This window comes from Mobula hypostoma, chromosome 1, assembly GCF_963921235.1.
Source record: "Mobula hypostoma chromosome 1, sMobHyp1.1, whole genome shotgun sequence".
NCBI classification, from domain to species: Eukaryota; Metazoa; Chordata; class Chondrichthyes; order Myliobatiformes; family Myliobatidae; genus Mobula; species Mobula hypostoma.
The window spans coordinates 105,557,283-105,818,720 of record NC_086097.1 but is presented as its reverse complement, the minus strand read 5'-3'; the positions used below and the strand labels follow the sequence as shown (position 1 = coordinate 105,818,720).

Genomic DNA, 261,438 nt, shown 5'->3' with positions numbered 1-261,438 from the left:
AGATGGGCATGTCCTGATGCAGGGATGGGGGGCAATGTAGATGGGCATGTCCTGATGCAGGGACAGGGGGACAATGTAGATGGGCATGTCCTGATGCAGGGACAGGGGGGCAATGTAGATGGGCATGTCCTGATGCAGGGACAAGGGACCAATGAAGATGGGCATGTCCTGATGCAGGGACAGGGGGCAATGTAGATGGGCATGTCCTGATGCAGGGACAGGGGGACAATGTAGATGGGCATGTCCTGATGTAGGGACAGGGGGGCAATGCAGATGGGCATGTCCTGATGCAGGGACAAGGGAACAATGTAGATGGGCATGTCCTGATGCAGGGACAGGGGGGCAATGCAGATGGGCATGTCCTGATGCAGTGACAGGGGGCAATATAGATGGGCATGTCCTGATGCAGGGATGAGGGGCAATGCAGATGGGCATGTCCTGATGCAGACACAGGGGCAATGTAGATGGGCATGTCCTGATGCAGGGATGGGGGGCAATGTAGATGGGCATGTCCTGATGCAGACACAGGGGGACAATGTAGATGGGCATGTCCTGATGCAGGGATGGGGGGCAATGTAGATGGGCATGTCCTGATGCAGGGACAGGGGGGCAATGCAGATGGGCATGTCCTGATGCAGGGATGAGGGGCAATGCAGATGGGCATGTCTTGATGTAGGGACAGGGGGACAATGTAGATGCGCATGTCCTGATGCAAGGATGAGGGGCAATGCAGATGGGCATGTCCTGATGCAGGGACAGGGGGCAATGTAGATGGGCATGTCCTGATGCAGGGACAGGGGGACAATGTAGATGGGCATGTCCTGATGCAGGGATGGGGGGCAATGTAGATGGGCATGTCCTGATGCAGGGATGGGGGGCAATGTAGATGGGCATGTCCTGATGCAGGGATGGGGGACAATGTAGATGGGCATGTCCTGATGCAGGGACAGGGGGCAATGTAGATGGGCATGTCCTGATGCAGGGACAGGGGGACAATGTAGATGGGCATGTCCTGATGCAGGGACAGGGGGCAATGTAGATGGGCATGTCCTGATGCAGGGACAGGGGGACAATGTAGATGGGCATGTCCTGATGCAGGGACAGGGGGCAATGTAGATGGGCATGTCCTGATGCAGGGACAGGGGGGCAATGCAGATGGGCATGTCCTGATGCAGGGACAGGGGGGCAATGCAGATGGGCATGTCCTGATGCAGGGACAGGGGGACAATGTAGATGGGCATGTCCTGATGCAGGGACAGGGGGCAATGTAGATGGGCATGTCCTGATGCAGGGACAGGGGGCAATGTAGATGGGCATGTCCTGATGCAGGGACAGGGGGCAATGTAGATGGGCATGTCCTGATGCAGGGACAGGGGGCAATGTAGATGGGCATGTCCTGATGCAGGGACAGGGGGACAATGTAGATGGGCATGTCCTGATGCAGGGACAGGGGGGCAATGCAGATGGGCATGTCCTGATGCAGGGAGGGGGAGCAATGTAGATGGGCATGTCCTGATGCAGACACAGGGGGACAATGTAGATGGGCATGTCCTGATGCAGGGATGGGGGGCAATGTAGATGGGCATGTCCTGATGTAGGGATGGGGGGCAATGCAGATGGGCATGTCCTGATGTAGGGATGGGGGGCAATGCAGATGGGCATGTCCTGATGCAGGGACAAGGGAACAATGTAGATGGGCATGTCCTGATGCAGGGACAGGGGGCAATATAGATGGGCATGTCCTGATGCAGGGACAGGGGGCAATGTAGATGGGCATGTCCTGATGCAGGGACAGGGGGCAATGTAGATGGGCATGTCCTGATGCAGGGACAGGGGGCAATGTAGATGGGCATGTCCTGATGCAGGGACAGGGGGGCAATGTAGATGGGCATGTCCTGATGCAGGGATGGGGGGCAATGTAGATGGGCATGTCCTGATGCAGGGACAGGGGGCAATGTAGATGGGCATGTCCTGATGCAGAGACAGGGGGGCAATGTAGATGGGCATGTCCTGATGCAGGGACAGGGGGGCAATGTAGATGGGCATGTCCTGATGCAGGGATGGGGGACAATGTAGATGGGCATGTCCTGATGCAGGGACAGGGGGGCAATGTAGATGGGCATGTCCTGATGCAGGGATGGGGGACAATGTAGATGGGCATGTCCTGATGCAGGGACAGGGGGGCAATGTAGATGGGCATGTCCCGATGCAGGGTTGGGGGCAATGTAGATGGGCATGTCCTGATGCAGGGACAGGGGGGCAATGTAGATGGGCATGTCCCGATGCAGGGTTGGGGGGCAATGTAGATGGGCATGTCCTGATGCAGGGACAGGGGGCAATGTAGATGGGCATGTCCTGATGCAGAGACAGGGGGGCAATGTAGATGGGCATGTCTTGATGCAGAGACAGGGGGGCAATGTAGATGGGCATGTCCTGATGCAGAGACACAGGGGCAATGTAGTTGGGCATGTCCTGATGCAGAGACAGGGGGGCAATGTAGATGGGCATGTCTTGATGCAGAGACAGGGGCAATGTAGATGGGCATGTCCTGATGCAGAGACAGGGGGGCAATGTAGATGGGCATGTCCTGATGCAGGGATGAAGGGGGGGCAATGTAGATGGGCATGTCCTGATGTAGGGATGGAGGGGGGGCAATGTAGATGGGCATGTCCGGATGCAGGGATGGAGGGGGGGCAATGTAGATGGGCATGTCCTGATGCAGGGATGGGGGGCAATGTAGATGGGCATGTCCTGATGCAGGGACAGGGGGACAATGTAGATGGGCATGTCCTGATGCAGGGATGGGGGGCAATGCAGATGGGCATGTCCTGATGCAGGGACAAGGGAACAATGTAGATGGGCATGTCCTGATGCAGGGACAGGGGGGCAATGTAGATGGGCATGTCCTGATGCAGGGTTGGGGGGCAATGTAGATGGGCATGTCCTGATGCAGGGACAGGGGGCAATGTAGATGGGCATGTCCTGATGCAGAGACAGGGGGGCAATGTAGATGGGCATGTCTTGATGCAGAGACAGGGGGGCAATGTAGATGGGCATGTCCTGATGCAGAGACACAGGGGCAATGTAGTTGGGCATGTCCTGATGCAGGGACAGGGGGGCAATGTAGATGGGCATGTCCTGATGCAGGGATGGGGGGCAATGTAGATGGGCATGTCCTGATGCAGGGACAGGGGGGCAATGTAGATGGGCATGTCCTGATGCAGGGACAGGGGGGCAATGTAGATGGGCATGTCCTGATGCAGGGATGGGGGACAATGTAGATGGGCATGTCCTGATGCAGGGACAGGGGGGCAATGTAGATGGGCATGTCCTGATGCAGGGACAGGGGGGCAATGTAGATGGGCATGTCCTGATGCAGGGACAGGGGGACAATGTAGATGGGCATGTCCTGATGCAGGGACAGGGGGGCAATGTAGATGGGCATGTCCTGATGCAGGGATGGGGGGCAATGTAGATGGGCATGTCCTGATGCAGGGACAGGGGGGCAATGTAGATGGGCATGTCCTGATGCAGGGACAAGGGCAATGTAGATGGGCATGTCCCGATGCAGGGTTGGGGGCAATGTAGATGGGCATGTCCTGATGCAGGGACAGGGGGGCAATGTAGATGGGCATGTCCCGATGCAGGGACAGGGGGCAATGTAGATGGGCATGTCCTGATGCAGGGACAGGGGGCAATGTAGATGGGCATGTCCTGATGCAGAGACAGGGGGGCAATGTAGATGGGCATGTCTTGATGCAGAGACAGGGGGGCAATGTAGATGGGCATGTCCTGATGCAGAGACACAGGGGCAATGTAGTTGGGCATGTCCTGATGCAGAGACAGGGGGGCAATGTAGATGGGCATGTCTTGATGCAGAGACAGGGGCAATGTAGATGGGCATGTCCTGATGTAGGGATGGAGGGGGGGCAATGTAGATGGGCATGTCCTGATGTAGGGATGGAGGGGGGGCAATGTAGATGGGCATGTCCGGATGCAGGGATGGAGGGGGGGCAACGTAGATGGGCATGTCCTGATGCAGGGATGGGGGGCAATGTAGATCAGCATGTCCTGATGCAGGGATGGGGGGCAATGTAGATGGGCATGTCCTGATGCAGGGACAGGGGGCAATGTAGATGGGCATGTCCTGATGCAGGGACAAGGGCAATGTAGATGGGCATGTCCTGATGCAGGGACAGGGGGCAATGTAGATGGGCATGTCCTGATGCAGGGACAGGGGGGCAATGTAGATGGGCATGTCCCGATGCAGGGTTGGGGGGCAATGTAGATGGGCATGTCCTGATGCAGGGACAGGGGGCAATGTAGATGGGCATGTCCTGATGCAGAGACAGGGGGGCAATGTAGATGGGCATGTCTTGATGCAGAGACAGGGGGGCAATGTAGATGGGCATGTCCTGATGCAGAGACACAGGGGCAATGTAGTTGGGCATGTCCTGATGCAGAGACAGGGGGGCAATGTAGATGGGCATGTCTTGATGCAGAGACAGGGGCAATGTAGATGGGCATGTCCTGATGCAGAGACAGGGGGGCAATGTAAATGGGCATGTCTTGATGCAGAGACAGGGGCAATGTAGATGGGCATGTCCTGATGTAGGGATGGAGGGGGGGCAATGTAGATGGGCATGTCCTGATGTAGGGATGGGGGGGGCAATGTAGATGGGCATGTCCGGATGCAAGGATGGAGGGGAGGCAATGAAGATGGGCATGTCCTGATGCAGGGATGGCGGGGGGGCAATGTAGATGGGCATTCCTGATGCAGGGATGGGGGGCAATGTAGATGGGCATGTCCTGATGCAGGGATGGGGGGCAATGTAGATCAGCATGTCCTGATGCAGGGATGGGGGGCAATGTAGATGGGCATGTCCTGATGCAGACACAGGGGCAATGTAGATGGGCATGTCCTGATGCAGGGATGGGGGGCAATGTAGATGGGCATGTCCTGATGCAGGGAGGGGGGCAATGTAGATGGGCATGTCCTGATGCAGGGACAGGGGGGGGCAATGTAGATGGGCATGTCCTGATGCAGGGACAGGGGGACAATGTAGATGGGCATGTCCTGATGCAGGGATGAGGGGCAATGCAGATGGGCATGTCCTGATGCAGGGATGGGGGGCAATGTAGATGGGCATGTCCTGATGCAGGGACAGGGGGGCAATGTAGATGGGCATGTCCTGATGCAGGGACAGGGGGACAATGTAGATGGGCATGTCCTGATGCAGGGATGGGGGGCAATGTAGATGGGCATGTCCTGATGCAGACACAGGGGGACAATGTCGATGGGCATGTCCTGATGTAGGGATGGGGAGCAATGCAGATGGGCATGTCCTGATGCAGGGACAAGGGAACAATGTAGATGGGCATGTCCTGATGCAGGGACAGGGGGCAATATAGATGGGCATGTCCTGATGCAGGGACAGGGGGCAATGTAGATGGGCATGTCCTGATGCAGGGACAGGGGGCAATGTAGATGGGCATGTCCTGATGCAGGGACAAGGGGCAATGCAGATGCGCATGTCCTGGTGCAGGGACAAGGGAACAATGTAGATGGGCATGTCCTGATGCAGGGACAGGGGGGCAATATAGATGGGCATGTCCTGATGCAGGGACAGGGGGCAATGTAGATGGGCATGTCCTGATGCAGGGACAGGGGGCAATGTAGATGGGCATGTCCTGATGCAGGGACAGGGGGGCAATGCAGATGGGCATGTCCTGATGCAGGGACAGGGGGACAATGCAGATGGGCATGTCCTGATGCAGGGACACAGGGGCAATGTAGATGGGCATGTCCTGATGCAGGGACAGGGGGGCAATGTAGATGGGCATGTCCTGATGCAGACACAGGGGGACAATGTAGATGGGCATGTCCTGATGCAGGGACAGGGGGCAATGTAGATGGGCATGTCCTGATGCAGGGACAGGGGGGCAATGTAGATGGGCATGTCCTGATGCAGGGACATGATGGGGCAATGTAGATGGGCATGTCCTGATGCAGGGACAAGGGCAATGTAGATGGGCATGTCCTGATGCAGGGACAAGGGCAATGTAGATGGGCATGTCCTGATGCAGGGATGGGGGGCAATTAGATGGGCATGTCCTGATGCAGGGACAGGGGGGCAATGTAGATGGGCAGATGCAGGGCGGCAGATGGGCATGTCCTGATGCAGGGACAAGGGATGTAGATGGGCATGTCCTGATGCAGGGACAGGGGGCAATGTAGATGGGCATGTCCTGATGCAGGGACAGGGGGGCAATGTAGATGGGCATGTCAGGGGGGCAATGTAGATGGGCATGCATGCAGACACATGGGGGGCAATGTAGTTGGGCATGTCCTGATGCAGAGACAGGGGGGCAATGTAGATGGGCATGTCTTGATGCAGAGACAGGGGCAATGTAGATGGGCATGTCCTGATGCAGAGACAGGGGGGCAATGTAGATAGGCATGTCTTGATGCAGAGACAGGGGCAATGTAGATGTGCGTGTCCTGATGTAGGGATGGAGGGGGGGCAATGTAGATGGGCATGTCCTGATGTAGGGATGGAGGGGGGGCAATGTAGATGGGCATGTCCGGATGCAGGGATGGAGGGAGGGCAACGTAAATGGGCATGTCCTGATGCAGGGATGGGGGGCAATGTAGATCAGCATGTCCTGATGCAGGGATGGGGGGCAATGTAGATGGGCATGTCCTGATGCAGGGACAGGGGGCAATGTAGATGGGCATGTCCTGATGCAGGGACAAGGGCAATGTAGATGGGCATGTCCCGATGCAGGGTTGGGGGCAATGTAGATGGGCATGTCCTGATGCAGGGACAGGGGGGCAATGTAGATGGGCATGTCCCGATGCAGGGTTGGGGGGCAATGTAGATGGGCATGTCCTGATGCAGGGACAGGGGGCAATGTAGATGGGCATGTCCGATGCAGAGACAGGGGGGCAATGTAGATGGGCATGTCTTGATGCAGAGACAGGGGGGCAATGTAGATGGGCATGTCCTGATGCAGAGACAGGGGGGCAATGTAGATGGGCATGTCCTGATGCAGGGAGGGGCAATGTAGATGGGCATGTCCTGATGGGGACAATGAGATGGGCATGTCCTGAGGGGGGCAATGTAGATGGGCATGTCCTGATGTAGATGGGCATGTCCTGGCAGGGACAAGGGCAATGTAGATGGGCATGTCCAGGGATGGGGGGCAGGCATGTCCTGATGCAGGGACAGGGGGGCAATGTAGATGGGCATGTCCTGATGCAGGGACAAGGGCAATGTAGATGGGCATGTCCCGATGCAGGGTTGGGGGCAATGTAGATGGGCATGTCCTGATGCAGGGACAGGGGGGCAATGTAGATGGGCATGTCCCGATGCAGGGTTGGGGGGCAATGTAGATGGGCATGTCCTGATGCAGGGACAGGGGGCAATGTAGATGGGCATGTCCTGATGCAGAGACAGGGGGGCAATGTAGATGGGCATGTCTTGATGCAGAGACAGGGGGGCAATGTAGATGGGCATGTCCTGATGCAGAGACACAGGGGCAATGTAGTTGGGCATGTCCTGATGCAGAGACAGGGGGGCAATGTAGATGGGCATGTCTTGATGCAGAGACAGGGGCAATGTAGATGGGCATGTCCTGATGCAGAGACAGGGGGGCAATGTAGATGGGCATGTCTTGATGCAGAGACAGGGGCAATGTAGATGGGCATGTCCTGATGTAGGGATGGAGGGGGGCAATGTAGATGGGCATGTCCTGATGTAGGGATGGAGGGGGGGCAATGTAGATAGGCATGTCCGGATGCAGGGATGGAGGGGGGCAACGTAGATGGGCATGTCCTGATGCAGGGATGGGGGGCAATGTAGATCAGCATGTCCTGATGCAGGGATGGGGGGCAATGTAGATGGGCATGTCCTGATGCAGGGACAGGGGGCAATGTAGATGGGCATGTCCTGATGCAGGGACAAGGGCAATGTAGATGGGCATGTCCCGATGCAGGGTTGGGGGCAATGTAGATGGGCATGTCCTGATGCAGGGACAGGGGGGCAATGTAGATGGGCATGTCCCGATGCAGGGTTGGGGGGCAATGTAGATGGGCATGTCCTGATGCAGGGACAGGGGGCAATGTAGATGGGCATGTCCTGATGCAGAGACAGGGGGGCAATGTAGATGGGCATGTCTTGATGCAGAGACAGGGGGGCAATGTAGATGGGCATGTCCTGATGCAGAGACACAGGGGCAATGTAGTTGGGCATGTCCTGATGCAGAGACAGGGGGGCAATGTAGATGGGCATGTCCCGATGCAGGGTTGGGGGCAATGTAGATGGGCATGTCCTGATGCAGGGACAGGGGGGCAATGTAGATGGGCATGTCCTGATGTAGGGATGGCGAGGGGGCAATGTAGATGGGCATGTCTTGATGCAGAGACAGGGGGGCAATGTAGATGGGCATGTCCTGATGCAGAGACAGGGGGGCAATGTAGTTGGGCATGTCCTGATGCAGAGACAGGGGGGCAATGTAGATGGGCATGTCTTGATGCAGAGACAGGGGCAATGTAGATGGGCATGTCCTGATGCAGAGACAGGGGGGCAATGTAGATGGGCATGTCTTGATGCAGAGACAGGGGCAATGTAGATGGGCATGTCCTGATGTAGGGATGGAGGGGGGGCAATGTAGATGGGCATGTCCTGATGTAGGGATGGAGGGGGGGCAATGTAGATGGGCATGTCCGGATGCAGGGATGGAGGGGGGGCAATGTAGATGGGCATGTCCTGATGCAGGGATGGCGGGGGGGCAATGTAGATGGGCATATCCTGATGCAGGGATGGGGGGCAATGTAGATGGGCATGTCCTGATGCAGGGATGGGGGGCAATGTAGATCAGCATGTCCTGATGCAGGGATGGGGGGCAATGTAGATGGGCATGTCCTGATGCAGGGACAGGGGGCAATGTAGATGGGCATGTCTTGATGCAGGGACAGGGGGACAATGTAGATGGGCATGTCCTGATGCAGGGATGGGGGACAATATAGATGGGCATGTCCTGATACAGGAACAGGGACAATGTAGATGGGCATGTCCTGATGCAGGGACAGGGGGGCAATGTAGATGGGCATGTCCTGATGCAGGGACAGGGGGCAATATAGATGGGCATGTCCTGATGCAGGGACAGGGGGCAATGTAGATGGGCATGTCCTGATGCAGGGACAGGGGGCAATATAGATGGGCATGTCCTGATGCAGGGACAGGGGGCAATGTAGATGGGCATGTCCTGATGCAGGGACAGGGGGCAATGTAGATGGGCATGTCCTGATGCAGGGACAAGGGGCAATGCAGATGGGCATGTCCTGATGCAGGGATGGGGGACAATGTCGACGGGCATGTCCTGATGCAGGGACAAGGGCAATATAGATGGGCATGTCCTGATGCAGGGACAGGGGGGCAATGTAGATGGGCATGTCCTGATGCAGGGACAGGGGGACAATGCAGATGGGCATGTCCTGATGCAGGGATGGGGGGCAATGTAGATGGGCATGTCCTGATGCAGACACAGGGGGACAATGTAGATGGGCATGTCCTGATGCAGGGATGGGGGGCAATGTAGATGGGCATGTCCTGATGTAGGGATGGGGGGCAATGCAGATGGGCATGTCCTGATGTAGGGATGGGGGACAATGTCGATGGGCATGTCCTGATGCAGGGATGGGGGCAATGCAGATGGGCATGTCCTGATGCAGGGACAAGGGAACAATGTAGATGGGCATGTCCTGATGCAGGGACAGGGGGCAATATAGATGGGCATGTCCTGATGCAGGGACAGGGGGCAATGTAGATGGGCATGTCCTGATGCAGGGACAGGGGGCAATGTAGATGGGCATGTCCTGATGCAGGGATGGGGGACAATGTACATGGACATGTCCTGATGCAGGGACAGGGGGCAATGTAGATGGGCATGTCCTGATGCAGGGATGGGGGACAATGTAGATGGGCATGTCCTGATGCAGGGACAGGGGGCAATGTAGATGGGCATGTCCTGATGCAGAGACAGGGGGGCAATGTAGATTGGCATGTCCTGATGCAGGGACAGGGGGGCAATGTAGATGGGCATGTCCTGATGCAGGGATGGGGGACAATGTAGATGGGCATGTCCTGATGCAGGGTCAGGGGGGCAATGTAGATGGGCATGTCCTGATGCAGGGATGGGGGACAATGTAGATGGGCATGTCCTGATGCAGGGACAGGGGGGCAATGTAGATGGGCATGTCCTGATGCAGGGACAAGGGCAATGTAGATGGGCATGTCCTGATGCAGGGATGGGGGGCAATTAGATCAGCATGTCCTGATGCAGGGACAGGGGGGCAATGTAGATGGGCATGTCCCGATGCAGGGTTGGGGGCAATGTAGATGGGCATGTCCTGATGCAGGGACAGGGGGGCAATGTAGATGGGCATGTCCTGATGCAGGGACAAGGGCAATGTAGATGGGCATGTCCCGATGCAGGGTTGGGGGGCAATGTAGATGGGCATGTCCTGATGCAGGGACAGGGGGCAATGTAGATGGGCATGTCCTGATGCAGAGACAGGGGGGCAATGTAGATGGGCATGTCCTGATGCAGGGACAGGGGGGCAATGTAGATGGGCATGTCCTGATGCAGGGATGGGGGACAATGTAGATGGGCATGTCCTGATGCAGGGACAGGGGGGCAATGTAGATGGGCATGTCCTGATGCAGGGATGGGGGACAATGTAGATGGGCATGTCCTGATGCAGGGACAGGGGGGCAATGTAGATGGGCATTTCCTGATGCAGGGACAAGGGCAATGTAGATGGGCATGTCCTGATGCAGGGATGAGGGGCAATTAGATCAGCATGTCCTGATGCAGGGACAGGGGGGCAATGTAGATGGGCATGTCCCGATGCAGGGTTGGGGGCAATGTAGATGGGCATGTCCTGATGCAGGGACAGGGGGGCAATGTAGATGGGCATGTCCTGATGCAGGGACAAGGGCAATGTAGATGGGCATGTCCCGATGCAGGGTTGGGGGGCAATGTAGATGGGCATGTCCTGATGCAGGGACAGGGGGCAATGTAGATGGGCATGTCCTGATGCAGAGACAGGGGGGCAATGTAGATGGGCGTGTCTTGATGCAGAGACAGGGGGGCAATGTAAATGGGCATGTCCTGATGCAGAGACACAGGGGCAATGTAGTTGGGCATGTCCTGATGCAGAGACAGGGGGGCAATGTAGATGGGCATGTCTTGATGCAGAGACAGGGGCAATATAGGTGGGCATGTCCTGATGTAGGGATGGAGGGGGGGCAATGTAGATGGGCATGTCCTGATGCAGGGATGGCGGGGGGGCAATGTAGATGGGCATATCCTGATGCAGGGATGGGGGGCAATGTAGATGGGCATGTCCTGATGCAGGGACAGGGGGACAATGTAGATGGGCATGTCCTGATGCAGGGATGGGGGACAATATAGATGGGCATGTCCTGATACAGTAACAGGGACAATGTAGATAGGCATGTCCTGATGCAGGGACAGGGGGGCAATGTAGATGGGCATGTCCTGATGCAGGGATGGGGGACAATATAGATGGGCATGTCCTGATACAGGAACAGGGACAATGTAGATGGGCATGTCCTGATGCAGGGACAGGGGGGCAATGTAGATGGGCATGTCCTGATGCAGGGATGGGGGACAATGTAGATGGGCATGTCCTGATGTAGGGACAGGGGGCAATGTAGATGGGCATGTCCTGATGCAGAGACAGGGGGGCAATGTAGATGGGCATGTCCTGATGCAGGGACAAGGGGGCAATGTAGATGGGCATGTCCTGATGCAGGGTTGGTGGGGGCAATGTAGATGGGCATGTCCTGATGCAGGGATGGGGGGACAATATAGATGGGCATGTCCTGATGCAGGGACAGGGGGCAATGTAGATGGGCATGTCCTGATGCAGGGACAGGGGGACAATGTAGATGGGCATGTCCTGATGCAGGGATGGCGGGGGGGCAATGTAGATGGGCATATCCTGATGCAGGGATGGGGGGCAATGTAGATGGGCATGTCCTGATGCAGGGATGGGGGGCAATGTAGATCAGCATGTCCTGATGCAGGGATGGGGGGCAATGTAGATGGGCATGTCCTGATGCAGGGACAGGGGGCAATGTAGATGGGCATGTCCTGATGCAGGGACAGGGGGACAATGTAGATGGGCATGTCCTGATGCAGGGACAGGGGGACAATGTAGATGGGCATGTCCTGATGCAGGGATGGGGGACAATATAGATGGGCATGTCCTGATACAGGAACAGGGACAATGTAGATGGGCATGTCCTGATGCAGGGACAGGGGGGCAATGTAGATGGGCATGTCCTGATGCAGGGATGGGGGACAATATACATGGGCATGTCCTGATACAGGAACAGGGACAATGTAGATGGGCATGTCCTGATGCAGGGACAGGGGGGCAATGTAGATGGGCATGTCCTGATGCAGGGATGGGGGACAATGTAGATGGGCATGTCCTGATGTAGGGACAGGGGGCAATGTAGATGGGCATGTCCTGATGCAGGAACAGGGACAATGTCGACGGGCATGTCCTGATGTAGGGACAGGGGGCAATGTAGATGGGCATGTCCTGATGCAGAGACGGGGGGGCAATGTAGATGGGCATGTCCTGATGCAGGGATGGGGGACAATATAGATGGGCATGTCCTGATGCAGGGATGGGGGACAATATAGATGGGCATGTTCTGATGCAGAGACAGGGGGGCAATGTAGATGGGCATGTCCTGATGCAGGGACAAGGGGGCAATGTAGATGGGCATGTCCTGATGCAGGGACAGGGGGGCAATGTAGATGGGCATGTCCTGATGCAGGGACAGGGGGGCAATGTAGATGGGCATGTCCTGATGCAGGGACAAGGGCAATGTAGATGGGCATGTCCCGATGCAGGGTTGGGGGGCAATGTAGATGGGCATGTCCTGATGCAGAGACAGGGGGGCAATATAGATGGGCATGTCCTGATGCAGAGACAGGGGGGCAATGTAGATGGGCATGTCCTGATGCAGAGACAGGGGGGCAATGTAGATGGGCATGTCCTGATGCAGAGACAGGGGGGCAATGTAGTTGGGCATGTCCTGATGCAGAGACAGGGGGGCAATGTAGATGGGCATGTCTTGATGCAGAGACAGGGGCAATGTAGATGGGCATGTCCTGATGTAGGGATGGAGGGGGGGGCAATGTAGATGGGCATGTCCTGATGTAGGGATGGAGGGGGGGCAATGTAGATGGGCATGTCCTGATGCAGGGATGGAGGGGGGGCAATGTAGATGGGCATGTCCTGATGCAGGGATGGCGGGGGGGCAATGTAGATGGGCATATCCTGATGCAGGGATGGGGGGCAATGTAGATGGGCATGTCCTGATGCAGGGATGGGGGGCAATGTAGATCAGCATGTCCTGATGCAGGGATGGGGGGCAATGTAGATGGGCATGTCCTGATGTAGGGACAGGGGGCAATATAGATGGGCATGTCCTGATGTAGGGACAGGGGGCAATATAGATGGGCATGTCCTGATGCAGGGATGGGGGACAATGTAGATGGGCATGTCCTGATGCAGACAGGGGGGCTATGCAGATGGGCATGTCCTGATGCAGAGACAGGGGGCAATGTAGATGGGCAAAGTGGTCTGAATGGATGCAGTGGGCCTCAGGGCCTCTTCCTATGCTGTATCACTCTTCTCACCACACTCCCCTCTGCTTCCCTTAAAGATTCCCCAACATCTCTGCGCCCGAGAGGAACTTGCTGCAGGCATCTAACCCACCAACACACATCTACGAGAAAACTGGAGCAGACAGGGAAACCTGCCAGTTCCGAAACTCTGCTCCACACACTTCAGTCGCTGGTTAACCTGGCAATGTGCAGGTCTCGGAAATAGCGCCAAAGCTCTCTGATGAACAAGAGGGCCAACAGGCTTGGCAGGATTAATGAAAGGCAACAACAGAGCCAGGAAGCATTCTAATGAAAGGCTCTGATTTAATGGAGCGAGTATCTTCCCAGCAGCTCAATGGTGAGAACCCTCTGGTTATGGCAACATATAAACACACAATCAATGAAATAGATTTTATTCCACTTTACTACCCCACACGGAGCACAAAGCAATGGCACAGAATGTCCACAACAGCACACTCAAACTACAAATTAATTACTGCAGGTTTTGGAGACTTTGATTGTCTGGAGCAAGAAACCCAGTTATTATAGGTGATAAGGACTGGGGACCCTGTGGGGAGTGACTATTCCAGCTGTACCCTAAGTTCTGCCCCATCTACAGGGCACAGGTGGATAGGATCTATCCAATACACTCAGCTTTGCTGCCTGAGCCACAAGTGTACGGGAGCAGTTCCAATCCAGGGAGCTGAATTCAGAATGTCAGGTCACTGTCACAGAATGTACAACAGGGTACTCAAGCTAACAGTTCTCCTTGCTGCCTTGATCAACCTTTGGTGCTTCATCAATTTTGCTAACGTCTGGCAATTGGACAAGCAAGTCTACTTAATGTTCCTGTGGTCAAAGGTACCAGCCTCTCTGAACTGGCCAAGAAAGAGTCTCATACAAACTTGGAATGGAGATAGAACCACTGCTGTGAAAGGAAGTAATATCATTGGAGAGTGATGTAATAGATTAACTATGGAAAGATAAAGTACTGACTGAAACCACAGGACCAAAGAGGCAGGTGCGGGCCCCATCCAAGGTGTACACTGGGTGGGGTTACTGGAGTTTCTGAGTGTCTGTGCACAGCACAGACATCCTAATTCTCACTCACCCTACAAAAGGTGAGTGGATTTGAGAGTTACCCTTGCTTCTCCCCGTGTTCCGTGAACCGGGGCAACTGGGTACCTTTCAGATCCCCTGGCACTGCCCATTCACCCAGCTCCTTGCAGAACCACCCCCCGAGGCAGGAGGGTTTGTGGTCTCTTGAACAGTGCTGGGGTCACACTTACAACAGTGGCAGAGATGTGCTTCACATTCCTTATGGCTCCTGTCACTGTTGTCGAACGTTGTACATTGCTCTTACAGAGGAGACACCAAATTATGTTTAACAGTGTTGGCTGAGCTGCAGCTGGGCTTATAAGAGAAGCTTTTGCAAAGGGGTCATAGAGCGTAGGTGAGGGGGATTCAGTCTTCAGGCTGCCAAAGGTGAAACACTGACACTTTGGGGCAAGGTCAGAGACTCGGGACCCTATGGGGAGGAGCAGCACCCAAGCTCTGTCCCCGTCTACAGGGCACCGGTCAGCAGCCTGAAGGAACACCCTCCGTTTGTCTGAGTGAGTGTGGCCTCAAGAACTTTGACACCATCCTGGGTATAGCAGCCAATCTACTGGCTCCCCATCAACCACCCTAAACAACCCCTAACTCTGACTCCCTAAACGCCCTCAAAACTGACTCTCTTTGCTTAGGGTGCGTCAAGTGACTGCAGAGACAGTGGGGGAGCACTTTGGGACCAGTGGCCATGCTTCTAATAGTTATGGAAAGGGACAGATCTGGTCTACAAGGCAGAGTTCCAAACTGGGAAAAAGCAAATTTTAACAGCATTTAACAATATTGAATTGATTGGAGAGACTGTTTGTAGGCAGAGAGACATCTGGCAAAAGGATGGTATTTAAAGGCAAGATGTTGAGGTATGCATACGTCTGTTAGAGTGATGGGTAAAGCTGGTAGGAATAGGGAACCCTGGATGATGAGCAATATTGAGCCTCCGTCTAGAAAAAGGAGGCATGAACTATGTACAGGCAGCTGGAAGCATGAATTCCTGAGATGCAGCAGTGTACTGAAGAAGGAATTCACAAGGACCATGAGATGTCTTTGCCAAAGACGAAGAAGAAGTCAAAGAGATTTAATGTACCTGAGGAGAAAAACAATAGGGACCTTTGAAGGAAAAGTGGACATCGTGTGTGGAGCAGAAAGATCCTCAATGAAGATAGTAAAGTGTTGTACAGAACAAGTATGACTGTAGGGACTCAGTGTGGTACAGGGCGACTGTGATTGTAGGGAGTCAGTGTGGTACAGGGTGAGAGTGACTGTAGGGAGTCAGTGTGGTACAGGGTGAGAGTGACTGTAGGGTGTCAGAGTGGTACAGGGTGAGAGTGACTGTAGGGTGTCAGTGTGGTACAGGGCAACAGTGACTGTAGGGAGTCAGTGTGGTACAGGGTGAGAGTGACTGTAGGGACTCAGTGTGGTACAGGGCGACTGTGATTGTAGGGAGTCAGTGTGGTACAGGGTGAGAGTGACTGTAGGGTGTCAGAGTGGTACAGGGTGAGAGTGACTGTAGGGTGTCAGTGTGGTACAGGGTGAGAGTGACTGTAGGGTGTCAGTGTGGTACAGGGTGACAGTGACTGTAGGGACTCAGTGTGGTACAGGGCGACTGTGATTGTAGGGAGTCAGTGTGGTACAGGGTGAGAGTGACTGTAGGGAGTCAGTGTGGTACAGGGTGAGAGTGACTGTAGGGTGTCAGAGTGGTACAGGGTGAGAGTGACTGTAGGGTGTCAGTGTGGTACAGGGTGAGAGTGACTGTAGGGTGTCAGTGTGGTACAGGGTGACAGTGACTGTAGGGACTCAGTGTGGTACAGGGCGACTGTGATTGTAGGGAGTCAGTGTGGTACAGGGTGAGAGTGACTGTAGGGAGTCAGTGTGGTACAGGGTGAGAGTGACTGTAGGGTGTCAGAGTGGTACAGGGTGAGAGTGACTGTAGGGTGTCAGTGTGGTACAGGGCAACAGTGACTGTAGGGAGTCAGTGTGGTACAGGGTGAGAGTGACTGTAGGGACTCAGTGTGGTACAGGGCGACAGTGATTGTAGGGAGTCAGTGTGGTACAGGGTGAGAGTGACTGTAGGGTGTCAGAGTGGTACAGGGTGAGAGTGACTGTAGGGTGTCAGTGTGGTACAGGGTGAGAGTGACTGTAGGGTGTCAGTGTGGTACAGGGTGACAGTGACTGTAGGGAGTCAGTGTGGTACAGGGTGAGAGTGACTGTAGGGTGTCAGTGTGGTACAGGGTGAGAGTGACTGTAGGGTGTCCGTGTGGTACAGGGTGACAGTGACTGTAGGGAGTCAGTGTGGTACAGGGTGAGAGTGACTGTAGGGTGTTAGTGTGGTACAGGGCGACAGTGACTGCAGGGAGTCAGTGTGGTACAGGGTGAGAGTGACTGTAGGGTGTCAGTGTGGTACAGGGTGAGAGTGACTGTAGGGTGTCAGTGTGGTACAGGGCGAGAGTGATTGTAGGGAATCAGTGTGGTACAGGGCGACAGTGACTGTAGGGAGTCAGTGTGGTACAGGGTGAGAGCGACTGTAGGGTGTCAGTGTGGTACAGGGCGACAGTGACTGTAGGGAGTCAGTGTGGTACAGGGTGAGAGTGACTGTAGGGTGTCAGTGTGGTACAGGGTGAGAGTGACTGTAGGGTGTCAGTGTGGTACAGGGTGAGAGTGACTGTAGGGTGTCAGTGTGGTACAGGGTGACAGTGACTGTAGGGAGTCAGTGTGGTACAGGGTGAGAGTGACTGTAGGGTGTTAGTGTGGTACAGGGCGACAGTGACTGCAGGGAGTCAGTGTGGTACAGGGTGAGAGTGACTGTAGGGTGTCAGTATGGTACAGGGTGAGAGTGACTGTAGGGTGTCAGTGTGGTACAGGGCGAGAGTGATTGTAGGGAATCAGTGTGGTACAGGGCGACAGTGACTGTAGGGAGTCAGTGTGGTACAGGGTGAGAGTGACTGTAGGGTGTCAGTGTGGTACAGGGCGACAGTGACTGTAGGGAGTCAGTGTGGTACAGGGCGACAGTGACTGCAGGGAGTCAGTGTGGTACAGGGCGACAGTGACTGTAGGGTGTCAGTGTGGTACAGGGCGACAGTGACTGTAGGGAGTCAGTGTGGTACAGGGTGAGAGTGACTGTAGGGAGTCAGTGCGGTACAGGGTGAGAGTGACTGTAGGGTGTCAGTGTGGTACAGGGCGACAGTGACTGTAGGGAGTCAGTGTGGTACAGGGTGAGAGTGACTGTAGGGTGTTAGTGTGGTACAGGGCGACAGTGACTGCAGGGAGTCAGTGTGGTACAGGGTGAGAGTGACTGTAGGGTGTCAGTGTGGTACAGGGTGAGAGTGACTGTAGGGTGTCAGTGTGGTACAGGGCGAGAGTGATTGTAGGGAATCAGTGTGGTACAGGGCGACAGTGACTGTAGGGAGTCAGTGTGGTACAGGGTGAGAGTGACTGTAGGGTGTTAGTGTGGTACAGGGCGACAGTGACTGCAGGGAGTCAGTGTGGTACAGGGTGAGAGTGACTGTAGGGTGTCAGTGTGGTACAGGGTGAGAGTGACTGTAGGGTGTCAGTGTGGTACAGGGCGAGAGTGATTGTAGGGAATCAGTGTGGTACAGGGCGACAGTGACTGTAGGGTGTCAGTGTGGTACAGGGCGACAGTGACTGTAGGGTGTCAGTGTGGTACAGGGCGACAGTGACTGTAGGGAGTCAGTGTGGTACAGGGCGACAGTGACTGACAGAACTTGGTGAGAAGGGAACAGCACACCTCACAAGTGCCGAAACATGGGGTAATGTTTTCTTCATACAGTCTGTTTCTGCATTTTGCTTTTGAACACTCATAAATATGGCATGTTTTTATTAATGAATGGAATGCTCACAGTCTGTCCTTGGAACTAAGACAATTATAAACAATATCTCAAAAGCCCCACCCAAAATCAGCTTATCTGTCAGGTCTGCACTTCTAAGTCTACTGTTAGCATACACTGGCCCTGAAAACTAACTGCATCAATACATTCTGGGTAAAAATCCCCTCCTTCTCGGGCATTTTAAGGGTTAAGGTCTCTGCCTTAAAGTGGGTGAATGAAGTGATGCTGATACTCTGAAGTTCACTGAAGGAGCAAATACGATAACATGCCTGATGTCAGGCTCTGAGGAATGCACATTGTGAGTGCTCAAATTGTTCAGTGAAAGCAAAGCCATCATTAGTTTGCTTTCCATTGTAAGAAAAGGATCATTTACCCTTTTAAATCACAACTACAAAGAAGTTGCAAATTTAGTGATTTTTTAAATCAGTCGCTGGATGATGATTGAAAGAGGATTGATTTTCAGCAAGAGTGAAGCACTGTTTTTATAATGTTGCTGACTGGTACAAGGAGAATTTGTATTTCTGGGCAACTTCTCTTTGTCCTACACCGAGAGGTAGCAAGCAAAGTATTTTTATTGCAAAGCTCCACCTCCCTGAAGGCCTAAAGTGGGTTCTGGAAGTGGTGGGCACAAACGAGTCGGGCTGAAAGGCCTGTTCTGACACTACTCTGTGAAGTGTCATCGCTGCTGTAACCTAGGAAACCAGCAGCCAAGTTGTGCAAAGCAAGACCGAACAGTGACGATATAATTAGCTTTAGCTTCACTACAAAACTTCCCAGTTCTCCTGTAACTACTGCTTTTGGGACCTTTCAATGTCCTCGTCATTGTCCCTACAAGGCCAGAGCCTCTGACACTGCAGGATTCCCATTGGATGCACTGCACTTGGTGCCCAGGACTCTGGAGCAAGCTGTGAATGCATTCAGATTTTGATCTCCTGAGTCAGGAGGGAAAGTGTCACCAACACTGCTTCATGAACAAGCAAAAAACTTCTACCCAAACATGTTAATTAGAAATATTTGGAGAAACTGAAGGAATTCTTTGAGTCAAGCAGCATCTATAGAGGAAAATACACAGTCTGAGAGTTTTACCACATGGAAACGGGTCCTTTGGATGGGTTACCAGTGTATTCCTGGTTTATATATACATGCTCAGTTATGTTGGACTTCCTTCCAGAGGATGAGTCCTCCGCAGTGAACATCCAGCCAGCAAGCAGCTCGGCACAGGATAGCACTGTGTAGAAAATCTCCACTTCAACATGGCCTTTCTCTGGAGGCTTGGAGCAGCCTAAGTGTTAGTGGTTCATTCAGCAAGTCCAGCTGGAGTGGGTTCTTCTCACTGACAGCGATGGTAATGGGATTAGTGCATCACTGATAATGGTATCACAACACACCAGAGTTTACACACTACAAACCTTCTATAAATCACTCAGCGCCTACTTTCAACCAACCGCAATATACATATGGAGTGATTGGATTACTCCCCAGCTGATTCCACACCCAACTGCCTCAGAAAGCCCGTCACTGTCTCGGTGAGAGTGTGATCATTACACCACTTCTCCTACCCGCCACCCCTACTCCACAGCTGCACTGCGCATCCTGCTAGATGCTCACTGGGGCTTCCTCCTGATCTGGCTATCTCTACTACCCAGAAGGACAAGGTGAGCAAGTCCCTCTTCAGTTCCAATATAGGCATACTTTGCCAATCCTTCCGTCACCACAGTCACACTCCTGAAGCTCTGGCCCTGAAGCTAACAAAATCTGAAGTACAGCCCATTTGAGGCCCTGCGTTGGTCAAGGTCAACCATGGAGGTCGCATTTCAGCTGACTACCTGATATGCCAGCCTGTACGCAAGCCTGGGCCGTATGACATGGAGAGCAAGTTGTTGCCCACGTAGTAGGCTCTCCCTCTCCATGCAGCTGATTGAATCCAAAGGAAAGGCAGAGACCAATACAGTTGAGGATAAGGATAGGTCAGGTCCTCAAGTTGAGGTTCTAAATTGGAGAAGGACCAATTTTGTGGAAATGAGAAAGGATCTAGGAAGAGTGGATTGGGATAAGTTGTTTTCTGGCAAGGGTGTGTTCAGTAAATGGAAGGTCTTCAAAGGCAAAATTTTGAGAGTGCAGAGTTTGCATGTTCCTGCCAGGATTAAAGGCAAAGTCAACAGACATAGGGAACCTTGGTTTTCGAGGGATATTGGTGATCTGGTTAAGAAAAACAGAGAGGTGTATAGCAGGTATAGGCAACAATGAACAAATGATGTACTTGAAGAGTATAGAAAATGTAAGAAATTACTAAAGAAGGAAATCAGGAAGGCAAAAAGAAGACATGAGGTTACTTTGGCAGATAATGTGAAGTTAAACCCGAAAGTTTTCTACAAGTATATTAAAAGTAAAAGGATAGTAAGGGACAAAATTGGTCCCCTAGAAGATCAGAGTGGTCATCTATGTGTGGAGCCTCACGAGATGGGGGAGATCTTAACAGTTTTTTTGCATCAGTATTTACCCAGGAAACTGGCATAGCATATATGGAAGCAACACACATCAAAGTTGCTGGTGAACGCAGCAGACCAGGCAGCATCTCTAGGAAGAGGTACAGTCGACGTTTCAGGCCGAGACCCTTCGTCAGGACTCGACCAACGAACCTGATGAAGGGTCTCGGCCTGAAACGTCGACTGTACCTCTTCCTAGAGATGCTGCCTGGCCTGCTGCATTCACCAGCAACTTTGATGTGTGTTGCTTGAATTTCCAGCATCTGCAGAATTCCTGTTGTTAGCATATATGGAAGGAAGGGAAACAAGCAGTAGTGTCATGGAACATATAGAGATTAAAGAGGAGGAGGTGCTTGCTGCTTTACAGCAAATAAAGGTAGATAAATCCCCCGGGCCTGACATGATATTTCCTCGGACCTTGAGAGAGACTAGTGTGGAAATTGCAGGGGCCCTGGCAGAAAAATTTAAAATGTCCTTAGCCATGGGTGCGGTGCCGGAGGTTTGGAGGTTAGCTCATGTTGTTCCGTTGTTTAAAAAAGGCTCCAAAAGTAAACCAGGTAATTACAGGCCAGTGAGCCTGACATCAGTGGTAGGTAAATTATTGGAAGGTGTTCTGAGAGATCGGATATACAAGTATTTGGACAGCCAAGGGCTGAATAAGGATAGCCAGCATGGCTTTGTGCGTGGTAGATCATGTTTAACAAATCTTGTAGAGTTTTTTGAGGAGGTTACCAAGAAAGTAGATGAAGGAAAGGCAGTGGATGTTGTCTACATGGACTTTAGTAAGGCCTTTGACAAGGTCCCACATGGGAGGTTAGTTCAGAAGGTTCAGACACTAGGTATCCATGGAGAGGTTGTAAACTGGATTCAAAATTGGCTGTGTGGGAGAAGACAGGGACTGGTAGTGGATGATTGCTTCTCAAACTGGAGGCCTGTGACTAGTGGTGTGCCTCAGGGATCTGTGCTGGGACCATTGTTGTTTGTTGTCTATATCAATGATCTAGATGATAATGTGGTAAATTGGATCAGCAAGTTTGCTGATGACACTAAGATTGGAGGCGTTGTGGACAGCGAGGAAGGCTTTCAAAGCTTGCAGAGGGATCTGGACCAACTGGAAAAATGGGCCAGAAAATGGCAGATGGAATTTAATGCAGACAAGTGTGAGGTGTTGCAATTTGGAAGGACAAATCAAGGTAGGACATACACAATAAATGGTAGGGCACTGAGGAGTGCGGAGGAACAAAGGGATCTGGGAGTTCAGATACATAATTCTGAACTGCGTTCTGCAATTCTGAATTAGTGGCGTCACAGGTAGACAGAGTTGTAAAGAAGGCTTTTGGCATCCTGGCATTCATAAATCAAAGTATTGAGTATAGGAGTTGGGGTGTTAATGTGAGGTTGTACAAAACATTGGTGAGGCCAAATTTGGAGTATTGTGTGCAGTAAGATTGAAAGAGTGCAGAGAAGATTTACCAGGATGTTGCTGGGTCTTCAGGAGTTGAGTTACAGGGAAAGATTGAACAGGTTAGGACTTTATTCCTTGGAGTGTAGAAGAATGTGGGGAGATTTGACAGAGGTTTACAAAATTATGAGGGTATAGACAGAGTAAATGTGAATAGGCTCTTTCCACTTAGATTAGGAGAGATAAATACAAGAGGACATTGCTTTAGGGTGAAAGGAGAAAGGTTTAGGGGGAACATTAGGGGGAACTTCTTCACTCAGAGAGTGGTGGGAGTGTGGAACAAGCTGCCATCTGATGTGGTAAATGTGGACTCACTCTTAAGGTTTAAGAATAAATTGGATAGATACATGGATGGGAGAGGTCTGGAGGGTTATGGACTGCGTGCAGGTCAATGGGACTAGCGGAATAAAGTTTTGGCACAGACTAGAAGGGCCAAATGGCCTGTTTTCTGTGCTGTAGTGTTCTATGGTTCTATGGAGTGAACTCAGCCTTTTCTCCTTGGAGCGACGGAGGATGAGAGGTGAGCTGATAGAGGTGTATAAGATAATGAGAGGCATTGATCGTGTGGATAGTCAGAGGCTTTTCCAAGGGCTGAAATGGCTAGCACGAGGGGGCACAGTTTTAAGGTGTTTGGAAGTAGGTACAAGGGGGATGTCAGAGGTAAGTTTTTCACACAGAAGGAGGTGAGTGCGTGGAATGCACTGCCAGTGACAGTGGTAGAGGCAGATACAATAGGGTCTTTTAAGAGACTCTTAGATAGGTACATAGAGCTGAGAAAAATAGAGGGTTATGCTGTAGGGAAATTCTAGGCAGTTTCTAGAGTAGGTTACATGGTCGGCACAACATTGAGGGCCAAAGGGCTGTAATGTGCTGTAGATTTCTGTGTCTCTATGTTCAGTACAGCCCAATTGCCCAGTTAGACCATTTTTCTGTTGGGATCAATATTGGTGATTACAGTATTGTATTCTCTTCTGATGTGTAGGCTGTGCGTACACAACCCCCTCAACATGGTAAGGAAATAGGCTCTCATCTGTGGACTCATTCACATTGCATCATGTCAAATTCTTCACCAACATCTGCCTCCTGAGTAAGGGCTTGCACCAAAATCACACCCTTGCTCTGACTTATTTCATACTCCCTCAGTTCCCTGGTGTTGCTGCAAATTGCACAGAGCAATCCCACACCTGCTGTTCTTGATTGTGTTATGACAGTAGTTTCTGCCCAAGACATTTAGCCCAACCCTTTCAGTTAACAAACACAACCACGTTGACTGCAGCCATCACAGTACCTGGACACTTGCCAAAATTTCCCTTGGCCATTTCACAAACCACACTCCCAGCTCCTGACAAAGTTGGAGGCTAAGGTTTATCTGTCCATTTTCTCCAACTTTAGAACATGGAGTGATACAGAAACAGGCCCCTTCAGGCCAGAATGATCCAGCACAGGAACAGGAACAGGCCCCTCAGGCCAGAATGTTGTGGCAAACCAATTCAATTAATGATCAAATGGTCAACTAAACTAGTTCCTTCAGCCGACACAACATCCATATCTGTCCAAATTCCTCACATTCATGTGCCTGTCATAACGTCTCTTAAAAGTCCCGAATGTATCTGCCTCTACCCCACCCCAGGAACACATTCCAGGCATCCACCATTCTGTGTAAAAACAACTTGCCCCTCACAACTCCTTTGAAATTACCCCCCTCACCTTATATGTATGCTCCCTGCTATTACACACTTGACCCGAGAGAAAAAATACCGTCCGTCTATATCTATGCCTCTCATAATCCAATAAACCTCTATCAGCTCTCCCCTCAGCTCCGCCGCTCCAAGGGAAACAACCCAAGTTTGTCTAACCTCTCGCTATAGCACGTGGCCTCTAATCCAGGCAACATATTGGTAAATTCTTCTGTATCCTCTCCAAGGCCTTGACATCCTTCTTATAAAAGGGTGACCAGAACTGTATGCAATACTCCAGATGCAGCCCAGCGAGAGTTGTATAAAGCACAACACAACTTCCTGACCTTTTTGAGCTCAATACCTCGCCTAATACAGGCAAGCCTTCTTAGCCATCAGTGCAGACACTTTCACAGAGCTCTGAACTTGGGTCCCCATTGTTACTCAGCAAAGGGTCGCCAGCTACCTACCAAAATGCTCAACACTGCCAGGCATGTGCCTCCCATCGCTGCCCTGTCTCATATAAATGACCAAATGAGATGGGTGCAGGAGGGTGCTTGATGGCCAGCATGGACATCGGCCGGCTGAAGGGCTTAATTATGTGCTGTGTGATTCTATGAGCTCTCTAATCTCCTTGATCTCCACTGTATACAGCCGCTTCTTCCTTTGCCTGCTCCTGTTCACCTCCTCCCCAGTGCTGCTACCTTCCTGTTCGCAGTAACTCTCTCCTCTTCACCCTAACAGCCTGCAAGATCCCCCCAACCCCACTTCCACACTTTGTCCTAAGAGCCTGAAAGATGTCCCAGCACATCTCCAACTTCCCTCTGAATCACTTCCACCACAATTCCCCTTCACCCAAACTCCTTCTCGATACCTCTGCTCCTCCGACCTCCTGTCACAGAAAAGTCTCTATTTTTCTGCATCCACCTGCTTTGCAGCATCTCGATTACATCTCTGGCAAGCCTTCATTTGCAGTTCCGTTCAGCATGGAACTAGACAGACATGGCTACATTGCAGATGGTGCAAAGGAGATTCACTGGGATGTTACCTGAGATGAGAAGAGGCTAGGTCAGTTCTCCTTGGAATGTAGGAGACTGATAGAGGCTGAAGGTAAGAAACTTTACCCAAAGGTAGATGTCTGAAACTGGAGTTGAAACATAGGTTATATGGTCAGCACAACAACGTGGGCTGAAGGGCCTGTAATGTGCTGTAGATTTTCTATGTTTCTCTGTATAGAGGGGATTTGAGGGGAATTTTTGCCCCAGACAGGTTTGGAATCAGAAATACACCAGCTGAGAAGGTAGTGGAGGGAGAGAGGGAGACTCTCACCACAAGTATGGAGACAAGCACTAAAATTGCTGAGACATGGCAGATAGGGACATAACCATGGGAATAGGATGGGTATTTGATGGTTGCCCTGGACAACGTGGGCTAAAAAGGGCCTGATTCGGTGTGGTGAGACCGTGATCTTAAGTGACTGACATTAACTCATTCCCTCCCTACAGGTGAAGCCTGACTTTTGGATGGACTGAGGTTATTTCCTATGGAACAGGGGAGGGGAGTGGGTGTTTAAAATGAGGGTCTGAGACAATGAAATCAGATACCATGAGCATAGATTTACAGTGATAGAGCGAGGAAGGTGAGGGACGGGAGGGGTAAATCCTATTCTCCCCGTTACGGGGGTGTGGTGGTGAACCTGAGGAGGGGAAGCCAGGGATTAACCTAGCGCTGTGAAGATCAGAGGAAGCTTCCCCAACTAGCATGGTCATGAGGGGCCGAGTGGTCTCTCCTTACTGTTCGGCAACAAACTCACACCCACACCTGATCCCGGGATTACCCCTCCCCTCCCCTCCCCCCTTCCCGACCTGAACTAGCGGCAGTTTCGTACTCACCAAAGACGCGGGCACCCAAGTCAGCAGCAGCACGACTGGCAACGGCTGGAGAGGCAGCATCGTGTCCGAGTCCGGGTCCCGGTCTCGGTCTCGGTCGGCCCCTGATCCAGCTCTTTCCCTCGCTGCGCCTGATTCCGCTCTGGGTCCTTTCCGGCTGGGATGGTCTGGCTCCGGGCGGCGCCCTCACTAGAAGCTGCTGCGATCCCTGTTACTGCTTCAGCCGCGGCGCCAGCGGGGGATCTGCAACTCTGCGGGGAGGGAGGGAGGGGTGAGTGCTGTGCTGGGTGGGGAGGGGAGGGTGTGAGATGGAAGGGTGACAGTGCAAAAGCGGACTGACATGAGGTGAAAGGAGTAAGGGTGGGGATGTGAGGGAGGTGCGTGGGTGATGGGGAGGGGTGTAGGGTGGGGACTTGAGTGGGTGATGGGGAGAGGTGTAGGGTGGGTATGAGGTGTGTTTTTGTGAGGGGAGGGGAGGGGATGTAGGCTCCACCCATCGCTGGAAACCACCAGATGAAGTTGGTGTTGAGTTGGGCCAGTTTGAGGGGAGGGAGCAGGCAATTGGGGGGTTGGACCTTGAGGTCCAGGATGGGTGTTGAAGATTAGTGGCAGCTGGCTCATCTTCGCCGAACTCATAAAAATGATAGGATTTCAGAGATTGTCTGCATGTTCCTTCTTGTAGAAATCCTGCAAAACTGGGGCGTTTGGGCCTTTTGATCATGAACAGTTGCAATAGTATTAGACAGGGAGCGGTCCCTCAGACTCCCACCCCACCCTGTTTCAGCTGCTCTTCTTCATTCAAATCAACTCTTCGTCAGGCTGATTTGGCAGAACATCACAGTCACAGGTTGAGGGGAATATCAGGGACAGTGAAAGGAAGGACCACAGTCACAAGCATGAGGAGCTGAAGGACAGCCACTCTCTCTACACTCGAGCTAGTCAACCTGTTGGACTCCCATAGTTCCCAGAACAGGCTGCAACAGAGCAGGGAGGAGGGTTACCCCTCACCAACCTGTTCCCCTTGCCTAACAGCACCCACTTCTCTGACTTCCTATTACCCCTAAGACTCCTGTACCTCTCCACTCCCTGTTGCACTCTTCATCCTGTGATCCCTCTTGCCCTCTCCTGTCCACAAGGCCTCCAACCTCCTGCCCAGTGTTACCCTTTGAGGGGTCCAAAGCAGGTGAAGGTCAGACAGCACAGAAAGACTTATGCCGTCCGTTACCACCCATCTACACTCTGTCATTGACCAGCCTGTCATGATTCAAGTACTTGTTCAGGTACTTAAATGTTGTGTGTCTGCCTCCACCATCTCTCGGGCAGTGTGTTCTACACTTCAGCTAACCGCTCATCCTCAGATCCTCCAAAACTTCGTACCTTTACCCGTCCACCTGTGGCCTCTGGTCTTACACACCTCTGCTACGGGGAAATATTGCCTATTATCCGAAGTTGTGTGTCACTTTGTTCCTCTCTGTCAAGTCCCCCTCAGTCTCCTCGGATGCTGCAATGAAAATAACCCCATCCATCAGGACAATGTGAGATGTCGTATTTTGGGAGGTCAAAAGGGAAACAATGCAGTAAATTGCAGGGCCATTAACAGCCTCGATGTACAGAGACATCTTAGAGTCCAAGTCCATGGCTCCCTGACAGTCACCATGTAAATAGAAAGTGTGATAAACATCAGAACATAAGAAATCGGATCAAGAGTCGGCCACTTGGCCTGCCAATCCAGCTCTGCTATTCGGTAAGATGATGGCTGACCTGACATATGGATACTTGCCCTCATTGATCGGGACTTTGAACATAAAAGTTGACAAGTAATTTTGCAGCTGTCTAAGAGATTGGTTCAGTCGCACCCGGAGTGTTGTGTGCAGTTCTGGATACCCCGCTGCAATAAGGATGTGGAGGCTTTAGGCAAGGTGCCAGAGAGATTCACCAGATCAGAAAGTATCAGCTCTTTAGTTGCACTCTATTAGACTATAGAGTATTAGAGGAATATTGAATTGTTTTCTCTGGAGGGCTAGAAGTTTCTACTAGAAGCCTAGTAGAAGTTTATAAAATTATGAGAGACAGAGCTAAGCGAAATGGTTAATCATTTTCCCAGGTTTGAGGTGAGGAGGGAAAGCTTATAGATTTGTAGGTTATTCTTTTTTTTAAACACAGAACAGCAGGTGGCTGGAACATGTTGCCAAGGTGTTATGGAAGCAGCTATGAAAGCCACATGTAAGAAGCATTTGGACAGACATGAACAGGCAGGAAATGGAGGGATATAGACTAGTTCAGACAAGTGGGATGAGTCTAGACTGGCAACATGAATATGGTGGGTCAAAAGGCCTATTCACTGCACTGTGCTGTGTTCCATGTTCAGTGCAGCCTGTCCTCAGAGCAGTGACCTTAAGCGTGCTGACGGTTGATGGCGTCACTGAAATTGAAGAATATGTGGCTGGAATCTCTCATTGGAGCTGTGCAGCCTGGTGTAACAGCAGCAACACATTAGCCCATAACTGAATGGCTTTAGACAATGGACAATAGGTGCAGGAGTAGGCCATTCGGCCCTTCGAGCCAGCATTGCCATTCACTGTGATCATGGCTGATCATCCACAATCAGCCTTATCCCCATAACCTTTGATTCCGCTATCTTTAAGAGCTCTATCCACTTCTTTTTTGAAAGCATCCAGAGACTTGGCCTCCACAACCTTATGGGGCAGAGCATTCCATATATCCACCATTCTCTGGGTGAAAAAGTTTTTCCTCAACTCCATTGTAAATGGCCTACCCCTAATTCTTAAACTGTGGCCTCTGGTTCTGGACTCACCCATCAGCGGGAACATGCTTCCTGCCTCCAGTGTGTCCAATCCCTTAATAATCTTATATGTTTCAATAAGATCCCCTCTCAGCCTTCTAAATTCCAGAGTATACAAGCCCAGAGGCTCCAATCTTTCGACATATGACAGTCCCACCATCCCGGGAATTAACCTTGTGAACCTACGCTGCACTCCCTCAATAGCAGGAATGTCTTCCTCAAATTTGGAGACCAAAACTGCACACAGTACTCCAGGCGTGGTCTCACCAGGGCCCTGTACAGCTGCAGAAGGACCTCTTTGCTCTTATACTCAATTCCCTTTGTTATGAAGGCCAGCATGCCATTAGCTTTCTTCACTGCCTGCTGTACTTGCATGCTTGCTTTCAGTGACTGATGTTCAAGAACACCTAGATCTCATTGTGCCTCCCCTTTTCCTAACTTGACTCCATTTAGATAATAACCTGTCTTCCCGTTCTTATCACCAAAGTGGATAACCTCACATTTATCCACTTTAAACTGCATCTGCCATGCATCTGCCCACTCACCCAGCCCGTCCAAGTCACCCTGCATTCTCATAACATCCTCCTCACATTTCACACTGCCACCCAGCTTTGTGTCATCGGCAAATTTGCTAATGTTACTGTGAATTCCCTCATCTAAATCATTGATATATATTGTAAACAGCTGTGGTCCCAGCACTGAACCCTGTGGTACCCCACTGGTCACCGCCTGCCATTCCGAAAGGGACCCATTAATCACTACTCTTTGTTTTCTGTCAGCCAGCCAATTTTCAATCCATGTCAGTACTCTGCCCCCAATACCATGTGCCCTAATTTTGCCCACTAATCTCCCATGTGGGACTTTATCAAAGGCTTTCTGAAAGTCCAGGTACACTACATCCACTGGCTCTCCCTTGTCCATTTTCATAGTTACATCCTCAAAAAATTCCAGAAGATTAGTCAAGCACAATTTCCCCTTCATAAATCCATGCTAACTGGGACCAATCCCGTTACTGCTATGTGTCGTAATTTCATCTTTTATAATTGACTCCAGTATCTCTCCCACCACAGTCAGGCTAACCCGTCTATAATTCCCTGTTTTCTCTCTTCCTCCCTTCTTGAAGAGAGGGACAACATTAGTCACCCTCCAATCCACAGGAACTGATCCTGAATCTATAGAACATTGGAAAATGATAACCAATGCGCCTACGATTTCTAAAGCCACCTCCTTAAGTATCCTGGGATGCAGACCATCAGGTCCCGGGGACTTATCAGCCTTCAGACCCAACAGCCTATCCAACACCATTTCCTGCCTAATATAAATTTCCTTCAATTCATCCATTACCCTAGGTCCTTTGGCCACTATTACATCTGGAAGATTGTTTGTGTCTCCCCTAATGAAGACAGATCCAAAGTACCTGTTCAACTCGTCTGCGATTTCCTTGTTCCCCATAATAAATTCACCTGCTTCTGTCTTCAAGGGCCCAATTTTGGTCTTAACTATTTTTTTCCTTTTCACATACCTAAAGAAGCTTTTACTATCCTATTGCCTTTTTAGTTACCTTCTGTTGCTCTTTAAAAGTTTCCCAATCCTCCAGCTTCCCACTCGTCTTTGCTATGTTATACTTCTTCTCTTTTATTTTTATACTGTCCTTTACTTCCCTTGTCAGCCATGGCCTCCCTTTACTCCCCTTAGGATCTTTCTTCCTCTTTGGAATGAACTGATCCTGCATCTTCTGCATTATTCCCAGAAACACTTGCCATTGCTGTTCCACTGTCATCCCTGCTAGGGTATTGTTCCATTGAACTTTGGCCAGCTCCTCCCTCATAGCATCATAGTTCCCTTTGTTCAACTGTAATACTGACACTTCCGAGTTTTCCCTTCTCTCTCTCAAATTGTAAATTAAAACTTATCATATTATGGTCACTACCTCCTAATGGCTCCTTTACCTGATCAAATGGTCCCTGATCAAATCCGGTTTATTGCACAATACTAAATCTAGAATTGCATTCTCTCTGGTAGGCTCCAGTACAAGCTGTTCTAAGAATCCATCTTAGAACAAGGCTTCAAGGTCTTGTTACCTGCAGCATGGACTGGTTCCCTTGTTAAGATGCTGCAAATGCAATCATCAGTGAGCATCCCCACTCCTGATCACATGGTGGAGCACAGCCGCTGATGAGGGTCACTGGTCCTAGGACACTGCAATAATGTCCTGGGGCAAGTTGTGTCCTGCTAACCTGATTGTAGTTTTTGATGAGTTGATGAGGGTGATTGATGAAGGAAAGGATATGGATGATGTCCTCGTGCATTTTAGTAAGACAAGCCCTCTCATGGGAGGCTCATCCAGAAGATTAGGATGCATGGACTGTTTGGATTCAGAACTCGCTTGCACACAGAAGACAGAAGATAGTGGTCAAAGGGATTTATTCTGGCTGGACAACTGTGATTCGTGGTGTTCCACAGGGATCTGTACTGGGACCCTCTGCTCTTTATAATATACAGTGGATTCCGGTTAATTGGGACACATGGGGACAAGCACATTTTGTCCCAAATAAATAAACTTCTGCTCCAATTAGCCAAAGTTTTATGGAAATAGATAAAAATGGCAAACTACTGTTTAACTGGTAATAAATTATATTTTTCAATGAAATACAGAACAAATTGTAACACTACAAATGCTACTACACTACTGTAAATGTGTATTAGTTTCTAATAATTATGGAAGGAGGAATTCATCCAGTGTATACTGCTGTATATAAGGTGTCTGGGGGTGGTGGGGTGGGTGGGTAGCACCTCTGGTGTTGGGCCTGTCATGTCATTTCAGGGGCAGCTCACTCACCTTTGGTCACCACAGGCTGCTCAACTGTCACCTGTGGCTCCAAATAGCTGTTGGCATATAACAACAGTCTCACCCAGAAAAAGCTCTATTTCTTTCTTTGATAGCTCGCCTCTTTTGAAGACCGTGACCTGGAGTTACACTCTGACTGGTTCTTTGTGGGAATGGGACCCGCTCTCAGGGCCTCATGACCAGCCGCTTTTTGATATTCCAAGGACGCAGCCTGGGAGACTGGCGCACCTTCAGGGTGCTGTATTTTCATGACTCTGGAGACAGGCTGATTCTAGGCCGTTGCCCCTAATTGGTCATTGTGGGAGAACGCGGAACAACAGAAGCAGCAGGTTAGCTGCTGTGGGCTGTGTGTCCAGAGAGATGCGCCTTTCTGGGGCCGACTCTGGGCACAGAGCTCGGAAAAAGCGATGCAACAGACTTTTAACACCATAAATCAGCGAATTGTTTTGTTATGTGTCCCCTCTCGCTGTGAAATGGGGACATCTCTTTTTCCCTCATTAGGGAGAGAGAGAGCCTGTGGTATGTCAAATACCAGGTGAACGAGTAGTCTTTGGGGTTCTGCAAGTCTGTGTCTTTAACTGATGCTTTGCTGCACATTTGAGTGCTCAGTGGAGGGTGCTGATGCTTTTTTGCTGGTGGGGGGATCATTGATTTGCTGCTGTTTGTGTGTGGGAGAGGGGAGCAGGGGGTCTTTGAGGTTCTAACATTTTAATTCAATCATTCTTTGGGGCACTCCTCTGTTTTCGTGGATGACTGCGAAGAAAAAGAATTACAGGATGTATATTGTATACATTTCTCTGACATTAAATGTACCTATTGAAACCCTGGTACATCACTCTGACAGGCGGGCTCATACCCTGGTAAAATCGGGACATGCCTGCCCTAGCATGTGAAGTCAGCTTCGACAGACTGGGCAGATGAAAATATAGCTGGGTGGGTTAGTAAGTTTGCAGTTGATACGAAGACTGGTGGTGTTGTGGAGAGCACAGAAGAATGGAAAAGGGATATAGGTCAGTTGTAGATATGGATTGAGAAATGGCAGATGGAGTTTAACCCAGCCAGCTGTGAAGTGTTGCGCCTTGGTGGGTTACACATAAAGAGACAGTACACTGATAAGATAAGATACTTAACAGCATTGATGAGCAGAGGGATCTTGGGGTCCAGGTTCAGAGTTCCCTGAAAGTGGCCACAGAGGCTGATAGGGTGGGTAAAAAGGCATGTGGCACGCTTGCCTTTTTCAGTCAAGGCATTGAGTTCAAAAGTCAAGGAGTTATGTTGTAGCTTTATAAACTCTGGTTAGGCCACATCTGAAGTATTGTATACAGCTCTGGTTGCTCCATTGTAGGAAGGAAGTGGAGTCTTTGGAGAGGGCGCAGAAGAGGTTTACCAGGATCCTGCTGAAGGGTTTCGGCCCAAAATGTTGACTGTACTCTTCCATAGATGCTGCCTGGCCTGCTGAGTGCCTCCGGCATTTTGTGTGGTTGCTCGGATTTCCAGCATCTGCAGATTTTCTTGTTTGTTGCCAGGGTTAGAGAGCATGTGCTATCATGAGAGGTTAGACAAACTTGGGTCGTTTTCTCTGGAGTTTCAGATGCTGAGGGGAGGTCTGATAGAGGTTTTTAAGATTATGAGAGGCACAGAGTAGACAGACAGTATCTTTTTCAATCTCATTCGGGCTTTTTAAGAGATGTTTAGAGAGGCACGTGAATGTGAGGGAAATGGAAGGGTACAGACCATATTGAGTAGGCAGAATCCATTAGTTTAGTTGGCTATTTGATTGGTTTGACACATCATGGACCAAAGGGCCTGTTCCTGTGCTGTACATTCTATGACTGGGGGAAGTGGCCTTCAACTACCACAACTATCTCCCTTTATATGAAGCGCAGGTGCAGCCACTTTAGTATTATCACTTTGATGCCCGTTGACTTCAGTTTTACTGAGGCTGCTAGACGCTACTCAGTCACCTTCACCTCAGGAATTTAACTCTGTTATTGTGATGTATTCGAGTTGTCCTGGTGAAACCCAAAGTGTGTTGGTGAGTAAGTGTCAGGTATTAGCACTGCAGAATGGCCCTGTCCTGTCTGACCAGACATGGAACCATTTGCAGTGGGTGTCCGACCTAGAGACGGGATGTATTTCTCCAGCTGGACGTGAAGGAGTGTGTGAGATACCTTGGATGGCCTGGTTGAGATGTGCTCTGTACTCACTCCAAGGCATATCTGCCAATCACTTCCAAACACTTATTTGTGGGATCTTGCTGTGCTTACACATCACATGTGTCTAAAACCCGAAGGGATAGATATGAAAGAGAGAATAGGAGAGGTGGGAAAAGCGGAGTGGCGAGAAAAGAGAAATGAGAAGTGGAAACAGGGAAGAGGGATGTACAGAGGGTGAGGAGGAGAGATTGGTGGGAGGATATGAAGACACATTTGGTGGGAGATTTGGAAGAATTGAGAGGACAAATGGAGATGTGGAGGAAGAGGTATAGAGTTAAAGTCAGGTAATCCCTGTGCTCCTGAGGCAAGTTTCTGATGGCCATGTAGAGTCCGGTATGTTGTTTCAGAATCTCCACTGTGAGAGACAAGTGTCGGTATGAGACTGCAAATGCTGCTCATATGAACACTTGCTTGACCTGCTAAGTTCCTCCAGTAGTTTGTATTTTGCAAGAGATTCAGTTCTGAATGCACACATCCAGTTTCCCCAGATTCTGTCAAAGGACACTTGAAGCCCAGGGAAGGTGTTGGATACCAGATTCTGAGAGGACAGAAAGGCAGTGCAGAGATGTAATGCGGTGTCTGCGAGTAGAGGCGCCAAGCAGAGTTGAATGCAGGGGTCAGGTATATCAGGATAAGAAGTCCGGTCACATCAAATTGTGATGGGGTGGCGGGAGCAGGTGTATTTAGAGCTGGAGGACGAATGTAGAGGGATTAGAGAGGCAAGGAGGGTGCAACAAAGGGCAGGGAGAAGATGTAGAAGGGCTTCAGACCAGAGGAGAGTATTCAAGTTTATTGTGCGGAGTCGAAGAGGAGGCAGGAGAGGGTGCCTGAAGGGTCTCTGCTGAGGCGGGGACCTTGCACAGAGATTTGGGAGAGGCGAGGTTTCCACAGGAAAACTGCAGGGGCAAGAAACAGTTGCTCCAACTCTGGTTTGAAGGAGAGCAGAGTCCCACAGTCAGTGTGGGATGTCCCCAAAACCCCGAGGCTGAGTAACTCCAGGATACCTTTGCCAGACAATTTTTCCCTCCACATTCACTGAACACATCTTAAAGCAGCCACCTAGCAACCATAATGTGTCCAGCCCAGCTCTCCCCTCCTCTTTCCTCCATTACGGGCCCGACCCAAAGCCCCTCCCTCCGTGAATGTAAGGTGGAGGAAGTCAGGACCATCTCAGAATATGCCAAAGGGAGTCCATGGAGAACAAAGGTCCTTGCCTCCACTAATCTCAAAATCTGCTCTGTAACACTTCAGAGCTACACCTGTAGCCTTGGATTCAAGAAAACCAACAGATTTCAATCATTTTTAATGTTAACAGACAAAAGTTAGCTCTGCTTGACCAAAGCAAAAATTGTGCTGATATATACGTAATTTGCTTGGTTGGTACTTCTCAGATCACTGCTCTCCAACTCTGTTCATCTCTCACATCTTCTGTCTCTGTTTGCCAATACAATGGTTAATGTATCAGTTAATGTAAGGAAGTGTGTTTTAACCCCACCTCAGTAGCTGAGGAAATAAAAAATCTGGAACTGAGCTAATACTGATAACCACAGAACTACTGGAATACTGTCAAATACATCTGCCATCCTTACCGGATATGGGCTGCAAGGTGACTCCATGGCAATCGATATGCCTGTCTCTGAAGTCAGGGTATCAGGGATGGACAGTAAACACTGACTCTGGTTACGACGTCCACATGCAGTGAATTAATAAATTTCCAATAAAATTTCATTTGATTTCCAATTAACTTTAATATATATAATCGCTGAAATTATGTTAAATATGCATCAAACATAGAGGTCTTTTACAGATTATCTGATTTACATGGATGCAATGGGCAACAGATTCAGTTCATCAAAATTACTGTACCTAGAGGAAGTGTAACACACCCCAAACCTAGAGGTGAAGTTCTGAGAATCATTGTTCAAAACCAAAACTGTGGGAAAATAGAATTCGGAAGAGTATTTTTGTTCTTAAAGATTGTTAGCAGAGTCCAATGGTTGGCTGGGTTTGGGCCTAATTTGAGTTTTATTTGGTAAGATGTCCCAAAAATGTAGTATTCTAAAGGTAAGATGACATAACCATGGCTGACGAGAGAAGTCAAAGAGAGGGCGTATAATAGAGCAAGAATTAGTGGGAAGTTAGAAGATTGGGAAACTTTTAAAATCCAACAGAAGGCAACTAAGAAGCCTTGGGGGGTGGGGGAAGATGAAATCTGAAGATAGGCTAGTCAATAATTCAATGATTTCAAAGAAGATACTAAAAGTTTTTTTTTCAGATATACAGAGTAAAAGAAGCAAGAGTAGATATTGGACCACTGGAGAGGTAGTAATGGGGACAAGGAAATGGCAGACAAACTGATTTAAATATTTTGCATCAATCTTTACTGTGGAAGTATGGTGGAAGTTTGAGAGTGGCAGGGGGCAGAAGTGAGTGCAGTTACTGTGACCAGGGAGAAAGTGTTTGGGAAACTGAAAGGTCTGAAAGAAGTTAACTCACCTGGACCAGATGGAATACACCCCAGGGTTCAGAAAGAAGTAGCTGAAGAGACTGTGAGGAATTAGTAACAATCTTCTAAGAATCAATAGATTCTGGCATGAGGAAAATGCAAATATCACTCCACCCTTCAAGAAGAGAGGATGGCAGAAGAAAGGAAATTATAGTCCAGTTAGCCTGACCTCAGTGGTTAGAAAGATGTTAGAGTTGATTGTTAAGGATATAGTTTCGGGGTACTTGGAGGCACCTGATAAAATAGACCAAAGACAGCATGGTTTCCTTAAGGGAAAATCTTGCCTGATAAATCTGTTGGGACAGACACAGGAGAATGGGTGGATGTTGTGAACTTGGATTTTCAGAAGGCTGCACGTGAGGCTACGTAACAATATAAGAGCCCATGGTATTAGATTAGATTCAACTTTATTGTCATTGTGCCGAGTACAGATACAAAGCCAATGAAATGCAATTAGCATCTGACCAGGAGTGCAAAAGAGTAGTATTATTTACAAAATAACCGCAAATAAAAAGTAAGTGCTACAGCATACAAATATAAAAGTACTGAGACAGTCCAATACGGATGCAATACTGCTTAGCACTGTGATGTAACGTTCAGCAGGGTCACAGCCTCAGGGAAGAAGCTCTTCCTGTGCCTGCTGGTGCGGGAGTGGAAGCTCCTGTAGCGCCTACCGGATGGGAGGAGAGTAAAAAGTCCATGGTTAGGGTGAGATGCATCCTTGATAATGCTTCTCGCCCTGTCCAGGCAGCGTTTATGGTAGATGTCCTCAATGGTGGGCAATTGGGTGCCAATAATCCGCCGGGCAGTTTTCACCACCAGCTGGAGTGCTTTGCAGTCTGATATGGGACAATTGCCATAGCACACTGAGATGCAGTTGGTGAGTATGCGCTCAATGGTACTGCGGTAAAAGTCCGTCAGTATCTTGGGACAGAGGTGAGCTTTCCTGATGCTCCACAGGAAATAAAGGCGCTTTTCGCCTTTTTGATCAGGATGGAGGAGTTCAGGGACCAGGTGAGATCATCGGAAATATGGACACCAAGGAATTTGAAGCTTGATACATGCTCCACGACAGCTCCGTTGATGTAGATGGGGACATGAGTGTGGCTCGTTAGCAGATTGGCAGGAGGCAAAGCGTGGCAATAAAGGGAGCCTTTTCTCATTGGCTGCTGGTGTTCCACATGGGTTGGGGCTGGGACTGCTTCTTTTACATTGTATGCCAATGATTTGGATGACAGAATTGATCCAATTAGATTAGATTATGAGGACACGCAGTCCTCTTTTATTGTCATTTAGTAATGCATGCATTAAGAAATGATACAATGTTCCTCCAGTGTGATATCACAGAAACACAAGACAGACCAAGACTGAAAAACTGACAAAAACCACACTATTATAACATATAGTTACAACAGTACAAAGCAATACCGTAATTTGATAAAGAACAGACCATGGGCACGGTAAAAAGTGTCTCAAAGTCTGTCGAAAGTCCCATCATCTCATGCAGACGGTAGAAGGAAGAAACACTCTCCCTGCCATTAACCTCCAGCGCCGCAAACTTGCCGATGCAGCACCCTGGAAGCACCCGACCACAGCTGACTCTTGAGTCCGTCCGAAAACTTTGAGCCTCCGACCAGCCCTCTGGCACCGAGCACCATCTCTACCGAGTGCTTTGATCCCAGCCCCGGCAACAGGCAATAGGCAAAGCCGAGGATTTGGGGCTTTCCCCTCCGGAGATTCTCGATCACACAGTAGCAGCGGCTACTGAAACTTCTGAACTTTCAGAAGTTTCTCCAGATGTTCCTCACATCTGTCTCCGTCAAATCAGGATTGTGCATGATACCTTACTTAACAAATACAGATATCATTCCGGAGTGGACGCGCGTGCTGCATCACGCCGCCAGCTTCTCCTCCCCTCTGAATAGATGGCTTTGTGGCCAAGTTTGCAGACAGTATGAGGATAGGTGGAGGGGCTGGTACTGTTGTGGAAGCAGGGAGGCTGCAGCAGGACTGTGACAGATTAGGTGATGGACAAAGTGGCAGATGGAATACAGTGTTGGGAAATGTATGAACATGCACTTTGGTAGAAGGAATAAAAGCACCATTTTCTAAATGGGGAGAAAACTGAAAAATCCGAGGTGCAAAGGGATGTGGGAGTTCTTGTGCAGGATTCTTTAAAGGTTAATTTTCAGGTTGAATCAGTAGTGAGGAAGGCAAACACAATGTTAGCATTAATTTCAAGAGGACTATAATATAAAAGCAAGGATGTAATGCCTCGGGCTTATAAGGCATTGAGGTCTCACTTGGAGTATTGCAAACAGTTTTGGGCTCCTATTTAAGAAAGGATATGCTGACATTGGAGAGGGTCCAGGGAAGGTTAACAAGAATGTTTCTGAGAATGAAAAGGTTATTATATAAGTACTGATTGATGGCTCTGGGCCTTTACTCACTGAAATTTAGAAGAATGAGGGAGAATCTCATTGAAACCTATTGAATGTTGAAAGGTCCAAGCAGAGTGAATGTGGAGAGGATGTTTCCTAAGGTGGGGGAGTCTCGGACAGGGCACAACTTCAGAATAGAGGGATATTCACTTAGAACGAAGATGAGGAAGAATTTCTTTAGCCAGAGGGTGGTGAATGTGTCACAGGCAGCTGTGGAGGCCAAGTCATTGGGTGTATTTAAGGCAGAGGTTGATAGGTTCTTGATTACTCAAGGTGTGAAAGGTTCCGGGGGAAGACAGGAAGAATGATGGAGTTGAGAGGGAAATGGGTCAGCCATGATGAAATAGCAGAGCAGATTTGATGGGCCAAATGGCCTAGTTCTGCTCCTATGTCTTATGATATGCCATGCTGAGATATCAGGATCATGAACTTCTACCACTTTCGTCTGACAGTTGGCTATTAAGTTTCGGAGCTTGTCATTCCTTGACTTCAAAATCAAACATGGTGTCCTTAAGCTGACTTATGAACTCTTTGGTTGTAATTAACACGAGAGATTTGAGCACATTTTCCAATAAATCATTGTTCTCTCCTTGCAGTTCTGTGTTTGCTTGGTGCGGTGAAACTGTAGCTGCTCTAGTTCCGACATCATCATCGCCATGTTCTTCACCAATATTTCCAATTTATCTTTGGACATGATGGCAGATTTCCAATAAATTCCAACAAAAGCATGAAGATGAATATTCCAGAGCAAATAAAATTCAAAGCATCTGATAATATGTACTTCAATTGCCATCTGTTCTTCTAAACCAATCAGGCAAAATACTACTTCTCAGTTTAATCAGTGTAAGATACTCAAAATGAGTCTACATTTGCACGTGACCTGTGATCGTATGCTACACAACCCTTACAGACAGTAGGTAGCACATTGATGTAGTCATTAGAGACATTCCCTAACATTTCCAAAGAGATACTGTAAGTTCAATCCTGCCCTCCAGTACTACTGATGTTGTGCTTGCACGTTTTCCATGACTCCATTGCTTTCCCCTGGACACTCTAGTTTCTTCCGGCATCCCAAATACATGCTGGTTGGCATGTTAATCAATCACCATAAATTGGCCCTAGTGTGTAGGTTCGGGGCAGAATGTATGAAGAATAGGTTAGCTTGGAGTCAATTTGGGGCAAGTTGAGTGCTTGATAGTTAGTACAACGCAGTGGCTTGTTTCAGTGCTCTGAGTAGTGATAATTTTTATTTGTTTACAGTACAGCTGCTTATTTGAATTCGAAGTACATTTATTTTTGAAGTATGCAGTATACAACATATACAAAAATATTCCTAACACATTGCACTGTGATTAACGATCTCCAACACAAGAAACTGTCATTCAGTTTAGTTAATACCAATGGTACCCGCTAATTTTAAACCACCATTTATTTATTTCAATTGCATCTTTCCCGTTTATTACTTTGCTCCTCTTTTTATGGCTTTTGTTATGATTCAACATCCTTTGTAATAGGATTATCTTTCTAAAATTTTTATTAACAATTACCTTCAAATAGGTTTAACATGGGGAATATTAACAGCTTGACCATGGTTTTTGGCTGGGGGCAGTGGTCGGCGACTTGGGCCGGCTCCCCCACTGGACTTAGTCTAGTGAGGAGGGTGTGAGGACACCCAGCAGGACTAAAAAAAAACAAGACCTGACAAAGGGCGGATGAGCTCCTTGTGAGTCAACGACCACCTTCTGTGGAAGAGATTAAAGCCTCACCATGTATCTACGAATCGTATGATATGCACCTAGTTCGAAGAGAGATGATAAACTTGGGCGCTGCACCGTGTGCCTGGACCTGCCCAAGGAAGGGCTGAGCTCAAAGAAGCAGCCGTGGCTGGAGTCCGACACGGCCTCGGGCTCGAGTTCGGCGGTGCTAAGGCAGCCAGCGAGAACAAACTGAAGGAGAGGTTGTACTCGGTGCTGTTGCAAGATCAAAGAAGATGGAGGTGCATAGCCGCCAACCCCAGATTCAGGACGGCACCCACTGACTGATTAACAGTTTAAATCTTGTTGATGGTGCATACCATCAGAGCATGGTTATTACACTTTAATCTTCTTTAAGGGAGATCATTTATGACCTTGTCAGGTTAAATGAAACATGAACAAAAGTAGATAAGGAATGGGAGAGGCCTTTGACAGAGGGTGAGGTGAAGCAATAGGACAGTGTTTAGCCCATTTCATACAATCTTGGCTCAGGCCAAAGCTTTCAGAGATCTCTCTGGTTTCTTCACCATTCTTCAATACTTCAGCAACAGTGACAACTTCAAGTACCTGAGCCAACTCCCTTTTGCTAGTTACAGATGACTAAATCACCCTTTGAGGAAACCACTCTGGTAAACAATCTGCTTGGACCAATTTATTTAAATCCCTACCCTTTGATCACAATCTAACTGCTGCATAGTTGTGGAACTGCACAGAACAGAAAGAAGCCATTCCAACGTGTTGCCCATCTCTACCAATTCCATCTGCCCACATTAGAACTATTTCCTTCAATACCATACTGCTATAAATGCTATCTACACGTTTGTAAATGTAGCGATTGTATCCGAGCTCACCATCTCATAGAGCAATGCATCCCCTCTCTGTATAAAAAAACTTGGCCCTTAGATCCCCTTTAAACCTTGTCCCTCCCAACTTAAACCCTCATATTTCCAATACCCCATCGATGCTTCTTGTAATCTTCGATCCAGTCACCCTTCAACCCCCATTACTCCAGGGAAAACAAGCCCAGCCTGTCCAATCTCTCCCATAACTGAAATCCTCTAACCAGGCACAACTACATTCTTCTTATAGTGTGGTAACTAAAACTTCAGAAAATACTGTGCAGTCTCAGCAGTGTTTTGGAAAGTTTCAATATTCTTTCCCAATTCTTTTATTCTGTGCCCCACACCACCCAATTGTCAACTACAGGTTATGCCTTTGTCACTACCCTATTGCCAGGGTTCCCACATTCGACCTCAAGGTGCCTTTATTCATTGACATTCTTGTGTATATCCTACACCCATTTGACTTCCCAAAATGGACCCCCTCGCACTTGTCAGGGTTAAATTCCACCCGCTAACTCTCTACCCAAATTTCCCACTGAACTATATCCTGTTGAGGTCTTAACATCCCACACTACACTCCCACATCCACCTAATGACTATAATGCTCTTTAACCACAGCCATATTCCCTGCTGAGTAGAGTGACTAACCAGTATATCTTTGAACCATGGGAGGAAACCTACGTAGTCACACAGTGAGCATACAAACGGCACCAGAATTAAACTCCAAACTCCGGGTCGCCTTGAGCTGTAATGTCTACACCACCAAGATGCCCTAATTTAAAATACTGTCCAGAAGGAACACTAATCAGCATGATGGATTGGCTCCAATTATTGTTGGCTTGGTCAAGACCACCCCTCCAGAGGAACTAGTTTCTTTTAACTTTTCTTAGCCTTGAAAGTCTCATGTAAGAAAATGCCAAATGTCCCAAGGGTTGAGCAGGCAGCTGGGAGTCTGAAGTGTTTCCTGCATACTCCCATAAACCACCATCATGATTACTGTTGATTACTAGAAGGAAACAAGCAAGAGACAACATTCCAGTGTATCACTAACCTTTAATTGCTAACTCATCAGGGGCCAGACAAAAGCTGACTGGTCATGAAGAACCAAATAATTATTTATTTTTTTTTAAAAAGATCAATACATTTGTATGCATTTTTTCAAAACACATCACAAAATCCACAGTGTCTTATTTATAATGTTTAAAAAAATAAAGTACATCAGTACAAAAAGCATCAGTACAGCTGCTAGAATTCTGCAATAAAAACAAAATGTGGTGCAGAAGACAACTTGGAACTTTAACCCTACCCCCCTCTCCACAGCCACCATCAGTGTCCCCGGCATTTCCTGTTTTCATTTCAAAACTACAAACTGATTTTCTTTTAATTTGAAAGGATAAGTTGAGTTCAGGGTGAAGTAAAGTTTACAGAGTTCTGTTTACAGAGAAGAGGCCACCACCTTTCTGAAATATAAGAATATTTCAGAATACTAAACTAGCTTAGTGAAGTAATATTTCAAGTCCACATTTGGAGGCATGTTAGAAAATATGTTTGGAGTCTATTTGCTGTCATTGCACTGTGAGACTATTTATAAGCAAAGTGCAGACAGGATCATTCGATAAGCTCTCCAGATATTCTTTACAACCAGATGTTAAACTTTCACACAAAGTATGCACCAGGTTGATTTTCTTCTGATGTCACTGTGATTTTAAATTAGAAGTAAGATGAATTGAGTAGAAAATTATAATTCACAGAGTTCTATTCATCATTCTTTTCCCTAATCTTGTATTGTTACACCAATTACAAAATGTCTCTATTCCAGTTCTCAACCTGATTTACAGTGTAATCTCCCCGACAGCAAGGACAGCCCTATATATAAAACTGATGCAAAGCAAGCTGATCCATGAACGGGCGCACCAGGTTGTCTGTAGCAAAGTAGAAAACTAGCCCAAATGTAATAGAGATGGGAAGTGCTGGTAAAGCCTTCTTAAAGATGGCGAGCAGCAGGAGAGTAAGGCACAAACCCTGAAACACAAAGAAAAGAAATGCAGTTCACTCCCTCCATTAAACACAATGAGGAACAGAAAACAAAAAGGGCTTGTTTTTCACAACTTCGGGATGTCTCAGTCATTGCAAGAAAGAACCAGACAGTTGCCATAAAGAACAATGTTATCCGATAATTTGCTTTAGAGAGGCTGATTCAGACATAATGGCCTGAATCTATTGTCACCTTCACATCAGTGTTGTAGGATCTGCAGAAGCAGGAAGAGCCAAAGTGCGGGTGTAGGCATGTGATCAAATCCAGCCTAGTCAGGAGTCTACTCACACCGTCTCCACCAGACTAAAGAGGAAGAAAAGCTCAGGAACACTGGAAGTTACAGGAACAGTGGGAAATCTCTGGATCCCTTTTTAGATCATGAGGCAACTCCACTTGCCTGCCATTATTTCACATCCTATCATACCATTATTGAGCAAAGCATATCAAAGTACAAAGATGACAGCTGGGAGTATGCCAAGGATAATCCACTCCCAAACACACTCAACACAGGCAAGATAGTGAAGTAGCTCAATGAGATCCCTCTCCTGTAATCATACCCACTTTATACTCTACATATGATAAGATTTACAATACAGCAACAGCCTGCAACATACTCACAATTAATATTGCCACAAAACAGGCCAGGGTTGTGTTCCAGTCTCCACTTGCTGCTGCTGATGCTTTGCCAACAAGAACACTGTAGAATATGAAGTCACCTAAACCAAGCTTCACACCTCCTGGAACGGGAAAAAAATTGACAGCAACATTGACGCCATGTGAGTAAAAATGGGAAAATGAGAGTGAAAGGAGAAAACTGATCAGCATTAACTAACAGCATGGTAAACATTTAATTGTAAGACCCCTACTTTAATGTTTTCATCAAAATTAAAAGAATTGTAAACTCCACATATACTGATCAGAATAGCTCAATGCAACAGCTTTCTTGCACACTGTACCACATGAAAACTACAGTACTGTGCAGAAGTCTTACGTGTAAGTAAACAAGATATAGGAGAATTAGGCCATTCGGCCCATCAAGTCTGCTCCACCATTTCATCATGGCTGATCCAATTTTCCTCTCAGCCCCAATCTCCTGCGTTCTTGTATCCCTTCACACCCTGACCAATCAAGAATCCATCAACCTCTGCCTTAAATATACATAAAGATGTGGCTTCCACAGCTGCCAGTGGCAAAGAATTCCACAGATTCACTACTCTGGCTGAATAAATTCTTCCTCATCTCCATTCTAAAAGGATACCCCACTATTCTGAGGCTATGTCTCAAACATCCTCTCCACATCCACTCTATCAAGGGCTTTCACCATTAGATAGGTTTCAATTAGGTCACCCCTCATTCTTCTGAATTCTAGTGAATACAGGCCCAGAGCCATCAAACGCTCTTCATATGGCAAGCCATTCAATCCTAGAATCCATTTGCTTTGTCTATCCTGCTTGTTATTTCTTCAAAGAATTCCAACAGGTTTTCCATGGTTCTGAAAGAGGTGGCTAAAGAGATTGTGATGGCATTAGTAATGATTTTTCAAGGAGTACTGGGTTCTGGAATGGTTCCAGAAGACCGGAAAATTGCAAATGTCACTCCGCTCTTCAAGAAGAGAGGCAGAAGAAAGAAAACTATAGGCCAGTTAGTCTGACCTTAGTAGTTGGGAAGATGTTGGAGTCGATTGTTAAGATTGAGGTTTGAGGGTATTTGGAGGCACTTGATAAAAAAGGTTGTAGTCAGTATGGTTTCCTCAAGGGAAAATACACCATCTGGTCCAGGGGATTTAGATCATTCAGTTTCCCCAAGAACCTTCTCTCCAGTTATAGTAACTTCACACACTCCATGACCCCTGACACCTGAAACTTCCAAGATCAAAGCAAGCATAGAAGGCATTGAGCTCATCTGGAAGTGAAGCTCTGCTGTCCCCTAAGTCGTAAGATTTAGCTTTGTAGGAGGTTTTGGCATTCAAACCCTGCCACAGCTGTCAAGCATCCCTCGTTGATTTCAGTCTAGTCCGGATGTTCTAATAAAGTCTGTAATCACCCCGGTGTAGTCATTCAGGTCCTCAGATGAGTTGCTGAACACGGCCCAGACCACTGACTCAAGGCAATCCTGTAACTGTTTCTCAGCCTCCTGCAACCACCTCTTGGTTGTCTTGACCTCTGAAGCCTTGCTCTTTAGGCTCTGACTGTATGGAGGAAGCAGGAGTAGAGCCAAATTGCAATCTCAGGCAGGATTGATTGGCATTCCTTTTTTGTAGTGTAGCAGTGGTCCAGTGTGTTGGGACCTCTGATGCAACAGGTTACATGCTGGTAGAATTTTCTTCAAACAGGCCCAGTTGAAGTCGCCAATTATAATTTGAAATGCATCAGGATGGGCTGTTTCTTGCCTGCAGACACCATTGTGCAGTTTTGTGAGTGTTTGCTTATAACTGGCCACTGGTGGTATATAATCTGCGGTCAGGATTAAAGATAAGAACTCCCGATGCAAATAGAATGGTCTACATTTAATTATTAGCTGTTCCAAGTCAGGGGAACAAGTCCATACACCAATGAGAATTGACGAAAAAGCACATGCCGCCATCTTTCTCCTTACCAGAATTCGAGGTTCGATCCATTCTGAAAATCATAAAACCTTCTAATCGGATAGCTGTGTTCACTGTTAACCAATTCTCAATGTAACAAACAATTGAGATCAGCCTCATCTGCCTCTGATACAGCAGCCTTGCTCTGAGATCATCAACCTTATTTTGCAGTGAAGAACTGGTATGCAAGGGCCAGTGTGCAATTGGTGGGCTGATTAGATTACGAGGACACTCAGCCCTTATTTATTGTCATTTAGAAATGGGGAGGGGAATGTCAACTCAGACCATGAGAGGCCTGCGTCGGGCATTTTCATGCCTTACAAGGCGCAGATTGGAAGTCTGTGTGGGGCGCCACTCCTCGCACAGACTAGAGCAATGTGTGATTAAGTGCCTTGCTCAAGGGCACAAACACGCTGCCACAGCTGAGGCTCGAACTAGCAACCTTGAGGTAACTAGACAAATGCCTTAACCACTTGGCCACCTGCCCAACACATTTAGAAATGCATGCACAAAACAAACACAAGACAAACCAAGACTAAAACTGATATGCCCACTTCTGTGATCATGACTCCATGAGACAAATCTACAGCTTAGAAATGAGCTGCCTGCCTGTGGTCATAAGTCAACTTCTTTTTCTTCTTTCTCCCCTTTCTAACTTGCTCTTAAACACACCTATTCAATTAGTCTCAACTATCCTTGTAGCCACTCTTTGATACCCTGGTAACGTTGATATGTGTGAGCAGTATGATGTTCACAGGGTCAGAATTGGAGAAACACTGATATCTGTGTCATTGCTGGTTATGGAGACAGAGGGAGTGAGCTATATGAAAAGATTGACTTGCTGGATCAGGAAGACTGACGGGTGGAGTATAATGATCTACTCCTTCCAATGATGTGGTTACTTACTCTCCTCCGGATCTTCTGTTACCACTGGAGGGCTCGGCAATGCCTGCACGGTGGCACGACTTTCCTGAGTTGATTCCATAGGACCCAACCTGGCCTCTCTGGTCTCTGTCCACTCCCGGCTGAAGCCTCCATCATCTGCATCCATTGCACTATTATCAGGACAAGCCTGATTTAGCTCAAGTTCTAGATGAAGTTAATGGAAAGAAGCAAAATTATTACCAGTTATCTGTGTGTGCTTGGATGAGCAATGAGCATACTCCTTTTAATTTCAAAACAACAGACTTGGTAAAAGGAGCAGAAGAGAGAACTTAATATTCATATTTCATCTGTTTCCTTCTCTGCTGCCTCTCAGAGCACACCTCACTCCATTATATTTCCATGTAACTAATATCGCATATAACTGTGAGTTGTGGTGATCTAGAACACACTGGAAGCAGGTGGGTAAATTATCAAGAAGGAAAACATGCAGAAGTTTGGAAAGAGATCCAGGGAGTGTGACTAAACAGCTGGCTCTTCAAAGAAGCTAGCAAAAACATGACCTTCTCTGTTGTACAATCGAATGATTACATTCTTCACTCTCATGGAACACGAGCACAGAAACAGGCGCTTTTGGCCCATCTAGTGCCTGCCCAGTGTCATCAACCCACACCTCAACCCGCACATAGCCCTTCATACCCTTCCCATTCATGCACTATCTAAATTTCTCTAAAATGTTGAAATCAAACCCACATTCACCATTACCTTCTGCAGCTCATTCCACATTCTCACCACCCTCTGAGTGTAACACAAAACACTCTGCAGATGCTGGGGTCAAAGCAACACTCACAACACGCTGGAGGAACTCAGCAGGTTGGGCAGCATCTGTGGAAACGATCAGTCAACGTTTCCGGCCGGAATCCTTCGTCAGGACTGGAAAGGGAAGGGGCAGAGGCCCTTTAAAGAAGGTGGGGGGGGTGGGTGAGAAGGAGAATGCTGCTAGGAAAGGTGAAGAAGGAATAGGGGAAAGCACAATGGGTAGTAGAAGGAGGCGGAACCATGAGAGAGGTAGTCGGCAGCTGGGGGAGGGGGCAGAGTGAAACTGGGATAGGGGAAGGGAGGGGGAGGGAATTACTGGAAGTTGGAGAATTCTATGTTCATACCAAGGGGCTGGAGACTACCCAGACGGTATATGAAGTGTTGCTCCTCCAACCTGAGTTTGGCCTTATCACAGCAGTAGAGGAGGCCATGTATGGACATATCCGAATGGGAATGTGAAGCAGAGTTGAAGTGGGTGGCAACCGGGAGATCTTGTCTGTTGTGGCGGACGGAGCAGAGGTGCTCGACGAAGCGGTCCCCCAATCTGCGTCGGGTCTCACCGATGTAGAGGAGGCTGCACCGGGAACACTGGATGCAATAGATGACCCCAACAGACTCACAAGTGAAGTTAAACGCAAACAACAGGAATTCTGCAGATGCTGGAAATTCAAGCAACACACATCAAAGTTGCTGGTGAACGCAGCAGGCCAGGCAGCATCTGTAGGAAGAGGTGCAGTCGACGTTTCAGGCCGAGACCCTTCGTCAGGTCTCGGCCTGAAACGTCGACTGCACCTCTTCCTACAGATGCTGCCTGGCCTGCTGCGTTCACCAGCAACTTTGATGTGTATCACAAGTGAAGTGTTGCCTCACCTGGAAGGACTGTTTGGGGCCCGGAATGGTGGCAAGAGAGGAGGTGTAGGGACAGGTGTAGCACTTACGCTTACAGGGATAAGTGCCGGGTGAGAGATCCATGGGGAGGGACGTGTGGACCAGGGAGTCGGGGAGGGAATGATCCCTGCGGAAAGCGGAGAGGGGTAGAGAGGGAAAGATGTGCTTAGTGGTGGGGTCCTGTTGAAGGTGGCGGAAGTTGCGGAGGATAATGTGCTGGATCCGGAGGCTGGTGGGGTGGTAGGTGAAGGACAAGGGGAACTCTGTCCCTGTTGTGGTGACGGGAGGATGGGGTGAGGGCCGAAGTGCAGGAAATGGAGGAGATGCGGGTGAGGGCATCATTGATGACGGCAGAAGGGAAACCATGATCCTTAAAGAAAGAGGATATTTGAGATGTCCTGGAACGGAAAGCCTCATCCTGGGAGCAGATGCGGCGGAGACGGAGGAACTGGGAATAGGGAATAGCATTTTTGCATGTGGCAGGGTGAGAAGAGGTATAGTCGAGGTAGTTATCAGAGTCAGTGGGCTTATAGAAGATGTCAGTGGACAGTCTGTCTCCAGAGATGGAGACCGAGAGATCGAGAAAGGGGAGAGAAATGTCCAAGATAGACCAAGTGAATTTGAGGGCTGGGTGGAAGTTAGAAGCAAAGTCGATATGGGCACTCGCATGGGCCCCAGCTATGCCTGCCTCTACATTGGTTATGTGGAACAGTCTATGCTCCAAACCTATACTGGTACTGCTCCCCAACTTTTCCTTCGCTACATTGACGACTACATTGGTGCTGCTTCCTGCACCCATGCTGAGCTCGTCAATTTCATTGACTTTGCTTCTAACTTCCACCCAGCCCTCAAATTCACTTGGTCTATCTCAGACACTTCTCTCCTCTTTCTCGATCTCTCGGTCTCCATCTCTGGAGACAGACTATCCACTGACATCTTCTATAAGCCCACTGACTCTCATAACTACCTCGACCATATCTCTTCCCACCCTGCCACATGCAAATATGCTATTCCCTATTCCCAGTTCCTCCGTCTCCACTGCATCTGCTCCCAGGATGAGGCTTTTCATTCCAGGACATCTCAAATGTCCTCTTTCTTTAAGGATCGTGGTTTCCCTTCTGCCGTCATCAATGATGCCCTCACCCTCCATTTCCTGCACTTCGGCCCTCACTCCATCCTCCTTTCCGCAGGGTTCGTTCTCTCTGCGACTCCCTGGACCACACGTCCCTCCCCACAGATCTCCCACGCGGCACTTATCCCTGTAAGCGCAAGTACTACACCTGTCCCTACACCTCCTCTCTTGCAACCATTCAGGACCCCAAACAGTCCTTCCAGGTGAGGCAACACTTCACTTGTGAGTCTGTTGGGGTCATCTGTTGCATCCGGTGTTCCCGGTGCGGCCTCCTCTACATCGGTGAAACCCAACGCAGATTGGGGGACTGCTTCGTCGAGCACCTCCGCTCCGTCCGCCACAACAGACAGCATCTCCCAGTAGCCACCCACTCCAACTCTGCTTCACATTCCCATTCAGATATGTCCATACATGGCCTCCTCTACTGCCATGATGAGGCTAAACTCAGGTTGGAGGAGCAATACCTCATATACCGTCTGGGTAGTCTCCAGCTCCTGGGTATGAACACTGAATTCTCCAACTTCCAGTAATTCCCTTCCCCTATCCCATTTTCACACTGCCCCCTCCCCCAGCTGCCTATCACCTCCCTCATGGTTCCGCCTCCTTCTACTACTCATTGTGCTTCCCCCTATTCCTTCTTCACCTTTCCTGCCTGTCCCGCCCCCCGCTTCCCCTCCCCCACCCCTTTATCTTTCCCCTTACTAGTTTTTCATCTGGAACCTTCCAGCCTTCTCCTTCCCACCCTCCCCCACCTTCTTTATAGGGTCTCTGCCCCTTCCCTCTTCAGTCCCGACGAAGGGTTCCAGCCCGAAATGTTGACTGATCATTTCCACGGATGCTGCCTGACCTGCTGACTTCCTCCAGTGTGTTGTGAGTGACAGTATAAGTTTCCCCTCAGGTTCTCCTTAAATATTTCATCCTTCACCCTTAACCCATGACCTCTAGTTCTAATCTCACCCAACTTCAGTGGATAAAGCCCATTTGCATTTATCTCATCTATACTCATAATTTTGTAGATGTCTATCAAATCTGCTCTTATTCTCCTATGCAGCAGTGAGTAAAGTCCTAATCAATTCAACCTTTCCATATAACTCAAGTCCTGGCAACATCCTTGTAAGTTTTCTCTGTGTTCTTTCAATCTGATTGCCATCTTTCCTGTAGGTTGATGATCCGAACTGCACACAATACTCCAAATTAGGCCTCACCGATATATTATACAACTTCAATACAACTTTTCAACTCTTGTACGCAATACTTTGATTTATGAAGGTCAATGTGTCAGAACCGCTCTTTAGGATCCTATCTAGCTTTGATGCCACTTTCAGGGAATTATGGATCTGTATTCCCAGATCTCTCTATTCTATGGCCCTCCTCAATGATATTGTGTACATCCTACCCTGCTTTGTCCTCCCAAAGTGCAACACATCACACTTGCAGTATCTGCATTAAATTCCATCTGCCATATTTCAGACCATCCTTCCAGCCAGTACAGATCCTGCTGCAGGCTTTGATAGCTTTCCTCACTGTCCACAATGCCCACAGTCTTGGGGTCATCTGCAAATTTGCAGATCCAGTTTACATTATCATCTAGATTGCTGGTATAGATGACAAACAATGGACGTAGCACTGGTCCTGTAACAGTTAATGGTGCTCCCCTCAATAAGGGGAGGCAGTGACTTCAAGAGGTTCTGTTGAAGTGGGTGCATTTTGCAGAAAGAACACCACTATAGTCACAGTGCACTAGGGTGCAGGGAATGAACATTTTGGGTGATGGATGGGGTGCCAATCAAAATGGGCTGCTGTATCCTGGATGGTGTCTGGCTTCTTGAGATTTCTTAGAGCAGTACAGGCTAGTGAAGATTATTCCATCACAATCCTGACTTGTGCCTAATGGAAGATGGAAGGCCTTGGGGCATCAGGTTGGTCACACACTGCACCTTAACCCATCTAGCAGTCACAATATTTACATGGGGAGTCCAGTTGAGTGCTTTATATACTTTTACTCCATTTTAATTCAATGTTCTGTATAAAGTTTAACATATAAACTATACTCACTGTGAGCTTCAGAACCAGAATCATTAGATGGGTCTATCTTGGCCTCTGGATCAACATCTGCCATGTTAACCAGCCATACCATCGTTGCTACAGGAGGCCAAATAGGAGAGTTAAACAGGTGTACTGAGACTTTCAGCTAAGGAACCAAACATAAAGAACTCTACTTACAGGAATAGATCAGAGCTGGAAATATTGGCTCATTTCTTTCTTGGGCAGTTTCCACGAGAATGCGCAATGGGCCTTTTGGGCACAGAACTGCCACCAGATCTGAAAATCATACACAGCACTCATTATAAACTTTGCATCATCAGTACTTACAGAAGTAGAGTTAACAGGAAATGGCAAAATGAATTACAAGTTTTACACTCAAACCACAGTTGACAATCCACCATGTTTGAATAAGTAATACTGAAGTAAAAGGAAAATGCAGCAATTTCACCATCAGAGGCTTTAATCCTGATTGACAAGGGGTTCCAACTCAAGATAACCAAGTCAGTAAGAAGACAGGGGCACGTGCGGCAACCAAAGAGTGTGAGCCTAGCAATTATGATAGCATGCTTATAGTAAAAGGGCAGATAGATACAATTTAAACAGTGGTCCTATTTCAATGCACAGAGCTTACAGGTAAACTGGGCATCGATTGCCTCTATTGAATAGGATATTGTGTCCATAACTGAAACAAAGCTAAGAGAAGGGCAAGACTGGCAGCTCAATATTCCTTTAGGTGTGACGGAGGAACAGATAAAAGTGGATGAGGTGTTGCTTTTTTTGATAAGGGAGGACATATAAGCAGTGTTTAGAGAAGATATTCTAGAAGGATCATGTAACAAGGCCATTAGGGTAGAACTTAGAAATACAGAAGAGATGGTAATCTTGGTAGTGCTATACTGGGGCTGCCCCCAAATAGTCTGTGGGAACTTCAGGTGCAGATGCGTCAAGAAATTGAGAGGAAGGATGCGGATGCTTTAGAGAGCGGAATTACTAAGATGCTGCCTGGACTAGAGGGGAAATAAACTTGAGCAAGCTAGGGCTTTTCTTTGGAGCAAAGGAGAATGAGAGATGACGAGACAAAGGTGTAAAAGATGATAAGAGGCATATATAGAGTGGACAGCTAGAGACTTTTTCCCCAGGACTGAAATGGCTAATACAAAGGGCATAATTGTAAGATAAGTTGTTGGAAAATATAATTGTCAGAGTCAAATTCTTTACGCAGAGAGTGGTGAGTGCGTGGAACACCCTGCCAAGTGTTATAAGTGTTAAGAGCATTTAAGAAACTCTTAAGCAATGTTCTCTCTAAGGCGTGCACATATGCACGTACACACATCTTTTGCTACTAACACACAAAGGAATTTAAACTGTGCACAAAATTCTTTGTCGAATTTGCAAATGGTGAGATATTTGGAAACTTAAATTTTTAAAGTGTCATTTAGCAAGCAACTCACATATGAACAGTGTGCAAAAAGCTCTTAAGTTCTTATTGACAGTGTTTTGCTAACACTTGAAATGAATACCCCTATTTCTTCAGCGATTTGAACGGGGCACGACTGCACAAAGCGTAGAGGTCAGCCAGTGAGAACAGCAAGAAGAGCTTAGAAAGAAGACAGATTTATACAGCAGGCATCAGAGTAGAGGGAGACAGAGTAGGAAGGCTTTGGCTCAACGGGGCTTCAGCAATAAAGGGTCGAGGCGAGGTAGGTTATCTGTGTAGAATACAGACAGAAAGTACGTGTGTGAGGCTGGTTTTCTGTGCTCAGCGTCAGGTGTGGGAGGTCCTGGAGACTCTCAGCCTCCTGGACGGCCACATCTGCACCAAGTGCATCGAGCTGCAGCTTCTTAGGGACCGTGTTAGAGAACTGGAGATGCAGCTCGATGACCTTAGTCTGGTCAGGGAGAGTGAGGAGGTGATAGAGAGGAGCTATAGGCAGGTGGTCACTCCGGGGCCTGGGGAGACAGTTAAGTGGGTTAACAGTCAGGAGAAGGAAGGGCAAGAGGCAGATGCTAGAAAGTACCCCAGTGGCTGTCTCCCTTAACAAGAAGTACTCCTGTTTTGAGTACTGTTGGGGGGGGGGAATGATCTACCTGGGGGAAGCAACAGTGGTCGCACCTCTGGCACAAAGTCTGGCCCTGTGGTTCAGAAGGGTAGGGAAAAGAAGAGGATGGCAGCAGTGATAGGGGACTCTATAGTTCAGTGGGACAGACAGGCGATTCTGTGGACGCAGGAAAGAAACACGGATGGTAGTTTGCCTTCCAGGTGCCAGGGTCCGAGATTTTTCTGATCGCGTCCACAGTATCTTGAAGTGGGAAGGAGAACAGCCAAAGGTCGTGGTACATATTAGTACCGCCATAGGTAGGAAAAGGCAGGAGGTCTGAAAGCAGACTACAGGGAGTTAGGAAGAAAGTTGAGAAGCAGGACCACAAAGGTAGTCATCTCGGGATCACTGCCTGTGCCACGTGACAATACGTATAGGAATTGAATGAGATGGAGGATAAATGTGTGGCTGAGGGATTGGAGCAGGGGGCAGGTGTGACCTGTACAAAAAGGATGGGTTGCACTTGAATCCCGGGGGACCAACATCCTGATGGGGAGGTTTGCTAAGGCTACTGGGGAGAGTTTAAACTAGAATTGCTGGGGGGGGTGGGAACCGAACTGAAGTGACGGAGAAAAGGGAGGTTGGCTCACAAATAGAGAAAGCTGGGAGACAGTGCGAAAGGGAGGATAGGCAGGTGATAGAGAAGAGATGAGCTCAGACCGATGGTCTGAGATGTGTCTATTTTAATGCGAGGAGTATTATGAATAAAGCGCATGAGCTTAGAGCATAGATCAGCACTTAGAGCTATGATGTTGTAGCCATTACAGAGACCTGGATGGTGCAGGGGCAGGAATAGCTAGATCAAGTGCCACACTTTAGATGTTTCAGAAGGGAAGGGAGGGAGGCAAAAGAGGTCGGGATATGGCACTGTTGATCAGAGAGCGCATCACGGCTGCAGAAAAGGGGGAAGTCATGGAGGGGTTGTCTACGGAGTCTCTGTGGGTAGAAGTTCGGAATAGGAAGGGGTCAATACTGAGTGTTTTATTATAGACCACCTAATAATAACAGGGACATCGAGGAGCAGATAGGGAGATAGATTCTGCAAAGGTATAATAATAACAGGGTTGCTGTGGTAGGAGATTTTAATTTCCCAAATATTGATTGGCATCTCCCTAGAATGAGGGGATTAGATGAGGTGGAGTTTGTTAGGTGTATTCAAGAAGGTTTCTTGACACAATATGTAGATAAACCTCCAAGAGGGGAGGCTGTACTTGATAAGGTATTGGGAAATGAACCTGGTCAGGTGTCAGGTCTCTTAGTGGGAGAGCATTTTGGAGATAGTGATCACAATTCTATCTCCCTTACACAATTCTATCTCATTGGAGAGGGATAGAAATGGACAAGTTAGGGAAATGTTTAATTGAAGTAAGGGGAAATATGAGGCTATCAGGTAGGAACTATGAAGCATAAATTGGAAACAGATGTTCTTAGGGAAATGTACGGAAGAAATGTGGCAAATATTCAGGGGATATTTGCGTGGGGTTCTGCACAGGTATGTTCCAATGAGACAGGGAAAGGATGGTAGGGTACAGGAACTATGGTGTACAAAGGCTGTTGTAAGTCTCATCAAGAAGAAAAGAAGTGCTTACGAAAGGTTCAAAAAAACTAGGTAATAACTAGGCAATGGGGTGACCCATTGGGGCACCCTTTGAGAGAAGGGTAGTGCAGTCTGATGTGACCAGAATGAACATTCAAATTTTCCTGAATGCTATTGCTATGTCTTTGATTTAGAAATTAAAGAAGAAAAACAGCTTATTAAAGAAGAAAGATGCATAGCAAGACAAATATGTGACCAGAATGAACATTAAATATCCCATGAAGTAAATTTGAAGGAATCGGGCTTGCTGGGTCGGGTCTGGAATTAAATGTCCGATGTAATGATAGATTTGGCCTTGAATAATCACAGAAGGATTCCATCGATTCCTAGTTGGAATGACTTCTTTGGCACCAAAGGATGTCATTTGGAAGAAGCAACTGTATTGTCTGATGTTCTTCCTGAACTCGTTTGTACAGCAATAAGTTCATCATTGCTGTACAAATTAGGTAGAGGCTGCAAATTGCCTATCCTGACCTTTCCTTTCATACAGCAGAAATGTGTGGTTTCTCCAGTGAACAGGAAGGCACGACAGTGAGGGCATACTCTGGTCATCGAACCAACATCAGCAGAAATGTGACGGCATCTGAGTCGTGCATTTTACCTTACTCTTTCTGTCGAGGTACTGTCGAAAGCGGCCATGGCCGTCTTCAGCAACCCTCGCAATAATTACTGTGCCGCATATTCTCGAGTTGATCTTTCCTTCTCTCCTCCGTCTCTACCTCTCTCCTCCTTCTCTGCCTGTTTTTGTCATTCTGAAGACGCGCAGCCCTTTCATCCTTCGTCTCTTCATCTCTTCTACCATTTGTTCTTTCTCTCTGATCCTGGAGTTGTGTGGCCCTGGCCTGATTGGATTCTTGTTCTCTCCTTCGTCTGTGCCTATTGTTGTCATTTTGGAGACATGCATGCCTGTCCTCCTCTGTCTCGCCTTCTCTCATCTTTTTTGTCCTGACTCTTTGATCCTGGAGTCGTGCAGCCCTGGCCTCATCCGATTGTTGTTCTCTCCCTCTCCTTGCCACTTCCCAACGACGTTTGGCGTCATCTCTTGACCATAATGTCCCCCTTCCCTTTCCATGCGGCATAATTAGGCAATCCTTATATTTTTACCCTAATGCTTGATAGAAGCTAGGAAGCAGTAACACCAAAGCCTCCAAGATGCTGAGTCTGGCCGTGCGCATGCATCGGGCTGTGGCGTCACGGTCTCCACGGAAGGTGGAAGCGGGTCTGTGAGCATCGTGAGGCACCACTGAGGCTGGCCGTGCGCATGCGTTGGGTTGTAGCGTCCTGATTTCCATGATGGCTAATCAGGTCTCAGGTGAAAGGCAGCCTGTTGATTTTTGGTGAGTGAGCAATTTTATACGAATATATAACCCTGAACTTTGCCTGCATTCTGTAAGTTAGAGTATTTTAATTCGACTTAGCCAAAAAAAGTGCCGCTGTAATGCAGTGTTTGCGCTAATTGGCGGTCACAGACAGAGCATGAGAGCTTTAGTAGTAAATAGATAGAGATCAAGAAGATTATAAGGCTAGCAGGAAGGAGTTTAAGAATAAAATTAGGAGAGCCAGAAGGGACAATAAGAAGGCCTTGGTGGACAGGAAAACCCCAAGGCATTCTGCAAGTATGTGAAGAGCAAGAGGATAAGACCTGAGAGAATAGGACTAATCAAGTGTGACAGTGGAAAAGTGTGCATGGGACCCGAGGAGAAAGCAGAGGTACTTAATGAATACTTGGCTTCAGTATTCACTACGGAAAAGGATCTTGGCGATTGTAGGGATGACTTGCAGTGGACTGAAAAGCTTGAGCAGGTAGATATTAAGGAAGAGGATGTGCTGGAGCTTTTGGAAAGTATCAAGTTGGATAAGTCACCGGGACCAGACAGGATGTACCCCAAGCTACTGTGGGAAGCGAGGGAAGAGATTACTGAGCCTCTGGCGATGATCTTTGCATCAATGAGGGCGGGAAAGGTTCCGAAGGATTGGAGGGTTGCAGATGTTGTTCCCTTATTCAAGAAAGGGAGTAGAGATAGCCCAGGAAATTATAGGCCAGTGAGTCTTACTTCAGTGGTTGGTAAGTTAATGGAGAAGATCCTGAGAGGCAGGATTTATGAACATTTGTAGAGGCATAATATGATTAGGAATAGTCAGCATGGCTTTGTCAAAGGCGAGTCGTGCCTTACCAGCCTGATTGAATTTTTTGAGGATGCGACTAAACACATTGATGAAGGTAGAGCCATAGATGTAGTGTATATGGATTTCAGCAAGACATTTGACAAGGTACACCATGCAAGGCTTATTGAGAAAGTAAGGAGGCATGAGATCCAAGGGGACATTGCCTTGTGGATCAAGAACTGGCTTGCCCACAGAAGGCAAAGAGTAGTTGTAGATGGGTCATTTTCTGCATGGAGCTCGGTGACCAGTGGTGTGCCTCAGAAATCTGTTCTGGGATTTGTGATTTTTATAAATGACTTGGATGAGGAAGTGGAGGGATGAGTTAGTAAGTTTGCTGATGACACAAAGGCTGGAGGTGTTGCGGATAGTGTAGAGGGGTGTCAGAGGTTACAGCGGGACATTGATAGGATGCAAAACTGGGCTGAGAAGTGGCAGATGGAGTTCAACCCAGGTAAGTGTGAAGTGGTTCATTTTGGTAGGTCAAATATGATGGCATAATATAGTATTAATGGTAAGACTCTTGGCAGTGTGGAGGTTCAGAGGGATCTTGTGGTCCTAGTCCATAGGACACTCAAAGCTGCTGCACAGGTTGACTCTGGGGTTAAGAAGGCATACGGTGCATTGCACTTCATCAACCGTGGGATTGAGTTTAAGAGCCGAGAGGTAATGTTGCAGCTCTATCGGACCCTGGTCAGACCCCACTTGGAGTACTGTGCTCAATTCTGGTCACCTCACTACAGGAAGGATGTGGAAACCAACGAAAGGGTGCAGAGGAGATTTACAAAGATGTTGCCTGGATTGGGGAGCAGGCCTTATGAGAATAGGTTGAGTGAATGCCGCCTTTTCTCCTTGGAGTGATAGAGGATGAGAGGTGACCTGACAGAGGTGTACAAGATAATGAGAGGCATTGACCGTGTGGATAGTCAGAGGCTTTTTCCCAGGGCTGAAATGGCTAGCACGAGAGGGCATAGCCTTAAGGTGCTTCTAAGAGGAGATGTCAGGGGTAAGTTTTTTTATGCAGAGAGTGCGTGGAATGGACTGCTGGCGGCAGTAGTGGTGGCGGAAATGATAGGGTCTTTTAAGAGACTCCAGGATAGATACATGGAGCTTAGAAAAATAGAGGACTATGGGTAAGCCTAGGTATTTCTAAGGTCAGGACATGTTCGGCACAGCTTTGTGGGGCAAAGGGCCTGTATTGTGCTGTAGGCTTTCTATATTTCCATATATAAAATTCAGTGCACACATATTGTCACTGGGCAAAAAATTGCACAGCACAAGATTTTTGCGCACACTGGTCATTACAGATTAGAGAGAACATTGCTCTTAAGGTAAGCACATGGATGATAGGAAAAATGAAGGGCTATGTAGGAGGGAAGGGTTAGATTAATTTTACAGTAGTTTAAAAGGTCAGTACAACATCGTGGGCCTAAGGTCCTGTACTAGGCTGTGGTGTTCTATGTCCTAAATTGCACGTATGTGAGAAGAGGAGGGTAGTGCTACTTGGGGATTTCAATTTTCCTGGTATTGACTGGGCCACCCAAAGGGTAAAGGACCTAGATGGAACAGAATTTGTATGGTGTATCCAAGACGGTCTCCTCCTTATAGAGGAACCTGCTTAAAATGAGCAATACTGAACCTCCTGTTAGGGAAAGAAGCTGGCCAAGTAACTGAAATGGCAGATGGAAAGCATTTTGGGTCCAGTGATCACAATTCTGTTAGTTTCAATATAGTTTTGGAAAAAGAACAGCTCTGCAGGTTAAGGTCCTGAACTTGAGCCAGGCCAATTTTGAGAGAATTAGGAAGGATCTAGCTGAGGTCTGAGGTCAATTTTTATAGATGCGCCATAGAAAGCATTCTTCTAGGGTGCATCACAACCTGGTATGGAAGTTGTCCTGTCTGATAGGAGTTGGGGGTCATCAAGGGAATGGCAGCGTAAGGAAAAGGTCTCTTGGCCAAAAAGAAGGTAAACTGCCCGAAAATCGAATTTAGACGAATACTTAATATTGTATAAATATATTAATAAAAGGGGCAAGGATGATGTCTAAGAACAAGATTAAAAAGTCTGCTCCGAAGGCTGATAAACATAAAGAGACGCAGCAAGGCGACGGGCCTAGCTCCCCCACGGCAAGCCAGGACGGAGATAATGAGCAGGAATCGGTGACTCTGTCTTTGATTCTCGAAGAGATTCGCGAGTTCAGACAAGAATTCAACAAACAGCTGGAGGATATTAAAGGAGAAATGGTAAAAACTAACTCGAGGATAGATGAAGCCGAAGCGAGGATTGTTGGAAATGAAGAGAAGCTACAAAACGCCGAGGAAGTGATAGCAGAAATGCTAAAGCTACAAGAGCAGCTCCAGTGGAAACTAATAGATCAAGAAGGCCGCTCAAGAAGGGAAAATGTGAGGATTTACGGAGTTCCCGAAGGAACTGAGGGTAAACCCGGATTGATGATTCCCTTCGTGGAGAAGCTGCTTAGAGAGAACCTTGATATACCGGCCGCAAAAGACCTACAGATAGAAAGGGCTCACCGTGCGTTGGCACCACAGCCTCCGGCAGGCGCCCAGCCCAGATCAATTCTGGTCAGATTTCTCAGTTACAGAACAAAGGAAGAGGTGCTTAAATGGGCATGGCAAAAGAAAGTTTTCATGTGGAGCAACTGTAAAATCAGTTTAGACCACGATTACGCACCGGGGATTCTTGTCAGACGGAAGGAATATGCGGAAACACGGGGGGTCCTGAAGGAAAACAACATCAGATTTCAGACCCTGTATCCAGCTCGGCTGAAAGTCTTTTACGATGAAGGGACAAAAACTTACGCTACGGTGGAGGAGGCAACGTTGGACCTGGTGGACCGGGGACTACCTATTAATCACCCAACCGGAGTCGCTACTGGAGAGGATTCGTCAGAAGTCGTGACAGTTAGTGGGGCGAGGACGCTCCACACGAACCAGAGTGTCAAACTACAAGGAAAAGCTGCAAATATTCAGACGCGAATGTACAGAGAATACAGACTAAATAAGAGAAATGACTGAAAAGAGCAATTCGGACTTAAGGGTAAAATGAAAGCTGGTATCTGAAAATAAACTAGACGGAATAACTTGAATGATAGCAATATGGTTGAGACATAAATAGGAGAAAATTCTCTATGATTATTCAAACTGCGGAGGGCCTTCTAACACAGGGTGAAGATAGAGGTTATCCCTCTGAACTGAGGTGGGTCGGTGCTCACGCCTCACTGTGGGAAGTCGGGAAAAATTTTCAAATGTTATACGTTCAAAAATGTCTAGGGTGTGGTTATATGTATTGGTTTACTGTGGAGAAGGGATTGCTTACTGTTTGGTTAGAAAAGGAGAGTGTTTTTTTTCTACTAGAGAAAAATGCAAATTGAATTGGTAAAAATAATTTCCTATAATGTTAATGGGGTTTTGAATCCAATTAAAAGAAATAAGATTATGTCTAAATTGAAAAAAGAGAGGGCACAAATAGCTTTCCTCCAGGAAACACATATGAGCCAATCTGAACATGGAAAATTAAAAAGAATGGGCTTTAAGCATGTATTTTATTCATCATATAAATTGAGCCACAAAAGAGGGGTAGCTACTTTAATATCAAGTACTCTTAATTATGAACATATTTCAGAGACTAAAGACAAAGATGGAAGATTTGTAAAAATTACAGGAAGAATAGAAGGTACAGAAATAACACTGCTGAATGTTTATGCTCCTCCAGGTAGTGAATGGTCATTTTATAGACACATTTTTGACCTAATGGTCAGTTCTCAAGGGGTGGTAATTTGTGGAGGGGACTTTAATATTAGATTAAATCCTATATTAGATTCTTCAAGAATAGTTACTCAGAATAAACCTCTGACTCGGAAAATGAATTTATTGATGGAGGAGTTGGGAATTATAGATGTGTGGAGGGAATTACACCCCACTAGTAAAGATTATACACATTACTCTTTCCCTCATTCAGCCTATTCAAGGATAGACTATTTCTTTATCTTTAATACAGATAGACTCAGGATAAAAAAACTGTAATATTGCAACAATTGATCTGTCAGATCATAGCTCAGTCTCTATGTCTCTAATCCTGGAAAGCAGAATGAGGAAAACACTATGGAGGTTAAACTCAGATATACTCAATAACCCGAAAGTAATGGAGAGATTAAGGGGAGAAATCAAAGAATACCTAGACCTTAATGACACGGGAGAAACATCACCAGTGATCTTATGGGATACATTGAAAGCTGTACTGAGAGGGAAAATTATTTCCATTACCACTCACATGAAAAAAATCAATACAGAAAAATTAGCAGATCTTCAAGGAAAACTAAAACAACTTCAAGTTGTAGATAGCAACAAAAGTAATTCAAATTTAAAACAGGAAATTAGGAAATTGCAAAGTGAAATTGACGATATTTATACGTTGGAAACTCAAAGAAATTTTCTTTACCTGAGACAAAAGAATTATGAAGTAGGAGGTAAATCAGCTAGTTTACTAGCATATAAGTTACGAAAACAACAAGCAGACAATACAATTCATAAAATAAAGAATCCAAAGACAAAGCTTGTGAAGAGTACAATAGGGAAAATTCAAGAGACATATTATCGAGAGCTGTACTCCCAACCCCGGGCCTCCAATGAACCCTATATAGACAGTTTATTGAATTCTTTAGATCTACCTAAACTTACAGATTTACAAAATGAAAGTCTATTAGAACCAGTAACTGCCAAAGAACTGAATGTGGCCATCTCTAGGTTAAAGGCTGGAAAGTCCCCGGGTTCAGATGGGTTTACCTCAGAGTGGTACAAATCCCTGAAGTCACAATTAGCCCCATTACTACTTAACACCTTTAATTGGATCTTACAGAGAAGAGAAACTCCACCTTCCTGGAGAGAAGCGATTATTTCAGTTATTCCTAAAGAGGGTAAAGATAAATTAGAATGTGGCAATTATCGGCCAATTAGTGTTCTTAATTTAGATTACGAACTATTTACATCTATATTAGCGCGCAGATTGGAAAAGCTCTTACCTGGCCTAATCCACTTAGACCAGACTGGATTTATTCAACAAAGACAAACACAGGACAACATAAGGAGAACTCTACACATATTAGAACAGGTTAATAAGAACGAGACAGAGACAATCGTAGTAGGATAAGACGCTGAGAAAGCTTTTGATTCGGTTAGTTGGGCATTCCTATACAGAGTGTTAGGAAGATTCGGCTTTCAAGAAAAGTTTATTAAAGTAATCCAGACTCTATATGACAGCCCTACAGCTCGAATTAAGATAAATGGGGACCTCTCTGACTCCTTTATTTTAGAGAGAGGCACTAGACAGGGATGCCCAATTTCTCCTCTCCTTTTCGCGCTGTATATTGAACCGCTTGCCCAACTATAAGACAGAGCGAAATCGTAAAAGGTATCAAGGTGGCAGGGATTGAACAGAAAGTGGCGTTATTCGCAGATGATGTTTTAGTCTATCTCAGTGAACCAGAAAAATCATTTATAGGATTGTTTATATTGTTGGATGACTTTGGGAAAATATCAGGTTATAAAATAAATGTAAAGAAAACTCAGGTTATGTCCCTAAATTATACACCATCCAAAAAATTGCAGGATACATATGATCTTAAGTGGGAAGCTAAATCATTAAAATATTTAGGAATAACCCTGCCGAAGGATCTTTCAACGCTGTCACAGGTAAATTATGGGCCATTAATCTCAGAGATAAAAGCAGATATGCATAGATGAAATCTTAACCCCTTTTTAAGTTTAAATTCAAGGATAAATACTATAAAAATGAATATTCTTCCTCGGTTACTGTATCTTTTCCGTACTTTACCTGTGGAGGTGGATGATAATCAATTCAGGGAATGGGACAAGTGGATTTCCTGCTTCATTTGGCAAGGAAGGAAACCTAGAATTCGATATAACACCTTACAATTAGGGAAGGAAGGAAGAGGTATGGTTCTTCCTTGCCTGAGAAATTATTTTTATGCCTCACAGATAACCCCTCTGTTATATTGGTGTAATAGGGAATATAAGGCTAGATGGAAGGAAATAGAATTTGGATTGGTTGACAGTTTTCCTCTACAGGCCTCAATAGCTGACAAAGGACTGATGGCCCAATTGGAAAAATTTAAAAACAGTTGGATAAATCTTACATTAAAAATATGGCAGAAGGTGGTTAATTCATGTGGAATTAATAACATGTTAAAACTCTTCAGATGGTGTGCATATGATACCGAATTCCTTCCCAACAGAGGAGATAAAAGATTTGAATTATGGAAAAAGAAAGGTCTTACAACCTACCTCTCATTTATACATAAAAGAGTTTCACAACATTACACAAAGTTTCCAAATCCTGTAGGACAAACATGGCCTAGAACACAATGACTTTTTTTTAGGTACCTTCAAGTACGAAATTATGTTAACCAGAGTTGTAGATATACAGACCTATCAACAGTAGAATTAGAATTTTTCAAGATTCTTAATTCAGCTTGCGGATCAATACCTAGTAAATCAGTTTCTCGATTATATAATGCACTCTCCCATGCTAAAAATGTAAACACATTGTATATTAAAGAGAAGTGGGAGAAAAAAGCGGGGTGGTACTTTCAGAGGAGGCTTGGGGGAAAATATGCAGCTTTCTGTGGTCTTCGACTAATTCTTTGACTTGGAGAGAACATTGTTGGAAAAATATTATAAGATACTTTAAGATCCCATATCAGGAAAAATATAAAGATACAAACGTGACGTGTTGGAGAAAGTGCGGCTCTAAGGAGGCAAATCATTTCCATATTTTCTGGGATTGTCCTAAATTAAGTCTATATTGGGAAGGTATTCATAGAACATTAGTTAAGGTATTTAGGACCCAGATACCTCTGAACTTTGAGACGCTCTATTTGGGGCATGTATTGTTTCTTGAACAGAAGGAAGACAAAGTTGCTGCAGGCCCTTTTAGCAGCATGTAAGAAATCAATCACTAGAAAGTGGCTAAATCCAATACCACCTACATTAGAAGATTGGCACGAAATTATCTTGGAAATATTTAAAATGGAAAAGTTGACTTACTCCCTGAGAATTCAAAAAGAAAAATGTTATCAAATCTGGAATAAATGGATTGAATATATAACCCCAATGCGAGCAGACTTTAGATGAATCTCCTAATGATTTGTACTGCTCTTCTCATCAACACAGTAATATTGCTAATGTAAGCACCCCTAGTCTAAATGTTTACTGTTTTTGTCTTTTTTTTTGTTTGGAAAATAGTGAATTAATACAAGTAAAGGAAAAGATTTGGGTAAGGGATAAAAAATGATAAAATTAAGTAAATAAGTACATAGGGATCAGATAATTATGTTTGGGGGCAGAAGCAAGCATGAACAAGTTAGGATATAAACACCTATAATGGTTGTTACATAGGCTTACACACAACATTTTGGACCAGAAGAAGTGATCCAGAAGAGATGTATGGAAACTATTACTAATCCACTATTATTACTACTTTCCTTAACAATTAACACCATTACTTAGCCTAATAGATTAGAATTTCTACTGTACATAATTATCTATTTAAGTGTCTAATTTCTTTTTATATCATCTCAATGTGTACTTAAGAATGTATAAATAATTATAGTTTTATACATATAAAAAATGGAAAAGGTTATACATGTAAAAAAAAGTACATGATACTTGTGAATTCCTTATCCAAATAAAAATAAAATTTAAAAAAAATTTAAAAAAAGGAAGTTGTCCTGTCCAAGACCAGAAGAAGCTGCAGAAGATCGTGAACACAGCCCAGCACATCACACAAACCAATCTTCCGTCCTTGGACTCACTTTACACCCCAAGCTGTCGGAGCAGTGCTGCCAGGATAATCAAGGACATGACCCACCCAGCCAACACACTTTTCGTCCCTCTTCCCTTGGGGAGAAGGCTCAGGAGCTTGAAGACTCGTGCGATCAGATTTGGGAACAGCTTCTTTCCAACTGTGATAAGACTGCTGAACGGATCCTGACCTGGATCTAGGCCGTACCCTCCAAATATCCGGACCTGCCTCTTGTTTTTTTTTTTGCACTACCTTACTTTCCATTTTCTATTCTCTATTTATGATTTATAATTTAAATTTTTAATATTTACTATCGATTTGTAATCCAGGGAGCGCGAAAGCGCAGAATCAAATATCGCTGTGATGATTGTATGCTCTAGTATCAATTGTTTGGCGACAATAAAGTAAAGGTCGACTGGGTGACTATTTTAAGGCAAAGGAAGAGATGGCAAGCGGAAGGCTTTTAAAAGGGTCATATCAAGAGTCCGGGGGTAGCATGTTCCTCGCAAACACTAGCAAATCTGCAGATGCTGGAATTTCAAGCAACACACATAAAAATTGCTGGTGAATGCAGCAGGCCAGGCAGCATCTATAGGAAGAGGTATAGTCGACGTTTCTCAAACCTCCGGTGCCTTGCAGCTATAGCCACTCATGGAGAAGGGTTCGGACTCATCAGATGCATGGAGAGGGGAAGCTTGTTCTCCATATTGTACTGCCCAGGCTTGCTAAACAGCCAGGATGAAATATCGATGGTCAACTCTGACCGATGGAGGCCCTCAAACTCCACACACACGCACACGCAGAGTAGAGGGTGCCTGAAATGCTGGGCTGGTGGTGGAGGCAGATATGATAGAAGTTTTCAAGAGGCTCTTAGATTAGCACATGAATATAAAACCGTAAGACATAGGAGCAGAATTATGCCATTCAGCCCATCGAATCTGTTCCTCCATTCCATCATGGATGATTTTATTATCCCTCACAATCCCATTCTCCTGCCTTCTCCCTGTAACTTTTGACACTCTTAGTAAATAAGAACCTGTCAACTTCCACTTTAAATATACCTAATGACTTTGTCTCCATAGGCACCTGTGGAAATGAATTCACTACCCTCTGGCTAAAGAAGTTCCTCATTTGTTCTGAAGAGATGCCCTTCTATTTTGAGTCTGTGCCCTCTGGTCTGAGACTTCCCCACTACTGGAAACATTCTCTCCATTTCCACTGTATCATTAGGTTTCAATGAGGAACCCTCATTCTTCTAGGCTCCAGCGAGAATAAGTCTAGAGCCATCAAACACTTCTCCTAAATTAACCCTTTAATTTCCAGGATCATTTATGTGAACCTCCTCTGGACCCTCTCCAACACCAGCACATCCCTTTTCAGATGAAATGCCCAAAGCTGCTCACATTACTCCAAATGCCATCTGACCAATTCAAGTTCAATTTATTGTGATTCATCCAGACACGTGTATGCTGCCAAACAAACAATGTTCCTCCAGGCCAAGGTGCATAACACAGCACATATAACTCACACACACAACGCAAAGTAATATTATCACAAATAATAAGGTGCGTATAAGATACAAGATGAAAAGCAAACAGTATAACGCTACTGGTGCTGATGCTTCATGTGATGTGACCTGGCTGGTGGCAAGGAGTTGAGTTGTCTTACAGCCTGAGGAGGAGCAATTTCCTATCCTGATAGTTCTGTCCTGATACTATGGTACCTTCTACCTAGTTCCTTCAAGCCAGGAAAGCATACCAACACCTTTGTTTCCTCAGAAGGCTAAAGAAACTTGACATGTCCGTGTCAACCCTTGTGAATTTTTAATTGATGCATCACAGAAAGCACCCAATCTAGGTGGCAACTTGATAAAGCAACTACTCCGCATGCGATTCAAAGAAACTGTAGAGTTGTGAACATGGCTCAGCACATCATGGAAACTAGCCTCCCTTCCATGAACTCTTTCCACACTTCTCATTGTCTCCATAAACCAGCCAACAAACCAAAAACCCTACCCATCAGACATTCTCCCTTCTCCCCAACACCCCCCACCCACTCATCCAATCAGGCAAAATTTACAAAAGCTTGAAACCAAATACTACTAGTCTCAAGCACAGCTTCCATCCCACTGTCGTAAGACAAATGAACAATCACCTAGTACAATAAGATGGGTTGTTGACTTCACAATCTCTACCTCATTAGGACCTTGCAGGTTATTGTCTATCTACATTGTACTTTCTCAGTAGTGTTACACTTCATTCTACATTGTTATTACTTTATCCTGTTCTGCCTCAGTGCACTGTGCAATCATTTGTTATGTATGAACAATATAAAAGAGAAGCTTTTCGCTGCATCTTGGTACCAGTGACAGAAATAAACTGGAGCAACACACAGTCCATTGGAGGAACTTAGCAAGCTGAGTAGCATCAGTCAGAGGGAAGAACATCTTGAGTCAAAAGAGATTTCCACACTAGAGATTTCATACTCATGTGTAAAAGCAATTACAAGTCACAATTACAATTACCTATTTATTTCTATGTTATGAAGTATAGGTGGTACAAGTGTGTTTGAACTTTTGGCTAATATTCCTATAAAATTCCTATAGAATGAGTAGCAACAGCAACCCCAAGGGCAAGGAGGGAGGTCCCAGGATATTAACAGTGTTGAAGAAAGATCCAGAGTGTTTGAGGCAGAGAGAGTGGTAGCGGGAGGGCATACAGCTTTGAGAGGAAAGTGAGATATCCAGGGAGAGGTAGAAAGATAGGTGTGGAGAAGAGGAGTTGACAAAACCCAAGTTGTTAGAGTGAGAATGAGAACAAAAGAGAAAGCATTAAGGGTGGTGGAAGAAAGAATACAAGTCTGTTTGGTTGACAAGCCGTAACATGATTTTTGACATAGATACTGAAATTATTTAAACTAATACACAGGAGCTCTTATTTGCTAATACTTTAAATTAACAATGTAATACAACTAAGAAACAATTAAATAAATTAAAGTGTAAATAAGATTTAACAGCAGTGACAACAGATTACCTCTGGCCACATGGTTGAAGGTGAAAATTAGTGTGATCCAGAGCAAAATCTGGCCACACACTGAGGAGTTTCAGCTTCAAGTCACTGAACAGCCTGCAGAAATAAAGGACATTACAGTGCAGCAGGAGTGAGGCATGTACTGGAACAGCATTATGATTGTCAGGGGTGGGGCATGTAATGGGATAGCACTGAGATTTGGCCAGTCCTCAAGAGTGGGGATGTAACAGGACAAAACTGGGATGTAAGCAGTGGTTAGGAAGCAGTTGTGACTGAAAAAAGATGCATCACTTCAGCAATCTTAGGCCAAAGGGCAGAAACGATAGCCTTAGACTACAGCAGAGACAATAGGGATAATAAAGTCTCATCTGTGCACACATCCTTATGTATTAGCCTGCGGCTTGAGGCCTGTGACAGGAGTAGCTGTCTGGTTAACAATAAGCAGACTGGGACAAGAGTCAAGCAGTGTTATGCTTGTAAACTAAAACAAGATAAAGTGTGAGCAAATTAAAATTAAAGGCACTATATTAGAATGCACAGAAAACTCAGAACAAACATACTAATGGAACCAAGAGAGATAATAATTGTTTAAGTTAAACTTGTTTATGAAGATGTGATTACATAGTGACTAACAATGGGAAAGGGGGCATGTGGCATTACAAAGATCAGACCAAGTGGAAATGAATGAGGAGCAGACCTAATAACCAAGAATGAGATTAATGCTATGGTGAGGCCAAGGGAATCAGATAATTCAGTGGGAGAATATTTTGGGACCAATGATCATAACGCCATACATTTTGAGATATTTAAGGATATGGGTAAGATGGGATCTCAGGCAGGCAGTGGGTGGGTGGGTACTAAATTGGAGTAAAGCCAATGGGGGCAAGACCACGTGGCATATGGATAAAATTCTTAATACGATTTACTCACATTTGTAAAAGTATAGAATTATTAAACATGGCTTTGTGTGAGACAGATAATGAATTACAAACATGAGCGAGTTCATTGAGGATGTGATGAGGGTGAGGATGGTGCAATTGTTTCAATGGATTTTAGTAAAACATTTAGCAAGGTTCCTTGCTTGTGGTATAAAGATATAGATAAAAATGTAAGTGGGCCAGTTAGTAAGTTTGCAGACAACACAAAAATTAGCAGAGTTGTAGATACCAAGGAAGGCTGTCAAAGGACACAGTGAAGCACAAGCTAACCATGGTGTTTGCCAAATGATTCACAGATAGCTAATGCTGTTCCTTAGTTCAAAGGAAATAGGGATAAACCTGGAAATTATAGACCAGATAGTTCCCCTACTTTTACTGGTAGGGGAACTGAGAGGATTTGAGCATTTGGGGAAGCATGGTCTAAGGACAGCTAGCATAACTTTTACAGGGAAGGTCATGTCTGACTAATCTGATTGAGTTTTGAGGAGGTGACAAAAGTGATGGAAGAAGGTAGAGCATTCAACAAGGTAGGCTCATCCAGAAAATTAGAATGCACAAGATCCATGGTGGCTTGGATGATTGAATCCAAAATCTGCTTGCCCAGAGGGTACAGGCAGACGGGTCTTACTCTGGATAGAGGTCTGTGACAAGTGGTGTTCTGCATTAGGACCTTATACTGTATACGACAGAGATCGGTGGTCTTTTGGACTGCACAGAAGATGCCAAGCAATATAGTGGGATATAGACAGAGAAGTGACACATGGAGTTTAATCTGAACAAGTGTGAGGTGCTGCATTTGGGGAGATCAAATACAAGGGGAGAGTACATTTAATGACAGGACCTTTAACAGTATTGAAGAACAGAGCATCTTATGGTCCAGGTATACGGCTCCCTCAAATTGCGCACATTAGTTGAGGAGGTGATAAAGGTGAAGCATGGCATACTTGCCTTTATTAATTGAGTTCAGACTTAGAAAGTTACATTGTAGATTTATAAAACTGGTTAGGTCACACCTGGAGTGCTGTATTTAGTTCTGGTCACCCCATTATAGGAAGGATGTGGAGGTTTTAGAGAGGATGCACAAGAGGTTTGCCAGGATGCTGCCTGTACTAGAGGTCACATGCTATAAGGAAAGTTTGAACAAACTCGTGTTGCTTTCTCTGGAGCACTGGAAGCCGAGAGAAGATGTAATAAATGTTTGTAAGATTGTGAAAGGCAACAAATAGAGTAAACAGTGGTTACTTTCCTCCCCCAGGGTGGGAATTTCTCATACTATATATTTAAGTTGGGGGGGGTGGGAATTCATGGAAGAGTCAAGATTTTTTTTCTAAGCATAAAGTGATGGGTGGCTAGAACACGCTGCCAGTGAAGATGGTGGATGCAGATAAAACAGGGAATGGAGGACATATGGGGAGATGGGATTAGTTTAATTTGGCATCACGGCCATCACAGATGAAGCGGCCAAAGGTTCTGTTTCTGTTCCATATTCCAATTGGACATAGGTAAGAGATGGCTAACATCAAGAAAATGTGGTGAAAGTATTTCACAGGTTCTGACAGGTGGTGTACGTATTAATTTTCTGTATTCGGGAACAGGAATAGCAGAAATGTAGTACTATCGTTCAAGAGTAAATCAAGAAAATAGGGAACTATACTTACTGAGAAAATAGGAAAATAGGCAACTCTGAGTGAAGTTAGGATCAGATACCTGACAGTTGTGGTAGGGTTTACATGCCATTACTTATAAGGTGAAACCTACCAACATAAAATAGCAATGCTGCTTCACTCCCCAGTGATCTCAAAACCATTTTGTACACTTTGAAAGAGAGAATAACACTATACTCATGCAAGTCCTGTGTTCAACGACCCTATGATCTCTTGTTTTGAACATCCTTCAAGAGAATGAAGCCTTGTAAGGCATCAGGACCTGGTGGTGTACCTGGTGGGGTATTGAAAACCTTTGCTGACTAACTGGCCACAGTCTTCAATCTCTCGCTTTTGCAGACTGAGGATCCCATCTGCTTCAAAAGAAGAGCAGTTATTCCAGTGCTCAACAGCAGGGTGAGCCTCTTCAATGTGCTGATATCTACTGGAATGAATTGCCTCAGGAGGTTGGACATGGCTAACATTAACTCCTGCCTAGACCTGTGCAATTCACCTGCTGCCAAAGCAGATCCACAGCAAAGCCAATCTCACTGGTTCTCCACTCTACTTTGGCAGTAACACAACATATAGCACGTTATTGCTCATTTATCGTAGCTCGGGTGTTCAACACCATTATTCCCTCAGTACTAACAACAACATTTCAAAACCTTGGCCTCTGCGATTGGATCCTCATCTTCCTTATTGGAAGAAACAGCCAGCGCAGATAAGTAATAACACCTTCTCCTCGCTGACTATCAACTCAGATGCAGCTCAGGAATACACACTTAGCCCACTACTCTACTCTCTCTACGGTTATGACTACATGGCTAAGCACAGCTCAAACATCATGTATGAATTTGCTGATGACGCACAGCTGTCTGCAGAATCTCAGATCACGATGAGAAGACCGACAGGAGTGAGAAAGATCAGCTGATTGAATGGCATCGCAACAACCTTGCACTCAATATCAACAAGACCAAAGAACTGAATGAGGACTGGGACAAGAAAGTGCGGAGAACACCCACAAAAACTCATTGACACCGTCATTGATGAAAATGGTGAGCCGTTTCAAGTTTCCCAGCATCAACATCTTGGACCATAAGATAAAGGAGCAAAATTAGGCAATTCGACCCATCAAGTATGCTCCACTATTTCATCATGGCTGATTCAATTTTCCTCTCAGTTCCAATCTCCTACCTTCTCCTTGTATCCCTTCATGTCCTGACTAATCAAGAATCTATTAACCTCTGCCAGTTTTGGGCTCCTCATCTAAGAAAAGATAAGCTGGCATTGGAGAGGGTCTAGAGGCGGTTCACAAAGATAATTCTGGGAATGAAAGGGTTATCATACGAGGAATGTTTGATGGCTCTGGGTCTGTACTCGCTGGAATTAGAAGGGTGAGGGGGGACCTCATTGAAACCTTTCGAATGTTGAAAGGCCTAGACAGAGTAGATGTGGAAAGGATGTTTCCCATGGTGGGAGAGTCTAGGACAAGAGGGCACAGCCTCAGGATAGAGGGGTGTCCATTTAAAACATAGATGCAGAGAAATTTCTTTAGCCAAAGGGCAGTGAATTTGTGGAATTTGTTACCACAGTTTGTTGGGTGTATTTGGCAGAGCCTGATAGGTTCTTGATTGGACATAGCATCAAAGGTTACAGGGAGAAGGCCAGAGAATGGGGTTGAAAAGGGGGGGGGGAAAAAAGGATCTGCCATGATTGAATGGTGGAGCAGACTCGATGGGCCAAATGGCCTAATTCTGCTCCTACATCTTATGGTCTTAAATATAAACAAGTTGGCCTCCACAGCTGCCTGTGGCAAAGAATTCCACAGATTCACCACTCTCTGGCTAAAGAAATTCCTCCTCATCTCAGTTCTAAAAGGACACACCTCTATTCTGAGTCTGTGTCCTCTGGTCTTAGACTCTCCAACCATAGGAGACATCCTCTTCACATCCACTCCATCAAGGCCTTTCACATTCGATAGGTTCAATTAGGTTACCCCTCATTCTTCTGAATTCTAGTGAATACTGGCCCAGGGCCAACAGAAGCTCTTCATATGACAAACCATTCAATCCTGGAATCATTTTCCTGAACTTCCTTTGAACCCCCTCCAGTTTCAGCACATCCTTTCTAAGATAAGGAGCCAAAGACTGCTCACAATATTCCCAGTGAGGCCTTGTCACTGCCTTATAAAGCCTCAACATTACATCCTTGATTTTAATTTCTAGTCCTCTTGAAATGAATACTAACACTGCATTTGCCTTCCTCACCACAGACTCAACCTGCAAATTAACCTTTAGGGAACCTTGCACAAGGTCTCCCAAGTCCCTGCGCACCTCAGATTTTTGTATTTTCTCTCCATTTGGCAAATAGTCAACTCTTTCATTTCTTCTACCGAAGTGCATGACAATACACTTCCCTACACTGTATTCCATTTGCCATTTCTTTGCCCATTCTCCTAATCTGTCTAAGCCCTACAGCCTCTCTACTTCCTCAAAACTACATGCCTCTCCACCTGTAAATTTTGTAACAAAGCCATCAATTCCATCATCCAAATCACTGACATATAACGTAAAAAGAATCGGTCCCAACATAGACCCCTGTGTAAAACCACTCGTCTCCAGCAGCCAGCCAATAAAGCTCCCTTTATTCCCACCCTCTGTCTCCTGCCAATCAGCCACTGCTTTATCCATGCTAGAATTTTTCCTGTAATAGCATGGGCTCATAACTTGTTAAGCAGCCTCATGTTCTCAAAGACTTTTTGAAAATTCAAGTACACATCAACCGATTCTCCTGACTATCCCATTGATTATTTCTTCAAAGAATTCCAACAGAATTTCAGGGAAGATTTCCCTTGAGGAAACCATGCTGACTACAGCCTATGTGCCTCCAAGTACACTGAGACCTCATACTTAATAACCCAACTTCAACATCTTCCCAACTACTGAGATCAGGCTAATCGGTCTATAGTTTCCTTTCTTCTGCCTCTCTTCCGTCTTGAAGAATGGAGTGACATTTGCAATTTTCCAGTCTTCCAGCACCAATCTAGTGATTCTCAAAAGATGGTTACTAATGCCTCCACAGTCTCTTCAGCCACCTCTTTCAGAACTCTGGGGCATACATCATCTGGTCCGGGTGACTTATCTACCTTCAGACCTTTCACTTTCCCAAGAACCTTCTCCCTAGTAGTCGTAACTTAACACATTTCATGACCCCTGACACCTGGAACTTCCACCATACTGCTAGTGTCTTCCACAGTGAAGACTGACGCAAGATACTTATTCAGTTCGTCTGCCATTTCCTTATCCTCCATTACTACCTCTCCAGCATTGCTTTCCAGTGGTCCAATATCCATTCTCGCCTCTCTTTTACACTGTATGTATCTGAAGAAACTTTTGGTATCCTCTTTAATATTATTGACTAGTTTATTTTTATATTCCATCTTTACCTTCTTAAAGGCATTTTAGTAGCCTTCTTTTGGTTTTAAAAAGTTTCCCAATCTTCTAACTTCCCATTAATTTTTGTTCTATTTTATGCCCTGTCTTTGGTTTTGATGTTGGCTTTGACTTCTTTTGTTACTCAATGTCAATAAGATCAAGGAACTGATTGTGGACATTAGGAGAGGGAAACCAGAGGTCCATGATCCAGTAATCATCAGAGGATCAGATGTGGAGAGGGACAGTAACTTTAAATTCCTGAGTGTAACTATCTTAGAGGATCTGTCCTGGACCCATCACATAAATATTACTGCAAAGAAAGCATGGCAGTGACTCTACTTCCTCAAGAGTCTGCGGAACTTCAGCACATCATTAAAGACTTTGGCAAACTTCTAAGGATGTGTGGTGTAAAGTACGCTGACTGGCTACATTACAGTTTGGTACGGGAACACCAATGCCTTTCAGCAGAAGATCCTACAAAAGGTAGTGGATTCGGCCCAGTACATCACGGGTAAAACCCTCCTAACCATTGAGCAAATCTACATGAAACCTTGCTAGAGAAAAGCAACATCCATCAATAATGATCCTCACTACCCAGGCCATGCCCTTTTCTCCTTGCTCCCATCAGGTATAAGGTTCAGCTGCCTTAAGACTCATACTATCAAGTTCAAGATCAGTTACTACCCCTCAACCATCAGGCTCTTGAACAAAAGGGGATAGCTACACTCATTTAAGGACTCTGTTATATTGTTGATTCATGCTCATTAGTCATCACTACGTTGACTTAGTCATTGCTATTTATTTATATCTGTGTTTGCAGTTTACTGTTAACAGTCCTTGATGTTTACAGTTACTGTTCTATAGATTTGCTAAGTATGTCCACAGAAAAAGAATTGCAGGGTTGTATGTGGTGTCATGCACGTACTCTGATAATAAATTTTACTTTGAACTTTTTGAACTCTTGTTAGCCACGGTTGTGTCATCTTGCCTTTAGAATACTACTTCTGCTTTGGAATGTATATATCTTGTGCCTTCTGAATTGCGTCCAAAAATTCCAGCCATTGCTGCCCTGGCAGTGTTCTTTTCCAATCAATTCTGGGCAACTCCCCTCTCATGCCTCTGTAATTCCCTTTACTCCACTGTAATACTGATACATCTGACTTTAGGTTCTTTCTCAAACTTCAGGGTGAATTCAATCATATTATGATCATTTTTCCTTAAGGGTTCTTTCACCTTAAGCTCCCTAAGCAATTCTGGTTCATTGCACAACATCCAATCCAGAATAGCTGATCCACTAGTGGGTTCAACCATGAGCTGCTCTAAAAAGCCATCTCATAGGCATTCAAAAAATTCCCCCTCCTAGAATCCAGCACCAACCTGATTTTCCCAATCTACCTGTATATTGAAGTCCTCCATGACTATTGTAAAATTGGCCTTTTGGCATACCTTTTCTACCTCCCATTGTAATCTGTAAGCCACATCATTACTACAGTTTAGGGGTCTGTATACAACTCGCATCAGGGTCTTTTTACGCTTGCAGTTCCTTAGCTCTATCCACAAAGATTCAACACCTTCCAACCCTATGTCACCTCTTTCTCATGACTTGATTTCGCTTTTTACCAACAGGGCAATGCCGCCCACTCTGCCTTGCAAACTGTCCTTTCAATATAATGTGTATTCCTGGACACTTAGCTCCCAGCTATAATCTTCTTTCAGCCAGAATTTAGTGATGCCTACAACATCATACCTGCCAATCTGCAACTGTGATACAATTTGATCTATCTTATTCCGCATACTATGCTCAACACATTGATGCAACCTCGAACAAGGCATGTCAATGCACTACTTTGTTAGGAGATTTGGCATGTAACCAAGGATACATTTCTACAGATATATAGTGGAGAGCATTCTGACTGGAAGATTCAATGCACAAGATCTCAAGATTCCCAACCTTTTTTTATACCATGGACCCCAGGTTGGAGACCCCTGCTGTAAAGGGTTGTAGACTCAGCCGCAACACTCCTCACCATCGAGGGCATCTCTAAAAGGTGGTGCATCAAAAGGTGCCACAAAACAACAAATTTCACATCATAATAGGCAAGTCAAGGGGACAGAGCAATTTATCAAAGTAAATTTATGATCAAAGTATGTAAACCACATACAACCTTGAGATTTAGCTTGGTGGTGAGAGAAAACCAGGCAAACAGCACAAGCTGAATTTCAAAAGCCATTTCATGAGGTAACACTTACAAACTGCTACATAAAACAAGGGTTCACTGGGTTGGGGTACTCTATCAGAGGATAAAGGAAAGAAACACAAGAATGTCACATAACATTTTATTTTCTTACAAATAAAAGGAAGTACCTTAATTATTTATGCTGGCAAGATCAAGGCTAATGCACTTAATAGTATGGTGTAAGAAAGTGTGAGTGCATTGGTTGTTGGACAAGGAATGGCTATTCTCTGAAGGACAGCAAGGTAAAGATGACGGTGAGGGGATTGCTGTAAGTAAACTGGAAGCTGCATTGCATTACAATAGTGACTATGACTACACTGACAGTGATGCTAGAAGGTCATGAAGCATGATGTTTAACAATTGAATGTTTCCATTTCCTATTACCAGCTGGGCCAAGACAAATACACCTACACTACAACACAACAGAAACACCTACATTCCTCCAGCAAGGAGGAAAACCTCCTTTTATGTTCCACTAAATGACAAGTAACCCAAACCCGACATGGTAGCAGTAGCATCTTCCCAAAGTTTGAAAATTAGAAGTGTTAATGCAACTGCTAAATTGTTTGCAAATGTTTGACACATCTAGAGCTCTGCAATGACTTATGCAGAGCTTATTGTAAAAAAACATAATCTGAGCTTGAAGATTTTCTAAAGAGAGAGGAAAGTGGTTTTAAACATTCATAACAATAGCGGTCAACCCGCGTACATTTAGTTGTGATGAGATAGTCCCACTAACTAATAATCCATAACTGTACCCTACACCTGCTTTACTGCAAAGATATTTAAATGAAACATTGGAACGGCATGCAAGTGTTGAAGTGTTATTTTACAATGTTTACACAAGGACATATCAAATGGGAGCAACCCTTGTCACACCACTGTGTTACCATGAAGTCTCCTGCTGCATGCTTTCAAGGAATGAGCAAGAAGTTAAAATTGCAATATATCAGTCAACATATTAGCTTTACAGTGGAGTTCTTGAACAAAGTGCAAGACACAAAGGGAAAGATTTTCCAAAGTTTCACAATACCCAAAGCAACTTTGTAGCTAAAGTATTTTGAAGCTCAAACTGCAATACAGACAAATGTGTGTCATCCAATCTTACAATTTCCAGCAATCAGGAAAAAAAACCTATACATTTGGTGATATTGTGCTCTAAACAGTACCACACTATATATTAGGTCTGCACAGTATTGCACAGGAACAGGCCCTCTGACCCACCATATTTGCTTCTATAGGAATTATCCAAGAAAATAGATGTTATCAGTGTACAAGGAATAGCATGCAAGTTGGTCCTCTTACTTCCCAATCCAAATCCAGTAACACAAGTTAAAAGGGGCAAGATTCTGCTGCAAGACCAGGGCACATCCATGTCAAAAAAAGTTTTGTAGATCCTGCCAAAAAAAACTGCTTGAGCATCTGTTTTTACCAAAACCCTCCATCAGGGAATGATGCATGTTGCCTGACATTTGCAGACAAAAAAACAGAAGGAGTAGGCCATTCAGTCCCTCAAGCTTACCCACTATCCATCACTATCATGCCTGATCTACACTGGCCTCAACTCTTTAGTGCCAGTTCCTGATAACTCTCAATTCCTCAATCCTTCAATTATTTATCTTTCTCTACCTAAAATATATCCAATGACCTGGCCTCTACCGACCTTGGAGAGAGAATCACAAATAAATTTCTACATACTTGAGTTAAGTGATGAGACCCTTATTTTATACTTCATTTGTGATTCGCCCACAGGTGAGAACATCCCATCTAACCCATCAATCCCCCATAAGATTTTATATCTTTGCAAAAAGCTATCCACCATTCTTCTAAACTTGCAAACCCAAACTCTCTAGCCTCACTTGATCGGACAATCCTCTGATCCCAGGCATTTAGCCAGGCGAGTCTCCTTTGGTCTGTCTCCTATATTTTTTAAGTAGTGGGACTAAAACATTATTCTAGGTGTGACCTCACCAGCACCCTGCATAACCTCAATGAAACCTCTCTAACCTTAAACTCCAACCACTTTGCAACAAAAGGCAACATGCTGTTTCTCTTAGTACAATACAGGAACAGGCTCTCGGGCCCATGATATTGTGCCAAATCTGGGATCAAGTCCCTTCTATTTGCACATGATCCATATTCCTCCATTCTCTACATATTGATGTCCAAGAGCCTTTTACATACATCTAATGTATGCTCTACCACCACCCTTGGCACTGTACTTCATGCACCCATCAAATGTGTAGAAAAGAAACTTGCTATACACATCTCCTTTAGTTTACCTCCTCTCACCTTAAGTGTCTAATGTTAGACATTTCAACCCTCCGTAAAAGACACTGGCTGATTCATTATCTATGCCTCAATTTTATAAAACTTCTCCCCTTAGCTTCTGCCACTCTAGAGAAAACAATTTTAGCTTATCTAACCCTTCCTTATAGCACATTCCCTCGAATCCAGTTTAGTAAGTGTTTTGTGCTCTTTCTCCATTGCCTGCACATCCTTCCAAAACAGTGGAAATGAGAACTAATACAATATTCCAGATGTTTTATAGGGCTGCAACATAACTTCCTGACGTCAACTCAATGCTTAATCAATAAAGGCCAGCATATCATGTGCCTTCTTTTTACCCTCTTAACTTGTACAGCAACTTTCAAGGAGCCATGGACTTGGACACCAAGATCCCCCGCACACTAAAATTGTTAGGGGCCTATTAGTAACTGTGAACTTCCATAAGACACTGGAGCAGAATTAGGCCATTTGGCTCAACAAATCTGCTCCTCCATTCCATCAAGGCTGATTTATTATCTCTCTCAACCTTTGATGCCCTTGCTAATCCCTTTATATTTGATCTCCCAAAGTGCAGCAACTCATACTTACCTGGATTACATTCTATCTGCCAATTATCCACTCATATTTCCAACTGATCTATATACCGTTCCATCCTTTAGCAACCTTCTACAGCATCCACAATGCCACCAATATGTGTCAGTATGTAAGCTTACATACCCGCCATTCACATTTTCTTACAAGTTATCGTCACAGAGCAGAAATCTCAATATAGATCCTTACAGAACACCACTAGTCATGAATTTTATCCAGAATAAGGCCCACAGACCACTACCTCTTTTCAATGGGCAAGCCAATTCAAAATCCAAATGGCCAAATCACCATGGATCTCATTCATCTTAACATTCTGGATCAGCCTTCCATAAGGACCCTGGCGAATGCCCTACAAAAATCCAAGTAGACAACTTCTACTGCTGTACCCTCATTGATCAACTTGGTCATCTCTTCAAATACCTCAATTGAGCTAGTAAAGACATGACCAACATCAGAACGTAAGAAATAGGTACAGGAATAGGCCATTTGGCCCATTGAGCCTGCTCCACCATTCAATAAGATCATGATTGATCTGGCCATGTACTCAGCTCCATCCACCTGTCTTTTTTCCATAACTCCCCTTTGATGCAAAACTGAGGTCTTCACTATATCTGACAAGCCTCTACTCTTCCTTGGATGGAGAATTCCACAGATTCAATACTCTCAGGGAAAAGTAGTTCCTCCGCATCTTAGACCTAATTTCTCTGAATCTTTAGATCTAGTGTCACCTACCAGCTGTGGAAACAATTCTTCTGCCTCAATCTAATCCACCTCTTTATTGATTTTATTTCAGAAGATCCTTTCTCATTCTAGTGAGTATAGAGCCAGGCAACTCAATCCCTCTTAATAGGCTAACTCCATACCTCCAGAATCAACCTGGTGAGCCTCCTCTGCACCACCTCAAAGCCAGTACATACTTTATCAAGGAGACCAGAACTACATACAGTATGGCCTTCAACCAATAGTAGTAGTGTAACATCCCTGATCTTAAACTTAGCCTTTCCAGTAATGAAAGTCAACATTCCATTTGCCTTCTTGATAACCTGTTCCACCTGCAAACCAACCTTTTGCAATTCATGTACCAGCACTCCAAAGCCCTCTTCACAAAAGCATGCTGCAATCTTTCACCATTTAAGGAATAATCTGATTTTCTATTTTTCTTTACAAAGTGGATGACCTTGCATTTACAAACATTGTAGTCTATTTGCTAGACCTTTGCCCACCCATTTAACCTACCTATAACTCACAGCTGGCACTCTGCAGTCTCTGCACTAATGGTGTTTCTGCACAATTTAATTACGAGCAAACCTTGATGCAATATATTTGGCCTCAACTTCCAAATCGTTAATATAGTGAAAGATTGCAAGTCCAGCACTGACCCCTGAGCACTCAACTCCCCACTAATCGCCAACCAGAGAAAGACCCATTTATCTATTGGATAACTAATCCTCTATCCTTACTAATAACATTATCCCCAAAGTTATGCATCATTATCTTACAGATAAGTCTTTTATGCAGCACATTATTGAACACCTTCCAGAAATCTAAGTAAACAACTACCACTTGTTGCCTTTTATCCACTGTGCTCGTTGTATCCTCAGCAAACTCCAGTAAGTTTGTCATACAGGGCCTGCCCTTCCTGAAATCATGTTATGTTTGCCTAATGGAACCACTTCAATCCAAATGTTTCACCATTTCTTCCTGAATGATAGCTTTAAGACTACAGACATTAAGCTAACTGGCCTACAGTTAACAACTTTTTGCCAACAAACTTTTTTCAACAGTGGTGACATTTGCTGTCTTCCAATCTGATGGAATCTCCATCAGACTATTTTGGTAAATTATCTCAAAAGCCTCTACTATAACTTTTGCCATTTCTTTCAGATTAAAAGGGGGGCAGGGGAGAGTTATATGGACACAGTTTCAGGAGCCATTAAAATAACTACTTCAAATTTCGTCTGGGGCCAGGGCCAAGAAGGTGTGAATACGAGTGAGGCAGGTAGGTGAATCTTAGAGACGGTACTGGAGGAGCCTCAGCCCTTGAGCATGCCCAAAAGGTCTGAGACTGTTGCTCCCTGTAAGGGATATAGGAAGCATGAGCAACCAAACCGTGGCACCATAGCATTCATTTCAAGAGGGCTTGAATACAAGAGCAAGGACGTGATGCTGAGTCTTTATAAGGTATGTGAACAGTTTTGGGCTCCTCATCTAAGAAAAGATGTGCTGGCATTGGAAATGGGTCAGAGGAGGCTGACAAGGATGATTCCGGGAATGAAAGGGTTATCATACGAGGAACGTTTGATGCTCTGGGTCTGTACTCACTGAAATTTAGAAGGGTGAGGGGGGATGATATTGAAACTTGAATGTTGAAAGGCCAGACAGAGTAGATGTGGAAAGGATGATTCCCATGATGGGTGAATCTAGGACAAGCGGACACAGCCTCAGGATAGAAGGGTGTCCATTTTAAAAAAGAAATATGGAGAACTTTCTTTAGCCAGAGGGTGGTGCATTTGTGGAATTTGTTGCCTCGTGCAGCTGTGGAGGACAGATTATTGGATGTATTTAAGGCAGGGATTGATAGGTTCTTCATTAAAAAAGTTCTATTTTAACCTCATCAGTCCACAGGACTTGTTTCCAAAATGCATCAGATTTGTTTAGATGTTCCTTCGAACTTTTTAAATAGAACTTTTTGGCCACAATGAGCAAAGGTATGTTTGGAGAAAAAAGGGTGCAGAATTTCATGAAAAGAACCCCTCTCCAACTGTTAAGCACGGGGGTGGATTGAACATGCTTTGGGCTTGTGTGGCAGCCAGAGGCACGGGGAACATTTACTGGTAGAGGGAAGAGTAAATTCAATTAAATACCAGCAAATTCTGGAAGCAAGCATCACACCGTCTGTAAAAAAGCCAAAGCTGAAAAGAGGATGGCTTCTACAAAAGGATAATGAACTTAATCACACCTCAAAATCCACAACGGACTACCTCAAGAGGCGCAAGCTGAAGGTTTTGCCATGGCCCTCATAGTCCCCTGACCTAAACATCATCAAGAATCTGTGGATAGACCTCAAAAGAGCAGTGCATGCAAGACAGCCCAAGAATCTCACAGAACTAGAAGCCTTTTGCAAGGAAAAATGGTCGAAAATCCCCCAAACAAGAATTGAAAGACTCTTAGCTGGCTACAAAAAGCGTTTACAAGCTGTGATACTTGCCAAAGGGGGTGTTACTAAGTATTGCCATGCAGGGAGCCCAAACTTTTGCTTCGGGCCCTTTTCTTTTTTTGTTATTTTGCAACTGTAAAAGATGGAAATAAAAAAGTTTTCTTGCTTAAAATATTTAAAAATGTGTCACCTTTAACTCCATGCCTTTTGGAAATCAGTTCATCTTTTACTCGCTTAGCTATTCATAGTAACAGAAATTTTGACTGGGGTGCCTAAACTTTTGCATGCCACTGTATATAATATTCTCTGATTGTTACCTAAGCCACATGCAAATTGGCACAGGGTTAATAAGAACAGAGAGTTAAATGAGTGGTTCAGATATTAGTGTGAGAGAAGTGCGTTTGAATATGAGACACTGTCACCAGTATTGAGGGAAAGAGAAAGCTGCCATCAGAACCGTGCTGGAATCACGGCACAACTGGGGCAATGGACAGGGCTCTCACGGCTAAGCATAGCTCAAACACCATCTACAAATTTACTGATGATACAACTATTGTTGGTGGAATCTCAGGTGGTGACAAGAGGGCATACAGGAGTGAGATATGCCAACTAGTGGAATGGTGCCACAGCAACAACCTGGCACTCAACGTCAGTTAGACAAAAGAGCTAATTGTGGACTTCAGGAAGGGTAAGACGAAGGAACACGTACCAATCCTTATAGAGGGATCAGAAGTGGAGAGAGTGAGCAGCTTCAAGTTCCTGGGCGTCAAGATCTCGGAGGATCTAACCTGGTCTCAACATATCGATGTAGTCATAAAGAAAGCAAGACAGCGGCTATACTTTATTAGGAGTTTGAAGAGATTTGGCATGTCAACAAATACATTCAAAAACTTCTATAATTGTACCGTGGAGAGCATTCTGACAGGCTGCTTCACTGTCTGGTATGAAGGGGCTACTGTACAGGACCAAAAGAAGCTGCAGAAGGTTGTAAATCTAGTCAGCTCCATCTTGGGCACTAGCCTACAAAGTACCCAGGACATCTTGAGGAAGCGGTGTCTCAGAAAGGCAGCGTCCATCATTAAAGACCTCCAGCACCCAGGGCATGCCCTTTTCTCACTGTTACCATCAGGTAGGAGGTACAGAAGCCTGAAGGCACACACTCAGCGATTCAGGAACAGCTTCTTCCCCTCTGCCATCCAATTCCTAAATGGACATTGAAGGTTTGGACACTACCTCACTTTTTTAATATACAGTATTTCTGTTTTTGCACATTTCTTAATAATCTATTCAATATACGTAATTGATTTACTTGTTTATTTATGTTTTATTTTATTTATTTATTTTTTCTCTCTGCTAGATTATGTATTGCATTGAACTGCTGCTGCTAAGTTAACAAATTTCACGTCACATGCTGGTGATAATAAACCTGATTCTGATCTAACCAGCAGGAAGTTGGGTTCAACAGCCTGGAAAAGTATGGATAAAGTAAAAGAGAAGGAGTGTGCAGGGCAGGTTACTTAAGTCTCCAGAATAAAGTACAAGACAAAAAGGGAAAACATTTTAACTTTAGCCAGTATGGAGACAGAATTGAAAATAAGGGTGGTTTTATATTGGATGCATGCAGTGAGCAAAATAAGGTAGATGGCCTTGTAACCCAATTAGAAAGACACAGGTATAACATTGTGGGCATCACAGAGTCATAGTTGAAGGATATTCACAGCTGGGTGCTTAACATCCAATGATACACATCATATTGAAAGTACTGGCAGATGGGCAGGTGGCTTTGTTGGTTAATAAAAATAATGAAATCAAATGCTTAGAAAGATAAGAGCCCATGGTACTTAAGGAAAGATACCAGCATGGATAAAAGATTGGCTGACAGGCAAAAGGCAAAAAGTGGAAATAAAGTGTGCCTCTGGTTGGCAGCTGGTGACTAGTGGTTTTCTGTAGGGGTCAGTGTTGAATCCAATACTTTTCACATTATTTGTGAATAATCTGGATGACAGATTTGATGGCTTTGTGGCCAAGTTCATGGATGTTACAAAAAATAGGTGGAGGGGTAGAAAGTGTTGAAGAAGTAGGGAGACTGCTGAAGGACTTGGACAAATTACAAGAATGGACAAAGTAGTGGCAGATGGAGTACAGTATCGGGAAGTGTATGGTAATGCATTTTGGTAGAAGGATTAAAGGCATAAACTATTTCCTAAACAGAGAGCAGATTCCTATAACTGGAGGAGCAAAGAGACTAGTGCAGAAATCCCTTCAGGTTAACTTATAGGTTGAATCAATCATAAAGAAGGCTAACAATTGTTAGCATTAATTTTGAGAGGACTAGGATATAAAAGCAAGGACTTTACAAGGCATTTGTCAGACCACCTTGAAGTGTTGTGAGCAGTTTTGGGCCCCATATCTAAGACAGGATGTGCTGGCACTGGAAAGATCCAGAGGAGGTTTACGAGAATTATCCCAGGAACGAAAGGGTTAATACATCACACAATGAAAGTCCTAGACAGAGTATATGTGGAGAAGATGTTTCCATTAGTGGGAAAGTTGAGGACCACACGGCACAGCCTCAATAGAAGGACAGGTTGTACCTTTAGAACAGAGGTGAAGAAGAATTTCTTTAGCCAGAGTGTGTGGAATCTGTGGAATTCATTGCCACAGATGGCTGGGGAGGCCGAGTCACATGGTATATTTAAAGCAAAGGTCGATAGGTTCTTGATTAGAAAGGGCATTAAAGGTTACAAAGAGAAGACAGGAGAATGGGGTTGAGAGAGAAAGTAAACCAGCTATGATCAAATGGTGAAGCAGACTCAATGGGGTGAATGGCCTAATTCTGCTTCTATTTGAGTGGTCTTAAGATTGAACTCAAATCAGATGATAGTAGCAGGCAAATGGACCCCACCTTTTCTCAAAATCAAATTGAGGATCAAAAGTTCGACTTCTGATTTTCTGCAAACATAGCATCACCTGAGAGAATCATTGTATCAAAGTAGGAGCAGAAGCATCTTTCCATTTCAACAAAATCGCCCTTCTGGCCAATAATGTAATGAATACAATTACATGTTGGTCTGTTGAGAGAAATATTGTGAATATATTGAGGGATTATACCAAACAAAACTGTCAATTTATTAGGTTGTAAATTAATTTTTAAGACTTCAGAAATTGTAGAGAAAATAGATTTGAGTTCATATGGTTTCCTTCCGATTTTTGTTTAAATGGATTTGAGTTGGCAGATCGACGTTTTTCTTTTATGGAAGCTTGTATGACGTATAGCTCCGGGGTTGTGCTCCCAATGGGGGTTTTTACAGGTTTTTTTTTAGTTAGTAGGGGTTTTTCTTTTTTCTTTCAAAAAATATTCTTAACACTATTTTTTCTTATTATTGGTATATTGCTTAGCTTTGTTAATCAGTTACTTGCTAATTTAATTCTTCATTATACATATTGACATATTGACTTGATTACCTTAATGTATTTTTGTTGATCTTTAATAATAATTAATAAAAAAGATGTTAAAGATGAAAAGATTGAGGTATATAAAAATTATGAGGGATCATTCTTAGTTTTCCTGCAGTTTACTCTTTTCTCCTTAGAGGTGAATAAAACTGGAGGACAGGTTTAAGGTAAGGGGTAAAAGATTTGGAAGGGACCTAATAGGGTCCTCTTTCACCCAGAGTATCTGGACTGCACTGCTAGATAGGAGTAGTGGAAGTAGTCAATGGCAGTATTAAAATGACAAGAACCTAAATCACCTAGGCATACAAGGATATGGAATGGGGTTAATACGGATGGGCACCAAATGGACAAAGCAGTTTCCAAGGTACAAGACTCTGATTCTAAAACCGATGTAAAAATTTGATTTAACATACCTTTTGTTTTCTGTTATTTATTCAGCAGCTTCATTCTCTGGAGGTTCAACACCACACCTGCATAAACTGCTGACCTCGTTCCCACCCTCCTTATAAACACGAAGGATCCTCTTTCCACACTCCTTATAAACACACTTGTTTATTTTACTGCACGTTTTAAACTCATTTAATTTACTTAAAATTTTTATCACTAACAAACACCCTTAAAGCATGAATTAACAGTGTGCTGTGGAATAGGATAAATATCCAATGCTCCAGAAAACCTATTAGTCCAGCACCAAAGACCCGAGGGTGCTAAATTATGGGAATTTTACTGGGAATGGAAGCTAGTTTACTCTTTATCATTCAACCCTTTTAGGATCATAGCCCCAGCAATTGCTCCCTTACTGCTGATGCTGGCAGATGTAGTCTTGCAAACAAATGAAAAGAAAGCTCTGTTTGAAGATCACAAATCAGATTTAATCTACAGACAAGAATATACTCCTAAATATACCTAACATGCAAATGCAACAATAGCTAACTTTTGGAAAACATATCCCAGGGAAGGAGTTATTGTGTCGACTGCCTTTTAAGTTCTTTAAACAGATAGTTGAGTGTGGTTTCAGTGTTGCTTTGAAAAGACAAATCCCTTGGGAACCCTGAAGTCTTACTTTTAATTTCAACACAGTAAAAAAGCAATGCTTAATTTCCTCTTATTTAACAATCAACAGAGACTAACATAAGCCGGAAAACATTTAACAAAAAAAGTCAAATGGCACAATATGTTTGTCACATTCTCTGGGGATTGCAGTAACTCCTCCATCACAGGAATCCTTCAGGCTGGAAGTGGAATTCTATCTGGGAGAGTGTTTAGTGTGAAATTGTCAGAACCAAATGCTGGGTGAAGAAAACAGGTTTGCATAGTAAAGGTGACCACCCACACTAGTCATCATCCACTGCATGGACAAGACAGCGATGTCTCTTAAAGGTAGAGGGGCCAAAGTGTGCTTCATGATCAGCTCATCGTGGTGCAGACACAGTGGTTTTGTCTCAGTCCTTCTCACCCAACCTGAAACATCTAGCAGTCAAGAGTCATCCATTTTTTCTGCCGAGGGAGTTTTCCACCATCCTCCTGGTAGTGGTGTATACTCCACCCCAGCCAATGTCAGGCATGCACTAGGGGAGCTGCACACTGTGATCTGCAAACACACTTACCGTACCAAAGTACTTTGGCAACTCCAATCACCTCGCAGATTACAGGCAGAGGCTGAGGACTATAGCACCAGTGGTGAGGACTATGAAGGCGTGGTCAAGGGAAGTGGAGAAGTACTTACCTGACTGCTTTGAATTGATGTATGGACAATACTCAGAGATGCCATAGTTGTCACTGACTTTATCAAGACGTGTGGATGAGTATGTGCCTTTGAGAACATACCAGACATACCCCACAAACGAAAAGCTGTGAATGAACCAGGTGATTCGCATTCTGCTGAGGACTAGATCTGTGGCATTCAAGACTGGTGATCCAGAACTATACAAGAATTGCAGATACAACTTAAGAATGGAAAGCTATGTTAAGAGTGGAAAACAATTCCAACTGAATCTGGCAGGATTTGCCAAAGGCCATTACTTCCGACAAGGCAAAAAATAACATCATAAATGGCTGCAACACACATCAAAGTTGCTGGTGAACGCAGCAGGCCAGGCAGCATTTGGGTTCCCCCCCCCCTCCCCCTTTTCCTTCTCCCTAGGCCTCCTGTCCCATGATCCTCTCATATCCCTTTTGCCTATCACCTGTCCAGCTCTTGGTTCCATCCCTCCCCCTCCTGTCTTCTCCTATCATTTTGGATCTCCCCCTCCCCCTCCCACCTTCAAATCTCTTACTAGCTCTTCCTTCAGTTAGTCCTGACGAAGGGTCTCGGCCCGAAACGTTGACTGTACCTCTTCCTAGAGATGCTGCCTGGCCTGCTGCGTTCACCAGCAACTTTGATGTGTGTTGCTTGAAATTCCAGCATCTGCAGAATTCCTCGTGTTTGCGATCATAAATGGCTATGATGTTTTACTCCCACATGAACACAAAGCCTTTTGTTCACGCTCTGAAAGGGAGAATAAAACGACACCTGTGCAAATCCCTGCAGCACCTGGTGATCCTGTGATCTCTGACTCAGGACCAATGACAGAACTTCTTCCAAGAGGGCGAACCCTGGCAAGCTGCCAGGATCCAATGTTGTACTATCAGGCACAGAAAACCTGTGCCAACAAACTAGCGGCAGTGTTCAAACTGTCACTGTTGCAGTTGCAAGTTCCCATCTGGTTCCAAAAGGCATCAATCATGCAGTGCCCAAGAAAAGCAGGATTTGATGCCTAAACATCTATCACTTGGTTACTCTCACATCCACTGTGAAGTGCTCTGAGAGATTGGTCATGGTCAGAAACAACTCCTGCATAAGCAAGGTCATGGACCCACTGCACTTTGCCCATCACCACAACAGGTCTACAGCAGATACAATCTCACTGGCTCTCCACTCAGCCTTGGGCCACCTCACTAACAGCAAAACGTACATCAGGCAGCTGCTTTTTGATTATAGCTCAGTATTCAACACAATCACACTCTCAGTTCGAATCAAAAAGCTCCAAATCCTGGGCCTCTGTACCTCCTTCCTTGACTTTCTCACTGGGAGACCACAGTCAGTAGAGATTGGAAATAACATCTCCTCTTCACTGTCAATTAACACTGGCTCACCTTAAGGATGGGTGCTTAACCCACTGATCTAGTCTCTCTATGCTCATGACTGGGTGGCTAGGCACAGCTCAAACAGAATTTATAAAGTTGCCGATGACAAACTGGTGTTGGCAGAATCTGAGATGGTAACGAGGAGGCAAGATAGATCAGCTGATCCAGTGGTTTCGAAACAACAAATCTGCATTCAATGTAAGACCAAGGAATTGATTGTGGACTTCAGGAAGGGGAAGTCGAGGGAGCACACACAACTCCTTACTGAAGGATCAGCAGTGGAAAGGGTGAGCAGTTTCCAGTTCCTGGGTGTCATCATCTCAGAGAATCTATCCTGGGCCCAGCATATTGATGCAATTATAAAGAAGACATGCCAGCAGCTGTATATCATTTGGAGTTTAAGAAGATTTGATATGTCAATCAAATTTCTTCAGATGTACTGTGGAGTATTTTAACTACTCACTGGATGGATCATCATCTAGCTGCACCGGATTGCATTACTAGTCTCCCCAGCATCAAAGATATTTCAAAAGGCAATGCCTCAAAAAGGTGACATCATGAAGGACCTCCATCACCCAGGACATGACCCCTTCTCACTGCTAACATCAGGGAGGAGGTACAGGAGTCTGAAGACACACACTATTGTCTGAAGACAAGTTTCAGGAACAGCTTCTTCCCCTCCATCAGATTTCTGAACATGCTGAACATGAACACTACCTCACTATTTTTTGGCTCTCTTTTTGCACTACTTATTTAATAATATACATTTTTTTTTTCCAGAGAGGAAAAAGGTGTGGGTCTACTGTATGTCTCATGATAAGCTCTTTGTGGTTCTTGGACTTAGTATTCTTCTCCTACTCTTATTCCCACAACCTGGGATGTCTAATGATTGAGTGCCTACCACTCTCCTCTATAATTCTGGCCATAAGATCATAAACATCGGAGCAGAGTTAGGCCATTCAGTCCATCGATTCCACTCCACCATAGTTGATCCCGTACCCCCCCCCATACACCTGCCTTCTTGTCATAACCTTTGATGCCTGTTTGATCAGGAAACTACCAATTTTGGCTTAAAATATACCCACTTTCTTGGCCTCCACCGCAGTCTGTGACAGAGCGTTCCACAGATTCACTACTTTCTGGCTAAAAAAAACTTCTCTTTACCTCTGTTCTAAAGGGTTGCCCCTCAATTTTGAGGCTGTGCCCTCTGGTTCTGGATACCACCACCACCACAGGAAACATCCTCTCCACATCCACCTTATCTAATCCTTTCAACATTCAGTAGGTTACTATGAGATCCCCCCTGCATTCTTCTAAATTCCAGCCTGAAGCTGCCAAACGCTCCTCATATGTTAAACCCCTCATTCCGGAATCATCGTCGTGAACCTCCTCTGGACTTTCTTCAATGACAATACATCCCTTCTGAGATATGGGGTCCAAAACTGTTGACAATACTCCAAGTGTGACCTGACTAGTGACTTATAAAGCCTCAGCATTATCTCCTTGTTTTTATATTCTATTCCCCTCGAAATAAATGGCAACATTGCATTCGCCTTCTTTACCACAGACTCAACCTGTAAATTAACATTCTGGGAGCATTACACGATGACTCCCAAATTCCTCTGCACCTCTAATGTTTGAACCTTCTCCCCATTTAGATAATAGTCTGCATCATCATCCCTTTTACCAAAATGCATTATCATACTGACAAAGGGTCTCGGCCCGAAATGTCAACTGTACCTCCTCCTATCGATGCTGCCTGGCCCGCTGCGTTCACCAGCAATTTTTACGTGTGTTGCTTGAAATTCCAGCATCTGCAGATTTCCTCGTGTTACTGTATTCCATCTGCCACTTTTTTGCCCAGTCTTCCAAATTGTCTAAGTCCTGCTACAATTGCATTGCTTCCTCAGCACTACCTACCCTTCCACCTATCATCGTATCATCTTCAAACCTTGCCACAAAGCCATCAATTCCATTATCCAAATCATTAACAATGTAAAAAGTAGTGGCTCCAATACTGACCCCTGAGGAACACCACTAGTCACTGGCAGCCAACCAGAAAAGGCCCCTTTTATTCCCACTCGTTGCCTCCTTCCTTCCTGTATGCCATTCCTCTATCAATGACAGTATCTTTCCTGAAATGTCATAGGATTTTATCTTGTTAAGCAGCTTCACCTTATCAAATGCCTTCTGAAAATCCAAGCAAATGACATTCACTGCCTCTCCTTCGTCCGCGCTGCTTGTTACTTCTTCGAAGGACTTGCTAACAGATTTGTCAGGCAAGATTTCCCTTTACAGAAACCATGCTGACTTTGACTTATTTTATCATTAGTCTCAAAGCATCCCAAAACCTCATCCTTAATAATGGACTCCAACACTTTCCCAACCACTGAGTTGAGGCTAACTGGCCAATAATTTCCTCTCTTTTGCCTTCCTCCCTTCTTAAAGAGTGGAATGACATTTGCAATTTTCCAGTCCTCTGGGACCATGCTAGAATCAAGTGATTCTTGAAAGATCATAACCATTACATCTGTTATCTCTTCAGCAACCTCTTTCAGAAATCTGGGATGTAGTCTGTCTGGTCCTGATGACTTATCCACCTCAGGACCTTTCAGTTTGCCTCACACTTTTCCCTTTGTAATAGCAATGGCACTCACTCCTGCTCCCTGACACTCACAGACCTCTGGCACACTGCTAGTGTCTTCCACATATTATGTTCATCTGCCATTTCTTTGTCCCCCATTACTACACCACCAGCATGATATTCCAGTGGGGCCATTATCAACCCTCACCTCCCTTTTACTCTTTATATAACAAAAATTTTCAATACCCTGTCTTATATTATTGGCTAGTTTGCCCTCATATTTCATCTTTTCCCTTCTTATAGCTCTTTTAGTTGTCTTTTGCTGGATTTTAAAAACTTCCCAATCATCCAACTTCCCACTCACTTTTACTACCTTATATGCCCTTTCCTTGGCTTTTATGCAGTCCTTAACTTCCCTTGTCAGCCATGGTTGCCTACCCCTGCCACTTGAGAACAATTTCTTCTGTGGGACATATCTATCCTGCGCCTTGTGAACTATTCCCAGAAACTTCAGCCACCTCTGTTCTGCCATCAACTCCACCAGTATCCCCCTCTAATCCACCTGAGCAAGCTCCTCTTTCATGCCTCTGTAATTCCCTTTATTCCATTGTGACACTGATACATCTGACTTATACTCCTCCCTCTCAAACTGCAGTATGAATTCAATCATATTATGATCTTACCTCTTAAGGATTCATTTACATCGAGCTCCCTAATAAGATCTGAGTTATTATACAAGATAATCTTTCCCCAAGTAGGCTCAACCACAAACTGCTCTAAAAAGCCATCTCATAGGCATTCAACAAATTCCCTCTCCTGAGATCCAACACCAACCTGGTTCTCCCAATCCCCTTGCATATCGAAGTCCCTCGTTACAATTGTGTTATTACCCTTATGACTTGCCATTTCCAGCTCCCTTTGCAATCTCAACCCCACGTCTTGGCTTCTATTTGAAGCCTATATATGATACCCATAATGTTTTGTTTACCCTTGCAGTTTCTTAACTCCACCCACAAAGATTCAACAATCTCTGACCCTATGTCACCCCTTTCTCAAGATGTAATTCCATCTCTTACCATCAAAGCCACACCAGCACCTATGTCTTCCTGCCTGTCCTTTTGATACAAAATATATCCTTTGATGTTAAGCTCCCAACTATGGTCTTCTTTCAGCCATGACTTAGTGATGCCCACAACATTATAGCGATCAATCTCTAATTTTGCCACGAGTCCATCCACCTTATTCCACATGCTGCAGGCATTTAAATACAGCACCCTCAGTCCTGCATTCTTCGCCCTTTTGAATTTTGCCTATGTGGTATAATTTAGCCCTTTGCTCAGTCTGCATTTGTACCCAATCATTGGCTTGTCCTTCCTCACATTCATGTTACACCCATCATCTACTTGTAAACCTACTTGTGTTATGTTATGTTGTTGTTGTTCGTCCTTCGTAGTCAAAGATGATCATGGCTTCGAAGTCAAATGGGAGATTGGTGGCTGTGGGTCTGGAGGTGACTGATGAGGCCAATCCGGGCCCTGAAGGCTCGCCCACATGTGGGACACAAGTGGGTGGGTGCTGTCGTGGCAGTGGATGCTGCTCGGGCCTTGCGCACAGCACGCTTTCGTTGCGCCTCGATGATGCGCCTGACTTCAGCTGCAGGGGCTCCTGTGGTGATCTTGCTGCGCCAAGCTGGACGGTCGAGGGCAAGCGTCTCCCATGTGTTGATGTCGACATCCAGGCCTTTGAGGGACGCTTTGAGGCAGTCTTTGTAACGTTTCTTCTGTCCCCCGACTGAGCGCTTGCCCTGACACAGTTCTCCGTACAGCAGCTGCTTAGGCAATCGGCTGTCTGGCATTTTGACCACAGGTTCAGCCCACCTGGCTTGGGCTTTCAGCAGGAAGGTGTAGACGCTGCACAGCCCAGCTTGATCCAGGATTTCCGTGTCGGGGACTTTGTCCTGCCACCTGATGTGGAGGAGTCTGCGGAGACAGCTCAGGTGAAAGTGGATGAGCTGTTTGGCGTGTCTGCTGTAGACAGTCCAGGTCTCGCTGGCGTAAAGGAGGGTGGTAAGGACCACTGCACAGTAGACCTTCAGCTTGGTGGTAAGGCCAAGTCCTCTCCGCTCCCAGACATTCTTACGGAGTCTCCCAAAGGCGGCGCTGGCTTTGGCAATCCTGTTGTTGACCTCAGCGTCTATATTCACTGTGTGAGAGAGTATGCTGCCCAGGTAGGTGAAGTTGCCGACTGCCTGGAGGTTCTGGCCCTTCACCGTGATGCGCGGCTCCTGGTATGGCTTTCCCTGGGGCAGGCTGGTACATAACTTCGGTCTTTTTGGTGCTGATAGTGAGACCGAAGTTGTCGCAGGCTTGTGAGAAGCAGTCCATTTCACGCTGCATCTCCTGCTCTGTGCTGGCGTTGAGTGCGCAGTCATCAGCAAACAAGAAGTCTCTGATGACAGTCTCTTGCACCTTTGTAACTGCCTGCAGGCACCTAAGGTTGAACAACCTGCCGTCAGTCTTGTACCTGACGTGGATTCCTTCTTCGTAATTACGGAAGGCATCTGTCAGCATGGCAGAGAACACCATACTGAACAGAGTCGGGGCAAGAATGCAGCCTTGTTTGATGCCATTTGTCACTGGGAAGGCCTCCGACTCGTCGCCGTCATCCAGAACTTTCACCATCATACCTTTGTGGAACTGCCGGACCATTGTGATGAACTTGCTGAGGCAGCCAAACTCCTCCATGATCTTCCACAAGCCTTCTCTGCTGACCGTATCGAAAGCCTTGGTTAGATCGACAAAGGTCACGAAGAGGTCGCTGTGTTGCTCCTGGCATTTTTCCTGGAGTTGGCGCGCAGCAAAAATCATGTCCACGGTCCCACGTTCAGCACGGAAGCCGCACTGTCTTTCTGGGAGCAGACCTTGCTCAAGATGTTGGAGAAGGCGGTTGAGCAGGACACGGGCCAGAATCTTCCCCGCAATGGACAAGAGGGAGATGCCTCGGTGGTTGTCGCAAGACTGGCGGTCGTCTTTCCTCTTGTAGATGTGGACTATGCTGGCATCTTTCAGCTGTTGCGGGACCTGTCCCTTTTTCCACATGGACTGGAAGAGAACAGTCAGCTTTTGCATCATGACAGGGCCTCCTGCTTTGTATACCTCAGCAGGGATTGCATCGGGTCCTGGTGCTTTGCCACAAGAGAGTTGCTTCACTGCCTTCCTGACTTCATCTACTGTGGGGAGGGTGTCGAGGTTCTTGTTGATCTCTACCTGGGGCAGGCGGGCAATGGCCTCATCGTTGATGTCGGCAGGGCGGTTAAGGACGTTGTTAAAGTGCTCAGCCCACCGATCCAGAATCTGCTTCTTCTCTGCCAGCAGCTGCGTCTCATCTGCGTTGAGGAGAGGTGAGGAGCCGGAGGACTGGGGTCCGTATACAGCCTTAAGCGCATCGTAGAAGCGCTTTATGTTGTGGCTGTCTGCATAGCCCTGGATTTCATCGGCCTTCTTGCTGAACCAGCTGTCCTGCATCTCGCGAAATTTTTTCTGCACCTTTCTTCTTGCGTTGGTAAAGGCATCTTTCTTGGCTAGCGACGTGGGGTCGTTCTGATGCGTTCTGTAATATTGACGTTTCTCCGTAAGTAGTGCCTGTATTTCTTCATCATTCTCATCGAACCAGTCTTGGTTTCTTCGGGTTGCTGGTCTGAGATGTTCGAGGGCAGTAGTATAGACAGCGTCTCTGAAGGCCGTCCACTGTTCCTCAACACTGGTCCCGTCAAGGTTACTTGTACAATGTTGGAAAATGCATGGTCACGCACTTTGGTGAAGAAATAAATGTGCAGACTATTTTCTAAATGGGAAGAAAATCCTAAAATCTGAGATGCAAAGAGACCAGGAGTCCTTGTGCAGAACATCCTAAAGGTTAACTTACAGGCTGATTTGGTGGCGAGGAAGGCAAATGCAATGTTGGCACTGGTGAGGCCCCACCTTGAGTACTGTGCACAGTTTTGAGCTCCTCATCTAAAAGATGTGTGGCATTGGAGAAGGTTCAGAAGAGATTCACAAGGATGATTCTGGGAATAAACAGGATATCATATGGGGAACATCTGATGGCTCTGGATCTGTACTCGCTGGAATTTAGAAGGATGATGGGGGGAGCTCATTGAAACCTTTGAAGTGTTGAAAGGCCTAGACAGAGTAGATGTGGAAAGGATTTTTCCCATGGTGGGTGAGTGTAGGACGAGAGTACACAGCCTCTGGATAGAGGGGTGTCCGTTAAAACAGAGATCCGGAGAAGTCTCTTTAGCCAGAGGGTGGTGAATTTGTGGAATTTATTAACACAGGCAGCTATGCAGGCCTTGTCATTGGGTGTATCTAAGGCAGAGCTTGATAGGTTTTTGATAGGTTCTTGATTGAACTTGGCATCAAAGGTTACGGGGAGAATGCTGGGGAGTGGGGCTGAGGAGGGGGAGAAAAAAGGATCAGCCATGATTGAATGGCGGAGCAAACTCGATGGACCAAATGGCCGACTTCTGCTGTGTCGTATGGTCTAAACCTGCTGGCTCATCCCTCAGCTCTATCATACTGGTTCCCATCCCCCTGCCACATTAGTTTAAATCACTCTCAACAACTCTAGTAAACCTGCCCGCAAGAATTTCAGGAGAGAGCAGCTGCCCTTAACATCAAAGCAACTTTTAAGAGAGTCCGGGTAAAACAGGGGACAAGACCATATAGAGTGAAAATTTTGGCCCTTCTAGCTCATTGTTCCATAAACTTCATGTGCTCTATCAACAACTGTTCTTCAATTACCAGGTCACAACATTTGTGATATTTGTACAAATCTGTTTTATTTGTTACTCCTCAGGAAATGAAGATAACCCATGCCTGCATGTAGGAAGACCTAGAGAACATTCAGACACTGGCAAATAAATGGCAACTAATGGTCTCATCACAAAAGTGCCAATAATCAACACCAAGACATGTAATGATATTAACATTGTTGAGGTCCCCTCAGTCAACATCACTGACTAAAATCTTTGCTTGTCTGGATGAGAGCAGCTCCAACACACAAAAAATACTGGAGGAACTAGGCAGGTCAGGCAACATCTATGGATGGAAATGAATAGTCAATGTTTGGGGCTGAGACCCTTCAATAGTCTTGCTGAGGAGTCTTGGCCCAAAATGTCAACAGATGATTTTCCCCCATAGAAGCATCTGAACTGCTGAGTTCCTCCAGCACTTTGTTTGCTTTGTTCAAGATTTTCAACACCTGCAGAATCTCATAATCAACTATTGGGCTCAATGCCATGCAGGACAAAGCAAGCCTGTTACTTAGCGCCTCATTAACCAATCCAAACACTCTCTCCACCACCAACTTCTGCCACGTACAAAATGAGCTCCAGTAACTGACCCAGCATGACCAAAACTTGTGACAAGGGCAACAGGCTCACAGAAACAGGATCCTCTGCACTTTTACTTCAAGTTGTGCACCATGGCTCAGAAATATATTAACAGTCTAAATCCTGATATTGCCTACCCAATAGCACCTTCACCAGAAAGGCTGGAATGGTTCACAGGTGATATCTCACCTCCTCAAGGACAATTAGTAAACTGATGAACCACAGATCCTGAGAAATTATTAAAAGTTTCAGTGAACCAAATTTCAGCAAATCTAGCTTTTATAGGTTGTCACCAGATAAACATGAGGGTCTCAGGTGATAGAAAAATATTGGTCCTTGAGAGCAAAAGTCCCCTCCAGCCTAGCCCTACACTTCGAATGTCTCAATGGAAATACGCAATGAATACTTCAGCACTGCTCCTACATCAAGAACATTTACACATATTGTTCTTTTTACAACAGATGGGCAGTCCCTCGTCCCAGCAGCTCACTCAGCATGTCCCAAGAGAAACAAATCATTTTGCTTAGCACGCGCTTAGCCTACTCTACCACAAATTAACCAACAGCTGGCACCAGATGGCCTACTGGCTCAGAACAACAACAGTAACAATTCTGGCATCCTCCATTACTTTCACAACACAGGACAGAGCACACAGGTAAAACAGGCCATAGACTGATCCTGGCAAGTCTGAAAGCACACTGAACAAGTCTCGAGGGATGGAAAAGAGAGCTGCTTTCCCATTGCTTACGTAAAATGCTCATGTAAAAGGTGAACAGAAGGATAAGCCAAGGCAGAAATCGCAGATCACCACCCGAGACTAAATTCCCTCTTTTCCTCAGAGTACAAATAAAATTAACAAACAACAATATTAACTGATCTATTACCAGTTCCAATTAAAGAATGACTTGCATTTTTCAACACCTTCCTCGTCTTTTTAGGACATAATTGCTTTCAGCCAACTATCTGCAGTGGATCCTGTTGTCAGTTTACTGAGTCTCACACAGTAGTGAAATGCAAAAGTGAAGTAATGAAAACATTGTCAGCAACTACTCCACTGCTTGCTTTGAAAAGTGTCATGGGACCTTTTAATTCCATTCAAGAGAGCAGAAAAGCCCACAGTTCCAGGAACCCTTGTTTGATCCTGACCTTAGGTTCTATCTTTGTGGTAATTCCATGTCTGCCCCATGACTATGTGGACTTCCAAGTGATGTGGTTTCCTCACATGGTCTGGTAGGTTAATTGAATGCTGCAAAGTGCCCTCTGTGTAGGGAAATCTCAAAAGAATCAAAGGGAAGCTGATGGGCAGGTGAAAGCACAAACTGCAGCAGTATAGGGAAATGAAAGCCCTCAATTACTTTGCTGACAGCTAGCATGGACTCAGTGGGCTGAAGGGTCATCTTATGTGTTGCAGCATTCATGCAAAAAAAGATTAACACCTTACCCAAAGCTAAACACTGACACTTAAGGCTGATTTATACTTGCGCATACGGGCTACGCCGTAGGCCTGATTTATACTTTCACGTAGCCCTACGCCGTAGCGAGCATGCGTAGTTGTGTCTGCGTCACTCTGCAATTTACTGCCAAAACGTTAGTTGGCAGTGGGGTTTCTATGCCACTGTGTTGAGTTTCTTCATGAGAGACATCGGCAGGTAGATTTGACGATTTGGTTCATCGTCTCCAACCATTTATTTCGCATCAGTGTACAGACATGGCAGAGAAAAGCACTGGAAATGCGTAGGAGGAAATGCAATGCTACTAAGCGGACCAATCACAGTTGTTGCAGTCTGCATCGCTGTGATGCGTGAATTACATTTTTGGGGAGGTGCACGTCACCCTATGGTGTAGAGTACGCGGTACCTACGGCGTACATTTGACGCAGAAGTATAAATTGGGCTTTACTCAAAACTGTTTTAGAGTGTCAATCTAGATTTGCATTCATCTTTGCAGTGAGTCTTGACTTCCTCCTTAGTGAGAGAACATCAGTCATAACTGTTATCAGGGATTCTAGATCCTCACCTCTTCATTAAAAATACATGACTTGCATCCATGGTCTAAAGCATACAAAAATCACATTACCTCAAATATGTCTGTTCAGTTTGAAAAGATAACTGGCGGAGAGCCATAATGTTGCTGCTCATCGAAAGAGAGTCATACAAAAAGAGGTCCTTCTCCCGATTGCCATGCTGACCTGGAGTCATTTTACCAGCATCTGATCTATAGTGCTTCAAGCCTTCCTTAACAGTGTGCCTGTGTCTAAACACCTTTTAAATATCTAATCCAATCTCGTGCTCTTCAAAAACTGCAACAAATGGCTAATGGCAAATTCTATAATCATCTACCTGGTAAGAAATGGTATCACGATAGAAGTTATTCAGAACAAACTGCACATGAAAACATGTTCAAACACACACAGATAGGAGGCGGCCTTTTGGCCTGCTTCCATCATTCAATATTGTGGTTACTCCTCCCCTTTCTTGCTTTCTCCCCACATATCCTGACCTTCTCAGCATTAACTAAATATTTCAGGTCCAAGACCCTGCATCAGAACAGATTTATAATGATAGACAATTAACATAATTTATTAGTGCAGGTAACTATTAAATATCTATTTTTGGATAAATATGTACCTATAATCACTGTATTTGTAATAATTCCCGGACACATTTTAAAAGCAGGTCACCAATGTCAGAATCCGCACTCATCAAGTAAAGTTATCAGACCTGCTTGTCTACTGAACTCATCCTACTAGGTGCCGAGGTGACTGCAGGGTGCCATTCATTCATCATAACAAACTTCAGCCATTATTAGCTCTTACCATATATCGAAATCACAGCCAGGATGAGCCAAGCAGTCCATTCTGGAAGATACTTGATGAAAACTAGGGCCATCAAAGCACTGATCATAATCAGGTAGGCCTGTTGCAATCGAAGTGGCCCCTTCCAGTGAATACATATCATTCCAACCACCCCAAAGTTCCAGATTATCATTGCTAATGTGAAGACATCCATAGCAACATTATACGTTTTGAAGACTTCCCTGTTAAAGAGAAATAACATGATTGTGGCTTACTGAATAAAACAGACTATTTCTCTGCACTGGATCAGAAAAGGCAGCAAAAGGTTGTAAACTCGGCCAGCTCTATCATGGGCACTAGCCTCCTCGGCATCCAGGACATCTTCAAAAGACAATAACTCGAAAAGGTGGCATTCATCATGAAGGACCTGCCATCACCCAGTACATTCCCTGTTCTCATTACTACCAACCGGAGCCTGAAGACACACAATCAGAAGTTTTACAAAGAGCGTATTCCACTTGGCAATCAGACACCTGAATGGACAATGAATGTACAGAAACTCACTATTTTCCCCCCACTCTCTTTTTGCACTACTTATTTAATTTGATATACACACACTACACACACAATCAGAATCAGGTTTATTATCACCAGTACGTGTCGTGAAATTTGTTAACTTAGTAGCAGTGGTTCAATGCAATACATAATCTAGAAGAGAAAAAATAAGTAAATCAATTACAGTATACGTATATTGAATAGACTAAAAATCATGCAAAAACATTATATCAAAAAAAAAGTGAGGTAGTGTTCAAGGGTTCAATGTCCACTTAGGAATCAGATGGCAGAGGGGAAGAAGCTGTTCCTGAATCGCTGAGTGTGTGCCTTCAGGCTTCTGTACCTCCTACATGATGGTAACAGTGAGAAAAGGACATGCCCTGTGGGCTGGAGGTCTTTAATAATGGAGGCTGCCTTTCCGAGACACCGCTTCCTCAAGATGTCCTGGGTACTTTGTAGGCTAGTACCCAAAATGGAGCCAACTAAATTTACAACCCTCTGCAGCTTCTTTTGGTCCTGTGCAGTAGCACCCCCCCCACCCTCCCCCGAATACCAGACAGTGATACAGACTGTCAGAATGCTCTCCACAGTACACCTATAGAAGTTTTGAGTGTATTTGTTGACGTACCAAATCTTTTCAAACTCCCAATGAAGTACAGTCGCTGTCTTGCCTTCTTTATATCTGCATCAATATGTTGGGATCAATATATTGAAACTGCTCACTCTCTCCACTTTTAATCCCTCTATGAGGATTGGCATGTGTTCCTTCGTCTTACCCTTCCTGAAGTCCACAATCAGCTCTTTCATCTTACTGACGTTGAACGCCAGGTTGTTGCTGTGGCACCACTCCACCAGTTAGCGTATCTCGCTCCTGTATGCCCTCTTGTCACCATCTGAGATTCCACCAACATTGGTTGTACCATCAGCAAATTTATAGATGGTATTTGAGCTATGCCTCACCACACAGTCATGGGTATATAGAGGGTACAGCAGTGGGCTAAGCACACACCTCTGAGGTGCACTAGTATTGATCGTCAGTGAGGAGATGTTATCACCAATCTGCACAGATTGTGGTCTTCTGGTTAGGAAGACAAGGATCCATTTGCAGAGGGAGGTACAGAGGCCAAGGTTCTGTAACTTTTCAATCAGGATTGTGGGAATGGTGGTATTAAATGTTGAGCTCTAGTCGATGAACAGCATCCTGATATAGGTGTTTGTGTTGTGTTGTCCAGGTGGTCTAAAGCCATGTGAAGAGCCATTGAGATTGTATCTGCCATTGACTTATTGTGGTGATACGCAAATTGCAATGGGTCCAGGTCTTTGTTGAGGCAGGTGCTCAGTCTAGTCAGGACCAACGTCTCAAAGCATTTCATCATTGTAGATGAGTGCTACCGGGCAATAGTCATTAAGGCAGCTCACATTATTCTTCTTCGGCACTGGTACAATTGTTGCCTTTTTGAAGTGTGGGAACTTCTGCCCGTAGCACTGAGAGGTTGAAAACGTCCTTGAATACTCCCGCCAGTTGGTTGGCACAGGTTTTCGGAACCTTACTAGGTACTCCATTGGGACCTCCTGCCTTGCGAGGGTTCACTGTCTTTAAAGACAGTCTAACATCGGCCTCTGAGACAGAGATCACAGGGTCATCAGGTGCAGCAGGGATCTTCACAGCTATAGTTACATTCTCCCTTTCAAAGCGGGCAGAGAAGGCATTGAGTTCATCTGGTAGTGAAACATCACTGTCATTCATGCTATTGGGTTTCACTTTGTGGGAAGTAATACCCTGCAAACCCTCCCAGAGTTGTCGTACATCTGATGTCGCCTCCAACCTCGTATATACATACACATGTATATAAAAATTGTAACTGAAAGTTCTTTTAATTGAATTGCAATGTACCTACTGCTGCCGCTAAGTTAATAAATTTCATGACATATGCCAGTGATGTTAAACCTGATTCTGACAGAGTTTTTTTTCGATATATTGCAACCATTGCCACCAGCTAGGGTCACGACCCTTTCTAAATGACAGATTGTTAAATAAAACAAGTATAATTTTCAAAAAGGTTAAACTTACCCTAAATAGATGTAGGAGAAAAAGAAAAGGAGCAAGAGTGACGAGATTATCAGCCATCCATGAATGACCTATTTCAAAAAACCAAGATAATGAATAAGCTTTCAGCTAAGCACTTTTATTTTACAAAGGCACAAAGTCATTAACATCCAGCTCGGGACGGGATTGGCGTAATGTTCACCTTCACATACATACCCATTGCAGGTCATGAAAGGCTGTGGGTTCAAAAGACATGGGCGGTTAAAGAGTGGCAATGGGGGGGGGAGGGTGGAATTGCTGTGCGGCCAAGGGGGCTGCCTAATGGGTCAGGCTTTAAAATTAGCAGCCCAACTGCCATGGCTGTTTGAAGAGTCAGCTAGATTTCAGGAATGGCCTCACCAGTTTCCACCCCCAAACATCACATGCTACCAATTTATGTAATGGCTACTTGAGGGCACTTGCTGAGTGCAGACCAGCTGCCATATGTCCTGCATTGTAAGCTCTAAAGACCTTTGACTATTCCCGAGAAAGGTCAGGTGATAGAGAAGAGTAACTTCTGTGTTTTTTTGCAGAAATACATGAGCAAGTTGGTAAGCTTAAACTCGTGTTTCTTGCAGTCTTTTCATGTTTATTTTTATGTTTTGTAAACTTTTAATTACTGCAAAATTATTAATTATTGCTCCACCTCAAATGAGTCTTTCACCCTAGGTTGGGAACCACTGACATGGGAGCTATTCAGCACAATATACTTATGCTCTCTCTTTGACATTATATAATTAATTCCATTTCTCTTCCCTTTCCCCATAGTCCTGAGTTCTCCCTTTAACATATTGATCTGCCTCCATCAGCAGAATCCAGATCACATTACTCACACAGAAAAAAACATTCCTTCCACTCTTTGCCACTTATCCAAGGATTGCCTTAAACTTGACTTCTCCAGTTATTGACTGCACTGTCACTGTGAATAAGTTCTCCATCCTTTGCTCTGTCGAAAAGCACCTGAAAAATCTCCTCCATTTGTGATAACTTAGGAGAACATTCCCTGGCTCTCCACATGTTTCTCAACCCTACAGTTATTCTAACAAATTTTCTTTTAAGACCTTTGCAGCAGTTTTCTCAAGGTATTCAAAATGCAACAAGTACTCCAGCTGACTACTTTAGCTCTCTATGGACATTCTGTATCACCATCTTGTCCCTGTATTTCATGTTTAAGTGAAATATTTTTCAAAAGTAAAATTTTTGAGATCCAGTCACATTGAAAGATTATGCGCATAACCTTACTTTCTGCAGCTCTTTAAATTGTTTTTACTGCTGTTCTTTCTCCTGAACGTATCACTTCACACTTCCCTGTCATCGCCCTGAAATATAATTAACATGCTCACAGTTCACCTCATCTCCAGATCTTATAACATGTGCAAAACTTCAAATGACACCCAAGCAGGAATACAGTGGTCCTCATATTGAGTCCACCCTGGCTGTCACTTTTCCATTCTGGAAAATAGTCGCCACCACCACATTAAGCCCTCACCTAATGTTGTATCCATGTTCCCATCGTACCATTAGTTTCTGGAGCATGCATTTCCTAAGAAACTGACTGAACTTTTCAAATTTCGCCTAGACACCGTCTGGACCATCCTCACTGGCTATTACATTCAAACAGATTGATTATATGCAAACAACAGGAATTCTGCAGATGCTGGAAATTCAAGCAACACACATCAAAGTTGCTGGTGAACGCAGCAGGCCAAGCAGCATCTGTAGAAAGAGGTGCAGTCGACGTTTCAGGCCGAGACCCTTCGTCAGGACTAACTGAAGGAAGAGTGAGTAAGGGATTTGAAAGTTGGAGGGGGAGGGGGAGATCCAAAATGATAGGAGAAGACAGGAGGGAGAGGGATAGAGCCAAGAGCTGGACAGGTGATAGGCAAAAGGGGATACGAGAGGATCATGGGACAGGAGGTCCGGGAAGAAAGACAAGGAGGGGGGGGACCCAGAGGATGGGCAAGAGGTATATGCAGAGGGACAGAGGGAGAAAAAGGAGAGTGAGAGAAAGAATGTGTGCATAAAAATGAGTAACAGATGGGGTACGAGGGGGAGATGGGGCCTTAGCGGAAGTTAGAGAAGTCGATGTTCATGCCATCAGGTTGGAGGCTACCCAGACGGAATATAAGGTGTTGTTCCTCCAACCTGAGTGTGGCTTCATCTTTACAGTAGAGGAGGCCGTGGATAGACATGTCAGAATGGGAATGGGATGTGGAATTAAAATGTGTGGCCACTGGGAGATCCTGCTTTCTCTGGCAGACAGATCGTAGATGTTCAGCAAAGCGGTCTCCCAGTCTGTGTCGGGTCTCACCAATATATAAAAGGCCACATCGGGAGCACCGGACGCAGTATATCACCCCAGTCGACTCACAGGTGAAGTGTTGCCTCACCTGGAAGGACTGTTTGGGGCCCTGAATGATGGTAAGGGAGGAAGTGTAAGGGCATGTGTAGCACTTGTTCCGCTTACACGGATAAGTGCCAGGAGGGAGATCAGTGGGGAGGGATGGGGGGGACGAATGGACAAGGGAGTTGTGTAGGGAGCAATCCCTGTGGAATGCAGAGAGAGGCGGGGAGGGAAAGATGTGCTTAGTGGTGGGATATACCTCTTGCCCATCCTCTGGGTCCCCCCCCCCTTGTCTTTCTTCCCGGACCTCCTGTCCCATGATCCTCTCGTATCCCCTTTTGCCTATCACCTGTCCAGCTCTTGGCTCTATCCCTCCCCCTCCTGTCTTCTCCTATCATTTTGGATCTCCCCCTCCCCCTCCAACTTTCAAATCCCTTACTCACTCTTCCTTCAGTTAGTCCTGACGAAGGGTCTCGGCTTGAAACGTCGACTGCACCTCTTCCTACAGATGCTGCTTGATTATATGCAATTTGCTTCGAACAAGTCTGTGCTCCCTTTCATTTATTATCCGCTCTTGCTAGATTATGACCTCAGGTTTTCTCCACCACTGATTCTGGATGGACTGGCCAACATCAGTCAGCTTCATCCTTCACACCTAATTTTAAACATGCTGTAATAACTACCATCCTCCAGAATCCCTGCAAAAACCACCTTCATTCCTCCAGTTATCTCAGATCCATCCCATTTGGAGTTGAAAGATCTTAACCAGTATTGTTACTTCCTCCTCCTCAGTTAAGTTAACAGTATCCCCATTTTACAAGCATCTCAACTGTGCCCGCTGCCTTTGTAACAACTAACAATCACATGGCTTTCCATTGGTTGAAGTAGAATGTGAATGTTGCATCCCCTGGATGGGCTACCAACTATGGCCGATGAGCACCACGTGTCCAAAGCAACTGGTTTTAAGATGTCAGTAACCCATCTTTGCCCCTTCTCCTGTCAGCAGAAGCAGTTCTGCTGGGCTTAGTAGTGAAGCCAAATGTGAAAGCCAGGAACAGGCTATCAGGGGTTATCTGAGATGCACGCCATTGGGAGCATTTAACATTCAGTGGGAGTTTACCCCCACTATCCTCACCCCAACGTCTCCTAGCTATGACAACCTTAAGGAACCTGTCAACAATATTATGATCACTGTTCCCAAAAATGGCCCTCACTGAGGCTACGCTTTTTCCAAAACTCTCAATTTGGCTCAGCTTCCATCTGCAGTGACTAGAGCACACTATCCATTTCAAGAACTGTTCCTTTCCCCCATCTCCCACTGGCCTTAACACTTAACATACCAATATGGGGTGTGACGGGTCCTGAATTACCCCTATGAACTGTGCTTTGGAAAAGAGAGAGAGTTATTTAACACCAACAACTTGTTTTTAAAAGACAGAGAGGGAGGGAGATGAAGACTGCTCACAGGTTGTCTATACTTTCTTCAAGGATATTTGCCTGCTTGTACATTTCTTACACAGACAAAGGAAGGAGAAGTTATTTGAGTGACAGTTGATGCTCAGCACGGGAAGATAAAATAGGAGGTCAGATGATATAGACCTCAGACACATGTCTTGGACACTGATTGAGCCTGCAGAAAAAGTGGGTTTTTGGGGGATCGATCAGTGGCTGTTGCAGTGAAAAGGAAAGGGGTTGACTGGTGGGGAGTTGTCCATGTGTCCACCCTTGCCTGGGTGGACACCACAGAAAACCAGTCCCCTTTGTTGTGGTCACAGTCAGTGACTTTTTAAAGGATTTCAGAGGACAACAAGAAGATCGACGGCGTCAGCTCACCTGAAGACTCAAATCTCTCCTTCTCTCTCTCCATCACTACTCAAATCAATACCACGAACTAAACTGAACTTTACTCATCATCGTAATACTGTATCCTTTTACCTCTAGACTTGATGAAGCTTGGTTTTCACATATATTTCCAACTTACTGATTTACTTACTTATATATAATCATTGCTAACCTGTTTGATTTATCTACATTTATATTACTGTATTGCCTAGTTACTAAGAAATATTATTAGTTAATAGCAATACTGGACTCCAAAGTGTTTTCCATCTCTGCTGGTTCTTTGTTCCCGTCACGGGGTATGTGACAAAATTGGGGCCTGCGTCTGTGATATGAACAAATTGTGGGAGACTTGTTCGAATTAATAGGGGAAAATACTTTTTGATTTGGTTGTGTGGAAATACAGCAGAAATGGACGTTAGTGTTGAGAAGTTTATGTTGGAACCAACCCTGGAGCGTTGGATGATGCTACCAGGGTTGTGCTGTTGGGAATTGCTCAAAGTTAAGACTAAAGGTGACCACTATAATGAGGAGAGCTCAGATGCCGACGGTAATAGCCCAACGTTATATAGATAAGGGAACGTTTGATGAGGAGGCGTTAGAGTTGTTTGTTGGAAGGAAACCTACTGAGGCTGAGATTCAGTTGAAATTGCAATTGAAATTAAAACAGCTTGAGGCTGTTGAAGCAGTAAAGAGGAGGGTCCACGAGGCTAAAGAGGCAGACAAACAGAGAGAAGAGGCAGAAAGACAGAGACAGTTTAAAAGGAAGGTGTGGCAGCTGAGAGGTTTACTGTCAGACCCTGATGATTTTTACAGCTCAGAAGGGCTTGTTTTGTTTGATGAATTTAAAAGCTGTGTTCCTGATGATGTAAGGGCATACCTAAATTCAGAGGATGCCGCTACCCTGCGGGGGTCTGCTAAGAAAGCAGACGAAATTGTTTTAACCCACGAGCTTCAGTTTACTCCAGATGAGAGTTTGCCAGAGAATAGCTGGGAGGTTCGGGGTGACCTTGAATGTGAAACTGGGACAAGTGATGACAGCCCAGAAGAGGCAGCTGTCCCGATTGCCTGTGTTCAGGTTGTTGAAGTACCTGTGAGTTCACAGGGTCTGAACCTTGTGAAGCTCAGTTAAAGTCTGAGGTGTCTGACTTAGTTGAAAAGGAATGCAGTTTTTTTGTGTCAGATGATCTTGGTTCAGTGAATAAGGGGTTAACCTTGGTACCAGTGGAATGTGAGGATTCTCAGTCACTTGTATTAGACAGTGTTTTAAAAGTTAGTGATAAGATGGAAATTGGTGAGGTCAGTGTTGCTGAAAATAATGGGAAAAGGGCTGTTCCTGGACTTTTGGATAAAGTGCTGAAAAAGGTGATTGGTTGCGTGACCTTTGACCCTGCTTGCAGGACAAAGGCCTGCTGAGGAAGGATGTGCTACTCTGTGGAATTTTGTTTGGACATTTGAAAGTACACACCTGCAAGGTCATGCTGTTATTCAGTGTGATTTTATGGAAGCAAGTTGAAGTGAAAGTTGTAATCAGATGAATGGATTGTTTGGTCTCTTCCATAATGTATACATGGTTCTCATAAGCCTGGTGATGGTGCCAAGTTTGGTAAACAATATTGGGAGGTTGACAGCTCTCCAAGATAAGAGTACTTCAGCAATTCAGCTGATGAGCAAGGCTGTTGCTAAGGAACCACACAGAAAGACTGATGTTTATTTTACATGTGCCGATACTCAAAGCATGTTTAGGCAGCCTGTTGCGGCCTATGACAGCAAAACCAGAGGTTTAAATTATGATGATGTGTCACAGACTTTTCTACCTTCCAGATTTCCACAGGACTTAGAGGGTAGTAAAGCTGATGAGAGTAAGGTGTATGAGAAAGGTTTGTCCTTATGCAGGAAGGAATATAGAGGAACAGAAGCAAGATTCTGAAATGGTGGCTTTAAAGGAGACAGCTCTCACAGACGAGGAGGTTCGGAGAGAGCCAGTGGGATATTACCTTAAAGGTGGAGTATTGATGAGGAAGTGGAGACCAGCCACTGTGCCTGCAAGTCACGTGGTGGTTCCGAAAGTTTACAGGGCTGAAATTTTAAACATGGCTTACAGTATGCCTTTAGGTGGACATTATGGAGTAAGAAAGACAGTGAAAAGGATTATGAAGGAACTTTACTGGCCTAGTTTAAGAAAGGATGTTGTGTATTGTAACAGGACTTACCATACATGTCAAGTTGAGGGGAAATTTAAATCAGGTTATTCAAGTCACACTACTTAAACCAATACCTGCTTTTGATTAATCTTTTTCTAGGGTCATAGCGAATTGTGTAGGCCCATTGCCAAAGACTGCAGCTGGTTATCAGTATGAGTTAACAATTGTGTGTGCTGTGTCTAGGATCCCTGAAGCAGTGTCTTTTGAAAATATCGAGGCCAAGACTGTGGTGAAGTCATTCAGTAAGTTTTTCATACTGGTAGGTCTGCCCAAAGAAATGCAATTTGACTAGGGCAGTAACTTTACTTCGAGAACATTCCAGGGGATAGTTAGAGAACTGGAAGCTAGGCACATGGTATCATCTGTATATCACACGGAGTCCAAGGGAGCCTTGGAACGCTTCAACTCAACTTTTAAGACCATGATTAAAGCATATTGTGTGAGAAATGGGAAAAATTGGAACGAGAGGGTTCCCCTACTCTTATTTATTGTTGGAGATTCGATTCAGAAGGCATTGGAGGGTAGTTTGTTGGAACCTGTGTCCAGTTACAGGCCAAAAGGACCTTTGACCCTATTCAGAGAACTATGGTCTGATTTGGAAACATGTGTCAGTGTGCTTAATTATGTTTTAAAATTCTGGAAGGGATTTACTAAGATTTGTGGCCTTGCAAAGGAGGGTTTACAGAATGGTCGAATCAAAATAAAACACTTGTTTGCTGGAATTCAGCTGGGAGAATTGTTATGGAACAAAATGGAGTCGTGGAATCTGATAATGGGATGGAAAAACATGTTTACCTACTGAATCTAATCTCACCAAGACGTCAGATTCCATTGTTTTGAAAAAGATTACTGATAAGGTCCATCAGTTGGACCCTAAACCTCAAAAACAAGTGAAAGGACTAATTGGCATTTTGAAGCGGTGCACAGGTGCAGTGCATTACATCATTATAAATTCAGCCCAGCCCATGAAACAGTATCTTCACAGAGTGAACTTTGAGAGAAGTAAAATGGTTGAAGAAATTAGAAACAAGAAAGAACAAGGAAAGAGAATGAGTGATTGTATTGATAGAGTGGGGAAGGCTAAATACCTTATTAAGATTGACTTGTTAAAAGGATGATGGGGTGTTCCTTTGACAGAGAGGGCTAAAGAGATATCAGCATTTGTGACACTGTCTAGACTGTATGAGCACAATGGTTTACCCTTCGGGATGAAAAATGCACCAGGGACATTTCAAAGAATGATCAATTCTGTGATTAGAGGTTTAGAAAACACAGGGGTTTATATCGATGATTTAATGGTCTGGAATGACACGTGGGAAGAGCATATTGCAGCTGTAGGAAAACTGTGTGACAGATTTCCCAAGGCCAATCTTGCCATGAACCTCACTAAAAGTGAATTTGGTGATGCCACAGTTACATATCTGGGCTATGTGGTGGGCCAAGGCCAACTGGCTCCTGTACAGGCCAAGGTTCAAGCTATTGATGAGGTTCCTGTTCCGACCGGCAAGAAAGCTTTGAGTAGGTTTTTAGGAGTGGTTAGGTATTATTGTAAGTTTTGTAAGAACTTTGCTGACATCGCTCTCCCCCTAACAAAACTCCTAGGGAAGAGTGAAAGATTTTTATGGAATGACCTTTGCCAGGAGGCATTTGAACGTCTGAAAACCATCCTGTGTTATCATCCTATGCTCAAAGCACCTGATTTTTCAAAACTATTTTCGATAGCAACAGACACTAGTGACGAAACTGCTGGGGCAGTACTGTTACAGAAGGGTGTGGATGACATTGAACACTCAGTAGCTTATTTCTCAAAGAAATTATTCAACTGTTGAAAAGGAATTACTAGCACTTATTCTGGCCTTGCAACATTTTGAGACCTCTGTTCAAAAAAAAAACCTCGAAATCTTTCTGTCACCCAGAGACCACTTGTGGTTTACATGGATTATAATCCGTTGGTGTTTCTAACTAAGATAAAGGGTAAGAATAGAAGGTTGTTAAATTGGAGTCTGATATTGCAAGAATTTGATCTGACAATCAAACATGTGAAAGGTACTGACAATATTATCGCTGATTGCTCATCCAGATGTTAAGTTGGAAATTGTACATATTTTTGCTGTCATCTGATGATCATACATGTATTGTTTCAAACTCTGCAATTTACATTTAGACTAAAAATTTCGCCTTCGTCAAAAATTCTTTTTTCTGAAGAAAGGGGTGTAACGGGGTCCTGAATTACCCCCATGAACTGTGCTCGATTACCCCTATGAACTGTGCTTTGGAAAAGAGAGAGAGAGAGAGAGTTATTTAACACCAACAACTTGTTTTAAAAGAGAGAGAGGGAGGGAGATGAAGACTGCTCATGGATTGTTTGTATTTTCTTCAAGGATATTTGCTTGCTTGTACATTTCTTACACAAAGGAAGGAGAAGTTATTTGACTGACAGCTGATGCTCAGTACGGGAAGATAAAATAGGAGGTCAGATGATATAGACCTCAGACACATGTTTTGGATACTGAATGAGCTTTGTTGTGCCCGCAGAAAAAGTGGGTTTTTGGAGGATTGATCAGGCAGATTGATCAGTGGCTCTTACAGTGAAAAGGAAAGGGGTTGACTGGTGGGGAGTTGTCCATGTGTCCACCCTTGCCTGGGTGATAGCTCCACCACAGAAAACTAGTCCCCTTTGTTGTGGTCATAGTCAGTGACTTTTTAAAGGATTTCAGAGGACAACGAGAAGATCGACGGCGTCAGCTCACCTGAAGACTCAAATCTCTCCTCCTCTCTCTCCCCATCACTACTCAACTCAATACCACTAACTGAACTGAACTTTACTCATCATCGTAAGACTGTATCTTTTTACCCCTAGACTTGATGAAGCTTGGTTTTCACATATATTTCCACACCTACTGATTTACTTATGCTAACTTGTTCGATTTATCTACACTTATATTACTGTATTGCATAGTTACTAATAAATATTATTAGTTAATAGCAATACTGGACTCCAAAGTGTTTTCCATCTCTGCTGGTTCTTTATTCCCGTCACAGGGTACGTGAGGAGATAATTGAAGATTTGCTCTTGCCTCACTCCACGCTCCCACATCTCCCTTGTTATCACAACAGTAGTTCATGCATCTTTGAGATTTTTATCCACATATGATTTTGATGTTTACCATTAATGAAGACATTATCATGTCACTATTCTTCCTTTTAGCCAAGAGTATGCAGTTTCCACCTGCCTTTTCGTTTAAGTTTGGTGACTGTTACTGCCACTACATCATCTACATGAGCCTACAGTTCACCAGTCTCCACATTATCACAGAGCTTACAACCACCTGTGAATGCTTCCCATAAATATCAAATTTATGGTGTCAAACTGCTCTTTACTTTTTCAAATTCTCATGTAATATTTCTCATACTTTCATACAACAGAAGAGATGATTTGACCCCAAGCCCATGTTGGGTCTCCTATTATATACAGTACCTTTTTCTTTGCAACCTATTCTCTCTCACATTACCAACAACTTTCCCATCACAGTTTTCCTGCTACCCACCTACACTAGGGGAAATTTCATTTATTTTGTTCCAATATAGAGGCCTATTGAGTCCATGCCAACTCTCAGAGCAATCTCGTCAGTCCCATTTCCTAGTAATCCATTCTATCCCACACACCCATCATCTCCACCTGACTCCCCCTTGACCTAACTACACACAGGGAAAATCAACCCACCAACCTGCACATCTTGGGGATGTGGGAGAAAAATGATTCACCAAGTTACAGTCATAGGGAGAGCATGCAAACTCCACATAGAAAGTACCTGAGGTCAAGACTGAACACAAGGTGTTGGCACTATAAGGCACCAGCACACACTCTTTCTCTTCATTTCACCCTGGAAGTCCACCCACTTCCAAATTGGTTTCAACCTGCAACACTGGTTTACCTTGTCCTGACGATATTGGCTCTATGTACTAGTCATCTTTCCCACAAACTATATTCATTCAAATGATTACTCCCATCAGAAAAGAATATTCTATAAATGTTTTTATAATTATTTCAATACATCCTCTTTCGTCTCCAAAAAACTAGAAACATAGGATAGATAAGAAGCAAACTCTTGAGTGGACAAAATGGTACCTAAACCAGAAATAAAAGCCAGAATTGAGCAGAACATCAGTATAGCAAAGTACTGGCACAGAGGTGAATAAAAACCAGGACTTGAGCTAGGGCAATTTGATTAACAAACAGAAATTATTAGGATTTGGGACAGAAAAAATACATTTGCTAAATTTTCCTGTGCAGGGGCAGCAGATCCCGAGACAATATTGAACACAGAAACAATGACATGGATTTGGATAGCTTTTCCAACAGCAAGATGTCCAAAACTGCATTACAAGAGGACACATTAGAAAATTTAACACAATAAAGTAGCTATAGGACACATTAAAAAGGTAGAGATTTTTAAAACGGTGCTTAATGGAAGAAAGAAAAGAAAATGAAGCAAGGAACTCCACAGGTTAGTACGCAGGCTAGTCTTCAGGGATACATAAAAGGCCAGCAGAATAGTTGAAAGACAGATTGGTGAGCACATGGTAACACTGATGTGAACAAATACAAGCCATTGATTAAGGAAACACATTGAACAGAGAAGATAACACAAGAGGAAGCTGGCCTTACCAGCTTCAACACATTCTATGAAGATTAAATATGTGCAACTGCTGTAAACCAATGACATCACCCTCACCCTCAAGATTTAACCCAGTCTCCACCACCAACCAGAAAAATCTTTTGGAGATAACTCTTGCAGGAGTTCCCAACCTTTTTTATACCATGGACCCCTACCATTAACCAAGGGGTCCCTGGGCCACAGCTTGGGAACCCCTGATAGAAGCAGCTTACAGTTTATACCCCTCATTCTCTCGGAGGGGATAACAAAACATGTGCCTTACAAATCAAGGAAATCTGTAGCACATACTTACCTTGTAGCACCTGTACTTGTAGAGGAGTACAAGAATCAGTGTCATCACCACAATTACACTGATCATAATAAGAGTGTTCAAAATGGAATTTACAGCACGCTGTCCAATGTTATCCGTGTCTTCTGTAAAAGGTGTGTACAATCTGCAGACACAAAAAGCCCATAGAGTCAGACCACTTCCATCTGGATGATTACTTCTTAAGTAAACTGGTGTCGAATCAGTTATCATTAACAAAAGTTTTTCAAAACTTTTCTTAACAGGCTATGCAACTGATATGGTTAAATCCTCACAGTATCAACACACCTATTCCCTCCATTTTTAAATAATTCCTTGTTTGTTTTAATTATAAGAAAATCCACTGATATCCTTAACCAACAATACTGATCATTTGCATTAGAAAAATAATTAGAAAGTTGACTAAAAACAAGGAAATTGGAAAGGCCCATCCACACCCCAAGATACCCTTTTCACTCTCCCTGCAGATGAGGATTTTCTCCTACTGATCAATGCCAAGCTAAAGTCAAATGGATCCTGTAAATCATCCAGGACCTCACTCTACTGACCATTCAGCCCAGGCAAGTACATTGATAGAACAGGGTTAAAAGACAAATTGCATCAGAGAACGATTGTTCACAATTGTCTCCATATATTCCACTGCTCTGCATTTCACTCCCAATGCAGCAAAAGCAACTATTTACTGATCAATTGCTTTAAATATCTTATAACTTTCCAGCTTCTCATCCTGTTTGTTTCCTGAATTAGTTATATCACTTGGGTGACACGGAATTTGTCTGTGGCAGCAGCGCAGTGCAAAAGCAAAATTACTACAGATTACAAATAAAATCCATATTCTACATTGTATATCTGAATATAAATATTCAACCAAGTTATAATCTAGATGCATAACTATTTTCTGCTCTTGACAGAGATTTGCAGATTCAAAGAATTTAAATGTTTTTCAACAAAAGATTAGTAAGGGATATGTGCTATCAAAATATTCATGGTTGTTATTTCCCCTCAAGATCTTTCAAAATTACTCTGATTAAAATGTCTATGTCTCATGTATCCCTTACAAGTTTTGAATGTAAACAGTGAGTTTTTTTTTTCTTGTGCTGTTGCCAATTAAATTAGCCAGAGTGGAATGGTGAATTCAGCATCATTGGAGCAATGTGGGAAGCTAAAGACTAAAGACAGATGAAAATGTGAGAGCTTTGAAGAGTTAAGGTGACTGACACAAGTAACTCAGAAATTTCCTTGTAGACTGAACACAAAGACCAAGGGTCCAAATAATTCTTTCAAATTAAGCAGCAATTGCACTTTTTCCAATTTAGTGGATTGCATTTAGTGCTTGAACTGCACTTCTTCGACAGCAGGCAAAGCCAAATGCTGATTGGGTAACCACTCTGCAGAACATCTTTGGCTCAACCTGCAAGGGTGACCTGAGCTTCCAAAATAACAATCCTGCTTTAACAATTCAAAAAATTGCTGGAGGAACTCAGTAGACTGAGCAGCATCTATAGGCTATCCCTGTAAGCGCAAGTGCTACACCTGTCCCTACACCTCCTCTCTTGCTACCATTCAGGGTCCCAAACAGTCCTTCTAAGTGAGGCAACACTTCACTTGTGAGTGTTGGGGTCATCTTTTGCATCCGGTGCTCCCAGTGCAGCCTCCTCTACTTCAGTGAAACCCGACTCAGATTGGGGGACCGCTTCGTTGAGCACCTCCGCTCCATCCGCCACAACAGACAGGATCTCCCAGTAGCCACCCACTTCAACTCTACTTCCCACTCCCATTCAGATATGTCCATACATGGCCTCCTCTACTGCCATGATGAGGCTAAACTCAGGTTGGAGGAGCAACACCTCATATACCATCTAGGTAGTCACCAGCCCCTTGGTATGAACACAGAATTCTCCAACTTCCTGTAATTCCCTCCCCCTCCCTTCCTCTACCCCTATGTCACTCTGCCCCCTCCCCCAGCTGCCTATCACTTCCCTTATGGTTCCGCCTCCTTCTACTACCCATTGTGTTTCCCCCTATTCCTTCTTCACCTTTCCTGCCTGTCCCGCCCCCCGCTTCCCCTCCCCCACCCCTTTATCTTTCCCTTTACTGGTTTTTCACCTGGAACCTACCAGCCTTCTCCTTCCCACCCTCCTCCACCTTCTTTATAGGGCCTCTGCCCCTTCCCTCTAGAGTCCTGACGAAGGGTTCCGGCCCGAAATATTGACCAATCTTTTCCACGGATGCTGCCCGACCTGCTGAGTTCCTCCAGCGTGTTGTGAGCATCTGTAGGGATGCGGGAAGGAGCTGTGGGCAGTTTGAATCCTGTTGCAGGGTTTTGACCCAAAACATCAACAAATCCTTCCCCGACAGATGTTGCTTGACCTGCTGAATGCTTGAAGCAGATTGTGAGTTGGTCCAGATCCCACCAACTGTAGATCCCGTGCCTCTTCCATTCTCGGCCCCATTTTCATTCTGACCTCACTGCCCCTTCACCTCTTACGTCACCCCAAAAGTGGCCCACACAAGCCTTCTGGGCATGTTGTAGCCCTCTGGACTTCAAAATAGAACTTAACCATTTTAGGTAACCACCCTTTTCCGTGTCCCTACTCTTGTCACTCTGATTCAACTTGCTTCTTTTTTTCCTCTCCTGTTTCTAATAGCAAGCAATTGCCAACTTGTTTTCCCAGGGGCAAAGGAAGCTGAGGAAAGATGTGAGAGATAAGAGCATCTTAGCTAGGAGTCCTTTATCTTTTAAAACAGAGATGAGAAACATGTTTTTTATTAAATAAAAGCAGAGGCTGTTAATCTTGAATGTATTGTTAGAGGTGACAACAGAGTTACATATAATTATGCTTGAAGGACAGACAGAAACTTCGCTAGGCAAGGCACTGGAGACAATTTATAATGTGGGCAAATGGGTTTAGTGTAGGTGGGTTGAAGTACCTATATGGACATTGACCAATTTTAATCTCAGTTATCAGACACCCACTTCACTTCCTGCACTCCTCAAGACAACTAAAAACACATTTGTCTTCTAATTCAGTTTTCATATGAGTCCCTGACCTGATAAGTTGAGTTTCCCTTCTCATCCTCCTAGTTACATTAACAAACTACTGCATAGTTCCCTGTCCTTTGTGTATATTATTTTAAGATACTGATACCCTTTTCTTGGACTAACTACTTTTCCAATGATTTGTTAGGGTTCATCAGCACCCCTACAGTGAAAAATATCTAGCCTGAATTTATCATCGCTGATGATGCTGATGGCAGGTTCTTCGCCTGTGAAGATCAACAGTGAAGAAGAGACCTCTGGAGTGACAGCATGATTATTGGTGACTCTAGAGGCCAATTCTGGATCTGCAGACTCTGAAGCAGTCGGGACTTGGGAATATCTGAGATATGGCGCTTGGGTAGTAGGACCCTTCCTGCGTCTCCTCTTCTCTTCAGCAGTTGCTCTTCTGGATTCCTCAAAATTCTGCCAAAAATGTTGAGGAATCCAGAAGAGAAATCCACTGATCATGATCATCTCTAAATATGGTAAAGAAGCATAGGTGATATTGTCATATTTCTTTGAACACCACGTCCACAATTTTCCTAGTGTGCACTGAGACAAACAAATTTCTGACATCTCACTCCCATTACCACTGCATGGCTCAGTGGCTCGTCCCTAACCCAGTTTTTGTTCTGTTGTGTTCCAATCCCACTGATCAATATAACCACATGAATAGACCATTCTGTCCCTGTGCCAATCCCGCTGATCAATATAACCACATGAATAGGCTGTTCCATCGTGCCAATCCCACTGATCAATACAACCACATGAATAGGCCATTCCATCCCTGTGCCAATCCTACTGATCAATATAACCACATGAATAGACCATTCTGTCCCTGTGTCAATCCCACTGATCAATACAACCACATGAATAGACCATTCTGTCCCTGTGTCAATCCCACTGATCAATACAACCACATGAATAGGCCATTCTGTCCCTATGTCAATCCCACTGTTGCCTACACCAACCCCAAGGTGGGTTAGTGATCTTGAGGTGCATAAGGCTGGACAAAGTGCACCCCAGGACCTTGTGGGACACTAGAAATCACTGGAGTCCTGGTAAAGATCTTTGTATCTTCCTTAGCCTCAAGTGAGGTACCTGCATATAGTGCACTTATACAAGCAGCAGCTGCAAGGACAAGCCAGGAAATGACAGCCTGGTGAGCCGGACATCAGTACTGGGGAAAGTTACAACAGGTAATTCAGCATATGATAAGCTTGTTCAAAATGTGAAATCACCTAGGATCCAGAGTGAGCTAGCCAATTGGATATAGAGAGTAACACATACAAAATGCTGGAGGAACTCAGCAGATCACACAGCATATTTGGAGAGGAATAAACAGTCGACATTTCAGGCAGAGATCCTTCATCAGGAATGATGAGATCCTCTAGTCTTTGTAGGTGTTACTCTGAATTTTCAGCAATCTGCAGAATCTCATGGTTACAAATGGATACAAATTTGGCTTCTTCATTGGAGTCAGAGGGTGGTGGTGGAGGGTTGTTTTTTCACCCCTAGAGTGGAGGTCTTTGATTCTGCATCAGTGCTGAGTTCTGTTGTTTGTCACATATATTAATGATTTGGATGAAAATATCACTGGCATGATCTGAAAGTCTGCAGATACCAAAACTGGTGGCGTTGTAGACAGTGAAGAAGCTTGTCCAAGGTTACCACAGGATCGAGAAAGTAGGCTGAAGATGGCAAATGGAATTTAACTCTGACAAGTGCAGAGTAATATATTTTGGGAAGATATTTACAGTGAATGGCAGGGTCATGGGCAGCACTATAGAACAGAAATACTCTGAGATACAAGTATATAGGTTCCGTAAGTGGTCACACAGGTAGTCAAGATGAAAGTGTATAGCACACTTGCCTACTCTGGATGGGACACTAAGTACAAGAGTTAGGGTTTCATTTTAGAGCTGTACAAATGTTGGTGAGAATGTATCTATTAATACTGTCTGTGCAGTTCCAGTCACCTTACTATAAAATATGATAACGTAGGTAGAACGTACAGAAAAGATTCACAAGGACGTTGCCGGTTCTGGAAGGCTTGAGTTATAAGGAGGGACTGGATACCCTGGAATGAAGGAGACTGAGAGATAACCTTAGATTCAGAGTTATTGCATGTACATCAAAACATTCAGTGATCAGAGGGATCAGAAGAGAGCAATTTCAAATTCCTGGGTGTCAACATCTGAGGCTCTAACCTGGTCCCACCATATCGATGCAGCTAAAAAGAAGGCAAGACAGCTGCTATACTTCATTAAGAGATTGAGGAGATTTGGTTTGTCAACTAAAACATTCAGAAACTTCACAGGACCGAAAGAACCTACAGCAAGTTATAAGATTAGTCAGCTCCATCTTGGGTTCTAGCCCTTCAAAGCATCCAAGATATCTTCAAGGTGTAGTGCCTCAAAGGCAGCCTCCATCATTAAGGACCCCCATCACGCTGGACATGCCCTCTTTTCATTGTTACCGTCAAAGGAGGTACAGAAGGCTGAAGGCACACACTCAGTGACTCAGGACAGCTTCTTCTCCTCTGCCATATGATTCCTAAATGAACATTGAACCCATGAACACTACCTCACTTTTGTTTTATAAATATTATTTCTGTTTTGCACTATTTTTAATCTAACATTATATATATTAATATAATGCTACAATAGACCTGATAACAAATCTGATTCTGAAAAGAGTCATTTACATTCAAAACCAACACACTCAAGGATGTGCTGGGAGCAGCCTGCAAGTAAAGACATACATTCTGCTGCCAACATAATATTTAGCAGAATTGTCAATGTTAAGACCCTGACACGGTTGTGAGTGGAAGAGGAAAGTAGTCAGTGTAAAGAGAATACTTTGCTCTGAATTTTCTCTGTGTCAAGAGAAAAAAAATTCTCACTATTCAAAAAAATCTCTGGTTTACTACCTGCCACATTTTTGTCTCTGAAGCCTTTCTGCATCCTTCCCAATGCCCGCACTGCCACTGAGATTTGTATCACTAGCAAACACCTGATCCCCTCACCCTCACTGATAAAACTTGTTAAAGGCCAGCACTGATCTGCCACCCAACTGGTCCATTTTGTGATCGGAAAAAGACTTGTTCAATCTTTTTCTGCTTGTCTACCCCGTAAACAATCCTCGACCCACGCCTTGACGGTCCAAAACCCGATCCGATCCTCAACCCACGCCTCCACGATCCGATCCTCAATCCACGCCTCCACGATCCGATCCTCATTCCACGCCTCCATGATCCAATCCTCAGTCCACACCTCCATGATCCGATCCTCAATCCACACCTCCATGATCCGATCCTCAATCCACACCTCCATGATCTGATCCTCAATTCACGCCTCCATGATCCAATCTTCAATTTATGTCTATGTGACTCAATTTCATGTACTTCAATTCTGTTTAATAACTTCTTATGGGACATTTCATTGTGGACCTTTCCAAAGTGTAAAACCACAGCAGATTTGTCAAGCACCATCTCTCATTTAAAACCCTATGTAACACTCGCTTTGCCTAGTGGCATGATCTCGGGGGTGGCACCCCCCACCCGGCCAAACTTTAGCACTCGTTTGGGTGGATGCTGCGTGTTGTGTCCCCTGTGTAACATCAGTGCCCCGAAATAACATTCAGGCCACAATGTGCTGTTAAACGATTGAGATTTTATATTTATTTAGTTAGTAGAGAAATAAAAGAAAAGGAAAACAAATAAAAGGTGCCAATAATCTCATAAACATGTCCTGTGCACAAACATTGGAGCTCACGAATTCCCTTTCACTGATCCTCCTTTGCTCGTCGTCGGCCCCTGGGCTCCCGCCCCAAGCCCAGGCCCACTGGGTCCGGCAACTGTCTCCTCAAGCCACGTCTTCTCTCTTCATCCTCTTTGCACCTTCTCCCCCAAGCCCGTGCAAACTAACAGCTTTCACACAGACAGAAAGAATAGCATCTATCCCAATTGGTTAGCAAATGAATACAAGTCCTGTTATTACTAATTATAACCCAAACATGCTGCTATAGAGAACCACTGCCTCAGCAGTTAACAGTACAGAGAAGCCATTTTATTCACCTTAGCAGTAACATAAAAGAAGAAACCCTTACACTCTCCCCCCACCCAATTTAGTCATGACTCCTAAATAACTTGCCAACCCTTCCTGCAGACACAAAAACCCAATCCAGGTACAAACAGCGACTTTGCTCCCCAAACAGTAGACCTTACGCCCTGTTCCCCAGGCGCTACATAGGCCAACCCATCTGGGAGTTTCCTAATCCTCTGAGACCTCCGTACCCCCTCACCTAAACCCTTCAGGCTCGGACACTACTAGGGATACCTCGGGTCTGCTTGCCGACTCCTCTCCCAATCTCTCACTCGTACCCCCACTGCAACTCGGAGCGTTCTGTCCTGTGTGCAGGCACCCGTCTCTCTTTCAGGGACCTGCAGTAACCCAGGCTGCCCACAGCTAGCACCCCACCCTCCTCACCTGACTCAGTGGGAGAAGGGCCAGGAGTCTCTTCACCCAACAAGGGGAAGTTAGCGAAAGGCAGCATTTACCACACCTCCATCTCATCATCCGTTGAATGTAGCTGCTGGTTGGTTCTCTCCATGCTGGAGCACCTGGCCTGGTCTGCTTCTGCAGCCTCTTCAGCCTCCTGTAATCGAGACGACAGCTTCTTCCTGGACTCCTCCAACTCTCGCCACAGTCTCAGCAGTTCTGACTCACGCTTCTTGGCCATCTCAATCAGGGACGCAGTTACTCCACCAGCTTCTTCCACCCTGACCTGAAAAGCAGCAGTTAAAGATTGTTCAGCTTCCAGTTTAGTGTCCACTGAACTTATCTCCAGCTTTTTCTTCCTGATAACTTCTTCCAGGTCAACTTTCAGGTTTTCCACTTCATTTAAACTGTGGATGGTCATCTTCAGGTTCCCTTCAAGCGTCCGCTTCCCTCTTCCAAGATCTATCCGCAATTGCTTCACCTCCTCGGAAGTGTAGTCAAACTCCCCTCTCTGGGTTCTTGGTTTTCTGTTGGCCTTAGTCAGACAGCTTTCTTTGTCTTCCCCAACTTGCAAGTCTTCCAACCGGTTCTGGATCACTTTCTCCAGTCTCTGCTGGGAATTTTGTCTCTCCGTCTTCACTTCAAACTTGATCCCGTAGAGACAGTCACTCATGAGCTGCAACCTTCGCCAGACCTGGCACGTGTCCAGAGAAAGCTTTAACTCTTTAGTTCTCAACCGCTCCTGCAACAGCCTCGCTTCATATTCTTCCGAGGCAGATCCACATACTAGGAGATCATCCAAATACACCAAAACTCCAAAAAATTCCACATTCCCCACCGTCTTCCTCATGCCCCACTGGAAAGGTGCAAGGGCTCCGGATATCACCTGGGGCATCTTTTCGGACTGGAAGGATCCCAGGGGACTTATAACGTCCGTCTTCTCCTTGTCAGCCTCACTCATTAGGATCTGGCAACATCCACTCCTCAGATCCCGCACATTAAACCACTTCGCACCACTCAGACAGACCAGCGCGTCTTTGACCCTCGTGACCGCATACTGGTCAGGTACGGTGCGCCTGTTCAGGATCCTATAACCCACACTCACCCTGCCTATGTCCTCCATGTCTGCAGGGGCCAGTCGCCGCGACCTCTCTCTCACCGAGATGTCTTCAGCAGTCAACTCCCCACCCCCCCACCGTGGTATGTCAGAGCGTCCACAAAGAGGGGCTCACCCTCAGATACTTCCAGCATTGGCTCTCGCTTAAATTCGGTACCGGCCCAATGCTGCTACACACATCCTCACAAGCAGCTCAAAACAAGGGGTGCACAGACAGTGCCCCTAAACAGCTCTCACCCACCTCCTCCTGGCAGGCCCCCATGTGCCTTCCTCACCAGCAGGGTGTTGGTCCCCTCCAGAATCGAAACGCTGCCAGTCTCAACAGTGTTTGGACACATCAGCACTAACGATTCACAAACCTCAGACACCCCCACCTTGGCCTCCAAGAACTCCAATTTCACTGGATTCCAATCGTCTTCTGGATAATCCCTAGCACTGATATTCCGAATTTCCAGTGCCCGAAATGGTGTCAAGGGAAAATGCTTTAAATACCAGTTGTAAAACGAACTGTACAACAACTTGACCTGCGCCCCAGTGTCGAGGATGGCCTTAGCATAGCTTCCCTCCATCCGTAACGACACACTGAAGCGTGGTCCCACTAAGCCCTCAGAAATAGGGTCTTTTTCTTCCTGAAGTTCCTTGGTACATTGTTGGGAACGTGTTCCCCCAGAGACCCCAAGCCGTTCCCCCACTGGGCCTCCATTAAGTTTCCCAACACCTCTCTGATCAGCTGAACAACTGAGGGAGGGGCTGATCCCCTTAACTGATCCCCCGGCACCACAAGCAATTTATCTGCCCCCCCCAGCCAGAGAAAATACCCTGAAAACTTTCCCCCAATCTCCTGACACAGGTATGGAAAGCCCCCCAGGTGCTGCATTTTACTTCCAGTTGAACCAAATGCATTTCCCCCTGTTTTCAGATTTCTGGCAGCTGTCACTACAGGGTAATTGACCCTGACAGTTCTAACACCGTCACCAGCCCGCCTACTCAAACTTTCAACCAATCCCTGCCGCTTTCCCTCATCCGAGCACTGCCACTTATCTAACAACTGAGAGATCCACTCCGCCCATGTCTCGTACGCCTCTGCCCACGTCTCGTACGCCTCCGCCCCTTCAGGGGTGGGCATTGTTCCAAAGGAAAAGCCAAGCCTGCCATAGCGGGAACATCTATTTGCTAGAGAAACAAAAGCATACACTACCCCAGAATTCTCACTCTCCACTGGGGGACGAGGACTGATTAGACGTTCAAACTCTGAACACTCTTCCCCCTCCCTCCTGACAGTATGGACAGTCCATGGCCCCACCTCACCCGGGGCACCAATAGACACTGGCAATCCCACCTTCATGACGTCAGCGCTAGCCCGCGCTAAAGCAAGGTCTGAGACAGCCATTTTATCAACCTTTTGTGCTACAATTTCAAACTTGCCATCAGCTTTAACCATATTCAAAATCGAATTAACAATTCATCCAAGGTATGAATATCCACCCCACTCAGCCCATTACTAACCCCAATCCCACAGAGACACACATTACCCCAACCCCACAGAGACACACCGGCACTGATTTAAACAGGGCGAACACGCAGCACCCTACAAAAATCCATTTCCCAGACGAGCCCCCACATTGTAACACTCGCTTTGCCTACTGGCATGATTTCGGGGGTGGCACCCCCTACCCTGCCAAACTTTAGCACTCTTGTTTGGGTGGATGCTGCATGTCCTGTCCCCTGTACCCCAGAATAACATTCAGTCCACAATGTGCGGTTAAACGATTGAGATTTTATATTTAAGTATGGGGTTAGTAGAGAAATAAAAGAAAAGGAAAACAAATAAAAGGCACCAATAATCTCATAAACATGTCTAGTGCACAAACGTTGGAGCTTACAGATTCCCTTTCGCTGACCCTCCTTCGCTCGTTGTTGACCCCTGGGCTCCTGCCCCTAGCCCAGGCCCAGTGGGTCCGGCAACTGTCTCCTCAAGACACGTCTTCTCTCTTCATCCTCTTTGCACCTTCTCCCCCAAGCCCACGCAAACTAACAGCTTTCACACATACAGAAAGAATAACATCTATCCCAATTGATTAGCAAGTCCCGTTATCACTAATTATAACCCAAACATGCTGCTATAGAGAACCACTGCCTCAGCAGTTAACAGTACAGAGAAGCCATTTTATTCACCTTAGCAGTAACATAAAAGAAGAAACCCTGACACCTATATCAACCAGGCCCAGGTTGCCTATTATTTTCCACATGCCCTGTTAGTTCTTCCCTAATAATTTCTACCATTTCCCTTCCCAAACTGATGACAGGCTAACTGGTTTATAGCTCCCCATTTTTTCCCTTCTCCCCGCCTTTCTTAATGTATATGATGGCTCCTTTTTAATACAGGTTTTACAAATTTTGCCTGAAGTTTTATTTTCATTCCTCATCTTTGTCATTGCCAATGAACTCGGTACATGGCATTTTTTTCCACTTTGCTGCTGCCAAGTTTCTGGCTTTTTAATTGTGATGCATTTCTGCTGAACAGTTTCCTACTTTAGTTTGCTTATCTGTACATTGTTTTCTGGTTATTTCACTTGAGTCTGATCTCTTCTATTCCTCAATAAACACAGTCAGCCTATTAGCTCAATGATTACTTTCTACCTGGTGTTTCTGATACACTACTGGCAGTTTGGAAAGAGAATAAAAAGATTCCAGTGTGATGTCCTAAAAATGGAAAAAGTTCTGTTAATTGTTATTTTACCTCATTTAATAGATCCCTCATATGAAATGAATGAAAGAAAAATATGAGTGCCAAAAAAAATAGAAATACCCAGGTGCTCTGCAGAGACAAGCTAAGAAATACAGAGTTAATGCTTCAGTCAAGGCAGTTCAAAGCAGCTATATTACGGATTTAACTACTTCAAAGTCAGTAGAAAGGTAAATGGAAGATCTGTGATGGTGAGGAGGGCAGATTTTTTTCCACCAGCCTCCACATCTAATTAACTTCTCTAATTTTCATCGCCAAGGCTATCCCCAACCAATCTGACAAGCTGTCTTTACTCAACACCCTTCTGCCTCAGTTACTTAAGTCTTTTTTTTGCATGGACTGGGTTAGGTGAAGAAAAGTTCCGAGAAATCCACTAACCCTTGTGATTACTAGCTACTTCCTCTCCATACACCCAATTGAACCATCTTTAATTTTTGGGCCAGGAATCCCCACAATGTACATTTTCCATTTTACTTTACATTTTAAGAATGTGCATGTATTGTTTTATTTTGAAAGTTGTCACAAGGTTTGTTGCACTTCATGTCAAATACATCTGTCAAATGCATTTAGCGAAGTTTCCTTTATCAATACAAGAGATCCAAACTAGAGAGAATGTGATACTGGGTCTCCTATTAGGGAATGAGCCGGGGCAGGTAACAAAAGTGTGTACAGGGGAACACTTTGGACCTAGTGACCATAATTCCATTAATCTCCAGATAACTGTGGAGAAGGGTAGGATTAGTCCTTAAACTGAAATTCTCAACTGGAGAAAGGCCAGCTTTGATAGCATCAGAAAAGTTCTGGCAAGTGACGATTGGGATAGATTGTTCTCTGGCAAAGGTACACTGAGTAAGTAGGAGGCATTCAAAAGTGAAATTTTGAGAGTACAGAGTTGGTCTCATTCATTCAGGGTTCTTTAATGTCATTTCTGGTACACAAATGTAAAGGAGAACAGAATAATTGTCAATTTGGATCCAATGCAGTGCAAAAAAACATAGTAAGATAAAGAACACAATAATAATCAAAAATACTATGATTATAAATATGTAAGATAGCTTATTAACATAGATTGTATGCTCATAAGGTGACTCTATGCTCCTGTTAGAATAAAAGGCAAGGCTAACAGGTTTAGGGAACCTTGGTTTGAGAGATATTGAGCCCTTGGTTAGGAAGGAAATGCACAGCAAATTATAAGCAGGCAAGAAACAAATGAGGCATTTGAGTATAAGAAATGCAAGAGGAAACGAGGGAAATCAGGAAGGCTAAAAAGGAATGGGATTGCGATGGCACTTGAGGTAAGAGACCCACAGATACATTAAGAGCAAAAGAACAAGAGACAACATTGGTCCTCTTGAAATCAGCATGATCATCTATGCATGGAGCTAAAGAGATGGGGAGAGATCTTAAATGGATTTTTGCATCTGTATTTACTTGGCAGATGACAACAGAGTCTATAGAACTGAGGCAAAACAGCAGTGAGGTCATGGACCATATATGCAGGTTACAGAGGAGCAGCTTGCTTTCTTGAGGCAAATTAAGGCGAATAAATTTCCAGTGCCCGACAAGGTGACCCCTTTGACCTGGTGGAAGATTAGTGCAAAAATTGTACGGGCCCTGGCAGAGCTATTTAAAATGTTCTTCGCCACGGGAAAGGTGCCAGAGGACTGGAGAATAGCTGATCTTTCATTGTTCAAGAAAGGTCTAAGAATAAACTGGGAAATTATAGGCCGGCATACCTCTCGTCAGTAAATGATTGGAAGGCATTCTAAGGGACCAGATATAGAAGTCTTTGGACAGACAGAGCCTCATTAGGAATAGTCAACATGGCTTTATGTGTAGGAGGTTGTGACTAACCAATCTTAAAGTTTTTTTGAAAGGTTACCAGGAAAGTTGATGAAGGAAAGGCAGTGGATGTTGTTTACATAGACTTTAGTTAGGCCGCAAGACAACATCCCACATGGAAGGCTAGTCAAGAAGGTTCTGTCAGTGGACATTCAGGGTGAGGTAGTCAGCTGGATTCTACATTGGCTTCACGAATGCCAGAGATAGTAGATGGGTGCCTCTGTGACTGAAGGCCTGGGGCTAGTGGCGTGCTGAGGGTTGGTGCTGTGCCCATTGTTGTTTGTCATTTATATCTATGAGAGTCTGGCTCAGCAAATTTGCTGATAACACCAAGATTGGGAGTCAAGGCTAATTGGACCTCTGGAAAAATGAGCTGAAAAATGGCAGATGGAATTTAATACAGACAAATGTAAGGTGTTGTACTTTGGGGGGACTTGTACTGTGAGTGGTAGGGCATGGAGGAATGCAGCAGAACAGAGGGATCGGGGGATACAGATCCATAGTTCCTTGAAAGTGGCATTACAGGTAGATACTGTCATAAAGTGAGCTTTTAACATATATTGCGTATAGGAGTTGGGATGTTATGTTGAAGTTGTACAAGATTTTGGTGAGGCCTAATCTAGAGCACTGTATGCAGTTCTGGTCATCTCCCTACCGAAAAGATAACAGTAAGGTTGAAAGAGTACAGAGAACATTTACAAGGATATTGCTGGGACCTGAGGATTTGAGTTATAGGGGAAGTTTGAATAGGTTCCGACTTTATTCCCTGGAATGTAGGAGAATGAGGGAAGATTCAATAAAGAACATTGAACAGAGAAGTGTACAGCACAAGAACAGGCCCTTCAGCCCACAATGTTGTGTCAAGCCAATTGAATTAGTAATCGTGGCTGACTTAACTAATCCCTTATACCTACACAATCTACATATCCTTCCAATTTCTTCACATTTATGTGCCTATCTAAACGAACCCCTAATTACTTGACAGCATATTCCAGGTACCCACCACTCAACCTTGACCCTTGCGTCTCCTTTGGACTTACCCCCCTCACCATAAATGCATACCCTTTGCTATTAAGACATTTTAACCCTGGGAAAGAGATGCTCCCCTCACCATAAATGCATACCCTCTGCTATTAAGACATTTTAACCCTGGGAAAGAGATGCTCCCTGTCTACTCCATCTATGGCAGTCATAATCTTATAAACCTCTATCAGATCTCCCCTCAGCCTCTGCCGCTCGAGAATAAACAACCCAAGTGTGTTCAATCTCTCATAATTGCACACACCCTCCAATCCAGGCAGTATCCTGGTAAACCTCTTCTGCACCATCTCCAAAGCCTCAATGTCATTCCCATAATGAAGTAACCAGAACTATATGCAATACTCTAGATTCAGCCTAACTGAAGTTTTGAAAAATGATGATGTCGACTCAGGCCCAAGAGGACAGCGTCAGGAATTTTCATGCCTTACAAGGCGCGGAACAAGAGACTGTGTGGCACTCCACTCCTCACGCAGACATTTTGCAGTACTGTATTTTCTTTATTTTTACGAGGTCGAGTTGTGAGCACTCAATCTGGCACGGATGGAAAGTGTACTCAGGAACAGCCCGATTGGATTCAAACCCGGGAACCTCCGTTCCGGAGTCCAGCGCTGATGTCACTGCGCCACCAGCCGGTTGAAAAGCTGCAACATCAATACCTGAATATTGAACACAATGCCTCGAGTAATAAAGGCAAGCGTGTTATATGGCTTCTAAACCACTTTATCGACCTGTACAACCACTTTCAGGGAGCCATGAAGTTGGATCCCAAGATCCCTCTGCTCATTAACTTTGCTACAAGTCTTGCCCTTAACAGTGTGCTGTTTCTTTACATTTGACCTACCAAGGTGTAACACTTCACATTTGGCCAGTTAAACGCCATCTACCATTTCTCTGTCCATATCTGCAACAGATCTGTATCCTGCTGTATTCTTTGCCAATCTTCTAAGCTATCTACAACACCAGCAATCTTTGCATCATTTGCAAACTTACTAATGCACCCTTGTACATTTTCATCCAGGTAATTTATATAACATCACAAACAGCAGAGGTCTCAGTATAGATCCCAGCAGAACATCACTAATCACTGACCTCCAGCTAGACTAAGTGCCTTCAGTCACTGTGATCAATAGGCCAAACAGCCAATTCACCATGGATCCCATGCACCTCACTCTGGATGAGCCTCCCATGAAGGACCTTGTCAAATGCCTTACTAAAATCCATGTAGGCAACATCCATGGCTTTACCTTTATCAATCACCCTCATCACCTTGTCAAAAAACTCAGTCAAGTTACTTGCCCTGCACAAAGCCATGCTGGCTCTCCCTAATTAGGCCATGGTTTTCCAATTTCTCATAAACCCTATCCCTAAGAATTCTCTCCAGGAACTTCCCTACCGCTGATGTGATGCTCACCAGTTTATACTTTTCAGGATTATCCCTGGTTCCCTTCTTGAATAATGGAACAATAGTAGCTACTTGCCAGTCCTCTAGAACCTGGCCTGTGACCAGAAAGGACACAAAGATATTAACAATCTTATTGCTTGCCTCTCAGTAACCTGGGGTCCCATCTGGTTTTAGATATTTATCACTTCAATCTTGTTTAAAAGACCAACACTACATTCTCCTTTATCTTGAAATGCCCTAGCAAATTAATACACTCAGCACTAATCTCCCTATCCTCCACATCCTCCTTCTTGGTAAATACTGATATAAAGTACTCATTTAGGCTATCCTCTGCATTCAAGGGAATGTTCCCTCCTTTATCCTTCAGTGGTCCTACTCTCTCCTTAGTTATCACCTTGCTCTCGTTGTATGTGTAAAATGCCTTGGGATTCTCTTTAATCCTACTTGCCAAGGACTTTTCATGGCCCCTCCTGGCTTTCCTAATTCCCTTGAGTTCTCTTCTGGCTTCTTTTTATCCTATAGAGCTCTCTGATCATAGATTCTTAGCTTTAACCATATAACCATACAACAATTACAGCATGGAAACAGGCCATCTCGGCCCTTCTAGTCCGTGCCGAACTCTTACCCTATCCTATTCCCACCAACCTGCACTCAGCCCATAACCCTCCATTCCTTTCCTGTCCATACATCTATCCAATTTAACTTTAAACAACAACATAGAACTTGCCTCAACCACTTCTGCTGGAAGCTCATTCCACACAGCTACCACTCTCTGAGGAAAGAAGTTCCCCCTCATGTTACCCCTAAACTTTAGTCCTCTAATTCTCAACCCATGCCCTCTCATTTGAATCTTTCCCACTCTCAATGGAAAAAGTCTAACCACGTCAACTCTATCAACCCCCCTCATAATTTTAAACACCTCTATCAAGTTTCCCCTCAACCTTCTACGCTCCAAAGAATAAAGACCCAACTTGTTCAACCTTTCTCTGTAACTTAGGAGATGAAACCCAGGCAACATTTTAGTAAACCTCCTCTATACTCTCTCAATTTTATTGACATCCTTCCTATAATTCGGTGACCAGAACTGTACACAATACTCCAGATTTGGCCTTACCAATGCCTTATACAAATTCAACATTACATCCCAACTCCTATACTCAATGCTCTGATTAATAAATGCCAGCAAAACAAAAGCTTTCTTCACCACCCTATCCACATGTGATTCCATCTTCAGGGAACTATGCACCATTATTCCTAGATCCCTCTGTTCTAAAGCATTCTTTAATTCCCTACCATTTACCATGTATGTCCTATTTTGATTAGTTCTACCAAAATGTAGCATCTCACATTTTTCAGCATTAAACTCCATCTGCCATCTTTCAGCCCACTCTTCTAACTGTCCTAAATCTCTCTGCAAGTTTTGAAAACCTACCTCATCATCCATAACACCACCTATCTTAGTATCGTCTGCATACTTACTAATCCAATTTACCACCCCATCATCTAGATCATTAATATATATTACAAACAACATTGGACCCAGTACAGATCTGGCGTCTCCCATCTAGCCACTGCTGAATCCATTTTACTACTTCCATATTAATGCCTAACGATTGAACCTTCCTAACTAACCTTCCGTGTGGAACCTTGTCAAAGGCCTTACTGAAGTCCATATAGACAACATCCACCGTTTTACCCTCGTCAACTTTCTAAGTAACCTCATCAAAAAATTCAATAAGATTTGTCAAACATGACCTTCCACGCACAAATCCATGTTAACTGTTCCTAATCAGACTCTGTCCATCCAGAAAATTATATATACCATCTCTAAGGATACTTTCCATCAATTTACCCACCACTGACGTCAAACTCACAGGCCGATAATTGCCAGGTTTACTCTTAGAACCCTTTTTAAACAATGGAACCACATGAGCAATACGCCAATCCTCCGGCACCATTCCCGTTTCTAATGACATTTGAAATATTTCTCTCAGAGCCCCTGTTATTTCTGCACTAACTTCCCTCAAAGTCCTAGGGAATATCTTGTCCGGACCCGGAGACTTATCCACTTCTATATTCCTTAAGAGTGTCAGTACTTCCTCTTCTTTAATTGTCATACTTTCCATAACTACCCTACTTGTTTCCTTTACCTTACACAATTCAATATCCTTCTCCTTAGTGAATACCAAAGACATTGTTCAAAATCTCCCCCATCTCCTTTGGCTCCGCACATAGCCGTCCACTCTGATTCTCCAAGGGACCAATTTTATCCCTCATTATCCTTTTGCCACTAACATAACTTTAGAAACCCTTTGGATTTATTTGCACCTTACTTGAAAAAGCAGCCTCGTATCTTCTTTTAGCTTTTCTAATTCCTTTCTTAAGATTCTTTTTACATTCTTTATATTCCTCGAGTACCTCATTAACTCCAAGCTGACTATATTTATTGAAGATCTCTCTCTTTTTCTGAACCAAGTTTCTAATATCTCTTGAAAACCATGGCTCTCTCAAACTTTTAACCTTTCCTTTCAACCTAATAGGAATGTAAAAGGGTAGAGTGCTTAAGGAAGTAGCCCAAGAAATAGTGGATGCATTAGTGATAATTTTTCAAAACTCGTTAGATTCTGGACTAGTTCCTGAGGATTGGAGGGTGGCTAATGTAACCCCACTTTTTAAAAAAGGAGGGAGAGAGAAACCGGAGAATTATAGACCGGTTAGCCTAACGTCGGTGGTGGGGAAACTGCTGGAGTCAGTTATCAAGGATGTGATAACAGCACATTTGGAAAGCGGTGAAATGATCGGACAAAGTCAGCATAGATTTGTGAAAGGAAAATCATGTCTGACGAATCTCATAGAATTTTTTGAGGATGTAACTAGTAGAGTGGATAGGGGAGAACCAGTGGATGTGGTATATTTGGATTTTCAAAAGGCTTTTGACAAGGTCCCACACAGGAGATTAGTGTGCAAACTTAAAGCACACGGTATTGGGGGTAAGGTATTGGTGTGGGTGGAGAATTGGTTAGCAGACAGGAAGCAAAGTGTGGGAATAAACGGGACCTTTTCAGAATGGCAGGCGGTGACTAGTGGGGTACCGCAAGGCTCAGTGCTGGGACCCCAGTTGTTTACAATATATATTAATGACTTGGATGAGGGAATTAAATGCAGCATCTCCAAGTTTGCGGATGACACGAAGCTGGGTGGCAGTGTTAGCAATGAGGAGGATGCTAAGAGGATGCAGGGTGACTTGGATAGGTTGGGTGAGTGGGCAAACTCATGGCAGATGCAATTTAATGTGGATAAATGTGAAGTTATCCACTTTGGTGGCAAAAATAGGAAAACAGATTATTATCTGAATGGTGGCCGATTAGGAAAAGGGGAGGTGCAACGAGACCTGGGTGTCATTATACACCAGTCATTGAAAGTGGGCATGCAGGTACAGCAGGCGGTGAAAAAGGCGAATGGTATGCTGGCACTTATAGCGAGAGGATTCGAGTACAGGAGCAGGGAGGTACTACTGCAGTTGTACAAGGCCTTGGTGAGACCATACCTGGAGTATTGTGTGCAGTTTTGGTCCCCTAATCTGAGGAAAGACATCTTTGCCATAGAGGGAGTACAAAGAAGGTTCACCAGATTGATTCCTGGGATGGCAGGACTTTCATATGAAGAAAGACTGGATGAACTGGGCATGTACTCGTTGGAATTTAGAAGATTGAGGGGGGATCTGATTGAAACGTATAAGATCCTAAAGGGATTGGACAGGCTAGATGCAGGAAGATTGTTCCCGATGTTGGGGAAGTCCAGAACGAGGGGTCACAGTTTGAGGATAGAGGGGAAGCCTTTTAGGACCGAGATTAGGAAAAACTTCTTCACACAGAGAGTGGTGAATCTGTGGAATTCTCTGCCACAGGAAACTGTTGAGGCCAGTTCATTGGCTATGTTTAAGAGGGAGTTAGATATGGCCCTTGTGGCTACAGGGGTCAGAGGGTATGGAGGGAAGGCTGGGGCGGGGTTCTGAGTTGGATGATCAGCCATGATCATAATAAATGGCGGTGCAGGCTCGAAGGGACTACTCCTGCACCTATTTTCTATGTTTCTATGTAAAGATTCTGAATCCTCAAAATTTCACCTTTAAATGTTCTCCATTTCTCTGTTACATCCTTCCCGTAAAACAAATTTTCCCAATCCACTCCTTCTAAATCCTTTCGCATCTCCTCAAAGTTTCTCCAATCAAAAATCTCAATCCTAGGTCTAGTCCTATCCTTCTCCATAATTACACTGAAACTAATTGTATTGTGATCACTGGACCCGAAGTGCTCCCCAACAGATACCTTCGTCACCTGCCCTATCTCATTTCCTAACAGGAGATCCAACACTGATCCTTCTCTAGTTGGTAACTCTATGTATTGCTTCAAAAAACTATCCTGCACACATTTTACAAACTCCAAAACATCCAGCCCTTTTACAAAATGGGCTTCCCAGTCTGTGTGTGGAAAATTTAATACAAATATCTGCTATCTCCTTACAAATTTGCTCCTCCAGTTCTCGGTCCCCATTAGGTGGTCTATAATACACCCCTATAAGCGTCACAACACCTTTCTTATTCCTCAATTCCACCCAAGTAGCCTCTCTAGATGAGTCCACTAATCTATCCTGCCAGAGCACCGCTGTTATATTTTCTCTGACAAGCAATGCAACACCTCCCCCTCTTGTCCCTCCTATTCTATCACACCTGAAGCAACGAAATTCTGGAATATTTAGTTGCCAATCACACCCCTCCTGCAACCATGTTTCACTAACAGCTACAACATCATTTTTCCAGGTATCAATGCATGCTCTAAGCTCATCCACCTTTCTTACAATGCTCCTAGCATTAAAATAGATGCATTTAAGAAACTCTCCACCTCCAACTCTCTGTTTATCCTTAATTGAGCAAACAACTTTGTTATCTTTTTCTTCCTCCCCTGTCCTAGTCTCCTTAATTTGATTCCCTCCCCACAACCATTCTAGTTTAAAGAATTGGGTGAAAGAAGACTGAGATTCCAAGCGGGAGTGTGGAGGAAGTCTTTTTTAAATTTTTCGGTTTTTTTTCATAGGCGTAGAGAGAGTCAGGACTGCGCAGGCGTGTGACGTCATGGAGGGAAATGACGTTTCCCTCTCTTCAAATAACAGTGGAAAAAAAATGAATAACCAAACCCTCTTTTATATATTTTCCCTTTTTCTTCTTAACTACATTCATTACCTCTTTCGACATCCAAGGTTCTCTTACTTTGCCATCCTTGTCCTTCCTTCTGACTGGAACATACCTGCCCTGTACTCTGTAAAGTTGGTCTTTAAACACCCTCCACACGTCAGATGTGGACTTGCCCAAAAACAACTGCTCCCAATTAACTCTCTCTGCTTTTTGCCAATTCTTTTGTGGAGGTCCTGTTCTTTATTGTAACTCCCCATACTCACTGTACTTCTTCCCCCTCCTACCCATGTCATTACAGCCAATGTGCACTACGACTGCTGACTGCCACCTTCCCACATGAGAATTTTCTGCAGCCACTCTGAGACATCCTGGACCCTAGCACCGGGGAGGCAACACACCATCCTGGTACTCTCTTTCATGGCCATAGAATCAACCTATATGCCCCCTTAGCTATTGAGTTTCCTATCACTATCACCCTACCTTTCTTTACCATTCCCTGCTGAGCCTTAAAACCAGTCTCAGTGCCACTTGCCTGGCTGCTACTGCTGTGCCCTGACGGGTCATTCCACTCAGCAATATCCAAAGGGAACAAGAGAAAATCTGCAAAATGCTGGCAATCCGAGCAACACACACAAAATGCTGGAGGAACTCAGCAGGCCAGGCAGCGTCTATGGAAAAAAGTACAGCTAACATTTTGGAATGAAACCCTTTGGCAGGTCTGGAGAAAAAAAGCAAAGGAGTAAATTTAAAAGGTGAGGGAGGGGAGAGAGAAACACCAGCTGATGGGTGAAACTGGGAGGGGGTGGGAGAGGGAGAGGGATGAAGTAAAGAGATGGGAAGTTGTTTGGTTAAAGAGACAGAAGGCCATGGAAGAAATAAAAGGGGGGAGTCTCAGTCTCAAACTTCCAGTAATGTCTTCCACCACCCTCCCTTATCCCTCCCCCACCTTATCTCCTTGCCCGCTTATCGCCTCCCTTGGGTGCTCTCCCCCCTTTTTTTCTTCCATGGCCTCTGTCTCTTTCACCAATCAACTTCTCAGCTCTTTACTTCATCCCTCCCCCTCCCCGTTTCACCTATCACCTGGTGTTTCTCTCTTCCCTCCCCACTACCTTTTAAATCTACTCCTCAGCTTTATTTTCTCCAGTCCTGCCAAAGGGTTTTGGCCCGAAACGCCGACTATACTCTTTTCCATAGATGCTGCTTGGCTTGCTGAGTTCCTCCAGCATTTTGTGTATGTTGCTCAAATAACCAAAGAGATATTATTGCTGAGGGGAATGGTCACAGGGGAACCCTAGACTGACTGCTTACACCCCTTGCTTCCCCTGGTGGTCACACATCTACCATATGAATCCTGAAGTCTGGGTGTGACCACTTCAGTCAAAGTTTCATGCATAAGGTTTCCATCCTCCCAGATGGGTCTGAGCACACCCAGTTGTAGCTCCAGTTTTTTGACCTTGTCAGTCAGAAGCTGAAGCTGGTTGTACTTCCCAAAGATGTAATCATCAGGGATCCTGTGATCCCATATCTTACAGGAGAAGCATTCCAGTGCCTTAACTACCATCCTGCCTACAGAGTTAAGGATTAAAACATGCAAAATTATGAATGGTTTAGAAATAGTAAATGCAAACAGGCTTTTTTTTACCGAGGATGATGAGATTATAACTGGAAATCATGGGTTAAGGGTGAAAGGTGAAATATATAAGGGGAACCTGAGGGGGATCTTCGTTGGGGGGGGGTGCAAGTGTGGAACAAGCTACCAGCAGAAGTGGTGTATGCAGGTTTGACTTCAACATTTAAGGAACATTGTCTAAGTACAGGGCAATGGCTTGATGGGACTAGGCAGAATAACCGTTTCAGCATGGATAGATGGACCAAAGTGCCTGTTTCTGTGCTGTACTTTATGACTATGTGCCGCAGACATCCACCTTAATCAAAGTTTACAGCAGTTTCACAAATTCCTCCCAATTTTCTCACTAGAAGTAATTTAAAGAATCCACCAAGCCAAATGTAATTCATATTCCATCTCCTTGCTTCACTCAAGGTGCCCAGACCAGGGTGTGATGTTAGAAGTCAGAGCTTTAGTTTGGTGTTTAAGTGGACAGTTTTGCAAACTAAGAGCACCGTGTTAATTTTCTCAATGCCTCAAAACATGCAGAAAAGCCTACAAATATAGTTGAGATGTTATACTTGGCTTCCAAAAATCAAGACTGATACACAAGATTAGCACTAAGAAATTCAATAAAGTATCCGAGACTTAATTTAGGAAGTATTTAGAAGGTGGAAGCTGTTGGGAAAAAATATGATAAGGCATATCTATTGAAGGTCGAGTGAAGATGAGCACAAATGGGAAAGGGATACTGGGGTGAGGAGGAGCAGGAGACCACTACAGGAGATAAACAGCGTGCTTAGCACTATACATTCTACAGTACTTCAAGTTCAAGGTGCTGCCTCTGCTACATCACTACCAAAACAACATTTCCTTAAAATGGCAAGTCAGAGGAGGTGGAGAAACTTTGAGCAAAGAAATACTTACAACTGGCCATCCTTCCTTGTGTAAAAAGTGACTGATTTGATCGTGGCCACCACCACCACCATGCACAAAGTGACAGGAACAAACAGCATGATGACATGCTTGGCTCCATATTTTAGAGACAGCTCTTCTTCATCCCCAAACTCCTCTTGCGTCTGCCTCATGTCATTCTGTGACTGACCATTACTCTCTGGACAAAGATCATCTTCATCTAGACCCCTGCGAGCAAGATTGGACTGGGAAAAGATTTGGGGGGGGGGAGGGGGGAAAAACAAAAACAAAACAATTATATGCCAACAAGTGCCAAAATGCAGTTTCCCAATGACAATGACAACTTGCTTTCTGGAGAAGTTAGGAGGTGCTGCAGGCAGTGGGGTGAGAGCTGGCAGAGAGGAAAAAAAGGGTTCACTGAGAGAAGGCTCACAAAGTTTGGCAGCATTGGGAAGAGAGAAGGGGGGACAAGGAGGTAAGGAAGCAATCAGAATGGAAGTGAAGAAGAAAGGGAAGAGGAAAGCAAGGAAGGAGAGGATGAGGAAAGAAACTCTGCAAGGGGATTTGAGGACGAGCAGAGGGATTGGCATTAAAATAATCACAGTTAACCACATACCCCTGGAGTAGACAGACCAGGAGAAACACTCCTGTCTGTTCCAGTACTGTACTCTGGCTTGGGTTTCTGTGATTCACCATGAGTGGGGTGCATGTCACCCAACAAAACACACCCTGAGGGAGGAGCTGGAGTGTTGTAGCAGGTTGGGTTGTTAATTAGTTCTACCATTTCATACAGTTCTCTAGCAGAAGAGCTCAAAAATGTAAAAACAAGTAATGCATATACTAGCTTTGACAGATAAATTGTAAATGCCTTCAGAGACACTGCAAAGATACCACATGGAGGGCTGGTTCAAAGTAAAAGTCCTTGGGATCCAAGTTAAAGGAGCAAAGTGGATCCAAAACTGGCTACAGAAGCAAGTGAAGGATAACAGTTAGCTGATATTCTGAGGCTAGAAAACATTACCGGCAGTACTCCACAAACTCAGTATCTGCTCCCTTGTTTTTTGCTTTATACTTTAACGATTTCAACCAAAATAAGAAAGCAGTGTGCAAATGATACTAAAAATGGCCATGCATTTGGCAATAAGGAGGTCAGATTCAAGATGTAGGACAACATACCTGTTACTTGAGCAGAGGATGGAAAAGTGAAGTTAATGCAGACAAGTGCACTGAATTGCATTTGAAGAGGTGGCATGCGATATTGTATACAAAAGATAGTTTTGGGCAAGGAGGAACAAAAGAACCTTAGTCTCTATGCCCATAGATCCTTGAATGTTATAACGGATCAATTAGCTGATAAAGTGACAAAGACAATCTTTTCTCTTTTAATCAAGGGACAGTACTCAAGAGCATGGAACTGTATAGAAGACCTGATGAGACTTGAGGACTTGAGTTATAGGGAAAGTCGAATAGGTTAGGACTTTTTTCCCTAGAATATAAGAGAATGAGGAAAAATTTGATAGACGTGTTCAAAATCATGAAGACTATAGACAGGGAAAATGCAAGCAGGCTTTTTACACTTAAATTAAGGAAGACTGGAACTAGAGATCATTGGTTCAGGGTGAAAGGTGAAATATTTAAGGGGACCCTGAGGGGGAACCTCTCCACTCAAAAGGTGGTGTGAATATGGAATGAGCTGGCAGAAAAAGTAGTGGATATGGGCTCGATTGCAACATTTAAGAGAAGTTTATATAGGTACATGGCTGGGAGGGATATGGAAGGCTATGGTCCAGGGGTGAGTCGATCAGACTAGGCAGAGTAACAGTTCAGCATAGCTAGTTGGGTCAAAGTAGCTGTTTCTGTGCTGTAATGCTCTATGACTCCAGGATCCTACAACCCGTTAGTGTTCTGTTTGAGTACTGTGCACACCACATTACAATAAGGGTACAACTGCTCTGCATAGGGTGCAAGGGAGATTTAAAGGGATGTTGCCAGGACTGAAAAATTATTGGTGAGAAAAGCTGGGGCTGCTTCCTTTCGAATATAAGAGCTGACAGAAGAGTCTTGATAAATGAGTGCAAAACTTTGAAAGTCTAAGAGTACCTCACAGAGGATCAAACACCAGATGCACAGACTTAAAGTACTTGGTGGGATGATTACTGGAGAAATAAGGAAATATATTTTTACATGGGGGAAGCTGGGTCAACACAATGCTGGGAGGTAGGATAATGTATCTAGCTCTTTGAATAGCACAGACACAATGGCCTCTTTCTGGCATAAAATTTTCCATGATTACAATTTAGTTTACAATCAGAGACTTGCAGAGCTACAGAATATATCCGACTTAGTGTTCTTTGTCAGAATGAGGTCCTGTAATGGTCAGCAATTCAGAATGAAGTCATTCAAAACGTTAAAACTCAAGTAATCGTACACCTCATAACCATAAGAGCCAAAATCAAAACTGTATATTAAACATTTTTACTTTGATGAACAATATAATTACCACTTCAAATGGATCTTGCAGTTAATATCCTATTGGCAAAAACACAGCTCAGATAAAGGATAATTAAAATGTTCACAAACAGTCAAAGGAAGCTCCATGCTCAGTACTAACACTGGATATGCGAAATTTATCAAATCTTCAGACGAACATTAAAACAAACAGTTCTGACAATAGTTTAGGAGACAATACATTAACAAGTGTAATTGTGGAGAGTAACATCTGACATGACAGCACTTCCCTTCCGAGTAACTTGGCTGTTGCACAAAACAAAGAATGCAATTGGCAGTCGGAGTCCGTATGAAAAATTCTCTATTCTACAGTATAAACTTGAAATCGACAGTCAGAGTAAATGAAATTGGCAGCCAGAGTCTGTTGTGAAAAATTCTCTATTCCTCAGTAAAAAACCTGATCCCTTCCAAGTTAATGTGTTTTCTGGGTAGGGCTCCAAGTAATTGGCAGCACTTCTTAATTGACTTGATTCATATGAAAATAACAGGACGAGGCCACTTGGTACTTCACAGCCCATCCTGATATTTAATATCATGCTGACCTCTCCCAAACTTATCTCTTCTTTCCAGTTCTCCATAGCCCTTAATTCCCTGATCTTTACAAACTTATCTACTTCCTCTTAAATATGCCCCATGATCTAGCTTTCACAACCAGATGAAGAACTGAAGTGTTTCACCACCCTCTACAAGAAATTCCTATACGTCAGTTTTAAATAACTGGTGATTCATCATATCTCAACAGTTATCCCGTCAAGCACTCCAAGAATCTTACATGCTTCAATAAGATCACCGCTCATTCTTCTAAACCCATTCTTAAACACCAACATTTTTGCACATTGTTACATATTCTTCCACCTATTTTCACATCATCAGCAAACTTGGATAACTTGCGCTCTGCCCCTCCTCCACAATGGTGTGCAGTATTAGATCTATGCCACATGTACCACTAAAAAAAGCATACCCTTGCCTGTAAAGACTTTGCAAAGCGTCACTGAGAAGATACTGTAAATATGTGGAAGGTCTTCTGGTCCATGAGACTAATAGCAACCCTACAGCACAACACAGGCCCACAAAGTTGTGCCGAACACGTCCCTACCTTAGAAATTACTAGGCTTACCCACAGCTCTCTATTTTTCTCAGCTCCATGTACCTATCTAAAAGTCTCTTAAAAGACCCTATTGTAACCGCCTCTACCACCGTTGCAGGCAGCCCATTCTACGCACTAACCACTCTCTGAGTAAAAAAATTTATCCCTGACATCTCCTCTGTACCTACTCCCCAGCACCTTAAACCTGTGTTCTCTTGTGGCAACCATTTCAGCCCCAGGAAAAAGTCTCTGACTATCCACACGATCAACGCCTCTCATCATCTTATACACCTCTATCAGGTCTCCTCTCATCCTCCGTCTTCATGCCCAAGCTTTTCAGTCTGCTGCAAGTCAACACTACAATCACCAAGATCCTTTTCCATAGTGAATACTGAAGTACAGTATTCACTAACCACCTCTGCTATTTCCTCCTGTTTCATACACACTTTCCTGCTGTCACACTTGATAGGTCCTATTCTTTCATGTCTTATCCTCCTGCTCTTCACAAACTTGCAGAATGCCTTGGGGTTTTCTTCATCCTGCCCGCCAAGGCCTTCTCATGGCCCCTTTTGGCTCACCTAATTTCCTTTTTAAGCTCCTTCCTGTTAACCTTGTAATCTTCTAGATCTCTAACAGTACCTAGCTCTCTGAACCTTTTGTAAGCTTTTCTTTTCTTCTTGACTAGATTTACTAGACTTTGTACACCACGGTTCCTGTACCCTGCCATAACTTCCCTGTCTCATCGCAACATACCTATGCAGAACTCCACACAAATATCCCCTGAACATTTGCCACATTTCTTCCGTACTTTTCCCTGAGAGCATGTGTTCCCAATTTAAGCTTCCAATTTCCTGCCTGATAGCCTCATAACTCCCCCTACTCCAATTAAATGCTTTTCTAACTTGTCTGTTCCTATCTCTCTCCAATGCTATTGTAAAGGAGATGGAATTATGATCACTATCTCGAAAATGCTCTCTCACTGAGAGATCTGACACCTGACCAGGTTAATTTCCCAATACCAAATCAACTGTGGTCTTGCCTCTTGCAGGCTTATCTACATATTGTGTCAAGAAATCTTCCTGAACACACCGAACAAACTCCACCCCATCTAAACCCCTTGCTCTAGGGAGATGCCAATCAATATTTGGGAAATTAATATCTCCCATCATGACAAATCTGTTATTATTACACCCTTCCAAAATCTGTTTCCCTTTCTGCTCCTCGACAGCCCTGTTACTATTGGGCGGCCTATAAAAACACCAAGTTATTGATCCTTTCCTGTTCCTAACCTCCACCCATACAGACTCAGTAGACAATCCCTCCATGGCGTCCACCTTTTCTGCAGCTGTGACACTATCTTTGATCAACAGTGCCACGCCCCCACCTCTTTTGCCTCCCTCCCTGTCCTTTTTGAAACATCTAAAACCCGACACTTGAAGTAACCATTCCTGCCCCTGAGCCATCCAAGTCTCTGTAATGGCCACCACATCATAGCTCCAAGTACTGATATACGCTCTAAGCCCATCTGCTTTGTTCACAATACTCCTTGCGTTAAAATAGACACATCTCAAACCGTCGGTCTGAGCGTGTCCCTCTTTATCACCTGCCTATCCTCCTTCACACACTGTCTCCAAGCTTTCTCTATTTGTGAGCCAACCATCTCCTCCCCAGTCTCTTCAGTTCGGTTCCCACACCCCAACAACTCTAGTTTAAACTCTCCCCAGTAGCCTCAGCAAACCTCCCCGCCAGGATATTGGTCCCCCTGGGATTCAAGTGCAACCCATCCATTTTGTACAGATCACACTAGCCTCAAAAGAGATCCCAATGATCCAGTAATCTGAATCCCTGCCCCCTGCTCTAATGTGGAACTTTTGGGCACAACACTAAGTGGAACAGGTGGTGCAAATCTAATACTGCGCGTCAACCATGCAACACCTTCCCTTCTGTAAAGTATGGTAAGGGAGCTTTTCAGCAGCAGGGACTGGAAATTTTGTCAGGACTGATGGGAAGATGAATGTTACTAAATACAGAAAGATCCTGGATAAAAAAGCTGCTCGCCTCTGCCAGAAAGCTTAAATTGGGGAGGAAATTCAACTTTTGGCAGTACAAGGACCTAAAGCACACTGCCAGAGCAACCAAGGAGTGACTTCAAATGAAGAAAATTGATGTCCTTGAGTGGCCCAGTCAGTCTTGACCTTAATCCGATTGAACATCTCTGGTGAGACCTCAATTAACCTGGCAGAGCTTGAGGAATTTTGCAAGGAGGAATGGGCAAATCTTACTCCATCATGCTGTGCAAAGCTTATTCAAAAAGACTACTGACTATAAAAGCTGTGAGAAATGGTTCAACTAAGTACTGAACAAAGGGGTGAATACTTTTGAACTGTTGATATTTCAGTTTTTGAATTTTTAGATTTTCATGTTTCGCTATTTTCCCTGATTTTTGGGCTCTACTATGAAAAAACGAGCATTTGATTCATAAAGATTCTCAGTTAAATTAATCAAAATCCTTGGTTGTAATACTCACTTATGTGAACAAAGGGGTGACGTCTGAATACTTTTGCAAGGCACTGTATAGCAGCTGACCAGTCCCTCTACTGTTTTATGAGAGAAATATGGGCCAAATGCAGGCAAAATGGGCCTCACTTAAATGGAAAACTTGGTCAATGTGAACGAGCTGGGATAAAGGACCACTTTCCCTAGTTCCCCGAATAAAACAGAGGACCAAATCGAGATCATTCTACTCCACACAATTCAGTTCTCTATCAGCCAATAACCTTAGCAACTGAACCTGCCCAACATCAAGTAATGATGGTCATCAATAAAACTATAGGCATTTACTTTTTGCATATTTAGTTAAAATATTATTTCATTGTAAGGTGCATTATTTTAATCAAAGAATTTTAAATGTTATGGAAATGCTTGCGGCATATTTAACAGCATTCAGATAAACAGGGCTTCTATAAACTTCCACAAGGCTTTTCAAGTAATTTTTGCCTCTGGAACAGCTAAAAAAAGGAAAATATTGCAGAACTCCTAACTAATTAAGCTGCTTGCTCATTTCTTTTTGTACGTACATGGTTCCAATTAGGTATGTTTGTCCTCTGCCTGCAACAGCTTCAAAATGTAAATTTTAAAAGGTAGAAAAACATTAAAAATTTTACAATGGATATATTTAAAGCCAACTGAAGCAAATTAAAACATTTCCCTATTTTCTGGTCACCCTCACCTCTGACAAGGGTCAGGTGGTGGGTACCATTGTAGATTGTTTCGTCTAGTTTTCAGTCATTTAACCAGCAATGGAACACCACATGCAATTCTTCCTCTTTCAAAGCTATGTAACTTTTAAACCCAATCTCTGTTAGTCTATGGTCCATACAAAAGATAGCCACTTCCTCTCATGATCATATCTCCAGACAGAATAATGATACGTGGCCTTACAAGGGCAGATGATGCAAATCCTGGTTTATCCAACAGAGGTTTTGACTGAGCATAAAAGGATTTTGTGCAGTAAATACAAAGAAACTATTTCATAAGGAATAAAATGTGTAACTCACTCTGCACTGGAAAAAAAAAATCAATGTTTTAGGTCAAGGATCCTTCATTAAATCTAGAAAAACGAGAAAACATTTTGTGTGCGACAGTCCCAAGGAGACACCGAAATGCATAGGGTTAGACAGAGTTTAAGCATAATTCAGCACTTGGCAAGGACCAATAAAAAGAAGTTAGGTTTAAGTGGAGCAGCCATTGTGTGAGTGGGCTAGTGTTGGATTGGAGAGTTGAGGCTTTGGTGCGGAGAGGTGTAGGCATCAGGTAGATTTTTTCTTTGTTATTTATTCTTTATTTCTTTCTTATTGCACTTTGAGAGCAGTGGGAATGCCATTCAGGATACCAGAATGCTCCTCTTGCAGAATGTGGGAAGGCAGGGAGCTCCAGTATCCATGATGACTATATCTACAAGAAGTGCTTCCAACAGACTGTGTTGAGCTGGAACTGGATTAACTCTGGATCATTCAGGAAGCTGTAGGGCTGATACACCCAAAGTGCTGGACACTGGTAACTGGGTGATCAGGAGGGGGAAGGGGATAATCAACCAGTGCAGAGTACCCCTTTGGCCATTCCCCTCAACAACACTCTGGATATTGTATGGGGGGGGGAGGGGAGATGACTTAGCAGAGGAAACACATGGTAAGGTCTCTGGCAATAATTTGGGCTCTGTGGCTCAGAAGGAAAGGTGGGGGAGGGAGAGAAGAAGAGGCTAGCTGTGATAGGAGATTGGTTGGTTAGAGGAACAGAAAGGTTGACGAGATTGAAATTCCAGAATGGTTTGTTGCTTCCCAGGTGCCAGGGTCAGAAACATGTCAGTTTGAGTCCACAGCATTCTTAAGTGGGAGTGCAAGCAGCCAGAGGCCGTAGTCCACGTCAGCACCAACGCCATGAATAGGATGGGTGATAAGGTCCTGCAAAGTGAGCTCAGAGAGTTCAGTAGTAAGTTAAGGACAGGATCTGCAGGGTTGTAATTTCAGTATTGCTTCCAAGGCCTTGTGCTAGCAAGGCCAGATATAGAAAGATTATTACAGTTTAACACATGGCTAAGGTGTTGGTGTAGGAGGGAGGGCTTCAGATTTTTGGATCATTAGGCTCTCTTCCAGGGAAGGTGGGATCTGTACAGAAGGAACAGTTTGCATCTGAACTGGAGGGGAACTAACATCCTAGTGGGCAGGTTTGCTAGTGATGCACGAGGGGGTTTAAACTAGAGTTGGGAATCAGAACACCAGAACAGAGAGTGGAGTGGTTGTGGAGAAAGTGGTCGTTAAGTCTACAAACAAAGTCAGGAATCAAAAGGTCAGGCATGGTGGGACCACTGCTCTGAGCTGTGTATATTTCAAGGCACAGTGTATTATAGGAAAGGTGGATGAGCTAAGGCATGGATTAGCATGTGGAGTTATTACATTGTAGCCATTAGTGACACTTAGCTTCAGGAAGGCTAGGACTGGCAGTTCAATGTTCTGGGGTTCCATTGTTTTAGATGTGACAGAGTGGGAAGGATGGCATTATTAGTCAGGGAACCATAAGGTTGTGATAGTAGGTGAGCTTAACTTTCCACATATTGACTGGGACTCCCTTATTGGAACATGGCTGATAAGGTTAAGTGTCTGTTAAGTATGTTCAGGAAAGCTTCTTTAATCAGTACATAGTACACAGAAGTGCCAGTTAGAGAGAGTGTGATACTGGATCTTCTATAAAGAAAAAAGACAAGGCAGATGATAGTTTATGCAGGGGAACAATTTGCATCTAGCGATCATAATGCCATCAATTTCAAGGTAATTTTGGAAAAGGATGTGTCTGGTCCTTGGGTTGAGATACGAAATTGGAGAAAGGCCAATTTGGATGACATCAGAAAGGATCTGGGAAGTGGGAGGCCTTCAAAAGTGAAATTTTCAGAGTACAGATTTTATATGTTGCTGTGAGAATAAAAGGCAAGAATAACAAGTTTAGGTTCCCTCAGTTTTTGAGAGATACTGAGGCTCTGGTTAAGAAAAAGGAGGAGATGCAGGTATAGGCAGGCGGTAACAAACGAGATACTTGAATAGTGTAAGAAATGCAAGAGAACACTTAAAGAAATCCGGAGCGCAAAAAGAAGACACAAGTTTCCTCCAGCAGAAAATGTAAAGGAAAATCCCAAAGACTTTGACAGATATATTATGAGCAAAATGATTGCAAGGGACAAAATGGTCCTCTGGAAGACCACAACGGTAATCCATGTGTAGAGTCGAAAGGGACAGGGGAGATCTTAAACAGATTTTTTGCATCTGTATTTACTGGGGAGATGGACACCGAGTCTGTAGATGTGAGGCAAAGCAGCAGCGAAGTCATGGACCTTATATGGATTATAAAGGAGGAGGTGTTTGCTGTCTTAAGGCAAATTAGGGTGGATAAATCCCCTGGACCTTACAAGGTGATCCCTCGGACTCTGTGGGAGGCTAGTGCAGAAATTGCAGGGGCCCTAGCAGAGATTTTTAAAACATTCTTAGCGATGGGTGAGGTGCCAGAGGATTGGAGGATACATAGAGTTGTTCCGTGGTTTACAAAAGGTTCTAAGAATAAACCAGGAAATTATAGGCCAGTGAACACGACATCAGTGGTGGGAAAGTTATTAGAAGGTATTTTAAAGGACCAGATATACAAGTATTCGGATATTCAGGGCTGAATAGGAATAATTAATATGGCTTTATGTGTGGTAAGCCACGTCTAACCGATTTAATAGTTTTTTGAGGAAGTTACCAGGGAAGTTAGAACATAGAAAACCTACAACACAATACAGGCCCTTCTGCCCACAAAGTTGTGCTGAACATGTCTCTACCTTAGAAATTACTAGGCTTACCTATATAGCCCTCTATTTTACTAAGCTCCATGTACCTATCTAAATGTCTCTTAAAAGACCCCATCATATCCACTGTTGATGAAGGCAAGGCAATGGATAATGTGGCAAGGTCTTTAGCAAGGCATTTGACATAGGACGTTGGTCAAGAAGGATCAGTCAAATGGCATTTAAGATGAGGCAGTGAACTGGATTAGACATTGGCATTGTGGACAAAACCAGAGCGTGGTAGATGGTTGCCTCTAGGACTGGAGGCCTGTGACTACTGCTGTTCCGAAGGGATCTATGCTGGATCAGTTGTTATTTGTCATCTATATCAACAATCTGGATGATCTGTGGGAAACTGGATCAGCAAATTTGCAGATGACACCATGACTGGGGATGCAGTGGATAGTGAGGAAGATCGTCAAAGCTTTCAGCTGGATCTAGACCAGCTGGAAAAACGGCAGATGGAATTTAATGCAGACAATCATGAAATGTTGCACTTTGGGAGGACCAGCACGGTGAGCAGTAGGTCATTAAGGAGTGTGGTGTATCAGAGTTGTCTGGGAATACAGATCCATAATTCCTTGAAAGTGGCATCACAGATAGATAGGGAAAGCTTTTGGGACATTGGCCTTCATAAGTCAATACACTGATTACAGGAATTGGAATATTATGTTGAAATTGCCTAAGATGTTGGTGAGACTAATTTGGAATATTGTGTCCAGTTATACCATGTACAGGAAAGATGTAAATCAGATTGAAAGAGTACAGAGAATTTATATTTATAGGGAATGGTGGAATAGATCATATGCCCTGAGTTTGCGATGGAATTCCTATGGATTCCTGCTCAGGTGAGGAACTTTGTTATGCGGTACTACAACGATTTCCGGATGAGGTTTTCCACTCAATAGTTTACAACTAGGTGGCAGAGCTTGGATGTTGGAATCCCAATGGGATGTGCGATTTCACCCATCCTTTTTGTGTTAGCTATGGAGGTCATTGCGAGGGCTGCAGAATCAGTGGGACCAGGTGTCGCACTTGATGGCGGAGGGGAGTTACCACCAATACAAGCGTTCATGGACGATCTCACCCTTTTGGGTCCTAGCACAGAGGCAGTGGAAAGTGTACCATCTAGACTCCAGGAACTAATGGATTGGGGAAGAATGAAGTTCAAAACCAAGAAGTCAAGGAGCCAAGGAGCCTTGTTCTTAGGAGAGGAAAGCTGGTTGACTTTCATTTCACCCTTTGTGGAGAGGAGATTCCATCCATTCAGGACCAACCAGCTAAGAGCCTCAGGCGATGGTACACAGAGGAGCTGAGAGACACCAAGAGGGTTCAACAGACAGGAGAACAGATCAGCAGAGGTCTGATGTCTGTCAACAAGTGTGGCTTGCCTGGCAAGTTGAAGTTGTGGGGCTTGCAGTACGGACTGATGCCACAGATAACGTGGCCACTAACTGTCTATGAAGTAGCAATGTCCCATGTTGAGGCAATGGAATGGAAGATCAACAAGTATGTGAAGAAGTGGTTTGGAGTACCGAGCAGCCTCACCAATGTTGCAATCTACAGTAGCCAGACAAAGCTTACCATCCCAGTACAATCCCTTGTTGAAGAGGTCAAGGTAGCCAAGGTAAGATCAGTCTTGATGCTTCGAGATTCAAAAGACCCTGTCATCAAGAACACCCAGCCGGATGTGAGATCAGGCAGGAAGTGGTCAGCCCATGTAGCAGTTGATGAGGCAGAGTCTAGACTGAAGCACAAAGATACGGTTGGGGCTACCCAGCTAGGCTTCCAGGGACTTGGATGGACAACCCACAAGTGGTGGTCATCTTTTACAGGTAAGGAGCGCCATGAGCTTGTAACGCAAGAAATACGAGAGGTAGAAGAGGAGAAGAGGTTAGCTAAAATAGCTGGTCTGGCCAAACAAGGGGCTTGGACCAGGTGGGAAAGTGTTGAACAACGACTTCTATCTTGGAATGTTCTGTGGCAGATGGAACCACTCTGCATTTCTTTTCTATGCAGAGCAGCGTATGACCTGCTTCCAATACCTGCCAACCTCAGCACCTGGTATGAAGGTAAGACAGACAGGTGTGCTGCTTGTGGCGAGAAGGGAACACTTCAACATATTTTGAGTGCATGCAGAGTCAATCTTTCCAGCAGCATGTACACTCGGAGACATAACAACATTCTCAAAGTTGTAACAGAAGCGGTTGAGCAGAGAGTACTGCAGCATAACTCATCTCATGCCCCTTGCTGCACAGAACATCGCATATTGATTGTGAAAGAAGGCTCCAAGTCAAGGGTGTACAGCACAAGCCCACAATCAAGCATACTTTCTTCAGCCAATGATTGGTGTGTCAAGGCTGACCTGGATGGGAAAGGCAGTTTCCTGGAGCAAATAGCTTTCACCACATTGCGTCCAAATATAATCATATGCTCTGACACCAATAGAGAAGTGGTTATTGGTGAACTCACAGTTCCCTGGGAAGACAACATCGATGAAGCCCATGAGTGCAAGTTAACCAAGTATGCAGAATTAAGATCAGAGTGCAGAGGCAGAGGGTGGAAGGTCTCATGCTATCCATTCGAAGTAGGTTGCCATGGCTTTATTGCGTTCACTTTCCAGAAGTGGCTGCGTGACCTTGACTTCACTAGAAGAGAGATCAAGTCAACCAGCTGAGGCAGCAGAGACAGGACCATCATGGGTGTGGACCAAGTATGTCCAGAGGGGCAGATAGTCAGACAGTGTATCCATCTTTTGCAAACCCTTCAGTAGTTGCATAGACACCTGAAGAGTAGACTATCTGTTGGATGGAAGTGACCAACAAGTCTGATAGAAGCAGATGCCAAGTTTTTAAGCTCACCAGTGGGAGGTGGTGCTTTAGCACTGCTGGCCCACCACCTCGAGGGAGTCTTGATCATAAGCGGGCTGAAACTCCTGAAGACAGGTGGCAGATCAACTGATGATCCCACTGGTGATAGCACAGGACAGTTAACATCTCAGTCCAAGTGTATTTTCAATTCTGACTTTATTCCCTAGAAGGTAGAAGATTGAAGAGAAATTTGATAGAGGGATATAAAATTATGAGGGATACAGACTGGGTAGTACAAGCCCGACGAAGGGTCTCGGCCCAAAATGCCAGCTGTACTCTTTTCCATAGATGCTGCCTGGCCTGTTGAGTTTCTCCAGCATTTTGTGTGTGTTGCTTGGATCTGCAGATTTTCTTGTGTTTGTAAATGGAAGCAGGCATTTGTTGGGTGAGACTACAACTACAGGTCATGGGTTAAGGGTGAAAGGTGTAAAGTTTATGGGAACATGAGCGGGAACATTTTCACCCATAGGATGATGAGAGTGTGGAATGAGCTGTCAGTGCAAGTTGGTGCATGCAGGATCGATTTCAACATTTAAGAGAAGTTTGTATAGGTACCTGGATGGGAGAGGTGTGGAGGGCTCTGGTCTGAATGCTTGTTGATGGGACTAAGCAGATTAATGACTTGGCACAGACTAGATGGCCTGAAGGGCCCGTTTCCGTGCTGTACAGTTCTAAGCCTAAAGATGAGAGAGGTTGAGGAGATATGTGATAGGGTACCGATCAGGCAACAATTACTTCAAAACCCAGCAATTAAGAATCAACACAAAAGTGATAAACCGAAGCAAGTACAACCACGTGCAGAGTTTAGAGTGGGACAGAAGGAGAATTGGAGTCATTACAGAAATTCCATCCAATTTCTTCATCTCTGCAACTTGAAGCATGGTGTCTTCTCACTGAGTTTTGATGAAAGTTAGCAACTTGCCACAGATGCTGCTTGGCTTGTTGCTTATTCCCCAGCATCTTCTTTTATGCTCCTTTAAAAAGATACATCTGTTCACTAAACATCTCAGAGCTTCAGCTGAAATCACCAAGGCAGACTGGATTGTACTTATTTCTACAAGTATACCACAACAAACCCCTTCAGCAACACAAAGTAAATATGATGAGCAACTTCCACTCCTACACACCGAATAACCGATAGGCTGAGTTCAGGCTCACATTTAAATTTAGATCCATCTGGGAAAATTATCATTCTCTACAAAAATAAAGTCTCTCAGCTGAGTTCTTTTTTCGATACAGACTTCCATGTCGATGTGCAGTTACAAAACTGCCTGAACAGGGAGGAGAAACACCCGTTTTATCAGGCACAGACCTCTGCACACATTGCGGATTCACATCTCTGCACGGTCCATAGCCTACCTGATCAGGTCTGACAGTCTCTTCAGCCACCTCCTCTCTAAGGATCAGCAAAGGAACACACTCCTCATTTTCATCAGCACTATCCATTTTCAAACCGGCCTGCTCACAACTTTGGCAGGTTGTGGCTGCTTTCTTTTCTATGTCCAGATATGTCTGGTCAGGAACAAGACAGGTGGTTACCACATTATAAACCCATTATAAACCTGTAACACGAGGCAATGGCTTTATGAGCCAGAACTAGGGATAAAAACAAAGGGTAAATCTGCAAATAAACCTAGAGAATATAAAGTTCCTATCTCCAATGCTGCATTCCTCGCCACAGTCATAAAGACCACAGTGACTGCATTTTGGGAAGCTTGGGGTTTCCTTGTTTACACACTTACTGAACTTCAAGCTGACTGTTTTGGGGCTAAGTACTCCCGTCTACTATGATGAAGTGGTTGGTCATGACTAGAATTAACTCCAGACCAAGGACTGCACCTGTCGCAATTTGCTTACCACCAAAACAGGTCTAGAGTGGATCCAATCTCACTGGCCGTTTACTCAACTTTGGCACACCTTGTCAACAGCTTTTAATCAATTTTTAGCTCAGGATTCATCACTATCATCTGCTTGGTCCTAATCAACAAGCTTCCAAACCTGAACTTCTTGTTAGATGAGACTATATAATTGTTATTTTAATTGCTGTTTAACTTTCTTATGCTTGTTTATATTTTTATATAAATTACCCATGTATGTAACTGCTCACTGGCTTTATAATGGCTACAGTTCCTCGGTATTTTTCTGGAAACTTCTTGGTTTCAGAGACGGTACAGATTTACTCAAATGGGAGCTATCTTATTAACTGCTTCAAGCAATGGAATTTATTGCATTCAGCTAATTGGTATTCGAAGACCAGACCATGTTGTATCGGTCTCTTTTCTTTGTCTTCACCTTCCCTTTGCTATTAAGTTCTGCTTTCGCCCGCGTGTGTCTGTGTCTGTCTGTCTGTCCACACGCGTGCCCTTAACTCCTGGTGGAGTCATCGGGGTGCTGTCATGACAAGCTTTTTGGTATGCTCATCATACAGCATGTCTTGGGCTTCTGAAACCTGGCAGGTTTTTTTTAAATGAGGTCGAGTTGTTATCTCGACACTCAACCCAGGCATGGATGGAGAGTGTGCAAGGGAGCTGGCCGGATTTGAACTTGGGACGTCTTGCCCCGTAGTCCAGCGCTGATGCCGCTACGCCACCAGCCGGTAATTGTTCTTTTAGCATTTAATAAAAAACTGCCATAAGCAACTATTTTTATGCTTCATTGACTTATGAATAATCCCGGATCAAAAACATTATAATCAATTTCAGCAAGATGAAGGTATTTTTCAAATTATCTGAGAAATTGCCTAGTTCTTGTTTTAATACACCACCTAGTGGAAGTTTAAGAGTGTAGGAAAACTATGGTATTAGACTTTGCTATTCTGGAATAGCACCAAAATTAACATTATACTCAAATTAAATTCATTAGGTGAACTACCTAAGAAACATTCCAATTGTAACCTGGTGCTTAAAAACATTTATATTGCAATCCAATGAAATAAAAACCTGTTGTTTTCAAACTAATAGTACTTCGATTCCAATCCTGAGGTATTTCCAACTACTATCCTACAATACTCAGATTATAATACTAAGAAGATAATTCCAATTGCAATCCGACGATATTCTGACGCAACCCAAGTGATAAGAAGTACATACAAATTAAGCGTTACATGAGATTAAATTAAAACAATGACCGAAGTCATCAAACCTACTACAGAAAAAAGGAGGGGGGCTGAGGGTTTTAGTTTTAACCAGAATAAAATAGGCATCCATTAGTCTCGTGAGACCATGGATTTGCGCCTTGGAAGGTTTCCAAGGTGCAGGCCTGGGCAAGGTTGTATGGAAGACCGGCAGTTGCCCATGCTGCAAGTCTCCCCTGTCCACGCCACCAATGCTGTCAAAGGGAAGGGCACTAGGGCCGGTACAGCTTGGCACTAGTGTCGTTGCACAGCAATGTGTGGTTAAGTGCCTTGCTCAAGGACACAACACGTTGCCTCAGCTGAGGCTCGAACTAGCGACCTTCAGATCATTAGACCGACGCCTTAACCACTTGGCCACACGCCAACCCAGAATAAAATATTCCAGTTTGATAATATTAATGAAAATAACTGGATGAAATATACCATCAATGTTGAGTCTACTGAAATATGGCTTTTACATGATATTGAGAAGGTATGGGGTAAGATCCAGAGAATATCTTTGACAAAGGAAAAAAACTGGCTGGCTGTTAGCAGTATTATCACAGTTATGCGCTAGGTGCTGGGTTAGAAGGGCAGATCTAGGAGTTTAAGCTAGCACGTGATCATCTTGAGACGGTAGACACTGAAGTTAATGTGTTAGTAACCTCTGATTCAGTGCCTATGCTGCTAGGCTACAGTGAGCAAATCAGTAACCAGCCAGAAGACTTCAAGAGTTGATAACTATCAGACATTATGAAGTTTATTCTAGTATAATTTATTGCTGTTATATTTCTACCAATTTTCCCTACTCACAATATGCCAAATGAGATGACTCAATGTGTACTTGGAGGCATCACATGAATTTGCTGATGCTGGTAATGCCTCCAACTGTGGGCATCTCATTATATACTGCACACTTCAAAATATTCACCAATGCTAGGCACTGCTGCAGATTCAGAACAAACATGCACCCTCTTCCTTAAACAAAGTTCATTATCACAATCCAGCAAAGGCGATATTGAAATTGTGCCCATGAGATATATGATAATCAAGCCTTTCACATACCATTTTCAATTAGATCACTTTGAGACCCTCCGTCAGTCCCAGCTGTCTACGTGATACGCAGGCCAGGGCAGTACAACATGGAGAAAGCTGTTGTCCATGTAGCAGGCTTCCCCTCTTGATACAGCTGATGAATTCAAAAGACCAATACAGTTTGGCATCAGCAGCGTCGCAGGAGTTGCTGCAGCCTTCCCCATGAATGGGTATAACTGCAAGGCAGCAAAGGTTTGAGATCAATTTTCCTTCTCCAAGATGAGCTGCCAACCACGGCTGAAGCGCCCCATCTCTCCTCAAAGCACCTGGTTTTAAGGTGCCAGTGACCTGCCTATCAGTAGAAACAGTTCCACCAGGCTTAGTAGCTAAGCCATAAGTGAAGGCCAGGAGCTGGCCTTCATTTTCAGAGACTATTTGAGATGCACACCATTGGGAGCATTTAATCGGTAGTGGGAGCTTGTCCCCATTACCATCCCTGGCTTTAACAAACTTAAGAACCCGACATGATTTACGCAAATATAATCAGCATGATTTAGGGAATCATCTCGTATCTGACCAGACTCATGTCTTATGCTGAGATATCTCGATATATGCATGCAAGTTTCATGACAAAGCTTTTAAGTCTTTTCACGGGTTTCCTATAAAAGCTACCTTTTGCTTGAATTCAGAAGGTACCATTCCAGTAGGGCACCGTTTACAGAATTATACTTTACATTGTCCTAAATGGGGAAATGAACACAGATGGTAGTTTGCCTCCCAGGTGTCAAGGTCTGTGATGTTTCTGAACACATCCACAATATCCTGAAAAGGGAGGGCGAGCAGCCAGAAGTCCTGGTTCTATTGCCAACGAAATAGGTAGAAAAGGGGAAGAGGTCCTGAAAACAGAATACAGGAAGGAAGCTAAGAACCAGGATCTCAAGGGTTCTAATCTTGGGATTGCTGCCGAGGATAGTGAGGAGAGGAATAGAATAATGTGGCAGATAAATGCATGGCTGAAAAATTGGAGCAGAGGCAAGCAATTCAGATTTCTGGATAACTGTGACCTCTTCTGGGGCAGGTGTGACCTGTACAAAAGGGGCAGGATGCCCTTGAATCCATGGGGGAACAATATTCTTGTGGACAGGTTTGATAGAGCTGTTGGGAGTGGTTTAAACTAATGTGGCAGGAGGATGGGAACCAGTATGATAGAGCTGAGGATGAGCCAGCAGATGATGGGTGTAACATGAATGTAAGGAAGGTCAAGCCAAACATTGGGTACAAATGAAGACAAAGCAAAGAGTTAAATTGTACCGCAGAGGCAAGATTCGAAAGGGCAAAGAATACAGGACTGAATACGCTGTATTTAAATGCATGTGCCATTCACAATAAGGTGGACGGACTCGTGGCGCAATTAGAGATTGGTCTGTATGGCACTGTGGGCATTACTAAGTCGTGACTGAAAGAAGGCCACAGTTGGGAACTTAACATCAAAAGATATACTTTGTATCAAAAGGACAGACAGGAAGGCATAGGCGGTGGCGTGGCTCTATAGATAAGAGATGGAATTACATCTTTAGAAAGAGGTGACATAGGGTCAGAGATTGTCAAATCTTTGTGGTGGAGTTAAGAAACTGTAAGGGTGAAAAAAACATATGGGTGTCATATATAGGCCTTCAAATAGAAGCCAAGATGTGGGGTTGAGATTGCAAAGGGAGCTGAAAAGGGCATGTAGTAAGGGTAATGACACAATTGTAAAGGGGGACTTCAATATGCAAAGTGATTGGGAAAACCAGGTTGGTGCGGATCGCAAGAGAGGGAATTTGTTGAATGCCTACAAAATGGCTTTTTAGAGCAGCTTGTGCTTGAGCCTCCTCAGGGAATGGCCATCTTAGATTGAGTGTTGAGTAATAACCCAGATCTTATTAGGGAGCTTAACGTAAAGGAATCCTCAGGAGGTAATGATCATAATATGATTGAATTCATACTGCAGTTTGAGAGGGAGAAGCACAAGTCACATTGGAATAAAATGAATTAGAGACATGAGAGATGAACTTGCCCAGGTGGATTGGAGGAGGATACAGGCGGGGATGATGGAAAAACAGATGACTGAAGTTTCTGGGAATAGTTCACAGGGTGCAGGATAAATATGTCCCACAGAAGAAGTTGTTCTCAAATGGCAGGGGTAGGCAACTATAGTTGACAAAGGAAGTTAAGGACTGCATAAAAGCTAAGGAAAGGGCATATAATCACAAATATAAAGCGTGGGAGGAGGAGATAGCAGCGCGCCCCGCGCGGGCAGCCCTCCAGTGAAAATGATATCGTATCCGTTAAATGGGGCCGTGGACAACTCTGATTTGATGGAGACAGACGTGAAAGCACAGAGGAACATCTGGAGAAATTTCTGAAACGCAGGTTCGCTGCTGTTGTTACTGCGCGATCGAGAATCTTCCGGAGGGAAGGCCTCAAAATCCCCGGCTTTGCCTGCTGTTGGCGACTGAGATTGAGGTTGAATCGTTCGGATAGAGATGGTGCTCGGTACTCGGAGTCGGAGGGCTGATCGGTGGCTCGAAGTTTTCGGATGACTCAGAGTCAGACTGTGGTCGGCATGGCAGGGAGAATTTTACTTCCTTCTCCCGTCTGCGTGAGATGTGGGACATTTGAGAGACTTTGAACTTCTTACTGTGCCATGGACTGTTCTTCATCAAGTTATGGTATTGTTGCACTGTTGTAACTATATGTGATAATTATGTGGTTTTGTTAGTTTTTTCAGTCTTGGTCTGTCCTGCGTTTTGTGATATCACACCGGAGGAAATATTGTATCATTTCTTAATGCATGACAATAAAAGAGGACTGCGTGTCTTCATAATCTAATATAATGTAGCGAAAGTGAGTGGGAGTTGGATAATTGGGACAGTTTTTAAAAATCTAACAAAAGACAACTAAAAAAACCATAAGAAGGGAAAAGATGAAATACGAGGGCAAACTTTTTTCAGTTATATAAAGAGTAAAAGGGAGGTGAGAGTTGATACTGGACCACTGGAAAATGATTCTGTTGAGGTAGTAACGGGGACAAAGAAATGACAGATGAATATAATGGGTACTTTGCATCTGTCCTCATTGTGGAAGACACCAGCAGTGTGCCAGAGGCCTCTGAGTGTCAGGGAGCAGGAGTGAGCGCCATTGCTATTACAAAGGAAAAAGTGCTAGGCAAACTCAAAGGTCTTGATGTGTATAATTCACCCGGACCAGATGGACTACATCCCAGAGTCCTGAGAGAGGTTGCTGAAGAGATAATGGATGCATTGGTCATGACCTTTCAAGAATGACTTGAGGACTGGAATATTGCAAATGTCACTCCACTCTTTAAGAAGGGAGGAAGGTAAAAGAAAGGAAATTATAAGCCAGTTAGCCTAACCTCAGTGGTTGGGAAAGTGTTGGAGTACATTATTAAGGATGAAGTTTTGGGCTACTTGGAAACTAATGACAAAATAAGTCAAAATCAGCATAGTTTCTGTAAAGGGAAAACTTGCCTGACAGATCTGTTAAGAGTTCTTTAAGGAAGTAACCAGCAGGATGGACAAAGGTGAGGCAGTGGATGTCATTTGCTTGGATATTTAGAAGTCATTTGATGAGGTGCCACACGAGGCTGCTTAACCAGGTAAAATAGTCATAGTCATACTTTATTAATCCTGGGGGAAATTGGTTTTCGTTACAGTTGCTCCATAAATAATAGTAATAGAACCATAAATAGTTAAATAGTAATATGTAAATTATGCCAGCAAATTATGAAATAAGTCCAGGACCAGCCTATTGGCTCAGGGTGTCTGACCTTCCAAGGGAGGAGTTGTAAAGTTTGATGGCCACAGGCAGGAATGACTTCCTATGACGCTCTGTGCTGCATCTCGGTGGGATGCGTCTCTGGCTGAATGTACTCCTGTGCCCACCCAGTACATTATGTAGTGGATGGGAGACATTGACCAAGATGGCATGCAACTTAGACAGCATCCTCTTTTCTTGTAATCCCATGGTATTACAAGAAAGATACTGTCATTTACAGAGGAATGGCTGACAGGAAGGAGGCAGTGAGTGGGAATAGAAGGGGCATTTGCTGGTTGGCTGCCAGTGATTAGTTGTGTTCCTCAGGGTTCGGTATTGGGTCCGCAACTTTTCGCATTCTTAGTCAATGACTTGGATAATGAAATTTGGGGCAAAGTTTGCAGATGATACAAAGATAGGTGTTGGGCTAGGTAGTGCTGAGGAAGCAATGCAATTGTAGCAGGACTTAAGACAATTTGGAAGACTGGTCAAAAAAGTGGCAGATGGAATACAGTGTTGGGAAATGCACGATAATGCATTTTGGTAAAAGGAACAATAGTGCAGACTATTATCTAAATGGGGAGAAAATTTAAACATCAGAGGTGCAGAGGGACTTAGGAGTCCTCGTGCAAGACTCCCAGAAGGTTAATTTGCAGGTTGAGTCTGTGGTAAAGGCGGCAAATGCAATGTTGCCCTTTATTCTAAGGGGAATAGAATATAAAAACAAGGAGAAAATGCTAACACGAGGAATTCTACAGATGCTGGAAATTCAAGCAACACACATCAAAGTTGCTGGTGAACGCAGCAGGCCAGGCAGCATCTCTAGGAGGAGGTACAGTCGACGTTTCAGGCCAAGACCCTTCGTCAGGACTAACTGAAGGAAGAGCTAGTAAGAGATTTGAAAGTGGGAGGGGGAGGGGGAGGGGGAGATCCAAAATGATAGGAGAAGACAGGAGGGGGAGGGATGGAGCCAAGAGCTGGACAGGTGATAGGCAAAAGGGATATAAGAGGATCATGGGACAGGAGGCCCAGGGAGAAGGAAAAGGGGGAGTCGACTGGGGTGATATACTGCGTCCGGTGCTCCCAATGTGGCCTTTTATATATTGGCGAGACCCGACGCAGACTGGGAGACCGCTTTGCTGAACATCTACGCTCCGTCTGCCAGAGAAAGCAGGATCTCCCAGTGGCCACACATTTAAATTCCACATCCCATTCCCATTCTGACATGTCTATCCACAGCCTCCTCTACTGTAAAGATGAAGCCACACTCAGGTTGGAGGAACAACACCTTATATTCCGTCTGGGTAGCCTCCAACCTGATGGCATGAACATCGACTTCTCTAACTTCCGCTAAGGCCCCACCTCCCCCTCATACCCCATCTGTTACTTATTTTTATGCACACATTCTTTCTCTCACTCTTTTTCTCCCTCTGTCCCTCTGAATATACCTCTTGCCCATCCTCTGGGTCCCCCCCCCCGTCTTTCTTCCCAGACCTCCTGTCCCATGATCCTCTTGTATCCCCTTTTGCCTATCACCTGTCCAGCTCTCGGCTCTATCCCTCCCCCTCCTGTCTTCTCCTATCATTTTGGATCTCCCCCTCCCCCTCCAACTTTCAAATCCCTTACTCACTCTTCCTTCAGTTAGTCCTGACGAAGGGTCTCGGCCTGAAACGTCGACTGCACCCCTTCCTACAGATGCTGCTTGGCCTGCTGCGTTCACCAGCAACTTTGATGTGTGTTGCTTGAATTTCCAGCATCTGCAGAATTCCTGTTGTTTACTAGATGTTACTGTTATTTTAGGTTTTATGTGTTATTTGGCATGATTTTGTAGGTTATTTTTTGGGTCTGGGAAGGCTCAAAAATTTTTCCCATATTAATAAATGGTAATTGCTTATTCACTTTACGACATTCCAGCTTATGAACCGTTTCATAGGAACGCTCTACCTTCGGATAGCGGAGGAAACCTGTAAACATTTCAGAAGATTTATCCTGGACCCAACATATTGATGCAATTACAAAGAAAGCACACCATTATCTCCTAATATTTCATTAGGAGTTTGAGGAGATTTGATGCGTCACCAAAGACTCTTGCAAATTTCTACAGATGTACAGTGGAGAGCATTTGACTTGTTGCGTCTTCATCCGATATAGAGCCTCCGATGCACAGGATTGAAAGAAGATGCAATGGGTTGCAGACTCGGGGTACATCACAAACACCGCCCTTCCCACCATCAAAGATATCTTCAAGCAATGATACCTCAAAGTGGTGGCATCCATCATTAAGGACCCTCACCATCCATGATGCACTCTCTTTTTGTTAGTACTATTAGGGAGGTACAGGAACCTGAAAACCCACATTCAGCATTTCAGGAAAGGCTTCTTTCCCTCCAACATCAAGTTTCTGAACTGTTCATGAACACTACTTCATTATCTGTTTTTTTGCACTGTTTTCACAGCTTAAAATCATTTTTATATTTGCACTGTACTCTGCTGTGAAACAACAAATTTCAGGGTATATGGTGATAATAAACCTGATTCTGATTAATGCCAGTCTTTCTCAGACCTGCAGTTTTTTTCTTCCGACCACAAAGACTGGCTCAAGCTAAGCCCAGGCTTTAACAAGCATCTTAAATAAGCACAGACGGGTAGAGAAGGTGAGAGCCCGAGTAATTCCAGAGATTGCAACCTACACAGATGGCAGATCTGGAAATAGGTAATGCAGACCAAGCAAGCTGATGGTTTTGGCCGATGGAAGTTACAATGGAAGACCCAGCCTAAGATATCAAAAACATTGATGAAAATTTAAAAATCCAGTTGCTGCTAAACAACGATAGGATAGAGGTAATGGATGGACAAGGGCTAGTACACATGTTAAATAATTTTTAAACCAATGCTGAGAATTTAAACAGATAAGAAACTAACTATTGGGTAATTCAATTACTAAGAAAGTCAAAAGAAAATCTCCCTGATTAGCACTCAAAAGTAAATGAATTAACGCCTAGTACATCAACCCAACCCCATACCATGTATTGATCTGAGCTGCAGAGAGCCCAGACATCCATACCTCACAATAACCTCTCTAGGGCTCACTTAGAAAGGGCCAATACAAATAATTTAAGTGCAAGCAGAGCAGACATTCTTTTGAATGTGCCAGTGTTTAGAGTGGCCTCGACTCATTAGGTGAGATTAAGTATTTGGTAAATTTCTCTCTTTCTGTTTTTATTGGTTCATTTCTCATCTGTTAGGACATTGTAATTTAGTGAAAATGGCTCTGGGGCAGTGTCTTGTACTCCATGTGGGAAGTCTGGGAGACCTCCAGTCTCCATGGTATTACAGGGAAGATTCTAGCATGAATAAATCATCTGATTGGCAGGAGGCAAACAGTGGGAATAAAGGGAGCCTCTTCCTGCTGGCTGCCGGTGACTAGTGATGTTCCACAGGGAACAGATTCTTTTTAGGTCATACGTCAATGATTCGGATGATGGAATTAATGGCTCCATTGTAAAGTTTGCAGATGATACAAAGATAGGTGGGGGAGCAGGTAGTTTTGAGGAAACAGAGAGGCTATAGAAGGACTTGGGTATTAGGAGAATGGACAAAGAAGTGGCAGTTGGAATAGGGTCGGCAAAGTGTCTCATCATGTACTTTGGTAGAAGAAATTAAAGGGTTGACTATTCTCTAAACGGAGAGAAGATACAAACAAGTGAGGCACAAAGGAACTTGGGAGTCCTTGTGCAGGTTTTCCTAGAGGATAATTTATAGGTTAAATTGGTGGTGAGGAAGGCAAATGCCTTCATTTCAAGAGGACTAGAATATAAAAGCAAGGATGTAAAATTAGTCAGCTCCCTCAGGGGTACTAGCTTCTGTTGCATCCAAGACATCCTTAAGGAGCAGTGCCTGAGGAGGATGCCATCTATCATTAAGGAATCCCACAATTCAGGACAAGCCATCTTCTCATTTTTACCATTGTAAAATCAAGGGACCCACTCTGCTTCTTCCCCTTTTCACTACTTATTTTAACTTAACTATTTAATAGAGGTACATATTTAATGTAGGGTGTATGGGGTGTCAGGGAGGGGTAGCACCTCTGGTGGGGGAATATGTCACGTCCTTTTCAGGGCGGTTAGTCCACCTTTGGTCCCCACCTGGCACTCCGCTCTCACCTGCGACTCCTCCTAGCTGTTTGCATGCGACAGCGGCCACACCCCAGGCAACGGCTACGACAAGCCAGCTAAACCAGGTGAGGGTAGCTGACAGGTCTCAAACCCTCGGTGAGATAGGGAGTTGTCTATCCCAGCATGTGAAGACAGACTCCGGCGGATTGAGCGGACGAGACCAATGGAAGGTCCAATGGTCAAGAAGGCGGTCTCTGCAAGCGTCGTGGAACGTGTAGAGCTGGACAAGACACAGAAGACATCCTGGTCATCCACTGCGCCTAGTCCCATTTCCAGCCGTCTCGAATCTTGTCTTGCCACTGGATCCAGATGGGAATTGGGAAGAGAGAGTGAGGCTGATGCTGCGCATCTCTCCCTCATTTAAATCCAAATCAAGTGCTAAGCCAACTGGTGATGTGGTGGCATCAGTGCTGGACTTCAGGGCGAAAGGTCCCGAGTTCGAATCCGGCGGGCTCCCATGCACGCTCTCCATCTGTGCTGGGTTGAGCGTCGAGCTAGCAACTCGACCTCGTGAAAAGTACTAATGGTGTCGAGGTCTTCATCGATGACAATGGATGAACCTTATACTTAATGAAACTCAATTCTCTCGATATTTATTGATCATGTATTTCTTTGTACAGCTGCCATAAAGTTAACAGATTTTTACAACATATGCTGGTGATATTAAACCTGATGTAACATTGAAGCTTTATAAGGCACTGGTGAGGCCTCACATGAAGTATTGTGAGTGGGTCTGGGCCCCTTATCTTAGAAAGCATGTACTGATACTGGAGAGGGTTCAAAGGAGGCTCTCAAAAATGATTCCAGGATTGAACAGCTCGTCATATGAAGAGCGTTTGATGGCTCTGGGCCTGTGTTCACTGGAATTCAGAAAAAAGAGGGGAAACCTATCGAATGGTGAGAAGGCTTGATAGTGTGGATGTGGAGAGGATGTTTCCTATGGTGGGAGAGTCTAGGATCAGAGGACACAACATCAGAAGAGAGAGATGTCCTTTTAGAACGGAGTTGAGGAGGAATTTATTTTGACAAAGAGTGGTGAATCTATGGAATTTGTTGCCACAGGCAACTGTGGAGGCTAAGTCTTTATGTATATTGAATAATGTATCTTGGACAATGGACTACCGAACTGGTTGAACACGGTTGTGCAGCTTTAGGGCTGTGTGTCAGACACGGCTATAATCAGCTCATCAGCACTGGAGCCCTACAAGGGGCTGTATTGGCTCCCTTCTTGTTTTCCCTGTAAACCTCAGACTTTACATATAATACTGAGTCATGTCATCTGCCGAAATTCTCTGATGACTCTGCAATAGTTGGGTGTATAAAGGGAGAACAGGAGGATGAATACAGGGCCCTGGTGGAGGACTTCGTCAAATGGTGCAAGCTGATCATCTGCAGTTCAACATCAGGAAGACAAATGAGATGGTGATGGACTTTAGGAACATTAAGCCTGCACTGCCCCCGTTACGAATGATGGTGAGGACGTGGATGTGGTGAGGACCTACAAGTACCTGGAGGTGCACCTGGATGACAGACTTGAGTGGAGCATCAACACAAAGGCTGTGTACAAGGGCCAGAGTCACCTCTAATTCCTGAGGAGATTGAGGTCCTTTGGAGTATGCAGGCCTCTTCCTCACATGCTCTATCAGTCTGTTGTCACCAATACAATCTTCTATGTGGTGGTGTGTTGGGGCAATGGCATCAACACGGGTGATGCCAACAGGCTCAATGAACTGATTAGAAAGGCTGGCTCTGTTATAGGAGTCAAAATGCACACACTGGAGGCTGTGGTAGAACAAAGAACCCTACAGAAAATCTTGGAAATTCTAGACAATGTCCCTTACCCTCTGCCTGCCACCTTGGCTGGACAGAGGAGGACTTTTAGTAATAGACTAAGACAACTGCGCTGCTCTAAAGAGCGCTATATGAGGTAAATCTTACCCTCAGTCCTTAGACTCTATAATGACTCAACCTACAGCCCCCCTCCTGTTAGACTGTTTGAAGTAACTTATTTTTTTTATTCTTTCTTACTTCCCTTCTAATATTTGTATATCTGTGCACTCGTAATGCTACTGTGACACTGTCACTTCCTTTGGGATCACTAAAGTATCTACCTACATTTAAGGCAGAGGTTGTAGTTTCTTGATTAGTCAGGGTATGAAGGGATACGGGCAAGGCAGGAGATTGGGACTGAGGGGAAAAGTGGATCAACCATGATGAAACGGTGGAGCAGACTTGATGGGCCAAATGCAAGAACACTCCAGATCTTACAATTTTCCCAACTACCTGTGGATTCTAACTACATTTTGAAATCACGTTACCCAACCTCCAAGTAGCGATTCAATTCGTAAAATTTGGAGCAGCATTCATGGGCCTTAAAAAAAAATTTATGGAGCTGCTGCCTGACAATTAGTGTGATTCAATCCTAATCTCCACTGGTGTGCACGTAGCATTTGCACATTCTCTCAGTGAATGTGTGGGCTTTCCCCAGGTGCTCTGGTTTCATCTCAGATCCCAGGGATGTGTAGGCTGGTAGGTAGTTTGGCCACCGTGAGCTGCCCCTAGTGTAGGGAAGTGGCAGAATCTAGGTGGAGTTATTGGGAATGTGGAGAGAATAAAATGGGGTTTGTGGAATGAGTGGCTGGTAACCTACTCAGCAGTCTTAAGGACCTGTTAAAGTGCCAAGGGCTGAACGGGAAAGAATATGGTAAATAACTGATCTATTGTTGTCACACGTAGAGGTACAGTGAAAAGGTCTCGACTTGCCTTCTGTTCATACAGATCAATTCAGAGCATTGAGGTAGTACTTAAAAGAGAAAACAGTGTTACAGTACAGAGAAAGTGTAGCATAGGTAATAATATGGCGCAGTTACATTGAGGTAGATTGGGAGGTCAAGAGTCCATCTTATTGTAGGAAGAAACATTCAATTGCCTTATCATAGCAGGAGATAAGTTGTCCTTGAGCCTGGCTTCAGGTTTTTGTATTTCCTGCCCAATTTGGGGGGGGGGGGGGTGGGAGCAGGGTTTGGTGAGAAGAGAGAACATCCATTGTGGGTGGGATCAATTTTGGCTGCTTTACTGAGACAGCAAGCAGTACAGACAACGTCCATATAGAAAAGGCTGGCTTCCACAATGTGCTGAGCTGTGTCCACAATTCTCTGCAGTTCCTTGTAGTGATGTGCAGAGCAGTAGCCATGTGAGGCACCCAGAGTGATGCATTGTTAAAAATTGGTGAGGATCAAGTTTCTCTAGCCCTCTGAGGAAGTAGAAGCGTTAGTGAGCTTTCTTAGCCATGGCGTCAATGTGGTTGGACTAGGAGAAAATATTGGTGATGTTCACACCTAGGAAATTAACCCCATTACCTCAGCATCATTGATGTAAGCACATGCATGTGCACCCTTCCTCTCTTCCGAATTCAAAGACCAGCTCTTTTGTTTTGCTGACATTCAGAGGGAAAGGTGGTTGTCACGACACCCTGTCACTAGGCTCACTATCTCCTTCGACTCATCATTTTTTGAGGTAAGTTACTACCTGCAAGCTTGCAGGTGGAGTTCGAGCAGAACTGAGCCACGCAGGCGTGAGTGGAGTAAGAGGCTGAATTTGCAGCCTTGTGGGGTGCCAGCGTTGAAGATAATCATAGAACAGGTGTTATAACCTAACTTACTATAGCAGTCAGTTGATCAAGGATCCAGTTGCAAAGCAAGGAGATGAGCCCCAGCTTTGGGAGTTTGGAGATGAACTCGCTTGGAGTTATAGAATTGAAGGAGAAGTTGTAGTTAATACATAGTCTAGCATAGGTACCTTTATTGTCCTGATGCTGCAGAGAAATTAGCGTAGGACCAGAGAGACGGCCCCTGCCAGAGACCTGTTTTGGCAGTAGGTGAATCGCAGTGGATCTCCAGGCCGCTAGAATTAATGGGTGCCATGACTAGCCTCCTGAAGCTCTCAAGATTATGAATGCCAGACCACTGGAGGCAGTCATAAAGGCACATTACCTTGTTTTACTTGGGTACTGGTATGATAGTGGTCTTCTTAAAGAAGGTGAAGACCTCAGACAGAAGCAGAGAGAGATTAAAAATTTCTACAATACCCCAGGAAATGCCAACCTACTACTCCCAATGTGATGTTCAGTACAGACAAATCACAGAAGAACTGGTGAAATTACAAACTATAATAATAGTGAAAAGTTCAAAGCAAATTTATTATCAAAGTAAAGATTTGACACCATATACTATGCTGAGATTCATTTTGTTTCGAGCACAGTAGAATAAAAAATACAATAGAATCAATGAAAAACTACACATAAAGACTGACAAATAATCAATGTGCAAAATAAGATTTGTGCAAATACAAAGTAATAAGAAGAAATAAAAGATTGCTTAGTGAAGAGCTCAACCCTAAAGTGAAAAATAATCTAACTGAATAGCACAAATTAAGAAGTCTGAAAAATCTGCAAGAAAAGTTAAGGTGATGAATGGGTTGTTTAATAAAGCCAACACATTCTTCGCCAAAGCAGAACCTCCAACCCAAGTCATTTGGAAAGGCATGAATTGGCAGCACCAGTATACAGATGCTCTCTCCATGGATCAATCATGAGAAACATGCAAGCTTACGATCCACTGGATTAAACTATGTCAGAGATGTGCTGACTGCAGTAGTATCAAAGCTTTAACAATGTCACATTTTTAAAATATTTTTTAAAGATCTGGGCATTACAGGCAAGTCCTGAATTTATTGCCTATTCCCAACTGTGATTTATTAGATCGTTTGAGGAATTTTAAAGGTTAATGACTCTTGGTGGCTCAGACTGACCTCTGGATCAGACTCATGAAGGAGGTCAGATCTTCTTCCTTGAAGGGCATTAATGAATCAAACTATTTTTTTACAACAATCTGATGTACTTGGTGTCATCATTACTGATGTATCTCTCCAACACAATGCAAAATCCACACTTTAACCATATACAAATAACGTGAACATACAGTGGAGAAATAAATTGTACCAAATATACTGAGACCCAGAGAAAAATAAATAATTCCAGATAATATTTGGGAATATCTGGAATGATTATTATATATTGGAATAGAAAGGAAAAAATATAATTTAAGTTGAAATAGGACATAGAACAGTAGAGTACAGGAAGAGGCCCACGATGTCTCTGCTGACTAAGATCCCAAAATGTTATCCCAAAAGACTGGATGAACTGGGCTTGTACTCGTTGGAATTTAGAAGATTGAGGGGGGATCTGATTGAAACGTATAAGATCCTAAAGGGATTGGACAGGCTAGATGCAGGAAGATTGTTCCCGATGTTGGGGAAGTCCAGAACGAGGGGTCACAGTTTGAGGATAAAGGGGAAGCCTTTTAGGACCGAGATTAGGAAAAACTTCTTCACACAGAGAGTGGTGAATCTGTGGAATTCTCTGTCACAGGAAACAGTTGAGGCCAGTTCATTGGCTATATTTAAGAGGGAGTTAGATACGGCCCTTGTGGCTACGGGGGTCAGGGGGTATGGAGGGAAGGCTGGGGCGGGGTTCTGAGTTGGATGATCAGCCATGATCATAATAAATGGTGGTGCAGGCTCGAAGGGCCGAATGGCCTACTCTTGCACCTATTTTCTATGTTTCTATGTTATAACAATCTAATATTGAAACAGAGTAACCTCAGATTTAGCTGATTGGAGGGGAAGGTCATCAGCACTTGAATTAGAGACAAAAATGTAGAGCAACAAAGATTAAATAAAATCAAGCTGAACTGATCCTTAAGAAGGATATTCTACTCCTGGACATTTAATGACTTCAACCCTAGACAATCATTAACTTGATGTCAATAACTTAACGTCATTGCTCCTCATTGAGTGAGCCCATTATATCTAGACTTTTATATAGAATAACACATTAAAGGTTACTGGCTATCATGCCAGTGACAACCCTTTGGTAGAACTCTCCACTTAGCCCCACTTTTTCCATACAATCATTACTCAATTGTTTATCTAACTCTCCATCGAAAGTTACAGCTGAATTTGCTTCTAACACTTGCAAGCCAGCACATTCCAGATTGTAAGAAGATAAAATGCTCTTCTCATCTTCCCAGCCCACCCAAAATCTAATTTCCTGTCAACTTCCTTAAATTGATATGCTCTGGGCACATGGTGTTAAATCAGAAGAGATAGACATCTCACCGAGGTGTTCTGAGTGTTTTCTGAGGTAGTTTCCTTTGGCTGCCCAGCCTGAAAAGCAGGCACAATCTGAGCAGATAGTTCCGACATTGGGATCAAGTATGTCTCACTCGTTAATGTGGGTGATTCACTTTCTCACTGAAACAGATAATGAAAAAAATAACAATTTTAGTTATCTGCTCACAATCCTTCATCTGACCACCACGCTTTAAGATGCCCAATAAAATTAACTTTTCCTAATGATTCAATTTCCTTAATGACTTGTAGGCACAGACAGCTACACCAAATGCAATCCTATCACCTCCAAATCACAGATTGAAAGCCTCAGAATTAGGAGCACCTCTGCCCTTCTCAGACTAGAGAGCTACAAGCAAGGCTGTATTCAATTGGGTTCTTTAGAGTCAGAGTCATAGAAAAGTACAGTGCAGAAACAGACCCTATGGCCCACCTAGCCCATGCCAAATCCAGTTAAACTGCCTACTCCCATTATCCTGCACCAGAGCCCTCCATTTCCTACCATCCATGTACCTATCCAAATTTTGCTTAAACATTGAAATCGAGCTTGCATGCACCACTTGTACTGTCAAACTCATTCCACACTCTCATGACCCCGAGTGAAGAAGTTTCCCCTCATGTTCACCTTAAACCTTTTACCTTTCACCCTTAACCCATGCTCTCTGGTTGTAGTTCCACCCAACCTGAGTGGAAAAAGCCTGCTTGCATTGACCTTGTAAATATCTCTCATCATCTTGTATATCTCTATCAAATCTCCTCTCAGTCTTCTAATTTCTAAGGAATAAAGTCCTAACCTATTCAATCTTTCCTAATAATTCACGTCCTCCAGACCCAGCAACATCCTTCTAAATTTTCTCTGTACTTTTTCAACTTTACTTACATCGTAGGTGACCAAAACTGCACACAATGCTCCAAATTAGGCCTCATAATGTCTTATACAACTTCAACTTAACACCCCAATACTTCTGTATTCAATACTTTGATTTACAAAGGCCAATGGGCCAAAAGCTTTCTTTACAACACTCTCTACCCATGATACCACTTTCAATGGATTATTGACCTGTATTTTCAGATCCCTTTGTTCTATCACACTTCTTCCGTTCACTGTGTAAGACCTACCCTGGTTGGTTCTACCAAAGTGCAACGGCTCACATTTGTCTACATTAAATTCCATTTGCCTCTTTTTCCTGCTGATCCAGATTCCTCTGCAGGCCACGATAATCTTCCTTGCTGTCCACTATACCTGGAATCTCGGTACCATCCGCAAATTTGCTGATCCAGTTAACTACATTATCATCCAGATTATTGATATAGATGACAAGCAACAGACCCAGTGGCATTCCACTGGTCACATGCCTTCAGTCAGACAGGCAACCATCTACTACCACTCTGGTCCCTTAGAATACTTTCCAATAACTTTTCCACTACTGATGACAGGATATAATTTCCTGCTTTATTTTAAGAGTCTTCTTAAATAGCAGAATATTAGCTATCCTCTAATTGTCCGGTACCTCAACGGTCGCTAAGGATGATTTAAATATCTCTGCTAGGGCCCCTGCAGTTTCTGCAATTGCCTCCCACAGGGTCTGAGGGAATACATCGTCAGGCCCTGGGGATATATCTAGCCAGATTTGCCTCAGAACAGCAAACACCTCCTCCTCTGTAATCTGTTCAGGGTCCATGACCTCACTGCTGCTTTGCCTCGCTTTTGTAGACTCTGTGTCCATCTCCTGAGTAAATGCAGATGGAAAAAATCCATTTATGATCTCCCCCCCATCTCTTTCGATTATCATTCTGATCTTCCAGAGGACCAATTTTGTCCCTTGCAATCCCTTTACTCTTAATATATCTGTAGAATCCCTTAGGATTCTCCTTCACCATGTAACCTCATGCATTTGATAAGGTGCCACACATGAGGCTGCTTAACAAGATAAAAATCCCATGGTGTTACAGGAAAGATACTGGAATGAATAGAGGAATGGCTGACAGGCAGGAGGCAGCCGGTGGGAATAAAGGGGGCCTTTTTTGGTTGGCTGCCAGTGACTAGTGGTGTTCCTCAGGTATCAGTATTGGGATCACTACTTTTTACATTGTCAATGACTTGGATAATGGAAATGATGACTTTGTGGCAAAGTTTGCAGATGATACAAAGATAGATGGAAGGGTAGGTAGTGCTGAGGAAGCAATGCGATTGCAGCAGGACAAATTGGAAAAAGGGGCTAAAAAGTGGGAGATGGAGTACAGCGTTGGGAAATGTATGATAATGGACGTGAAGACTATTATCTAAATGGGGAGAAAATTCAAACATCAGAGGTGCAGAGGAAATCCTTGTGCAAGACTCCCAGAAGATTAATTTACAGAAGGCAAATGCAATGCTGACATTTATTTCAAGGGGAATAGAATATAAAAACAAGTAAGTAACGCCGAAGATTTATAAGACACTAGTCAGGCCATATTTGGAGTACTATCAACAATTTTGGGCCCCATATCGCAGAAAGGATTTGTTGTCATTGGAGAGGGTCCAGAGGAGGTTCATGAGGATGATTCCAGGAATGAAGAGGTTAACACATGAAGAGCATTTGGCAGCTTTGGACCTGTACTCACTGGAATTTAGAAGAATGCGAGGGGATCTCATTGTAACCTACTGAATGTTGAAAGGGCTAGATAGTGTGGAGGTGGAGAGGATTCTTCCTCTCACAAACAAGTGAAAATATGCAGATGCTGGAAATCCAAGCAACACACACAAAATGGTGGAGGAACTCAGTAGACTAGGCAGCATTCATGGAAAAGAGTACTACAGTCGGTATTACAGGCCAAGGCTCTTCGGCAAGACTGGATAAAAAAAGTTGAGGAGTAGATTTAAAAGGTGGGGGAGGGAGAGAGAAACACAAGGTGATAGGTGAAACCTGAAGTAAAGAGTTGGGAAGTTGATTAGTGAAAGAGGAGGAGGAGTCTGAAGAGGACAGAAGGCCATAGAAGAAAGTAAGGAGGAACACCAGAGAGAGGCAAGGGGTGGGCAAGGAGATAAGGCGAGAGAGGAAAAAGGGAATGGGGACTGGTGAAGGGGGGGGGGGGAGGGCACTACCAGAAGTTCGAGAAATCAATGTACGTGCCATCAGATTGGAGGCTACCCAGACAGAATGAGAGTGGCCTCATCACGACATATTGGAATGGGAATGGAAAGTGGAATTGAAATGGATGGCCACTGGGAGATCCTGCTTTTTCTGGCAGACGGCACATAGGTACTTGGCGAAGTGGTCTCCCAACCTATGTCGGGTCTCACTGATATACAGAAGGCCATCCCGGGAGGCACCAAACACAGTTTATGACCCCAACAGACACACAGGTGAAGTGTCACATCACCTGGAAGGACTGTTTGGGGCCCTGAATGGGGGGACGTGTAGAGGCAGATAGAACATTAACATAGGCAGACATCAACTGAGGAAACAAAATTTCAAATAGTTAATGTTTCTGCTTAATGATTTGTTCTGACAACCAGCTCACTGACTGGAAATGACAGCTCCTTTCCTGTCCTGACAGATACTGGATCTATCATTTTGTTTCAATCTCCAATTACCAGCATCCAAGTTTGCTGCTATTGAAAGATTAACCTCTTAATTTTGAAAATGTTCAATCAACACCAGCCACAAGAGTTTTCTTTTGGGGTGTGAACTCCGGATTATCATTGCCAGTTGTAATCAGCCATGAATATTCCATGTGATAGATAAGAGGTCCATTAATTCCACCGGGTTTGTGCTGCCTCACATACCATTTCTATATACATTAATTCCTCCATAAATTTATTCTTCCCTATTGCCATTATAGGTGACCAGTCCCACCCCTGGTAATACGGTCAATCAGGTTACTGAAATTCATCCCGACAGAATTGGAACAAAGAACACTACATATCCTTTGTACCATGATGCTGCACCAAGGTTTTAACCTTCTCTTTAAGATCAATCTGACTTCCCTCCTACATAACCCTCAATTTTCCCATCATCCATGTGTCTATCCAACTAGCTGCCTCTATCACCACCCCGGCATGGCGCTCCACATATTCACCCGTCTGTGTAAAAAACTTACCCCTTTAATCCAATCACGTTAAAATTATACCCCCATTGTATTAGCCATTTCTGTCCTGGGAAAAACATCTCTGGCTATCCACTTATCTTGTACACCTCCATCAAGTCACCTCTCATCCCCCTTCACTCCAAAAAGAAAAACCTTAGCTCACTCAACCTATCATCATAAGACATGCTCTCTAATGCAGGCAGCATCCTGGTAAATCTCTGCACTCATTACCTCATAAATAAAATATAACTACCCAAAACTTTGAGATACTGAAAAAAATTCACTTAGGAGTGAGTGAACAAAAAAAAACAAGAAACTAATCTTTTCCTCCAAAGTTGTGCTAGCTGAAAAATGTACAGATGAGGGAGGAAACTGGAGCAGAAATAGAGACTGCACTGCAAGTCACAATTGAACCAGGATTCCTTAAATTGTGAAGTAGCACTTGTACTAAACACACCCACCACATTGTCTCTGATCGAACATTTATAGTAAATTGCAGTAAGACATCTCAGGATGTTTTATAAATTCAGTTGCACAGCATTGAAATTTTGAGCCCATCATGTGCAAAGCCCATGTTTTTGCCCACTTACACTAATCCCTGATGTCTGCACTATGACTATATCCTTCTTTGCCTTGTCTACTTAAGTGCCTTTCAAAATGTCTCAAACATAGACCAGTACAGCACATGATGTTTTTCCAAATTAATTAAATGTCTAACTAAACTACACCCTTCTGCTTACACAATGTCCATCTCTCTCCATCCTCTGCACATCCATGTGCCTACTTAAGAGCTTATTGAATGCATTTTTCATATTTGCCTTCACCATCCAGCACACCAACTCCTGCAGTATTTTCCAGGCTCTATACAAAAAAACTTTCCCTGCACACCTCTCACCTTAAACGCATTAGACATTTCAACCTGGGAGAAAAATGTACCAGCTGCCTGTGCCCTACTAAAGCTTCTGTCAGGTTTCCCCTGAACCTCCACTGCTCCAGAGAAAAGTGTGTTCAAGCTCTCCTCATAACCCACACCCTCTAATCCAGGCAGCATCCGGATAAACCTCTTTCTCACCCTCTCCAAATTCTCCATATCCTACCTAGCATGTGGCAACTAGAATTTAATGTCATTACTCCCCAATGCAGCCTAACTAAAGTGTTATACAGGTGCAACATAGCTCCCCAGCTTTTGAACTCACAGCCTTGATACTTCTGCTTCCGGTAGGATCCCTCCACCACCTCCTCTAGCAGCGCATTAGCCATTCTTACAAAAACATCTTCCTCAAATCCTCTTTAAAACTCTTCCCCCTCATCAGAAACCTATTGCCTCTATTTTAATACCTCTACTAAGGGTAAAAGACACATTACATACCCTTCACGCTTAGCCTATCCAACTCACACCATTCTGGGGAATCTCTTCTGCACTCTCTCCAAGACAATCACATCTTTCTGAGAGTACGATGACCAAAGATGCGCATGATACTCCAAGTGCAGACTAAGCAGTGTGTTGTGGTTTCAATATATCACCCCAGCTTTTATATTCTATTCCCCAAGCATGTCATATGCCCAATTAACCACCCTATCTATCCATGTAGCCATTAGGTATTGGTATCAGTGGAATATCATCAATGAAACTAGAGATAATGATAAAGAAATAGGCCTTCAAAAACATTAAAGGACAAGTGGGAGACAGAAATCCAGGTCTGTAGAGAAACTTCCAGAATTTAAGCCCTACACAGAAGGCATGGCTAAAGGTGATAAAAAGAAAATGACTGTTTACAAGCCTTCAAGACCCCTGTTCAAACTCTGGCTGAAAGGATGTGAGGAAAATGGAAGAGCAGATTATTATTTCAATGGTAAAAAATTGCAGCATGCTGCTGTGCAGAGGGACTTGGGAGTGCTTGTGCATGAATCACAAAAGGTTGGTTTGCTGGTGCAGCAGGCTATCAAGAAAGCAAATGGGATGTCGGCCTTCATTGTTAGAGGGATTAAACAGAAGAATATGAAGGTTATGCTCCAACTGTACAGGGTACTGGTGAGGTCACATCTGGAGTACTGTGTGCAGTTCTGGTCTCCTTACTTGAGGAAGGATGTACTGGCCTTGGAGGTGGTGCAGAGGAGGTTCACCAGGTTGATTCCAGAGATGAGGGGGTTAGACTGTGAGGAGAGATTGAGTCACTTGGGACTGTATTCGCTGGAATTCAGAAGAATGGGAGGAGATCTTACAGAAACATATAAAATAATGAAATGGATAAATAAGAGAGGCAGGAAAATTGTTTCCACTGGTAAGTGAGACTAGAACTAGGGACATAGCCTCAAGATTCAGGGAAGTAGATTTAGGACAGAGATGAGGAGGAACTGCTTTTTCCAGAGAGTGGTGAATCTGTGAAATTCTCCGCTCAATGAAGCAGTGGAGGCTACCTAGGTTAGGTTTAAAACAAGGTTGGATAGATTTTTGCATAGTAGGAGAATTGAGGGTTATGAGGAAAAGGCAGGTAGGCAGAGATGAGTCCCTGGCCAGATCAGCCATGATCTTATTGAATGGCAGAGCAAACTTAATGGGCCAGATGGCCTACTCCTGCTCCTATTTCTTATGACTAAACCCACAATGGGATTTACAAATGAGAACTTCCAAAGTCAGTGTTGAAATGGGAAGCAAAAAAAAATCATTACATTTCAGGAGTGAATGAAAAATGGTGCAAGTCGAGATAGAGGAAGAAAGAATTATAGATTTTGCCTAGAGTTAACACAAGCATGAATGGGGGTTTCAGCATTAGGCAGTGGTAAATCTGGAAAGGCAAAATGTAATTGGAATTAGATTGTCCTGCTGTCAGATGCTAATCTCACTGTCAAATAAGCCATGAAGGTCATGAACAGTCTGTTTCATTTTTTGACAGAGTTGGAGATGGTGGCCAAGGGACATATTTTTTGCAATCTGATGATAATAACTATTACCAACATCAGGTGTTTGATGTTTTCCTTAAATAGGTTCCATTATGATTCTTGTTTTCGCGGCTGTCTGTGGGAAGACGAATCTCAAGGTTGTATACTGCATACATACTTTGATAATAAACGTACATTGAACTTTTACAATATTTGTTGAGAGGAAACGTCTCCTGATCTAGTAACGGAATTTGGATAATCAGTTTGACGGGGTCAGTGACATAGGAGAGATGATGGTGAAGTGGAGCTGGATGGCATCAATTGGCATCTGAAACATGACATATTAAAGTTCAAAGAACACTTATTATGAAAGTATGTATATCATTTACAACCTTGAGTTTGTCCTCTTGCAGGCAGCCACAAAACAGAGAAACACAATAGTACCCATTTTAAAAAACCCTGCACAACAAAGAATGTCAAGCACCCAATGTGTGAAAAAAGGAAGATCATGAAAACAATAAAAATGTAAACAAATAACATTCAGAACATGAACTGCAGAGTCCCCGAATGCATGTTCAGTCACACAGCCAGTCCAAGGTTGAGGCGAGTGCCATGCAGAGTCAATTCAGGGCTGAGGCAAGTAAACGATATTATAAAAATTGTTATAACTTAGATCTGTTTTTCTTGTGAATGCTCTATCTCTGATGCTATGTGCCTGTGAAACTGCTGCAAGTCAGTTTTTCATTCCACCTGCGTGTACATGTGCTCGAATTCATTGTCATATATACACAACTTTGATTTCAGGGGTTACCAACAGGGAGCATGCAGGCAAGAAATAGATGTGGCCAAGTGAAGATGACTAGGACTAGAATCCAATCTGGTAGCTGTACTGGATAAACAAGAATAGAAACAAGGAAGGATAGGCCAACTCAGTTGAATGGCAAAATATTATCAGATGAAAAGTGTGAAGCAGGGTATTCAGTGATGGTTAGCAGTTACCCTCATCCCACATTAGCAAGTTGAAAGAATTAAGATACCAAGTATGTCATACAGGTCATGTGAAAGCACTTAACAATCAATCCAGAATAACTTGTTATTACAGGAACAGCATAAAGTTACTAAATTATTCTCTTTCGTTAACATAACATATGGTATATGTATGTTCCACAGGATATCGACAAGTACATGTTAAAATTCACCTCTTAAGTAATGGCTGGATTCCAACTTTGACCACCTAACATAATTGGAGGTCACGTTTGATGGACACACTCAACTGTTTACTTTCCACATTTCGGTAAAACCAGGTAACACGAATGCTGTTCAATAGCTAACTTGTTTTACTGCTGCTCGTGAGACTAGGTATACAGATTGCTTAAATTTCAGAATCTAATGGCTAAACATTAAGACAGCACAATAGAACCAGTCAGACTTGTTAAATAAAAAGTCCCCAACAAGCTAATTTTTAGAGGGTGAATGACCACTCTGATGGACGAGTTGACCAGCAGCCGGGAGGGGTAAGAAGAGCCGGGCACTGTAGGGGAGGAAGAAAGTGGGGGTGGGGGCATATATTTCAGCCGTGATCTAACAGAGTGACAGCACTCGAGCAGTCGTTCCCGACAGATGTACATCACGGCGGATCCAGGGGAAGCAGGTCCTGCCCAGTCACAGCGGACTGACTGTGGGAAGGGCCGGGGACGGGCTAACACAGAGAATACCGCTCTGCTCCAACCCAAGACAACACATCCGAACTGGGCCCTTACCGCCCCAGCCCCACGCCCCCACTCACGATGAAGAGCCGCTCGGTCACGGCTGACACAACCTCGCAATCACCGGCAGCAGAACCCCAACCCACCGCCGTTCCTGCGCCTCCCGGTGTGACGACACTTCCGGTGCCAAGACATAGCCGCAACACTGACGTCACCGCGTAACAGCCGTCCACCCCGGAGTCGGAGTGTCTCTCTGTCTCTGAAACAGCCCCACCCCAGCAACTGGTCCCTACCCCCCACCCAACACACACACACACACAGCAACAGCAACTTCCCTTTCCGATAACCGGCCCCGGAGTCCGAGAGTCTCTCTGTCTCTGAAACAGCCCCACCCCAACACACACACAACAACAGCAACTTCCCTTTCCAACAACCGGTCCCAGAGTCGGAGTGTCTCTCTGTCTCAGAAACAGCCCCACCCCAGCAACTGGTCCCTACCCCCCCCCAACACACACACACACACAGCAACAGCAACTTCCCTTTCCAATAACCAGCCCCGGAGTCGGAGTGTCTCTCTGTCTCTGAAACAGCCCCACCCCAGCAACTGGTCCCTCCCCAACACACACACACACACACAGCAACAGCAACTTCCCTTTCCAATAACCGGCCCCGGAGTCCGAGAGTCCCTGTCCCAGAAACAGCCCCACGCCAGCAACTGGTTCTCTGTCATAACCTCCCCTTCAATTGGTTCTTCACAGCAATCAGCTAAAACTCTCTCACTCTTCAGTTGCTTCCTCCTGGACAAGCACACTAATATGGCATAAGGCTTCTTCCCCCAGCCAGAGCTACCCCATAAGCTACTCCCACTAGCAGTTGCTCATCCCCTTCTCCCACTCCTGCATTAACACTGAACTCAACAATAATGAAATGCTTTGGGTAGCTGGTTATGGAAGACTACGTGTGCAGGAAGTGTGTCCATCCACAGCTCCTGATAGACCACATGGCAGCACTGGAGCTGCGCATGGACTCACTTTGGAGCATCCGAGATGCTGAGAATGTTGTGGATAGCACAGTTAGTGAGTTGGTCACACTGCAGTTTAAGGATCTAAGGAAAGATGGGGAATGGGTGACCAACAGGATGAGTAGTCGCAGGAAGGTAATACAGGAGTCTCCTGCAGTCATCTCCCTCCAAAACAGATATACCGCTTTGGAGTCTGTTGGGGGAGATGGCTCATCAGGTGAGGGCAGCAGTAGCCAGGATCATGGCACTGTGGGTGGCTCTGCTGTGCACGAGGGCAAGGAAAAGAGTGGCGGAGCTGTTGTGGTAGGGGATTCCATGGTAAGGGGAGTAGAGAGGAGCTTCTGTGGCTGCAAACAGGACTCTCATATGGTGTGTGCCTCCCGGGTGCAAGGGTCAGAGATGACTCGGAGAGGCTGCAGGGCATTCTGAAAGGCGAGGGTGAGCAGCCAGCTGTCGTGGTGTATGTAGGTATTAACGATATAGGAAGAAAGCGGGATGAGGTCCTACAAGCTGAATTTAGGGAGCTAGGAGAAAAATTAAAGAGTAGGACCTCAAAGGTAAAAATCTCAGGATTATTACCGGTGCCACATGCTAGCCAGAGTTGGAATAGCAGGATAGCTAGAGTGAATATGTGGCTTGAGCAGTGGTGCAGGAGGGAGAGTTTCAGATTCTTGGGGCATTGGAACTGCTTAAGGGGGAGGTGGGACCAGTACCATCTGGACGGTGTACATCTGGGCAGAGCCAGGAACAATGTCCTAGGGAGATTGTCTGCCAGTGCTGTTGGGGAGACTTTAAACTAATATGGTAGGGGGATGGGAACCAACACAGAAAAGAAGATGGAAGTGATGCAGAGACCAAAGCTGGAGTTAGTGGAAAAAAAGTAAGAGTAGAGTGCATAAAAATAAAAAGCAAAAATCGTATAGGTCACTAGATTCTAAAAGGACAATGAGTATAAGGGCACTTTATCTAAATGCCCGTAGTATTAGAAACGAGGTTAGTGAACTTGAGGCACAGATCAGTACCAAGGCATATGATTTAGTGGCCATTACAGAAACCTGGTTGCAAGATGGAGATGACTGGGAATTAAATATCCAAGGGTATCAGGTAATATGGAAAGATAGGCAGGAAGGCAAAGGAGGTGGCACTCTTAATTAAGGATGAGATCAGGGCAATTGTGAAAGACGATATAAGATCTACAGAACAGAATGTTGAGACCGCCTGGGTAGAGATTAAGAATAGTAAAGGAAAAAAAAATCACTGGTGGGTGTTGTCTACAGGCCACCTAAAAAAAATATTGCAGTGGTAGAGGCGATTAACCAAGAAATAACTGAGGCTTGTAAGAACGGAATGGGAGTTGTCATGGGGGAGTTTAACTTCCACATAAATTGGGTGAATCAGGTTGATTAAGGAAATCTGGAGGAGGACTTCATAGAATGCATCCGTGATGGCTTTCTTGAGCAGCTTGTTAGTGAACCTACAAGGGAAAATACTACATTAGATCTAGTCCTGTGCAATGAGACAGGTAAGATTAATGATCTTGCAGTCAGAGTTCCTCTTGGAAAGAGTGATCATAGTATGATTGAACTTCGCATACAGACGGAGGATGAAATAGTTAGATCTAAAACTAGTGTATTATGCTTGAACAAGGGAGACTGCAACACGATGAGGGAGGAGTTGGTTAATGTGGACTGAGAGCACAGGCTATTTGGTAGGACAGTTGAGGAACAGTGGAATACTTTCAAAGAGATTTTTCACAGTGCTCAACAAAAGTATATTCCAGTCAAAAGTAAGGACAGGAAGTGTGGGGAGAGCCAGCCTTGGATAACTAAGGAAATAAAAGATAGAATCAAATTAAAAGCTCATGCGTACAAAGTCACAAAGAATAGTGGGAGAGTGGAGGATTGGGAAAACTTTAAAAAGCAACAAAGAAAAAACTAAACAAGAAATAAGGAAAAGGAAGTTAGAGTATGAAAGTAAATTAGCACAAAATATAAAAACAAAGCAAAAGTTTTTATAAATATATAAAGCGGAAGAGAGTGGTTGAAGTCAACATAGATCCCTTGGAAGTCGAGACTGGGAAATTGATACGGGGTGATAAGGAAATGGCTGAGGCATTGAATGACTATTTTGTGTTGGTCTTTACGGTGGAGGACACGTCTAATATGCCAAAGAAGAATGATGTGGACGAAATGGGAGGTGAGGACCTAAATAAAATCACTGTCACTATAAGAGATAGTGATGAGCAAACTGGAGGGCCTGAATGTCCAGGTCCCCTGGTCCTGATGGGATGCATCCCAGGGTGCTGAGGGAATTGGCAGAGGTTATAGTAGATGGGTTGGTAATCATTTACCAAAACTCTCTAGACTCTGGGCAGGTCCCGGCGGATTGGAAGACAGCGAATGTCACGTCACTTTTTTTTCGTAATTTATTTTTTATTGAATTTCATCATCAAACAAACATTTTCATGAGATGTATTTCAGATATTGTACATATATATCATATAATCTTATTTGTCACAAATTTCCACATAATATTTATCTGAGGTATACACTTATAGAAAGGAGAGGAAAGAAAGAACAATCGAAAGAAGAAAACTCTGTACAGAGTAGGGAGTGATTTTTTTTACCACATATTCATTGACTTGTGAGAATAAAATCAGGCCTATGAGGTGTTCTGTAGTTAAACCATTTTTTCCAGTATGAATAAAATTGTTCCAACTTATAATTAACAGATGCTGTTATCTTCTCCATTTTGTAAATGTCCATTGTAATTTCGATCCATGCATTTAAAGTTGGGCTCTCCTGTGATAACCATTTCCTGGTAAGGGTCTTTTCACCAGCCACCAGCAGTACGTTCATTAAATATTTATCTCTTTTCAACCATTCTTGAGGTATATACCTAAAATGTATGGTCTTACTCTCTAAGGGTATTTCACATTTAAAGATGTCTTGTAGGGCATTATGTATCCCACTCCAATAGTCTTTGATAACAGGGCAATCCCAGAAAATATGATAATGGTTTGCATTTTGATTTCCACAATTTCTCCAGCAAGCAGGGGAGTTACTATTATAATGGGATTTCTGAGAGGGTGTAATAAAATATCTTATCAAGTTTTTCCACCCGAACTCCCTCCATTTCTGTGAACTGGTACACTTCCATTGATACCTCCATATTATTGTCCAGTCTTCCTCAGATATTAGTATTCCTCCTTCCTTAGGAAGAGGTGCAGTCGACGTTTCAGGCTGAGACCCTTCGTCAGGACTAACTGAAGGAAGAATGAGTAAGAGATTTAATCTCTTACTCACTCTTCCTTCAGTTAGTCCTGACGAAGGGTCTCGGCCTGAAACGTCAACTGCACCTCTTCCTAGAGATGCTGCCTGGCCTGCTGCGTTCACCAGCAACTTTGATGTGTGTTGCTTGAATTTCCAGCATCTGCAGAATTCCTGTTGTTTCCTCCTTCCTTCTCTTATTTTGTTTTAATGTATGAAGTCAAATGTGTTTTAAGATTTGACAAACCCTTATAAACGCTTGAAATTATTCTACTACCGTTGTCTGAATTATATGCTTTTCTAAATAGCTCTATCAGATATGTACTTGCCTTGGTTATATTTTTAACCGTCCTATTAACATACTGTCGCATCTGTAAACACCGGTAAAAGTCTTGTTTTTCTAGTAAGTGTTTCTCTTTCAGCATTTCAAAACTGAACAGTGTTCCTTCTTTCATTATATTGCAAATAGCTGTTATTCCTTTAGCTGTCCAGTCCTTAAATCTAGCATCCGGTTTATTCGGCGTAAAATCTGAGTCATATGCACACCATTTAAGAATTGCAATGTCTCTCTCCAGTTTATATTCTTTTATAATAGTTTTCCATATTTTAAAAGTCCATTTCACCCACGGGTTGTCAATATTATTTACGTAACTTTGTAGGTTGTTATCAGCCAAAATTGCCTGTAAGGGGATGGGAAGTATCCTCTCCTCAATGTTTTTCCATTGAGCGCCATATGATGGGTTGCACCAGCATATCACGGCTCTCAACTGTGCTGCAAAATAATAATCTCCAAGAGAAGGTAGGCACCATCCCCTCCTTTCCTTGGCTAATTGCAAAGTTTTGAGACGAACCCTCAGCCTTTTACCTTGATAGCATCTTGTTCCATTCATTGAATTGATTTTGGTTAATCTCTATTGGCAGGGTCTGAAAGAGATATAGTAGTCTGGGCAGTATATTCATTTTAATAGATTCAATCCTTGAACTGAGACCAAGAAAAGGAATTAGGTTCCATCTTGTTATATCTTCCTTAATTTTCTTATATATAGGCTGATAATTGCATTCTGATAATTTTGCCAAATCTTTTGGCATAATGATACCCAAATATTTGACAGACTCTGTTTGCCATGCCCAAGGATATCTACTTTCAATTTCTCTTGGTGGGCTATAGTTATATGAAAGCAGTTGGGTTTTATCTATGTTGATCTTGTATCCTGATAATTGGCCATATTGTTCAAAGGATTGCATCAATTTAGGTAAAGAGTATGTTGTTGTCCTAGATAGATCAAAATGTCATCCGCATAACAGGCCAATTTATGTTCTGTCCCCTTAATAGTAATTCCCCTGATACCTTCATTTTGTCTGATGTATTGAGCTAATTGTTCCAGATATAATGTGAAGAGTAGCGGTGACCATGTACAACCCTGCCTCGTGCCCCTTTCTAGGGTAAAACTATTAGATAAATATCCATTGATTTTAATCCTGGCAGTAGGAGTGTCGGATAGTGCCTGTATAATTTTAATAATTGTGTCATGTAGACCAAATCTATGTAAAACGCTGTAAAGAAAATTCCAATTAACCGAATCAAATGCCTTTTCAGCGTCCACACTTATCACTATTGCTTCAATTTCATTTTTTTATATGATCCACAATGTGAAGTGTCCTTCGTATATTGTCTTGTGTTTGGCATTGTTGTATAAAACCTGTCTGATCATTGTGTATCAGTGTGGGTAGAAACTCTTCTAATCGTTTGACCATGATGGAGGTAAATAATCTATAATCTACATTAAGAACAGATATTGGTCTAAATGACCCACATTTCATTTTATCCTTGCCTTCTTTCGGTATAGCTGAGATTATCGCCTCCTTCCAGCTGGGTGGCATTTGCGCCTTTCTTAGGGCCCAGTTCAGTGTGGGGAGCAAAACAGGAATTAACTCATTTCTGAACTCTTTATACCACTCTGCTGTATATACATCTGATCCTGGTGACTTACTTAATTTAAGCCTGCTAATTGCATTTTTTAGTTCAGCTTCAGTTATGTCAGCAGTCATCGTTCTATTTTGTTCTTTACTTAAAGTGGGTAACTCTAAAGAATTCAGGAAGGTGTCAATTTGGGTTATGCTTCCCCCTGGAACTTTGGAATATAGAGTTTTGTAAAACATTTCAAAACCCCCTTGAATTTCACTTAGCTTATTTTTTTATCACTTTTGTTCTTGGATCCCTTATTCTATGAATTCTATTTTCTGCTATCTTTTTTTTTCAGTTTCCATGCCAGTATTTTCAGATTTAGATCAACTTTCATAGTGTCTCTGTTTCAGAAACATTAGGTTTTTTCTAATTTCTTGTGTAGCCAAACTATAAATTTCATTCCTAAGTTTTTAAATTTCCTCCAGTGTATCCTGTGTCAAACCCAATTTGTGTTTTTTTCTAGTTCCTTCAGCTTATTTTGTAATTCCTCTAATGCTCTATTCCTTATTTTTTTCTTATATGAAGATATCGCTATAATTTTTCCTCTTAAGACAGCCTTCAGAGTATCCCATAGAATGGGAGGTGAAACCTCTCCATTATCATTGAATTCTAAGTAAAGACCAATTTCTTTCTTAATTTGTTCCTTAAAATAGGGATCATTGAGTAGACTTGAATTTAGTTTCCAAATAGTATTCTTTGGTTGTAGGCCACAATCAACAGATAAATAAATATCTCGGTGTCCGACCGTTGTGCTTCCACCAGTGCTGCGTAGTCTATTCCTGAGGATACCTACTGAGTGGAGTCAGGGCGAGACAGTGTGTCGGCGATGACGTTGTTCTTCTCTGCGATGTGGCGGACGTCCGTGGTGAATTCTGAAATAAAGGACAGGTGCCTCTGCTGCCAAGCCGACCATGGGTCTGATACTTTGGCCAGTGCGAAGGTGAGGGGCTTGTGGTCTGTATACATGGTGAACTCTGTTCCCTAGAGGAAGTACCCAAACTGCCGGACAGCCAGGTAGAGCACTAGCAACTCTCTGTCAAAAGCACTATACTTCACCTCTGCTGGCCGTAGGTGCCGGCTGAAGAAAGGGAGTGGTCGCCACTGGTCCTCGACGAGCTGCTCCAGGACTCCGCCGACTGCTGTGTCAGAAGCGTCGACTGTGAGCGCCATGGGTACATCGACTCTTGGGTGCATTAGGAGGGCCACCTTTGCCAGCGCCTCCTTGGCCTGCTCGAATGCATCCGTGGACTCCGCGTCCCATGCTACTTCTCTGGCCTTGCCGGCCATCAGGCTGAACAAGGGTCTCATGATGCGTGCCACCACCGGCACGAACCGATGATAAAAGTTGACCATCCCTACGAACTCCTGCAGGCTCTTGACCGTGCTGAGCTTGGGGAACTGACGGATGGCTTGGACCTTGTCCGATACGGAAACTGCGCCATGTTGGTTGACTCTGTGGATCAAGAAGTCGATCTACGTCAGCCGGAACTGGCACTTCACCGGATTGATTGCCAGTCCGTGGTCGCTCAGGCATTGGCAGAGCTGGCGCAAATGCGCCACGTGCTCTTGGTGCGAACTGCTGGCCACCAGGATATCGTCCAAGTAAATGAAAATGAAATTCAGACCACGTCCCACCGAGTCCATGAGCCTTTGGAAAGTTTGGGCTGCATTCTTGAGACCGAAAGGCATCCTCAGGAATTCGAACAAGCCGAACGGGGTGATGAGGGCTGTCTTGGGCACGTCAGCGGGGTGCACTGGGATCTGATGGTATCCCCTGACCAGGTCGATGGTCACTCCATGCAGGTTCGCCGTGAAGTCCTGGATGTGGGGTACTGGGTACCTGTTGGCGGTTGTGGTGTCGTTGAGCCTTCTGTAGTCTCTGAAGGGCCTCCATGCTCCTGCGGACTTGGGCACCATGTGCAGCAGGGATGTCCATGGGCTGTCTCAGCGGCGTACGATTCCCATCTCTTCCACCTTATGGAACTCCTCCTTGGCAAGGTGGAGTTTGTCAGGTGGGAGCCTGCGAGCTCGGGCATGCAGCGGCGGTCCTTGCGTGGAGATGTGGTGCTGCACACTGTGCTTGGGGTCAGCCGTGGAGAACTGCGGGGTGACTATGGAGGGGAATTCCGCAAACACCCTGGCGAATTCGTTACCTGAGAGGGTCATGGAATCCAGGTGGAGGGCCGGTAGCTTGGCGTCTCCGAGCTGGAAAGTTTGGAACGTCTCGGCATGGACCAAACACTGGCCTTTTAGGTCAACCAGGAAGCAGTTGGCTCGTAGGAAATCTGCCCCCAGTAGTGGCTATGACACTGCTGCCAACGTGGAAGTCCAAGTGAAACAGCTGGACCCGAAATGCAGTGAGCTAGTTCACGGGCTGTACGTCCAAATACTCGTGCCATTTGCAGCAGAGTTTGGGGCCTGGGACCACATTACAAGTGTCCATGTTCGGGGGGGGCGCGGGGGGGCAGAGGGGGAGTATGCTGCCTTCGGCCCCCGGTGTCTACCAGGAAGCGCCACCTGGAGTATTGGTCCCAGAGGTACAGGAGGCTGTCTCGGTGGCCAGCCGTCATAGCCATTAGCGACAGCTGGCCCCGGCGTTTCCCGGAAAAGCACCTGGTGGACGGCAGCGGCGTACGCCTGAGCCCCATCTTTGGTGATAGAAACACCATCATTCCGAACTTTCGTCTTTTTCCACGTGGGTCTCGACGACTTCGGTCGCGGGGCCTGGGCTTTGGGGCGCGCGATCGTGGCTAGGCCAATGGAGGCTGCTCCATGTTGCTTGCTTTGCCAAAGGACGTCTGCTTTAGCCGCGACCCTGCGTGGGTCGCTGAAATCCTCACTCGCGAGGAGGCGGCGAATGTCCTCTGGCATTTGCTCGAGGAACAACCGTTCAAATAAAAGGCACGGCTTATGGCCGTCCATGAGCGCTAGCATATCATTCATGAGCTCGGATAGCGTGCGGTCGCCCAGGCTGTCCATGTGTAGGAGCCGCGCGCCTGTTCGCAGCGGGAGAGTCTGAAGGTACGGATCAGCAGCACCTTAAGCTTAGTGTACCTGTGCTCTGTTGGTAGCTGGCGTAGAAAGTCAATGATCCGGCCTGCCGTCTCCTGGTCGAGCGTGCTGACCACGTAGTAGTACCGCGTGGCGTCGGCTGTAATGTCTCTGATATTGAACTGGGCCTCAGCCTGCTCGAACCAAATGTGGGGCTGAGTGGCCCAGAAGGTCAGGAGCTTCAGAGAGACCGCACTGTGCGAGTTGCTCGAACTCATGGTTGGTCGCTGAGTTGCTGGCTCCAGATGCCATCTGGAACGTCGGGGTCACCAATGTAGTCGCGCGCAAACGCACCACTAAAGAAACACACGGAGGCAGAGAGATCTGAACTCAGAATGCCTTTACTGATTCAAAATTGCACGCTTAAATCTTCCCTCCCATAGGCCCCTGCGACCCGCGGGGCGGACGTGACATCAGACTGTCCCCGGAAAGTCCTCCCCAAGCAGGTAGTTCCAAACACGCTGCCGCGTGTCTGCCCGCGGCTCCAGATGGCAGTTTGAGTCCCGCATGTGCGGCCTGCCACAAATGAATAAATGAATTTTTAAAAATTGAATAATTTAAAATCCACGTTATAACACGTATTTCTCAAGATAGGTATATCACCATCCATTTTTGCTTCCATTTAGTTTATCAGCACTTTTAAAGTTAGCCAAACCTTATGGCTCTTCTGGAGGAGGTGAGGGCTGCCCTCGGAGAACTGACGGTCTCTTCCTAATATCCTTCTCTCATCCTGCTCCCGTCCCCTGCTTTCTCGGTTCTCTTACTATTTCCCAAGCAGCTCGGGACAACTGCTCAGCCAGATTTTCCCTTGGTTTGACCATGCTAATGGAGAGCCCTCTGTTGTTCATGTCTGTAGTCGCCTCCTCCACCGTCTGGTACAGTCACATCCCTTCTGGGGAAAATACCCTCAGTTTAGCAGGGTACGGGGTTTGGAATTTGGAATCTCCCAGTGGCCACACATTTTAATTCCACATCCCATTCCCATTCTGATATGTCTATCCACGGCCTCCTCTACTGTAAAGATGAAGCCACACTCAGGTTGGAGGAACAACACCTTATATTCCGTCTGGGTAGCCTCCAACCTGATGGCATGAACATCGACTTCTCAAACTTCCGCTAATGCCCCACCTCCCCCTCGTACCCCATCCGTTATTTATTTATATACCCACATTCTTTCTCTGTCTCTCCTTTTTCTCCCTCTGTCCCTCTGACTATACCCCTTGCCCATCCTCTGGGTTCCCCTCCCCTCTTTTCCTTCTCCCTGGGCCTCCTGTCCAATGATCCTCTCATATCCCTTTTGCCAATCACCTGTCCAGCTCTTGGCTCCATCCCTCCCCCTCCTGTCTTCTCCTATCATTTTGGATCTCCCCCTCCCCCTCCCACTTTCAAATCTCTTACTAGCTCTTTCTTCAGTTAGTCCTGACGAAGGGTCTCAGCCTGAAACGTCGACTGTACCTCTTCCTATAGATGCTGCCTGGCCTGCTGCGTTCACCAGCGACTTTCATGTGTGTTGCTTGAATTTCCAGCAGCTGCAGAATTCCTCGTGTTTGGAATTTAATCTTTTCTTGCTTTAATATTCGTTTCACTTTGGAATATTCCTTCCGTTTCTGTAGGACCGCCGGGGGGTAATCACAATCGAAGTATATTAACTTCCCGTTCCAAAAAACCCTCTTCTTACCCCAGGCCCTTCGCAGAATCTCCGCCTTGCTCTTGAGTCGAAGGAATTTAAGTACTATAGAGCGCGGTTTACTTTGTCTGTCTCCGGGGGGCCGCTGGATAAACAAACGATGCGTCCTCTCAATTTCAATCTCCATAGTCTGGGGAATCTCCAACGCTTCCTGCAGCAGCTTGTCTACAAAGTCCATCATCGACAATCCCTCCGTTCCTTCGGGGACATTATAAATCCTGATATTTTTCCATTGCATCTTCCCTACCGATCAAGCAATTTACTTCCCTGTTGATTTAATATTTTTATCGTCTTACTCGTATCTGTTCCACGTTTTGCACGCGATCTTCCACCTTCTCAATTCGAGTCTCTGCCACCGCTATTTTCTGATTGACGTTGGTGAGCTCTGACTTCATATCATTGAGTCGCTGCTTTATATCTTTTTGGACTTCCCTTATCTCTTCCAAAATCCTTATCATATTTGCCGCTTCGCCTGCACGAGGCCCAGCGTCAGCCTCGCCGCCACACACACGTGTAGGAGAACCGCGCGTTGTACCTCTCTCTTCCATAGGCTCTGCAGTGATGCTTTTTATATAATAGTCATAGTCATACTTTATTGATCCCGAGGGAAATTGGTTTTTGTTACAGTTGCACCATAAATAATTAAATAATAATAAAACCATAAATAATTAAATGGTAATATGTAAATTATGCCAGGAAATAAGTCCAGGACCAGCCTATTGGCTCAGGATGTCTGACCCTCCAAGGGAGGAGTTGTAAAGTTTGATGGCCGCAGGCAGGAATGACTTCCTATGACGCTCAGTGCTGCACCTGGGTGGAATGAGTCTCTGGTTGAAAGTACTCCTGTGCCCAGCCAGTACATTATGTAGTGGATGGGAGACATTGTCCAAGATGGCATGCAACTTGGACAGCATCCTCTTTTCAGACACCACCGTGAGCGAGTCCAGTTCCATCCCCACAACATCACTGGCCTTACGTATGAGTTTGATGAGTCTGTTGGTGTCTGCTGCCCCAGCATACAACAGCGAACATGATCGCACTGGCCACCACAGACTCGTAGAACATCCTCAGCATCGTCCGGCAGATGTTAAAGGACCTCAGTCTCCTCAGGAAATAGAAACGGCTCTGACCCTTCTTGTAGACAGCCTCAGTGTTCTTTGACCAGTCCAGTTTATTGTCAATTCGTATCCCCAGGTATTTGTAATCCTCCACCATGTCCACACTGACCCCCTGGATGGAAACAGGGGTCACCGGTGCCTTAGCCCTCCTCAGGTCTACCACCAGCTCCTTAGTCTTTTTCCCATTAAGCTGCAGATAATTCTGCTCACATCATGTGACAAAGTTTCCAGTCGTAGCCCTGTACTCAGCCTCATCTCCCTTGCTGATGCATCGAACTATGGCAGAGTCATCAGAAAACTTCTGAAGATGGCAAGACTCTGTGCAGTAGTTGAAGTCTGAGGTGTAAATGGTGAAGAGAAAGGGAGACAAGACAGTCCCCTGTGGAGCCCCAGTGCTGCTGATCACTCTGTCGGACACACAGTGTTGCAAGCACACGTACTGTGGTCTGCCAGTCAGGTAATCAAGAATCCATGACACCAGGAAAGCATCTCCATTCTTTTTCCCCATTCTTGCCCCCCTTATCAATTCAGATATTTTTGAAAGATCTTATACTTGATGGATTAACAAGGCAAAATATGCATTTTTCAGGAGGAGCTGTTGATTTAAGCTGCCATTCTGTCCGATGACATCACCGGAACCTCATCACACCACTTTTTTAAAAAGGATGTAGGCAAAAGACGGGCAACTATTGGCCAGTTAGCTTAACATCTGTAGTTGGGAAAATGCTTGAAGCTGTCATTAAGGAAGAAATAGCAAAACATTTAGAGAGGAGTGGTTCCATTAGAGAGACGCAGCATGGATTCAGAAAGGGCAAATCCTGTTTGACAAACGTACTGGAATTTTTTGAGGACAAAATGAGTGCAGTGGATAGAGGGGAACAGGTGGATGTCGTATACTTGGATTTCCAGTAGGCGTTTGATAAGGTGCCACACAAGAGACTTATAAATAAGATACAGATGCATGGAGTCAGAGGAAGTGTATTGGCATGGATAGTGGATTGGTTAACCGATAGAAGGCAGAGTGTTGGTATAAATGGGTGTTTCTCCAGTTGGCAGTCAGTGGTGAGTGGGGTGCCACAGGGGTCGGTGCTGGGCCTGCAGCTGTTTACCATTTACACTGATGATTTGAAACGGGGGAACTGAGGGTAGAGTGGCAAACTTTGCTGATGACACTAAACTGAGTGGAAAAGCAAATTGTACCGAGGATGTGGAGAGTCTGCAGAGGGATATAGACAGGTTAAGTGAGTGGGCCAAGGTCTGGCAGATGGAATACAACATTGGTAAATGAGAGATCATCCACTTTAGAAGGAATAATAGAAGAGCAGATAATTATTTAAATGGTGAAAGATTGCAGCATGCTGTTGTGCAGAGGGACTTGGGAGTGCTTGTTCATGAATCGCAAAAGTTGGCTTGTAGGTATGAAGAGTGATTGATAAGTTTTTGGCCTAAGGTAGAAGGAGTCAATTTTAGAAAACCTAGCACATTTATTCTTCAACATAGTCTCCTCCTACATTTACACACTTAGTCCGGTGGTCATGGAGCATACAGATCTTGGACCTCCAGAAAGTGTCCACAGCAGGGGTGATTTATAAGTTCGTGGCCTAAGGTAGAAAGAGATGAGTTATACAGCTCTCGTTACATGCACATGCAGGTCAATGCTTTGAGTGATTATGCAGAAAGTTTCAAGTTAATAGTTCATCTCCTTCTACCTTAGGCCACGAACCTATCAATTACCCCTCGTACAACAGGTGTATGGGGTATCAGGGAGGGGTAGCACCTCTGGTGGGGGAACATGTCGCATCCTTTTCAAGGTGGTTAGTCCACCTTTGGTCCCCACCTGGCACTCAGCTCTCACCTGTGGCTCCCTGTAGCTGTTTGCATGCAACAGCGGCCACACCCCGGGCAATGGCTTCGACAAGCCGGCTAAACCAGGTGAGGGTAGCTGACGGGTCTCAAACCCTCGGTGAGATAGGGAGTTGTCTATCCTAGCATGTGAAGACAGACTCCAGCGGATTGAGTGGACAAGACCAATGTAAGATCCAACGGTCAAGAAGGCAGTCTCTGCAAGCGTTGTGGAACGCGTAGAGGAGGACAAAGCACAGAAGATGTCCTGGTCATCCACTGCACTTAGTCCCATCTCCAGCCGTCTCGACTCTGTCTTGCCACTGGATCCATATGGGAATTGGGAAGAGACAGTGAGGCTGACACTACGCAACTCCCCCTCAATTCAATCCAAATCACGTGCTAGTCTCGACACCATCATAATGGTGTCGAGGTCCTCATCGACGTCGACGATGGACAAACACATTAAGAAGGCAAATGGAATGTTGGCCTTCATTGTAGAGGGATTGAATTCAAGAGCAGGGAGGTCACACTGCAACTATACAGGGTACTGGTGAGGCCGCACCTGGAGTACTGTGTGCAGTTCTGGTCTCCACACTTGAGGAAGGATATACTGACTTTGGAGGCAGTGCAGAGGAGGTTCACCAGGTTGATTCCAGAGATGAAGGGGTTAACCTGTGGAGAGAGATTGAGTCGCTTGGGAATATACTCTCTGGAATTCAGAAGAATGAGAGAGGATCTTATAGAAACATGCAAAATTTTGAAAGGGATAGATAAGATAGAAGTAGGAAAGTTGTTTCCATTGGTAGGTGAGACTAGAACTAGGCACATAGCCTCAAGATTCAGGGAAGTAGATTTAGGACAGAGATGAGGAGGAACTGGTTTTCTCAGAACATGGTGAATCTGTGAAATTCTCTGCCCAATGAAGCAATTGAGGCTTCTTCACTAAATAGATTTAAGACAAGGTTGGATAGATTTTTGCATAGTAAGAGAATTGAGGGTTATGAGGAAAAGGCAGGTGGATGGAGCTAAGTTTATGGACAGATCAGCCATGATCTTATTGAATGGCGGGGAAGGTTCGATGGGATGGATGGCCTACTCCTGCTCCTAGTTCTTATGTCCTTATTAAATCCTAACTTCCTGCTGCATTGATGAAAGGTCTTGGCCCGAACTGTCCACTGTTAACACTTTTCCATAGATGCTGCCTGACCTGCTGCATTTTGTGTGTGTTGCTTTGATTTCCAGCATCTGCAGATTATCTCTTGAAAACTTGGGCATGGGATGTTGTGGGACATAATGGTACCAATGAAGCAGTGGTTAGTGTGTTCATCAGTGCGGTGTTATGCTCTGTAACTCTAAGACTGAACTAATTGGAATAAAAACAAGGGAGTCTGGAGTGTGAGTCTAACTTCATTTTTCCTTCAGCAAGGCACGTATGTAATGCATTATGACATATGCCAGTCACTTAGTAGTAGTTGCGGTTGCCATGTCCAACGATGGCAGAAAACGTGTGCAGGAGAGTTCTTAAAGTGGAAAAATTGTTGCACTGGGCCAATCCCACTCTCTCGACCTCAGGAGTCCGGGTCTAGTGGTATGAGTGTGAGCAGGAGCAGTAACGTGGGATGGGTGTCTATGCCAAATTGTGTCGTGAAGCTTGGCACATGCTGGAAGCTGATATAAGAAAACACATTGATGAAGGTAGATCAGTAGATGTAGTGTATATGGATTTCCATAAGGCATCTGATAAGGTTCCCCATGTGAGGCTCATTCAGAAAGTAATGAGGCACGGAATCCAAGGAGACCTCACTTTGTGGATTCAGAATTGGCTTGCCCACAGAAGAAAAAGGATGGTTGTGGATGGTTTGTATTCTGCATGGAGGACAGTGACCAGTGATGTTCCACAGGGATCTGTTCTGGGACCCCTCCTCTGTGATTTTTATAAGTGACTTGGATGAGGAAATAGAAAGGTGGGTTAGTAAGTTTGCTAATGACACAAAGGCTGGGGTTGTTGTGGATAGACTGGGGGGTTGTCAGAGGTTACAGCAGGGCATCGATAGGATGCAGAACTGGGCTGAGAAGTGACAAATGGAGTTCAACCTAGATAACCTATTTTCTATGTTTCTATGTTTCTATGTTTCTAAGTGTGAAGTTGTTAATTTCGGTAGGTCCAATTTGAAATCAGAATATCATATTAATGGTAAGACTCTTGACAGTGTGGAGGATCAGCGAGATCTTGGGGTCCATGTCGATAGGACACTCAAAACTGCTGTGCAGGTTGACAGTATTGTTAAGGAGGCATATGGTGTGTTGGCCTTCATCCACCACAGAATTGAGCTCAAGAGCTGTGAGGTAATGTTACAGCTATATTAGACCTTAGTTGGACCCCTTTGGAGTACTGTGTTCAGTTCTGGTCACCTCACTACAGGAAAGATGTAGATACTATAGAGAGATTGCAGAGGTGATTTATAAGAATGTTGCCTGGATTGGGGAGCATGCCTTATGAGAATAGGTTGAGTGAACTCGGCCTTTTCTCCTTGGAGTGATGAAGGACGAGAGATGACCTGATAGAAGTCTATAAGATGATGAGGAGCATTGATTGTGTGGATAGTCAGAGATTTTTTCCCAGGGCTGAATTGGCTATCTTGAGAGGGCACAGTTTTAAGGTACTTGGAGGTAGGTACCGAGGGGATGTCAGAGGTAAGTTTTTCACACAGAAGGAGGTGAGTGCGTGGAATGCACTGCCAGCAATGGTGGTAGAGGCAGATACAATAGGGTCTTTTAAGAGACTCCTAGATAGGTACATGGAGCTTAGAAAACTAGAGGGCTATGTGGTAGGGTAATTCTAGGCAGTTTCTAGAGTAGGATACGTGGTCGGCACGATATTATGGGCCAAAGAGCCTGTAATGTGCTGTAGATGTGTATGTTCTATGAATGGCTCTTACTGGATATACAGTTCCAAGCCATATCTGTTTTCCCAGAGTGGTGTGGATGATTACGTGGTGCAGTATGTATGCCACCCCCGTGCCCTGGATGGACCGTGATGCTTGGTAAGATGGTTATTACAAAGGAAGGGTGTTTTGAATGATAGCCTTTCTCAGTATGGTACGGCCAGACAGATGGCCTGCTCACAAAGGAAGGTGGCACATGTACTGTTATTGGTTAGAGATGGTGCACCTGCATTCCTGAAGGGTTGGTGAACATTTCTCATCTGGTTGATTATATCTCAGAGTCAGTGAATAAAATTAAGTAAGGCACCAGCTCATTGGCTATCACACAGCAGGGTTGACTGGTGGGCTTTTGGGGCACAGGGAGGCTGGTGCATTACTCTGGTATACTGGGAGGTGACTATTGGGTTTACAGTTTTGGGATTTTACTGGTGTTTTTATGTATAACTTAGTTCGGAGTTCATGAGAGTCATACTAGTCTAGGGTTGGATCATCACGTTCACAACTTTTGAAGGGTGAAGTGTCCTGTGCGGTGTGCCTTATTCTGATCGTCGAAAGTCACTCCCATTGTGATGGGTTAGTTTAGAAGCTGCAGCTGCTTTCCTCATTGTCTGGCTGCCTGGTGTCCAGTTTCAAACACCAGGGTAGCACTCTCTTCTTCCTTTGTTTAAGGCAAGGAAGCAATGATGGTTGGGAAGGTATGCTCCGCATGCACTTTTAACTAAGTATGTTTGTTGAGTATTCCGCTTTGTAGTGTCTGAAACTTGGGGAACATGAATGTTTGCTTGAATTTTTACTATTTCTAAATAAATGATTAATATATCTATTATCAGAGAGTGCTTTCTGTGTCACTTGCCAACACACAAACTTCTTCAATTCAGCCATGTATGCTGAAATGGACTCCCCTTCCTTTTAATTCCAAAGTCAAAGTACACTTACGCGTCAGGCCAGATTGAACAGGAGTTCCATGGCCACATCCTGTGCCGAGATGAGGCCACCTTCAAGGTGAAGGAGCAACACCTGATATTCCATCTGGGCAGCCTCCATCCTGATGGCATGAATATCAATTTTCACTTCCCCGTAAAAAAGAATTCCCTCCCTGCTCCCTTTATTCCTCTAGTCCACACTCTGACCTTTTACCTCTTCTCACATGCCTATTACTTCCCCTTGGTCCCCTCCTCCTTCCCTTTCTCCTATGGTCCACTCACTTTTCCTATCAAATTCCTTCTCCAGCCCCTGATCTTTTCCACACACCTGACTTCACCTATCCCCTTCCAGCTAGCCTCCTTACCCTTCCCCCAACCTTTTTATTCTGTTGTGTTCCCCCTGCCTTCTCAGTCCTGAAGAAAGGCCTTGGCCTGAAATATCGACTGTTTATTTGTTTCCAATGATGCTGCCTGAGCTGCTGAGTTCCTCCAGCATTTTGTGCATGTAACTTTGGATTTCTAGCATTGGCAGACTTTCTTGTGTTTATAAAGCGCATTTCTATCACAATATGCACACAACATTAAGATTCGTCTCCTCACAGGCAGCTACAAACGAAGAAACCCATTAAAAAGATTGTCAAACATCCAACGTGCAGAAAAAAAACAACTGTGAAAACAACAAAAGCAAGCAAAGAACTGAAGTTCACAAAAGTGAAACCACAGCCGCAAAGTCGGTCATCACTACTGCCTTAGTTCAGTGCAGAGACAAGTAAACCTTGTGAGTAGTGAGCTGAACCAGCCTGCCCCTTACCCCCACCCCTGACATCCTGATTTTTTCGATCTGGCCTGGTGCTTAAATTATTGAAACCCCAGGCCATTGCTTGGGGTCCAGGGCTCTGTCACTTCGATACGTTCTGGGGCTGGACCCCGTTGCCCCGGTCCCCGACCTCTCCAATTCAGCCCGGTGCTTAAATCGTCCAAACCTCTGGACTTTCCTTGCTCCTGGGCTTGAGCTCTGCCTCTCCTCACCTCACCTCAGTTCTACCACATCGGGTCACCTCCCAGTATGTGCCAGCAATGGTCAAAGATCGGCTCATTCCCTGCTCTCCTGCCCAGGCCAAGCTGCCTGATTTGATCCATACACACCACGCCACAACCATCCTGCACCTTTGAGACTTCAGTTCACACTGCAAAAATACCAGGTCATATAGGCAGTTTGAAAGCTCAACTCCGAAACCAAAGTTACAAGCTATTGATTGCAGAAAAAGTGTAATTATTAAAGCAGTCAGTAATTTTCTTTGTTTTGTTTGCCACCAGCAAATAGCCACTGAGCTTCACCAGTGCCGTCTTAAACTGGTGTGAAACTGCTTAGGAAGCCTAAAGCATCCCACAATCAACAATAATTTCAGTTCTAAATATTCCAGCATGAAATTGGCAAAGCTCATTTCAAAGTCTAATTAAATTTATTTATTATCAAAGTACATATATGTCACCCTGAGATTAATTTTCCTGTGGGCATACTCAGCAAATCTATAGAATAGTAGTTATAACAGGATCAATGAAAGATCAACCAGAGTGCAGAAGGCGACAAACGGTGTAAATACAAATGTAAATAATAAGAACATGAGATAATGGAATAAAGAGTCGCTAAAGACAGATCATTGGTTGTGGGAACATCTCAGTGGATGGGTAGGTAGTTATCCCTTTTTGTTCAACAGCCTGATGATTGAGGGGTAGTAACTGTTCTTGAACCTGGTGATGCGAGTCCTGAGGCTCTTGTACCTTCTACCTGATGCCAGTGGTGAGAAAAGAGCATGGTCTGGGTGGTGATGGATGTTGCTTTCCTATGATAGTGTTTCATGTAGATGTGCTCAGTGGTTGGGAGGGCTTTACCTGTGATGTACTGGGCTGAATCCACTACCATTGGTGTTTCCATACCATGCCATGATACAACTAGTCAATACACTCTCCACCACACATCTGAAGGCATTTGTCAAGATTTCAGATGACATGCTGAATCTCCACAGTCTCCTAAGGAAGTAAAGGAACTACCATGCTTTCTTCACAATTATACTTATATGATGGGTCCACCTAAGATAGTGACACCCAGGAATTTAAGGTTGCTAATCCTCTCCACCTCTGATCCTCCGATGATTACTGGCTCACGGATCTCTGGTTTCCCTCTCCCGATGTCTACAATCAGTTCCTTGGTCTTGCTGACATTGAGTGAGAGGCTGTTGTTATTACACCACTCGGCCAAGTTTTCAATCTCCCTCCTGTACGCTGTTTCATCACCACCTTTGGTATAGCCCACGACAGTGATGTCATCAGCAAACTTGTATATGGTGCTGAGGCTGTACTTAGCCACACAGTCATAGGTATAAAGTGAGTAGAGTAGGGGGCTAAACACACATCCTGTGGTGCTCCTGTGCTGATGGAGATTGTGGAGGAGATGTTTTTGCCAATCCAAACTGACTGGGTCTGCAAGTGATGAAATCCAGGATCCAATTGCACCAGGGGGTATTGAGGCCCAGGCCTTGGAGTTTATTGATTAGTTTTGAGGGGATGATGGTATTGCATGCTGAGCTGTAATTGATAGAGAGCATCCTTTGCTGTCCAGATATTCTAGTGAAGAGAAAATGAGTCGTCATCTGCTGTGGACCTGTTTCTCCGGTAGGCAGACTGGAGTGGATCAAAGTCGTCACTCTGACAGGATCTGATACGTTTCATCACCAGCCTCTCAAAGCACTTCATCCCTGTGGATGTAAGTGCAACTGGTCAAAACTCACTGAGGCAGGTCACCATGCTCTTCCTGGGTACTGGTATAATTGAAGCCGGTGGGTACCACACACTACTAAAGCGAGATGTTAAAGGTCTCAGTCAAAATACCAGCCAGTTAGCACCGGTCCACCAATCTAGAAACATAGAAAACCTACAGCACAATACAGGCCCTTTAGCCCACAAAGCTGTGCCAAACATGTCCCTAGCTTAGAACTACCTAGGCTTTACCCATAGCCCTCTATTTTTCTAAGCTCCATGTAGCCATCCAGGAGTCTCTTAAAAGACCCTATCGTTTCTGCCTCCACCACCACCACCGGCAGCACATTCCACGCACTCACCACTCTCTGCGTAAAAAAACTTAGCCCTGACATCTCCTCTGTACCTACTTCCAAGCACTTAAAACTATGCCCTCTCATGCTAGCCATTTCAGCCCTGGGAAAAAGCCTCTGACTATCCACACGATCAATGCCTCTCATTATCTTGTACACCTCTATCAGGTCACCTCTCGTCCTCCATCACTCCAAGGAGAAAAGACTGAGTTCACTCAACCTATTCTCATAAGGCATGCTCCCCAATCTCTGGCATAAATGCAATGACCTGGCCTCCACAGCTGCCAATGGTAAAAAAATTCCACAAATTCATTGCCCTCTGGCTAAGAAATTTCTCCACACCTCTGTTTCAAATGGACACCCTGGTCTAAGTCCTTCTGCAGCCTACCTGTTTCCTCAGTACTACCTGCCCCTCCACCAACCTTTGTATCATCTGCAAACTTGGAAACAAACCCATCTATTCCATCATCTAACTCACTGACAGACAGCATAAAAAGAAGTGATCCCAACACCGACCCCTGCGGAACACCACTAGACACTTGCAGCCAACCAGACAAAGATCCTTTTATTCCCACTTGCTACCTCCTACCAATCAGTCAATGCTCTAACATTGTCAGTAACTTTCCTGTAATACCATGGGCTCTTAACTTGGTAAGCAGCTTCATGTGTGGCACCTTGTCAAAAGCCTTCTGAAAATCCAAATATACAACATCCACTGCATCCTCTTTATCTCCTTATAATCTCCTCAAAAGAATTCCAACAGGTTCATCAGGAAAAATTTTCCCTTAAGGAAATCATGCTGACTTTGTCCTATCTTGTCCTGTGTCACCAAGTACTTCGTCACCTCATCCTTAACAATTGACTCCAACATTTTCCCAACCGCTGAGGTCAGGCTACCTGGTCTATAATTTCCTTTCTGCTGCCTTCCTCTTTTCTTAAAGAGTGCAGTGACATCTGCAATTTTCCGGTCCTCTGGCACCATGCTTCTTGAATGATTTCATTACTAATGCCTCCACAATCTTTACTGCTACCTCTTTCAGAACCCCAGGGTGCAGTTCATCTGTTCTGGGTGACTTATGTACCCCTAGGTTTTTCAGCTTTTTGAGCACCTTCTCCCTTGTAACTGCACTCACTTCTCTTCCCTCACACACTTCAACACCTGGCACATTGCTAGTGTCTTCCACAGTGAAGAGTGATGCAAAATACCCATTTAGTTCATCTGCCATCTCCTTGTCCCCCATTATTATTTCTCCTCATTTTCTAGCAGTCCTTTATCCACTCTGATTTCTCTTTTATTTTTAACACACTTGAAAAAGCTTTTTCTATCTTCTTTGATATTGTTCGCTAGCTTGCTTTCATATTTCAAGTCAAGTCAAGTCACTTTTTATTGTGATTTTGACCATAACTGCTGGTACGGTACACAGTAAAAATGAGACAATGTTTTTCAGGACCATGGTGCTACATGAAACAATATAAAAACTACACTGAACTATGTAAAACAACACAAAAACTACACTGGACTACAGACCTACCCAGGACTGCATAAAGTGCACAAAACAGTGCAGGCATTACAATAAATAATAAACAAGACAATAGGCACAGTAGAGGGCAGTAGGTGTCAGTCCAGGCTCTGGGTAATGAGGAGTCTGATGGCTTGGGGGAAGAAACTGTTACATAGTCAGGTCGTGACAGCCCGAATGCTTCGGTGCCTTTTGCCAGAGGGAGAAGAGTTTATATGAAAGGTGCGTAGGGTCCTTCATAATGCTGTTTTCTTTGCGCATGCAGCGTGCGGTGTAAACGTCTGTAATGGTGGGAAGAGAGACCCCGATGATCTTCTCAGCTGACCTCACTATCCACTGCAGAGTCTTGCGATCCTAGATGGTGCAATTTCTGAACCAGGCAGTGATGCAACTGCTCAGGATGCTCTCAATACAACCTCTGTAGAATGTGGTGAGGATGGGGGGTGGGAGATGGACTTTTCTCAGCCTTCGCAGAAAGTACAGACGCTGCTGGGCTTTCTTTGCTATGGAGCTGGTGTTGAGGGACCAGGTGAGATTCTCCGCCAGGTGAACACCAAGAAATTTGGTGCTCTTAATGATCTCTATGGAGGCGTCGTCAACGTTCAGCAGAGAGTGGTCGCTCTGTGTCCTCCTGAAGTCAACAACCATCTCTTTTGTTTTGTTTACATTACAAGACAGGTTATTGGCTCTGCACCAGTTTGTTAGCCACAGCACCTCCTCTCTGTATGCTGACTGATCGTTCTTGCTGATGAGATCCATCACAGTCATGTCATCGGTGAACTTGATGATGTGGTTTGAGTTGTGTGTTGCAGCATATTTGTGGGTCAGCAGAGTGAACAGCAGTGGATTGAGCACACAGTCCTGGGTCACCTTTTCCCTCCTAATGATTTTTTCAGTTGATTCTTTCTGTAGGTTTTTGAAAGCTTCCTAATTCTCTATCTTCCTGCTAGTTTTTGCTTTGTTGTACATTTCACTTGTACATTAGCTTTGACTTCCCTTGTCAGCCAAGGATGTACTATTTTGCCATTTGAGTATTTCTTCATTTCTGAAATACATCTATCCTGCATCTTCCTCATATTTCCTAGAAACTCACACCATTGCTTCTCTGCTGTCTTCCCTGCCAATTTACTTCCAATTTACTTTGGCTAACTCTTCTCTCATACCACTGTAATTTCCTTTACTCCACTGAAATACTGCTACATTAGATCTTACTTTCTTCCCAACAAGTTGCCAGTTGAACTCAATCACTGGTCCCTAAGGGTTCCTTTCCCTTAAGCCAACAGGGGTTGATTATTAAACCTGATAAATTTCAGTTTGGGTTGTCAACTACTGATTTTCTCAGCCATCGCATCTCCACAGAAAGAGCAAAAGCTCTCCTGTCAAACGCAGCCACTTTTATGGATTTTCCACCACCCCGCACTACTAAAAAATGACAGGAGTTTTTAGGCATGGTGAATATCTATCACCGCTTCTTCATTCTGTGAAATGCTGAACTTATGCTCCCCCTGTAGAGTGCACTTAAAGGTAATACCCCCAATCACGTGCTTGACTGGTCAGTGGACATGACCAGGACATTTGGTGACACCAGACGAGCTGTTTCCAATGAGACCCCATGGCCGCTCCCACTCCCCAACACACCCGTAGCCATTGCTATTGATGTCTCAGACTGTGCCGTGGGTGCTGTGCATGAACAGTTGTTTGGAGGCGTGAGGCAGCCGCTCGCCTTCTTCAGCCGGCAGCTCCATCCCCCCGAAAATGAAGTACAGCACGACTGAGCTTCTCAGTTTCTATCTGGCTATCCACCATTTCTGTTTTCTTCGAGAATGTTGCATTTTACAGCGTTCATTGACCACACACCCCTTGTGCATGCGATGGCCGAGATATCAGACCCCTGGTCTGCATGGCAGCAAAGGCACAACTGCTCAGTTTGGCACCCATCTGACCATGCTCCCTAATTCATTTCAGACCCAGAGCCTTGGTGTTAGGCTATATCACACCACGGTGAATCACCCGCGGTCCAATGGCCTATGCTATTGGTTTCACTGCTCCTTAAAGGCTGCTCTGAGGGCTTCCCTGACCGATGAGTGTTGGCATGATCGTCTCCCGTGGGTCTTGCTGGGGCTCAGAACAGCTCCAAAAGAGGATCTTCAGTTGTCCGTGGCTGAGTTGGTATATAGACAGTTGTTACCAGTTTCAGATGATTTCATTTCTGATGCCATGACCACCTGGTCGTGTTCCACACTCCTCAGTAAATTAGAAACATAGAACATAGAAAATAGGTGCAGGAGTAGGCCATTCGGCTCTTTGAGCCTGATCATCCAACTCAGAACCCTGTACCTGCCTTCTCTCCATACCCCCTGATCCCTTTAGCCACAAGGGCCATATCTAACTTCCTCTTAAATATAGCCAATGAACTGCCCGCAACTGTTTCCTGTGGCAGAGAATTCCACAGGTTCACCACTCTCTGTGTGAAGAAAGTTTTCCTCTTCTCGGTCCTAAAAGGCTTCCCTTTATCCTCAAACTATGACCCCTCATTCTGGACTTCCCCAACATCGGGAGCAATCTTCCTGCATCTAGCCTATCCAATCCCTTTAGAATTTTATACGTTTCAATCAGATCCCCCCTCAATCTTCTAAATTCCAGAGAGTATAAACCTAGTCGATCCAGTCTTTCATCATATGAAAGTCCTTCCATCCCAGGAATCAATCTGGTGAACCTTCTTTGTACTCCCTCTATGGCAAGAATGTCTTTCCTCAGATTAGGGGACCAAAACTGCACACAATACTCCAGGTGTGGTCTCACCAAGGCCTTGTACAACTGCAGTAGTACCTCCCTGCTCCTGTACTCGAATCCTCTCGCTATAAATGCCAGCATACCATTCGCCTTTTTCACTGCCTGCTGTACCTGCATGCCCACTTTCAATGACTGTTGTATAATGACACCCAGGTCTCATTGCACCTCCCCTTTTCCTAATCGGCCACCATTCAAATAATAATCTGTTTTCCTGTTCTTGCCACCAAAGTGGATAACCTCACATTTATCCACATTAAATTGCATCTGCCATGAATTTGCCCACTCACCTGACCTGACCTCACAGCTAACACTGCCGCCCAGCTTCATGTCATCTGCAAACTTGGAGATGCTGCATTTAATTCCCTCGTCTAAGTCATTAATATATATTGTAAACAACTGGGGTCCCAGCACTGAGCCTTGCGGTACTCCACTAGTCATGCCTGCCATTCTGAAAAGGTCCCGTTTATTCCCACTCTTTGCTTCCTGTCTGCCAACCAATTCTCTATCCACATCAATACCTTACCCCCAATACCGTGTGCTTTAAGTTTGTACACTAATCTCCTGTGTGGGACCTTGTCAAAAGCCTTTTGAAAATCAAAATATACCACATCCACTGGTTCTCCCCTATCCACTCTACTAGTTACATCCTCAAAAAATTCTATGAGATTCGTCAGACATGATTTTCCTTTCACAAATCCATGCTGACTTTGTCTGATGATTTCACCGCTTTCCAAATGTGTTGTTATCACATCTTTGATAACTGACTCCAGCAGTTTCCCCACCACCGATGTCAGGCTTACCGGTCTATAATTCCCTGGTTTGTCTCTCTCTCCTTTTTTAAAAAGTGGGGTTACATTAGCCACCCTTCAATCCTCAGGAACTAATCCAGAATCTAAAGAGTTTTGAAAAATTATCACTAATGCATCCACTATTTCTTGGGCTACTTCCTTAAGCACTCTGGGATGCAGACCATCTGGCCCTGGGGATTTATCTGCCTTTAATCCCTTCAATGTACCTAACACCACTTCCCTACTAACATGTATTTCCCTCAGTTCCTCCATCTCACTAGACCCTCGGTTCTCTACTATTTCCGGAAGATTATTTATGTCCTCCTTAGTGAAGACAGAACCAAAGTCGTTATTCAATTGTTCTGCCATGTCCTTGCTCTCCATAATCAATTCACCTGTTTCTGACTGCAAGGGACCTACATTTGTCTTAACCAATCTTTTTCTTTTCACATATCTATTAAAGCTTTTACACTTCCCTGGTTTATTCTTTTACCAAACTGGGATGAACAATTGTTGTAGTTCATCCATGCGATCCTTAAATGCTTGCCATTGCATATCCACTGTCAACCCTTTAAGTATCATTTGCCAGTCTATCTTAGCTAATTCACGTCTCATACCTTCAAAGTTACCCTTCTTTAAGTTCAAACCCTTTGTTACTGAATTAACTATATCACTCTCCATCTTAAAGAAGAATTCCACCATATTATGGTCACTCTTACCCAAGGGGCCTCTCACGACAAGATTGCAAACTAACCCTTCCTCGTGGCTCAATACCCAGTCTAGAATGGCCTGCTCTCTAGTTGGTTCCTCGACATGTTGGTTCAGAAAACTACCCCGCATACATTCCAAGAAATCCTCTTCCTCAGCACCCTTACCAACTTGGTTCACCCTATCTATATGTAGATTGAAGTCACCTTTTATAATTGCTGTTCCTTTATTGCACGCATTTCTAATATCCTGTTTAATGCCATCCCCAACCTCACTAATACTGTTAGGTGGACTGTACACAACTCCCACCAGCATTTTCTGCCCCTTAGTGTTATGCAGCTCTACCCATATCGATTCCACATCCTCCCGGCTAATGTCCTTCCTTTCTATTGCGTTAATCTCCTCTCTAACCAGCAAAGCCACCCACCTCCTTTTCTTTCATTTCTATCCCTCCTGAATGTTGAATATCTCTGAATGTTGAGCTCCCGTCCTTGGTCACCCTGGAGCCATGTCTCTGTGATCCCAACTATATCATATTCATTAATAGCTATCAGCACATTCAATTCATCCACCTTGTTACGAATGCTCCTTGCATTGACACACAAAGCCTTCAGGCTTGTTTTTACAACACTCTTCGCCCTCATACAATTATGTTGGAAAGTGGCCCTTTTTGAATTTTGCCCTGGATTTGCCTGCCTGCTGCTTTTACTTTTCACCTTACTACTTTTTGCTTCTACCCTCATTTTACACCCCTCTGTCTCTCTGCACTTGTTCCCATCCCCCTGCCACATTAGTTTAGATCCTCCTGAAGAACAGTAGCAAACGCTTCCCCTAGGACATTGGTTCCAGTCCAGCCCAGGTGCAGACCGTCCTGTTTGTACCGGTTCCACCTCCTCCAGAACTGGTTCCAATGCCCCAGAAATTTGAATCCCTCCCCCTTGCACCATTTTTCAAGCCACGTATTCATCTGATATCCTCCTATTTCTACTCTGACTAGCACGTGGCACTGGTAGTAATCCAGAGATTATTACCTTTGTGGTCCTACTTTTTAGTTTATTTCCTAACTCCCTAAATTCACCTTGTAGGACCTCATCCCGTTTTTTTACCTATATCGTTGATACCTATGTGCACCCTCCCACTCCAGAATGTCCTGCAGCCACTCAGAGACATCCTTGACCCTTGCACCAGGGAGGCAACATACCCTCCTGGAGTTTCGTTTGCGGCCGCAGAAACGCCTATCTATTCCCCTTACAATCGAATCCCCTATCACTATAGCTCTCCCACTCCTTTTCCTTCCCTCCTGTGCCGCAGAGCCACCCATGGTGCCATGAACTCGGCTGCTGCTGCCTTCCCCGGATGAGACATCTCCCCCAACAATATCCAAAACAGTAACTGTTTTGCCACCTCTTTGCCCATTCTTCCAATCTATCCAAGTCTCTCTGCAGACTCTCAGTTTCCTCAGCACTACCGGCCCCTCCACCTATCTTCGTATTGTCAGCTAACTTAGCCACAAAGCCATCTATTCCATAATCCAAATTGTTGATGTACAATGTAAAAAGAAGTGGCCCCAACACGGACCCCTGTGGAACATCACTGGTAACCGGCAGCCAACCAGAATAGGATCCCTTTATTTCCACTCTCTGTTTCCTGCCAATCAGCCAACACTCTATCCACGTATGTAACTTTCCCGTAATTCCATGGGCTCTTATCTTGTTAAGCAGCCTCATGTGTGGCACCCTGTCAAAGGCCTTCTGAAAATCCAAATATACAACATCCACTGCATCTCCCTTGTCTAGCCTACTGGTAATTTCCTCAAAATAGGTAATAGGTTTGTCAGGCAGGATTTTCCTTTAAGGAATCCATGCTGAGTTCTACCTATCTTGTCATATGCCTCCAGGTACTCTGTAACCTCATCCTTGACAATCGACTCCAACAACTTCCCAACCACCGATGTCAAGCTAACGGGTCTATAATTTCCTTTTTGCTTCCTTGCCCCCTTCTTAAATAGCGGAGTGACATTTGCAATCTTCCAGTCCTCCAGAACCATGCCAGAATCTATCGACTTTTGAAAGATCATTGCTAATGCCTCCGCAATCTCCACAGCTACTTCCTTCAGAACACAAGGGTGCATTCCATCTGGTCTGGGAGATTTATCTATGTTTAGACTTCCACAAACTGCTCTCTTTTAAATACTCCTGCTGCCTCACGGATTGACTTACACGCGCTTGCGCGGTCCTGTCCCTTTCAATTCCTTTCAATTCAATTCAATTCCTTCTCTCCTATTCCTACCTCCCATCGTGGTGTACAACACCCTTGGGTTCCTGTCAACCTACATTCCACCTTGTTTGTTTTCATCCACCTTCATCTCCTTAGGCCCCCTTATGATGGTCCGTTCTGCATTTTGGAACGGGGAGAAAAGACTTCTATCATAGATAAGAGGACTAAACCTGAACGTATTTCGGTAGTTCACCTTAAACCGGCCCACCAAGGTTTGGAGGATTCCATTAGCTTCTCCCGGCCGTCACGACATGACCATGAGCATGTCAACACACCTGTGGACGAGCCAGGTGCTCCTGCTGTTCGTCCACCCATGCAACATGGGACCTGGGCTCCAGACTGACTCACAATGCAGTTTTAGTGAATTCTGGGGGCGGGGGGGGGAGGGGTCCTGTGTAGGGTAACGTAAACAGAAGAAATGAACATCATTCACAACCACCGACATTGAGTTGCAGTTTCACTTTAAGAGGCTGGCCTGAGGTGATGACATAATTACATAAAGGGGTTTTAGCATGCTTTGAGTTCAGGATTTTGGTGTTCAATAAATGGTAGCTACAGCTTTTCTGAAACAAAAAATGCCTCCGCCATTTTATTTTGGAAAACCTACAATTTGTCGGGAGTGGTGCTGGGTGCACTGTTCTTTGACATCTGTATCAATGATCTGGATGATAATGTGGTTAACTGGATCAGCAAATTTGCAGATGACACCAAGACTGGATGTGTAGTGGACAGAGAGGAAGACTATCAAAACTTGCAGTGGGATCTGAACCAGCTGGAAAAATGGGCTGAAAAATGGCAGATAAATTTAAAGCAGACAAGTGTGAGGTGTTGCACTTTGGAAGGATCAAACAGGGTAGATCTTACACAGTGAGTGGTAGGCCACTGAAGAGTGTAGTAGAACAAAGGGATCTAGGAATACAGGTCCATAATCCAGCAAAATCCGCATCACAGGTAGATAGAGTCATAAAGAAAGCTTTTGGCACATTAGCCTTCCTAGATCAAAGTATTGTGTACAGGAGTTGGGATGTTATGTTGAAATTGTATCAGACAGTGGTGGGGCCTAATTTGGGGTATTATGTGCAGTTTTGGTCACCTACCTACAGGACAGATGTAAACAAGGTTGAAAGAGTACAAGGATGTTGCTGAGACTAGAGGACCTGATTTACAATGAAAGAGTGGATAAATTAGAACTTTATTTCCTAGAGTGTACAAAATTGAGGAGCGATCTGATAGAGATATACAAAATTATGTGGGGTATAGTGTCATGGTCCGGTCCGTGAAGTCCATATTCCGGTTCACGGTCCGGTCCATCGATCCTTGCTCCAGGTTTTCCTGTCTACCCTGTTTCTGTTCTTGTTGAGCTCTAATCGAGCCAGCTGATGCTCGTTGGGGCTGGCTGCATAAATACCTTCAGAGACCAGGGTGTGGCTGCTAGATTGTTCTTGTCCTTACTCCTTGTATCCCTTCCCCTGCCTTCTGTTTCCTCGCCTGAAGCCTTGCCGGTAACTCTCACCTCGCCTGAAGTTCTCGTTTTGCCTTGCAATGCCTGAAGCCCTGCCTTGTCTTGCCGGTAACTCTCGCCTTGCCTGAAGTTCTGTCTTGCCTTGCATTGCCTTGTCTTGCTGTCTTGTCCTGGAGTCACCCCGTACCTAGCTCCCTTCCTGTCCCTTGCCTCCATTGGGTGGAGATCTGCGCCCTGCCCAGGAGGAGCTTCAAGTCTCCTGCCTCCAGCCTCCTGCCAAGCCTCGCCTCAAGTCTCAAGCCTCCAGCCTCCTGCCAAGCCTCGCCTCGTCTCAAGCCTCCAGCCTCCTGCCAAGCCTCGCCTCAAGTCTCTAGCCCGAAGACTCCAGCCTCCTGCCTAGCCTCAAGCCCGAAGACTCCAGCCTCCTGCCTAGCCTCAAGCCCGAAGACTCCAGCCTCCTGCCAAGCCTCGCCTCAAGTCTCTAGCCTGAAGACTCCAGCCTCCTGCCTAGCCTCAAGCCCGAAGACTCCAGCCTCCTGCCTAGCCTCAAGCCCGAAGACTCCAGCCTCCTGCCTAGCCTCAAGCCCGAAGACTCCCGCCTCCTGCCTAGCCTCAAGCCCGAAGACTCCCGCCTCCTGCCTAGCCTCAAGCCCGAAGACTCCCGCCTCCTGCCTCGCCTCAAGCCCGAAGACTCCAGCCTCCTGCCTCGCCTCAAGCCCGAAGACTCCAGCCTCCTGCCTCGCCTCAAGCCCGAAGACTCCAGCCTCCTGCCTCGCCTCAAGCCCGAAGACTCCAGCCTCCTGCCTCGCCTCAAGCCCGAAGACTCCCGCCTCCTGCCTCGCCTCAAGCCGGAAGACTCCCGCCTCCTGCCTCGCCTCAAGCCGGAAGACTCCCGCCTCCTGCCTCGCCTCAAGCCCGAAGACTCCAGCCTCCTGCCTCGCCTCAAGCCCGAAGACTCCAGCCTCCTGCCTCGCCTCAAGCCCGAAGACTCCAGCCTCCTGCCTCGCCTCAAGCCCGAAGACTCAAGCCTCGTCCTTGCCTAGTTTTGGGGTCCAAGCCAGAGGCACGACCCAGGTACTTGGTCCTTGTCCAGTCTCTGGCTCGGAGTCCAAGCCCGGGCTCCTAGCTCTCTTGTCCAGTCCTGTACCGGGTTCCCAGTTTTCGTGTCCATGTCCTTGCTCTCACCCTGTATCCTAGTCCTGTCCCTAGTACTTCAGTGTCTGTGTCTTGCACTTGGGTCCGTTCCCAGCCACCGCCCTATGACATATAGATAGGATAAATGCAAGTTGGCTTTTTCCACTGAGATTGGTTGAGACTACAAGTAGAGGTCATAGGTTAAAGGTGAAAGATGAAATGTTTAAGGGGAACATGAGGGGAATCTTCTTCACTCAGAGAGTTGCAAGATTGTGGAATGAACTGCCATTACAAGTGGTGGATTTAATTTTGATTTCAACATTAAGAGAAGTTTGGATAGGTACATAAATGGGAGAGGTATGGAGGGCTATGGTCGATGGGCAAGGCAGTTTAAATAGTTTGGTATTGACTAGGTGGGCTGAAGGACCTGTTTCTGTGCTGTATTCTATATCTCTGTGACATGATGATAAATTGGACTTGATAAGGAGAGCCATTGGAGTGCTGGATACAGAACAGGAACATGTCCTTTGGCCCATCATGCCTATGCTGCCCATAAACTAATCCTATCTGCTGTATCGAGTTTATATCCCTCCACTCCCTGCTTTTTCATGTGCCTCTCTAAATGGTTTTTGTATCTGCTTCCTCCACCTCCCCAGGCAGCATGATCCAGGCACCTACCATTCTCTGTGTGAAAAAAAAATTGCCGTGCTCATTTCCAATAAGCTTTACCCCCTCAACATAAACCTATGCTCTCCGGTACTTGACATTTCCATCTTCGGAATAAGTCTCAGAAGTCCCACACTATCCATAACTCAGAATTGCATTATCACTTTTAGGGAGCTATGCACCTGCACCTCGAGATCTCTCTGTACTTCATTGTCCCCACCACACTGAACACATCGACGTGGAAAGTTGTCACAGGAAAGCAGCATCCATTATCAGAGATCCTCACCATCCAAGTCATGTTCTCTTTCACTGCAACCATCATGAAGAAGGTACAAGAATCTCAGGGCACACACCACCTGGTTCAGGAACAGTTCTTACTCTCAACCATCAGGCTCTTGAACCAATCTATGGATTCACTTTCAAGGACTGTTCATCTCATGTTCTTGACATCTAAAACCTTGACAAACTTCTATAGATGTGTAGTGGAAAGTGTATTGACTGGCTGCATTACGGCCTGATATGGAAACACCAATGCCTTTGAATGGAAAATCCTACAAAAGGCAGTGAATACAGTCCAGTACATCACGGGTAAAACCTTCCCAACCATTGAGCATATCTATATGAAATGCTGTCGTAGGAAAGCAGCATCCATCATCATCAAAGACCCCCACCACCCTGGCCATGCTCTCTTCTCGCTGCTGCCAAAAGGCAGAAGGTACAAGTGCCTAAGGACTCACACCACCAGGTTCAAGAACAGTTACTACCCCTCAACCATCAGGCTCTTGAACAAAACCTGCTCATCCACTGAGATGTTCCCACAATCAATGATCTCTGTTTAAGGACTCTTTATCTCAGGTTCTCATTATTTATTGCTATTTATATTTGTATTTACACAGCTTGTTGTCTACTACACTCTAGTTGATCTTTCATTGATCCTGTTACAGTTACTATTCTATAGATTTGCTGAGTATGCCCGCAGGAAAATGAATCTTAGGGTTATATATGTGACACATAAGCACTTTGATAATAAAATTTACTTGGACCTTCTGAACTTTGACTTATTGCTTATTTATTTATTATTATTATTTCTTTCTTTTGTATATATGCACATTGTTGTCTTTTGCACACATCGACGTGGAAAGTTGTCACAGGAAAGCAGCATCCATTATCAGAGATCCTCACCATCAGTGTGGTCTTTTGTTGATTCCATGATGGATTTATTGAGTATGGCCACAAGGAAACGAGTCTCAGGGTTGTATATGGTGACGTAGACATACTTCGAAAAACAAACATACTTCGAACTTTGAACTCTGAAGGACCCTGTGTAGTTTGCTTTTGCGTTTGACACCTCATGCTTACCAGTTTAAACTCCATCTGATTGTATTTCCAGGTCACCGAGGATCCCAGAGATTCATCATCTGGACGTCTATCATGAAACATAGAAACATAGAAACATAGAAAATAGGTGCAGGAGTAGGCCATTCGGCCCTTCGAGCCTGCACCGCCATTTATTATGATCATGGCTGATCATCCAACTCAGAACCCAGCCTTCCCTCCATACCCCCTGACCCCTGTAGCCACAAGGGCCATATCTAACTTCCTTTTAAACATAGCTAATGAACTGGCCTCAACAGTTTGCTGTGGCAGAGAATTCCACAGATTCACCACTCTCTGTGTGAAGAAGTTTTTCCTAACCTCGGTCCTAAAAGGCTTCCCCTCTATCCTCAAACTGTGACCCCTCGTTCTAGACCTCCCCAACATCGGGAACAATCTTCCTGCATCTAGCCTGTCCAATCCCTTTAGGATCTTATACGTTTCAATCAGATCCCCCCTCAATCTTCTAAATTCCAACGAGTACAAGCCCAGTTCATCCAGTCTTTCTTCATATGAAAGACCTGCCATCCCAGGAATCAATCTGGTGAACCTTCTTTGTACTCCCTCTATGGCAAAGATGTCTTTCCTCAGATTAGGGGACCAAAACTGCACACAATACTCCAGGTGTGGTCTCACCAAGGCCTTGTACAACTGCAGTAGTACCTCCCTGCTCCTGTACTCGAATCCTCTCGCTATAAATGCCAGCATACCGTTCGCCTTTTTCACCGCCTGCTGTACCTGCATGCCCACTTTCAATGACTGGTGTATAATGACACCCAGGTCTCGTTGCACCTCCCCTTTTCCTAATCGGCCACCATTCAGATAATAATCTGTTTTCCTATTTTTGCCACCAAAGTGGATAACTTCACATTTATCCACATTAAATTGCATCTGCCATGAGTTTGCCCACTCACCCAACCTATCCAAGTCACCCTGCATCCTCTTAGCATCCTCCTCACTGCTAACACTGCCACCCAGCTTCGTGTCATCCGCAAACTTGGAGATGCTGCATTTAATTCCCTCATCCAAGTCATTAATATATATTGTAAACAACTGGGGTCCCAGCACTGAGCCTTGCGGTACCCCACTAGTCACCGCCTGCCATTCTGAAAAGGTCCCGTTTATTCCCACTCTTTGCTTCCTGTCTGCTAACCAATTCTCCACCCACACCAATACCTTACCCCCAATACCGTGTGCTTTAAGTTTGCACACTAATCTCCTATGTGGGACCTTGTCAAAAGCCTTTTGAAAATCCAAATATACCACATCCACTGGTTCTCCCCTATCCACTCTACTAGTTACATCCTCAAAAAATTCTATGAGATTCGTCAGACATGATTTTCCTTTCACAAATCCATGCTGACTTTGTCCGATCATTTCACCGCTTTCCAAATGTGCTGTTATCACATCCTTGATAACTGACTCCAGCAGTTTCCCCACCACCGACGTTAGGCTAACCGGCCTATAATTCCCCGGTTTCTCTCTCCCTCCTTTTTTAAAAAGTGGGGTTACATTAGCCACCCTCCAATCCTCAGGAACTAGTCCAGAATCTAACGAGTTTTGAAAAATTATCACTAATGCATCCACTATTTCTTGGGCCACTTCCTTAAGCACTCTGGGATGCAGACCATCTGGCCCTGGGGATTTATCTGCCTTCAATCCCTTCAATTTACCTAACACCACTTCCCTACTAACATGTATTTCGCTCAGTTCCTCCATCTCACTGGACCCTCTGTCCCTTACTATTTCTGGAAGATTATTTATGTCCTCCTTAGTGAAGACAGAACCAAAGTAATTATTCAATTGGTCTGCCATGTCCTTGCTCCCCATAATCAATTCACCTGTTTCTGTTTGCAGGGGACCTACATTTGTCTTTATCAGTCTTTTCCTTTTTACATATCTATAAAAGCTTTTACAGTCCGTTTTTATGTTCTCTGCCAGTTTTCTCTCATAATCTTTTTTCCCCTTCCTAATTAAGCCCTTTGTCCTCCTCTGCTGAACTCTGAATTTCTCCCAGTCCTCAGGTGAGCCACTTTCTCTGGCTAATTTGTATGCTACTTCTTTGGAATTGATACTATCCCTAATTTCTCTTGTCAGCCACGGGTGCACTACCTTCCTTGATTTATTCTTTTGCCAAACATGAAGGATCATGTTGAATGCTTTACTAAAGTTCACATGGTCTCAAAAAACTAAATTGCTTGTAATGTGCTGTATGACCTTCCCACATAAAGCCTAATTATCCCTGAAAGGTTTATGCTTTTCTAGATCTGATCAACTGCCTGTCAATAAGATTGAACGAGTACAGAGAAAATTTTAGAAGATGTTGCTGGGGCTTGAGGACCTGGGTTATGGGGAAGGGTTGATCAGGTTCGTATTTTATTCCCTGGAACATAGGAGGATGAGGTGGGATTTGATAGAGGTATTCAAAATCATGAAGCGTATAGATAGGGTAAATGCAAGCAGGCTTTTTCCCACCGTCATTGCATGAGGCTAGTACTGGGAGCTCATGGGTTAACGGTGAAAGGTGAAATGTTTAAGAGGCACATGAGGGGAAGGTTCTTCACTCGGGGGTGGTGAGAACATGAAATGAGCTGCCAGTGGGTGTAGGTTCAATTTCAACATTTATGAGAAGTTTGGGTAAATACATGTATGGGAGGGGTAAGGAAAGCTAGGGTCCAACTGCAATGAGACCAGGTAGAGTTATAGTTCTGCATGGACTAGATGGGCCAAAGGGCCTGTTACTGTCCTGTAGTACTCTATGAGTAACTTTAATCCTTAAACATCTTCCTCATTAATTTTCAATAGTTCAATAGTTCCATTTAATGTCAGAGAATGTAAACAATATACAACCCAAAATTCTTACTCTCCGCTGACATCCACAAAACAGAAGAGTGCACCATAGAATGAGTAACAGTGGAAACATAAGAACCCCAGAGTCCCCTTCTCCCCGTCTCACACACAAGCAGCAGCAGAGCAACAACCCTATCACTAATTTACAGCTCACCAGCGTAGTTGTCTCTGTTGCCTTCCTTAAAAAGAGGAACATTCTCTCATCTCCAACATAGACAGCATCTACAGGAGGCACTACCTACAGCTCAGGAGGATACAAAGATTTCTGCCCAGCAATCTCTTCCTTTGCCTCTCACGATAAACTGTAATATCACCCCGGGATCATCAGCCCCTGGAGATTTATCCAACTTAGTGTTCTTCAAGAAACCCAACACTTTCTTTCTAGATATCAACATGCCCTAGAACCACTCCAGAAACCAGACGAATGCTGTGATAGAGGACTCTGTCAACAGTGAGCTAGGGCAGGAAGGACTGTGAGCAGTTATAAGGAAAGTATTGAAGCAACACACACACAAAATGCTGGAGAAACTCAGCAGGCCATGCAGCATCTCTGGAAAAGAGTAAAGTCAATATTTGGGCCGGGACCCTTCATCAGGGCTGGAAAAAAGATGAGAAGTCAAAGTAAGAAGGTGGGAGGAGGGGAGAAAGAAATACAAGGTAGTAGGAGATAGGTGAAGGGGGAGGAGGAATGAAGTAAAGAGCTGGGAAGTTGATTGGTGAAAGAGATAAAGGGCTGGAAAAGGGGGAGTCTGATAGGAAAGGACAGAAGGCCATGGAAGAAAGAAAAGGGGAGAAGCACCAGAGGGAGGTGATAAGGTGAGAAAGGGGAATGGGGAATGGTGAAGGGGGGCATTACCAGAAGTTCAAGCGATTGATGTTCATGCCATCAGGTTGGAGGCTACCCAGATGAAATAAGTTGTCTCCACAGATAGAGACAGAGAGATCGAGAAAGCGAAGGGAGGTGTCAGAAATTGACCAGGTAAATTTGAGGGCAGAGTGGATGTTGGAGGCAAAGTGGATGAAGTCGACGAGTTCTGCGTGGGTGCAGGAAGCAGCACCAATGCAGTCGTCAGTGTAGCATAGGAAGAGTTGGGGAGCAACACCAGTGTAGGCTTAGAACATAGACCGTTCCACTTAGCTGACCAAAGGAGCGACCCCTTTTGTTCGAAGGAAGTGGGAGGAACCAAAGGAGAAATTATTGAGAGTGAGGACAAGTTCCACTAGATGGAGGAGAGTGGTGGTGGAGGGGAACAGGTTAGGTCTGGTGTCCAGAAAGAAATGAAGAGCATTGAGGCCTTCCTGGTGGGGGATGGAGGTGTATAGGGATTGAACATCCATGGGCTGGGGGACCCAAAATGGTTGAAAAGATCCATAAAAACAGGTGGTGCGGGGTGCGGGAACTTTGAGATTGGTGGCAGTGAATGGGAGACCTCCAGAGTCAATAAGGTTGGTGACGGTGTGGGAGACGATGGCCTGGTGTTCCTTAGTGGAGTCCTATTCGTGGGGTAAGCATGAGGAGGTGTCTGATAGTTGTTGCTGGGCCTCAGCAAGGTAGAGGTCAGTACGCCAGACTACGACAGCACCCCCCCCCCCTTATCTGCGGGTTTGATAATGAGGTTAGGATTGGTAAGGAGGGAATGGGGAGCTGAGCATTTGCAAGGAGTGAGGTTGGAATAAGAGAGAGGAGTGTTAAAGTCTAGATGGTTAATGTCCCATTGGCAGTTGCCAATGAAAAGGTCCAGATCAGGCAGAAGACCAGGGTGGGGTGTCCAGGAAGAGGGGGAGGGTTGAAGAAGGGAGAAAGGGTCATTGGTGTCGGGTGGGGAGTCCTTGCCAAAGAATTAGGCTCAGAGACAGAGGCGGCTGGGTGTGGGACTCACTGAGGTGTGGGCGCAGGAGGACAAAGGAGAGACCCTTACTGAGGACAGGATGTTCTGTCTCAGAGAGGGGAAGGTCAGAGGGACTGGTTAACAAAGGAGACCCAGTCCTTACACTGATCCATCCCTAACACTGACCCAGCAGTTACACTGACCAAGCCCATACACTGATCCAGCCCTTACACCGACCAGGTCTTGACACTGACCCATCGATTACACTGACCCAGCCCTTACACTGACCCAGCCCTTACATAGGGCAGCTCCTTACACTGACCCAGGCTTTACACTGACCAAGCCCATACACTGACCCAGCCCATACACTGACCAAGCCCATACACTGACCCAGCCCTTGACACTGTTCCAGCCCTTACACTGAACAGGTCCTGACTCTGACCAAGCCCTTACACTCATCCAGCCCGCACAGTGACCCATCCCTTACACAGACCCTGCCCTTCGCTGACCTAGTTCTTACACTCATTCAGCCCTTACACTGAATCACTCCTTGCACTGACCCAGCCCATACACTGACCCAGTCCTTCCACTGACCCAGCTATTACACTCATCCAGCCCTTATACTGACCCAGACCTCACACTGAACCAGCACTTTCACTGACCCAACCCTTACGCTGATCTAGTTGTTACACTGACCCAGTCCGAACCCTGACTTAGCCCTTACAATTATGCAGCCCTTACACTGATCCAGTTGTTACACTGAACTCAGCCTTTACACTGACCCAGCCCTTGCGCAGTCCCAGCCCTTACAGAGCCTCAGCAGTAACACTGACCCAGCTCTTATACTGACCCAGCCTACGCACGGACCTAGCACTTACACTAACCCAGCCCATAGACTGAATCTGACCATACACTGACCCAGCCCTTACAGTGATCTAGTACTGACACTGTCCAAGCCCTTACACTGATCTAGAATTTGTACTGACCCAGGCCTTACACTGAAACAGCACTTACACTGACCCAGCCCTTACACTGACCCAGCCCTTACAGTGATCTAGTATTGAGACTGTCCAAGCCCTTACTCTGATCTAGACTTTATACTGACCCAGGCCTTACACTGACCCAGCCCTTACACTGACACAGTCCTTACAGTGATCTAGTACTGAGACTGCCCAAGCCCTTACTCTGATCTAGACTTTATACTGACCCAGGCCTTACACTGAACCAGCACTTACACTGCTCAGCTCCTTACTCTGACACAGCCCTTACACTGTCCCATCCCTTACACTAAGCTAGCCCTTACACTGACCCATTCCTGAAACTGAACCAGCCCTTCCGCTTATCCAGCCATTACACTTTCCCAGCCCTTACACTGACCCATCCCTTACAATGTCACAGCACTTTTACTGACCTAGCCCATACACTGATCATGCCCTTAAACTGACCCAGTCCTTACACTGATCCAGCCCTAACACTGACCAGGTCTTGGCACTGACCCATCGATTACACTGACCAAACCCTTACACTGAATCAGACCATACACTGTTCCAGCCCTTACATAGGGCAGGTTCTTACACTGACCCAGCCCATACACTGATCCAGCCCTTCCACCGAGCAGGTCTTGACACTGACCCAGCACTTACACACATCTGGCCCTTACACTGAACCACTCCTTACACTGACCCAGCCCAGACACTGACCCAGTCCTTCCAGAGACCCAGCTATTACACTCATCCAGCCCTTATACTGATCCAGCTCTTACGCTGGCCAGGTTCTTACACTGATCCATCCCTTACACTGATCCATCCCTTACACTGACTCAGCCCTTACACCGACCCAGCCCTTACACTGATCCATCCCTTACACTGACTCAGCCCTTACACTGACCCAGCCCTTACACCGACCCATCGCTTACACTGACCCAGCCCTTACACTGACCCATCCCTTACACTGACCCAGCCCTTACACTGACCCAGCCCTTACACCGACCCATCGCTTACACCGACCCAGCTCTTACACTGACCCAGCCCTTACACCGACCCAGCTCTAACACTGACCCAGCCCTGACACCGACCCAGCCCTTACACTGACCCAGCTCTTACACTGACCCAGCTCTTACACTGACTCAGCCCAGACACCGACCCAGCCCTTACACTGACCCAGCCCTTACACTGACCCATCGCTTACACTGACCCAGCTCTTACACTGACCCAGCCCTTACACTGACCCTGCCCTTACACTGACGCAGCCTAGACACTAACCCAGCCCTTACACTGACCCAGTCCTTACACTGACCCAGTCCTTACACTGATCCAGCCCTAAGGCTGACCCAGCAGTTACACTGACCAAGCCCATACACTGATCCAGCCCTTCTACCTACCAGGTCTTGACACTGACCCAGCCATTACACTGATCTAGCCCATACGTTGACCCAGCCCTTACACTGAACAGGTCCTGACTCTGACCAAGCCCTTACACTCATCCAGCCCGCATACTGACCCATCCCATACACAGACCCTGCCCTTACACTGTCCAGGTTCTTTCGCTGACCCAGTTCTTACACTCATCCAGCCCTTATACTGACCCAGCCCTTACACCGTTCATGTCCTTATACTGACTCAGCCCTTCCACTCATCCAGTCTTGACACTGACCCAGCCCTTACACTCGTCCAGCACTTACACTGACCCTGGTATTACACTCAACCAGCCCTTACACTGACCCAGCCCTTACACTGTCCCGTCCCTTACACTGACCCAGACCTACACTAACCTAGCGCTTACAGTCATATACTACTGACACTGACCAAGCTCTTACACTGATCTAGAATTTATACTGACCCAGGCCTCACACTGAACCAGCACTTTCACTGACCCAACCCTTACGCTGATCTAGTTGTTACACTGACCCAGTCCGAACCCTGACTTAGCCCTTACAATTATGCAGCCCTTACACTGACCCAGTTCTTACACTGTCCCATCCTTTACGTTGTTACGAGAATACACATAAAATTAAGATGTTTGCTGGCCTGGGTTAGCATCAGTGACATCAGCAAGTGGTCTGCCACCTGCCCTCAGGGGAAGGAGAGATAAGGAACAATGGAGCAGTGTCTGGAGATGTGTAATGAAGGGACGGGGGGGAGAGAGAGCTGTCTGGAGCGGCTCCCCCCTTTGAACCCTGAATTGTTTGAAGTGATGGACAGGCGATACCCCAGCAGGGGGATAAAAAGGGACCGGTTCGCTAAGACAGACACACACGCCACCCGAGGTAACAAGACCCTGGAAGCGGTGCACCTCTCACGAGTGGGTGAGAAGTATCAGACAACGCCCAGGGTGGAAAGGTACGATCAGCGGGAACCCGGTGTGTGTCCGCCCTTGCCTGGGTGCCGGGTTCACTGCAGAGGATCGACCGCATCTGGAGGAGGGGTCACAGTCGGTGACCTCAGGTGACATCACCAAGGACCTGCCCAAAAGCGCCGGTCTGTGAGTGGAAGCCGTTCTGAATGATCAGTTGTTCCTGTTCTCTCTCTCTCTTCCCCCACGTTGTCCATCGCCATGGCAACGATTACTGCGAACTGAACTACTAACTGGACTGAACTTTGAGTCACTTTGAAATTTGGTCATTTACCCCTAGACAACGATAGAGCTTGATTGATGCTGTTATCTTAATTCTGTGCACATGTGTGTTTATCATCGCTGAACTGTTGCATTTATTATCCTTTCGATTACTGTGTTGCTTGTTTCTTTAATAAAACTTTCTTAGTTCTAGTACTCCAGACTCCAACTGAGTGATCCATTTCTGCTGGTTTGGCAACCCAGTTACGGGGTACGTAACAACGTTGACCCAGTCCTACACTGACCCAGTCCTTACATAAAAACGTAAAAACATAAGAACATAAAAACGGACTGTAAAAGCTTTTATAGATATGTAAAAAGGAAAAGACTGATAAAGACAAATGTAGGTCCCCTGCAAACAGAAACAGGTGAATTGATTATGGGGAGCAAGGACATGGCAGACCAATTGAATAATTACTTTGGTTCTGTCTTCACTAAGGAGGACATAAATAATCTTCCAGAAATAGTAAGGGACAGAGGGTCCAGTGAGATGGAGGAACTGAGCGAAATACATGTTAGTAGGGAAGTGGTGTTAGGTAAATTGAAGGGATTGAAGGCAGATAAATCCCCAGGGCCAGATGGTCTGCATCCCAGAGTGCTTAAGGAAGTGGCCCAAGAAATAGTGGATGCATTAGTGATAATTTTTCAAAACTCGTTAGATTCTGGACTAGTTCCTGAGGATTGGAGGGTGGCTAATGTAACCCCACTTTTTAAAAAAGGAGGGAGAGAGAAACCGGGGAATTATAGGCCGGTTAGCCTAACGTCGGTGGTGGGGAAACTGCTGGAGTCAGTTATCAAGGATGTGATAACAGCACATTTGGAAAGCGGTGAAATGATCGGACAAAGTCAGCATGGATTTGTGAAAGGAAAATCATGTCTGACGAATCTCATAGAATTTTTTGAGGATGTAACTAGTAGAGTGGATAGGGGAGAACCAGTGGATGTGGTATATTTGGATTTTCAAAAGGCTTTTGACAAGGTCCCACATAGGAGATTAGTGTGCAAACTTAAAGCACACGGTATTGGGGGTAAGGTATTGGTGTGGGTGGAGAATTGGTTAGCAGACAGGAAGCAAAGAGTGGGAATAAACGGGACCTTTTCAGAATGGCAGGCGGTGACTAGTGGGGTACCGCAAGGCTCAGTGCTGGGACCCCAGTTGTTTACAATATATATTAATGACTTGGATGAGGGAATTAAATGCAGCATCTCCAAGTTTGCGGATGACACAAAGCTGGGTGGCAGTGTTAGCAGTGAGGAGGATGCTAAGAGGATGCAGGGTGACTTGGATAGGTTGGGTGAGTGGGCAAACTCATGGCAGATGCAATTTAATGTGGATAAATGTGAAGTTATCCACTTTGGTGGCAAAAATAGGAAAACAGATTATTATCTGAATGGTGGCCGATTAGGAAAAGGGGAGGTGCAACGAGACCTGGGTGTCATTATACACCAGTCATTGAAAGTGGGCATGCAGGTACAGCAGGCGGTGAAAAAGGCGAATGGTATGCTGGCATTTATAGCGAGAGGATTCGAGTACAGGAGCAGGGAGGTACTACTGCAGTTGTACAAGGCCTTGGTGAGACCATACCTGGAGTATTGTGTGCAGTTTTGGTCCCCTAATCTGAGGAAAGACATCTTTGCCATAGAGGGAGTACAAAGAAGGTTCACCAGATTGATTCCTGGGATGGCAGGTCTTTCATATGAAGAAAGACTGGATGAACTGGGCTTGTACTCATTGGAATTTAGAAGATTGAGGGGGGATCTGATTGAAACGTATAAGATCCTAAAGGGATTGGACAGGCTAGATGCGGGAAGATTGTTCCCGATGTTGGGGAGGTCTAGAACGAGGGGTCACAGTTTGAGGATAGAGGGGAAGCCTTTTAGGACCGAGGTTAGGAAAAACTTCTTCACACAGAGAGTGGTGAATCTGTGGAATTCTCTGCCACAGCAAACTGTTGAGGCCAGTTCATTAGCTATGTTTAAAAGGAAGTTAGATATGGCCCTTGTGGCTACAGGGGTCAGGGGGTATGGAGGGAAGGCTGGGTTCTGAGTTGGATGATCAGCCATGATCATAATAAATGGCGGTGCAGGCTCGAAGGGCCGAATGGCCTACTCCTGCACCTATTTTCTATGTTTCTATGTTTCTTACAGTGATCTACTACTGACACTGACCAAGCCCTTACACTGATCTGGACTTTATACTGACCCAGGCCTCACACTGAACCAGCACTTTCACTGACCCAACCCTTACGCTGATCTAGTTGTTACACTGACCCAGTCCGAACCCTGACTTAGCCCTTACAATTATGCACCCCTTACACTTACCCAGTTGTTACACTGAAGTTAGCCTTTACACTGACCCAGCCCTTGCACAGTCCCAGCCATTACACAGTCTCAGCAGTAACACTGACCCAGCTCTTATACTGACCCAGCACTTACTCTAACCCAGCCCTTACACTGAATCAGACCATACACTGACCCAGCCCTTACAGTGATCTAGTACTGACACTGACCGAGCCCTTACACTGATCTAGAATTTACACTGACCCAGGCCTTACACTGACCCTGGCATTATACTCTTCCTGCCCTTACACTGACCCATTCCTTACACTGACCTAGCCCTTACACTACCCAGGTCCTTACAGTGTCCTTCCGCTCATCCAGCCAGTAGACTGACCCAGCCCTTACACTGCCCCATCTCTTACACTGACCCAGCCCTTACACTGTCCCGTCCCTTATACTGGCCCAGCCCTTACACTGATCCAGCCTGTACATTGACCCAGCCATTACACTGCCTCAGCCCAGATACCGACCCAGCCCTTACACTGACACAGTCCTTACAGTGATCTAGTATTGAGACTGTCCAAGCCCTTACTCTGATCTAGACTTTATACTGACCCAGGCCTTACACTGAACCAGCACTTACACTGCTCAGCTCCTTACTCTGACACAGCCCTTATACTGTCCCATCCCTTACACTAAGCTAGCCCTTACACTGACCCATTCTTGAAACTGAACCAGCCGTTCCGCTTATCCAGCCATTACACTGTCCCATCCCTTACACTTTCCCAGCCCTTACACAGACCCATCCCTTACAAAGTCACAGCACTTTTACTGACCCAGCCCATACACTGAACATGCCCTTAAACTGTCCCAGTCCTTACACTGATCCAGCCCTAACATTGACCCAGCAGTTACACTGACCAAGCCCGTACGTTGACCCAGTACTTACACTGACCCAGGCCTTACACTGACCCAACACTTACACTGATCCAGTCGTTACACTGACCCAGTCTGAACCCTGACCTAGCCCTTACAATGATGCAGCCCTTACACTGACCCAGTTCTTACACTGAAGTCAGCCCTTACACTGACCCAGTGGTTGCACAGACCCAGCCCTTACACAGACCCAGCAGTAACACTGACCCAGCCCACACACTGACCCATCCCTTAAACTGAATCACACCATACACTGATCCAGCCCTTACACTTACCAAGCCCATACACCAATCCAGTCCTTACACTGAACAGGTCCTTGCTCTGCCCCAGCCCTTAAACTCATCCAGCCTGTACACTGACCAAGCCCATACACTGATCCAGCCCTTACGCTGAATAGGTCCTGATTCTGACCAAGCCCTTACACTCATCCAGCCCGTACACTGACCCATCCCTTACACAGACCCTGCCTTTACACTGCCCAGGTTCTTTCGTTGACCCAGTTCTTACACTCATTCAGCCCTTACACTGAACCACTCCTTGCACTGACCCAGCCCATACACTGACCCAGTCCTTCCACTGACCCAGCTATTACACTCATCCAGCCCTTATGCTGACCTAGCCCTTACACTGTTCAGGTTCTTATACTGACCCAGCCCTTCCACTCATCCAGTCTTGACACTGACCCAGCCCTTACACTCACCCAGCACTTACGCTGACCCTGGCATTACACTCAACCAGCCCTTACACTGACCCATCCCTTACACTGACCCAGCCCATACACTGACCCAGCCTGTACGTTGACCCTGCCCTTACACTGATCATGCCCTTAAACTGACCCAGCCCATACACTGATCCACCCCTTACACTGCTCAGGTCCTTACTCTGACCCAGCCTTACTCTGACCCAGCCTTACTCTGACCCAGCCCATACACTGGTCCAGCCTGTACGTTGACCCTGCCCTTACACTGATCCACCCCTTACACTGCTCAGGTCCTTACTCTGACCCAGCCCTTACACTGTCCTATCCCGTACACTAACTTAGCCCTCACACTGACCCATCCCTTACACTGACCCAGCCCTTACACTGACCCAGCCCTCAGTCCTACACTAATCCAGTCCTTACAGTGATCTACTACTGACACTGACCAATCCCTTACACTGATCTAGACTTTATACTGACCCAGGCCTCACACTGTACCAGCACTTGCACTGACCCAACCCTTACGCTGATCCATTTGTTACACTGAACCAGTCCTAACCCTGACTTAGCCCTTACAGTTTTGCAGCCCTTACAGTGACCCAGCAAGTCAGCCATTACACTGACCCTTGTGCAGTCCCAGCCCTTACACAGTCTCAGCAGTCACACTGACCCAGCTCTTATACCGACCCAGCCCACACTCTGCCACAGCCCTTACACTGATCCAGCCCTTCTGCCCTTCTGCTCATCCAGCCCTTACACTGACCCACCCCTTACACTACCCAGATCCTTACACTGACCAGCCCTTACACTGGTCCAGCCTGTACGTTGACCCAGCCCTTACACTGATCTAGACCTCATACTGACCCAGTCGCTACACTGAAGTCAGCCCTTACACTGACTCAGCTCTTGCACAGACCCAGCCCTTACACAAACCCAGCAGTAACACTGAATGAGACCATACACTGTTCCAGCCCTTACATAGGGCAGGTCCGTACACTGAGCCAGACTTACACTGATCCAGCCCATATACTGACCCAGCCCATACACTGATCATGCCCTTAAACTGACCCAGTCCTTACACTGATCCAGCCCTAAGACTGACCCAGCAGTTACACTCATCCAGCCCTTATACTGACCCAGCTCTTACACTGTTCAGGTCCTTATACTGACTCATCCCTTACACTGACCCAGTCCTTCCATTGACCATGCACTTACATTCATCTAGCGCTTACACTGTTCAGGTCCTTACACTGACCCAGCCCTTCCACTCATCCAGTCTTTACACTGACCCAGCCCTTACTCTCATCCAGCACTTACACTGACCCTGGCATTACACTGACCCAGCAGTTACACTGACCAAGCCCATACACGGATCCAGCCCTTATACTGACCCAGCTCTTACACTGTTCAGGTCCTTACACTGACCCAGCAGTTACACTGACCAAGCCCATACACTGATCCAGCCCTTACACCGACCAGGTCTTGACACTGACCCATCGATTACACTGACCCATCCCTTACACTGACTTAGCCCTTAACCTGACCCATCCTTTACAGTGACCCAGTGCTTACAGTGACCCAGCCCTTACACTGTCCCAGCCTTTACACTGACCCAGCCCTTACACTGACCCAGCCCTTACACTGACAGTCTTTACAGTGATGTACCACTGACACTGACCAAGCCCTTACACTGAGCTAGACTTTATACTGACCGAGGCCTCACACTGAACCATCACTTTCAGTGACCCAACCCTTACGCTGATCATGCCCTTAAACTGACCCAGCCCATACACTGACCCAGTCCTTACAAGGATCTAGTTCTGACACTGACCAAGCCCTTACACTGATCTAAACTTTATACTGACCCAGGCCTTACACTGAACCAGCACTTACAGTGACCCAGCCCATACACTGATCATGCCCCTAAACTGCTCAGGTCCTTACTCTGACCCAGCCCTTACACTGTCCCATCCTTACACTGAACTAGCCCTTACACTGACCTATCCCTTAGTGACCCAGCCCTTCTGCTTATACAGCCTTTACACTGACCCAGCCCTTACACTGTCCAGGTCCTTACACTGATCCAGCCTGTACCTTTACCCTGCCTTTAGAGTGAGCAGGGAGGTACTACTGCAGTTGTACAAGGCCTTGGTGAGACCACACCTGGAGTATTGTGTGCAGTTTTGGTCCCCTAATCTGAGGAAAGACATCTTTGCCATAGAGGGAGTACAAAGAAGGTTCACCAGATTGATTCCTGGGATGGCAGGACTTTCATATGAAGAAAGACTGGATGAACTGGGCTTGTACTCGTTGGAATTTAGAAGATTGAGGGGGGATCTGATTGAAACGTATAAGATCCTAAAGGGATTGGACAGGCTAGATGCAGGAAGATTGTTCCCGATGTTGGGGAAGTCCAGAACGAGGGGTCACAGTTTGAGGATAGAGGGGAAGCCTTTTAGGACCGAGATTAGGAAAAACTTCTTCACACAGAGAGTGGTGAATCTGTGGAATTCTCTGCCACAGGAAACTGTTGAGGCCAGTTCATTGGCTATGTTTAAGAGGGAGTTAGATATGGCCCTTGTGGCTACAGGGGTCAGGGGGTATGGAGGGAAGGCTGGGGCGGGGTTCTGAGTTGGATGATCAGCCATGATCATAATAAATGACGGTGCAGGCTCGAAGGGCCGAATGACCTACTCCTGCACCTATTTTCTATGTTTCTATGTTTACACTGACCCAGCCCTTACACTGATCCAGTCCTTACAGTAATCTACTACTGACACTGACCAAGTTAATCTGATCTAGACCTTATACTGACCCAGTGGCTACACTGAAGTCAGCCCTTACACTGACTCAGCTCTTGCACAAACCCAGCACTTACACGGACCCAGCAGTAACACCGATCCAGCCCTGATACTGACCCGGCCCCACACACTAACCCAGCCCTTACACTGAATGCGACCATACACTGTTCCAGCCCTTACATAGGGCAGATCCGTACACTGAGCCAGACTAACAGTGACCCAGCCCATACACTGATCATGCCCTTAAACTGACCCAGTCCTTGCACTGATCCACCCTAAGACAGACCCAGCTGTTACACTGCTCAGGTCCTTACTCTGACCCAGTCCTTACACTGATCTAGCCCGTACGTTGACCAAGCCCTTACAGTGACCCAGGCCTTATAGTGACCCAACGCATACACTGGACCAGTCATTACACTGACCCAGTTCTTACACTGAAGTCAGCCCTTACACTGACCCAGTCCTTGCATACACCCAGCCCTTATACAGACCCAGCCCACACACTGACCCAGCCCTTAAACTGAATCAGACCATACACTGTTCCAGCCCTTACACTGACCCAGCAGTTACACTGACCAAGCCCATACGCTGATCCAGCCCTTACACTGAACAGGTCCTGACTCTGACCAAGCCCTTACACTCATCCAGCCTGCACACTGACCCATCCCTTACACAGACCCTGCCCTTACACTGCCCAGGTTCTTTCGCAGACCCAGTTCTTACACTCATTCAGCCCTTACACTGAACCACACCTTACACTGACCCAGCCCATACACTGACCCAGTCCGTCCACTGACCCAGCTATTACACTCATCCAGCCCTTATACTGACCCAGCTCTTATACTGGCCAGGTCCTTACACTGACCCAGCCCTTCTGCTCATCCAACCCTTCTGCTCATCCAACCCTTACACTGACCAGCCCTTCACTCATCCAGCACTTACACTGTCCCAGCCCTTACACTGACCCATCCCTTACACTGACCCATCCCTTACACTGTTCCAGTCCTTACCCTACCAAGGTCCTTACACTGACCAGCCCTGTACGTTGACCCAGCCCTTACACGGACCCAATCCTTACACTGACCTAGCCCCCACAATGATGCAGCCCTTACACTGACCCAGTTGCTACACTGAAGTCAGCCCTTACACTGACTCAGCCCTTGCACAGACCCAGCAGTAACACTGACCCAGCACCTACACTAACCCAGCCCTTACACTGAATCAGACCATACACTGTTCCAGCCCTTACATAGGGCAGGTCCTTACACTGACCAAGCCCATATACTGATCCAGCCCTTCCACTGACCAGGTCTTCACACTGACCCAGCCCTTACACTGACCCAACACACACAGTCGTTACACTGACCCAGTCCTAACCCTGACCTAGCCCTTACAATGATGCAGCCCTTACACTGACCCAGTTCTTACCCTGAAGTCAGCCCTTACACTGACCCAGTCCTTGCATACACCCAGCCCTTATACAGACCCAGCAGTAACACTGACCCCGCCCACACATTGACCCAGCCCTTAAACTGAATCAGACCATACACTGTCCCAGCCCTTACACTGACCCAGCAGTTACACTGAACAAGCCCATACACTGATCCAGCCCTTACACTGAACAGGTCCTGACTCTGACCAAGCCCTTACACTCATCCAGACCGTACACTGACCCATCCCTTACACAGACCCTGCCCTTACACTGCCCAGGTTCTTTCGCTGACCCAGTTCTTACACTCATTCAGCCCTTACACTGAACCACTCCTTGCACTGACCCAGCCCATACACTGACCTAGCCCGTCCACTGACCCAGCTATTACACTCAGCCAGCCCTTACACTGTTCAGGTCCTTACACTGACCCATCCCTTACACTGACCCAGTCCTTCCATCGACCATGCACTTACAATCATCTGGCCCTTACACTGTTCAGGTCCTTACACTGACCCAGCCCTTCCACTCTCCAGTCCTTACAGTGACCCAGGCCTTACACTCATCCAGCCCTTACACTGATCCAGCCTGCACGTTGACCCAGCCCTTACACTGACGCAGTCCACACACTGACCCAGTCCTTACGGTGATCTAGTTCTGATACTGCCCAAGCCCTTACACCGATCTAGACTTTATACTGACCCAGGCCTTACACTGAACCAGCACTTACACTGCTCAGGTCCTTACTCTGACACAGCCCTTACACTGTCCCGTCCCTTACACTAAGCTAGCCCTTACAATGACCCATCCTTTACACTGAACCAGCCTTCCACTTATCCAGCCATTACACTGACCCAGCCCTTACACTGTCCCATCCCTTGCACTTTGACAGCCCTCACACTGTCCCGTCCCTTACAGTGACCCAGCCCATACACTGACCCATCCCTTACACTGATCCAGCCCATCTGCTCATCCAGCCCTTCTGCTCATCCAGCCCTTCTGCTCATCCAGCCCTTACACTCATCCAGCACTTACAATGACCCAGCCCTAACAGTGACCCTGGCATTACACTCATCCATCCCTTACACTGACCCATCTCTTACACTACCCAGGTCCTTACACTGACCAGCCCTTACACTCATCCAGCCTGTACGTTAACCCAGCCCGTACACTGACCCAGTCCTACACTAACCCAGTCCTTACAGTAACCTAGTACTGACACCGACCAAGCCCTTACACTGATCTAGACCTTATACTGACGCAGGCCTTACACTGAACCAGCAATTTCCCTGTCCCAACCCTTACGCTGATTCAGTCATTACACTGACCCAGTCCTTACCCTGACCTAGCCCTTACAATGATGCAGCCCTTATACTGACCCAGTTGCTACACTGAAGTCAGCCCTTACACTGACTCAGCTCTTGCACAGACCCAGCCCTTACACAGACCGAGCAGTAACACTGACCCGGCCCACACACTGACCCAACCCTTACACTGAATGAGACCATACACTGTTCCAGCCCTTACATAGGGCAGGTCCGTACACTGAGCCAGACTTACACTGACCCAGCCCATATACTGACCCAGCCCATACACTGATCATGCCCTTAAACTGACCCAGTCCTTACATTGATCCACCCTAAGACTGACCCAGCAGTTGCACTGACCAATCCCTTCCACCGATCAGGTCTTGACCCTGATGCAGCCCTTCCACTGATCCAGGCCATACACTGATCCAGCCCTTACACTGAACAGGTCATGACTCTGACCAAGCCCTTACACTCATCCAGTCCGTACGCTGACCCATCCCTTACACAGACCCTGCCCTTACACTGCCCAGGTTCTTTCGCTGACCCAGTTCTTACACTCATTCAGCCCTTACACTGAACCACTCCTTACACTGACCCAGTCCATATACTGACACAGTCCGTCCACTGACCCAGCTATTACACTCATCCAGCCCTTATACTGACCCTGCTCTTACACTGTTCTGGTCCTTATACTGACTCATCCCTTACACTGACCCAGTCCTTCCATTGACCATGCACTTACATTCATCTAGCGCTTACACTGTTCAGGTCCTTACACTGACCCAGCCCTTCCACTCATCCAGTCTTTACACTGACCCAGCCCTTACTCTCATCCAGCACTTACACTGACCTTGGCATTACACTGACCCAGCAGTTACACTGACCAAGCCCATACACGGATCCAGCCCTTATACTGACCCAGCTCTTACACTGTTCAGGTCCTTACACTGACCCAGCAGTTACACTGACCAAGCCCATACACGGATCCAGCCCTTACACCGACCAGGTCTTGACACCGACCCATCGATTACACTGACCCATCCCTTACATAGGGCAGGTCCTTACACTAACTTAGCTCTTATACTGACCCAGCCCACACACTGACCCAGCCCTTACACTGAACAGGTCCTGACTCTGACCAAGCCCTTACACTCATCCAGCCCGCACAGTGACCCATCCCTTACACAGACCCTGCCCTTACACTGCCCAAGTTCTTTCGCTGACCCAGTTCTTACACTCATTCAGCCCTTACACTGAACCACTCCTTACACTGACCCAGCCCATACACTGACCCAGTCATTCCACTGACCCAGCTATTACACTCATCCAACCCTTATACTGACCCAGCCCTTACACTGTTCAGGTCCTTATACTAACCCTGCCCTTCCACTCATCCAGTCTTGATACTGACCCAGCCCTTACACTCATCCAGCACTTACACTGACCCTGGCATTACACTCAACCAGCCCTTACACTGACCCATCCCTTACACTGACCAAGCCTATACGTTGAGCCAGCCCTTACACTGACCCTGCCCTTACACTGACGCAGTCCTTACACTGACCCAGCCCACACACGGATCCAGTCCTTACAGTGATCTAGTACTGATACTGAACAAGCCCTTACACTGACGCAGTCCTTACACTGACCCAGCCCACACACGGATCCAGTCCTTACAGTGATCTAGTACTGATACTGAACAAGCCCTTACACTGAGCTAGACTTTATTCTGACCCAGGCCTTACACTGAACCAGTACTTACACTGACCCAGCCCATTCACTGATCCAGCCCTTACACTGCTCAGGTCCTTACTCTGACCCAGCCCTTACACTGTCCTATCCCTTACACTGACTTAGCCCTTAACCTGACCCATCCCTTACAGTGACCCAGCCCTTCCGCTCATCCAGCCCTTACACTGACCCAGCCTTACACTGACCCAGCCTTACACTGTCCCAGCCTTTACACTGATCCAGCCCTTACACTGACCCAGCCCTTACACCGACCCAGTCCTACACTAACAGTCTTTACAGTGATGTACCACTGACACTGACCAAGCCCTTACACTGAGCTAGACTTTATACTGACCGAGGCCTCACACTGAACCATCACTTTCAGTGACCCAATCCTTACGCTGATCATGCCCTTAAACTGACCCAGCCCATACACTGACCCAGTCCTTACAAGGATCTAGTTCTGACACTGACCAAGCCCTTACACTGATCTAAACTTTATACTGACCCAGGCCTTACACTGAACCAGCACTTACAGTGACCCAGCCCATACACTGATCATGCCCCTAAACTGCTCAGGCCCTTACTTGGACCCAGCCCTTACACTGTCCCATCCTTACACTGAACTAACCCTTACACTGACCTATCCCTTAGTGACCCAGCACTTCCGCTTATACAGCCCTTATACTGACCCAGCGCTTACACTGTCCCAGCCCTTACACAGAGCCAGTCCTTACAGTAATCTAGTACTGACACTGACCAAGCCCTTAATCTGATCTAGACCTTATACTGACCCAGTTGCTACACTGAAGTCAGCCCTTACACTGACTCAGCTCTTGCACAAACCCAGCCCTTACACAGACCCAGCAGTAACTTTGACCCAGCCCTGATACTGACCCGGGCCACACACTAACCCAACCCTTACACTGAATGCGACCATACACTGTTCCAGCCCTTACATAGGGCAGGTCCGTACACTGAGCCAGACTTACACTGACCCAGCCCATATACTGACCCAGCCCATACACTGATCATGCCCTTAAACTGACCCAGTCCTTACATTGATCCACCCTAAGACTGACCCAGCAGTTGCACTGACCAATCCCTTCCACCGATCAGGTCTTGACCCTGATGCAGCCCTTCCACTGATCCAGGCCATACACTGATCCAGCCCTTACACTGAACAGGTCATGACTCTGACCAAGCCCTTACACTCATCCAGTCCGTACGCTGACCCATCCCTTACACAGACCCTGCCCTTACACTGCCCAGGTTCTTTCGCTGACCCAGTTCTTACACTCATTCAGCCCTTACACTGAACCACTCCTTACACTGACCCAGTCCATATACTGACACAGTCCGTCCACTGACCCAGCTATTACACTCATCCAGCCCTTATACTGACCCTGCTCTTACACTGTTCTGGTCCTTATACTGACTCATCCCTTACACTGACCCAGTCCTTCCATTGACCATGCACTTACATTCATCTAGCGCTTACACTGTTCAGGTCCTTACACTGACCCAGCCCTTCCACTCATCCAGTCTTTACACTGACCCAGCCCTTACTCTCATCCAGCACTTACACTGACCTTGGCATTACACTGACCCAGCAGTTACACTGACCAAGCCCATACACGGATCCAGCCCTTATACTGACCCAGCTCTTACACTGTTCAGGTCCTTACACTGACCCAGCAGTTACACTGACCAAGCCCATACACGGATCCAGCCCTTACACCGACCAGGTCTTGACACCGACCCATCGATTACACTGACCCATCCCTTACATAGGGCAGGTCCTTACACTAACTTAGCTCTTATACTGACCTAGCCCACACACTGACCCAGCCCTTACACTGAACAGGTCCTGACTCTGACCAAGCCCTTACACTCATCCAGCCCGCACAGTGACCCATCCCTTACACAGACCCTGCCCTTACACTGCCCAAGTTCTTTCGCTGACCCAGTTCTTACACTCATTCAGCCCTTACACTGAACCACTCCTTACACTGACCCAGCCCATACACTGACCCAGTCATTCCACTGACCCAGCTATTACACTCATCCAACCCTTATACTGACCCAGCCCTTACACTGTTCAGGTCCTTATACTAACCCTGCCCTTCCACTCATCCAGTCTTGATACTGACCCAGCCCTTACACTCATCCAGCACTTACACTGACCCTGGCATTACACTCAACCAGCCCTTACACTGACCCATCCCTTACACTGACCAAGCCTATACGTTGAGCCAGCCCTTACACTGACCCTGCCCTTACACTGACGCAGTCCTTACACTGACCCAGCCCACACACGGATCCAGTCCTTACAGTGATCTAGTACTGATACTGAACAAGCCCTTACACTGACGCAGTCCTTACACTGACCCAGCCCACACACGGATCCAGTCCTTACAGTGATCTAGTACTGATACTGAACAAGCCCTTACACTGAGCTAGACTTTATTCTGACCCAGGCCTTACACTGAACCAGTACTTACACTGACCCAGCCCATTCACTGATCCAGCCCTTACACTGCTCAGGTCCTTACTCTGACCCAGCCCTTACACTGTCCTATCCCTTACACTGACTTAGCCCTTAACCTGACCCATCCCTTACAGTGACCCAGCCCTTCCGCTCATCCAGCCCTTACACTGACCCAGCCTTACACTGACCCAGCCTTACACTGTCCCAGCCTTTACACTGACCCAGCCCTTACACCGACCCAGTCCTACACTAACAGTCTTTACAGTGATGTACCACTGACACTGACCAAGCCCTTACACTGAGCTAGACTTTATACTGACCGAGGCCTCACACTGAACCATCACTTTCAGTGACCCAATCCTTACGCTGATCATGCCCTTAAACTGACCCAGCCCATACACTGACCCAGTCCTTACAAGGATCTAGTTCTGACACTGACCAAGCCCTTACACTGATCTAAACTTTATACTGACCCAGGCCTTACACTGAACCAGCACTTACAGTGACCCAGCCCATACACTGATCATGCCCCTAAACTGCTCAGGCCCTTACTTGGACCCAGCCCTTACACTGTCCCATCCTTACACTGAACTAACCCTTACACTGACCTATCCCTTAGTGACCCAGCACTTCCGCTTATACAGCCCTTATACTGACCCAGCGCTTACACTGTCCCAGCCCTTACACAGAGCCAGTCCTTACAGTAATCTAGTACTGACACTGACCAAGCCCTTAATCTGATCTAGACCTTATACTGACCCAGTTGCTACACTGAAGTCAGCCCTTACACTGACTCAGCTCTTGCACAAACCCAGCCCTTACACAGACCCAGCAGTAACTTTGACCCAGCCCTGATACTGACCCGGGCCACACACTAACCCAACCCTTACACTGAATGCGACCATACACTGTTCCAGCCCTTACATAGGGCAGGTCCGTACACTGAGCCAGACTTACACTGACCCAGCCCATACACTGATCATGCCCTTAAACTGACCCAGTCCTTACACTGATCCACCCTAAGGCAGACCCAGCAGTTACACTGCTCAGGTCCTTACTCTGACCCAGCCCTTACACTGTCCCAGCCTTTACACTGATCCAGCCCGTACGTTGACCAAGCCCTTACAGTGACCCAGGCCTTACAGTGACCCAACACATACACTGGACCAGTCATTACACTGACCCAGTCCTAACCCTGACCTGGCCCTTACACTGACCCAGTTCTTACACTGACCCAGTCCTTGCATACACCCAGCCCTTATTCAGACCCAGCAGTAACACTGACCCAGCCCACACACTGACCCAGCCCTTAAACTGAATCAGACCATACACTGTTCCAGCCCTTACACTGACCCAGCTCTTACACTGGCCAGGTCCTTACACTGACCCAGTCCTTCCATTGACCATGCACTTACAATCATCTAGCCCTTACACTGTTCAAGTCCTTACACTGACCCAGCCCTTCCACTCATCCAGTCTTTACACTGACCTAGCCCTTACTCTCATCCAGGCCTTACACTGATCCAGCCTGCAAGTTGACCCAGCCCTTACAATGACCCTGCTCTTACACTGACGCAGTCCTTACACTGACGCAGCCCATACACTGACCCAGTCCTTACAGTGATATAGTTCTGACACTGACCAAGCCCTTACACTGATCTAGACTTTATACTGACCCAGGCTTTACACAGAATCAGCACTTACAGTGACCCAGCCCATACACTGACCCAGCCCATACACTGATCATGCCCTTAAACTGCTCAGGTCCTTACTCTGACCCAGTCCTTACACTGATCTAGTATTGACACTGCCCAAGCCCTTACACCAATCTAGACTTTATACTGACACTGCCCTTACACTGACCCATCCCTTACACTGATCCAGCCTGTACGTTGACCCATCCCTTACACTGAACCAGCCCCTCTGCTTATCCAACCCTTACACTGTCCCATCCCTTGCACTTTGACAGACCTAACACTGTCCCATCCCTTACACTGACCCAGCCCATACACTGTCCCATCCCTTACACTGACCCAGCACTTCTGCTCATCCAGCCCTTACACTGACCAGCCCTTACACTGACCCAGTCCTACATTGACCCAGTCCTTACAGTAATCTAGTACTGACACTGACCAAGCCCTTAAACTGATCTAGCCCTTATACTGACCCAGTTGCTACACTGAAGTCAGCCCTTACACTGACTCAGCTCTTACACAGACCCAGCCCTTACACAGACCCAGCAGTAAAACTGACCCAGCCCTGATACCAACCCAGCCCACACACTGACCCAGCACTTACACTAACCCAGCCCTTACACTGAAGGAGACCATACACTGTTCCAGCACACTGAACAGGTCCTGACTCTGACCAAGCCCTTACATTCATCCAGCCTGCACACTGACCCATCTCATACACAGACGCTGCCCTTACACTGCCCAGGTTCTTTCACTGACCCAGTTCTTACACTCATTCAGCCCTTACACTGAACCACTCCTTGCACTGACCCAGCCCATACACTGACCCAGTCCTTCCACTGACCCAGCTATTACACTCATCCAGCCCTTATGCTGACCTAGCCCTTACACTGTTCAGGTCCTTATACTGACCCAGCCCTTCCACTCATCCAGTCTTGACACTGACCCAGCCCTTACTCTCATCCAGCACTTACGCTGACCCTGGCATTACACTCAACCAGCCCTTACAGTGACCCATCCCTTACACTGACCGAACCTGTACGTTGAGCCAGCCCTTACATTGACTCTGCCCTTACACTGATGCAGTCCTTACACTGACACAGCCCACACACGGATCCAGTCCTTACAGTGATCTAGTACTGATACTGAACAAGCCCTTACACTGAGCTAGACTTTATACTGAACGAGGCCTCACACTGAACCATCACTTTCAGTGACCCAACCTTTACGCTGATCATGCCCTTAATCTGACCCAGCCCATACATTGATCCAGCCCTTACACTGCTCAGGTCCTTACTCTGACCCAGCCCTTACACTGTCCCAGCCTTTACACTGATCCAGCCCTTACAGTGACCCAACACATACACTGGACCAGTCATTACACTGACCCAGTCCTGACCCTGACCTGGCCCTTACAATCATACAGCCCTTACACTGACCCACTTCTTACACTGAAGTCAGCCCATACACTGACCCAGTCCTTGCAGAGACCCAGCCTTTACACAGACCCAGCAGTAACACTGACCCAGCCCACACACTAACCCAGCCCTTAAACTGAATCAGACCGTACACTGTTCCAGCCCTTACACTGACCCAGCAGTTACACTGACCAAGCCGATACACTGAACAGGTCCTGACTCTGACCAAGCCCTTACACTCATCCAGCCCGCACACTAACCCATCCCATACACAGACCCTGCCCTTACACTGCCCAGGTTCTTTCGCTGACCCAGTTCTTACACTCATTCAGCCCTTACACTGAACCACTCCTTGCACTGACCCAGCCCATACACTGACCCAGCCCATACACTGACCCAGTCCTTCCACTGACCCAGCTATTACACTCATCCAGCCCTTATGCTGACTATACTTTTACACTGGCCAGGTCCTTACACTGACCCAGTCCTTCCATTGACCATGCACTTATAATCATCTAGCCCTTACACTGTTCAGGTCCTTACACTGACCCAGCCCTTCCACTCATCCAGTCTTTATACTGACCCAGCCGTTACTCTCATCCAGGCCTTACACTGATCCAGCCTGCAAGTTGACCCAGCCCTTATAATGATCCTGCCCTTACACTGACGCAGTCCATACACTTACCCAGTCCTTACAGTGATCTAGTTCTGACACTGACCAAGCCCTTACACTAATCTAGATTTTATACTGACCCAGGCTTTACACAGAACCAGCACTTACAGTGACCCAGCCCATACACTGATCATGCCCTTAAACTACTCAGGTCCTTACTCTGACCCAGCCCTTACACTGTCCCATCCCTTACACTGAACTAGCCCTTACACTGACCCATCCCTTACAGCGACCCAGCCCTTCCGCTTATACAGCCCTTATACTGACCCAGCCCTTACACTGTCCATGCCCATACACTACCCAGGTGCTTACACTGATCCAGCCTGTACCTTTACCCAGCCCTTACACTGATGCAGCCCTTATGCTGTCCCATCACTTACACTGTCCCAGCCCTTATACTCACCCATCCCTTACACTGACACACTCCTTAAACTGACTCTGCCCAGATACCGACAAAGCCCTTACACTGACCCATCCCTTACACTCATCTAGTCTTTACACTGACCCAGCCCTTACTCTCATCCAGCACTTACACTGACCCTGGCATTACACTCAACCAGCCCTTACACTGATCCAGCCTGCACGTTGACCCAGCCCATACACTGACCCAGTCCTTACAGTGATCTACTTCTGACACTGACCAAGCCCTTACACTGATCTAGAATTTATACTGAGCCAGGCCTTACACTGAACGAACCCTTACACTGATGCAGGCCTTACACTGATCCAGCACTTACAGTGACCCAGCCTATACACTGATCATGCCCTTAAACTGCTCAGGTCCTTACTCTGAGCCAGTCCTTACACTGTCCCATCCCTTACACTTATACAGCCCTTACACTGAACCACTCCTTACACTGACCCAGTTCTTACACTCATTCAGCCCTTACACTGAACCACTCCTTGCACTGACCCAGCCCATGCACTGACCCAGTCCGTCCACTGACCCAGTCCTTACAGTGATCTAGTACTGACACTGAACAAGCCATTAAACTGATCTAGACTTTATACTGACCCAGGCCTTACACTGAACCAGCACTTACACTGACCCAGCCATTACACTGCTCAGGTCCTTACTCTGACCCAGCCCTTACACTGTCCCATCCCTTACACTTATACAGCCCTTACACTGACCCAGTCCGTCCACTATTACACTCATTCAGCCCTTACACTGAACCACTCCTTACACTGACCCAGCCCATGCACTGACCCAGTCCGTCCACTGACCCAGCTATTACACTCATCCAGCTCTTACACTGACCCATCCCTTACACTGACCCAGTCCTTCCATTCACCATGCACTTACAATCATCCAGCCCATACACTGTTCAGGTCCGTACACTGACCCAGCCCTTCCACTCATCTAGTCTTTACACTGACCCAGCCCTTACTCTCATCCGGCACTTACACTGACCCTGGCATTACACTCATCCAGCCTGCACGTTGACCTAGCCCTTACACTGACCCTGCCCTTACACTGACGCAGTCCTTACACTGACGCAGCCCTTACAGTGATCTAGTTCTGACACTGCCCAAGCTCTTATACCAATCTAGACTTTATACTGACCCAGGTCTTACACTGAACCAGCACTTAAACTGCTCATGTCCTTACTCTGACACAGACCTTACACTGACCCATCCCTGACACTGAACCAGCCCTTCCGCTTATCCAACCCTTACACTGTCCCATTTCTTGCACTTTGACAACCCTTACACTGTCCCATCCCTTACACTGACCCAGCCCTTCTGCTCATCCAGCCCTTACACTCATCCAGCCCTTACACTCATCCAGCACTTACACGGTCCCAGCCCTTACACTCATCCAGAACTTACACTGACCCTGGCATTACACTCATCCATCCCTTACACTGACCCATCCGTTGCACTAACCCATCCCTTAAATTACCCAGGTTCTTACACTGACCAGCCCTTACACTGACCCAGCCTGTACGTTGACCCAGTCCTTACACTGACCCAGCCCATACACTGGTCATGCCCTTAAACTGACCCAGTCCTTACACTGATCCAGCCCTAAGACTGACCCAGCAGTTACACTGACCTAAGTCCATACACGGATCCAACCCTTACACCGACCATGTCTTGACACTGACCCATCGATTACACTGACCCATCCCTTACATAGGGCAGGTCCTTACACTGACCCAGCTCTTACACTGACCCAGCAGTTACACTGATGCAGCCCTAACTCTGACCCAGCCCTTACACTGATCTAGCCCATACGTTGACCCAGCCTTTACACTGAATAGGTCCTGACTCTGACCAAGCCCTTATGCTAATCCAGCCCACACACTAACCCATCCCATACACAGACCCTGCCCTTATACTGCACAGGTTCTTTTGCTGACCCAGTTCTTACACTCATTCAACCATTATACCGAACCACTCCTTTCACTGACCCAGCCCATAGACTGACCCAGTCCTTCCACTGACCCAGCTATTACACTCATCCAGCCCTTACACCGTTCATGTCCTTACACTGACCCAGCCCTTCCACTCATCCAGTCTTGACACTGACCCAGCCCTTACACTCGTCCAGCACTTACGCTGACCCTGGCATTACACACAACCAGCCCTGACACGACTCAGCCCTTACAATAACCCAGCCCTTACACTGGTCCAGCCTGTACGTTGACCCAGCCCTTACACTGACCGTGCCCTTACACTGACCCAGCCCATACACTGACCCAGTCCTTACAGTGATCTAGTACTGACACTGAACAAGCCCTTAAACTGATCTAGACTTTACACTGACCCAGTCCTTACCCTGACCTAGCCCTTACAATGATGCAGCCCTTACACTGACCCAGTTGTTACACTGAAGTCAGCTGTTACACTGACTCAGCTCTGGCACAGACTCAGCCCTTACACAGACCCAGTCCTGATACTGACCCAGCCAGACTTACACTGACGCAGCCCATATACTGACCCAGCCCATACACTGATCATGCCCTTAAACTGACCCAGTCCTTACACTGATCCAGCCGTAACACTGACCCAGCAGTTATACTGACCAAGCCCATACACTGATCCAGCCCTTACACCGACCAGGTCTTGGCATTGACCCATCGATTACACTGAATCAGACCATACACTGTTCCAGCCCATACATAGGGCAGGACCATACACTGTTCCACCCTTATATAGGGCAGGTCCATACACTGACCCATTTCTTACACTGACCCAGCCCTTATGCTGTCCAATCCCTTAAACAGTCCCAGCCCTTACACTGTCCCGTCCCTTACACTGACCCAGCCCCTATACTGATACACCCTGTACATTGTCCCAGACCTTACACTGTCCCAGCCCATACACTGATCATGACCTCAAACTGACCCAGTCCTTACACTGATCCAGCCCTAAGACTGACCCAGCAGTTACACTGTCCTAGCCCTTACACTGACGCAGCCCTTACACTGACCTAGCCCATACACTGATCTAGCCAGCCCTTACACTGAACAGGTCCTGACTCTGACCAAGCCCTTACATTTATCCAGCCCACACACTGACCCATCCCATACACAGACCCTGCCCTTACACTGCCCAGGTTCGTTCGCTGACCCAGTTCTTACACTCATTCAGCCCTTACACTGAACCACTCCTTGCACTGACCCAGCCCATACACTGACCCAGCTATTACACTCATCCAGCCCTTATACTGACCCAGCCCTTCCACTGCTCAGGTCCTTATACTGACCCAGCCCTTCCACTCATCCAGTCTTCACACTGACCCAGCCCTTACACTCATCCAGCAGTTACACTGACCCTGGCATTACACTCAACCAGCCCTTACACTGACCCAGCCTATACGTTGACCCAGACCTTACACTGAACCTGCCCTTACACTGACCCAGCCCATACATGGACCCAGTCCTTACAGTGATCTAGTACTGACACTGAACAAGCCCTTACACTGATCTAGACTTTATACTGACCCAGGCCTTACACTGAACCAGCACTTACACTGACCCAGCCCATACACTGATCATGCACTTACTCTGACCCAGCCCTTACACTGTCCGATCCCTTACATAGAAACATAGAAAATAGGTGCAGGAGTAGGCCATTCGGCCCTTCGAGCCTGCACCGCCATTTATTATGATCATGGCTGATCATCCAACTCAGAACCCCACCCCAGCCTTCCCTCCATACCCCCTGACCCCCGTAGCCACAAGGGCCATATCTAACTCCCTCTTAAATATAGCCAATGAACTGGCCTCAACTGTTTCCTGTGGTAGAGAATTCCACAGATTCACCACTCTCTGTGTGAAGAAGTTTTTCCTAATCTCGGTCCTAAAAGGCTTCCCCTCTATCCTCAAACTGTGACCCCTCGTTCTGGACTTCCCCAACATCGGGAACAATCTTCCTGCATCTAGCCTGTCCAATCCCTTTAGGATTTTATACGTTTCAATCAGATCCCCCCTCAATCTTCTAAATTCCAACGAGTACAAGCCCAGTTCATCCAGTCCTTACTTCATATGAAAGTCCTGCCATCCCAGGAAACAATCTGGTGAACCTTCTTTGTACTCCCTCTATGGCAAGGATGTCTTTCCTCAGATTAGGGGCCTAAAACTGCACACAATACTCCAGGTGTGGTCTCACCAAGGCCTTGTACAACTGCAGTAGTACCTCCCTGCTCCTGTACTCGAATCCTCTCGCTATAAATGCCAGCATACCATTCGCCTTTTTCACCGCCTGCTGTACCTGCATGCCCACTTTCAATGACTGGTGTATAATGACACCCAGGTCTCGTTGCACCTCCCCTTTTCCTAATCGGCCACCATTCAGATAATAATCTGTTTTCCTATTTTTGCCACCAAAGTGGATAACTTCACATTTATCCACATTAAATTGCATCTGCCATGAATTTGCCCACTCACCCAACCTATCCAAGTCACCCTGCATCCTCTTAGCATCCTCCTCACAGCTAACACTGCCACCCAGCTTCGTGTCATCCGCAAACTTGGAGATGCTGCATTCAATTCCCTCATCCAAGTCATTAATATATATTGTAAACAACTGGGGTCCCAGCACTGAGCCTTGCGGTACCCCACTAGTCACCGCCTGCCATTCTGAAAAGGTCCCGTTTATTCCCACTCTTTGCTTCCTGTCTGCTAACCAATTCTCCACCCACACCAATACCTTACCCCCAATACCGTGTGCTTTAAGTTTGCACACTAATCTCCTGTGTGGGACCTTGTCAAAAGCCTTTTGAAAATCCAAATATACCACATCCACTGGTTCTCCCCTATCCACTCTACTAGTTACATCCTCAAAAAATTCTATGAGATTCGTCAGACATGATTTTCCTTTCACAAATCCATGCTGACTTTGTCCGATGATTTCACCGCTTTCCAAATGTGCTGTTATCACATCCTTGATAACTGACTCCAGCAGTTTCCCCACCACCGACGTTAGGCCCAGTTTCTCTCTCCCTCCTTTTTTAAAAACTGGGATTACATTAGCCACCCTCCAATCCTCAGGAACTAGTCCAGAATCTAACGAGTTTTGAAAAATTATCACTAATGCATCCACTATTTCTTGGGCTACTTCCTTAAGCACTCTAGAATGCAGACCATCTGGCCCTGGGGATTTATCTGCCTTCAATCCCTTCAATTTACCTAACACCACTTCCCTACTAACATGTATTTCACTCAGTTCCTCCATCTCACTGGACCCTCTGTCCCTTACTATTTCTGGAAGATTATTTATGTCCTCCTTAGTGAAGACAGAACCAAAGTAATTATTCAATTGGTCTGCCATGTCCTTGCTCCCCATAATCAATTCACCTGTTTCTGTCTGCAGGGGACCTACATTTGTCTTTACCAGTCTTTTCCTTTTTACATATCTATAAAAGCTTTTACAGTCCGTTTTTATGTTCCCTGCCAGTTTTCTCTCATAATCTTTTTTCCCCTTCCTAATTAAGCCCTTTGTCCTCCTCTGCTGAACTCTGAATTTCTCCCAGTCCTCAGGTGAGCCACTTTCTCTGGCTAATTTGTATGCTTCTTCTTTGGAATTGATACTATCCCTAATTTCTCTTGTCAGGCACGGGTGCACTACCTTCCTTGATTTATTCTTTTGCCAAACTGGGATGAACAATTGTTGTAGTTCATCCATGCAACCTTTAAATGCTTGCCATTGCATATCCACCGTCACTCCTTTAAGTGTCATTTGCCAGTCTATCTTAGCTAATTCACGTCTCATACCTTCAAAGTTATCCCTCTTTAAGTTCAGAACCTTTGTTTCTGAATTAACTATGTTACACTGTCCATGCCCTTACACTACCCAGGTCCTTACACTGACCAGCTCTTACACTGATCCAGCCTGTACCTTTACCCAGCCCTTACACTGACCCGGCCCTTACACTGACTCTGCCCAGATACCCACCCAGCCCTTACACTGACCAAGCCCTTACACCGATCTAGACTTTATACTGACCCAGGCCTTAAACTGACCCAGCCCTTACACTGTCCCATCACTTACACTGTCCCAGCCCTTACACTCACCCACTCCTTAAACTGACTCTGCCCAGATACCCACCCAGCCCTTACACTGACCCAGCGCTTACACTGACCCAGTCCTTAGTGATCTAGTACTGACACTGATCAAGCCCTTACACCGATCTAGACTTTATATCGACCCAGGCCTTACACTGAACCAGCACTTACACTGCTCAGGTCCTTACTCTGACACAGCCCTTATACTGTCCCATCCCTTACACTAACCTCGCCCTTACACTGACCCATCCCTTACACTGAACCAGCCCTTCTGCTTATCCAACCCTTACACTGACCCAGCCCTTACACTAACCGTGCCCTTACACTGTCCCATCCCTTGCACTTTGACAGCCCTTACACTGTCCCATCCCTAACACTGACCCAGCCCTTACACTGTCCCATCCCTAACACTGACCCAGCCCTTACACTGTCCCATCCCTTACACTGACCCAGCCCTTACACTGACCCAGCCCATACACTGACCCAGCCCTTCTGCGCATCCAACCCTTACACTCACCCAGCCCTAACAATGACCCTGGCAATACACTCATCCATCCCTTACACTGACCCATCCGTTACCATAACCCATCCCATACACTACCCAGGTCCTTACACTGACGCAGCCTGTACGTTGACCCGGCCCTAACACCAACCCAGCCCTTACACTGCCCAGCCCTGATACTGACCCAGCCCTTACACTGAATGAGACCATACACTGTTCCAGCCCTTACATAGGGCAGGTCCGTACACTGACCAGACTTACACTGACCCAGCCCATACACTGATCATGCCCTTAAACTGACCCAGTCCTTACACTGACCCAGCCCTTACACTGACCCACTCCTCAAACTGACTCTGCCCAGATACCCACCCAGCCCTTACACTGACCAAGCCCTTACACCGATCTAGACTTTATACTGACCCAGGCCTTAAACTGACCCAGCCCTTACACTGTCCCATCACTTACACTGTCCCAGCCCTTACACTCACCCATCCCTTACACTCACCCACTCCTTAAACTGACTCTGCCCAGATACCCACCCAGCCCTTACACTGACCCAGTCCTTACAGTGATCTAGTACTGACACTGATCAAGCCCTTACACCGATCTAGACTTTATACCGACCCAGGCCTTACACTGAACCAGCACTTACACTGCTCAGGTCCTTACTCTGACACAGTCCTTATACTGTCCCATCCCTTACACTAACCTCGCCCTTACACTGACCCATCCCTTACACTGAACCAGCCCTTACGCTTATCCAGCCCTTACACTGACCCAGCCCTTACACTAACCGTGCCCTTACACTGTCCCATCCCTTGCACTTTGACAGCCCTTACACTGTCCCATCCCTAACACTGACCCAGCCCTTACACTGTCCCATCCCTTACACTGACCCAGCCCTTACACTGTCCCATCCCTTACACTGACCCAGCCCTTACACTGACCCAGCCCTTACACTGACCCATCGATTACACTGACCCAGCCCTTCTGCGCATCCAACCCTTACACTCACCCAGCCCTAACACTGACCCTGGCAATACACTCATCCATCCCTTACACTGACCCATCCGTTACCATAACCCATCCCATACACTACCCAGGTCCTTACACTGACGCAGCCTGTACGTTGACCCGGCCCTTACACCAACCCAGCCCTTACACTGCCCAGCCCTGATACTGACCCAGCCCTTACACTGAATGAGACCATACACTGTTCCAGCCCTTACATAGGGCAGGTCCGTACACTGACCAGACTTACACTGACCCAGCCCATACACTGATCATGCCCTTAAACTGACCCAGTCCTTACACTGATCCATCCCTAAGACTGACCCAGCAGTTACACTGACCAAGCCCATACACGGATCCAGCCCTTACCAGGACTTGACACTGACCCATCAATTACACTGACCCAGCCCTTACACTGAATCAGACCATACACTGTTCCGGCCCTTACATAGGGCAGGTCTTTCCACTAACCCAGATCTTACACTGACCCAGGCTATACACTGACCAAGCCGATACCCTGACCCAGCCCATACACTGATCCAGCCCTTCCACCTACCAGGTCTTGACACTGACCCAGCCCTTACACTGACCCAGCCCGTACGTTGACCCAGGCCTTACACTGATCCATTCATTACGCTAACCCAGTCCGAACCCTGACCCAGTTCTTACACTGAAGTCAGCCCTTACACTGTCCCAGTCCTTGCACAGACCCAGCCCTTACACAGACCCAGCAGTAACACTGACCCAGCACTTACACAAACCCAGCCTTTAAACTGAATCAGACCATACACTGTTCCAGACCTTACACTGCCCAGGTTCTTTCACTGCCCCAGTTCTTACACTCATTCAGCCCTTACACTGAACCACTCCTTACACTGAATCAGACATACACTGTTCCAGCCCTTACATAGGGCAGGCCCTTACACTGACCTAGCTCTTACACTGACCCACCCCATACACTGATCCAGCCCTTACACTGACCCAGCCCTTCCACTGACCCAGTCCTAACCCTGACCTAGCTCTTACAATGATGCAGCCCTTACACTGACCCAGTTCTTACACTGAAGTTAGCCCTTACACTGACCCAGTCCTTGCATACACCCAGCCCTTATACAGACCCAGCCGTAACACTAACCCAGCCCTTAAACTGAGTCAGACTATACACTGTTCCAGTCCTTACACTGACCCAGCAGTTACACTGACCAAGCCCATACACTGACCCAGCCCTTACACTGAATCAGACATACACTGTTCCAGCCCTTACATAGGGCAGGCCCTTACATTGACCCAGCTCTTACACTGACCAAGCCCATACAATGACCCACCCCATATACTGATCCAGCCCTTACACTGACCCAGTCCTAAGCCTGACCTAGCCCTTACAATCATGCAGCCCTTACACTGACCCAGTTCTTACACTGAAGTCAGCCCTGACACAGACCCAGCCGTAACACTGACCCAGCCATAACACTGAATCAGACTATACACTGTTCCAGTCCTTACACTGACCCAGCAGTTACACTGACCAAGCCCATACACTGATCCAGCCCTTACACTGAACAGGTCCTGAAAAAGACCAAGCCCTTACACTGACCCAGCCCACACACTGACCCAGCCCTTACACAGACACTGCCCTTACACTGCCCAGGTTCTTTCGTTGACCCAGTTCTTACACTCATTCAGCCCTTACACTGAACCACACCTTACACTGACCCAGCCCATACACTGACCCAGTCCTTCCACTGACCCAGCTATTACACTCATCCAGCCCTTATACTGACCCAGCTCTTACACTGACCCATCCCTTACGCTGATCCAGTCCTTACACTGATCCAGTCCTTCCATTGACCATGCACTTACAATCATCTAGCGCTTACACTGTTCAGGTCCTTACACTGACACAGCCCTTCCACTCATCCACTCTTTACACTGACCCAGCCCTTACTCTCATCCAGCACTTACACTGACCCTGGCACTACACTCATCCAGCCCTTACACTGATCCAGCCTGCACGTTGACCCAGTCCTTACACTGACCCAGCCCTGACAGTGATCTAGTTCTGACACTGACACTGATCTAGACTTTATACTGACCCAGGCCTTACACTGAACCAACCCTTACACTGACCGAACCCTTACACTGTCCCAGGCCGAGAACTGATCCCGTCCTTACACTGACCCAGCCCATACACTGACACAGCCTGAACACTGATTCAGCCCTAACACTCATTCAGCCCTAACACTGTTCGAGCCCTTACACTGATCCAGCCCTTACACAGACCTGGTGCTTACACTGACCCAACCATTACACTGACCCAACCATTACAATGATCCAGCCCTGACCCTGACCCAACACTTACAATGATCCAGCCCTTACACGGACCTACCATTACACTGACCCAGTCCTTACACTGATCTAGTCTTTAAACTGATCCAGCCCTAACACTGATCCTGCCCCTCCTCTTACCCAGCCCTTACACTGATCCAGACCTTACACTGACCCGGTCCTTACACAGGAACAATCGACACACATACCCAGTCCTTACACAGGCACAAACCATACACTGATCCGGCCCTTACATTGATCCAGCTTTTACACTGACCCAGCCTAACCCTTACACTGACCTGGCCCTTACACTGACCCAGTCCTTACGATGGCACAAACCATACACGGAGCCAGTCCTTACAATAATCAGGTGCAAACACTGACACATCCTTACACGGACCCATTGATTACACCAACCCATTTGGTATAGTGATCCAGTCCTTACACTCAGCCAGTCCTTACACTGAACTTTCCTTACAATGACCCAGCTCTTACACTGACCCAGTTCTTACACTGAGTCAGTCCTTACACTAACCCAGCCCTTACACTGTCCAAGCCCTTACATATACCCAGCACTTATACTGTCCCTGCCCTTACATTATCCCAGCCCTTAAAATCACCCAGCCCTAACACTGACCCAGCCTTCACACTGCCCAGGTCCTTACACAGACCCAGCCCTTACACAGAGCCAGTCCTTAAACTGACCCACTCCATACATTTTTCCAGCCCTTACACTCACCCAGCTCTTACACTGACACGGTTACAATGACCCAGCCTATACACTGTTCCGGCCCTTACATTGACCCAGTCCTTACGCTGATCTATCCCATAAACTGACCCAGCCCATACAATTATCCAGCCCTGAAACTACCCAGGTCCTTACATTGAACTATCTGTTACACTAACCGAGCCCTTACACTCAACCAGCACTTACACTGTCCCTGTCCTTACACTACCCAGCCCTTACACTGACCGAACCCTTAGACTGTCCCAGGCAGAGAACTGATCCCGTCCTTACACTGACACAGCCCAAACACTCATCCAGCCCTAACACTAACCCAGCCCTTACAATGACCCAGCCTATACGCTGATCCAGTCGTTATACTGATCCAGTCCTTGCACTGACCGAGCCCTTACACTGACCAAACCCTTACGCTGATCCAGTCGTTACACTGACCCAGTCCCTACACTGACCCGGACTCTAAACTGATCCAGTCCTTGCACTGACCGAGCCCTTACACTGACCCGGTCCTTACATTGACCCAGTCATTACACTGATCCATCCCACAAATTGACTGAGCCCTTACACTGACCCAGCCCTTACATGGACCTAGCCCATACAATTATCCAGCCCTGACACTGCCCAGGTCCTTACACTGAACCATCTGTTACACTAACCCAGCCCTTACACTCAACCAGCACTTACACTGTCCCTGCCCTTACACTAGCCCAGCCGTTACACTGATCCAGCCCTTGTACTGATCGAACCCTTACACCGTCCCAGGCCGAGAACTGATCCCGTCCTTACACTGACCCAGCCCTTACACTGACACAGCCCTAACACTCATCCAGCCCTAACACTGATTGAGCCCTTATACTGATCGAGCCCTTACACTGACCCAACACTTACGACATAGGCAGGAAGAGGGATGAGGTCCTGAAGTGTGAGTTTCGGGAATTAGGCAGAAGGCTGAAGAACAGGACCTCAAGGGTGGCGTTCTCAGGATTGCTGCCAGTGCTACGTGACAGTGATGGTAAGAATTGGAGGAGATGGCAGTTGAATGCGTGGCTGAGGAGTTGGTGCAGGGAGCAGGGTTTTAGATTTTTAGATCATTGGGATCTCTTCTGGGGAAGGTGGGACCTGTACAGATTGGATGGGTTCCACCTGAACTTGAGGGGGAGCAATATCCTTGTTGGTAGGTTTGCTAGCATGGTTCAGGAGGGTTTAAACTAATTTGCGAGGGGGATGGGACCTGGAGAGATAGAGCAGTGAAAGAAGTGCATGGAGTAAAGCCAGATCTAACATACAGAGAGGCTTTGAGGAAAGAGAAGCAGAATAAACGGTGTAAAGACAGTAAGGTAGAAGGGCTGAAATGTGTGTACCTCAATGCAAGAAGCATCAGGAACAAAGGTGATGAACTGAGAGCTTGGATACATACATGGAATTATGATGTAGTGGCCATTACAGAGACTTGGCTGGCACCAGGGCAGGAATGGATTCTCAATATTCCTGGATTTCAGTGCTTTAAAAGGGATAGAGAGGGTGGAAAAAGGGGAGGAGACATTACTGGTCAGGGATACTATTACATCTACAGAAAGGGTGGGTAATGTAGCAGGATCCTCTTTTGAGTCAATATGGGTGGAAGTCAGGAACAGGAAGGGAGCAGTTACTCTACTGGGGGTATTCTATAGGTCCCCTGGTAGCAGCAGAGATACAGAGGAGCAGATTGGGAGGCAGATTTTGGAAAGGTGCAAAAATAACAGGGTTATTATCATGGGTGACTTTAACTTCCCTAATATTGATTGGCACCTGATTAGTTCCAAGGGTTTAGATGGGGCAGAGTTTGTTAAGTGTGTCCAGGAGGGATTCCTGTCACAGTATGTGGACAGGCCGACCAGGGGGAATGCCATACTAGATCTAGTACTAGGTAATGAACCGGGTCAGGTCACAGATCTCTCAGTGGGTGAGCATCTGGGGGACAGTGACCACCGCTCCCTGGCCTTTATAATTATCATGGAAAAGGATAGAATCAAAGAGGACAGGAAAATTTTTAATTGGGGAAAGGTAAATTATGAGGCTATAAGGCTAGAACTTGCGGGTGTGAATTGGGATGATGTTTTTGCAGGGAAATGTACTATGGACATGTGGTCGATGTTTAGAGATCTCTTGCAGGATGTTGGGGATAAATTTGTCCCGGTGAGGAAGATAAAGAATGGTAGGGTGAAGGAACCATGGGTGACAAGTGAGGTGGAAGATCTGGTCAGGTGGAAGAAGGCAGCATACATGAGGTTTAGGAGGCAAGGATCAGATGGGTCTATTGAGGAATATAGAGAAGCAAGAAAGGAGCTTAAGAAGGGGCTGAGAAGAGCAAGAAGGGGGCATGAGAAGGCCTTGGCGAGTAGGGCAAAGGAAAACCCCAAGGCATTCTTCAATTATGTGAGGAAGAAAAGGATGACAGGAGTGAAGGTAGGACCGATTAGAGATAAAGGTGGGAAGATGTGCCTGGAGGCTGTGCAAGTGAGCGAGGTCCTCAATGAATACTTCTCTTCGGTATTCACCAATGAGAGGGAACTTGATGATGGTGAGGACAATATGAGTGAGGTTGATGTTCTGGAGCATGTTGATATTAAGGGAGAGGAGGTGTTGGCGTTATTAAAATACATTAGGACAGATAAGTCCCCGGGGCCTGACGGAATATTCCCCAGGCTGCTCCACAAGGCAAGAGAAGAGATTGCTGAGCCTCTGGCTAGGATGTTTATGTCCTCGTTGTCCACGGGAATGGTACCGGAGGATTGGAGGGAGGCGAATGTTGTTCCCTTGTTCAAAAAAGGTAGTAGGGATAGTCCGGATAATTATAGACCAGTGAGCCTTACGTCTGTGGTGGGAAAGCTGTTGGAAAAGATTCTTAGAGATAGGATCTATAGGTTTAGAGAATCATGGTCTGATCAGGGACAGTCAGCATGGCTTTGTGAAGGGCAGATCGTGTCTAACAAGCCTGATAGAGTTCTTTGAGGAGGTGACCAGGCATATAGATGTGGGTAGTGCAGTGGATGTGATCTATATGGATTTTAGTAAGGCATTTGACAAGGTTCCACACAGTAGGCTTATTCAGAAAGTTAGAAGGCATGCGATCCAGGGAAGTTTGGCCAGGCAGATTCAGAATTGGCTTGCCTGCAGCAGGCAGAGGGTGGTGGTGGAGGGAGTACATTCAGATTGGAGGATTGTGACTAGTGGTGTCCCACAAGGATCTGTTCTGGGACCTCTACTTTTCGTGATTTTTATTAATGACCTGGATGTGGGGTTAGAAGGGTGGGTTGGCAAGTTTGCAGACAACACAAAGGTTGGTGGTGTTGTGGATAGTGTAGAGGATTGTTAAAGATTGCAGAGAGACACTGATAGGATGCAGAAGTGGGCTCAGAAGTGGCAGATGGAGTTCAACCCGGAGAAGTGTGAGGTGGTACACTTTGGAAGGACAAACTCCAAGGCAGAGTACAAAGTAAATGGCAGGATACTTGGTAGTGTGGAGGAGCAGAGGGATCTCGGGGTACATGTCCACAGATCCCTGAAAGTTGCCTCACAGGTGGATAGGGTAGTTAAGAAAGCTTATGAGGTGTTAGCTTTCATAAGTCGAGGGATAGAATTTAAGAGTCGCGATGTAATGATGCAGCTCTATAAAACTCTGGTTAGGCCACACTTGGAGTACTGTGTTCAGTTCTGGTCACCTCACTATAGGAAGGATGTGGAAGCATTGGAAAGGGTACAGAAGAGATTTACCAGGAAGCTGCCTGGTTTAGAAAGTATGCATTATGATCAGAGATTAAGGGAGCTAGGGCTTTACTCTTTGGAGAGAAGGAGGATGAGAGGAGACATGATAGAGGTGTACAAGGTAATAAGAGGAATAGATAGAGTGGATAGCCAGCGCCTCTTCCCCAGGGCACCACTGCTGAATACAAGAGGACATGGCTTTGTGGGAAGTTCAAGGGGGATATTAGAGGAAGGTTTTTTACTCAGAGAGTGGTTGGTGCGTGGAATGCACTGCCTGAGTCAGTGGTAGAGGCAGATACACTAGTAAAGTTTAAGAGACTACTAGACAGGTATATGGAGGAATCTAAGGTGGGGGCTTATATGGGAGGCAGGGTTTGAGGGTCAGCACAACATTGTGGGCTGAAGGGCCTGTACTGTGCTGTACTATTCTATGTTCTATGTTCTTACAATGATCCAGCCCTTACACTGACCTACCTTTACAATGATCCAGTCCTTACACGGACCTACCATTACACTGACCCAGTCCTTACACTGATCCTGCCCCTCCACTTACCCAGCCCTTACACAGACCCAGCCCTTACACTGATCCAGCTCTTACACGGACCCAGCCCTTATGCTGACCTTGCCCACACGCAGACCAGGCCCTTACACAGCTGCAGACCTTACACTGACCCGGTCCTTACACAGGAACAATTGACACACATATGCAGTCCTTACACTGGCACAAACCATACACTGATCTGGCCCTTACAATGACCCGGCCCTTACGGTGGCAGAAACCATATACGGAGCCAGTCCTTACAATAACCAGGTGCAAACACTGACCCGTCCTTACACTGACCCATTCATTATACTGACACATCCTTACATCGACCCATTCGGTATAGTGATTGAGTCCTTACAGTCAGCCAGGCCTTACACTTACCCAGAACTTAGTCAGGCCTGACCTTACACTGACCCAGTCCTTACAATGGCACAAACCATACACCGAGTAAGTCCTTACAATAACCAGGTCCAAACACTGTCCTGTCCTTACACGGACCCATTGATTACACTGACCCATTCATTATACTTACACATCCTTACACCGACCCATCCTTACACCAACCCATTCGATATAGTGATCCAGTCCTTACAGTCAGCCAGTCCTTACACTTAACCAGAATTTAGACAGACCTGAACTTACACTGACCCAGTCCGTACTCTGACCCTGTCCTGACACTCAGCCAGTCCTTACACTGACCCAGCCCTCACATTGACCAAGCCCTTACACAGACACAGCACTTACACTGTCCCTGCCCTTACACTATCCCAGCCCTTACACTGACTCAGCCCTTAAAATCACCCAGCCCTAGCACTGACCCAGCCTTCACACTGCCCAGGTCCTAACACAGATCCAGCCCTTATACAGAGCCAGTCCTTAAACTGACCCAGTCCATACATTTTTCCATCCCTTACACTGACCCAGCTCTTACACTGACCCGGCCCTAACAATGACCGGGCTGGTACATTGACCCGGCCCTTACACTGACCCAGCCCTTAAAATCACCCAGCCCTCACACTGACCCAGCCTTCATACTGCCCAGGTCCTTACACAGACCCAGTCCTTAAACTGCTGCAGTCCATACATTTTTTGCAGCCCTTACACTGACCCAGACCTTACACTGACCCAGCCCTTAAACTGACCCAGCCCTTACGATGGCACAAACCATACACGGAGCCAATCCTTACAATAACCAGGTGCAAACACTGACCCATTCATTACAGTGACCTATTCATTTCACTGACACATCCTTACAACGACACATTCCGTACAGTGATGCAGTCCTACCCTGACCCAGTCCTTACACTGAACCAGTCCTTACACTGACCCCGTCCTTACACTGACTCAGCTTTTAAACTGACCCAGCCCTTACACTGACGCAGACCTTACACTGACCCCGTCCTTACACTGACCCAGCCCTTACACAGACCTAGTCCTTACACAGACCCAGTCCTTACACTGACTAATCCCTTACACTGACAGAGCCCTTACACTGACAGAGCCCTTACACTGACAGAGCCTTTACAATTATCCAGCTCTGACACTGCCCATGTCCTTACACTGAACCATCCGTTACACTGACCTAGCCCTTACAGTGAGCCGGTCCTTACACTGACCCGGCCCTTACACTGTCCCAGCTCATACACTGACCGAGTCCTGACACTGGCCCAGCCCATACACTAATCCAGCCCTTACACTGACTCAGCCCTTACATTGACCCAGCCCACACACTGACCCGGTCCTTACACAGGCACAACAGACACATGGACCCAGTCCTTACATTGGCACAAACCATACACGGAGCCAGTCCCTACAATAACCAGGTGCAAACACTGACCCGTCCTTACACGGACCCATTAGTTACACTGACACATCCTTACACCGACCTATTCGGTACAGTGATCCAGTCCTTACACTAGGACAGTCCTTACCCTTATCCAGACCTTAGACTGACCTGAACTTACACTGACCCAACCCTTACCCTGGCCCAGTTCTTACCCTGAGCCAGTCCTTACACTGACCCCGTCCTTACACTGACCCAGCCCTTACACTGACCCCGTCCTTACACTGACCCAGCTCTTAAACTGACCCAGACCTTATACTGATCCAGCTCTTACACTGACCAATCCCTTACACTGACAGCGCCCTTACACTGACCTAGCCCATACAATTATCCAGCCATGACACTGCACAGGACCTTACACTGAACCATCCGTTACACTGACCCAGCCCTTACACTCATCCAGCCCTTACACTGACCCAGTTTTTAAACTGACCCAGGTCTTCCACTGACCCAGCCCTTACACAGAAACAGCCCTTATACTGATCCAGCTCTTACACTGACCAATTCCTTACACTGACAGAGCCCTTACACTGACCCAGCCCTTACACTAGCCTAGCCCTCATACTGACCCAGCCCTCACACTGCCCAGGTCCTTACGCAGACCCAGCCCTTACACTGATCCAGTCCATAAACTAACCTAGTCCATATATTTTTCCAGCCCTTACACTGACCCGGACCTTACGTGGTCCCAGGCCTTACACTGGCCCAGCCCTTATACTGATCAAGCCCTTACACTGACCCAACCCCTAAACTGTCCCAGGCTGAGAACTCACCCAGACTTGCAATGACCCAGCCCTTACACAGTCCCAGCCCTTGCACAGTCCCAGCCCTTGCACAGTCCCAGCCCTTGCACTGACCCAGCCCTTGCACTGACACTGCCTGATACTGACCCGGCCCACACACTGACCTCTTCCTTACACAGGCACAATCAACACACGGACCCAGTCCTTACCCACTGGCACAACCCATACACGGAGCTAGTCCTTACAATAACAGGTGCAAACACTGACCCATCCTTACACTGACCCATTCATTATACTGACCTATTCATTTCACCGACACATACTTACACTGATCCATTGCGTGTAGTGAGCCAGTCCTTACACTGACCCATTCCTTACGCAGACCAGTTCGTACACTGACTGAGCCCTTACACTAACCCAGTCCTTACACTGAAACATTCATTACACTGACCTATTCATTTCACCGACACATCCTTATGCCGACCCATTGCGTGTATGAGCCAGTCCTTACACTGACCCAGTTCTTACACTGACCCAGAACTTATACTCACCCAGCCCTTACACTGACCCAGCCTTTACTCTCATCCAGCCCTCACACTGACAAAGCACTTACACTGACCCAGACTTTATACTCACCCAGCCCTTACACTGACCCAGCCTTTACTCTCATCCAGCCCTTACACTGACAAAGCACTTACACTGACCCAGACTTTATACTCATCCAGCCCGTACACTGACAAAGCACTTACACTGACCCAGAACTTATACTCACCCAGCCCGTACACTGACCCAGAACTTATACTCACCCAGCCCTTACACTGACCCAGCCTTTACTCTCATCCAGCCCTTACACTGACAAAGCACTTACACTGACCCAGAACTTATACTCACCCAGCCCTTACACTGACCCAGAACTTATACTCACCCAGCCCGTACACTGACCCAGCCTTTACTCTCATCCAGCCCTTACACTGACAAAGCACTTACACTGACCCAGAACTTATACTCACCCAGCCCGTACACTGACCCAGAACTTATACTCACCCAGCCCTTACACTGACCCAGACTTTATACTCATCCAGCCCTCACACTGACAGAGCCCTCACACTGACCCAGCCCTTACACTGATCCTACAGAATAGGAAACTGTTCACTTTATGGTAACCACTGAATGGGAAACAATTCACCCTATGGTGATTACAGAATGGGAATCTGTTCTTTCCATGCTGAGAACAGAATGGGAAATTGTTAAGACTATGGTGATTAAACAATGGCAATCTGTTCACACTATGGTGATTACACAACGGGAAATTGTTCACACAATGCTGATTACAGAATAGGATGCTGTTCACATTATGGTGATTATAGAATTGTAAACTATTCACAATATGGTGATTACAGAATGAGAAACTGTACCCACAATTGTGATTACAGAATGGGGAAGTATTCACTCTACTGTGATTACTGTATGGGAAGCTGTTCACTCTACTGTGATTACTGTATGGGAAGCTGTTCACTCTACTGTGATTACTGTATGGGAAGCTGTTCACTCTACTGTGATTACTGTATGGGAAACTGTTCACTCTGCTGTGATTACTGTATGGGAAGCTGTTCACTCTGCTGTGATTACTGTATGGGAAGCTGTTCACTCTGCTGTGATTACTGTATGGGAAACTGTTCACTCTACTGTGATTACTGTATGGGAAGCTGTTCACTCTGCTGTGATTACTGTATGGGAAGCTGTTCACTCTAAGCTGATTACAGAATGGGAAACCGTTCACACTACTGTGATTACTGTATGGGAAGCTGTTCACTCTGCGGTGATTACTGTATGGGAAGCTGTTCACTCTACTGTGATTACTGTATGGGAAGCTGTTCACTCTGCTGTGATTACTGTATGGGAAACTGTTCACTCTACTGTGATTACTGTATGGGAAGCTGTTCACTCTGCTGTGATTACTGTATGGGAAGCTGTTCACTCTGCTGTGATTACTGTATGGGAAGCTGTTCACTCTGCTGTGATTACTGTATGGGAAACTGTTCACTCTACTGTGATTACTGTATGGGAAGCTGTTCACTCTGCTGTGATTACTGTATGGGAAGCTGTTCACTCTACTGTGATTACTGTATGGGAAGCTGTTCACTCTGCTGTGATTACTGTATGGGAAACTGTTCACTCTACTGTGATTACTGTATGGGAAGCTGTTCACTCTGCTGTGATTACTGTATGGGAAACTGTTCACTCTACTGTGATTACTGTATGGGAAGCTGTTCACTCTGCTGTGATTACTGTATGGGAAGCTGTTCACTCTGCTGTGATTACTGTATGGGAAACTGTTCACTCTACTGTGATTACTGTATGGGAAGCTGTTCACTCTGCTGTGATTACTGTATGGGAAACTGTTCACTCTACTGTGATTACTGTATGGGAAGCTGTTCACTCTGCTGTGATTACTGTATGGGAAGCTGTTCACTCTAAGCTGATTACAGAATGGGAAACCGTTCACACTACTGTGATTACTGTATGGGAAGCTGTTCACTCTGCGGTGATTACTGTATGGGAAGCTGTTCACTCTACTGTGATTACTGTATGGGAAGCTGTTCACTCTGCTGTGATTACTGTATGGGAAACTGTTCACTCTACTGTGATTACTGTATGGGAAGCTGTTCACTCTGCTGTGATTACTGTATGGGAAGCTGTTCACTCTGCTGTGATTACTGTATGGGAAGCTGTTCACTCTGCTGTGATTACTGTATGGGAAACTGTTCACTCTACTGTGATTACTGTATGGGAAGCTGTTCACTCTGCTGTGATTACTGTATGGGAAGCTGTTCACTCTACTGTGATTACTGTATGGGAAGCTGTTCACTCTGCTGTGATTACTGTATGGGAAACTGTTCACTCTACTGTGATTACTGTATGGGAAGCTGTTCACTCTGCTGTGATTACTGTATGGGAAACTGTTCACTCTGCTGTGATTACTGTATGGGAAGCTGTTCACTCTAAGCTGATTACAGAATGGGAAACCGTTCACACTACTGTGATTACTGTATGGGAAGCTGTTCACTCTAAGCTGATTACAGAATGGGAAACCGTTCACTCTACTGTGATTACTGTATGGGAAGCTGTTCACTCTGCGGTGATTACAGAATGGGAAACTATACAGCTATGGCCATTACAGAATGGGAAGATATACACCCTCTGGTGATTAATGAATGGGAAACTATACAACCTATGTCAATTACAGAATTTGAAACTGTTCACTCTATGGTGATTCACATAATGGGAAACTATACACCCGATAGTGACTGCAGAATGGGAAACTATACATCCTATGTTGATTACAGAATGGGAAACTGTTCATCCTGTGGTGATGACAGAATGGGAAACTGTTCACTCTATGTTGATTATAGAATGCGAGCCAGTTTACACTATGGTGTTTGCAGAATGTGAAACTGTTAAGTCTATGGTGATTACAAAATGGGAAACTATTCACTCTGTGGTGATGACAGAATTGGAAACTGCTCACTCCTATGGTGATTACAGAGTGGGAACTATACGCCCTTTGGGGATTACAAAATGGGTAACTGTTCACCCTATTGTGATTACAGAATGGGAAACTGTTCACCCTATGATGATTATAGAATTCTGAAATACGCACCCTCTGGTGATTAGAGAAAGAGAAACCATGCAACCTTTGGTGATAACAGAATGGGAGACTCTCCAACCTAGCTTGATTACAGAATGGGAAACTATTCACCCTATGGTGTTTACAGAATGGGAAACTGTTCACTCTGCCATGATTACAGAATGGGAAACTGTTCACTCAATGGTGAGAACAGCTATGGTGATTACAGAATGGGAAACTGTTCATTCTACGGTGATTAGAGAATGGGAATCTGTTCACACTATGGTGGTCATGGAATAGATGGCTTTGTGGCTAAGTTTGCTGATGATACGAAGATAGGTGGAGGGGCCGGTAGTGCTGAGGAAACGGAGAGTCTGCAGAGAGACGGATAGATTGGAAGAATGGGCAAGGAAGTGGCAAATGAAATAGAATGTTGGAAAGTGTATGGTTATGCACTTTGGAGGAAGAAGTAAATGGGCGGACTATTATTTAAATGGGGAAAGAATTCAAAGTTCTGAGATGCAACGGGACTTGGGAGTCCTTGTACAGGTTGGTGAATCTGTGGAATTCTCTGCCACAGCAAACTGTTGAGGCCAGTTCATTAGCTATGTTTAAAAGGAAGTTAGATATGGCTCTTGTGGCTACAGGGGTCAGGGGGTATGGAGGGAAGGCTGGGTTCTGAGTTGGATGATCAGCCATGATCATAATAAATGGCGGTGCAGGCTCGAAGGGCCGAATGGCCTACTCCTGCACCTATTTTCTATGTTTCTATGTTTCTATACCCTTAAGGTTAACCTCCAGGTTGAGTCGGTGGTGAAGAAGGCGAATGCAATGTTGGCATTCGTTTCTAGAGGAATAGAGTATAGGAGCAGGGATGTGATGTTGAGGCTCTATAAGGCGCTGGTGAGACCTCACTTGGAGTACTGTGGGCAGTTTTGGTCTCCTTATTTAAGAAAGGATGTGCTGACATTGGAAAGTGTACAGAGAAGATTCACTCGAATAATTCCGGGAATGAGAGGGTTAACATATGAGGAATGTTTGTCCGGTCTTGGACTGTATTCCTTGGAGTTTAGAAAAATGAGGGGAGACCGCATAGAAACATTTCGAATGTTGAAAGGCATGAACAGAGTGGATGTGGCAAAGCTGTTTCCCATGATGAGGGAGTCTAGTACGAGAGGGCATGACTTAAGGAGTGAAGGGCGCCCATTCAGAACAGAAATGCGAAGAAATTTTTTTAGAGGGTGGTGAATCTATAGAATTTGTTGCCACGGGCGGGAGTGGAGGCCACGTCATTGGGTGTATTTAAGGCAGAGATTGATAGGTACCTGAGTATCCAGGACATCAAAGGTTATGGTGAGAAGGCAGGGGAGTGGGACGAATGGCCGATTTCTGCTCCTTTGTCTTATGGTCTTATGATTACACAACGGAAAACTGTTCACACAATGCTGATTACAGAATAGAATGCTGTTCATTCTATGGTGATTATAGAATGGGAAACTATACACAATACGGTGATTACAGAATGAGAAACTGTTCCCTCAATTGTGATTACAGAATGGGAAACAATACACCTATGGTGATTACAGAATGGGAAAATGTTCACACTACGGTGATTACAGAATGGGAAACTGCTCACTGTTTGGTGATTACAGAGTGCGAACTATACGCCCTTCGGTGATTACAGAATAGGAAACTGTTCACCCTAGTGTGATTACAAATTGGGAAACTGTTCACCCCATGGTGATGACAGAATGGGAAACTATACACTGTATGCAGATTACAGAATGGGAAACTGTTCACCCTATGGTGATTGCAGAATGGCAAAATATACAACCTATGGTGATAACAGAATGGGAACTTATTCACTCTATGGTGATTAGAGACCCAGCACCCTGTGGAGGGATCTGTCTTGTCGTGTTTTGTCTTTGCCTCTGTTGGGTAAGTCGGGCCATTCTGCCGTTACCTGACGGATGGTCCTGTCCACCTTGGTGTGCAGATGAAGTTGAGTCCCGGCTTGTCTAAGTATAAGTCCGGGCTCTATGTCTATCTACTGTCCTGTCTAATGTTGGTGTCATGTTGAAGATGATTCCCAGCTTTTCGAACGATAAGTCCTGGCTCCATGTTGATGTAGAGTTCCAAGTCTGTCTCAGGGCTCCAGACTCTGAGTTATCAGCCTCCGCATTCCAAGACCCAAGCCCCAAGCCTGTCTGCAAGTCTCAAGCCTCAAGACCCCAAGCCTGTCTCCAAGCCTCCAGCATCAAAACCCCAAGCCTGTCTCCAAGCCTCAAGCCTCAAGACCCCAAGCCTGTCTCCAAGCCTCCAGCCTCAAGACCCCAAGCCTGTCTCCAAGCCTCCAGCATCAAAACCCCAAGCCTGTCTCCAAGCCTCAAGCCTCAGGACACCAAGCTTGTCTCCAAGCCTCAAGCCTCAGGACACCAAGCCTGTCTCCGAGCCTCCAGACTCATGTCCCCAAGCCTGTCTCCGAGCCTCCAGACTCATGTCCCCAAGCCTGTGTCCAAGCCTCAAGCCTCAAGACCCCAACCCTGTCTCCAAGCCTCAAGCCTCAAGACCCCAGCCTCCAGTCATGCAGACATATCATGTCCATGCCTGGTTCTGGGGCCCGAGCCCGAGGCAAGGCTCAGGTGCTGGGTCCTTCTCCAGACTCTGGCTCGCAGTTGAAGCCCAAGTCTGCATTCTTGTCCCTGCTCCTTGTCTGTATCCTGTCACGTCCCTACTCTAGTCAAGTCCTGTATCTTCTACTTCAGTGTCTGTGTCTTGCATTTGGGTCCATTCCCGTCACCAGCATCCCCACTGTGACGGGATACAGACAAGCGGCCAGTGAGTGA

At 45.7% G+C, this 261,438-nt stretch overlaps 1 protein-coding gene across 4 annotated transcripts; it reads right to left on the bottom strand.

Annotated features, from left to right (window-relative positions):
* Positions 1-40,237: 40,237 nt before the first annotated feature.
* On the bottom strand, positions 40,238-177,836 carry LOC134349770 (presenilin-1-like). 4 transcript variants are annotated; one of them, XM_063054641.1, is made up of 12 exons: positions 177,731-177,836; positions 168,916-169,050; positions 151,960-152,112; positions 137,778-138,010; positions 114,349-114,490; positions 102,976-103,043; positions 100,371-100,591; positions 52,155-52,253; positions 51,987-52,073; positions 47,117-47,299; positions 44,245-44,363; positions 40,238-43,613 (listed from the first exon to the last, which is right to left on the bottom strand). In XM_063054641.1, the coding sequence occupies exons 2-12, from the start codon at positions 169,000-169,002 to the stop codon at positions 43,458-43,460; spliced, it is 1,548 nt and encodes a 515-aa protein (XP_062910711.1). In that variant the 5' UTR covers positions 169,003-169,050; positions 177,731-177,836; the 3' UTR covers positions 40,238-43,457. The 4 variants fall into 4 exon arrangements, with proteins under 4 accessions (XP_062910711.1, XP_062910702.1, XP_062910692.1 ...); XM_063054632.1 differs by having other exon boundaries at positions 177,665-177,788; XM_063054622.1 differs by lacking the exon at positions 177,731-177,836 and adding an exon at positions 177,078-177,633.
* Between the last annotated feature and the right edge of the window lie 83,602 nt (positions 177,837-261,438).

Bases quoted from the DNA above. Each gene is read 5' to 3' on its own strand.
- LOC134349770 (XM_063054641.1), bottom strand. From the start codon at position 169,002: ATGTCGGAACTATCTGCTCAGATTGTGCCTGCTTTTCAGGCTGGGCAG. The intron at 138,011-151,959 runs GTAGGCTATGGA...ATCTTTTCCCAG, and splicing joins AGACTGTCAGACCTGATCAG to TCCAATCTTGCTCGCAGGGG. The intron at 44,364-47,116 runs GTAAGTAACCAC...TTCCCGTTCCAG, and splicing joins AACAGAAGATCCGGAGGAGA to GAGGTGTGAAGCTTGGTTTA.